Raw genomic sequence first — 252,273 nt, forward strand, 5'->3', positions numbered from 1 at the left:
CATCATACTGTAGAAGTGAAGCAGAACAAATCTCAGTTACAGAATAAAAGCCTAGGAACAAGGTACGTCTCTTAGCCTGTAGAAATGCGGATATGCTCAGCTTTAAATCTTTAGAAATAAAAAGAAACATGCAGGTTTGTTCTGCCCGTTCAAAAGAAAAATGAGTCTAATGTCTAGTAATTCACATACAAATTGTGTTGTTAAAGTAACTACTAATTTTAATGTTAGCCTTGTTCTGACATTTAGTTGAATATGGTTTGGTTTTAGTGTGACTTTCAGAGTCTTTTAACTCCCAAGGCACTCATGAGAGTGATAAATAAAACTGACCTACTCGAGGAGAAAAAAGGAAAACAGTTCAAATTAATAGTCTCCTAAAATGTTATTTTCCACTTTTAAAATTGGTGTTAGATTATGAATAGCCTCTTGTTCCCTAGAAGGACGAAGAGGAAAGTACACAATGTTTAAATCACTACAATCATAGCAAATAAGTTCCTTCAGGCACCAAGGAATAATAAAATAAAAGGTGTTAGTTCTGTTTCTGGCTCTTCTTGTGTGAAAGGGTGATATGTTCTCTTTTCCTCCTTCATTGAAAAAGAGTCTTGTGTTGTTGTAAAGCCTGTATGATTAGTGTCATAACCTCGACCTACATTGGTAGTGTGAGGGAGGAAGTTACTTCAGAGGTCCGGTGCTTTGATATAACAGCTGAAAGCGCAGTCGACCATCTTTAACAAGGATCATTTTCTCAAAATGTTCCTTTTTTACATTAAATGATTACATTGCCTATGGTGAATTGAGTCTGATGGCAGTAAGAGTTTCCTCTGTCGAGATTCACTTAAATATGATTGGTAATGATGCATGTCTGTGTTCTTCAGAGAAGTACACTACTTTCCATCCTTAATGCTTCTGTTGTTGACTCAACTGATGATGATTGGACTAATACCTAAGAAGATATTCTTATTAGATCGTTTAGAGGTAGTGGTCAAATAAATGTCACAGATCTAAATTCTAAACTTTAGTGTTTTATTATGGCCTGAGGGAAGGAGAGGAAACATAATTTGGCTTTGCTTGGCCCCCAGAAGTTCTGCTTGCAGTGTTGTCAAGAAGTGTGACATTGTTTGGATGAACGGTTCTTGAGATATTTGACGGGATATCATACATACATACATAGACAGACAGACAGACAAAGAATACTTCCTTTGTAGATAGATGATGCTGCTACAGCGCCACCTATGAGCCAAATGGCACTAAATTTTCCATGGTCGCTCAGAAATCACATCTATACTTGTCCACCAAATGTGATCACAATAGCACAAAGCATTCAGGAGATATGACATTTCTTTGTAATATAAGCCCTGCCCACCCACAGCTTTGAGCTAACTGTAATGCTCAGCTACAGCAAAACTATATGGAACATAAAAAATCCAAAAAAGGAACTTTTTCTGGCTTGGTCCAGAGATGTTCTGTACCATATTTGGTGACAATTGCTCAAACTGTGTAGGAGGAGTAGCAAAAAATCTTATTTGGACAAAATTCGAAATGTGTCTTGACACAAATGGGCGTGGCTTATATGGATAAATTCGTCTGGACCCACAAAATCCAGGGAAACAATTTTGTTTCTGAGAGTTACAGTTCATAAGTCACAGGCCAAAACATAAAGTTCATTGTTACAGTGTCACCATCTGGCCAAATTGCACCTCATTCGACTCTGCACTCCCTTGGGTCCCCAGCAATATACCCGCTAAGAGAGTCGATTGGATGAGCGGTTCTCGAGATTTGCCAATAACACACAGAGGGACAGACAGACAGATTCCTCACTTTAAAGTTAGAAGCACCTTGACTATGGAGTAGATAATGATCCTTAAGTGGACGTCTATATTTCAAACAAATATTTGACTCTCTCTTCATTCTTGATCACAAGTGTGACTGAAGAGCAAAGTCACATCCTGATCAGAGAGGTGACACCTGTCCCTCCTTTCTTTGCAAGACTAAATCATGTTCAGCCTGACGCTTTGCAGTGCGACGAGAGCAGCTACACAGATCCTGTTAAGGGCCAGTGGAGCCGACAAGTACATTCACTGTGATTTAGTTCCAATGACGTGCACAGCAATCTTCAGGGCGAAGAACTGTGTGTGTGCAAGCGTGTGTGTCCGTGTGTCCGTCTTTGTGTAGAAGGGTCAGGGTCACACTCCAATTCCCTGAGACCCCGGAGGGAACAAACCGAGCCTGTTAGAAATAGTGCAGAGACAAGCTTAACCTATTTTTAATAGTCCCTCCCTCTCCATCATCCCCTTCCCAGACCTGTCTTCTCTAACAGAAGGCTGCTGTTTTGAAGGTTAACATACTATCAATAAACTGACATTGAATAAAGTCCACATAGTATTTCAGGACTTCACAATAGCACTTTAAATGTGCAGCGAGTATATCGAAGCCCTTATGGAAAGATTTATAACACATCTAAAGATAACCGCAGTTTAAATATAATAATAATAAATAACACTGAAGGGTAATTAAACAATTAAAAGTTAGGAAATGATCCTGGATTCACACAACTTACCTGTGAGGTACTAAACAGTTTATGGTGTCAAAACAGTGCAATACTTTCCATTTAAGTGCTCCTAAACAACAGCACGTTTGAGAAATTAATATGCAGCAGAAATGACAGCTGTTAATTATGTCTGTTTCTTGATGCCGGAATAATAATTTTACACTACATTACGGCAGGTATTTACAATTCAGAGACGGAGGGTGCATACTTAACTACGTCAATTAAGGAAATAGTTGCGGAGATGTCAGATACTCCACTGAAGCAAATCTTCAGCAGACGGGGATGTGCCATGTGTTGTATTATGACACCAGCTGCACCGGCTTCCCAATGGGAAATAGTTTTGATGTTTTCCATAACTGCCACTCTTCCGCTTCATCAGGATCCCTCAAAAATGTTTTGACAGGTAAACATGTGGTGATGCACACCCTCAAGTGAGGGACATTGCACAAGTTGAAGAAAGACTGACAGGGTTGCTTGTATTGCTCGCGGCAATGAAGGAAGAAAAGGGGAAATTTACATTAGTTTTTACTGTAATTCAGCTATGGCTCAACAATGCTGCACTGGTGGGAACTGGCTTCACTTTCTTTTGCACGTACTAGTTTAGTTTAGTGACAGTTTGAGTTTATTCTGCACTATGCAAACAGCACAAACAGAAGTGAAACAGATGTGACGGGAGAGACTGTAAGCTTATACAGTAATGTTACTACACCATAGTGTTTCCCTCTCTTATAAATTATGTTTATATACTACTAATTTTCAACAGCAAACAAGATTTAATGAAACATTTATAATGTGTCTGCCAAGTCACAAAATGTTAACACTTGACACTGAGCGTATCTATAGAATATTGTTTTACAACATATTAACCTTTGTTTTCCCACAATATCTGCTCCTGCAATACAATATCCGCTTGTAGCAACTGAAGCATGATAAAGATTTGTTTATGGTTCAAGCACCAAGCGCTTGGTTAAGGTTAGGGAAATGTCATCTTGGTTAAATATTGAAAGTCAACAGTGACTTGAAGCACAAGACATGATGTGTTTACTTAATTAGCATTTAGCAGAAATCACACTTTCCCTACCCTTAACCATTTGTAGTCTAAACGTTGCCACTCACAGGGTGCGAACGCTTGTCTCTGGTGTCAGTATATATAAATATTAAAACTAAGATTTGAAAGGTTGATGGTTTTAAAACAGAACATTTTAAAATAAGATTTTAATGTGTGAAATAATTGCTTCAGTTTTACAATGTCTGCAGTGTAAAGTTAAACGTTTTCTGTATTCAAATCAGTGTCTTGCTATGCGGCCATTCAGCACAGTCCTTTCAGAGGTTCAACTCACTTTTTTTCAGAAATTCAGCACTCTCTTTTCAGACATTTCAATCTGCTCTTTGAGAAGCTTTTGAGAAGACATTCAACAAGCGTTTAAGTATTAAGCTAAACAACCTGGCTTGATTCTTCCATCAGCGTGAACTTGACAACGCATAAGATCATTTTTACAAAATGTATAGCCACCTGCTCCAAAGAAATAGGAGTCATCATTTCCCCTCACTATGGGTCCATACAATCTAGATTTGCAGTCATCAGTTATATAAAAAAAACAATCTACTAACTATCAGCAGGGCAGGAGTACGCAAAATCCAAACTGCTGAAACTCTGAGAACCAGTGAAAATAACACTGCCGTCTTATAATCTTCAAGTGTGGCGTCGGCCTGTAGTTTAGCTATCTTTGTGTTTACCCTGGCACTAACCGGGGGCTGTACAGAACGTTTTTTGTTAATTGGCTTGGGTCTGGGGTGGCAGAGACAAAGGAACGACTCGTGTTTTTGTTTCGTCCTCCCCGCCGACGGGGGACTACTTCGCCTGGAGAGGAGCGTGCGGCAGCTCTGGGTGACGGAGCTTTAGTTGGGGCTGTGGTGGCTCGGAATCAGTCAGCGAAAACCCCAGCGCCGGAAGTCACAGCGTGTCCGGTGGAGTGCTTGGTCTAACCTGTGTAATGGCAGCAACAGAAAGTTTGCTGAGTCTGCTGGGAGTTGGGGCTGTCCCTCGGGATCAGACCCCGGCACTGGAATTTGCTCTGGCTGAATTCAAGCTAACTGCTAACTGCAGGTCTGTCCTTGTCTCCCAGAGCTGCTGCTCGCTCTACTCCCTGCAGAGTAGTCTCCTAACAGCGTGGAGGAGGAGGCGAGGGTGTGAGTCGTTTTCTCGTTTCCACCAAAAAGTTCACAGGCCATGAATGTATTATTGACAAGCCCTCGGGGCAGCTCTCCTCCTTCATCCTCTAGACTGAGGCCTTCAACACAGTAGATGTATTTGACATAACGTCAGCATTGTTACCTCTTCACATTCTGTTGATAATGTTAGTTCATATTTGAATTTTTAAACTAAAATGATTGGCTATAACTTACACATTGCACCTTTAATGAAATAAATTAAAATTGAATACAGAATGCTTATGCATTGACATGAATCATGTTTGTTAATTCACTTTAAAACATTTATAGTAATTACACAGAGAGTTTGTGGAGATCAGAGGTAGATCTGCCTGATACAGTACTCTGACGGATCAGTGTCAAACAGGCTGGTACCTGGAGGTAGCTTGACAGAGGAACAACACATATGTCAGGGAAGAGGTGCTGCTGGAGACAACTGTGGGAGACCTGGCTATTTCCAAGTTGTTGGTTTTATTTTATTAAGTACAATTTTATTTTAATCTTGTGTACTGGTGAGTTCGCTCTGATGGAAGAATCAAGCCAGGGTGTTTAGCTATAATATGCTTGTTGAATCACTTCTCAGTGAATGGAACTTTTGAAAGGACCGTGTTGAAAGTCTGCAAAGCAAGTACCAAATCTTTGACAACAGATTTGCAACAAGGAAAACTTGACCTTGCAGACATTGTGAGAGTGATGTCAGACATTCAAATCTTATTTTCAAATGTTTAAATCCTTTTTTGGGGGGGTTAAAAGCATAGTTTAGACTTTTAGAATATATTCATTCATGTACACAGACAAGTACAAGTACTTTTGTTGCCTAAGCCTAACCTATTCGATATTTTCTTAAACCTAACTAAGTCATTTTATTTTGAAAAGACTGGAGCAGAAACTGAAACCTGCGTTGCTGGACATTTGTAGGAAAAGGCCTGAAATATCATTTGTGGAAAGTCGTGCTGAGCATCACGAATAAAAAGGGAATTTTGTGTCTTTGTACACAATTAAAATAAATTATTTCTTAACTATTTCACAAACTGCCATAAGACTGTGTTGGCTTTGTACACACCATCCATCCTTAACACCTCCCTATCACAAGCATGCTATACAAGAACATGGCACTTCATGCGCTCGAAAAAAAATTGCAAGTTACTAATCATGTTTTCCCCAAAACATACTTATTCTACTAAAACAAATATAAATGTAATATCTTGGAGACAGGGTTGCCACTCTGCTGTCATAGCTGATCTTCACCTGTGTCAGCTAAATTAGATAAACTAAATATGGTGAAGGTCGTGAAGAGGTCATGAAGATGTATACAGATCACAGAAAGAGACTGCAAAAATATAACTCACACTGTGTCTTAGTTGGCAGCTGGTGGCTTCTTTCGATGTACCTATGTGAACCTAGGAAAGGTATTGTAAACCATACCTGGAAAGAAAACAGAAACACGTAGATAGGACTCGACTGTGATGACAGTCGCCTGTTTGTGACGAGCCAGCTCAGCTGCGTTGGTAAGGTTACAGTTATGTTAAGAAGGTGAAAGAAGAAGGGAGACATGGAAGGCGGCGAGTGTTAAGGGCCTTCATAATAAGTGAGAGGTGGGAGCAAGAAAAGTGTCAGAAGGTTGAGAGGACTGTGAATGGAAACACTGGCCCGGCTTGTCGTGTCATTTCAGCAGACTCTCCGAGGACAGCATTGTTTCCGGAAGCTTCAGCTTCCCCCCGCCGCCAGTACAAGACGTTCCTCTCTGCGGCCGTCGCTGCTAACAGACGCCATCAGTCACACTGGCTCAGAAACCACTCGCTTCCAATCTCACCACTGCTGTGAAGGCAACTGCTCGAGCTTGTCTCACAAATCTGCTCCTCTGTGTGCTCTGCAAGCAAAGACATATATTTACCCACCGTCACAACAACACACACACACACACCCACGAACAAACGCACACAGAATTCTTTCGTCACTTTGCCAGAACCAAAAAGCACTCCTACTGAAATTTGTCGCTGTCCTGCTTTTTATATCCCTAGTTGGATGCTGGATTTACACTGACAGAATCCACCTCATGTCCACCATGTTTCCTGGGCTTACTGTCTTCAATCTGAGCATTAAGGGCTCACCACGCCACATATTCTCATGTACTCTACTGGATGGAAACTTGTCCACGGACCATTTGGGAGATTTTGGTCTAATAACAATATAATGCCGGTAATTAATTGTTTCTTTTCTGTGATTTTCCTGCATCAATGTCCCAGATTTTCAGCTTTGAATACTCATTTAAAGGACCAATGTTTAACAATTAAGAGGATCTATTGGCAGAAATGGAATGTAAATATTAATAAGTATGTTTTCTTTAGTGTATAATCAGCTGATAATAAGAATCGTTGTGTTTTCGTTACCTTAGAATGAGCCGTTTATATCTACGTAGTGAGCGGGTCCCCTCTCCACGGAGTCCGCCGTGTTGCTCCGCCATGTTTCAACAGTAGCCTAGAACGGACAAACCAAACTCTGTTAACTTCTCCTGCTTGGGCCGGAGTCAATAACGTTACTCGCTCCCGTCGCTGCCACTCTCTCTCTTGCTTCACCACTCACTTCCCACAAACACACACACTCTACACACTGGCTCTGCTCCAAATGACTTACACTACTCTTACAACAACTGGCTCTAGAGAGGGCTATTCACGTTTTTGTGTTGGCCACTGTAGCTCTCCAACACGCTTGGCACATGGGGGAGGCTTCAGTTGGTTGCAATCTCCACACCTCACCGCTAGATACCACCAGATCCTACACACTGGACCTTTAACACACAGAGAGGTCACATGCTTTTCATGGACAATTACAAAAATGTAATGACATTCTTGTCACTATAGTGAGGAAATTATTGATGGTGCACACATTAAGGAGGAAAAGCATTGGTGATTGGGTCTGTGTTGAACGGTGATGGCTGGATGTACGCCAGGTTTTATGTTAATGGTGTCACTTTTATGTGCACTGTCTTTTTTGTTAACCCATATGGACGGTTGCAGTATGTGTATTTTTAATATGTTTAATGTGTCTCATGGTCAAGTGTGTGGGCGTTCATTGTTTCACCTGCAGCTGCAAGACAAATTTCCCTCAGGGACCGATAAAGATAGAGCTAAAAGTTAAAATCGTGCTCCATGAATTTAGAAATATGTAAACGTGTGTGGTTCACGTGTGACAAGTTATTACATTGTGAATAACATAACATACAATAACAAGGTAGAAAAAACTGCCTTTGCGGAGACTGACTGCATCGATAACTGTATTCATCATTAGAAGTAAATTAGCCAATAACAATATTGAGTTTGGTGAAGAGAAGCATGAGGCTACTGCTGAAAATGGAAATCTTTAGAGCTCCCACATACAGTACCTTTTTATCTTTTTATGAACCCCATACAATTTCATTTTCATCCCTCCCTACACATCTACATTAAATGTGTACATCATTTCATGCTCTGTTTTCTAGTCTCCTCGCCACTGCACCATTCACCTCTATATATGCACATCCTTCTCCTGCACAACCCCTCCACAAACCAGATCAACATGCATTCACTCCTCCCTAATGAACACAAATGCATAATTCAACCCCATTACCACCTTCGCTCCTCCCATGTACCGTAAGTGACAAACTGACTAATATCCATAAGCAGTTGAGTTGTTGGTGGATTTGACCTTTGATCTCAAAAGCAGCCATGTGTTTGAGAATTTGTATAGCCAGCGAACCATTCACGGCTACACATTAATCAACAAGGCAGGAAGTGCAGTGTAGTGTAATGAATTGGTATTATTCCCAGACAGGGGTTGGCTTAATTTTCTTCATATTCTGTATCATACTGTATTGAATTCTGGAAATTTTTGCTGAATGTTTATGTTTTGCTTTGTCCAGAGCAATGGGCACCTCTGGGTCTGAAAAGTGAAGCCAATGTGAAAGTGCCTTAAACTTGTATTCGTTCTAATAGCCAGCAGGGGGCGACTCCTCTGGTTGCAAAAAGAAGTCTGATTGTATAGAAGTCTATGAGAAAATGACCCTACTTCTCACTTGATTTATTACCTCAGTAAACATTGTAAACATGAGTTTATGGTCTCAATCACTAGTTTCAAGTCTTCTTCAATACAGCATGATGTTCATTTAGTAAATAATGGTCCCATTTAGAGTCAAATAGACCATAAAGCAGGTTATGATTTAGGGCGTGGCTACCTTGTGATTGACAAGTCACTACTTCGGTGTTGTCTGGTCTGGGAGTTGTCTGTGTTTTTCGTCTTACAACTTTAACCCTTTCACAGTGTGTTTTCAGTTCATGAAAGTTATCCAAAACCTTTTTTGTCGCCTAAAAATGTCTTATTCAGCATTCGGTTGTACTTAGCTCCATCCTCTCATGTCACTTCTGGTTGCAAAAAAAACCAACATGGTGACAGACGAAATGCTGAACTTGAGGCTTCAAAACAGCAGTCCACAAACCAATAGGTGACAAATGATACAGAGCGACAAAGTCCACATAGGGAGGAAGTTAGGGTGGATGGATGGGTCAAACAAACACAGGACTTTCACACAGGAGAAAGTTGTGCACAACCCAGCTGTTATGTCCCATGTGAAACCAAAAGTCAGCGTTGACCTATTTTACCCTACTTTTGTTACGTAACTTACACACTTAACTAGTGCCACGAAGCCTACATACGCAACAAACATACTTTATTTTTACCCAAACCACAATCTTTTCCTAAACCTAACCAAGTAGTTTTGTTGTCTAAGTCCAAAGTTGTTATTTTTTCAATACACAATGTTAAGTTTCACTTTCACAATGTCGTAGGTGCAGTTTGGCCCATCTGAAGCATTAGAATGGTAGTGATAACCACTGGTAACGCCCATTGAATCGGCTGATAACGTTTAAAATGGGTGCCTTCTCTCTCCCTCTGTGTGTCTCTCTCTCTCTCTCCTTCTCAGCTGCTATTATTTATTCAGTTTGTTTGGCGGGACTCAGTAGCCGCGGCAGCCCCGGCCTGGCAGACCTATCGAACTGTGGCATAATAGATGTAATACATCAATGCGTTTGAGCTGAGAGCCTTTAATTAGGCCTTCCTGCTCGTTTCATCAATTCCCCCCTGCCCTCCTGAGATTTGGGGGAAGGGTGGGGGGTGATACTGAAAGGCCTCCTGCGCTGCATGTGAATCACTGCACCTCCACCTCCCCGGCCCATTCCTCAGCCTCCTCAGTAGACTCTTTGTCCCTGAAAATCGCCAGCCCCCAGCCTCCTGTCCTCCTCCTTACCCAGCCCATTGCCACTCATGTCTGCAGGGTCAGACAGCATAAAATGCTAATCCTCACCTGAATGTCAATAATTAAAAACCTGTCGCCCTTCAGGATTTGAAAAGCATTGGCTTTCTTTCAGAAAGCAGCAGAGATATCCAATAAGAAATGAATGATTCGGAGAATGTATTTGTGTGTATTTGAGTGTTTGTGCCTGCATACATGCATGTGTGTGTGTTTGTGTCGATGACCTTGCTCCCCAGGTGCTGTTGAAATGTGTCATGTTAAATAAACGCCAAGCAGGACCCAGTGGTGACCAGCAGCACAACTGCAAACACAGACCAATCTCCTGCTGATTTTGCCATTTTCTGTTTAACATTCCTCGCCGTTCGCATTTCAAATGAACCATAGCAACAACATCTGACATTTACCACAAGTTAAAATATGACCACACCAGACCACATAACTGAGGGCCGGCAGCACTGGAGGCAGAGGCTGATCTAAGTAAGCATAAATTGAGGATGACTGCTCTACAGCCTTTCAGTGCTGAATGCCAGACCATTGATTGCATTCACACGTATTATAGACATTATAGATTGCTTTTGTTTCAGATGAACAAAACCATTGAATGAAATTCAATTCCTGAATCCAAATGTAACTCTATTTTTCATGACATTCAAGAACACACGTTATCCAGGAAGACATTACATCAAGCGTTTAAAGGGGTGCATGTGTGTGTGTGTCTGTGTGTGTGTGTGTGTAAATTAATGCAAGGAAAATCTGTATGTAGCACTGCGTTGCATTTCTCCAGGCGGTATTGAGTTGTTTTTTTATCACAGCAAAAAGAAACTAGAGGGAGATTAAGTTAACTAAGGCTAATGTCCCTCAAAATTACCTCCACTTTAAGTAAAGATTCTGTCGGTATCCATGTGCTTTCGGTAGCCTAAAGGGCTGCACTAGCATACATATTTACAGCCAGACATTTTCTCCATGATCGGGTGATCAAAGAAAAAGCATGCACTGGCTGATGATGGTAAATACAGCTCATAGGAACACATTAGAAGGACCAGCTTGTCCCCGTACAGATGAAAAGGTGCCAGAACGTACCGTGCCAACAGCACATCGTGGTTGTATAAGGTAAAGAATGTTTCTTCACTGTCACGGAGCATTTGAAAGTAAAGGTTGCGTCCCGCTCTCTGAACGAGACTAATCAATAACATTGCCTCAGTACCTAATGATATTTCCACACAAAGAGTGCAGGCTTTGATGAAAAGGATTTTCAAAAGATGTGATCCTGCACTGAAAAAGCATCTTAACCATGGAGATCAGCTGAAACATAAAAAATATATATTTTTAGACGGTCATGCTGGGGGAAGTATATTCCATACGAAGAACAAAGCATTCAAAATATTCATAGAGTTTGTCAAATACATGCAGTACTCGACATTATCATGCTGGGGAAACACATACAATATGAGGCAGCCCATGCTGTACACAGCAGGAAGTTTATATCCTGATGGGATTGAAGGCCAAACAGCGTAAATGCTGAGAGGCCCACTCAGAAGAGGAGACGCCCTGGAAGAGCTGCAGATCAGAGGACATCGCTGGAACTTATTATATTGACTCGGCTGCTTGCCAGCTGAAAGGGCGAGACCTTAACCGAGGCTCAGATTCCTGCTCCATGATCATAAACTTTGTGATGTGACAATAATGAAAAGAAGACAGGCAAATTGTGGGAAAGTTTTGAAAGCCACATTAATGCAACAGCAGTTCAGTCCCGTTGGATGTGCAACTCCAGTGAACAGCATATAAAATTGATTTAGGATTTAGGAAAACGCACTTGGCACGGGCTTCATAATGAACGACAGATGGCATCATTCTGTTATCCATCTTGTCAAGGATGCAAAGTATTTTTTCCTAGAAAAACGTAGAAAATAAGCACGTGTGCTTACATACACAAGCATATATGCACATCCAGCATCGACTGTATTGGTTTATAAATATAGTATAAATATTGTATAGTACCTTCACTCCACATGATGAACTGCCCACAGTCTGTTAATTCCACAGAAGCTAATCCCTTCAGTCTTTTGCTAATATATCCATTACATGAGTGATGCTCCCATAAGCCAGCCCTAGTCAGTAAATAATTCTGGTTAATTAAAGCCAAGACATCCATCTTTGCCTTGGCTTTGTGTGCCGACTCTGAGAAAGGCATGTTCTATTAATAAAACAGTGGTTATCACCACTGTTGATGTAGTTTCAAACCTCTTAATTAGACTGTAGATTTCAAATGGAAATGAATGGCCAATAATTAATTGGAAAAGGGGAAATGACACTTCATGTCCACAATGGCACACCCATCAGGACACCAGCAGGGGACGGCTCTGTAAGGCAAACACGCTGAAGTTAAAACTAGTATTGTTTTGTGTATTTAGAAGTTCATGTCAGTAAACTGCTTCTTTGCCAGGGGAGATTGGTAGTTAATGACCAGTTAAAGGAAGCCCACAAGCTTGTTAGTAGCATGCATGTCTATTTATGCTCTAAAATTCAATGTCTGTGAATTCAGTCTTGTGGTAATATGTGAATAATGTCTGTTGTGTTAGTCATGTGTCTAATGTGATGTTGATGTCTATATTCTGATGTTACTGACACTGTAGTTTGAGCTTACCCACCATGCTGCACCGAAAGCAAATGGGGGTCATTAATAAATGATTGACTGATTGAATATTTTGTAAGACAAAACATCCTTATTTGTGTATACGGTATACTTTATCTGAGGCAACCTCCTCGTCACAAGTTTAAAAAGATACAAGATATGTGTTTTCATGGGAGAGAGGGCTCATTAGTAGGTCCTTGACTTTTAGTGATCTCCAATATTGTTTGAAATTTCCATTTAATTTTTACAAATGGGAAATTATACCCAAGAGGAAGCAGTCAGTATTTAGATTTTCTATTAAACAGCAAATTAATTTCATACGCCGCAAAATGTTGATGATTTAACTAGCTTTAGTTCTTCCCCAGTATACCAGGACCAAATGCATAATGTCCCCAGGGCATTACTCGAAATATGATTATTCTCCGCTGGTAAAATAATTAACTGTGGAAAACACATTAGGTCTTTCTGCATTTCTCAACAACAAATTAACTCATCTACTGTATGTCTCTCTGTATGTCTGTCTGTCTGTCTGTCTGTCTCTGCCAGGTGTACAGTGGAAGGAGTTGTTTAAAAAGACAAATACATGCAAGCATATGTATTTACTGATAAATCAGCATAAATCCTGTATTCAGTATTAGTAAATGAGAAGAAGATGAAGCTGGATCTATTGCTAATATGAGAGAAGAACGATTCAATTCAATTCAATTCAATTTATTTTTATATAGCGTCAAATCATAAAAGAAGTTATCTCGAGAAGCTTTATATATAGAGCAGGTCTTAGACCGTACACCATAGTTTAGAGATCAAACAAGATCCACCAAGCGCACTGTGGCCAGGAAAAACTCCCCGTTTAGTGGGAAGAAACCTGGAGCAGAACCGGGCTCTGGGTGGGCGGCCATCTGCAGAGACCGGTTGGGGGGAGAGGGGGAGAGAGAGAGAGAGAGAGAGAGAGAGAGAGAGAGAGAGAGAGAGAGAGAGAGAGAGAGAGAGAGAGAGAGAGGCAACCACAATAATAGCACAGGAGCTGTAATAACTAATACAAGTAGCACTAATAACAGAAATCAACAGCAGTGGATGCAAAAGAGTGATAATGCAACTATCGGAATTGATATCATTGGGTCGTCCTCAGACGGGCTTTCAAGCGGAGCTTCCAGCTGTCTCAGTCCACCATACATCTGTTTAGCTCGCCAGCACCATCCAGCATCTCTCCTCAGTACGTCCATGTATGTTGGTGTGGGACGTCCCTGTGATCGATGCCCGTGCGTTGGTTCCCGCAGCACCAGCATGCTTGCTGGGAGTTCTTGATGTCTTTGGCAGTGACTGAGAAGTCTCATTCTCCAGGCTGCCACATCATTCATCTCTATTGAACAGTGAATTTACTAAGGACACTGATAATTAGGTTATTTACATTCATTTTTGTTTTTGGATTTTTTAGAATATTTAAATGCATAAGCATGTGTTTTTAATAGGGCTGTCAAAGTTAATGCAATAGTAACGTGTTAACGCAAATTAATATTAACGCCACTAACTTCTTTAATGCATTAACGCAACTTGCGATAAAAATCTGACGGGCATGCCAATCTTTTGGAGGTTGTAGCGGGCTCAGTTTTAAAGCTAGAGTGAAGATACTGGTATCCTATGAAACTAAAAAACCTAAGGAATCAATTGATACCAATATCATACCAGCAAAGGTTCCAAACTTACGCTAAATTTTGGCGAGGAAAAACTGGCAAGGCCATTTTTAAAGGGGTTCCTTGACCTCTGACCTCAAGATATGTGAATGAAAATGGGTTCTATGGGTACCCACGAGTCTCCACTTTACAGACATGCCCACTTTATCATAACCACATGCAGTTTTGGGCAAGTCATAGTCAAGTCAGCACACTGACACACTGACAGCTGTTGTTGCCTGTTGGGCTGCAGTTTGCCATGTTATGATTTGAGCATATTTTTTATGCTAAATGCAGTACCTGTGAGGGTTTCTGGGCAATATATGTCATTGTTTTGTGTTGTTAATTGATTTCCAATAATAAATATCTACAAACATTTGCATAAAGCAGCATATTTGCCAACTCCCATGTTGATAAGAGTATTAAATACTTGACAAATCTCCCTTTAAGGTACATTTTGAACAGATAAAAAAATGTATTTGCGATTAATCACGATTAACTATTTTAATCGATTGATAGCCATCATTTTTTAAAGTGTTCAATTTGGGATTTTAATGTAGAATATTATCCACATAAAAGACAAAAAAAGGGAACTACATTTACAGATAATGGTGAATGGGATTCAAAAAATAAGAGCTAAAGAACCTTTGGGGATGCTAAGAGAGACATTTTGAGCAGTGGCAAATAGTGACAAATATGGGTCTATTACTGTAGTACAGTAGCTGTTATCAGAGCTATAGTGCTGTTTCCAGCAAGAAGCCAACTGTATTAAAGGCTGCATGTCTATCAAGAAAAATATAGGAGTGATGCATTGTTTTGAGAGTTTACATTTGGCTCAGTTTTGAAAATGTTTGACAACAGGAAAAGACCAAATGCCATGTATTTCAAATGTCACTTTAACAAGATTCTACAACCGTGCTAGCGGTGTTTACCATGTTCACCATTTTAGTTTAGCTTGTGAGCTTGCTAATGTTGGTTAATTAGCACTTACATAAATACTAGATATCGAGAGAAATCCGTTCAATTGTTATATATTTAGTTAATAGATAGTTCAGACTGGACCAAAGCGATGGACTGACCAACTTCGCCCTCCCTAGAGCCATGTGTCCTTGTTGACAGGTTTGCTAAACACTCCTTTATTTTGGTGCCATTTTTTTTTTTTATATCAACCATAGCTCTTTGCAAACGGTGGATCTCTGATTTTCTGACTGATGTCTTTGTGAAGCTGATCACTATAATTGATTGGTTTAATAGAGAACAGCACCCAGTCTGGTATTAAATGCAGCAGTCTGTTTTCACCTACAATAATAGGAGTGTGATAATTATTTCATTACTCAATATAATCATCATTTTTGCCATTTGTGAGTGAACAATAAGGTTTTCAGAGAATCTGTAATCCACTTTAAACGTAGAGTCCACAGAACTGTGATACAAAAGGAATTATATTATAAAACAATCTCTCTGTGTGACAGCAATCAGCAATCAGCAGTTTGAAAATGCCAATATGTCTAAAAATTAGAAGCCATTTTCTCATACTGATGATGCTCTCCACAGGGAACATGGTGCTAATGGAAGTTTGGGCAGGGAGCCTTTTTAATAGTTGTGCAAAAGTCATGTAAGAAAGGAAAAGAAATTCACTTTGCCTTTAGCCCAGTCTTCAAACTGACACTTAGACATCATCTGCGTCTTTATATAATCACAGACTTCACTCAAGACGTGCATGGTTTTGCAGGTATACAGCAAGCTGGTAAGTTTTAATAGAAACTCTCCCTAAATTATATCAAATTCGCCATAAACTGCAGATCTTAATATAGCCTAACTGTGGGGTTAATTTCACCTGCAGCTCATGCTCTTTGGCCTGATCCATATACTGTAGTGGAAAGTTTCCCTCCTCTTTGTAGACCACAGTCTGTATATAAGATGTGGATGTAGTCACCGTGACGTCACCCATTGGTTTGTGGACTGCTGTTTTGAAGCCTCGAGTTCGGCATTTTGGCCGTCGCCATCTTGTTTTTTTGCAACCAGAAGTGACACGAGACGGTGGAGCTAAGTACAATCGAATACTGAATAAGACATTTTTAGGGGACCAAAATGTTACAATTAACTTTAATGAAGTGAAAACACACTGTGAAAGGGTTAAAGTTTTAGGGTTAAGGGTTAAACGCACAACTCCCAGACCGGACAACGACGTGGTAGCGACCTGTCAATCACAAGGTAGCCATGACCCAAAACATACCCTGGTTTATGGTCTATTTGACTCTAAATGGGATCATAAATTACTAAATGAACATCATGTTGTATTGGAGAAGACTTGAAACTAGCGATTGAGACCATAAACTCATGTTTACAATATTTACTGAGGTAATAAGTCAGGTGAGAAGTAGGGTCATTTAGACTTCTATACAATCAGACTTATTTTTGCAACCAGAGGAGTCGCCCCCTGCTGGCTATTATGCAAGTTTAAGGCACTTTTCTGACCCGGAGTTGCACTGATAAAGACTCACACTGCCCATTCAAAAGCAAACCAAGGGTTGTAAACAAAAGTTACATGGATTAGTTTACAGACAAACAGTCTGTCATCCTACAGTGTAAAATTTGATGGCGAGGAAATCAAATGTGAGTTAGTGTATTTGTCAGTACATTTGCTATAGTTTACCATCTGTGGTCTTTATCTAAGGTAATATGAAATGTGTTTTTGGTACAAAAATGTGAAAAAAAGACTGTTGTTTGATAATACGGCACATACCGGCTGTCATTGTTCTCGTTTGCCAAATCAAGCCGACTAAACTGTCAAGATTTTTTCAAAAAGAAAAGAAAAAAGAGGAGAGTTCACTGTATGGTGTAAATGTGCCATAATTCCCATATGCCTCGTGTCTAAAGAATCCCAGACACTTTGACGTACAGAGGAGACGGAATAACAACAAAATATTGTAAACTATTCATGAAAAAGAACTTCAACTTTGAAGTGCTTACATCACCACAGCTATAAATGTGGGTCATATTAGGCTGGATGCCAGTTAGCAGAATTTGTCGATTCCTTTTATGTGTCCATCATTTCCATGTTTGCTAGTTTCAGCTTCTTCCTCTAAGTGCAGCTTGTCTGTATTTGAAATTTGATGGCGAAATGTTGAGATGCCCCTGATAGATTAAATGATTTGCAAGGATTTCTGACAGTTTTTCTTATTTTGGTGGCACAGATAATCCGATACCACTGTTATTTCATACCTGACAAATGCTGCTAATTGGCATCCAACCTAATACGACACACCTCTGTAGGAGAGGTGCTGAGGTGCTTTCATTATTTTGGTCTAGCCCTCCTCATATTCTTTCTGCTTCTGCATCTGCTAGATGTAGAATTTTTTTGTTTTTGTTTCAGTCAGTAATTTAAAATTAGTAATAATTTGTTTTGTAAATATTTTACAATACATGTGCAAGAGTGCACACAGTAATAACAGCAACATATTTGGTACACCTTATAACATAATGCAAGCAAATACACCAACATGGTGGCCATAACAAATAACACATAGATCAACATATGCAAATGGTTCGTATGATATCTTACGTAAAGTTATTCTTCATTTTCCGTGCGTTTTCCTAAAATGTCAAGCAACATGTGGCTATTTCCACTCAGGAAACTTGGTTAGATTAATGCAACAAAACTACTTTGTTAGGTTTAGGAAAATATCAACTTGGTTAGGTTTAGGTAACAAAACTACTTTGTTAGGTTTAGGCAACAAAACTACTTATTTAGGTTTAGGCAACAAAACTACTTTGTTAGGTTTAGAAAAATATCAACTTTGTTAGGTTTAGGCAACAAAACTACTTAGTTAGGTTTAGGAAAAGATCGTGGTTTGGGTTAAAATAACACCAGAAGTGGCGTAACTTTAGTACGGAAGTTGCGTTACAAATAAATCAACGTTGACTTCTGGTTTCACACTGGATACAAACACCGGTCTCCTGTGCGAAAGTCCAGTGTTTTTTGACCCGCCCATTCACCCTGACATCCTCCCTACACGGCGCTTGTTGCTCTTCCACTTCCTGGTTCACATTACATGGATTACATACAAATTGATTTTGTGGGATATACATGAATTACAGTGCATTCCTATTCGTAGGTATAGCTACAAAAGGTGTATGAGAACAGCTTGCAGAGGAGAATCAACACTGCTCCTGGACAGTCTCAACAGACTATTATAGGGCTATTGTATTGAACTGGGTTGCTATTTTTGTGTTTCATGTTTCTAACATGAGCAGTATAATTCACCATGGGAACAAAACTGTGTCTATATAACACAATAAAGAGGGGACTAAAAGACTCACAGCCTCTTTCCTAATGAGCCTTGTAGGACCTCACGCTGTTTGATGTCTAGTCTGTTTCATCCAACCCAGACACCGTCTCCATTGCCCCCTAACCCTCTCTGTCCAAGGAGGGGACTGGCAGGCTGGCACCCCTCTGCCCTATGCCTGCCACCCACCAGGCCTGACCATGTTCTCCACTTCATTTACCTTATGCTTTGCTCCTCTGCCAGGCTGGGGCCAGAGGCCAAAACGTAGACAGATATGCACCTGCAAGGCAGCGTCCCTTGGGATTAAAGCAGGCAGTTAATTTTGTTTGCGTTTTGACAGGGTGTTTTTAATTTTACCTGCCAGCGTGGGTTTGTTCAGGCGGTCTCTCTGGACCTCTGTCTAGTGTGACCTATCATCACCATATGGTCACAGCTCCCACAGCTCACTACTGATAGACCTGCTGGCGCTGCTGTAAAAGAGTCATTTAACCTGTGTTGATGCAATATTATGGTTTTAATGTGCCAAATATTGTCTGAACTCTCATTCCCAACTGTTTCCCCTCGAAATATAATTTCACACAATGTTGTAACAGACAGGATAGTGATTTTTGTTAATGACGATTGTTTTTTTTGTTTGTGTGTTTTTGACATGTGCTCACAGCTTTCTTCTTTTCATGTTTTTGATCACCAAGTTAAACCAGAGGCAATGAAAACTTGACAGATTTGATATCATTGTTCTAGATCTGAGGACTTTACACAGTGAGTTGAGACAGTGAGCCTGTGTGTCTTGGCAACTTCCAACTTCAAATATTTTCATGTTTTCTCCATGAGATTAAGGTTTGATTTAATGGAAAGGGTTGTTTTCACAGTAAAAGGCACAGAAGATGAAAAGGAGTGAGAATGCAATCAAAGTAAGAGTTGGAGGGGAAACAGAAGTTCTGTGAATGTTTAATAAAACAGCCGGAAAAGAGAAGCAGTGAGTAAAGCGCATCGAATAAGGACCAACCAGTGTTGAGATCATAACGATGCTGGACAATTCTACTGCAGGATATATGCTGGCATGAGATGTGTGTTGTGTGTGAGGAATGCAATGTATGAAGAAAGCTAGTATGTTAAGAAAGGAGCGTTTTGTTCATCTCTGGCTTACATGTCATTGACAAGACAAGCTGGGGCCTCTGGTCTGCTCACTGTTTGCATTGTATTCCTCTTATTTTCTGATTAAATCTATTTTCACTTTTATGCACATTAACCCATCCCTGCTCCTTTTTACATTTACTGTCAAATGACAGTAATTTCTTGACAGCTACCAGCTCCCAACTATCTTTTTAACCACACCACAACTGCACAATTATCACTTACTTTGTTACAGCAAAAAGCATTAAACAGACGATGAATGTGCACAACAGGAAAGGTTGTACTGAAGCCTCAGATTTGCCTAAATTTAGAGATTGCAGAAGTGCCAAATGGTTGTTGCCAATTAGCACTAGGTTACCAGGAATGAAATATTAAACTCAGGTTGTGTTGTTTGATTGTTTTTTGGCCCTGTTCAGACCTGGTATTAACATGCGTCCTGAGTGATCCGATCACAAGTGGACAGCTCTTAAGTACAGGTGTGAACGCACTCAATATGCATTGAGGACACATTGGGCACCCAATTGCTCAGACCAGATTAAGAGGTGGTCTGGGCCACATATGACCACATTATTTTGGCAGTGTGTACGTGAATGTGTCCTGGGCCACATTAAGAGCCACCTACTCAACTTACGTCCAGCTGGGATCCGCGGGGTCTCACTGCGCCCCTCATGTGAATAGACAGGCAGACGCGAGCGCTTGTCTACTTCCTGGCATGGAAACGGCTTCTGTGCTCTACTGTATCTGTCGGTACAACTGTATTTTATTAATCTTATCTATAAGCTAAATATCTACAGACTATCAGACTAGGCACGCAAAGTGCATTATTATCATATTGTCGGAGATGTGTCTGTGTTTTTGTTCCGGTGCTCTGCACAGAGCTAACACCCGCTCGCTTGCTCGTTCTCTTCGCCGGCTCTCTGAAGCTCTGTACCCCCCTGCTGCCTGGCAAAGGCAGAGGTGCTGGCGGTGCGGAGGTCCCCGGGGACCGCTGGTACAATAACCTTTTATTTTGATGTTAAAAATAAAAAAATAAAATGTTCCCGAATTCACGAATATGTAGGATATTACTACTGACATTCATGTAATATTACGTCACAACATCTGCTGTATTGGCCATGTGTTTATTATGTGTTTATTTGCATATAGAGCGGGGAAGTGAGATCTGATCACAAGTTGTCAGTCAAGACGCATGTGGAGACACATTCTAATGCCAGATGTGAACAGATGTACTTAAAGCTGTCCACTTTTAATCCGATCACTCAGGACGCATGTTAATGCCAGGTCTGAACAGGGCCACTGCCACGAAACACAGTCACCTCTCGAGTCAAGTGACTCCTGAATTTTATGTGGGTGATAATGGCCATGACCACTGCGAATTGTCGATTTCGATTGGCTGGAAGGTATAACCCGACGAGGAAAGCAATAGTGAGACTTTTGCTTTGAGCTGAGTGGAAAAAAAGGCAAATTAGCTTCTCAGTCAGAACCACAGACATTTTATTTGATGTTTGCATCCATCTGAACATCCAAATCAACTAAGAGCATGAGGAGGAAAGAGACAAGATCAGTCTGAGGGACAGCTGTAGGGAGAGGGAGAGACGACATGCGACCAGAAAACTGAACAGAAAAAGAGATGTGGGAAGTGAGATGTGATGGATAAGAGTGAGCTGTAAAGAGAGATAGCGATGAAGACTAAAGAATAAAATGGACGAGCTGCGGACCTGCGTTACGACCTGCTCATGCATTTTGGTCTTCACTGAGACATGGCTTCATCAGGACATTCCCGACTCTCTGTGTGACAGGAGTGAGATGTCAGAGAAAAACAGAGGAGGGGGCCTCTGTGTTTACATGAATGACAACTGGTGTAGACAATACACGATGCGTCAGACCGTCTGTAACCCCGACGTTGAACTTGTCTGCGTGAGCTTGAGACCCGTTTATCTGACTCGAGAGTTTGGAAACATCATCCTCTGCACTGTGTATGTTCCACCCAGCAGGAACGCTGCTAGCGCAGCCGCCCAGGTCACAGACTGTGTTCAACAACAACTTTTACGCTGGTCTGAGGCTCCGTTTTTTATCTTAGGGGACTTCAACCACTGGAAACTGAAAACGTCACTTCCAGGTTTTGAACAACATGTCAAATGTGAGACCAGGGAGGACAAACTCCTTGTTAAATGCTATGGTAATGTAAAGAATGCTTTTGTGTCTAAAGCCAAACCCCCACTGCCAAACTCAGACCATAACATAGTGCACCTCATCCCCACTTACAGAACCGTTCTCAAACGTAGCAAACCAAGACTATAAAGGTTTTGGACGAATGACAGCATTGAGTCCCTCAAAGGATTTTTCCTTTCCACTGACTGGAATATCTTCCATGGGATGGCCGTGGACACTGCTACAGAGACTGTTACGGATTATATTAAATTTTCTGTGGACATGGTCATACCGCAGAAAGAGATAACTGTGTATCCGAACAATAAACCACATATAACTAAGGAGGTTAAGGACTGCATTAACCGCAAAAAACTAGCATTTAAAAAAAAAGGACAGAATTCAACTGAAAACTTTACAAAAATAACTTAATCAGTTGCTAAAGGAAGCCGGGAGGAAACATAAAGAGGCCATAACACAACTTTGCGGCTAATAATACAAGTAAACTGTGGGATACTATGAGGAAAATCACCAACATGGCTCCATCTCATAACCCCCAACGACCTGCAAAAAGCAAGGGAGCTGAATAACTTTTACCTGAGATTTGAAATAAGAGACTTTTCTTCTGAATGTAGAGATGTTTCTGACTCAATCTCTGTCTCTGAGCAGGACGCTAGGTTGGTGATGGAACCTCATAAAATAAAATTACTTTTTAAACAACTCTGCACTAAGAAGGCCGCAGGGCCAGATGGGATATCTGCTTTTCTTCTTAAAACATGTGCAGAGGAGCTAACATCAGCATGGTGCCCCATCTTCCAAAAATCTGTGGCCTCCCACACAATCCCCTCCCTCTGGAAGAAATCGATAATTACACCGCTCCCTAAAAAGACGTGACCAAAGGTCAACAATGACTTCAGGCCGGTGGCTATGACATCCATTGTCTTGAAGTGTTTTGAGAGGATGATGGTGACACTGCTCACTTTTCAGTTTGCCTATAAGCAAGGCCGCAGCACAGATGATGCTATTAATTGTATCACTCATTTGGTAAGTAAACACCTTGAGGATCCAAAAGCTTATGCACCTGTGTTGTTTGTTGACTTTAGCTAACCCTTTAACACCCTGCAGCTGCACTTGCTCATGGGAAAGATGAGAGAGATGAATGTAAATCCTTTCACCTTAAAATGGTCCCTCTCTTTTCTGACAAACAGAACGCAGCAGGTCAGGTTCAACAGCGTCCTCTCGGAACCCAGGTCGATCAGCACTGGTGCCGTGTTAGCTCCCCGGTCCTCTTCACATTATACACAAACTACTATAAACGATCCCACCCCGAGAACTTTATTATTAAGTTCTCAGATGACACAGCCATACTCAGCCTGCTACACAGAGCTAGAGGCCCACTGGACTATTTCTCTGAAATAGAGGAATTTGTGCAGTGGTGTGACAACAACCACCTCGAGTTAAATGTGAGGAAGACCGAGGAGATGATGTTTGTACCAAAGATGGTGGGTGACCTCAGGCCTGTGGTTATTAAAAATACACCTATCACACAGGTCTGTTCATACAGGTATTTAGGGGTCCACATCGACAACACTCTCTGCTGGAAGGTACGTACATGTTGGATACCTCTGCTCCAAACTTCAACAGCATGTGTACTTTTAAAGCAGACTCAGGTTCTTTGGAGTGGAGCAGAAGATCATGTTACTTTTCTACCAGGCTGTCTTGGAAAGTATCACAAGATACGGCATCACGGCCTGCTACGGTAACCTGACCGTGCAGTTGAGGTCACAGATTTCTTGCCTGGTGCAGACTGCCATGAAGATTATGGGGGTCAAAAACCACCCTACCCTCCAGATGCTTTATGAGCAGTCTGTCATCAGACAGGCCCAGCAAATTGTGTCAGACCCAACTCACATCTTACATCAGGAGTACCAACTTTTACCTTTTGGCAGGAGATATAGAGTCCCACGGAGCAGATTGAACCGTTACAAACATTCATTCTTGCCGATGTCCATTAAACTTCTCAACAACTCGTAATATAAAGTTATCATAAGGACAGTGCAAAATACACAGGGAGAGGGCAATATGTTAAGACAGCAAATAGGTGACATAAGTGCAATAAAAAGGAAGTACAATAGGTGACAAAAAAATCATGCAATGACAATGCAATATGTTAGGACAGTGCAATATGTTAAATAAGGACAGTGCAATATGTTAGGACAGTGCAATATGTTAAATAGGTACAGTGCAATATGTTAGGACAGAGCAATATGTTAAATTGTGACAGTGCAATATGTTTAGACAGTGCATTATGTTAGGACAGTGCAATATGTTTAGACAGTGCAGTATGTTAAATAGGGACAGTGCAATATGTTTAGAAAGTGCAATATGTTAGGACAGTGCAATGTGTGAAATAGGGATAGTGAAATATGTTGCACCTGTGTAATATTGGGCTATTGTCTGTGCAATATGGGCAAGACAGTAGACGGTGAAGTGCACTACCTGGGTGCAATACCTGCCATGGTGTGTGTGATAGTATGTGCCATTATGTACGTGGACTGTGTATGTGTTGAAACATCTGTTTCTGTGAAACTGTTTCCCTGTCTTATGTGGAATCGTTTATTATTATTATTGTTGTTGTTGTTTTAATTTAGTGTTTGTAACTGCAGTTGGACGGAACCCAGGAAAAATTTCCCCACAGGGGACAATAAAAGTATATCTTATCTTATCTTATGACTGTCTGTGACAGAGGAAGGGGGAGAGAGAGGCAGCCTGTGTGAGGGAGAGAGAGAGCGCTAATGTTAGAGAGGGTCTAAGGCTTTCGCTTTTTTAGTGCTTTTGGAACCAGCCTCAAGTGTCCATTCCAAGAACTGCAGTTTTTGGCACTTCCACATTAGCTTTATTTTTCAGCCTCGGAGGTTGTCGCTTTGTATTTGTGTTACTCATTGACAACAACTGTGTTTGTTGGTAGCAAATGTCAATTTTAAAGAAAGTATGGCACACAAATAATCAGGCAAAACATACATTTCTTGCATACATTTCCTTTATGAGTCTATGCATATTTAAATGTGCCAGGAAAGCAAAATAGCAACCACAGAATAATGTATAAAGAATGCAAATACACTGATTCTTCCAAAAATGCCAGTGAGAAGAAGTATCTTTTTTATAAAACGAGAATCCTACAACTAAACTAAACTTTACCGCTTCATCCTTAAAGTGCCTGTTGCCCATTGTTACCCCCTTACCTCTCTAACGAGTTTACTAGCAGAATGCAGTGGCATCTATTCTTGATATTGAGATCAAAATGAGTTATACAAGTAAATGAACAACTGATATTTTTTTTAATTTGATTATATGCTGTTTTGTTCTCAACAGTATAATACCCTCCAAGTTTTTAGGTTCTGTGACTGTAATGGATGACATGGAGGCGAACAACCATCCAATGTGAAGCTTGTCTGGTATTATTCCTTACTTATTTTCTATAACAGGACACCTTAGAGTGTAATAATACATTTATGCCATGACCTCTTACCACAAGTAAAATGAGAAGCTGTGTTTAAGTTTTTCATTTGTATCTATTTTAGGCCAAGACTTCATTAGTAGCCTACAGAGTACTATATCTGTGTCTTTGATGAACACCGGCAGCTAATCAGAAGCCAGTATTCCCTGGCCATGGTACATTGTGGTAACTATTGGACTGCGTTGTGTGTCAAATTAAGGGCTGTTTTTATTATTTTAATTTGTTTGGCTTTTATGTGTCTGGAGAACACTAGATTTATAAAAGACATCTCCTGATTTCAACCGCATCTGGTCATAATTGGATGAAAATGATGACACTTCAGCATCCACTGAAATCTCTACAAGTCAAATGGTCTTTTTGCAGTCAATAATATGAGGTAAGCAGAAGAGTAGACCTACTGGGATGGGAACAAAGCGAAGCGATTGACCTTGCTAATGTTAAATTAGTAAACACAATAATAAGGCTGCACAATTCCCAGAGCAAACAAGAAGCATAAGATGTAATGCTCTTTTCCTCCCTCTCATCTTTTTTATCTCTGTATTTATCTGAGAAACCCAAACAATCCTCTCTGCTTCTCTTCTGAGCTCAATGGGTAAAAAAAACAACAACAACAAAAAACAGCTATATTTTCATCTGAAGCTGTTTTCTAAAATAGCACAACATTAAAACATATATTTGGAAGGAATATCCATTTAAAAGCGTGGGATATATTCTCTGCAATTATGATCTCATGGGCGGATTATGAGTCAATGGGCCCCTGGGCAGACATTCAGAAGGCCAAACCATCTTCCCTAGCCCAGTCTCTCAGCAAAGCGTGTAATAGACCAGCCTGTCCACCGGATGAAAGCGTGTCAGTGTCATGTTTTGTGTCATGAATAGTATACGCCTGCATGAAGGTGCAGTGTTTTGTAGTGACGGAAGTCTAACTTCAGAGCTACTTAGGTAGTATATAAAGTGAGAAAGACCACTTATGGTGGGTGGGTCCAACAAACACAAGACTTTCAATCGGTAGACCCGTGTCCAACTGGTCGAGGAAGATTACCGCATACCGAGCCTGGTTCTGCCCAAGGTTTGTACACGAGGGACGTTTTTTTCTTGCCACTGTCAGACCCGCCATCAGGGGGGTTTAAAGGGTACAGATGACCTCCGGTCCAAGGCCAGGGGGGTCCCATGCAAAGGTCTATGGTTGCCCTTTAAATGGATCAAGTACAACAATTTACTCACTGACCTATATCACTGACAGTACAAGTTAAATGTATTTACATGATACACTAGAATGGCACTCGGAGAGCGCAGACCTCCGCCAAGGTGCCTGACTTTAAAAAGAGTTTTAAAGCTAGAGTGAAGATACTTGTATAAAACTACACTACCTGGAGTGGGTGTGGATGAGGGGCCCAATTTGGAAAGTCTGTCCCTCTGCCCATAATTCCTAATGGCTGGCCTGGCCACTGTCGCACCAAGTGCATGCTCATGGTGGGTCTCTTGTTGGGTCTCTAAATTATAGAGTACGGTCTAGACCAGCTGTCTAGCAGTGGTTTCCGTTCTGACATTACGTTATTTCCATACGTGTTTTACTTAGTTTACGTACTTATGTTAAGCCCAACAATGACGTTTTCCCTGAACCTAAGTCAGTGGTTTTGTTGCCCCCTGCTGGTACTGTATGTTAATACAGGCATGTAATATTCACATCTCTGCGGGACAAAACGTGACACTGACACACTATCTTCTGGTGGACAGACGGGTCTATTACACACTTTGGCGTAATGTCGGGTTGGAGCAAGACATGGACTTGAGATGCTTTTGCCCATGTTTTGCATCTCTTTGTAGTCGTAACACATCTGTCTATGGTTTTGTGTCTCTATGTGGTCGTTATGCATCTTTTTGTGGTTTTGTGTCTCTTTGTGGTCGTTTTTGCATGTCTTTGTAGTGGTTTTTCTTTTTCTTTTTAGTCTTTTTGAGTCTCTTCCTGGTTGGTATGTGTCTCTTTGAGTGACATTTTATAGGTGAAGGCCAGGGGGGATCCTAACACTTTGGGCCCCTGGGCCTGTGCCTGGTAGCCCTGTTCATTAATTCATCCATGGACCTACATTGCTGCTATAGTGAGAAATAAATAAAGAGGTAAAAAAATAAGAGAAGAACAATTTGGACAGAGTGTGATGTTGCCGTTTCCCTCCTGCTGTGTTTAAGTTGAAAAGGCTGATACATTTAGTTCCATAAAAGCTTTTCTTCGACTCCTGTGGTTTTCTGTACAGTTGCTTTTCAGAAAGGAAGAGAATTACAAGCTAAGGAATATCATTACCTGTAAGTAATGCCAGGAACTATCCTGGTGATGCATATTCAACGAAAGTTATTATTATTGCTCAGTCAAACAGGAAAAGGAGACAGCGATGAATGCATCTTTTTGTACTAAATTGTTTGTGGACTGTTGTGTCTCTGTATGAGACACCACAGTAAAACTAAGTAATATTATGCCTGCTGCTTTAATCAGGTATCAGAGACTCTGCTGCACATAATAAAAGTGCTTGCACATCCACAAATGACAACTTAAAGGTACCCAGTGGCGTTTTCTAGTAAATCAAAGAAGTTGTATTTAGGTAGACTGTTTCTCACCAAAACCCATTGTGTGTATCCCTGACGTCTAACAAACATTTGAAAAGCTTTTTCTTTTAATATTGCAGGGCTTTGGAGCATTGGCTTGCTAGCAGAAGGTGGTGAATTGCTATGTTTCCTGGTGCACTGCCATCACCGACTGTCAATCAGTGGAGTAGAAGGAACATGAATCACTTCTCACACATGCATGTGTGTCCTCGATGAGATGCAAACAAAACAGGGACCCACTCACTCCATAGCGCTATAGTGGTCAAAACCAGCCAACTCATTTTAAAAGCAGCTCTCATTTTATTTACAGTTTACTCTTGTGAATACGTCTGTCAGGTGTGTCTGTTTTTGTGTGTAATACATTTTCTGTCCCACTGCAAATTCTGCTGCAGGCGTACCTGAGCTCTCAGTCTTCAAGAATTAATTTAGTCTGTTTTTATTGTAAATAAGGAGAGCGGGGAAATACTCGGGGCAGCAAAGCATCCTGAACACACTTAAAGATGTTTACTATCTCTTAAAATCATACCACAGTAGCGTCTTTTGAAAATTCCCTGCAAGGTCACCCATGAAATGGTATTCATCTTTTTCCTACAGCAGAGCATTCTCATCTTGGCATAGGACATAAACTGTGCAACATCAAACACATTTCATTTTGCGTGCAGCATAAAAACGGGCTCTCCACATATCACCTCACTACTTTCTGTAAATCTGCATTGACAACTCGAAAAACACATAAACATGTGCTCACACACCCACACTTCATCAAAGTATAATGCACTAGCACACACAAGCCTCCCCCTCACCTGCTCAAACACAGGAGCACAATTAAAAAGACACCATTACCGGCACCCCAGCTCCAGCACCCTTCACTGACTTCCCCACAGTGATGCTCTAAACAAATCACTCTTTATTTACTCTGTGGTTTGTGAGAAACCCTACGAAATACTCTCAGCAACATACAGTATCTTAAATAACAATGAAACTGATTCTAATGAATATATGCTGTATTTAACTGACATTTTGTTTGTGATTAAATCAGCTCCAGATGAAATGTGGATAAATGTGGTCACTGCTTTTGACAGGTTTGTGAACAATTTAAACCACCACCACACAGTCTTTTATGTTACCTCAAATAGTGTTAATAAAACTAACATCAGTGTTGTGGAGGAGTGTTCAGCCCTTTGCAAGTGTCTGTGTGAGTGCAGTAAAGTGAACAATACAAACTTGTGTGTTTTGTTAAGGCACAAAAATAATAGATGCCTGTTTTCATTAAGGCGAGACACCTCAGGCAAAAACATGCACATGTTATTTCATGCACTGGTCAATTTTTGAGAGTTTGGGCTATTTTGCTTTCATTACATGTCTTCTTTCAGACTAGTGAGAAGAATACTGTAGATCTAGCTATTGGTGTCTGTAGATTTCTCCTAAATTCACCAAAAGTTAGCATTAGATAATGCCTCATTTGCATATTTAAAGGTGCTAAATACGATATTCAGAGCATTAATATAGCAGCAAAACAACTATTTGGTATGTAAAGATATCGAGGAGTAATGTCTACCTGAGCAGAGAATGAAGTCACTCTCTCTCTGTGTTGTAATTCAAACTTCTCTGTGCTTTGTTGACATAGCCGGGCCAGTCACCTGTGCCTTGTAGTGCATGTTCATGCATGTGTGCGTACCCCACTGGCTAGCTCACGGCTGCCGCTCCGCACTGCTCTCACACGGTTACAGCTGAGAACGCCGTCCCTACCGACGGTGTCGTAGCGGAAGCGTAGCACCCACCCCCTCGGGTTAACACTGTTATCTTTCATATACAGTATTTCAAAAAACTTTCATACAAAAAATGGATTGTCTTAATGTAAGCAATCAACTGGGGATGTTTCATGGTGATATCTAGTTGTTACTCTATTCCCCTGTAGCGTCTTGCAGAATGGATAGAATTTTACGATACCTTTAAAGGTCGTTTTCTCAAAATAATTTTTTTTCATACTCTGACTAGAAATCTCCACTTCAGTAGCACTTACATACACCAACTTACAGTTTCATCCCTATCTATATTCTGAAGGGTTTTACAGAAGGGTTTGTTCATATATCATTCATAGCCCAATTTATAGAAAATGTTATTCCTAAAAGCACGGTGAAAATGGATTATTTTATGGCTGTTGACAGAATTTTCTGATTTATGGAGTGATAAACATATCCAAATGATCTCTGTAATGTAATCTCTGTTGTATGAAAAAGGAATTTTTAACCCAGCTTTATCAAATGATTTCTGTTCTGGAAATGTATGCAAATTAGCACATATTTAGTAAGAAAATTACTCAGTTGCATAATTAAACATACAATTTCATAAAACTTATGGTACAAAGAATAATTGCCTTAATCTAAGTAATCAACTGGGGAAGTGTCTTGGTGATATCTATTAGTTAAAATGTGAATGTGAAGCATATTCACCCGTAGTGTCTCCCCTTAAAGGACCAGTGTGTAACAAATAGGGGGATCTATTGGCAGAAATGGAATACAATATCAATAAGTATGTTTTCTTTAGTGTATAATCACCTGAAAATAACAATCGTTGTGTTATTGTTACCTTAGAATGAGCTGTTTATATCTACGTAGGGAGCGGGTCCTCTCCACGGAGTCCAACATGTTGCACTGCCATGTTTCTACAGAAGCCCAGAACATACAAACCAAACACTGTTAACTTTTCCTGCTTGGGCCGGAGTCGATAACTTTACTTGCTGTCATCGCCGCCGCTCTCTCTTTCTTGCTTCACCACTCACTTCCACACGTACACACACTCTAAGCACTCTCGTCTTACAACAACTTGCTCTAGAGAGGGCCAATTTGCTTCGCACACAGGGAAGTTGTAATCTGCAACCTCACCACTAGATACCGCCAGATCCTACACACTGCTCCTTTAAATGGAAGATTGACATTGGTCTATTTCCACGATGCCATATGGCTGTACCTGCTACTAACAAGCCACAACCTTAGCTAAATGCCTTGGTTCCCACCAACAGGGAAAAGGAGGAAGGCCTTACCTTGTTGGATCCTTTTTTTCATGTCGCCAACCCTGCACTGAGCTCTGCGTTGCTTCCAGCTTATTTAGGTTAACAAATAGACACAGAGTGTATATAAGGTAAGACCCGCCTTCTTGGCAGTTGGCAACCAATCAGAATGACAAATGACAACCTGTGACCGTGAGACTATCCCAATACAATGCTCACAATACTGCCATGTGAACTTTAGGAGAGTTATTGGTCGTTGTTAGCATTTGTCCTCTCCATACTCCATACTGTGAAGTCATTCCTTCGTAGAGTAGCTATACGGTAAGAAAAGGGGGACGAAATCCACAATCTTTGTTCTGTGCAAAATTGTTTTTTAAAGTTCATGTAACGCTAAAATGAGACTTCAGCAGAAGGTGTCTTCATCCCACCACAGCTCAGCAAGGATATGTGGAGTCTGGGGAAACACAGTGAGAGAACGTCGTGCCACAGTAAAAAGACTGTAATTTTGGGAGACACCCACTTATTTTTACAGAGAATGAGGACTGTGGCTTTTCTCCAAGTTGACTATGAAGAAATCAGTTCACAGCCAGTATGGTGAGACAAGATGATTACTGCTACCCATAACTCTCAATATTAACATATGGCACGTGAGTATTGTGTTAAAATCTACTTGCAAAAATCTGAACCTTTGACCTTGTGACTGAAAGAGCTCATCTTAATGTTGATGTTTGTGTTGATGTTTTCTCCGGGTTGAGAACCACCTTTGGCATGATCATGTGCATTGTCAAATGTTAAAAACACAAGCAGCCAATAAATATTCATTACATTTATCATCAGGTTTTGCACAACAAAGAGGGTGAAAGGATATGCATTAGGTTAATTCTGTATTGTTGCTTTGCAGCTGTGTCTGTGTTATGGGATTACATAGGAATCAGCATCTGATTTTTCACAGTTATCCCTATGGAGCAGAGGTTGTAGTGCAACCTTTTTAGTAGCAAGGTAGAAAAGGGAACAGGGCCAATATGCGTTGATCTAACAACTTGAATATCCGACATGGAAGGCTGCTCAAGTGGTGCTTCCAGCGAAGTCTTAAAACTTCAGCACTTGAATGAACAATAAGATTTAATCTGCTGTCCCTCAATACTGCTGCTAGCCTGGTTATTTAATGCAGCAGTAGGAAGAATTATAACAACTAAGATTTAAAAAAGTTACTATGTCCTGACAGTAGTGCATGAGACAGGTAATCTGAAAAAAATCATGTGCCTCTGTGTCCTCCGGTGCTCCTATTGACATCTGCAAGATTTCACATACCGGAGGAAAACAACCAATCAGAGCCAAGCTGGAGCCTGCCGTCTCTGAGCAGCTGTCAATCACTCACAAACTCAGATCAAACGGTCAAACTAGGCAGCGCTGATCAAATATCTATCAATATTCTGTTACTGTAAAGCCTATTTCTCACTTCAAATGTTTTCAGAAACATATTGTAGTGAACTGTTTAGCTGTAAAATTAGAAAGTTTGTGACCTGGCAGCCATGTTGAGATCTGTTGAGGACATACCAAGCACTGCCCACCAGCCGGAGCAAACTTTCTCATTTTACAGCTAAACACTACAAAATGTTTCTGAAGACATTTGAGGAGAGAAATAGGCATTACAGTAACACAATGTTGATTCATATTTGATCAGTGCTGTCTGTTTGACCGTTTGATCGGAGTTTGCGAGTGATTGACAGCTGCCTCCGTTGAATGAACAACCAATAGGAACGCTCTCTCTCTGAAATGACCTGTGGTTGGCCAATGTCTCCCGTCACGGGCCATGAGGAGGTGCAAAAGTCTAGTTTTCTCTCAGAACACTTGAATTACAATATGCTGAAAGGTTATTATGGAATTTTTGCCAAATGATGCCTAAAACATTCTGCCTACTGCAGGTTTAAATACTCAAATAGGCAACAAAAAAAAAAGTGGATGGACTTGAGAAAAGTGAGAACAAGCAGTGATTAAGTCTGAAAAAACATTCCAGCTCCAATAAAATGTGAAGCATTGCAAATTCATAAACGGTGACAGTGAGAGTTATATAAGCTACTGTGGCAGATCTGAGTCAGTTAATGTGATTCCCCCCAGCCTGACCCAGTCGCTTAGAGAACGTACCTTTCTTGACGTGGAATAACAAAAATTTGCATGAAATCCAAGTGGGTGCAGGAGGGAATGAGATTCGTGACAGAGAGGCGCACAACAACACTGAGAGACTGGGAGGGATGCTCAGTCACCGGCCTCACACTGTACCTCAGCAAGGTATCAAATATAAATTTGACTGTAGACAACGGAACATTTTCTCATTCATTAGAACCATATTTTACATTTGTATCTAATGAAGGCTCACTGTTTTCAGACAATCAGACAAAACATAACATATTCTCCACTATCATGAAATTCATCCACCCACATTTCAGAGGTCATGCTTTTGTGTTTTAAACATCAAAGTTTCACCCAATACACCCTCCTCTGTACCTCTCTGTGTTGCAAGGTTAACACTCCAACCTGGTGAGAGGCTGGGAAATATTGTACGAGCATTGAAGACCGTCAAGGGCACCTCTGGCACTCACGGTTGTGATGGATAAACAAGCGCACATACAGAAAGATCACCCTGCAGCCCCGGAGTGATTCACACAGACTGCACAGAACCAACAGATGACTTTAAACCTGGCATCCTCTATCGCTTCAGATGGCTTTAGCTGTGGCACTTTGCCGCCTTTCAAGAGGCAGACCACATAATGTCAACTGGCTGGCTTTGATGGTACATTTAACATCTTCTGAATGTGTTAAAGGCACAATCCCTTATCCGAATATAGCCAGGTGAAAAAAATAACATAAAATAGAGAAACTCCTGTAGACATATTCTCGGTTATTCCAGTCTTGCTGTTCACACCAATATCAGACAGCAGGGTGAGTAGTTTTACTTGCTGTAAGAGTGGTGAAGTTACTGAGAGTTCAGGAGGCAACAGGGAAGGAAGGTCTCATTTTTTGCACATTTCTTTTACTGGAAAGAAGGATGCTGGTGATGGTGACGGTTTAAAAATGATGATACAAAAAGATCTGTATAGGCCAGGAGAGCTTATTGCCTTTGAAATCTGGTTGGAAACTGTGTTAACCAGATGTGATTAACAGTACTAGAGGTAGGAGTGGAGGGAGAGATTTAGCAACTTCTGAATCTATTTCAGTGTTACCACATACAGTATATTGTTTAGTACATACTTTATGCAAAAAGAGTCTTAATTTTCTGTTTTATTTTTCTTTTGTAGAGGTGCCGCTGCCATCATCTTATTTTGACAGCATTCACCATGGGAAATTGTAAAAAGACTTGCATTTATATAGCGCTTTTCTAGTCTTCCAACCACTCAAATCGATTTACACTACAGACGCGACAGCGACACTTATAGTGTTTTCACAAGACTTTTGTGAGTCTGTGTGTATGTCATTGTGGCAAAATGTGGACCTGGTGACACCTACTGTAGCGGGAACTACCACAGAAGCAGTTTTTAGTACTTCACCAGGTGTTTATATTTCTGTCTGTCTGTCTCAAAAGTGTGTAGTTGAAATGAATGAAGGCGAAGTTTTGAGGGGACAGCAGCTGCCTGCCAAAACCCAACAGCCCATCACTCACCATCGCATTTCCAACAAGAAAACACATCTGCTAACATTAAGTCAACATACAGTTAGTTACCGCCGCCAAGGAGTTTATAGTTTGGTTTAGTTTGTTTGTTTGTAAACGCATTATGTTTCACTTTTTTTGCGATATATGGCATTTGTGCTGTATTTATATGGTATCGGGATAGTTGGAAAAATGAGTTCACATGAGCACCCCCGCAAGACAGAACAACAACTCAAACAGTTAAAGTGTTGTCTAAGCAATAAAATATTACACATCTTCTTTGTAGCTTCCATGTTGTTTCCAAATTACGACTTAAAGTTCACGAACACACCGAAGTCGGAAGAACAACTTCCCATCTCGGGAAATGGGACCATCCGAGGAGTATGTGAATGCACCATCGTTCATTCTATTTTTCTTATAAATTGCTTCTAAACCGTTCCAGTGTCAGTGTGTTTGTGCCCAGCACAGAACTACAGGTGTTTAATCCGTGCTTGCTGCCTCTACAAAACTCTTTTGTTAGCCTACATGCTGGCAAACGTCAACTTCTGCTGCAGCTGGTTTTGGTAGGCAGTTGTTTTTTGTGCAATAATCTCCAAAGTAAAATGACAGACAAATTATGTCATGATGTTCAGTTTAGTTTGACTACATTGTCAGCGTGTTTCTGCCATAGTTAAGCTCCACTTCTGCCTTTTAATTGGATCCATTCTGACTTTATTTTTTATAGGTTTTGGAGAAGACATCAACAAATGTCAATTCATCAGGCTTCACAAACCCAAAATACTGAATTTAAATCTGCAACAATTAAAAAAAACTGATTAAAAGGTGTTGCGGTGCATCAACTAAGAACAGTGAAGTCTGAGTTACTGAATTTATGTTAATAGGCATGAATTATACCACCAAATCCAGGCTGACAGCCACTGAGGAAAGGACTTTTGTTTTACTGTACAGTGCAACAGTGAACAATTAACATGCATGTCACAATCCATTTCATTATACGAACTATGGCTCATAAAAAATTATGCAAGTACCACTTCCCGGTGTCAGCAGAGACTCCTTTATATCCCTTTCTCTGTTCCTCTCGCTGTTCCAGTGTCCTACATGTGTGTGTGACAGAACTGTAACAGAGACCTTGGGAGCAGTTGAATAGGGTTGTGTGAACATGTGTCAGTGGAGTCTCTAATGGGAACACCATGCTCCTAATATACAGTCCATCTGTAGCCTGCACAATGAATAACAACAGCTCTTTGCAATATTGACTCCTCCCTGCTCCCCCATTTTAATGATTATGCCTTTGTCCTTTGTGGTAAAAAAGTCCTGTAGGAAACATTCCATTACTGCATTACAGGGTGGGGGGGTGGGAGAGCACAAGGCTGCCTCTCCTGTCACATCAGCTCTTTATTATTCATTAGGATCTCTTTCTTTTCCCAGCGTAAAAGGACCTTGATAAGCTATGTTTATTCATACACTAACCTTTTTAAATATTTCCAAGAGCTCTCCGACAAAGACCTACCTGGCATACCTAATACCTAATCTTTGTTTCATTATTCAGTCCTCATGCTCCCACTTCTCACTTAAGATGCAATACGTGAATTGTGCCACCACACTTCTTCTTTGTCTTTCCATTTCGCTATCTCCCTCTGTCTCTGTACCTTGCTTGCACTATCATTTCATTATTTAGGTTTTCACACAGGCGTTTTTTTTTAGGTCTTCTTTTCTTATTATATTGCATTAGTTCTTTCTTCTCTCCTTCTCCTCCTCCCCCTCCAGTCTGCCCTCCTTTTCTCTGGCTTTCTCTCATTCAGAAGTCCTTGCCTCTGCAGACTGATCCCTCAGGGCAGCCTACTGATTAGTGCACTCATCCCCTCCACCCCCTCCTCTCTTTCTCTCTCCACCTCTAGCTCACCTGCCCACATTTTTTTTATTTAAATTATTTATTGCACTGAGGTTATTGTCACAAAATGTACTGCTCTATAAAGGAAAATAAAAAAATAGCACCTGTGCAGTAGGGGTGTAAGAAAATATCAAATATTGCAATATTATGTTTCATGATACTGCATCAATTCTCAAAAACACTATACATTTTTGATAGTGTTTTTTGATAGTTTTAAGATTAACTCAGTCAATTCTTTATTTAATTTGCAAAAAGATGTGCCCTCTCAGTGTATGTGTCCTCTCAAAGTAGTGCCATGATGTTAGATGTTACAGGGACTGTTATAAATGCAAATGTAGATCCCACTGTTGTGATTGCATAAAAAAGTTTTTTTTTTCTACTCAGATTTTATGCATATGGTGGTGTGTTCTTTGACAGCTTTCATAAAATTAGATAAAATATCACTATATATTGAGTCGTTACCCCTGTGTCATGATATCGTATCGCCAGATTCTTGCCAATACACAGCCTATACTGCGCAGGTCTACTATGCAATGACACTAAAGGGAAAACCACAAAACAGGTGAATCAGGCCACTGAAATCACAGGACATATCATAGTTAGTGCTGGATATCATTTGAAATACTTTAAAATATTGAAATAATAAATATAATACAATATTGATACAATTTAGCAAAGTGACTCTCCTATCAATCCGCTTATAGGATAAGTATCTTGATGCTTTTCTCCAAAAATCCTAGTTTTTCATTTAAAGAAATCATTTTGACATTTTGGGAAATCAGCTCATTCACCGTCTTGAAGAGATTTGGAAGAGAAGAACGACACCACTCTCACACCCTTTCTCAAATTTAACACTTAAAGGAAAAGTATGTTAACCTGACCCGTCAGATGGTTTGTTACACAGAACCATCTGACAAATCCACATGAACCACTCTTCACATTGGCATAAATCAAATCAACCGCACAGCACTTGTTTAAAAGGAAAATGTGTCACTTTTAAAGCCTGTACAATTATAGGGGAAACACTGGTATTATTTAAATTAGGAAATACACAGTATGATAAGAGAAGGAGAAAACAAGACTAAGAATTGTTCTGACAATGCATTTGATTGCAACTTTCAACTTGTTTAATATAGCCTAGTTACAACAGGAAAAAGCTACTTGTAATTGTCACGAATGGGAATTATGTCGGGACAATTGTTAGAGATGATGATTTTTGTTGTAATATATCATTAATCCGTAATTAAGCCCTAAAAAATATCCCTCTTGAATGTGTAATTCAAGAGGGATATTTTTTTTGCTTTCGCAAAACGTTTACTTTAAAGGAATAATTTGGGTGTTTTGAAGTGGGGTTTTATGGTGGTACTTATCCATAATCTGTGTATTACTTACAGTAGATGACAGTTGGCACGCCCCCAGTTTGGAGAAACAGACAGAAGTACCAACACTGGAGCAAAGCAATGAACTGCTGTGGACGGGGGCAGCATCAAAACATATTTTAGCCACCTAAAAAAATTGATATCCGTTTCGGTGTATGCTATATTTAGAATATTTTCTGATGGGGACCTGAACTGAAAGTTGATGGAGTCTGCTGGCTTTGGAGAGAGTTTCACTTTCACGTCAGTTCCCCGTCGGAAAGGGCCGTCTCACGGCAAGATGAAGCGGTGAAAATATTCAAAATATACCGCACACTTTAAAGGATATAGACTTTTTTAGGTGAGCTTTTCTTTTAGGTGGGTAAAATACGTTTTGCTGCTGCCCCCGTCCACAGCAGTACATGCTTTGCTCCTGTGCCAGTACTCCTGTCTGTGTCTCCAAGCTGGGGGCGTGCCGACCGCCAGCTACTGTCGGTAATACACCGACTATGGTTAAGTAAAACCCCACTTCAAAACACCCGACCTATCCCTTTAAATGAATAAAAGTTAAAGGGTGTGTTTTCATACATCCTTCATGAATGAGATGTGGAGAAATTCAATGTGAGTTTAACATTTAACATTTAACATCTTAATTAAGCTACCTGTCTAAGTTCCATTGGGCCTGAAACCGTTTTTTCCCTCTTTTCTACAGCTTCTAAATTGTCAGCACATAAAATCATGTTCCTGTCCAGCTCCATTTGTCTTCTATAAGTGGCTCAGCAAACCTTACTCTGCTCCTCTATTATACCTACACCGCTTGGATAGATACAGTTAGCGCTAGCAGACATGTTCCTTTTTCTCTGTGACCACATCTGCCAGTCTGCCAGCCACCCATGATACTTGGCAGGCTTTCACTGGCTACAGTGAGCGCTGTAGCAGCACCACTGGTACTGTCGGCACAATGCTAAGACATGGGCCAGCTGTAAGCCCAGATACTGATGTACAAACACAGGCACTGGTCCCAGTTAACACGGGTAATCTGCAAGGTTTCTAGAGCAGCAAGGTTCCAACACAAACATGGCTCATATCCAAGAGGAGAAATATACTGCACATAGCCAATAAACACTCAATAAACACTTACTGCTAACCTGTGCTTCCCATTTCTGCTGTTAGAACGGATTCAACCCTGTACCATCACAACATTTAGTGCAACAGCAACTGTTTATTATAGATATTTAACATATTTATAGTAGGCTACTTCCATCCATCTCAGAAATGGTGAAATATTATATAATTTTTTATCAAATAATAACATTAAATATATGATATTAACAACATTAAATGTTGATAAGTTTTTTATTCCATAAAAATTGTAAATGTATTATTTCAAAATCACTACTTTTTACCCATACAGGACAACGTTGGGTCAAACATGTTTTTAGACAGAAAAAAAAATATATATATAATGGAATGACATTAAATAAATAATAAATACATACCATATTAACAACAATGAATGATCAAAAGTTGTTTTATTTAGCAGAAAATGACAATTTTAATTACATCATTATCTTTACTAGCTTTACCATAAAAGGACAACTGAACCGTTTGGTAGAGCACGTGTTTAGAAAATGATTTGCATTTTATTAGACATTTTATTTTATTATCAAGTTAAATAATTCTGTTCAGTGAGGCCTCTGAAACTATGATCTGTCGAAAAAAATACGCCTACCTTTGAAAATGAGACCTCATGTCTGGAGTGACTTTTTTTGTTGCTAACTTCCTGTAAGAAGGCGAACTGAAAAGGCGTGCTATTTAAAGATACAGCAACATCTAGTGGATTATTTTAGCATAATATACCTAAACCCAGTGGTAGAGATGGCTCAATCAGGTTGAGTTAAATTCAACACATTTTTCAATAAGATATACTAACTCAAAATGTGCTCTACCAAGCAGAACATTAAAGGGTTAAAACACAAAGAATTCCCTGATGCTTTCATGTTATTTGTAACCCAACTCTTGCCAGAGATGCTTTTCCACTCCATCTACATTGAGGCCTTCGGAGCACTGGCACATAGAAACTGAAGCAATGAAAAACCCTTTTTTACACTCTGTGGTTTAATTTCAGGATTGATTTCTGAATGGTGGCGACTTTATTCCTGTGGCCTTTCTGATGAACATCTTTTTCCATCTCCCTCCAAAGACAAATAAAGCACTGTAACTGAGCTTTGACCTCATTTGTTTGGATTGGAAAGGACTGACACAAGCACAGCTGCAAAATGGTAGAACATGATGGCGAACAGGTTCAAGTGCAGCGGGAAATATCCGTTTTTGCTGACAGCTATTGAGCACATCAGGAAATGTTTATTAGAGAAATTAATTACTAATTAAGCAACTGCGCCAGTTTTCCAATTATTCTGTCTGGGTTACTTTATTTTCTATTTCTACTTTCCTACGTGCTCTCGTACGCCATCAGCCTCGTGGCGCTGTCGATCTCTATATAGATCTGCCTGTTTGTTTTCCCTTCTCACTCCCATTCTTCCTTCAGATGAACTGTCACATCCCTTCCACTGAGCATCAATCCACTCTCCGCAATCTGCCCCAAAGTTAGTGATGCCAAATCCATGACGGCCTCACTCAATCCACATTTTCCACCCAATGGAATTTGAGGACACATAAACCAAACCTTGCTTGGATATGCACATTCCCACTCAGGCTCATCAATCAGGCCTCATGGGAGCTGCCGTGCTCCAGATTGGTTTTTAGCTTTCCAGTGAATTGATTGAGAAAGAGAAACTTAAAGTAATGTGTTTGCCAATAAGTTGCCACACCGGCTCGATTTGAAATGGCATTAGGCATCGTGACTGCCTCTACCTACGATTACTAAGGTTTTTTGATGCTATTCTGGAGCACCTTCTCTATTGGCCACACAAACTATGTTAAAGTACCCCTGGATATTACCTGCTACCTGCCGTGAAAAATAGGAGTTTGTGTGAAGCAGTGAACTGAGTGAATGTGAGGGAAAGTAGAAGGGGGGGAGAGAACGAGTGGTGAGAGCGAGAGCTCGGCACTGAGAGTAGAAATCTGAGGGGGAGAGAAGAAAGAGCTGCAATTCAAATGCGGCAATCTGACAGAATAATTTATTGAGTTTCTGCAGCTTGGTAAAGAGTTTCTGATAAATGGAGCAAGTGCCACTGAACTGTTATCAAAAATGAGAAGGGGGTCACACCAATTGAGAAAATATATCGCAAAAATCAGAACTCTCAATCCATCCATCCTGTACCCGCTCATCCTTGAGGGTCATGGGGGTGCTAGAGCCAATCCCAGCTGACATTGGGTGAGAGGCGGCGTACACCCTGGACAAGTTGCCCGTCAATCACCAGGCTGAACCTCAACTACATCCTTCAATTTGATACTTAACGACGACGGAATTTGAAAGGGGTGGGACAGCGTTTCCTCTTCATAGTGAAACAGTGATGATCACCAAAAATAATTTTATTCAATGTACTTATTGGATGGAAATATGTTTGTCATAATCACAAAGTATTAAAGATATTGGATCAGACTGGTTAAAGGTATGCAGGATGAGTGAACCCAATTCACACATGTGTTGCTGTATATACACCAATAAACAGAATATTTAGGTCATTGTGACTGAGAGGAAACTTCAACCTCAAAAACATTAAACAGAATAACTTCAGTTGAGAACCTCAAAACAGCTTTGAATGTTCTACAAACAACCTTACATCAACTGAAACTTATTTGTAATGCCTTAACAATAACAAAATATGATGTTTACAAACTTGAAAAACAAAGAGTCTTTCCATCTGTCTTTGTCACAGACGGCAGAAGAGATTTCTGAACCCTAGTAATAAAGTTTTTCAGGAATTTTAATCGTGGGCTTCATTTTCTTCACATCACATATTCTGAAAAATGTTGCCTGAATAGGGGATTTAATTTCATAAACGTAGTGTTTTTTTTTCATTTATTTATTTTTGTGTTTACTTTCCAATTATTATTTTGTGCCCTAATCCTAAAGAATTGACTTAAATCAAAAAATCGGTTTACATGATGCAGGTAAGCGCTGATTTCCAGCTTTGCAAATAGTTTCAAGCAGGAAGTTCTGGTCTCTGTTGGCTTGAGGTTTACACTTATGAAGACGAATCAATTGGCAGACTCAACAAGGGGCTGACTGTGCTTTGTCTAGTTAATATTTAAATAGATTTGGCTGGTTTGCTATTGGACTACTTCTGCACACCCTTTCACGTTGCTCTAAAAGTATTTTGCTCTCTCCTCTATATTCGGATTTTCTTTAAAAAAAAAAAAAAGACATTTAAAGTCCACTAAATATACTGTAGATAAGCATTGTTTGTATTTTGATTAGGGCTGTCAATCGATTCAAATATTTAATCACAATTAATCGCATGACTGTCCATAGTTAATCGTGATTAATCGCAAATTAATAGCACATTTTTTTTCTATTCAAAATGTACCTTAAAGGGAGATTTGTTGAGTATTTAATACTCTTATCAACATGGGAGTGGGCAAATATGCTTGCTTTATGCAAACGTATGTATATATTTATTATTGGAAATCAATTAACAACACCAAAAAAGCCATTAAAATCAGATAATAAGGTTTCTTATAATCAAAGCTACTGTTTTTCCGACAGAAATGCAAAGAAAGACATTTCTAAAACTTTAAAGGTGCTATTACACACCTTACAACACCTTTCTAAAAGCTCTGTGAATGTATTATTCTTTTTACATATGCGTCATCAATGCGTTATCAATAAGACCTTTAACGCTCCACTCATTTTCATTTTCTCCACACAGTAACTGACATAGAATACCATAACAGATGGAAGTTTTGGGTACTCGCAAAACTATCTAAAGCTAGAAGAACACTGAATCTCTTTATTATGTCTCCATTGCAGGAACATGACATTTTGATCCTGGTTTCAGCTCAGGCACTTTTTTGATTTAGCAAACCACGAATCCTACACTGCAGCAGCAAGATTAGAGCAGAATGTCATCTAGTGCTGAATTCTTATGTGAATGCCAAATATTAAAGTACCTACAACGGGGTTCATCGTTATAAGATTGCCTTGCAGGTCTTTGTGGCGCCGTGTCCTCTGAGATTCGGCTGCTGACACGCAGGAAATATGTTCATAAAAGACCTGTTTTAAGTGCGGCGCTGTTACGGTGCTCTGAACCTCCTGTCTGTCTACAAACAACACCTCGGTCTGCTGAATTACAGGTGCAGCATGTGTTAAAGCAAAATAATGAGCACAATGAACCGCCCTCATTCCAATGAAAACGCATCATGTGCTGTAAGGTCAATTACTGCATTAGCGAAAGGATATTACGCCAGCAGGCCGATAACTTGATATGGGTGAAGGTAAGGTTATATGACAGCAAATAAAACAGTGATTTGCAAAAGAGATTGCTTGCTTCGTAAACACTTTCGATGGCCAAAGCATGCAGAGACAAGTTCCCTGATTGCTTATTGATCATGAATGAGCAGCTCAGTGAGAGGAGATCAGCTCAAGGTTACAAAAGGTCAGTTAAACAGCCTGCCAGGCCTGGGACAAATCTGTTATTAATGCTTTACGATGTTCATCAGAAACGGATGTGTTATTGATTCACTGTGAAGCATTTTGTTTTATTTTATCCATTTTCTAACTTAAAGGTAAATTTTGTAACATCTGGCGGCATCTAGTGGTGAGTTTGCAGATTGCAACCAACTGAAGGTTTTCCCGTGTGCCAAGCCGAGCTATGTTGGCCGACGTGAAAATGCGAATGTCCCTCTCTAGAGATGTTGTAAGAGTAGTGTAGGTCATTTGGAGAATAGGAGAGCCAGTGTGTAGAGTGTGTGTGTACGTGGGAAGTGAGTGGTGAAGCAAGAGAGAGAGAGAGTGGTTGTGAATGTGTGTGAGTGAACAAGTGAGATAGTAGAGCAGAAGACAGATTTAGTTTAGCTTTGAGAATATCAAGTGGAAGTTGCAGTTTGTGCAGAAATAAATGCTGCAGCTCCTCAAAACCAACAGAGGTTTCCCGTGTTTCGTTTCCTGGCGGCGTAGTGAAGTGGAAAGACGATGGCTAACTCCGGAGTGAGTAACGTTATCAACTCCAGCCCAAGCAGGAAAAGTTAACACAGTGGTTTGTCCGTTCTGGGCTACTGTAGAAACATGGAGGCCGGCTTCACGAAGAGAGGACTCTCTCTGTATGTAGATATAAACGGCTCATTCTAAGGTAACGAAAGCACAATGATTCTTATTTTCAGGTGATTATAAACTAAAGAAAACATACTTATTAATATTATATTCCATTTCTGTCAATATATCCGCCAAAATGTTACACACTGGTCCTTTAAAGGACCAGTGTGTAACATTTAGTTGCATCTAGCGGTGGGGTTTGAGGTCAGATTGCAACCAACTGAATACCGCTCATCCCTCCCTTTACAAGCGTGGCGGAGAACTACGGTGGCCTTCAAGTAACAAAAAACGCCAGAGTCTCTCTCTAGAGCCAGTGTTTGGTTTGTCCGTTCTGGGCTACTGTAGAAACATGATGGTACAACATGGCAAACTGTGAAGAGAACCTGCTCCCTATGTAGATATGAAGGGCTCATTCTAGGCTAACGAAAACACAAAGATTTTTAGCTTCAGGTGATTATACACTAAAGAAAACATAGTTATGAATATTATATTCCATTTCTGCCAATAGATCCCCCTAAATCCTACACACTGGCCCTTTAAATATTATTATTGCTGTTGTTATATTGCCACATTTGATCAAATACCTATGGCAAAGGGGTCATGTGAAGAACCCACCGAGCATTATCTGCATTTCGCTTTTAGCTGATTGTTTTGGTTTTCCGTCCTGCAACGTTACTGATTTTGATTCACAGTCACTGCTGTCAACAATGTTGTTGTCGTAGGCAGCTGTTTACAACAACAAAAAAGCTCTTAAAACCCACTGTATGCTATCTTCCTAGCAACAAACGACAAACAGACATACTAAGGAACCTGATACTTTCTAGGAGTTGGTAGAGAGCAAATCAAAGTCAGGAGGAGAGACAATATTGCTTACAGTAGCCAGACGGATACAAACATGCCTCCAAATGAATGCTAATGTTTCTTAAAGTTCATACAATCAACACTTTGTCTATAGTGTTTAGTTGCCTTAAGTTGAGCTAACTGCTTTTGAGTTACCAGAGCTAAGTGCTGGTTAATGCTGCCGAAGAGACGTATTGTCAGGTCTGACCTAAAAATGCATCTCCTGAAGCAGCGCTGGTAATCAAATAAAGTGGCCAATCAGACTGCACCAAGTGCCCGCCACATCATGGGGGGATAGAAATACATTAGAGATTTTGTTATTATCATGTTTTTTGGTTGATTATTTAATTATGTACGCTGATTGTAAGATCCTCATAACAAATGTCTTACGTTTGTCACTGCATTACCCCTTTGTTTCTGGAATAGGCTGATCAATCATTATATACAGTATAGTACGCACCCCTTGTGTTCAGTTGGTCTGGTAGGTTTGGTCTACTTGCTTGATACAGTTTGAGTTTAGTTGACCTCTTTTGTGGACCCAGAACTTGTTTTATGTCATATATGTAAATGTTTTTTTTGTGCGTTGGGTAAATAAAACCCCCTTTTTTTAAATCCATCTGTGACTCAACATGCCTGCCAGCTCTGTCTCTCACTGTTTCATTAATTTCATTTTCATACCATAGAGTATCTAAAAATCCAGTTTCCAAACTAACTTTACTTTAAAGTTAAAGCTGCACATGGTGTAGATATTGGTATAATTAGAGCGATACACACACAAAGAGAGAGTATATGAGAGACAGCATGTCTGCTGAGTTGGCTTGCAGGGTTCAGAGTAGACAGGCATATCATGTGTCTTTTCATGAGAATAAGGGGAGACGTTTGGCCGTCTTGTGTTATAATCTATAGGTTCTTAGAGGAAAGGGGGATGAGCGGAGGATTGTAAACCATATTTCAAAGGAAGTGAGCAAGATAAAAAACTCCTCAACAATCCTTTGCTCTCCTCTATTCCCCAGCTGTGAGTATCAATCATTCTCTAATATTCCCAGCATGTCTTCAGGGTCTCTCTGTTCAGGCCCCAGAGCCCAGCTTATGGCATCCTTCAGATCTTTCTCTCTTTCATGTGAATGCACACTAAGACTTCAACATTTCCGACCAGCATTAAGATTTAGGGTCGTCTTTGACGTGCAGAATAGTGCTGTGGTTTCTTTTGTGTGTAATGAAAACGCTCGGCAAATTTGAGAGGTCAGTGGCCAAAATGAACTGTGTCGGGAGCAGTTAAAGAGATGTATCTGGGATGAAGTGCATGTCTGAACTCGCATTGAAGAAGTCGAACTAGTGCGGCGCTATATGTTCTCAGAGAATAAAGATGCAGCATTTATTTTCTCTCAAAGGTAGTACATAAAGAAATACTGTAAAAGCAAAAGTGATCAAAAGTCTCTCAAGATGTCATGCCTTTTTTATGTATTGGGAAAAACTACTTTAAGTTCACCAAGCTGTATATGTGTGTTCTCTCTGATCATGAAAAGGTCACAGCGAAGGTAGATTTCTTCAGAGATACAGCCTCTCCTTATGAGATGTACTATATATGTTGTACAAATGTTTGTAGCTATATTTGTATACCCTTTTACTAGCAAACCACTTGATTGGAAGCAATCCTATATTATTATCTGCAGTTTGGTCTTGTTATGTTCCTGTATTGCACTTGTGCTTCAACTTCAAGTCCTTTCAGAGGAGGAACTGTTTTTTTTTGCAATTATTCTTCAGTGCAATTGTACGAAATGTTTCCCGTTCAAAGTTTTGGCGTGATGTTGATGGTAATGTAAGTGGTTTGATGTTAAAATTAGTGAGCGTTTGACTAGACATTGTAAGACTGACAGTGAACACATACAGATAGGTAACCCAAGAGGTGTTTAAGTAAAAAAGTTAGGCAGGAAAAGTTTTAAGCCGACAATAGTACGTACTGCAATCATACATATAGTATTCCAGATGCACCTTTGTCTCACAGAAAATACATTTAGTACATACCTCTAATTTGTGCTGCAAATGTTCAGTAGCAGCAATTTCTTCCAGAGAAGGAAGTGCTATATTGTTTCTATGCATTAACCATAGATATGTTGCCTGGGTGGATGGTAGGCTTTGAAAGTAGGGCTGCTCCCTCTTCGACTAATTGATCGTTTTGGTCTTAGTCGACTAAGATTTCTTTAGTCAAAGTCATTTTTTATACTTTTGTCATGCTGAATGACTTATTTCTAAGAAACTTAAGCACATCTCTGTAAACATAATATTTAAATGGTGCTTTTGTGTGATTCATTGTGGAGAAGTTTTGCAGATCTGTCGATTAAATCAACTAATTGATTAGTCGACTAAATCGTATGAGTGTCTAAATTTCAGCCCTATTTGAAAGTGCAAGACTTGAACTGGGTTTGCATCCTGAATCCCAGCTGTGGTTAAGTTTAGGCAACAAAAGCCCGTTGGTTAAGCTGTCGCTTCGATTAAATATTAATAATGTAAACACCGCCTGCCTCGCACTTCAAGTCATTGTTGACTTTTTTAATATTTAACCAAGGCCGTGATCTTTTCCCAGCCTTAAACGAGTGCTTTGAGTGCCTTAACAACCAAAATTAAAAAAAAGTTTCATGCTGCTTCAGTTGCGCCAGATACATAGTTAACATTTCCTCAAATTGAAAAAAAAATTGTAATCCAGGCAGCATGACATTTCTGTCAAAATGTATTTGTTAAATACATTTATTTCAAAATATATGAATGTAGTTTTTAGGAAACTGGTTAACACTTTACTTAAAGCATGTAAAAGTGCTATATTAACATATAACAGATGGTTTTTGACACACTATCATGCAGGTGTCAGAGCAGATGCAAGGACATTTTAAGTGGTCGTTGTACATACTATAATTTGTGATGAATTTGATGAGCAAATATAATAACAGTAGTGCATGAGAGACGTAATCTGAAAGAAATCATGTACCTCTGTGTCCAACAAACCAGTCAGAGCCGAGCTGGAGCCTGCTGTCTCTGAGCAGCCGTCAATCACTCGTCAATCAAACGGTCAAACTAGGCAGCGCTGAACAAATATGAATCAATATTCTGTTACTGTAATGCTTATTTCTTGCGTAAAATGTTTATAGGCCTTACAGTGACAGAATATTGATTCATATTTGATCAGCGCTATCTAGTTTGACCCTTTGATCAGAGTTTGCGTGTGATTGACAGCTGACTCCGTTGAATGAACAGCCAATAGGAACGCTTTCTCTCTCTCTGAAATGACCTGTGATTGGCCAAAGTCTCCCGTCACAGATTTTTTAAAGCCTGAAAACAGAGCCATGAGGAGGTGCAGAAGTCTAGTTTTCTCTCAGAACACTTGAATTACAATATGCTGAGAGGTTATTATCGAATTTTTGCCCAATGATGCTAAAAATATTCTGCCTCCTGCAGGTTTAATGGTGCCCACAGGAGTTATAGTTGTTGACAAAACTACTTATATCTGCTACAATATAATGTGGTATAAACTATGTATTACATGTTCAGTAAAGTAAAGTACAGTAAAGTAAAATAAAGTGTTACCCTGTAGGGGTATCTCATCTTTTTTTCTTCTGCATTATATGTTTCTTTTAGAATTCTTGGAATATAAATAGAATGTGCAAAGTAAAGAGCTTCAAAGCTCAAAGATCAACAAGGAGCTTCTCTGCTTAATGAAGTAGCACATCTTCAGAGGACAGAGCAAACTGCATGTTACAGTGAACCATCAGCGTTAGTTTCTCTGAAGATGTGCCACATGTTTTGATCTTTTGACAAAGTGTGTCAGTACTTCATTGAAATTGTGTATTCTGTATGTGATAGCAAAGACGCTGGCATACAATTTCTACTTTGAAGATTTAATTTAAATCCAGTCCATCCATCCTGTCAAGTTGCCATATTATTGTTTTGTATTAACTGACAAACACATTAAATAAATCACAAGATCACGCTGTATTTGAGTAGTCCAATAATGTGTTATTAAGTTTGAGTAGTTTCAGGGAACATTCGGTTAAAAGTTGCCTTTAGATACTCAGAAAATATTTTTTAAGTACCATTGATGGACTACACAAATAAATTGTTCAAAATCAGTTTAATGTCATGTGGTAAGCTAAGCAGTCTGCTGTTTTTCAGTTGTTTTAAATGTAGGGAAATCCAAACATGAGGACATAAATCTTTCAACACCACAGGCTGGCAAACAAAACCTGAGCAAGATTAAGATGTGTGAGAGTAATTTGTTGCATCAGCATTCCCCCTTTACTTGTTTGTTTGTTTAAATTTCAGGTACCTTGCTCGGCTGCATGTTGTGTTGACGCCCCTCACTTTGTTGGAGCTGCGCGGCCACCAAATGAGGTGTAAGTTGACAAATGAGGGAGGAAGACACAGCGTGAGGTCATGGCGAGGTAGCGAGCTACCTCTCGCTGTGTAAATAAATAAGCCATGGTGCTTGTCAGCAGTGCCGAATATTCATCACAATAATAGCCACCTTGGGGTTGGTTAAATGTTCCAAGGAAAGATCAAGGTCAGACTGTGTGCCCTGATAATATAATAAACTTCAGAAAATGTCTGATTTGCGCCTACGTGAGCTGAAATCCACTGGAAGAAGCAGCGGAGGCTCAGTGAGAAAACATGTTGGGGAGAAATAACATAATTTGAATAATTAATATCTTTTATCAGCAGCATCCTTTTGAACTTTTGATCTCTGTAATAACTTAATGCAGCTTCCTATGTTCATATGTGCACCAAATTCTGCACACTCAGTCAATGAATCCACAGCAAAGGTGTCCTGGCCCAACACCTTTCCTGGCAGTGCATCTTACATAATAACAACAAAGAAAGACTCTCAAGAGAGAGAGAGAGTTGGAAGTCCTGTGGAAATGTCTTTCTACCAGATATTCATATTGCTCTTGTCACACAACCTGCCATCATTCAAAGCTTGAAAGAACATGTGAAATGTGTCCCTTGTGCCATGTTTTCTGTGTCCTTGGCTGCCCCGCTCTTTGAACGGCCTACAGGGACTCAGGCGCGGAGGCAGAGGAGAGCATTCACTTAGATTATTTAAGTTAATATGCACCAGAAGCACAGTTAGACTATACTAAAGGGATATTACTCACCTGAAGCACTGACTTGATAATGATGTGTAACACTCTGCATAATGGGGGTTTATGTGGTAAGATCCCTCTGCACTTTATATTACTGAGATGCATGGATTGTTATGCATATGGTCGGACTGGAACCCTTTGTCATAGGTGGTTTGTGTCGGTTCAGGGGGCTCACTGAACCCCCCGGTGGCTGTAGCCAAAAATGCATGTAGCAATTTAAATATTACCTATATTTTTATAATAACACAGAACTAATAATTTATTGTAATGATGAATAATATCAAACTTGTTGTTTGTTCTTATTGACAGAATAAGAAACCACTTTTTATTTACTTATAATAACATAGGATGCCTTCTGTCCACACTGAATCCGTTGATTATGCACTTCTGTTACGTCATGTAAACGAACCACATACCTCAAGGTCAGACTGGAGACGGAATCACTTAAAAGATGGGCAGTACTTGCCATCTTCCAATGTTTGTAGCCATCTTCCAATGTTTGTAGCCTTTCCAACAGAAAACACGTTTTATATTGTGATATTTACTGGAGATGACATACATAGCCAACAGCAAGAAGGGAACTTTCAGCTCCCTGGCCAACTCCCTCCAGCAGCTGATGCCTTATTTAGGTTTTTGTAGTGAAGTGAGGATCAGAACCACTTCGACTTCACGAATCAGCCGTTCCTCGTCCTTTGCGGCACTTTCACCACGAGCAACAGGAATAAATAGAAACAGAGCATCTGACAGAAGTTCAGCTCAAAACGTTGCACTGTGTAGCACTGAGTCGCTCGCAGTCAGTTAGGACATTCCAATAGTAAACAATGCAATCAAACTGATTTTGTCGCTGATGCTCACTCGCGTCTCATTCAGTTTGGACATATATATGTACAAAGAGCGTCCCAAAACACTAGACTTCTCTAGTGTTTTAACATATATGCTCAGGTTCATAAAGACTCCACGGGGTAGCCTACTGTAGGTAAATCAATGACCCTGCAGGATCATCTCTGGTTTACTGTCGGGTTTTGCGGTGTGTGTGATTTAGATTTCTATGGTAATTCTCACAATATTCCATCACTCATTGGGCATGTTAGTCGGGATATGAAAATGCACCTGCTGGTGCCTTGTTATTCATTGCGGTGTAAACAAAGCCACATTATATTCTCTCTAGATTTATTTTTTGTGAACCCCCATTGTTAAGGTTCAAACTGCTCCTATGATTTAAATGTGTCTTTGTGTGAACATTTCTTATAAATGTTTATTACAGAAATCTTCAAAGAACAAGAAAAAGGTTAAATAAGGTAATGGCCCAATCGCAATTTTCTCACTCACGGATTTTGAACTGCGTTCCCACTAAGTGCGTGAGGGCTTAGGGCTGTCCCACTGTCAAATAGTCAAGTGCATGAGGGCTCTCTTGCAGGCATTTTGAGCACTTTATGTTCACTTTTCTTAAGTCTGTATTTCTGCAGACTTTACGTGCAAAAATGTCACAATTCATAGTGTTGTGACCGTAAAACACAGGGTTATTAAGCATAGAAGAGGTCAACAACAGGAGGACCGGCACATGGGTGTTCAGCCTGGCATATTGGGCACGCTACCATACCTACATTTAGACAGATTAACAATCGTACCGTAGGTAACATGTTTTGGCGTCGGCAAGGTAACATGATACACCGCAGCAAAGTGCTGTCTCATTTATATTTATACCATTTTCAGTCGTTGCAGCCTCTCGCACTCAAGCACTTACTAGGTGACATCAGTTAAGTCTGTGTGGGTTTAGGGGTTAGCCCTTTGGTTTGAAATTGGATTGGGCCTAAATCTTGTCCATGACCCCTGTCACCTCTCAGGAGTCTGATGTGGTGTGTTTTTAAAGTCATGAAACAGAAGCATTATGTCCAGTGGAGAAAACGCCCTCACCGGCTTGAAAGGGGTGTTATCAATTCAACTTTCAAGTTTGAAACACCATGATTTCCATTGAGATGGTCTATACAGGTGGAAAAACAACCTGAGCAATTCATCACTTTTTTAATAGGTTGAATTTTAAAGATGGAAAGGCATCGGAGGCCTTGAGTTACAGCAGCAAGGGCAGTTATTAATACATCAAGTAATTAGCATGGCTCCGTAGTGTTATGAATGAAAGTAATTGCATTGGACCTTTTTCCCACCTTGCCTCTCTCTTAAATTTTATAGAAATGGAAATTCCATCATGACCTTTTAACCTTGTGCATTATTCAGGTGAGCAGTATACCCACTATTTCTCTCACAATATAGCCCAGGGTCCAGGTTTTTAGTATGTGTTGAAACCTCTACAAGGCTCTGGAGAGTCGAGCCGGGGATTTATTACCCTTCACACACCCTTTTGGCTTCTTGAAAAATACCTCCCTTTGGATTAAATGTTAAAGACTAAGGCGCTCACATTTTGTAAGGAAACTAAATTAACCTACATACCCTAAAGCTCTCTTCTTCTACCTCACACTAAAAGCCAAAAAGTGCATAAAGTATAATGTTAATGTGGATGATACAGATGGAGAGCAGAGGTACTTTGAAACACACCAACTGCTCTTTTACATGAGGCTATAGAATATTACTCATTTATTTTGTTATTTTAGTAATCACTTCTAAGAGTAAACCCGTATAAATAATATCATACTGTATACTTGGCTCTGCACTGTGTGCAGATGTGCAGCAATACTGCACCAATTTCCTTTTCTGATTTCCTTTTATTGATATTATAACAAAAGACTGACGCTCCATAATACAATATCATTGTTACGCAATTAACCTCTTGCATCCATATAAATGCCACTTTATACTGTGCAGATTTAAAAATTGTATGAGTGGCGTGCTCTTCAGAAAGCAAAGTATCACAGTGCCGCTCATCAGGCTTGAATAATGGATTCTTTACTGATGCTTAAGCGTAAAGACAAAGGGCTGCTGTTCACAGCGTATCTACCAAGCTCAGTGTTATGTAATGTGCTGTGTCAGGTTTGAAGAATAGCCTTTTGTCGACTAACATGAAGCAGTCATGACACTCAATTAAAGGGACACTGTGGAGTTTTCTTGGTAACAAACAAATTTATGTTTACATTTAATGTTTCTCACAAAAATGTGGTACGTGTATCCCTGGGGCCTGAAAAACATGTTTAATGCATTCTCTTATTCATGAAACACATGCAAAGCAGATGCTTTTAACATTTTAAAACATGCATTGTTTACATCCAACACGTTCTTTATCATTCTTCATCCCAACTCGTCACATACTACTGCTTTGTCACGCCCCTTGGCGTCGCTTTTGGTTTTGGCATCAAAACCACTTAAAAAAAAACAGCTTGGGCTTAAAACTACTACGTTTGTCAGGTGAAAATGACACTGAGCGTTGTGAACACGGGACACGAACGAACAGCTAATTATAGGGTGAAAGTGAAATTTAACACCCTGGACATGAACAGCGGTCTCCTGGATGAAAGCCTTGTGTTTGTTGGGCCCATCCAACTCCCCACCCACTCTGTGTGTGTCTCTTTTGCTCTTTAAACAACGTCACCACAGCACTTTCTCTGTGTTTACTGTTGCCGTGGATGGGTTAACATTTTAGTTAACGGAAAGCCTGATACGTCTCATACAGGTTCTAAAGGGGGCCTTGTGCATCTGTATCCTTCCCTTTTAAGAAGAAGAAGAATATAAGAAGAATTAGAGGACTGATGTCTCAGCAGGATTTGGAAAAACTAGTCCATGCATTTATCTTCAGCCGACTTGACTACTGTAACGGCGTCTTTACCGGTCTTCCTAAAAAATCTATCAGACAGCTGCAGCTGATTCAGAACGCTGCTGCTAGAGTCCTCACTAAGACCAAGAAAGTGGATCACATCAGTCCAGTTCTGAAGTCTCTACACTGGCTGCCTGTCTCTCAGAGAATTGATTTCAAGGTACTGCTGCTGGTTTACAAAGCACTAAATGGTTTAGGGCCAAAATACATTTCTGATCTTCTGCTGTGTTATGAACCATCCAGACCTCTCAGGTCATCTGGATCAGGTCTGCTTAGTGTCCCCAGAGTCAGAACTAAACATGCAGAAGCAGCGTTCAGTTTTTATGCACCAAATATCTGGAACAAGCTCCCAGAAACCTGCAGGACCGCTCCAACTCTCACTTCTTTTAAAACAAAGCTTAAAACTTTCCTGTTTGCGGGTGCCTTTTATTCTGACACTGCACTATAACTTTTACTCTTTTGAGTTTTATGCAATTTTAGCTTCTATCCTAGCTTTTATTTTTAGCTTGTTTTTATTTTCTAATCTTTAATGTTTTAATGTTTTAATGTTTTAATGTATTTAATTATTTCTTAATGTTCTTTTGCATTTTGTCGCAATGTTCTTGAATGTTTCTGTAAAGCACTTTGAATTGCCCTGTTGTTGAAATGTGCTATACAAATAAAGCTGCCTTGCCTTGCCTTGCCTTTTCCTTTAAAAACGGACCTCCCGTGGAATATCGTTGCATGATCCTGTTTAAATTGATCTAAACTAAAAATCATAAAAGCTAAAGCAGTCATTCTATTTGCAGCAGAAAGTTAAGGCTTCTGTCTTTCGCATCATCGGGTTGTACGCTCGTGGTGATGTCATTACGTTACGTTATGTGCAGTACAACACATTTTGAAACGTGAGGCCGGTGGCGCCAGAGTATTGCCCAGTAATGTCCGTGGGAGATCGTTGTTTGCATGATCCTGTTTAAATCAATCTAAAATAAAAAAAAACATACTAGCTAGAGCATTCATTTATTTTGCAGCAGAGAGCTAAGGCTTCTGTCTTTCACGTCATCATTTTGTACGCTCGTGATGACGTCATTATGTTACGTTACAGTATGTGTGGAAAGTAACAAAACTATCAAAGCGCCTTTGCACTCAATATGCTCAAAAAAAACATTTTTGGTTGATTTTTCTATTTTTTTAATTGACACAATTTCAATACTTGTATCAATTATTATGGTATATTGATTGACATCCCTAAAATCTTTACACCCTAAGCTAAAAGGTTATATGATCAAAGGGTTTGCCCTGTCTACAACAGAGTGTGCTGAACAATGAATTAGGCAGACACACTCTCAAAGTCTTGTTTTTCAGGAATTTTAAATTTTTTTTTTAGATATACCTCAACACCATGACAGTAAATTCTGAGGTTTCATTTAATTAACCCTCTGCAGACAAAACACAGTTCTTATTAAACTGGAAAGGCTCTACAGTATGCACACTGCTTTGTTTTTATTCATGTGCAAGCATGAAGTGTTTCTTATTCAGGAAACAAATGCTGTTAATGTAAAACATCAAAGCAAGAGCAGCATGCATCTGCAGAACTGAGGGTGTGAAACCTGGTGTAATGTTTGCAGCCACAGTAGGGTGTGATTCCAGCAACGCTCTGTTCACAGCTACTGAGGCTCACGCCTGCAGTTTTGCCAGGGGTGACTGGCGGTTTTAAGAGAAAAATAGAAAGAAAAATATGTCATTCACAGCACAGACTCCACTGAAATAACTTGATGGGCAGATACAACGTTTGTGCAATCTACCAGGCCACCACCAAACACAACTTGTTTGGATTCTGTTTCATATATTGTATGTTTGCATCCATCTTTGATGTTGTCTCAGTACTAAGCTGCTGATGGCTTTAATGAATGAATAAAACATCTCACGGCTTGTTTGCTCTTGTGTTTTATTGTGGTTTTCCCTCTTTGGTTACTCAAAAAAGGCAGTTTGGGGAGCAGCTATATTTACCGTATCTCTCATGTTTTGAAGTTATTGGTACACAAGCCTAGGGACGAACACAAAGCAATCCCATTTTTCATTCAGACAAGAACTCCTTGGTCGGCCTTGTCTTTTGCTTTATGAAATCCCTCAGTGCTCCGTTTCATTGAACGTCTTAGTTTACAGAAAGCAGGCTGACAACCCCGAAACTAATAATTGACTTTGATAACAAGCTTGAAGACTTGTGTGTTCATTTATTGATGTTGAATATTAATGCGGTCGAGATATATGCTGCACTCTGACAGGAACCTACCTGCCTGTAAAAATAGTCAGCTCCTTCCCAATTCCATTTGGCCCAGATTGCTGCATTCACTTTTCAACTTTAACAGTTCTTTGTTAATATTTTGGGAGATTTTGGGATAATAATTATTATTACAATGGGTGTGTTCATCCTTCAATGTAAGCACGCATGGCTGTTTAAGTTTCCCAGGCTCGGCGTGGCAATTTAGCAGCAGTGCTTTTGACAAGTATGCGCTACTTGATCTCACATCAGCTGTTTGGTTAAGCAGTCAACAAAGCAGAAAGTGAGGAAGCAAGGGGATTGTCTAGAAGATGGCAGGCCTGTCTTGACGTATTCCATAGAGTGACACCGTTTTTCAACTTCACAGAGCAGATGCAAACACCTGGGCACCACGGCACAGGTGTGAAGGATCACATAAAACAAATTCACATTTGGCTCATTTATTGCATATTAACAGTATAATAAAATCATGCAGTCTAATTTAGTATATGGGCTTTAAATTCACAGATAAGAATAGCAGACATGCTATTTGGACTCAGTACATGTCACAATTATATGGAGGGTACAATTCTGACTTGTTATTTTAATGAACTCACAGGCAGATTACCAGAGTTTGTTCCTGTTTCCAGAGGGGGAATGCAAGCTGTTCATTCATTTATCTGTTAATTAATTCATTTGTTTATTGTTTATCAGTCTGGGCCTGTGAAATCATTGCAATACTAAAACTAATTTTTGACAATTGTTCTGTGGGGAAAAATGAGAGTGACATAATAGATTTAATAATATCAGTTTGGCTCCTTAGTTTAAATAGTCTGTTTTACAATGAATTGCTTTATACCTCATATAAATCTATGCAACACACAAAAACAGCGTGTTTTCAGTATCGTAATGTGAGATGTATCTCAAGGAACTTGTGTCATGAATGTTCAGTTCAGTTCTAAGGCCCAGACACACCAATCCAACAACAAAGCACTAGCGGCACCGAAGGCCGACTGTTGTCTGCGTCTTGGCCAAAAAGTTGCACTCGAACACACCACAAAGACTACAGCCAACGGCCAACTACCACGTACTGCACTTGAGATGAACTCTCCACATAGGTAGCAGTAGTCTGTATTTGTCATTCTAAAAGGGAAACCGGAAGACCGTGGATATACAAGCAGATGTTATGGTACATACAAATCCAGATGTTGTTGTGAAAATGTCTGTGTATTGGAATGATCAGATGAGATGAAGATAGAAATGAGAAGAGCTTTCTGTGTATCCTCTTGACTTTACTCGTTGGATCGTTGCTTTCCTCACTTATGTTTTTCTTCACGTGCACTGATTCGAGCTGAACAGCCAATCCAAATGATTTTTCTCAACATGCGGAATGGGCCAAAAAGCCTCTGACAAAGACAGACTAGTGCCAACGGTGTGAGACACACCGCAAAAACTAGGGTGACGAACGTTCACTGACGACCCAAAATTGTGTGTCAGGGCCTTTAAAGTTACAATCTTGAAGATCTCATTTTGTTCTCTTTGGCGGCACCTATGACAATAAGCGGTATTTGCAGGTGTGTTTTGGGGATCTCCCGTCCCAGACATCCAAACTATCAGCGCCGCTAGGGATTTTTCCTGGGAACGTCACCACAGACACCCAGTTCACAATACTGCAAATGCAAAGGCTTTCATCAATGGGCTATAAGCTCAATCACCATTGTGTTACCTCATTTGGAGATAGATAGTGACTTAATCATAGACTGTAAATAAGAACTGAATGTAGTGACCATGATGTCCCCCATTGGTTTGTGGACTTCCGTTTTGAGGCCTCAGCATTTTGGCCATTAACATCTTGCTTTTTTGCAACCAGAAGTAACACGAGAGGGTGGAGCTAAGTACAACCAAACGCTGAATAAGACATTTTTAGGCGACAAAATGTTACAATTAACTTTCATAAACTAAACACACTGTGAAAGGGTTAAAGTTCTACGACGAAAACACGGACAACTCCTAGACCGAACAACGCTGCAGTAGCAACCTATCAATCACAAGGTAGCCACGCCCTAAAGCATACCCTGCTTTATGGTCTATTTGACTCTAAATGGGACCATAATTTACTTTATTTTAGCAACCAGAGGAGTCGCCCCCTGCTGGCTAATAGAAAGAATACAGGTTTAAGGCACTTCAGCATTGGCTTCACTTTTCAAAAGCGAATGTTGCCCGCTAGATTTAGCAGACATATATTTAAGTGAAAATCTTCAAGATATCACTTTAAGCTACTAAAGCAGAAATCAGCAGACTGCTCAGTGTGTGTGTGTGTGTGTGTGTGTGTGTGTGTGTGTGTGTGTGTGTGTGTGTGTGTGTGTGCGTGTGTGTGTGTGCGTGTGTGTGTGTGTGTGTGTGTGCGTGTGTGTGTGTGTGTGTGTGTGCGTGTGTGTGTGTGTGCGTGTGTGTGTGTGTGTATGAACACAGAGAGAAGCACCGGTCCATGTCATAAACTCAGGCTTCATTGCATCTTGTCAATTTTAACAATTCTGTAAAATCCGTTGTGAATTAAAAAGGCTGTAATGCAGCTAATGCCGACTGGTTACCTGACTTCTGTCTCTCAGAAACAAGCGAGCAAGAGGAGAGGTGTGGGGGCGGTGTTGGTGCGGTGACAGAACTGGATGAATATTGCCTGTTTAAAGCAAGAAAATTCAGATCGCAGAGCACAAAGTGTGCGAGTTGTGCTTTTGTCTAAATCTTATATTGTCTGTTTCTTGTCTGCTGAATACATGCGAGGATGCTTAACTATTGAATCTGGATTACCATACGTAATATCTGATGAGATGTTTTCATCTCAAGTGTAGGAGTGTGCTCGAGGCAGAGATATGTATTATCATGCTAGACAGCCGGGCTGGGGGTGGATGGGCCAGAGATGCAGAGATGACAGGAAGTGAGCCATGTGAGGCTGCTGCTGCTTACCTGTTCAACCTCAATGCATGATACCTGATGATGATGATTTGGCCTCAAGTGGGCACACAGCTGCAATCTGCCTTTCAGCTTTTAGAAAAGACACTCACATCATTACCTTGAGTCGAAACCAACAGCGCAGACATAGCTTAATAATTATCTAAATCACTAGGAGAGAGTGCATCTAAGAGAGAAGGTCACATACATAATACACCTGTGTATAAAAGGAATGACACTAAGTGCGTAGAGTGACAGCCCAATGAGGGTGACATCTGTGGTAATGTCATCAAAAGGGTTTATACTCTTACAATTCAGCCTCTGACAGCTGTACAGGCTCAGCTCTGCTGTCAGACTTGGCTCAAATTAAGATCAAGTCTAAGGCTGACTTTATAGGCTCAGCTGTGCTTTGATCTGAGCATTAGCATGCTATCAAATGAAATGTGACAAATTAATCGTTGACTTCTGGTTTCACACGGGACACGAACGCCTGTCTCCTGGGTGAAAGTCCAGTATCTTCTGATCCACCCCTCCACTCTGACCTCCATATGCAGCGTCCGCCACACTTTATATTTCCTGGTTCACAATTACGTTAATTACACACGAATTGATTTCATTGGATATACATGAATTACAGCGCATTGCTTTTCGTAGGTATAGCTACAAACAGAGTATGAGACCAGCCTGAAAATTTGCATGCTTACATGCTCACAGTGGAAAGTTTTAATGTTTAGCATTTGATAAGCCTGACATTTACTGTGACAGCGAGGCCAATTTTTGTTTGTCTTTTTTGCCTCACCAAGACCCAGGATTTTTCATGACTAACAGCACCAAAGCTCAAATAAGAACAGTACCAAAAACAAACTTCAACAGAAAATCAAAGAAAAAGAGAAACATTAATTGCTGAGAGGAAGGCGATGCTGCTACAAAGAGACTCTCTGTGCCTCTGAGCCAAGACTTGAATGAACAATCTTTCCAAGATGAAACAGCACTCTAAAATGAGAAGGGACTGAGAGGAGATGCAGATGTGGCTCATTTTCTTTTAACTCTTTGCTCTGGCGTCGGTTTAGTCAGTTTAGACTGAAAAGCTTCTGATTCTGTTGAGCCAGTGACTACGCTGAGTATTAAATTAAATTGAGTCACCAGTTTATTAGGTACACCTGTTTAGTCTAATGCAATTGAGTATAACAGCCCTTAAATCCTTCCCTGAGAAGCTTATAATGTTTCAGTTCATATGGACCATGTGAAGGATGACATACTGTAAAGTTGATGAATTTATGTCTAAATGAATCTGGCATTGACACACACACACACACACGCACACACGCACACACACACACACACACACACACACACACACACACACACATCTGCTAGTTTAGGCCAAGGAGTGACAGCTGGAGGCTGAGGAACGCCCAGAAACGTCACAAACACAGCAAAATGAAAAGAAAAGAGAAAATCCAGGCAGAGGGCTGCAGGGTCTCTCTAGATACAGACACCACCACACACTTGTTATGATTGAGAGGGATTATTTTTTTATGAGTCTACATTGTGTTTCAGGAAAATCCTACTCATTGTGCCTTTAATCTACAATTGTGGAGATCATGTGTTACACACCTACCAAAGACCATAATGATACACAATGCACCTCTACAAGTGTTAATAAAACCCTACGCCATAAAAACAAATTAGAGGTAAGTAATGCTATTCAAATCTGCCGCTGTGCAGAATGATTCCTTCACTAACCAAGAGACCTTCAAAAATATCACACACAACTTAACAAATGAATAAATGAATGACCACAGCTCTTATTGAGTGTTCAACTGAGCAGTAATAACATCTTGATTTGCTTGCTCTCAAGAAAGCCAGTGAGGGCATGCAGGTTTCATTCAACAGCTGCAATCAGCCGGTCATACAATGCAAGAACGCACGGCCAGCGAGCAGAAGGTGGACTGAACTAATTGCACAACAAGGAGCGGAAGAAATCATACGTTTTTTTTGTTTTTTTTCTCTGTGTGTCTGTGCAAGAAATAGTCTGTGTGCCATCAGTCAGAGCAAAGCGTAGACTGTGTATAAAAAGTGGACGTACCCATTGGTTTGTGGACTGCCGTTTTGTAGCCTCGAGTTTGGCATTTTGGCCGTCAATATCTTGGTTTTTGTCTGTCGCCAAGTACAACCGAACGCTGAATAAGACACTTTTAGGAGACCAAAATGTCACAATTAACTTTCATGAACTGAAAACATACTGTTAAAGTTTTAAAGATAAAATACCAGCAGTCGCTGGATATAACATGTCAGGTAAGGTAACATTTAATTTGTGCATGGTCATAGCTAAGTTAGCTAGCTAGCTAGTGTTGGTGACGTATTGTGCGAGGCAAGAGATGTAGTTCACTGAGCGGTTTCACACAAAACTAAATGATACAACGTCAAATCTACAACAAACTGCGACTTTCTTAACTTGCAAAATTATCTTTTAAATTGACAAACATCATTTGTGTGATTCATGGCGCAATTCAAACGGGATCAAAAAAGATATTTGTCTCTCGTCATTGACTACCGTTCATATTTTTTCCGTGATAAGGTCCCATGGAGGACACCGGAAGGACACCGGAAGGACACCGGAAGGACACCGGAAGGAGAGGGACTTCGCCTCTCTATACAATCAGACTTCTTTTTGCAACCAGAGGAGTCGCCCCCTGCTGGCTATTAGAAAGAATGCAAGTTTAAGGCACTTCCACATTGGCCTCAGTTCTCAGAAGGATTGAGGATTCATGTCAATTCACCAAAATACATTTTTCAATATACCCCTAGTGGTATCTGACCTCCGCTTTTGCAGTTTCTCCATTTCTGCAGTTTTACAAATGTCATTTTTTGATGCTTTTAACATAAAACAAAATGTCATTCATCCTCTTTGTACTAGAATGGCAGCTCAAGTTTCAGTGGTGGATACCTAAAAGAAAATATATCTACATTCATTCATTATACAGATTATATGTATGTAGTTATTAGTCAAACTGGTAATAGTCAGTTATTCCACCTTTCTGTTTAAAGTGGTTACAGAGCTGGTTCATAGACAAATGAAATCATTTCGGAGAGTAACTAAATGTCAGAACACAAGTGCTGATTACACCCACGTTGATGTTTGACAGGAAGGTTAGAGTTATGAGAACTCTGCTGGCAGGGTTTTATCTCTCCTACGGATTGATATTCATCAAGAGTACTGTTGTTTTTTAGTATTGTTGTTTTCCCTATTCACAGTTGACAGCACTTAAACTGCAAAAAAAACATTAGAAATATGTTACATATTAAATGAATCAGGAGTTGGCAGCAGGAATAAGGCCCATCTTGTACAATTTCAGTTATCAGAGTTTAGAAGACGCGCTATCATCTAATGTCTAACTAATAAGTGGCACAGTTTAAGAATCAATTATCCACTATGATGACAATCACATCCATTTTAGCTTCTTAGAGACACAGCCAAAGGATATGGTGTTAAAAGAATGTGCATGTCTCTGTTGTGTGGCAGGAGGAGGGGGGGGGGACATAATTTAAGCAGTTGAGTTGATTCATTTTTGAAAGATGACTCTAGGTCCCTCAAGAGGAATGCAGCCAGGGTGAATAAGTGATATCTGTTCCATGGTTAATTCAGTGCGATTTTCCAAGCACAAGGTCACTCATTGTCAGTATCTGGCAGAGGCCCATTCGGAGGAATGAGATGAGCTAAGAGAGCTTTCTCATTCTGAGGCCGCATCTCTCGACTCATGATTATCTGGATGGCGCAGGCCTGCGTGACATTGTCAAGGAATACAAAGCTGTAATCTCTGCCTGGTTCTTCTGTAATGAATTAACGCCAATGGCGGTGAAACAGCAATGCATCACAGGCACTGATAGATTTCATTTTTAGAGAGTTATCAGTGGTTCTATCATGGGAATGGCTTCAGCAACAGTGACTATTTAGAGTGGAATGACCTTTTCACCATTAAGGTCTATGTGTCTGGTGAATAGTCAACCTTTCATCAAACCCACGGGAACACTGTCAGATTCCCTCAGACATGTTTAAAGGCTTTTACATTCGTGGAATTATGATGAGTTTACTGCAGATAACACAAGACCGTAAGCAAGTTTTCACCTCAGGTTGTTTGTTTGTCTCTATGTCTCTTCATTCATTCATTCATTGTTAATATGTGTAGAGGTGAACCTATAGCAAAGGAAAGGCAGAACAACTTAACTATCTTCCAACAAGTCCTCCAAATTAAATGACAAAATCTGTTGTTTGTCCGTGCCCTCTGGAACGACTTGTGAAAGTGTTTTCGGATCTGATGCCAAGATGACATCGACAAGATGACATCATTTGGCTGTGCCTTCCAAAACCGTTGGAAATCCCAGTTGAAAAATAAATTTATTCTATGATGATGTGACAACACTATGGCAAAGGTTTGATTATCCACAAACACAACTTGGTTAGGTTTGAAAGATCATGGTTTGGTGGGTTAAAAGTTCTTTGATAAGGTTAAGGGACCTTCATCGTCACGGTTACAACAATAAACACATGGTTAAGGTTATGGAACATTATGCTTTAAAAAAATGTTGTAGAAACAGAAACAAACACCGGTCTCCCGTGTTAAAGTCCACTGTTTTGTAGACCCATGCATCCACCCCGACTTCCTCCCTACAAAAGGCCTTTCTCATTTCCCAGTTTGTACCTCCTAAATTCTTTTTCTCGCTTCCTCTCCTCGCGTTTTAGTCTGGCCCACGGGAAATGCGAGTGGAGGAGGCGAGGAAGAGACACGAGGAGAGAGGAGTCGAGGCAACAAGCAGTTAACAAATGAGACATCCTCGCCTCGGAGCCATAAATTAAATATAATGTGTGGCACAGCTCTATCAGCTGTCCATTGTTTTGTTATACCGCTGGATTTCATGATCTCTGTCAGATGAGCAGAACAGTGTTCATGACAACTTATATATTAACTATTAATTCAATTCACAATGTGGCATAATGTGACAAGAATGTACAGATGTCAAATATAACTACAACCTTTGAATACAAAAGGAACAGTTACATTTGTAGAGTCCGGTCATGGTTTGAGATTATTCCAGCTGTGTGTCACGCCTATTTTATATGTTCCAGATACTGAAAACTCTTCTGCAAAGGATACACCAGTGTATCCTTGCTTATAGCTCCTCCTCCAAACCTCCTCCTTCCTCCATCCTCTATCCTCTATATTCTCCATCCTCCATTCTCTATTCTCCATCCTCCATTACCATCCTCCATCCTCGAGATGCAATTAAGAAATTGGGACGTCCTTCAAGATGGAGCGCTAAGATTGATTTCCGGGTCGCAAGCCGGAGAAGCAAGGAGCGTGGATAAGAGGAGGCACAAAATCAAGAAATGAGAAAGACCCATAGACTTTGTTGCACTACGACAACATCACCTGACTTCCTCCTTTGCTCCCTTTGTCGTAATGCTGGAGTCACTTTAATGGAAACATATGAGCTTTTGGAACTATTGCTTGAACAACTCTATGCTGAGGACAGTCTCCTATCTTCATCTACTCTGCTCCTGAGCCCATAACATAGTTATGGTCACACTGTCATGGTGAAGTCCACACATTGTTATAATGATGTGCTTCCTGCAGAGTTACATCTATATAACAGCACTAAAGAAAACTGTCTCTTGACTGCTGCTGCAGACAAGAGAGACATTTAGGAATATCTTTTCTTTGCAATTTCTATCAAAACATGACATTTACATTTTAATTTACATTTAGATGTGTCAAGCAGAGCCAAAAAACTGACCAGCATGACCAGCAAGGACTAAGTCTTTTCTTGCAGTGTATCTCTAGATCAACCTGCAGTTATGTAACCATTTTAAGCCCAGTTAGCTCCAGGTGCTGCACAACACCAGCTTTAAACAGACAAGCAATATAGCAGCTTTCATCTCAACTCTGCACTATAGACGGTTTCCCATGATGCCATTTGGGATGCAGACATAGACAGGGGGCAGAAAAACAGACAATGTCCATGCTGAGAGCTGTTGAGTAGGAGTTTCTGAGCAGTTAACTGCATGAATAACAAAATTGGTGTGTGTGCGTACATGCGTGCGTGTTATAATGTGTGTGAGTGTGATGGAGGATGACAGTGAGCGTCTGAGCAGCATATCAGGAGCAGCTTGGGATTGCTGAATAAAACACTGAACCTTTTAATTCTTCCCAGGGATTACTGTTTAGTTATAGCTCATTAAAAGAATGCATCGGCTCCAGCTTTTATTCCCCATTACTTTAAACCATTAAATCAGGTCATTTCATTATTCAAACAAAAACATGAGACCTGGGCTTAAGACTGTGACAGCACTCACGGATGTCAAATGCATTGTTCACTATGCTCAACTGTTTTATTGATTGCTGACTATTATTAGACTGTTGAGGATGTCAGGGCTGACTCTCAGAGAGCCACAGAGGGCTTTCATTTAGTGGTAAAAATGTGTTCTGCCTAAAAAATTTTCAGACTGCAAAATGTCATCAACATTTAAGCATTTATTTTCTATCAAGAAATACAAATGATTTATTATTTTGTGTTATTTTCTCCTCCTGTTCTCTTTATCTCACACTCTCACTCTTTGGGGCATAATAACACAGACAATTACAATATTTTTGTCATGTAACAGAGCAGCTGCAAAAAAGAAAAAATAATGGATTTAGAGAGACAATAATCATTAAATTACACAAAAGATATTAGAGTAAAGTTGAGTTTTTTTTCTTCCTAGTATGCTTTCATGTTGTGTGGCCAAACATCACATGCATATGAATGTCTCTGTATTTTTGCAGTACCATGGTTGGCCACTGGGACCATTTGGCAGTAAGACCATAGACTGTATGGATTGTGGACTGCCATGTTGATGCCTCAAGTTTGGCATTTTGGTCGTTGCCATCTTGATATTTGGCATGTTGTTTTTTTGCAACCAGAAGTGACACGAGAGGGTGGAGTTAAGTACAACCGAATGCTGAATAAGACATTTTTAAGTGACCAAAATTTTACAACTAACTTTCATGAACTGAAAACACACTGTGAAAGGGTTAAAGTTCTAAGACAAAAATACGACAACTCCCGGACCAGACAACGCCGTAGTAGCGATCACAATGTAGCCACGCCCTAAATCATACCCTGTTTTATGGTCTATTTGCGTCTAAATTGGACCATAATTTACCAAATGAACATCATGCTGTACTGAAGAAGACTTGAAACTAGCGATTGAGACCATAAACTCATGTTTACAATGTTTACTGAGGTAATAAATCATGTGAGAAGTAGGCTCATTTTCTCATAGACTTCTATACAATCAGACTTCTTTTTGCAACCAGAGGAGTTGCCCCCTGCTGGCCATTAGAAATAATGTAAGTTTAAGGCACTTCTACATTGGCTTCACTTTTCAGACTCGGAGGTTGCCCACTGAGCAAGACTGAATACAAACATCCAGAAACTACATTCTCTGAATGGTCTCACACAAAGGCGGAGCAAAGAGCCTGCTGTCAGGTGAGACGCAGTGAATCATACAAATGGGGACGATAGCGTACACTGCAAAGGCATTCATAGTGTTGCACTCGGTTGTACACACAAAAAGTGATGGAAGTAGTCGTGTGAACCATAAAAAAACAGTTTGAGAGAGCAGTTCAAATCTCTCATGCCTTCTCACAATCGCTAACTTGACCAATGTTGCGTGAAGCTGGCGTGCTTCTGGGATGGACAGTTTCAGAGAATTCAGAGAAAAGTTGCCTGATGCAGCCTCCCAAATTCCAACGTCACACTTCATTTGAAGCGTACTGATGCATTGACTCAACACGCCACATTTCTTGATCCATACATCCCACCAGATTCAGGCTGTTCTCATACACTGTTCGTAGCTATACTTACGAGAAGTAAATGCACTGTATTCATATATATCCCATGAAATCAATTTGTATGTAATTGTGAACCAGGAAGAGCAGCTTACGCCGCATAGGGAGGAGGTCAAGGTGGATAGGTGGGTCAAAAAACACAGGACTTTCGCCCAGGAGACATGGCGTTCGTACCCCGTGTGAAACCAGAAGTCAACGTTGATTTATTTGTCACGTAACTTCCATACTTAAGTTGCGCCACGTCCGGTGTTATTCTAACCCAAACCACAATATTTTCCTGAACCTAATTAAGTTATTTCCTATGAAGACATAAGTTTATTTTGAGAAGACTGGAGGGGAAATTGACATTGGACATTCGTAGGAAAACATACGAAAAATGAGGATTAACTTTTTGTAAGATATCATACGAACCGTTGTAGGAGGATATATTGCCAAAGTAGCATCAAATAATGAAAATACTTTGACCAATCTGACAAGACATTATGCAACTACCACAGCAACTTTGAATTATTTCTACTTAAATGATTTTAACACACCACATACTCCACATAATGGTGATTTAGTGTTCCTCTTTATCCAAAACCAAGCTGCGTTTTTATTTTAAATGCCCCACAGCCTCCTAAAAAGTTTTTTCCCAATTGTTTATTTATTTGCTTACATAGTAGACACATGAGACTTCCTCCAATTGATGCATTGAGCTGGCGTACCTTTACCAAAGCCCCTCCAGCTTCTCATCTGAAGCCACCGTCCTGATGTATAATTCATATGGGAAGATGTTCAGGGGACACAACTCTGGTAATTAAGTTGTGTAAATGACAAGGTCATTAACAAAGTTTATATGGTAATGTCGTGCCCCAAAAGGAGATGGGCAGCGGCACCTGTCGTGTTGTGGCTGCTGACCTCAGCAGGCTGCCCAACGGGGGCTGACGAGGCTGCCAGTGTTGCATTAGTAAGGGAAATGTTAAACAGCAGTACAGAGGTATTTACATAGACTTCCACTGTGATCTCCAGTTTCTTTATTCCGCATTGTTCTGAAAGCTGAGATGAATAGGCATCTATTTTTCTCTCTTTCATCATTTCATCCTTTTAGCTGACCATTTAGTCAAACACATTCACCCAGGCGATTACAGAATAACTTCTGTGGCTTATAAAACCGCTTTCATCTGACAAATCCCACTCTTCACAAGCAAGAACTGTGTTTGTCAATGTACGACCAGACAAGTGCTATTTCATGTCATTCTCGGTCATAAAGCCATGAGGGAACTTGTTGTACAGGCACTATAGCTGTGCAGCTCAGGGTGAGGCAGTGCTCCTGGATATTGATGATTACACTCCTAATTCACAGGTCTTGTTCCCTTATCCCTTTCCTTCTCCCTGGCACTGATGGCCTTGCTTTGACAAATCTAAAGCAACAGAGGGGCGACAGAAGAGCAGATACTGCAGTTAAGTGGATGTAAGTCAACCTGCCAATGAAGGGCGTCCCTTAATTGCAGCACTTGCGCGACAAATCAACATAAATGGCCCTGGAAATGTGGCCTTGAAAATCAAAGTGGCGTCGTTGAATCACACCTCTAAACACAGGTTTAACAAATGAGGGTTTTGGCCGTACATTCAACTCGATGTGATTCTGCCACTAATGCTTTTGAAACGCACACTAGATCTCATTTGATGCAAAAAATATGGAGAAGTTGGGAGGCAGCTCACGTTCTGTAATTGTATAATTCAACTTGCTAATTCCCTCCCTTTATAGGCACACATTTCATACCAGTCTCAGTTCTATTTTCAAGCTCAAGAGACTCACAGACTTTTTCTATCTAACTGACATGGGTTCGTTTGGCCAGTATGAAAATGTCTGCGGTGCCAGACGGGCCTGCTAAAATCGAGTTCAATCCATTCCTGCAATTGTTTTCAGTTAATGTAACAAAATGAGACAATAATGAAGACTAATGGCTTACCGCATTTGGTTAAATATGAAATTCATTTGGATTACTCTCCTGCTTTGCAAAGATTTTATAATTTCTCTAAATTAGCCATTGCCTGTAATGTCCCTAATAATGAAAATATCAGTCAAAGTCCACACCTTTGTTGCATAAATTGGGTTGAGTATGAATTATAACACTTCTTAAATTGTTTCACATTGTGAGGGAAAACATCAGAAGTTATAAAAAAGGTTGCATTTTCCTCACCTCATTTGTGGCATTTTACCTGACAACTTGGTTTGTTAATCTACTTGTCAAACTGAACACTCAACGGCACATAAGCAAGTTGAAACTGTTTCAAACTGCAGAGAAATTTGCTTTGTTGACTCCAAAGTGTATTCACCTGCGTAAAATCCTTTGGCACAGTCTTTGATCATGTCCATCTCTTCACACTCTTCTAGTGAATACTAATTACTGCTATTTCCTTTGTCAGATTTGATGCTAAAGCCTCCCTAATCCCAGCTTCCCCTCTGACAAGCTCTACACAATTTACAGAGAGTGATACAGAGAGATAGAGTGTGATGTATGAAGAGGGAGACCGAAAGAGGAGCTTGTAAATGTGTCCATCACACACACACACACATAACAAATGAATCAAGTGTACATAGCCGTACATATCTACCTGTGACACTTTGTGAGCAGTCTAGAAACTACAAATGACATCATGTGTAAACAATGACAATTGACAAGAGACAATTTAACTTAATTGTCAGTACAATATGTAGCTGTACTACAGTAACTGTGACATTAAAGGGGACATATCATGCTCCTTTCCAGGAACAGGTTTCAACTAGAACATGTTTACATGCATTAATGTTCAAATCACACATTATTTTTCTCATACTGTCTGTCTGAATACATCTGTATTCACCCTCTGTCTGAAACGCTCCGTTTTAGACAGACTACAATGGATGTAGTCACCGTGACGTCATCCATTGCCTTGTGGACTGCCGTTTTGAAGCCTCAAGTTAGGCATTTTGGCCGTTGCCATCTTGTTTTTTTGCAACCAGAAGTAACACAAGAGGGTGAAGCTAAGTACAAACAAACTGGACAACATCGTGGTAGCAACCTGTCAATCACAATGTAGCCACACCTTAAAACATCCCCTGCTTTATGGTCTATTTGACTCTGAATGAGACCATAATTTACTAAATGAACATCATGCTGTATTGAAGAAGACTTGAAACTAGCGACCATAAACTCATCTTTACAATGTTAGGTGAGGTAATAAATCAAGTGAAAAGTAGAGTCATTTTCTCATAGACTTCTACACAATCAGACTTCTTTTTGCAACCAGAGTCACCCCCTGCTGGCTGTTAGAAAGAATGCAAGTTTAAGGCACTTCCTCATTGGCTTCACTTTTCAGACCCGGAGGTTGCCGCCCGTCTCTTTAAGACCTCCTCCAGAGAAAGCAAAGTCTGCTCTGATTGGCTTTACAAGAGTAGTTCTCAAGTTGTGGGCGGTATATTCTAATGAACCTGCATGTGACATAGGAAGGGGAGCCAAATCTGAATAGCTTGTTGAATCACATGTTTTCTGATAGGCAGACCACAAAAAGCTGACTGGGTTGTCTTATTTCACAGTTTGTGGTTTGCAATGCAGTCCAGACATCCAAATATATGTGCACAAGTTTTTCATGATGTATGCTCAAAAACAGAGCATACATCATTCATTTTCATCCCTTTATGCCTGCAGTCATTCAGAAAGATTTTATAAAGAGGTGGAAAGCCCATGAGTGATGTGTTCCTTTTCTATTCCACATTGGTCAAGGCAGCACAAGAGTATTTTCTCCCTTAAGCTTGCATAATGTGGTAATTGCACATATTCCAAATGTTAGCAACCGGTTCTTAATATACCCATTTACATGGAAACTTTAGCCCTATAGTATTCACACAGGACTAGTATTATCTGGGGACCTCCAGGGATTTGTAATAATTGTTATTTCTGAGCACTTTATCCGTCACTAGCCTTGTCTGTTGTTTCTGAACGGCAACAGATAATCCATTGATAATACGTCCCACAATGTTACCTTCAGTATAACTTAATTAATAAATCTACTGCTCCTTGTCAGGAGACTCATTGAATCAAACGTACTATTATTCAAAAACATCAGCCTAATTAATAAATCAGTACAATGAAGTGAATTCATGTCACAGTTGGGTAGCAAGAACCAAATGTAGACACCCGGCAGAAGAGTGAGGGTGAAGCATACGAGCAAAACGCTTTACTAGGAAATTAGTGTCAGGATACAAGGCAACAGAGGACAACAACGGTGACAGTCGAGACAGGGTTTTAAATATACAAGGGATAATGAGACAACAGGCAACAGGTGAGCAGGAGAACATGAGGCCTGAGGAAAGAATTAGCAGCAGAGGAACGCAGTCGTGTTGTGTGGTGGGCAGATGAAAAATATTCTAAAACCATGACAAATTTAACAGGTGGTCTGAGCAGGAAGAAATCACAGCACAATTTCATGCAAAAAACAGTTCAAAATTGCAGCGCGCCTTCTGATGTATAAACACTCCCTCAGCCCCTTCTGGGCTGTGTACGGTTGTCTCACACATGCCTCCCAACAAAATAGGTAAAAATTGGTCACTGCCTTTCAAAACAACCCGTATGAGTGTTTCCTAACTGGCGCTCCCCTCGACAGGATGACATCACTCGTTGTTTGGCTTTCATGACCACTACAAAAGACGATTACAAAAGTTATTCATATGTTTTCATGTGCCTCTGATGGGGTTTGGTTATGCTTAGGCAACTGAACCCAATTGGTTAGGATTAGGGAAGAATCATTATTATGGTTTAAGAAACCCAAACTGACTCTTGGTGCAGCAGTCTCCATTATCAAAGTCACAACTTTGGGAAACACTTCATTTTACAGGTCCTAAAAAATTAGCGAAAATTACTTTAATATAAACATTATTTAATAATTATATGCTAAAATAGCATATAATCGTTAAAATAGGGCCCTTAGGCTGGAGAAGCGGCTTTGCGCTGCTCTTCATCGGAGGTGGAAAACCAAAACTAATAGAAGACACTTCTGATCAGGCTCAAATCTCACCATTGTGTGAATTATTGTCTACTCAAATGTAACCTGGTTGCTAATGTAATGATTCAGGGAGTTTTTTAAGAAATTTCAAAGAAGTTATTTGCTAATTATCATCTATTTACCTGCAGACATGGAAATAAAGCCTATCAATTAACTTTGTATTCTTTTCCTGGAACTGTATTAAATAAATTACCAGCTATTTATTACTGCTTATTGGGAAATATGAGAATATAATTATTAAATAATGTTATGATAGATATAAAAAAATAATAATAATAAAAGTCCGGAGTCAAGACCCAAGTTAAGGCAGCCAAACAAAGTAATTTTTGATAAATTTTGAGGTAAATAATTGGGTTAATTTGGCAGTAATTCCAAAGAAATTTCAAATAAGTTACTTGCTAATTATCACCTAATTACTATAAATATATTTTACTTAATTTTACTTCAATGTAAAATGAAGTGTTACCCAAATTTGTCATATATGGGACTATCAAACACAACCGGCTGCCTAAAAGGTGTTGTGGTGCTACCCCAACACCATGCTACTTCTGCTTTTGCTCCTGACATTATTATTTATCATTCACATGACCACATGAGGCCCTGTCGGGAAAATGTAAACATAGGGAGACTCTCCTCCCCCCAAAAAAAGACATCAGTCATTTCAGCAAATGCCCCAAAACGACATGCATCACTGTATGTTTACATTCAAGTGACAAAGCCCTCTAGCGACTCTTGTTCAGTGCGAGCAAAGTGTAACATTAGAGCGAAAAAGTCTGCTTGGTGGGTGGATGATAGCGCTGCACAATTAATCAAATATTAATCGCGATCATCATTTTTGCTTCCCACATTTAAATGAACATGATCAACTGCGATATTGATGTTTAACATGTGTGCTCCGCTCATAATCAAATCAAGCGTTATCTAAACAGCCAGTCACCAGGGGGCCATCAAGATGTTTTGACTTCACTTTTGGGGAGCTGTCATGCCACTGCGCGCGCTCTCTGCAGCGGTAGCCTGTGAAAAACTTTCCTGAACGTTGCGGCTGCAGTCCAGAGTAGGAGAGTAATATACTGTATATTTTACGGGCAAAACAAAAAGACACTGAATTCAGGTGAAGAAAAGTGCAATAAAAATAGTTTTCCCTAAAATCAATGAATAACCGTGTTAATTATCTCAATATTGATCAAAAAATAATTGGTATTATAATTTTGGCCATAATGGTGCAGCCCCGGATGGTGGAGTCAACAATACATCGAACTTTAACACAGCAGACTGCTGCTTGTTTTCTTTTTCCTACAGATGGTCAATGTCGGCTTCTCATGCATTAAATAGTGCACATTTAAAATAAATAAGCTGTGCACACAGAACGTTTCAAAATGGTGTAGGGATAAACTGAAATGAGAGAACTGCATGCACCTCGTGTGCTCAAATGAGTCAAAATAAGAGGAAAGAGGTGAGTTTTAATACCATTTCTTTGCCCATAAAATATACAGTGTGCTTTGCATTCCTGCAGCTACACTTATAGCCCCATAACGAGAGGAGAGATCCCTATTAAAAGAGATGGAGTCTTTCCATCTGTATAGTGCTGGATATGAAGTCATGGTAACACTTTATATTAAGGTACACGTGTCATGCTTTGCTAAGTATGGGCCTTATAAGGTGCTACCACAAGAATAGTAATTCCCCCTTCATAGCACTTAATACGTATGGTCTTCTTATGTAACAAAACGTGTTAAAAGTGTCCAAATAACTCTAAAATAATGTTACCCGTGCTAAAGTGAGGTCTTGCTCATAACTAACTCACTATAGTTTGACTCTTATTAAACCACACAGGTTCCCTATTCTAAAGTTGCCTCCTCTTCACACTTAGCAAATCCATTCAGCACACAACTACTGCAGTTAACAGACCCTATTCTTAAGTGGTTACACCTTAAATTGAGATTCACAGGTTCTGTTCTCATTCAGTGGCAGAAGAACACAGTCAGCACAAGCCGAAATATCTCCTTTATGAATGGACCACTTCAGAGATTTTCATTTTCATTTTAATAAGTGCTTTATATATACTGTATGCGGCTAATATGTATGCTAATAAGCAACTAGTAATGATGAATATGTGGGCTGCACCTTAATATAAAGTGTTATGGAAGACCTTAGGAATGAGGACAAGAAGAATACATAATTTCTCCTTGTACACTTTTAGTTTTTTTGTGGAGGATACATTTAATAAGTACAACAAAAGCATAAATGAGTGTAAAGAACGAGTGTCTCGGGCTTTGTTTCTTACATTCAGACAATGGGAATTTCTGCAGTTATAAAACAATACCATTTGATTATTTTTTGTTTGTTTCTTTGCTGTGTTTTTTTTTTTCAATCTCAGCCTGCATGGATTTGTAATGCATATCTAATATGAATTTTCTAAACAGCCAGTGCTTTTGGGCTTTTGGGAATGTCCTGTACTGTGAGATGGTCACAAGAGAGAGACCACGAGGGAGAGACAGAGACTTGATGAGCTTCAGTTCAACAGAGCAAACCTAGTGTCCCCTAGTGGACATCAGGGCTCATTTTCTCCTTCAGTCAGTGGGATGTTGAAGAGCAGCTCTGAGCCATATCAACTCTGTGCACGCACTACACAAAGTCACATAATTTATTGCAGCCCGTGCACATTTACATCTATGTGTTGTCTGTCTGTACAATCCGACATTTCACTTTGCAGTGGAATTTGTCATCCATTCAGTACTTGACATGTTTTTATGGTACATCCTGCACGGTATAAATCAAAACTGAATGATGAAAGAAAGAGAGGCCAGGCATAATATCCTCAGTGAATTTAGAGGTTGAGGAGAGCTGACATAGTATGTAATCAGACGACAGATGTAGGGTTGTAGTATGAGGGAGTGAAATCACAGTGTTGCTTACAAAAATCAAAGAAATCTGAATTTACAAAAGGCTCTTGTTTGGATCCAATTTTTGCTCATTCAATGGTAATGTACAGCGACAAACTGCAAAAAATGATAACTGAAGTGATTGATGTCACAGAAACTACTTTACTCTGTTGACTCCTCTGCTCACTGGTGGCAACATAAAACACTGAACCAATCAAAGACTTAAAGGCAGGATTAAGAATGGAGATTTCACGCTGTGACAGAGCGAGAATCAATTCCAAACAAAAATGGCAACATGTGCGGATGAGATCAACGCAGCAGTAGGCCTACAGGTTGGTGTAAGTTGACTTCCAGAAATAACTCTTACCCCCCAATGTCTGCTGGATGCAGCTGTGTCGCTTTCCAGCTCCACTGGACACGTTATCGAAGCGTCTCGCTGATGACTCACACAACTCTCTTTTCTGAGCTGCACTCTACTATCTTAATGATCCCACTCTATTTTTGCAAGACCAGCTCGCACTTAAGTGCTGTCACAATATTAGAAGTGTGGCTGACTGCTTAAAGATGCTCCATTTCTAAGACACTTCCAATGGACTTTGGAACCATGATAGAAACGTGACAGAGCCACGGCCAATCATAGTGCAACCACAGACTGTATTTAAGAAGTGGACATAGTCACCGTGACGTCACCCATTGGTTTGTTGACTACGGTTTTGAAACCTCAAGTTTGGCATTTTGGCCGTCGCTATCTTGGTTTTTGGCCGTCGCCATGTTGTTTTTTTGCAACCAGAAGTGACACAAGAGGGTGGAGCTAAGTACAATCGAACGCTGAATAAGACATTTTTAGGTAACCAAAATGTTACGGTTAACTTTATGAGCTGAAAACACAGTGTGAAAAGGTTAAAGTTGTAAGACGAAAACGCGGACAACTCCCAGACCGGACAACCCCGTGGTAGTGACCTGTCAATCACAAGGTAGCCACGCCCTAAAGCATCTCCTGCTTTATTGTCTATTTGACTCTGAATGGGACCATAATTGACTAAATGAACATCATGCTGTATTGAAGAAGACTTGAAACTAGAGATTGAGACCATAAACTCATGTTTACAATGTTTACAGAGGTAATAAATCAAGTGAGAAGTAGGGTCATTCTCTCATAGACTTTTATACAATCAGACTTCTTTTTGCAACCAGAGGAGTCGCCCCCTGCTGGCTATTAGAAAGAATGCAATTTGAAGGCACTTCAGCATTGGCTTCACTTTTCAGACCCGCAGGTTGCCCACAGAAAGCAACGCTTTCCATTTCGCAATCCATTTCTCATAATTATGGTATGAACAAAATGACATGAATGAGAAAACGCGTACTGTACTATATGAGAGTCCTTCTCTGAAGATCTCCTGGTAGCCGCAGCCCAGATCTTGAGGAACCATATATCTTTTACACTCTAAGTGTTTTTTGTTAAATAATTAATTTCTTGAGATCGTTAAGGTTCACCAGACAGTTTGGTTATTGAATATTAGATCAGCAAAAAGAATTATAGTCATGATGGAAGCCCTTTCCCTGGCTTTCTATTAATCAATGGCTCCTGAGGTATCTAGACACTCTTACGTTGAACCAAACGCTACCAAAGAAACCACCTCTACGCTCTCAAATATTATCGATTGGGTCAAAACATACGTTAATGAACTAAACCCTTTGGGAAACTCAGTAGTGAAAACTGTAAATTAATGATGTTATTGCTTCTATTCATTACTTTATTACTGCTTCACCTGTTTCACAGTGATCTTAATTATCACTCCACCAGTTGCTACACAACCATGTCTACGTGAGACTTTAACAGATGTCGAGGCATATGTATGCATTGATTTGCAGTGTATAGGATGAAATTCAGACACTCCATTAGTTTAAATTAGGCAAGTCAATGTGTTGATGAAAGCTCTAGTTGCAGCATATCTGAAGACGGTTCTTCATTTCTGTTTTTATTCTCCTCACTATGCCTGCAAATACTGCATGTTTGAAAGATATTCATAAACAGAGTCTGTAGTAACTTTTTTCACTGCCTGCCTCTTTGTCTGCCACTCAGAAGTTTTATCTGCCATTTTTTAAATCTATGCGCTAATGAAGGAATAACATATTAGATCTGATTTCATTTAATATTCAATATATTTTACATAAAAAACATATGCATGCTAAATTCCAGTGTTCAAAATTACCCCATAGTTTTCGGGGGAGCCCTACATTTTGGGGTTGGGAAGATACTGTGCACAGTATTGTACTGTACTTTGCTATTGTCATCTATTATGGTTGTTTGCTTAAAAACACACAATTCAAATGATTATGATTATTTGAATATTTGCTTTGATTAAAAGAAATCTTGGCACCAGTAGTTTTAATGATGTATTATAAACTGCTTAGAGCTAGGGTTAGGAAGTTAAACAGCTCATAATTCCCTCTCTAGTGTCTATTTTATATTGCTGTGAAAACATCTCCTTCAAACAACTGGATTTACTCAAGTTTCTCGCCAAAAACTTAATTTTATGAGATTACATTTGAACGCATTATGAAAACGTAATTTAACTTCACCAAATAGTCATTTTACTGAGCAGAGATTGAACACCTCATGATGTAATGTAATGGCACCTCCGTTGACGTTAGTAGCTCCGTTATCTAACCAGGACTGTGTTGTCCACCGGCTTCTAACAGGTAACATTACGAACTCTCCTCCTGCCGATTTCAACACAGATTTGTTGTTCACAGTGTAGAATTATCAGGGGAAAAATAGGGTGCACCCGTCCGGTTTTATAGTAGTAGCGCCATGCTTTTGAGCGCTTTTTTTTCTCTCCGCCATGGCTCCGGTCCCAAACAAACTGAAACATGATACAGCGTGCATATGAGGAGGAGGAATCGGTAGTCATGGAGGCATGAGATGCCAAAGAATCGGACAATTGTAATGTAGAGTCAGATTTCATGTTTATCATGATAGTTTATTACAATAATTATGATGAACATTGTGATCCAGCTCGTACATAATTATTCTCTGAGTGAGAGCTGACGCAGCTCAGTTGACTACTAATTGTCTTTAATCTCCCTCTCTCAGCTCTCATAACAATGCCATCAATCTACGGAGGTCAAGTTGCTTCCACTAAATATTTCTCTAATCAAAGCTAATTGGAGGTCGTCTTTTCAACAATTACACATATTGTCCTAAAAATAAGACTTTGATGGCATAATAATTTGTCTCTAAGTGCAGCGTGGCCTTTACTGAGCCATAGTAGTGCTGCATGCTGGCCATCTGGACACTCATTCATGTGCAAATAATAAAGTGACTCATGTCATATGGAGTCGGAAAAATAGAAATGATTTAAAAACTTTTCAGATGTCCAATTTCCTGTTTTTATGTCAAAATATTATGTGTCAGTGAGTATTTTAAAACCATGTTGTCACTTATGCACAGAATTTTTTAAACATTAAACTAAAAGCAGATATTTTGGCTGCAGTCAGACGATTTCTTTAGAAACCCAATACTTAAAGTCATTCATCTCACCCAGTTTTTACATGTCATGTTGTTCAGTCATCTCGTGCACCACATCATAGCAGCTAGAAACGTCATTCTAAGTCCAAACAGATCAAGGCCCTTTCTACTTTATCACTCCAATTTAGCTCTTTGATTCCTCTAACAGTTTTTCAAAGATCACAGTATGAGTTCACTGCTTCTTTTCAGATGTTTTCAGACTTGTTGTTGTGCATGTGGTCTGTTAGTGGATGATGTAATCAACTGAATGAGGAGCTGCGTTTTTAAAGGCAAGAAAAAAAAACATTCAAAAGTGCTCTTAGTCCCATAGTCTTCACTCTTCACACACATATAGTACGTCAAAATGTTCACACAATCATCCCTCTCTCTGAAATTGTAAAAATCTAACCCAGAGGAGTTGTACTTTTCAGCTCTGACCCTTCATTGATTGGGAGAGCACTCTCACTTTCCCATCGACCGCCATTGTAACTGAAAGCTAAAATCTTTCTACGCGTGCATATTTTTAAAAAATTGCTGTATTTTCCCATATCTAAAAAGTGGTGTAAACATTCACACTGAGGAAACGGAGACAACAGATGCCAAGAGAGGATGTTGCAGTAGAATTTACAGCCTATAAAGCCACATGCATTAACATTAATAGCATTTTAAGAAAACTTGCTGCTTCTTTAATCTTACCATCAAACTTCTCTCGCCTGCTTTCCCTTTTTACTGCTTTTTTACTTTAGTGCTTTCCACTAATCCCAGCCTTCTTGCTCTCTTACTGTAGCTATCAGCAATCATACATATCCTTCACAAAATGCTCTTTTCTGTGGAGAATGTGAGTGATTGCTGTGTATTTTTTAATTTTCCATCTATATAATATTATTGGTTGTATTTTCTCTTTCCATTTGCTGTAGTTTACTGACTTATAGGTTATGAAATGTATCTAATTTGTTATAGAAAACTGAGACAAATAAAACATTAAGAAAAATGTCATTGTGCCCCATCCATTCCCCAAAATAGCATGTTCTAAATCAAAATAATTGCAAAAGGGAAACCATGAGCCACATTATTTGTCACATTTTCCATACAAAGCTTCCAACTCAAATAACGAAATAGAGTAAGAATTACACAAAGTCTTAGGCTTTATACGCATCAGCCACCTCTCTGGAGTAAAACTGTAGGAGGGGGATTATAACCAATCAGTGGGGCAAGATATTAAGGCAGTGGATTAAGGCCAAATGACTTCCTTAAACAAAATAGGTAGCTATAACAACAGCAGGCGGTCTCCTGCGCACTCAAACACACTAACGGAAACTCACACACGTACATGATATCCCAGCAAGTAATCAAGATTTGATTCCCTGAGAACAAAGAATCCCTAAAACACTTTCCCGCTGTGAATAATTACACAAAGAACTGCCAGACATAGAGCAGACCAACACGTTTTACATATCACACTCATGTAGAGCACAGAAATTGTCTTTATTCACATGTAGCAGAGTATATTAGACGGGGTTGGCACAGCCCAGTATGGAAAGCTTCAGGGGTCATTCATCTGTCAGAAATTGAATTGAATATATTATATGAACACAGTATATTCATGTAGTAAAGAATCTTTCAAGAAGTAAAGAAAAATATGATCTGCACTTCCCTACACCTACATAATCACTCACTCACTTGAGTGTAAGAGGCTCTCGTCACTATCTTATATAAAGCGTCTTGAGATAACTTCTGTTGTGATTTGACGCTATACAAAAATAAATTGATTTGATTTGATTTGATTTGATTTGATTTGATTTGATTTGATTTGATTTGATTTGATTTGATTTGATCTTGGATGTAACCCACTCACAGATGTACACATTCCTGCCTGCCTACGGCAAAGCCACCGAAAGCTATAGCAATACTTCACACACCAAAAATATAATGAAGCTTTCCAGCATGAAAAGGTTATTGTAAGTTACTGTAGACAAATAAATGATTAAAAAAAAAATACACCAAAAGAACATGGAAAGAAATGCAATATATTCTAAATTTACTTCAATATTTCTCTCTATATTTCTTATATTTCTCTTGATTTTTAACCACGCCATGCCAATGTGTCTGTCAGTCGATCCGCCACTCTGGTTCGGACTAAAATATCTTGACAACTTTGATGGATTACCAGGACATGTCCAGACATTCATGGTCTCCAGAGGAGGAATTTTAAAGGATCAGTGTGTAACATTGGGGGGGATCTATTAGCAGGAAGGGAATATAATATTCATAATTATGTTTTCATTAGTTATTAGGCTATAATTAATAAAAACAAGACCACAAATCTATCATCTTATCTTGTTGGTTGCTTATTCTGTCAATGAGAAGACACAACAAGGTTGATATTATTTACCATTACAATAAATTATTAGTTCTACATTATTATAAAAAAAAATAAAGATGCATTTCTAGGGGGTTCAGCGAGCCCCCTGAACCAACGCACACTGCGCCTGTGATTTAGTGGTAGTATTCAAATGAATCAGTCCCAATCCTCCAGCCTGCAGGTACAGTAGATGAATATTAGACACAAACACAAGAATGCACTTTCTTTTTCCTGCAATTAACCATGTGGAGTACAAATACTCTATTTGGATACTAGAAAACACAGATTTGTTTGCTACAACTTCTTAATCCATTGACTGACATCAGTGATTTAGTGTGTCATAATGTTTGTGTGTGTGGTTGAGCACACAGCGCTGCAGAGGATAGGAACAAGTATCTCGTATTCACATTTAAATGTGACAGATGAAAACATACATCCAACAAGCCTTGGAGGAAGCAGCTCCTTTCATCCAAACTTCCAAGATGTGCTGTATTCTCTCCAGAATTTATCTCCCATGCAGATCGCCTACAACCCTATCAAATAATATAAATAATATATGAGACGTAAACTCCCTCAATTTGTTATTGTCATGGATCTGCTAGAGAGCAGACTGTCTCTGTTCTGTTTCTGTTTTCTGTTTTACCTCAGGCTATGGTAAGCAAACTTGTCAGTGTTCCCTGGGATCTCCTTTCATTCGTGTGTGTTTGTGTGTGAGTACGCAGTCGTGTAGGATTTGTTTTCTTTTCACGTTTTTGTGCATATGGGTAAGCATGGGTGTGGTGGGTTTTACAGTATGTATGTTATGTATGCATGGTGTTATCTTTTGAATATGCATGTAGAATGAAAACTGCATGTGAGACTCCCACACTCACACTGAAATTTGCATTAAAAATCTACATTGCTAAAGGATAATAACAATATTTTTGTATACATTAAACTGCAACATATCACTTAACAGAAGTGGTTGCATTCAGTAAGAAAAGATATTGTGGTTCATTCTGGCAATTTACCACACCTTCAGTATGGAAAACAGCACCACTAAAACAGCAATAGCATTTCTATTGCCAGAGTTCTCATTCTTGGCAAGTGCTCTAACACACTAGCCCTGCCACACATCGCAGACTCTTTCCTCATTTGCGAGGAGATGGAGAAGGATGTGCAGAGATGTGAAAATAAGCCCAGACTTCCCAATGAGTATTCCACTCACAGCTCCCTGACCTTGAGGTGAGCTTATCCCTGGCCAGTGTGCAAAGCTGCATGAATTATAATATCCACGTATAGGTCCGGCCCCAGCCTCCGCCCCAACCAAACAGCACTGGGCCTCGCACAGCTTCTCTTCGTCTGACAGCTGGAGCTTTTCACCGCAGTATAACTCTGCCACCTGAAAGATGAAGTCCTGTCCACAGTCAAGACACTTGATTCGAGAATACAAAGCGAGCAGGAGGATCATAGAAGAGCTGGTGGTAAATGTTCTATGTATTCTTATTGAGTAAGTCAGGAAGAATTGCAGTTGTTAGATTTCATTTATATTATTTAGTTGTACAGACTGCTGCTGTATTTCTACTCAGAGGTTTTAGAGGTGATGTAGGTTTTGCAGTGTTTTAGACATAATTATTATCACTTCTTTCTTCACTATTTCAACATACACAATAAGAAAATTTCTTGTTACTGTTACGTGAACATACTTCATTTGTAAATATGTTTACCTTAAGTGCTGTTTGAGAGGAACAACTCAATATTTATGATCACAATATGCTAGTATTTACCCATTGACAAGAAAGATCCACTGCTGATACCAGATTATAATGGTAGTGTCAGATTATTGGCATCTTTGGCACATGTTATTGGGTCCAATCAATCCATTAATGTGTGGAGAATGAAAGTGTTGTGAAAGGATAGAAGCTTGTTTTAGCTTGTCAATACATTCCCATGTACCATCTTTATTCATTGTAGTAATATATTGTTTATATATTACTGAACTTTTCTCATCCTATTTAACACCGTTATTCTACAGCAATGTCTCTGTGCAATCCCAACGCACAGTATGGGCGCATATTACCATCTTCAGTGTTCTACTTAGACAATTATTTACAATTTGCAATATTTTCTTTCTGTGGGAGAGTTAGATAAGAGGATTGATACCGCATTCATATGTGTCTGTTAAAAATGATACTGATAGCAGTCAGTTAGTTTAGCTTAGCACAAAATTGTAACTCTCCACCAGAAAGCAAATTGACTTATATCCCAAAATAATTTTGAAAAGGTATACTCTGCAGGAACTTCCTAAAAAACAATGTATAGACTCGTAAAAAAAAGTAATCCCTCTCAATCACCACTTATGACCCACTAGACCGCAGTGAAACAATAAGAATATAACGACAGGTGGGAGGGGTGGTGGATAGGTCAAACAAGGCCGGAATTTCCCCCCGGAGACTGCTGTTCATGTCCCTTGTGAAACTAAAAGTCAACATTCACTTACGAAGGCATTTTAAGCCAGACCAAAGTGTTTTACTAAACCTAACCCAGTCTTTTTGTTGCCTAAACCTAACAAAGTGGTTTTGTTAAGTTTTTTGGTTTTGTTTTACAATGTTAACCACGTGTTTAAAACTGCAAACGTAATCAGGGAGAAAATATGTTTCCCTTGAAACGTAATTGAGAATGCAATTTAGTTTTATGGGAATGACATTTTGTAGGAGACAGGGTTGCACCTGTGCTATCATTGTTTGTGATGTGGTTTGTATCTGTCCGGTCAAAGACAGAAATTAAGTTTACTGTTCCGTAAGCACACCACAGACCACAATTTGTTCCCACAACCACCATAACACCAATAGGTTAACTCAGTACACAATGTTGGCTTTGATCAATTATACACCATTTGCAAAAGCAACTTCTTTAAGCCCTCAGTGTCCTCACTCACCTCACCACACGTCTTCACTGCATGTGTTGTGTCAGACGCTGCTGCAAATGTGGTTGCCTGTTTTGTTTAAACGGCTGTTCAGCATGATGCTTTTTATTATGCCTATTTGTTTCATTTAATGGTTTTTAATGGTTTGACCTTTCTGGTTGCTACCTCTATGGTTTGCATTATGTACTGTAGAGAACACATTATGGCACTTTTCTTCAAAGTGTTCTGAAAATAAATTTGCTTTTTTTGGTAACGAAACGGGAAGAACAGGCAGGGAATGAGAGAAAAGTTTAACGAAAGAGAGAAAGGGCAATACGGAAATTGTGATGGGTGCCATACTTTAAATTATGCTGCAGTGAGCAATCATGGCCATTCCTGTGCTATTATGCAATATCGCTCTCTCTCTCTCCATCTGCCTCTTTCTCTCCTCTCTGTCCATCTGTCTTTCCTCCTCGCCTTCCTGCCTGTTCTCCTGTAACCCCTCCTTATACCCAAACACACACACACACACACACACACACACACACACACACACTTGCTCTGCCTTATCTTTATTCCCAGAGAAGGCTCCCTGTTTGAGCTGTCATTATAACCACTTTGAATAGCCTAGCTTCATGGTGAACGAGGAGAGACATGCTGTGCCCAATCACACCACACTTTCTTCCTGTCCAATAGATGCATGTCATATTTCATTCGGGGTAAGATAATATGTATTGAAGGATTTGACTCTAAAATCCTGGAGTGACTGAACATAGCGTAGAGAGGGTTTTTTTTATGATGAATACTCGCAGACAGGGCTGGCGTCCAACTTTTTAGGGGCCTTGAGCAAAAGGCTCCTCCACCCAAAAGGCTCAATTATTTCTTTGCCTGCTAAGAGCACGATCAGACTGTAGCTTAGTTAAGTACCAATTTATATTTGGAGGTGTTTCATGAGTCACATGCTGCTGAACACTTGTGTCACTTGAACCAACAACTGGCAGTGTGACAGATATGTACTAAACCATATGTACTACTGAAGACCAGAACCACAAGGAAATGAATAATTGTGGACTTTTTATGTAGTTATGCACTCCTGGTCGATCATTATGAAAGACTTACAAGAAAATTATAAAAACAAATATAAATACTGTGAAAATAGTATCCTTAAAGTATTATAATAAACAAAAGAGTTAAGTAATGTGCCGGATGCTTTAAAAGGTACCGTGTGTAACATCTGGCGGCATCTAGCGGTGAGGTTGCATATTGCAGAACTACGGTGGCCGACGTGAAAATGCATGCAAATGGCCGTATCTAGAGCTGTTCTAAGAGTAGCGTAGGTCATTAGGAGTATAGCAGAGCCAGTGCATAGAGTGTGTGTGTGTACGTGGGAAGTGAGTGGTGAAGCAAGAGAGAGAGCGGTGGCAGTTAGTTTAGTTAGTTAGTTTAGCTCTGAGAATATCAAATGCATGTACAGTGGAAGTTGCAGTTTGTGCAGAAATAAATGCTGCAGCTCCTCAAGACCAACAGAGGTTTCCTGTGTCTTGTTTCCCGGCGGCTGAGTGGAGTGACGGCGGGGGTTAATCCCATAGCGAGTAATGTTATCGACGGGCGGTCGGATCCGTGAAGAGAGGACCTGCTCCCTATGTAGATATAAACAACTGATTAAGGTAACGAAAACATAACAACTCTTATTTTATAGAAAACATAGGCGTACTTATTAATATTATATTCCATTTCTGCCAATAGGTCCCCACTAATTGTTACACACTGGTCCTTTAACAATGTTAAATAATTGCTGAATTTGAACTCCACAAATGAGCAAATCGGTAGGTGGGTGATGTCACATCATATTGTGAGAGCAAGTCACAGGTAATTTACTACAAGTTTTGAGTATGTGCTTACTCAAAGTATCATCAAGTCTGTACATTTGAAAAAAAAAAACTGTCTGCCTCCCTAAGTAGTTTGATGAGTAACAGGCATTAACGTTTACAATGCCATTGTCTGCCAAATGATATATATTATATCCAACCTTATATGGAATTTCGTGCTTATTCTTAAAGCAAAAGAAAATGCCTCGAAGCCTGACAGTCAAAATAGATATTAAAAGTACATATTCAACAGTTATGGGTCTCTATAAGCTACTGTGGCTGACCTGACTATAGCCAAACAAATATTGAAGGCAAATAGCATAAATAAATTCCCAATTTATTTTGTATAATGTAAAAATTTGAGGTGTTTGCCAGTGCATCAGTCAATTTTACTGGGCCTCATGCTTGCGACAAAAATGATGTGGTTTAGCACTTCAGCACACTTGTTGTAGCCAAATTAATTTATCCTCAGTTTAGATATTGCCAGCTGACCTTGACGGTGTTGGAACTGTGTCCATGGCAACAAATTAATATCGACAGCTCAAGTGGGGCACCGAGTGACATATACTGTATCTGTGTTTTTCCTGCTATGACAAGCCAAAACGTCTCCTGTGAAAAAGGTCCATAAGAAACTAGTCTCAAATTTACCAGCATATTAACAATTTCTATGGTCATAATCACTTCCAAAAATTGTGGCATAAGTTAATTGTATTCCTGTTCTTTCATGTTGGCAAAGTAATGATTTCCTCCTGGCTGAGTGCTAATTAGATCCCACCTGAGAGGGGGCTGGGGACTCAAACCAAAGAGTATAGAAGCAAAGACACAAAACTCTGGTGCTTTTTTGACGATAGCTGCTAGATGGTGCTGCGGTAGCACTGCCGCTATTCTGGACTGAAAATACAAATAAGTCTGTGGCCATGGATGTTTAAAGACACATCTGTAAATCATGAAAATGATAGATTTTTTTTTTTAGGTGAATCAACTTCCAAGTATGAACACTTAAATAGCCCTAATTTAAATCATTATGACCAACATATTCTCATCCCAACTCATCACATACTGACGCTTCGTCACACCACTTGGCGTCACTTTAGGTTTAGGCAACAAAACCATTTAGTTAGGTTTAGGAAAAAACGACATGGTTGGGCTTAAAACTACTACATTTGTAAAGTGAAAATGAAACTAAACGTTGTGAAAATGGGACACAAACGAATAGCTGATTGTAGCATGAAAGTGAAACATAATGCACAGGACACTAACAGCGGCCTCCTGGATAAAAGTTTTGTGTTTGTTGGCTGTGATTCATCACTTTTATTATCTTATAATACACCCATGGGCTCGATGCTGTAAGCCTGTACCGTGGTGGATTTATTAACGACTCTGTTCCCAAACAACCGGCTATTGGCCAGTAGCTAGTAGTGCTAGTAGTATGATATAAACCGAATTTAATGTAGTTGTAGGCTATTTACTAAAACGCAGGACGCACAGGACACAACCTCTTTCTGTATACATCCATGGTCTGGGGTCTATTGGACACTGATTTTGGAGCTCCTTGACATGAAAAAGATTGAGATTGCTCTCATAATCTGTGTGCTGGATTTTTCTAGCTTCCATTTATGTCCATTACTCACGTTATGCTCCTCTGAAGCGGTCGGGCAAAAAAATTTAATAAATAAATAAGTAAGTTAAGTAAACAGTTATAATGGTTTGCATATTTATCACATTTTTTCATTGTTCAACACAGGCCATTTCGGAAGAGGCATTAAATGTATGATAATATATGAGGATTTTGTTTTACTTTCGTATGGCACTTTGTAGCCGGACGTTTTAATTGCATCCATTGATAATACAGTAGTCGCTTTCAGACCAAAATGATGGAGTTGCAATGGAACGACCAATTAGCTTTCTCTTCTTATCATTGTAAGTTATCTGTTCAAACTACACTTAAATGATGAATAAATGTGTAAAAGTGAGTAAAGGAATGCAGGTGAACAAGAAAGTGATGGACTGAGGGATTTTTTCCCCCGTGGTACTCACTCAGTCAGGACACTAGGCGGGTGGTCAATACAATCTAAACCCGTGTTTGAATGCAAATTAGGGCTGGTGCTTGTTCAGATGTGTACTTGCCTGTAAATGAGTTTGTTCAGTGGTGGCACCACCTTGTCTGATTACAAGCATTAATGCTAATTAAGTTCAAATGAAGTTCACTCCTGATGGTGTGTTTTAAGTACAGTGGTGAGGACACGCCTGCATTCAGCATGATGCTACAGAATGACTGAGACTATATAAACTTTTTGCTTTGGGTTGAAACAAACTCCGGTGTGTTTGCCATTCTGGCCATTTTGAGAAAGAGCTAGAGAAGGATCGAGAAAGAGAGAGAGACATATTAGGTGAGTAACGATTCTCAGAAGAGGTAGGTCTTAAAATGTTTGTTTTTTTAAGGCAAAAAGGGATTCTGATAACCAAATCGAATTTGGTGATAGGACTAATCACTCATTTGCAGATTGCAGTGAACGATAAGGCTCATAAACCTGAGTGAGGGAATTCTGGTAGGTGAATGTTGTCAGGTGTGGCTAGCCAATAGAGGGCGCCAGGGTGCCGCCTTCCTTGAGCCACAAAAAAATACATTATTAATAGTAATAAATTATACAAATTGACAATACTTGTGTGTTTGAAATATGGAATGCACCCAATAATATCTGTAAAATATGATAGAAAGTCATCTGCGTAAACTATATGCTTTTTAAGCATTTTTGGCTGGATTGTTTAATTATTTAGGGTATTTCTTTCTGATAATTAATTTGTATTGGTTATCAGGTACCCCACAATTTATTTTTGATTATACGTGAAAATGCAAATGGCCCTATCTAGAGCCAGTGTTTGGTTTGTCCGCACTGGGTTACTAGAAACATGGCAACATGATGATTCTTATTTTCAGGTGATTATACACTAAAGAAAACATACTTATTAATATTCTATTACATGATTTTGTTGAATACTTGATTCTGATTGGTCAATCACAGCGTTTTATGGTCTGTTATTTCTTTATAGCAGACCGTTGCTATGTATAACAGGCCGTTGCTACGGGCGCAGTTCTGATGTCGGACCCTGGCGGACCATTTTTGTGTCAAATTATTGAGTAATTAGCAGGGCGATGAGAGACCCCGACGCAAAAGAGTCCGCCAGTTTTTTTCACAACAAGGACCGGCTCGCTGCACATTATCCCTTACATGTTCCATGTCTGCCAATAGATCCCCCTAATTGAGAACACTGTTCCGTTAACACCATTATCCCTAATGCACTTCATGTTTACTTACCCTGACCTTTACCTCCCTGTTGGTTCTCCAACAAAACAAGGTTCATATATCTCAATAAATAAACATTTTGTATTACATGTTTTATATTATACTGAATTTGCCTTTGTGGGTGACCAAATCAAGATGTCCTGATGTGTTTGCCAAATCATTATTTACTGCTTTATTTCATGTTAGAATAAAATCATTTTGAAATATTTGACTGCAAAGTAGTAATGCGTTTCCACCAGCCGCCACCGGATGTTGTGCTAGTGGCCACTCTGTAGGCAAGCATTAGGGACTTGAACTGAACAGGGAGCCAGTGGAGAGTAATGAAAAGTGTAGTGACATGAGCTGTCTTTGGCTGGAGACATGCTGCCGCATTTTAAATCATTTTCAGGGGTCTAATAAATCTTGCTGATTTATAATAAGTCATTTAAGCAATGTATATGTTTATGCAAATCATTTGGTAACCATGGTAAACCGTATGCATGTCATCACACACGAGTGCAGAGATTTTCCCTCATCAATTTGACAGTTAACACTGCGGTCTTTTATGCTGGTGTCCTACTCCTGGTACTGGCAGTTCATTAAGTCCATTACAAATCAAGTGATATATCTAACCCACAATATTCCCCAGAAGAATATTGCTGTACAAGACGCCTCTTTTTCATCCCGCCTTTACTCTTTACCTGTTTTATGTCGATTTGCGGTCTAATAAACAGTGTTGTAATATATTACTTTATAGTAATTAGTATTATAACGCGTTACTAATAGGATTTCAGTAATGTGGTGATGTCATCACCACAACTGTCCAATCAATGAGTAACCTGTCAGGCTGTATAGCTTCAAGTTTACAGCTCCTGGTTTGTAAAAAGCCAATGTGAACATGAACTTAAAAGCAATAATGTATCTGTTTTGGGGTTTTTTTGCATTGCAGGGCCACCGTTTATTCCAATACCTGAAACAAAAAGTTAATTAAAATATCACAGGTGGAATCTTATTGTATCCATGAAGCTACCTCGACTACCTGTACTGTTACATTATTCCTCGCTTGGAAGCCAACAAGCTGTTTGCGAAATAATAAACAAATTCAGCATGTTTCCCTTTTCCCAGCCTGCCGTTTGAGAAACTAAGAACAATTTGAATTTGCTGAAAAAAATGAGTTACAGTGTTTTAATGTACTGTTTTTCTGCTTCTAAAACTGCTTTCCTTGTGTAAATTACATTATACTCCTCAGCACATGTCAAGGTATGCTAATACAATGTCACTTCCTTTGTGCCATACGATTGATAATGATCAGTGTTAAGATTGAGAATAATTTGGGAAACATAATTTCGTACACATCTCTGTTCATTATGTTCATGCCCACAGTCACTGAGCCACGCCACCTCAATGCAACTGGTGCTGTTTTCTACCATGATGGCCAGCTAATGAATTGACATGAAAGCCTGGTTACTTCCTGCAGGCCCGCTCTTCCCTGACACCACTCATCCAGTTTTACAGGACAGACAGTCTGAGCAGAGATGTTTTGTATAGCAGATGAACACACAGACGGCACAAACAGCCAGACATTCATAATAAACTATGGGTGGCCTTATCACTGTGATTTGTTTCTAGTTAGAACGCTCTAACAGGGAGAAAGAGGAGAGGTATTTAAAGACAAACAGACAACAAAGTATGCATGAGCTGAGACAAAAGGTTTCTTAACTTTACAATGGGCAACTAATGCCTAGGGCTGGACAGATAAGCTTATCTCCCGATTCGATACTATCACGATACAATATGTATTGCGATTTTTAAGCATTGCAATTCAATATTACGATTTATTGCAATTTTTGTAAACATTTTTAACACTAGACCATGGGAAAAAATTTAATCATACACTTCTAGGGACTTTTACTTTGGAATATCTCTAAATTGATTCAGTAAAAATGTTTGACTTTCAGCATGTATGTAGTCAGAGATGTCCTGAAGTCAAACATATCAGTCATTAATTATTTACAGCAACCCAAAAATCAAAGAATAAAGACAGTTCCCTCACAATTTAGTGATATTTGTATTTTAATTTATAAGGGACATGTAACATGTTTTATACTTCTGGTGAATATAATCCAATTAATCTTTTATATGCATTTAGTATTTTTTAAAACCGGACGTAGTAAAACGTGTATCTCTTTATACATCCATGGTCCGCTCCATTGGGGACGTTTGAAAGCATTTAACATAAATATCAGTATATGGGTGCTCTACAGTTGTAGTATCGACTGATTTGACCACGGAGATGCGAGTGACTGCTGGCTTGACCGCACGTTACCGCAATACGATAACGTTTCCTGTCATGACGGAGTTAGCATGCAGCTTTAGTCATGTCTCTGCTTTTCCTGGCAATGTGCAAAAGCCCAAATGTTTCCATAATTTACTGTATGTGTAGTGTTTACCACTTTGGACTTAAAATGTGAGGGTGATCTCGGACCCTCCGGCATTTTCGGCTTTCTCGTTTGTTTTTCTTGAAAAGAAAAAGATGTCACGTTACTCAGAATACAACAATAAAAGCAGTAACTTCCTTCTACCTCCACACAGACCCAAATACAGCAATTATATCAATTCAGGCATTAAAATCGATTCAAAAATCTTATTTTTTCCGTTTTTTCCCCCACTCCTACTAAAAATGCTTTTCAATCCTGCAGGCATTGTGACAAGTTACAAATACTGTGTGACAACAGACATATGTTGTACATCCAACCCAAGTCTTATTTACGGTACCACTTCTATGGGCTTCAGAAAAGATGTAGATTCACAAATTTGTTGACTTTAGACTCAACAAAATCAAAGATAACTTGCAGGTTGACCTTGACTGAATACCAATATCTCCTCAAACTCAAAGATTAAAAAATATGCTTCCGTTTACAGCTCTTGTGAGCAAGTGCTTGAGAACTTGCGAAAAAAAGAGGCCAAGTATTTATCCGTGACTTAAGGAATACAATGAGCAAAAAGATGGACAGCCGTGAAGTGAATTATGCTGGTTTGAAGTGGAATGAGAAGTTTCTTTGATAGTGCAGCGTAAAGCTCAGTTGGAGCACATTATAAGTGACATGACATGAATCTTGTTCTCTAAAAGAGTAAACCGCCATCTTTGACCCGCCACCTTTCAAGCCTGCAGGGGGATGAGTCTGCGATACTAAAACGATTGATAGTTGGAGTGTCTTTTTAAGGTAACTAACAGCTACAGTAAGTGACTTTGTTAACATGAAGTCTTCGATGTAATCCGGCTGGCATCACGTTTCCTATAAAACATAGTAGTCGATGCAAATTAGCAGTATATTAACGTAATTTTCATGGGACAGGGTGGAGAATGCAGTTTGATAAAGGGAAATGATTTATTGCCCATTTATTATGGTACAGAGTGCAGCCTATAGTCAAGCAGGAGCACCCAGAGAGGTAAAATTCTTACGTTATCAAAATGTATCTGTATTGACTTATCTCTTAATTTGTGTCCATGGACACTGAAAGTAATTAGACTACACAAACTCATGTACAAAAAATACGTCTTCATACCCAAAAATGATCAAAGATTATATCAAAATTGACCAGGCTTCGTAGAAGCGTTACACTCTATATTATAAAAATACTGATTTGTACCAATGTGGAAAGCAGTTGTAAAGATTAAATATTAAAGACATTGAATGGAAATGATTCTTTAAAGCCGAGCCTTTCAGGGAATCAATTTGATTACCGTTTTATTACCATTTAATGAAGCAATTTAATTTTAATTTAATTCAATGGTTATTGAATGTTTATTCTATTATTGTTATTACAGTGATGCCTACTGTTTCCGCTTAATTATTTTTAACATCTACAGTATTTCTGTAATCAATCCAATCTGTCTTCTTTGGCACCGCAGCTTTTCCCTTTGAGGGGGAGAGAGAGGGAAACAGTGTATCAGGGTCGACCTGTATCCTAGCAAACTCTGTTGGCGCTCATTCTTCTGTGTTTATCAGTGTTCACACCGTGCAGGTATTGTACATGTATGCAAGTGAAATTGAATATAATTGCAGAATAATGAAATTAAGAGCATTTATTCTTCTGTATTTCTCTGAATGCAGGCCAGGGTCCACTTCAGGCACACTGACTGTTTCCCGTCTTTTTAAATAGTTGATTAATTAGCGTATCACCACAAGCCCAGATATATTTTCCTTTGATTTTAACATTTTTGTATAAAATAAGCTTTTAAACCTTTTTCTGTGGTGTGGTCTTTCTTGCTGTAACTGGTTTGTTAATGGAGAACCTGCAAAGTACTGCAGTGGGTGTTACAACAGACAAACACAAAGAGACACACACAGACAGAGCTTCGTCTCTGTGCAGACAGGTCTTACAGTTTGTGCAGGTATCAGAGCCGAGCAGTGGGTGGTAATGATTGACAGCTTGTGTTTTATCTGAGATTGTCTGGCCGTTTTGTTTTCCGTGTATTAAGCAGGTGAACTAAAACAAGGCTGTAAAGACCAAGCACATTTTGAAAACAAGCCCAGAAAAACAAACCCTGTGACTGCCAATATTTCCAAGCAACATTCAGTTCGAAAAACAAGCTGAAATGTCTCTCAACAAAAGTGGCACTGGCAGTGATGCTGTGAACACAGCAGGAGTACATATATAGCATCCAGGGCCGCCGGGACCGGGGGAACACCGGGTGACTTGTCCCTGGCTCTGGGTCAAGGGAGGCCCAAAAGGGCCCTCTAACCTTTATGTAAATAATCTGCTGCTGGAGTATTTCTCAAAAAACATGTGTGAAAATTTTAAATAGTATTTGTGAGTCATATAAACGCTTAGGTTTTATCTTCCTTATCTTTTTCCTAACCTTTCGTTTGGTCTAGGGCTGACCTGAATGCTTCGATTCTTGACCGTTGTCATGGTATTTGACCTCCACATCACTATTCGAATGTTCCATTTTTAAAAAACAATTGTAATAATAATGTAAAAATCCCCAACTAACCCATGAAATAAGGAATAATCCCACAATAGTATTCATATTCAACATTAATTATGATTAGATATTCTCAGAAAGATATCGCTGTTTGTTGTGTGTAGAGGTCCTTGTGTGCACAGCAGTGCAGCAGCGGCGCTGAAACGGGGGAGATGGAGACAGTCAGACAGAAGAAGCCTGCCGCGCTACTGCGCGAAGTGTTGAATAGCTTTGAATATTTCTCACGAAGCTTCGTAGCCCAAAAAATGGTATTCGGGATAGCCCAAGTTTGGTCTGTCACTCTACTGCAAGATCAAAAGTTTAACATCTATCTCGCCAGACCATCATGCCAGTAAACTTTCAAAATGGCCAGTCAACAAAAGTCAGCTGCTCAAAAAAGAAGAGAAAAACTAAAAAGAGAAAATGAAAGATTGAGGTGCACAGGACTTTATGTATTTGACAAAATATCCTGAAGAGGAAGATGCAGCTGCAGTCACATCTGCAATGGGGGTGGAGGATTCAAAGGCAAGGTGATACATCCATTCATTTTACTAGCTTCAAAATCTGGAAAATACAGCCACTAAGAGCTACCACCTAGCTTTAACTTTAACATCCAGTTATTAGTTTGTATAAAAGCCTAACACAAGGCGTCCTCTGACAGAAACAGCAGAGTCTGGAGATGGAGCTCCGACGTAGAGGAGACAGAGAGGAGGAGAGACCCAGCCTGCAGATGAGAGCGGAGCAGGAGACGCTAGCTGCGCCAGAGAGGAGAGGGAGACACAGCGACCGGCTTGGAGTCAGAGCAGCATGGTGGATGATGCGAGCACAAGCGAAATAGCATCAGAGACTCATTTTAGTGATCTTGAGTTATGGTTGTATAAAATGATGATTCTGATCGGGCGAACCCGGTCATGGCCAAGAGAGCACCTTTAACAGAGATCAAAAAAGAAATGGCAAAAGATGCGGGGGCAGGGCATTCCCAAGTTACCTGACATATTCTAAATCCACCAATGGTCATGAAAAAAAACGGAGGGGGACTGGGTAATATAGAGAAACTCAAAAAAAAAAAAAAAAAAAACATTTGCTTACCATACCTGTTGTTCTCTTTTGAACTACAGAAAAAGTCGTGCAGTGCACTGAATTCCAAAATTGCCAATATCAAATGGTGAAAGCTTTACGAAAAATGTCCAGAGCATGAGAGAAACAGTGCACATAAGCACTGTTACTGGAAATGGAAGAACCTGCAGCATTCTGTCCTACAATCGTCTGGAATTGATGACAGCCAACAGTATAAACTCATGAGACACAAATTGTAGAGAGAGAGATGTTACACTGTATTTAGCCTCCAGGAATCTGTCATTCAGGGTCAACGGGTGACAAACATTGATGAGTCAGATAATGGGCATTTTCTAAGCATAATTGAGCTATTGGCAAAGTACGATAACATCCTATATGATCATTTACAAAATATTAGGGAGCACTGGCAACAGGGAAAAAGAGTCCAAGCCCATTACATTTCGCCTAGTTATCATTCTGTTATGGGGGAAAAAAACTCTCCGGCTTGTTTGTATTTCTTTAAACCAATCACAATCGTTTTGGGTGGTGCTAAGCACTGGATGCAGCGATGGTTCCCTTAAATTCAAGCATCCAAGGAAGAGCGCCGGGCTGTAAAGCAAATTTTCGTAGTGGCCAAACGGTGGAATTACAACTTCTGTGTCCGTAATGTGATACCATTTGGCCCAAAAATACTTTTTTCCATAGACTTACATTGGGAAAGAGACGTGTAAATCAGCGGATCAATTTTTTTAAGGTTGTATTTTGTTCTTGGTTTGTAAAATACGCCGCTCTGCTGACAGTAGACTTGTCCATGATTATTGGTCATATGCTGCAAACACCGCCCCTTTCATATGAACATGCTCATAGCCAGATTGAGAAACCTGGGCTGATTTACCGAGTTGATAATTACTGTATAGGACCATTTAGCAGAATTTTGTTTGTTAGGGTTAGTTAAGCCAGACAACGAAAAGATATCCTGAGTATGTTGAACTCGCTTAGTAGAACAGGCCCCTTTCAGTCCTTTAATGCAGTTGTGCTCCTCACGTTTTAGGTCAAGGTGTTACATAGAGGATAGAAACCTTGTGATGTGCAAGCTTCCCATATATAGGCACTGGAGGGAGAGACCGCCTGCAGGTGTGGATCATGGGACAGTTTTCTGAGGGCCATGGGCATCGAACCAAAGTTGGAAATAAGATAAAGAGGAAGCACTTTCTTGATAATTCAGATCACGAGATAGAGAAAAGCCCAGACACTACCCTATTCAGAAATAAAGTGTTTTATGTTGCAATGGACAGCATTATCTCTCAATTAAGAGCATGGTTCACATCAATGAAGCAGATATGCAACGAGTTCAAAAATATGCCAAAGGAAGATATCAGTGCACAAAGCTCCCCGGGAAATATGTGAATGATCTCACAGATTCACTTGAAGACCAGATTCACCACTTTACAATACAATATACAGTGAAACTTTTGAAGATAACCTTAGACGTCAGGGGCTACTAAATGCCATATGCAGTATGGAAATACGAAGCATTTGTGGAGACCTGTGTGTCCTGCTGCTTATTTTCCTGCATCTGCCTGTGGCTGTGGCTGGAGGCGAGCGAGCCTTAAGTAAAATGAAGTTCACACAAAACTTCTTGCGCTATACCATGTCCCAGGAGAGGTTAAACGGTTTGGCAATGCTCGCTATCAACTTGGCCAAAAAACTGGACTTTAAAGACATCATGACCTTGCTATAAGGAAAGATTGGCACTTGACATTTGGAGTTCAACACTAAACATGCCGCACTAACAGCAGCCCTAGGGCGCTTTCCCAAGCCATGGTACATTTGGCGAGTCCGTCTGGTTCAGTTTCACGGTGCACAAATTAATATGAACCAAATAAGAAGAAGACTAAGCCGAAGTTTTTTCGGCACATATCTACTGTGTGCGCGAATCCCTTCTCCTCCAGTTTATCTCCAATGACTTTATAAACGTCACTATTTTTGTGGACTTTATTAATATTGTGTTTGTTCTCTTCGGCCCAGATGTCAAGCAAACATCAGACTTCTGCAGAAGTCCAGGTCAGTCCTCTCCCACTCATGTTAACCTGTCGTCTACCTGTGTCCATCTCAACAAATGCCAGCGCAGGCAGCCTGTAATCCCCAGCCTGCAATAAAACCACACTAGCGTTCGCTTGGTTGTTTTGGTCCGCACCAGTGTACGATAAGAGGGACTAGATGTTGGCTTGTGAAAGCTCCCGATGACACTGGAACAACAGTAGCATCCATGCAAAGCCATGTAGTTTCTGTAATGTAAGATTTGTTTCTGATGTATACTGTAGGTCTGTGCTGATGATCAATAAAGCATATCACATACAGGCATGTTAATTGGAGGCATTATGCAGTCAAACAAGGTGTGGAAGCTGGTTTGTAATTTAGTAACACTGAAGTGTAGACGCCAATGTAACAAGTACAGACCATAACATTTCTCACTGTTAAATGTAAAGGCATACGGCTCTAACTTTTTTATACCCAATAATGAACTTATAGTGTAAAAGAATGTGCTCTCTTTTCCCCCAGGCCTTATTCTTTCATGCAGAGCTGCTCCTAAATCATTATTACAGGGTTGTGAGGAGAAGGGATGCAGCAGATTTTAGGAAATGATTTCATGAAAGTCTCATCACCATAGTTACGATACAAGAGTCCTGTAGGCGTTTCATCTGCTCTGTTCAAGTCACTGTCCAAAACAAAATGAGCTAATGGGGGAGTGTGAGCTGGAAAACAAGCATGTGACATTTATCAGCGGATTTCACTTACCACTTCTAATGAAGTCGATAATTAGAACCATTTGGGGAATTTAGTAATGTTTGTCTTTTACAAGTCTGTAATTTTAGAAATGATCTCCTGGGAGATTTTCCAAAAAGAACTGTGTAATTTGGCACTAATTACAAGTATAGATAAAAATCATAGGTAATAAAATAGAGACGATGTTCAGCTGGTAAACTTCCAGTTAATTATTTCTAATTAAATGCTGGTGTAAGACAGAGTCGTTTAATCAGTGCACAGAAGGTCAGCTTAAAAATGAAAATAAAGATAATAAGCCACAATAAAGTTTGCAAGGATACATTAATAATTAACACATATTAGTGTTGGTTTAAATCAAGCAGTCCCTCCAAGGAAATTCCTCTGTTTCTCAGTAGCAAATACAGTTCTTTCCAGGAAACTTATTAAAAAACGATTAGACAAGTCAGAGCAAATTATTTACATGAAATAAAAGGTTACTGTGATTTTCAAACATTTAATGATTGTTTTACCTTTAAAATAAATATGAATTATATCGTTACAAAAAAAGTTGACATTTCCAGTTATAAGTTATAATTGTTGGCAAATACTGTGACTTAATAAACACTTAAACATGTCCTTACAGTGTGTTATAAACCAGTAAGGGGTTATCCCTCTAAATCAGTGGTTCCCAACCTGAGGGTCATGACCCCCTCTAGGGGTCGCCAAAGCTTCATGAGGGGTCGCGAGGTCTTCTTGATTTTAAGGGGTTTAAGACAACTTTTTTTTTTTTTAAATATATGCAATTAGCCTGTGTCTCAGCATTTCATAGATTTCTGTGAAGAACACTAAATAAGTCAGAGGTTGTCTGTTTACTTAATGATAGAAAAGGGATCCCTTAATGAAAAAGGTTGGTAACCTCTGCGCTAAAGGAACCTAATGCTTCATGTAAGGGGCACACTAGCCAAATACAAAATCAATTCAAAATAATTAAATTCATTATTTTGCGATTTTTAAAACGTTACAAAATTATTTGTCAAAACAAGACATAAATGTAGTAATGCAGTTCCATGACTTCACCGGTAATGTCACTGGTTTAAGGCTGGTGTCGGATACAAGGTCAGCTCAGCGACCGTCCGTCCACACAGGACACGAGCAGCCAAGTAGCCCATGGTGCTTGATTATGCTAATGAGTCGTTCATCAGTAGTAATTTGCTAAGCTAATCTTCCTATTTAGTTCTGTGAGGAAAAAAATTAACCTAGCCAATTCACACCGACAAATGAACCCATTATCAACGTAATGGTAAATTGAGAGGTCAAATTAAGGTGGCAGCTCGGGGAGCCAGGACCCTCCCATAGAGGAAAAGCATCAACACTTAGAACGTGATCTCTCACCTCCATCAGCAATTATTAATGATACCAAAATTCATTAATAAAGGTTGAGTAGAGCATTGTTTCACGGAGCTAAGTGTTTCATATCCAAAGCCCCTGTTGGATGGGATTAATATTCCAGGGGGAGCTGGGTAATAGAGTATATGCAGCGCGGCAGCTTGATCGCATTTTAGCTAATGCCACATTTCAGAGGGTGGATTGTATTAGACAAGATCATTCAATACAACAACTCAGAGACACACTGTAAAATACAAGGGACTTTAAGAGACCAGATACTGCATTAAAAAACTGGAGGTATTTTCATCCAACGGGGAAAAAAGATCACACACACACACACACACTGTATATACAGACTGGATTAGACCCACGCAGGTGTTTTCAGATATTCTGGCTAATTAGACTTCTGTTCTGGTTAAAGTTGGCCGACCTACTGCACACTGCCAATTACACCAGGGCAACAAAGCTTATGAACTAATAAGTGCCCGGTTACACACCAATGTGGCACAGTGAAATAAATGTGTTTTTCCTTTTGAAACAGGTTGTGCTGGAACATAATAATACAATAATAATAATTATAATATTGTTTGTTTATATAGCACTTATCAAAACCAGAGATTGTGTTGTGAGAATAGTAAACCATAGAAATAGAGCTGAAACATTAATAAGCATTAGTCAACTGCCAGAAAATCAATAAGCAGCTTTTGATAATAGATTCATCATTAGTCATTTTTCAAGCAAAAAAGCCAAACATTCTCTGAAAATGTGAGGATTTGCCGCTTTTCTGTGTCATATATGATAATGAACTGAAGATCTTTGGGTTTTGGACATAGACTGTATATAAGAAGTGGACATAGTCACCGTCACGTGGCGGTTTATGGGCTGCCGTTTTGAAGCCTCTCATAGACTTCTATACAATCAGACTTCCTTTTGCAACCAGAGGAGTCGCCCCCTGCTGGCTATTAGAAAGAATGCAAGTTTAAGGCTATTCAGCATTGGTTTCACTTTTCAGACCCGGAGGTAGCCCACTGGTTTTGGACTTATGGACTTGGTAATGTGCATTTCTCCCTATTTTCTGACATCTTATAGTCAAAGCAATTAATTGAGAAAATAATTGAAAGATGAGTTGATAATGAAAAGTTGCAGCCTTACATTTCATATAAACAAACATACATGTTGCATATAACAACTGGCAGTATAGTGGCTACTTGTGGGTGGTGTAGTGGCTACCATTGGTTGTGACGAGTAAGAGTCATGGCAAAAAGGATACTACTGTGAGTGGAAAGTTTGTTAAGCGTCGCTTCTCATTCATCAGAGCAGGATTATATAATATTGGATGGCAGAGCAAAGCTAATTTGACTGCCATGTTCTCTCCATTCCCTCAAATGTCAGCACTGTCGTGGCAGCTTACAAATGCATGTCAAAGTTCACCAAATTTGAACGTCAAAGCTCAACGAGAATTTACCACACGTCCACAAGCGATCATCAGATTGCATTGAAATTTATTTATTTGGGTCCAAACTGTTTTAGTTATAAATGCTGGGTGTGCTGAGAATGATGTAAGCTGTTAAATTGCCCTGCCCTACCAGGTTCAACAAAATAAACAGGAGAGTGAGGGGGATGTCAATCAAGCACAGCCTGTACACTCCTACACAGTCCTCCTGAAAAGACATCTAATCAGGCAAGATGAGTAAAACGCCTGTGTAGGTGGGTGGAGGCCTTAAAATCACTGATCAGTGCATGCAATATTAAAATCACCAAGTCTGGGTTTTGACAGGATTTTCTCACAGACGACAGTTTCACTTGTCAAACAGAGCTGTAATTAATAACATTAATAATTTCTGCATACTGTTTTGGAGTGCCTGTTCCAGATAGCTGCCTGTTTGCTTACTGGGACACAGAAATGGACCAGAGTTAGACACACCTGTGCTTTTCCTGCCAGGACAAATCAACATGTATATTGTGAGCGTCAGTCCTGTTGTGATAGATGCTTGTAAGTTACTTTAGCTTGTAACACAACCATTTCAAAATGATATCTTGGTTCAAAAGATAAGTATGTAAGTAAGTGAGTATGTTTTGACAGGAAGACCAGGTGCTTCTCGTTATGCAGAATTTATTTTGCGATAATAACCAGCTTGTCGTACATGATTGGCTTCCTATCACAGTTTGTAGTGTAGGATCTTTGTTATGTGGAAAGAATTTCTGTATTTTTGCATAATTATGCTGTAAGCCATAAACTGAGATATCAGTTGTGCCACTTAATGCAAGGTCTTGCCACATGACAGTTGTTTTCAGTTGGTTTAATCAGACTGTCCAAAATCTGAACTTTCTTACAAACAAACTTTACATTGAGACTGTGAATACATTTCTTCAACTAGAACCATTGTAACCAAGCTCATCGTTTAAGTCACTGCCTCTTTACAAACACAGAACTTTGCTAAAAGTGAAAAATTGCATGTTTTAAGTAGAGCTTTCAACGTCAACAGGATAATAAAACGTTAACTCAAATTAGTTTTAACGGCACTAATTTCTTTAACGCATTGATGCAACTTGCAATTTTAAATTAACCTCTTACGGGCCACCGCTAAATTTTGGCAGAGAAAAACTGGCATGGCCATTTTCAAAGGGGTCCTTGACCTCTGACCTCAATAAATGTGAATGAAAATGGGTTCTATGGGTACCCACGAGTCCACAAGTCAGCACTGTACGGTAACGGTGCTTGTCTGTTGGGCTTGCGTTTGCCATGTTATGATTTGAGCATATTTTTTATGCTAAATGCAGTACCTGTGAGGGTTTCTGGTCAATACTTGCCATTGTTTTGTGTTGTTAATTGATTTCCAATAATAAATATATACATATACAGTATTTGCATAAAACAAGCATACTTGTCCACTCCTATGTTGATAAGAGTACTTAATATTTGACAAATCTCCCTTTAAGGTACATTTTGAACAGGTAAAAAATTTGTGATTATTTGTGATTAATTGCAATTAACTATGGTCAATCATGCGATTAATCAACATTAAATATTTTAATTGACTGACAGCCTTAGTTTAAATTTTTTGTATCCCTGATGGAAATTGCGCTGCAACTGAAGGAATGTTTTTTTCTCTCTAGCTTTAAAGAAAATTATATTTATAGACTGGATATTAAACTGAATTGTTTGTAATAACTTTGCACTTGAGCTATAAGCCTCAGAACATTTTAAGACTGCATAAGCAGTGTACAGAGTAAGCCCAGTCTTATCCCAGCGAAAGTTGGTGAGTGACTGTAGATAAGCGGTAAAATTGAGCGTACCGCCACATGCACTGTGGAAAATAGGCTATAGGCTTCATGCATCATGTACTTCAGCTTATACATCATCGCTATGTGATCACGAGGCAGTCTACTGTCTGGTCAATATGTTATTTTAAAATGTCCCAGGTACAAATTTCACGAACAGAGGCTTACAGAAAGGTTGAATTTAAAGTAGGACAACAGCATTGTCTTACTCTGTGTATTCATGTGTCGTTGAGAATCTCACTGAGCTACATATTTTTCAAATTCTGCACCTGCAAAAGCAAGTAATCACATAACTATAGATTTGAAAATGGTACCGAAAAAATAGGGCTGTCATGTTTTCAGAGGTGTCCACTTGCTCATCCCACCTGAGCTGCCCTTCTCAGCACCTCGCAAGAGTAAACACTCATAATCAGTGAGCCGTCATCATTGACCTGAATCCAGCCCGGCATAACAAAGACACTTCCTTTGCTTGCTTGTTCAGACCGGGCTATTGATTCTGACAAACAACCCATCCAGGGTGTGTCGCACTCATTCAACACATCACTCCTCTTGTCTCAGTTCCAAGTTACCTCTATCAACAGATCCCTCCTTTTGCGTCGCAATGCAAACACTCCGCAGAGTTTACCTTCAATGAGCGGAGCCATAACAACTCACTAAGTGTTTGTTCAAGCAGAAGGTGAGAAGTGCGGGAGGGACGGAGGCAGAGAGGGAGGGAGGCAGTGATGATAAATCACCAGCGAGGACTATGTGAAGCTGACAGTATTACATCCTTGAACTGTTCCTCAGTAGGCAAGGTTAGGCTGTCTATCGGTGGGCTGCGGCTCCCTCGGAGCCTGCAGGAAAGGCAAAATTAGGCAATTACAGGCAAATAAATCTTGTATCCCTTGACAGCAGCTTTCAGAGTCTGAGTGTAAAATGGTGTTAGGATTCAGATGAAGTGCCTCTGTGCACCAGGACTTGGGCGTACATGATGTACTCTACACACTATGAAGAAAGATCCCATTCTTGTTACCAAGAGCTCCTGCTGCTAATTCTGCATGCTGCAGACCAATGAAAACACATGGGTTGAATTTGGGAAACATTCGGGAGCTCGTGGCCACTGATAGTTAATTATGATGTTGCAGAATAGTTGTGTTGTGACTGCTAGGTATACATTTTAAATGTCTGTTTTCACCTGGCACAACAGGTTTTAGCTCTGAGGGCGTCATGCACATGATGATAAACCTACAAATAAAGTAAAAATCCGTGGCTCACTGGTTTCTGACTATCTAATTTATTTATTCTAATGTAGCAGAATAGTTGCACTGAATAAATTGGCTGGGAGACGCTGCAAGGCAAGTGTTACATGACCGACAGAGACAGTCGAAGCCGTCAGCAGGCTAGTTTCTAGCCTTGTTAACTTGTCTATTTGTACTGTAGAAGAAGGTAAACAGTCGAGTAAAGTCAATTTTATTTGTATAGCCCAATATCACAAATTTGCCTCAGGGGGCTTTACAATCTGTACAGGATACGACACCCTCCGTCATTTACAGTATGACAATCTCATCGGATGAGGACTCCCCAAAAAAAACTTTAAACAGGAAAAAAATGGAAGAAACTTCAGGAAGAGCAACAGAGGAGGGATCCCTCTTACAGATGTGCAATAGATGTCGTGTGTACAGATTTAGAACATAGTGAAAATACAACATAGACAATACACATGACCAAAATTTGTACATATAATGTGAACATATATGAAGGGATGGATCCAGGAGGATGTCAAGCAGCTTCCAGACGTCGCCAAACAGTGAATAACACAACCGTCTTAGTCAACTCTCAACAGCTAAAGGAAAAACTATATTCTTCACCTTCTATTTGGTTTTGATAAAATAGTGATTGGAAAAATGTTAAACTATAAAAATGATGGTCATGAGGAAAAAAAGACTTGTAGCGAACAACCTCGATATCACATTATATCAATATGACATTATATCCTTTATGAATATTCATGCAAACATGACCTCTAGTTAAATAGATGTTGAAGAGCTTATTTTAAGTATCCCCTCAAAATCAGCTGCTTTTCACTTTCTGTGTCATAGCTCTATTAATACAGAATTTTCACTGAAATATTTCAAATTCTTCAATGTGTATCCAGCTAAAGACTTTTAGCAGCTCTCTTCAGACTGTTTAGAGAAATATGAGATATGAAGAAGGCCCAGCTCACTACCATTAGAATTATTAGACAACAAATGTAATTTTCAGTAATCCATAGCTATTGAACCGTGTTTCACATAAAACAACAAACGCGCCCTTGTGATTGGATGTTTTTCTCTTGCTGTCGGAGCAGTAAGGCGAAGCTCTGTTCCTGGCCAGAGCAGCATTTGTTATTTTATCTAGGGAAAAAGCTATGCTTGAGATGATCCTACTGTAGGTAGGAACTGAAGAGCAACTGTTGGATGCATTGGAAACATGACTAATCTAACTAGAATGGCACTCGGTGAGCGCAGACATCCGCCAAGGTGCCTGACTTTAAAAACAGATCACAGATCACAGCTCACAGCTGGCGGTACCGTGAGGTGGTCGGCTTATTATTAACACGGTGTGTTTCCGTGTAACGTATCGGCGGATGCCTCTCTCATTCAGCAGCCTTGTTATGTCTGTATAACGTTACACTACGTTGTCTCTCATCCCGTCATCTACCGATTTTTTCTTTCTCACCGCGGACAGCCAGCAGCTCCCGCACCTCAAAGTCTCGCCACACATCCACACACGTATCTCTCCTCTCAGAAGGAAGAAGGCGGGGTCACGCGTCATCAACACGTCATCAGTCACACTGCGCATGTGTTATAACCTGTGGTCTTAATGCTCAGGCTGATCGGAATTCTTAAAAGAAATTCCTGAATCCGGATCATGATCCGGATCGCCACCAGAATCGAATGGATTGTTCATTGTGCCACACCCCAGCCCTCATTCAAATCCATCGTGAACTTTTGGAGTAATCCTGCTACCAGACAGACAGACAGACAGACAGACAGACAGACAGACAGACAGACAGACAGACAGACAGACAGACAGACAGACAGACAGACAGACAGACAGACAGACAGACAAACAAACAAACAAACAAACCAACGCCGGTGAAAACATAAAATTTAGAATTTCATACAAAAGGGAAAATATTACTGCGATTAACATATCAAATATATTAGAAGGTGCAGTTCTTGTGCTCTCGCTCCCTCTCACAGCTACCCAATCCAGCGTGGCCCACGGCTCCTAACGCCCTAAATCTGGAGTTTGGATAGATAGAGCAAGGCAGGTATACACAGTTACAATAACTGTACACTCTGTATAGGTTTGTAAAATTAACTATTCCACCACGGACAGACCTAGATCCGGCCTCGCTGCCGCCTTCAACCTGGGCACGTTGAGGCAAAGCATACTAGCCAATCACAATGCAGTAGGGCGGCACTAGGCGGAACAAAAAAAAAATAACGCCGGTCAGCCGGCTGTAAACATGCTAGCAGATTAGCTCTCTAGAGGTAATGCTAACTTGGCTACCCCTGTTGGTCATGTGACCTTTGCCTTGTAAGTCATAGCGGTCCGTCAAGTCTCCCTAAATTGGCCACTGCCCACACACCTTGTGATGTTTTTAATGGGCATCTGTGTGTTTTTGCGGTTTCACTCCAGAAGGATCAAACTCACTGAGACATTGGCTGTTTATTTCTATTTGAATTGGATTCACTGTAATAACAGAGGAGGACACGCATGCATTCAAGCCATGTAGACGGTGTACCAGTTGATATTCCCTGCATGAAATCACACCTCAGTGCTCCTGACTTTACCAGCAGCCGAGGTGAGGCTGGAAATAGCAAAGATACATTTAATGATAGTGAAACAGAGGTATAGTTAGTATTCATGAAGAGACACGCCACTCCGACGCCCGTTCTGCTGCGGAGGGACATGGCAGGCCAAACACAGCAGCTTGAGGTAAATGCACAGAGGTAGTTTATAATGTTTGGGAGTCATAAACATTCTGCCCTTGGCTCTTTCCTAGCAGACGGACCATGGAGAATTTTACTACTGCCATAAAGCATGTTCATCTTCTGCCTCTCCCCTTGCTTCCCCTCAGTTATAACACACACAGAAACACGCACATACACAAACACACTCACGCACGCCCATCCCTGTCATATTTCACAAACACCTTATGCATTAAAATGAAGGAAGTGAAAGGGAATGCCTTCTGTAAACAGAACGGTCAACGGTTCTCCTGACTGCTGCATTGCTTGTACTTGATACCAAAACCAAAACCTAAGGAAGAGTTTACCTTTCACATGATTTATTTTAAGTTTGAAATGTGAATGTTTATGTTTATAAGGGAATTAAGGCAAGGGGACAAACTAGGGTGGGCTGAACACAATTACACCTGTGATGGGAAATTGTGTCATCGAGGTGCTGATTGAAGTCCATTATATTGTTTTCACCTCCCCTAGATGTGTTTATGTTTTAAAACACTTTAAACTGTATCCAAAACGATAACCTAACTGGTCATTTAAAGGTGCAGTGTTTCGGATCTGGCAGCATCTAGTGGTGAGTTGTGACCAACCGAAACTTCTCCCATGTGCCAAACGTGTCGAAGAACTACAGTGGCCGACGCGGCAATGTGAAAAAGCGAATGGCCACCTCTAGAGCCAGTGATTGGTCTGTCCGTTCTGGGCTACTGTAGAAACATGGTGGCCATGAAGGGGACCCGCTCCATGTGTAGATATAAACAGCTCATTCTAAGATAATGAAAACACAACAATTCTTATTTTCAGGGGATTATACACTAAAGAAAACACAATTTATTAGTCTTATATTCCATTTCTGCCAATAGATCCCCCTAAGTGTTACACACTGGTCCTTTAAAGGAACTGTGAAATGTAAGTTTGGGCATCTTGTGACATATCTCCCAGTGGAATGAAGTATACTGGTGGAGTGTATATTGACATTTGATCAGATCGTTTCGTTCTCTCTGGAGAACCACAGCATTTATATAGTAATAATAATACAGTTGATTCTTATAGCACTTATCAAAACTGTATTACAAAGAGCTTTAGAAGGAAAACACAAACACACAATGTGAGACAGGTAAACCGTAGCCTACTTAAGAGTGGCAATGTTTCTATTTTAATGTAGGTATTGTTGTTTATGTTGTATGTTTTTCTAATGGATTTTGAGTCTGTCAATAAAGATTAACTAACTTACTAACTATAAAAGCTATGAATTCATACATACAGTAAAAATATGCATGTAACATGTATTTTATACATACCTACATAGGTAAATACACACAAACAGACAAAACTGCACAAATAAAATAAGGTTCTTAAAAAGAAAGATAGCCGAGTGGTTAGTGCGCGTACCACATGGGGGCAAATGCTGGCTGGACCATTTGCTGCATTTCATTCCCCTACTCTCTTTCCCCACATTTCCAGTCTCTCTCCACTGTTGTTATCAAATAAAGGCACAAAATGCACAAAAAATAATCTTCAAAAAAAGCCTCTTGATAAAAAATACATTTTCAAAAGAGATAAAAATCTGATCAATCTGATTTTGCAAATCTGAAGTGGAGTTTGTAGTTGTAGAGGACTGTAGGGTTTCCGCAAGTGTATTTCAAGCCTGGCGGCCCGCCGGGACTAAGTTGACCCCCCGCCAGGCATAAGCATCAGGATTTTTTTTAATATATATTTTTAATATGTTATTTAAACTACAGTTACAGTGGACGGCTCGATTGGAAACATAGATAAAATGGTTGGAAAGCTCAGCAGCGACATCTGTTTGTTAAAACATGAATGCTCTTTAGGAAAACAACAGGTCTGAGATCAGTGTTCTTTACCCTCACGCTTCCAACTATCACAAGCTAACGTTACCTAGTGATGGCTCGTGGGTAAAAAAATTGGGGAGGATAAGTGCGGCAGCACATCAGACCACCGCACGCACCATAGTCCCGCCGTGGGTTCAGCCCGGACAACTGAGGCAGCGAGGCAGCGAGGCAGCGAGGCAGCTGCCAGCGAGGCAGCGAGGCAGCGTAACGTCCTCCTCTAACCCCCACACCACTTCACCTGCAGGTGTTGCTATTGAAGCATTTTAATCAGAGTTTCAAAAATGGATTTTGGAGAGAAAATATTCTATAAATGATACTGAGATTTGGTAATGGTTATTTCAACCAATTACTCCTTTTGTTTTCTTTTTGTTGTGTATTTGTTGCTCTTTAATTAACAGTTGAATGTTAATTTGTATTCATCTCAAGTTAGCAGGGAACACTAGGGTGTTGGATGTTAAAAAGTCCCTACCCCCCTCCAAGTGACATGCAATCTAATCGACACCTGCAGGTGAGCTGAGGTGGTAACTATGGTGATTATGCACTTCTGAAATCACTTGTTAAAATCTCCCCCAGATCTCCCCCAGTTATCACCCTTCAATAATGATTCAGTTGCAGATCTGCACCAAAGAATGAGGCTCGCACTAAAAAGACAGCACATTCATTTAATCACACCAGAACCTGTACATATTTTTTTTTTAAATCACCCTTCGAATTTGTTTTCAAGAAGATGAATTTCTTATAGTTGATTTGAATGTGGAAAATGCTCTTTTGCCTATAGGTTGAATGCACTTCTTGCAAGTCCCTTTGGACCAAGGCATCTGTCAAATGAATCCAGTGTGATTGATTTAAGTATTTTGTATGGTTAAATGAAAGCCTTAATCATAGCCTTAATTAAGTTTCTATTTTTAGAAAAATGTTTCTCGGAGGTAAGTGAAAAGCTGTGAGAACCAGAAAGATGCTGTGATAAATCTACTTTATGTGCAACTCTTTAGACTCCCTGAGGCCTGGTTCAGCTTAACTCATAACCAACAGTTTTTATTGAACTTCTCTGAGGGTCAATATAACTTTGATTGAAAATAATTCTAAAAAATAAACTCTTTCCTTGTCACATGTTTATCCCCAAATCCCTTACTCTCAGTAGCCTACAACTTTTAGAAAGAAACTTTCTAACTAGTCGTCTTTGACTTAATTGACTCGTAGTTTTCAGTCAGAAAAGGACTACTTAATATTTAACAAGACTATGAGTCTACGGCTGCAGCAGCACTGTGAGGTTGTGCTTTGAACTAAATGCTGATGTCAACACGCTGACATGCTCACATGACAAAGCTAACATGCCGAGGTATAATATTTATACCATGTTCACATCTTAGTTTAGCATGTTAGCATGCTAACATTTGCTAATTGCCACACAAACACACAGTAGCCTACAGCTGAGGCTGATGGAAATGGCATTAGTTTCATTATTATTTCCAAAGTAATGGACAATTTTGACATGATGGTGGCGCTGGATTGAAAATCAGGAGATCACTATAAAATGTATCCTGAGGTGGGTTTGAATGTGTCATGGCAATCCAACTAATAGCTGTTGAAACATTTCACCCAAAACCATAAATGTGAGCCTGCTGGTGGTGCTAGAGGAAAAGTCAGGGGGTGGCCAAAGTCAGTAGGATTCATCCTCTTCCCACCCTGAATGTCTGGAAAATTTCATGTCATTCCATTAAATAGTTGTTTAGGTATTTCAGTCTGGACCAACAGTACATACAGTAGTTGATTCAAGATGTTATAACCACATAGACTGCAATATCATAATCTGTGAAATGTAAAATTTGGGAATGTTGCTTGTTGTGATATAACTAACATAAAATAGTGCTGCCATCAAAATGAATAGTAGCATAACATTCAAACATTGTCTGCCTGGACCAACAAACTACTTTTCAGTCTTATTTACATTAAATGCAGGACGTATTTAAACACCAAGGACTATTTTTCAGTTAAACAGTTTCAGTTGCAGAAAGTCTTGACAGAGATAGATTTGAATGTCATCTGCGTAACTGAGAATGTATGTCCTGTGTATTGGAGATGTGACCAAGGGGCAGCCCATTCACATAACAGAAGCAAGTCAAGTACAGATCGCTGTGGGACACCACCGTTAGCACGTGGACACTCCAATACAGAACCAGTCTACACACCATGCTGAGTTCTGTCAGACAGAACAAGTACCATCCCCTCGAGAACAACAGGGGTCTTCAGAAGATCTGAGGGGACCTTGTGGTCCTCAGTGTCAAATACAGGACAGATGTTGGATGAGAATCAGCAATTAACAAATAATTTACCACCCTGGTGAGTGCAATTTCAGTAGAGTGTTTACATCTGAGCTCAGACTGAAATCGATCAAAAGGAGTGGACAGATGGGCTGTGAGTTGGCCAGCAAGCACTTTTCCAACAGTTTAGACATGAAAGAACGATCAGAAAACGGTCTATAATTGCTTATTGTAGGCGGATCAGGGTTTGGACTTCAGAGCGCAGGTGTGACTACTTTTGGTTTCAAAGCTGTGAGAACAACAATAGGATTCAGTGACTTGTAGACAATGTTTAAAGTGGACCTTCCAGTGCAGGAAACAACCTTTATAGCTAAAACAGAGTCTAGGATGCATTATTTGAGTCCTCTGATATAAGCAAGACTATCACCATCATCAGCAACAAATGCTAACAGATATGTCTGTTTGCCTGTGGTCTGCTATTAACATTATAACAGAAATAACAATCAATTAATTTAATTTAATTTAATTCATTCATTAATTATTTAAAATGACAGTAGGCAGAATATTTTTGGCACCATTGGGCAAAATTTCCATAATAACTTATCAGGATATTGTAATTCAACTGCTCTGAGAGAAAACTACACTTCTACACCTCCTCATGGCTCTATTTACAGGCTTTAAAAAATCTTGATTTTGGCCAATCACAGGTCATTTCAGCGAGAGAGTTCCTATTGGCTGTTCATTCAACGAAGGCAGCTGTCAATCACTCACGATCTCCGATCAAATGGTCAAACTAGGCAGCGCTGATCAAATATAAATCAACATTGTGTTACTGTAATGCCTATTTCTTGCCTCAAATGTTTTCAGAAACATCTTGTAGTGTACTGTTTAGCTGTAAAATGAGAAATTTTGCTTTGGCTGGTGGGCGGGGCTTTCCTCAACTGATCTCAACATGGCTGCCAGGTCGCAAACATTCTCATTTTACAGCTAAACAGTACACTACAAGATGTTTCTGAAAACATTTTATGCACGAAATAGGCATTACAGTAAGAGAATATTGATTCATATTTGATCAGCGCTGCCTAGTTTGACTGTTTGATCAGAGTTCGCGAGTGATTGACAGCTGCTCAGAGATGGAAGGCTCCAGCTCGGCTCTGATTGGTTGTTTTCTTCCGGTCTGTGAAATCTTGCAGATTCCGTTAGGAGCACCGGAGGACACAGAGGCACATGATTTTTTTTCAGATTAACTGTCTCATGCACTACTGTCAGAATATAGTGACCGTTTTTAAAAAAAAAACAATTTTTAAATCATATTTGCTTCAATTCCATCCACTGCTGCTTTAACTACAAAAACATATCCATTATTCGCATTTGGTTTTCTGACTTGCTGAGTTGCAGGTGAATTATGTCACCTCCAAAGACCGCTTACTGGCCCAACTTGGATGGACAATTATTGTGTGCAATTCTGGCTCAGTAGTTCGTAACTAGCTTAAGTCACCCACATCTAAAACGGGAATGCGCCTGATTGATCCCTCCGATTTTTAGATGGTCTGCTTTTCCCAAAGTAAATGTACTAATATACTGCGTTAGGAGGAAGATAAAAGGCGTCTGACAATTAGGAAATGTCTAACAATGTCTGACAATGAGATAATGATGATAGCCTGTATAAGTACAGTATGTCTCTAAGGACTTCACAAAGACAAGCCTTGTACGTCTTTTAATTAATCAGCAATCAATCAAAGAACAAAATAAAAAATAACTAAATTCCCAGTTGAAGACTGCATGCCGTCTCCTGCAGTAGTGGCACAGCAAACAATGAGAATATATGGCGCCATACCAAGGTCGACATAGGGCGCCAAAGGAAGATATCCAACCTCCTACAATGTATAAATAACATTGAGATATACTGTACAAGGATCACAGCAAGAAGTATGATTTACATATTTGTTTTGCAGAATCCATTTGGGAGAAACAAAAAAACAAAATGATTTGAATAAATGCATTGCACCAATACATTTCTTTATAAGATTGAGCTCATACATCCATTGCTTTGTAAAAGATCAGTATACAATCAAACCCACAGCATGTCACTAACTGCTTTTACGTATAACGTGTAATGCTGATGAAATGCTGTTTTTAAATAACATTCTTTATTCCTTAGTTGGTGTACTAGCAAAAACACTGTTTAGATCCATTTATAGTACAAAGTCACAGGTTATACTCCCACATACAGTAAACTCCAGGCTCTCTGAAGCCTGTAGTACGATTTGACCAATTAAGTTCTTCCCTCATACGGTAGATATCTGAAGTGGAATCTGAAGCTGTTTTACGGTATTCAACTCAAACAAGATGATGAAACGTGTGCACAGCAGCATATGGCAGTAGTGCACTCTGATCTGAATCTATAGTTGGAGGTGTTTTGCTTGATTGTTTATTAAATAAATTCATATCATTCTTTCTTGTAACACCATTATGAAAAATGTATATAAAAACTGTTTACGTGTTCATGTTTGGCTTATGTATTTTTCTTTGTACTGAAGTCACATCATCTAAAACACTTACAAGTATAAACATCATTATCATGTTTAAAGGTGTTAAATTCAATATCCAGTGCATGAATATAGCAGCAAACAACCACTTGCTATGTAAAGGCCCAGGCACTTCAACCCCATTTTAAAGAACTAGCAGCGACAAAGGCCAACAGTTGTGTCGCCTCACATCACCTTTTTCTTGGCCAAAGAGTTTCACTCGAACACACTGAAAAGACTACAGCCGATGGCCAACTACCACGTACGTTCTGCGCCTGCGTGAGATGAAATAACTCTCCACACCAGCAGGTGGCGGTAGTCTGTTTTTGTCATTCAAAAAGGGAAATCGCAAAACCGAGGACTGTGGATATACAAGCCGTTGTTATGATTCATGAAACAAAGCAGCGTTTAATGACCATTTTCACACCACTCTCTCTCACCACTTAGCTTCATCCCAGATGTCACTGTGAAAATATACGTGTATTGGAGTAATCAGGTGAGACGAAGATGAAAAATTAGAAGAGAATTCTGTGTTTTTCCTCTTGACTTTACTTGTTGGCTTGCTTTCTTCACGTCCGTTTCTCTTCTCGTGCACTGAATCATTTAAGCTGAACAGCCAATCAGAGCGATTTCTTTCACCGACAAGCTCCGCCGCCGATTCAACATGCTGAATCGGCCAAAACTCTAACACAGGCAGAGTAGGGCCGACGGTGCCTGACACACCGAAAAAAAACAGGTTGACGGACGCTCATCAACAGCCCCAAAACTGTCTGACGGCCGACTATCGGCTTGGTGCATCAAGGCCTTAAAGATAGAGAGGAGTAATGTCTACCTGAGAGAATAAAGTCGCTCTCTCTCTGTATGTGTTGTAATCTGAGTTTCTCCATGCTTTGTTGACATAGCCGGGCCGGTCTTGCATGCTTTTAGTGCATGTTAGTGCATGTGCGCTCATACGGTGGTTACAGCTGCTAACGTCCCGACGGCGTCATCATCGCGGAAGCATAGCACCTACCTTCCAGATCCCCCCAGGTAAACACTGTTAGCTCGGTCAGCACTTTTGCCGTCATTTGCAGTGAAACATAGTTATGAATATTGTATTCTGCCAAAACAAATCCCCTTAAATCCTACACACTGGTCCTTTAACTCTATTTTTTCAGAGTGCACCCTCATCCAACATTTCGGCTTTCATTTTGCTGCTTCTGAAGCTCGAACTGTTGCTTTGTAGAGATGTCCCACTCTTTGAAGCCCTCTCACTCTGCCAATGTTTTGTCCACGATGGTGAATTGGCCAGCGTAGTTGACTCGAGGAGAAAGGCTCATCCCAGTTCAACTGGCTACCCAGAATTACCTTCAGGTCCTTTATAGTTCTGTGAATATGATTGGTATTTGCAGTTATATGAGTTGGTGTAACTAAAACATGGAAATGTCATGGTTTGACCTTTTTAAGGACCAACTATCTCCGAGCAAGGTATTTTAAAACTAGTTAGTAGCACTTTCAAAAAATGTAAAAGGAAAATGAATCTTAGTAGCTTATGAGATTCACTTGTTTTTAGCATATAGACTGGAAAAGGGAATACATTTCATAAAGAAAAAATCCCAACTGCAGCAAATCCATCTTCACTGTTTACTGTTGGCAAATACTTTATCAGCACGAAAGAGCTACCAAAGCTGTTATGATTATATGTGTGGCATTTAGCATGTGTGGGAAGGCCGCAGTATTTGGGCTGTAAAAAGCATCGGCTCATCAGTTGGAAAGCTGAGGGAAGCAGCAGGTGTGTGCCTGTTGCTAGGCAGCACCAGAAAATGTCAAAAGCACAGTTGAAAACAAGGCCCAAAGAACATTTGGAAATAAAAGAATGATCACTTTTGTGTAACATTTCAAAGGGTGGGGGGGGACATAGATGCAAAAGGAGCAAACCAATGCAGAGCAGTTAAAACAGGGCGGCTGCAGCTCAGGCTGCACGGGCCAATAATCAGAGGGTTGCAGTTATAAGAATTGCAACATGAAAATACTAAGTTTTGACCTTTTTAACACTAATTCTGTCTCAGCAAAGTATTTCAAAATGAGTCACACGTTCCAAAAATCTAAAAGGAAAATTCATCTTAACATAAAATTCATTGAAAAATGAAGGTCACTTTTAACTGTCTGTCCATTGAAAGCAATTTGTTATTTTAAAAATTCTCTTAAAACCAACTAAACTGTAGATTTGTTGATAAAGTGACTATAATTCAATACAATTCATCAACAAAGTCTGTGTCCTGAATAAGTAGAGTGTGCAAAGTGAACATTTTGTCCTCAGACCAAAATGGACTAGAAGGACAATAATGATTTAGAGGGTTTTAGAGATTAAAGCTTAAAGCCCCCTGACAAGTTGTTTACATAGTCAGGACCAGTGCTTGAAGTGGAAAACAATAAGTGCCAGTACCCCCCTTATTCGCATTTTGGTGTGAGTATCGGCCGGTATCAGCAATCTCTTGCAACTTATTCCTATTTATTCATTATTTCTTTAAGCATGTTATACTGCGTCAGTCATAATCAGCTGTGGTTTTATTCCTATATTATTATACTTGGGCTATGCATTAGTTGGCCTATAATACTCGGATAATATTCCAACTGGAACATTATAGGGTTACAGTGGTGTGTTTATATATAGTATTAATACTTAAAGTGCTTTCCGGTGTTATTTGTAGCATCGCTCTATAATATATTATGGGATGTCTATAGGCTGGAATCAACAGCAGACAGACAGACAGGCAGGTACACATGCAGAGCTGAGGTGTGTGAGTTAGGATGCTCCTACATATTATACACAGACACATTCTGAATTTATACAGTAAATAAAAGATACTAGGAGATATTGGGTTTGGGGGTCGTCCCTCAAGAAAATTTGAAGGTTTTTGACTTAAAACTATGCAATTTTTCATCATTTTGGACCATTATTATGACTAATTAAATGATTATGATTGATTATTTGTCTGAACATTTAATTCTTCTGGAAATGTTTGCCCTGTAAAATCATATTCTATAAATCAGAAGAGCAGATTCAGAAATCGTTTAAATAATGTTTCATTAATCATATTTGTTCACAAATAAAAAAAAGTTCACTTATTATTTCACAAAAAGGACGTAAACATTGTATTGATAAATTACAGCACCCTCGTTCTCCCCCCCCCCCCCGCCCGTACCGTGCGTCGGCTCGTTCAGATGCTCCCCACATAGTTTTTACATTCATACAGCTCACACCTCTTCCTAACATACAGCGACTGAGCGAACTCTATCGAATGGAGCGAAAAAAAAATTGTCCACATACTACGAGCGATGTCACTCCCTATTACATAGAGAGCGCGAAAATGATTAACTGTCAGTTACTGTCAGCGTCGATTTTGACCAGTGAAAATAGGTTGGAGGTGCGTGAAACTTTGCATAAATAGAGCCAGGGCGAACGTTTTTTCAAAAAAGTGACACGTCGCTCAGCCTGTTCGCTGAAGCACAGAGCAGGTTAGGACATCTTCATAGGAAAAAACTGAAACAATCTGATGTCTCGTTCCCATCGCATCCTGTTAGGAAGAGATGTTATGAGGCGCAGCGCAAATATGCTGGTGCTGTGCCGTTATGAGTCGCTAAAATGAATGTCCCAGAGAAGCTGATAATTAGAGGGCAGAAAGAGTACCGGCAGCATGTGAGAAGTTTCGGTACACAAGAAAAAGTCACGGTACGCCAAGGAGTAAAATGTAGAAGTGCCGGTCCTGCATACTGGTGAGTACCGGCCCACTTTGAGCACTGGTCAGGACTAATAAGCAACAATCAAATTTAAAGTTAGAAAGAAAACGTCCTTATGTATTACTTATAAGACGGCATCAGAACTATGTCAGTGTGGTTTGATCAGATTTTGATTGACAGTGGCCAAACAACACACAAACTGCCATGTTGAATATTGTGTTTATTTACAATGCTATTGGTTCACATGATGTTATGTTTGCCGAATTGAATTGGAGTGGGGCGCACCAATGTTTTCCAACACACCCCCGCCCACTTCAAACCAGTGTGAAGAACACAGACAAAAAATAAATACAGAAATCTCTCATGTGAAATAACTAAAACAGTGTGTGTGTGTGTGTGTGTGTGTGTGCGTGCGTGCGTGCGTGCGTGCGTGCGTGTGTGCTGAAAGGCAGCACAGCCTGCAGCTGAGGGGTTTGAAAACCTGTACAGTAACACGTGAGTACATTTTGAATGCAATCAATCATTGTGATACTTGGAAAATAAGGCAGAGACTGGAAATAACTGGAATTATCCATGATGAATGTAACCACCAGGTACATTCAGGAAATAATACAGTGGAAAATCTTAACAGACACTCACACTCAACGCAGCCTTGCACTGAATTACTGGCTGCTCGGCACTCAGGGGCATAACAGCTTGATTGACATCTCTGAGCGAGCTGGAGAAGCTGCTCTGGGGTCTCGTTTTCAAAATAAAGTGCAGCACATACAAGTTGTGTGAGTTCATCCTTACAACAAATTAGCACGTTATCTTTTTCAAACAAGTCACAGTGATCCCTGCGAGTTACAACATTTTGTGAATAGTGATGAAATCTGACTGCAATTATGTTTAATCACTACTTGAGGGTTTCTTTAACTGTCATCTCTACAGATAGCATGTAATTCTTTTCTGATGTTGAGCATTTGGGCAGTAGAGTAATTTACACAAAGCCCCTGCATACTCAGTGCATCAACTCCCACATTGACTTTTTCTTCAGAACTACACTTCATGAATTCAGCTTTGATTTGCATTTCAAGCTGTGTTTGACGTAATGTTTCTTTAAACTGGCATTGTGAGAGTCCCAGCCCGGTATCCCTAGAAATTATGTTAATACTGGACAACTCTGCAACACACGATTGTAACACTCCATGTCCAACTTTCTGTGTCAGTGGAAGTAGCGTACTCTTTTTGTAGCAAAGCGCATCTGGACTTTATGTGAGAGACCGGTGTTTGTTTCATATAGCATTAGCGGGGATTCAGATCGAAAACAGCTCTGTGTTAAAACAACTGCGTTGGCGGGTTGAAGGTTTCAGTGAGACAATGAAATACAAGTCCAGTTTGAGTAATTAATGTGTTTAAAGGCTCATCAGATGCCAAAACACTGCACAATGCCTTGTAATACTCACAGACAGGATTTTGCAACTCTGGAAAGTCCTCAGGGTGGGAGCAGGGAGCATTAATGTAGCAGCAAACAGCTATTTACTATGTAAAGATATAGAGGAGGTATTGTCTACCTGAGCAGAGAATGAGTACATTAGTGCATGTTAGTGCATGTGAGCGTGCCCCACTGGCTGACTCACAGCCTCTGGTCTGTACTGTTCTCATACAGCGGTTACAGCTGATAATCCCAGCAGCATCATCGCAGTAAGCGTAGCACCCACCCTACGGTTCCCCGTTTACACTGTTCTCTGTCAGCACTGTTGCCGTTGTTTTTGCTCTGTTAGTGCTGTTAGCACCGTCGGCTGCAAGCCGCCAGCTCAGCCGTTGCCATGTTGAGAGCCGTGTGGAGGCAATAGAAATGCTCTGAATTTCGTATTGAGCACCTTTAACCATTGCAGCACCTTGCTGGAAGTTGTTGCGTTGCGTTGCGTTGCGTTGCGTTGCGTTGCGTTGCGTTGCGTTGCGTTGCGTTGCGTTGCGTTGCGTTGCGTTGCGTTGCAGGAAAAGTTGAGCTTGGACGATAACTGTGCTGTATACAGAGCTTAATTATATTTAGGGCTAACAAACGGTAACGTACACCACGCTAAACAGCATGGCTACAACTATGTACTATATATGAAGGGTGGAGTTAACTCATCACCAAAATTATTTTTGATTGGATAAATGTATGTAAACGCCCCCGAGTTCAAGATGCTTTCCCAGAAAATAGTTCAGCGTTTTACAGAAAGAGAAAAGTGAGGGATTTTGATATAACAATAAAAAAATATGTATTTTGACAAATATTTAGCATATAAAAGAGACACTGAACAAAGATTAAAGCTTGGAAAATCTAATCTAACCAAAGTTGTCATGTGCAGACCATAAAACGTGTTGTCATTGAACATCATTTGGGATTTTGCTGAATTGTCCATTATCAATGTTCTTTTTTTGTGAAAGGGTTTGATAGTACAGATGCTGTGATAATATTGCAGATGTATAATACCCAACTGGAATTTGTGTCAAAAGAAAATGATCATAGATCACACAAATCAAATGAAACATATCAAAGTAAATCTAGTTGATGATTATAACTAGAGTAGTTAACTTTTATAGCCATCTACAAATGCTCTCATATTCATATAATGTGTATTGTTAAAGACAGTCGGTTAAATGCTTACAATGCATGCACATCATGATGAGCCCAGATGCCACAACTACAGCATGGACACGCTGTACTGCAAAAATTCAAATACACACACACACACAGGCCAGCAGCAATACACAAAGTCCAAGTGAACAACAGATGACTATCAGTGCCACATCCCACAATCCCTTTCTTCCTGCTGTGGTCTTCTTCTCCCCAACACATACCGCTGAACTTGAAGGAAAATTGCTTTTCTGATATCTCACAAAGTGTGACCTTACTCACAAAAACGCTCACTCAACAACTCCAAACCAGAAATGGGACGCACACACACACATACACTCGCACTCACCCAGATGAATACAGATATCTCCCTGTCATGTCAGATATACTGCTCGTCCTCAGTGAGCTTCTAGCTTAAATCAAAAATCCATTATTAGTTTCATTTTGTCATCGGTCATAATAGGCCCAAATCAGAGATCAATGCATCATGGGGAGTTCATAAATGACTGGAGCAGTAAAAATTGGCTGATGGGTATGATCATGATTATGTAATATTCTCACTCAACAAGAATCATTTTTATGACACAGACTCAGTCTGCGTTCTTTGATCAAACTAAAAGAATGAAACTGGAACTGCTGAAAATGAAAGTTGATGCCGCAACTAAAAATATGAAGACGTCTTTATTGCTGTTGCTCTATTTAATGGTCCTAGTGGAAAAGCAGATAATGGGGAAAGATGGGTAGCAAGGGGATGGATCCTCCTTTAAGTAACAAGACAGATCTTACTGCTATCTTTAGAGGATCTTTCTGGTTTATTACAACTCGAATCTGGTTTTGTTCTGTCAAGTTTGATAGCACTGGACTCACCAAAGTGATTACTGAGATGTGAGAAAGTTTGACAGATTACTTTTATAAACATAATGAGGAAAGTTTTTTAATGAACAAATCTGCAAAATTGCAAAATATTCATACAGAACATAAAAACATTACAAAAAACATTTACAAAACATTTACAAATAAGACATTTTTATCCACTCTTGCAATACAATATCCACTCATGGCAACCCAAGCATGAGTCATGTTGTTTATGGTTATGTTTTTTGTACTCACAGCTTTTGGTAAAAGTCAAAAGTTACTTGAGGCATGAGTTTAATTTACACGTAACAAAACTCCGGTAACGAAAAAAACACTTAAGGCTCTCTCTAGAGCCAGTGTTTGGTTTGTCCATTGTGGGCTACTGTAGAAACATGGCAGAGCAACATGGTGGACTCCGTGAAGAGGATCCGCTCCCTATGTAGATATGAAGGACTCATCTAAGCTAACGAAAACACAACGATTCTTAGTTTCAGGTGATTATACACTAATGAAATCATAGTTATCATTATTATAATCCAATTCTGCTAATAGATACCCCGAAATGTTACACACTGTTCCTTTAAGCATTGCGTGTTGTACAGCAACCATTCACCCCGACTGCCTCAAGCCATTTTTGAGCAGTATAAAAACTTAACACATCCTTCAGATCCTTCATGTCAGACAGGTTTAGAAAATTAGACCCAAGTTGTAGTAAACGTAGAAGTATAATTTATAAGGGTATCCTCTCAGGATTTGGTTCCTTTAGTTATCTATCTCAGTGGTTCCCAACCGGGGGTCCGGGCCCCCCTTAGGGGGCCACCAAGAATCACAGGGGTTGCGCCAGGATTTGTCTAGCTTTGCTCTGAGGTTGTCAAACTAAAATCATAATAACACACTTACTGGATAATTTATACAAAAGTCTGTATACAAAACTATTTCATAAATTTGCTACTAAAGTCCAAAAGTCAAAATGTATTGAAAAAAGATGTAATAATTTAATAAATTCACAACATGTTTTTAACTAACGAAATATTCTACTTCAATCCATATTTTCTGGCATTTAGCCTTTCAAAAACACATTTTTCTCTGCAGTCACCACATTAACAAAATTAATTAAGTTGTTACAAAAAAAGGATCATATTACGTATCTGCATTCGCTTGGCAAATCCGTCAAGACATTATCAATTAATTTATGTTGACGAAACTGACTATTCGTTAAAGAAAGTTGATTTAATAAAAAAAAATAAAAAAATGACCAACTCATTTAATTAAATTGGTTGGGAACCACTGATCTATCTAATACTAAAACAACGGGGCTAACAGTGACAGTTGTAGCAAAACTTCTGGTTTCTAACAGTTAGAAGCTTGATTTCTGCTTCCCTGTATTATTCATTACTTGATAAAGAGTAGTGCAGCACTTCTGTCATATCTCACCTGCTCTGCCTATTTATACTACAATGTCAACTGAGAGTAAATTTTCATAAAGCTTATCTTCCACGATATTATACATAATGAATAAAAGGGGGTGTGCAGGATGTGCAGCAGACACTGATAAACGTGATCAGTCCCCTGCAACGACTCAGCTGGTGAGTGTATTTTAAGACTATCTGGGGTTTCTGTTCAGTCCCATTAAACTGAGCTCACTGTTAGTGATTTGACCTTCAGTTCCTCTGTCATGAGCTGGAAATCTAGAGTTAAAGTGACGTCTAGCTGGCATTCACTGACAGCAGATGAGGAGGAGGAGGTTTAGATGTGTGCATGAGAAAGAGATATTAAACCCTAAGAACCCAGAGTGCGACTGACAGCTCCTCCACTCCTCTTGTTCCCTGTTCTCATCTCCCCCCTTGTTGTTTTTCCTTTCTCACTCTGTCATCTGACAGTTAGCTGCACAACAGGAAGCTCTCCACCGAGGGGGTTACGATTAAATTGCTTCTTTCTTTTTTAACAGTCAAATGCTCTTTCACAGAGTTCCATAAAACATACGAACATGTTTACACAAGCTCTTTTTGCCAGTTGCTCTTTCTGAGTAAAACTTAGCCTGCAGAACAAATAGCATCTTATTTTTGAAATGTAGATCTGCTAATTGGAATTCAGCTGGCTCCGCATTGATTTATTCAGTAACAGCTGGTCACAGACGGGGATGTAGTGGGGAATAAAACACCTTAAATCTTTTTAATTTCTTTTATAACCCAGCAAATGTATTTGTATTTTCTTAATTTATAGCAAAGATCAGTCAGTATGAAAGTGTCAATTATAAAACCAACACTTTATAAAACACTCTTTCTACTACGGGAACCTAAAGCTGCTGAAGAGTGTCATTACCAATCTACATGCAAGCTGTGTTTCTTTACAGGATAGAAGGGAATCCAGGCTTCGTCTACTGTTAAAACTACTGTTGTCATTATATTTAAAAGATTTACTGAAAGCAGTTGCTGTGTTTGTTTTGAGTATACAGTACTGCGCTGCTATTCAAGTAATCATGTCAACTTTGTAAAGCGAAGCCAAGTAAGTTGTGGTCACTTCACTGTAAAACTGAAAAGATTGATTGTGGAGGCTCCCTACAAACCAATGAAACCAACATCATTCAAATTAAACAACCGGGACAATGCTCATGATATCAGCCATCATGCTTTTGTAAGATTAGCAGCAGTGAAGACCTGTAATTTGGGTAAAAAACAACTTCCTTCTTAAGAGGTGAAACTAACTGGAAATGCACCCGAGTAGAGGAAAAAGAGCAAGTCTGAACATGTGCGCACAGGAGAGACATGGCCACTTAGACAATATATTAGTCCTGTGTGCTGGGAAGTCCACTGGGAAATTATGTGACTCGGTTATTGACCGTTTTTTTTTACTGCTATGAAGGACAAAAGGTCTTCCACTTCAAATAGGGTCAAGTGCTCTCCTCTCCCTCTCTCTCTCTGGTTGTACATACTGCTGATGTGGTTGTTTATGTGGCTACTTTATGTATCTTACTGTAAAAAAAAAAGATGTGTTTTGTGTGCCAGGATGTATCTATACACAAAATGGACAGGGACCATTGTGAATAAATAAGGAATTTGCCCTATTTCATTATTCATAATCAGTCAAATAATTTCCAAAACCGAAGGTCCGATCGCTACCAGATTTTCCGTGGATCATTATTGGCCCGAGCTTATTAAACGTTGCATAAAGTTGGTTGATATCTGAATTAGTTTTCAATATATTGACCAATGCACTTCAAAAGCAGCACATAAATAGACCAAATTCAACAAAGTCAATCACCACAAAACTTCCAGGATATGTCACTATCACTATCTATATCTAGTTAGTACACTAATTAAGTGCAAAAGTATCTTGAAATTGGCCAATATGGGGCGCCACAAATCTTTTCCATATGGGCTTACAATATAGTATTTTTCTGGGGAATTTACTTTGAAACTGGGCTTTGTTTTTGAGAATGGAAGCCTCGGTCCTATAGTGGCCTTGCTTACTAAAACATAAAGTTATGTGCATATACTGTATTTGTTTTCTTCTGCATGCAGAAGATGCAGTTTGCAGTAACATAAGTCATTACTTATTTAGTGTGTTCTCAGCGTACCATCAGTAGAGTAATGAATATACAATAAGTCATAATAGAAACAATGTCATTGGATGGATGTTGTGGCATGGAAAATTTGCTGTGTAACAACATAATCTTTGAAAATTACTATAATTGCTAAATGAGAGGTTAATTTTGTCACAATAGACAATATGGAGACCAGTGTTGACTGGTAATGCATGGTTGTGGCTAGTAACATGCAAAATGCAAAACTCTCGCAAGATGGTTAAGGTTAGCCATTGACCTTGAATGATTAAGGTTAGGATAGGTAATCGGGCAGCGAGTCTCGCAAGAGTTTTTGCAAGATTTTGCACGTTTTCACAATTAGTAGACATGACCGTAATGCCTGACAGTAATAATATTACTTTAGCGAATAGTATAATAAATTACTATTTAAATTCCAGTATCAATATTACAGTGATCCATCACAAAGTACTTTGTTACAACCTTTGTTTCATTGTCACCACCTGCGTATCACACTGAATTCAAATTGACTTGAACTGGATTTGAACTAGATTATCCCAGAGAGGCTAAAGATTCTTTAAAACTCAGTTTCAGATTTGACAAACCTTTATTCAATTTTCGAAAATGAAAAAAATGAAATTTCACAGGGTTTTTTTTCACGTCTAGACGACTGGACCAGGTCCAGATCAAAAGCTTTCAACTTCTAACGGTCTGTGTGCTTGCGGCTATACTGTATTTCTCTGTGGGTTCATCACTATGAGGAACCTCTTTCACATATAAGAACTCAGGTGATCCATTGATAATATAAAAATATTGATTGTGGCCGCTTTGAGAAAATGTTTAGCAAAGTTTTATTTGTATTGTATTATGTATTTATTTAATTATTGTATTATTTGTCCTTGAACAGTGTATTTTGAGACTTTTTTCTACCTTTTCCAGGTTGAAAAATCTGATAAAATGAACATTTGCATTGCCATTTGAGATAGCCAAGTACAATTTCGAGGCCATATATCTGTGGGTGATAGAAACATTTTCCCATTTAGTTTCCCATCTATGTGGGTGTGACTGTGTGTTGTTGCATGTGCACGTGGCGCATCTGTGTGTGTGTGTGTGTGTGTGTGTGTGTGTGTGTGCGTCTGTGTAAATGATGACATCACTTGCATGCAAGGTTTTTCCACACAGAGCCCCTATTTGGCCCAGCACAAAGGCATACACACTTCAAAGGTGTGGGGTTTGGATCAAACGCAGTGAGTGTAGGTAGGTGGTGAATGTACACAACTCTCTCCCTTCATCTAGGACTCTTTTCATGTCGATGCTTGCAGGAGCCACATTCACTACAACACTTGAATCTTAATGTGAATAAATGAGCTCGAATCAAATGAAATTGTGGTTCAAATAAATCAGATGTTGGAAACCTGTGTGTGAAGCGTACTTGACCCCGTGCCTTTTGGTCATGAACATCATTTGAATTCAAGGACTGGCCTTGACAGAGTGTGTGAAACTCTGTGGACCTTCAGTGCTGACAGCCTTTCAGAATAGTCTCTTATACAAGCAGTATATAGCTATTCACTGTCGGCACCACAAATCAGTTTGCTTCACATCAAAAGATTTCCTCCTTATCAGTGAATATTAATGATTTATACCTAACCTGTCGAGAAAAACTTCAACTTCTGTAAAGAGTTGTAAGTTAAGCAAAGCTAATGATACACACAGCTCTTGTTTAGCAGGAAAAGTATCCACATCTGGTCCTCAGCCGTCAATTTAACATAAGTTGAAGCCAGATCTGAGGCAGTGCGATGAAGTGCTCCCTAAGAACCTGGGTGAAGTGGCCACTTATAAACTCCCACTTAAGTCTGTTGCTAGAAATCCCTGTGGCTGCTCTGCTGCCCAAGTCACACAGTCCTTCAAGTTTATTCTTCAAGTTTGACTCGTATTCCTTTGGGAACTGAAGGTCGGAGGCGGCGGGGTGAGCATCCCCTCTGCTTTCCTTCTCTTCTGTCCCCTCCACCTCTTCCCCTCTTCCTCCTCCTGTCTCCTCACTTCACCCATGGGACACAGGGAAGGTGAAAGAGGGTCACACAACTCTAACGCATGACCAGCTCTATGTCTATTGGCAAAGGCCGAAGGTGCGCTCATATCAAAATCTATACTCAGTCTAAACTCAACTTCTCTGAGCGGACAGGTATCTGCTGAATGATGAATGAAAGCAATAATTCTGTTGGAATTGGCCAAAATGAATCCCTTATCAAGAGAGGATTTTGTTTTGATTTTTTGGTTTATTTAATAACTCCTCACTACAGATATGTGCTTGCTTCTTTCAAAATGCAATATTGTGTAAAAATATGATTGTAGCGCTGAACTTAATTGCTTTTTTATGTAATTTTTATTGACTTTCATTACACTTAAACTAAAATGTATTACTGTATTCTGGAAAAAGACAGCGGGAAGTTAAGAAGTTTACAGTGGTGTCTTTATAACCTATAACATTAATCATGTTAAACTGATAATATTCATACAACTCCCATCCCAACCCTGCAGATTCCCCCAGATTCATCTCCTCAGATTCTGTCAGTATCTTATTAAAGGCCTAATGGATTGTGATTGATGACAAAATTCGCCGTGATTAAAAAGAGCTGTGACGGAGGTGGTTATGTTGCTGAGTGGAGAAATGTCACCATGATGCCTTTAATGGGTTATTTTCAAATCGCCTCTGTGATTTACAGGATTGCAAATAATTTAATATGCCAGGCCAGTAACATTATTGTAATAAGCCATCTAAAACAATTTATTGGATGTTCTCTCACAATAATTCATGAGGGTCATGCATGTTTTATGAACAATCAATCAAACTCAAACACCAGCAGGCTGGATAATGAGGAACTATTGAGGGGAATGAGGCCTATTCAAGCTCAGAGATGGAGTAGGACAAACACCATTCTCTGAGGACTACCTTGACATTGCTATTGGCAGAGTTACTGTGAAGATGTGTGTTTGACTCCATCTGTCCCGTATGTGTATGTGTTACTGACAGAGAGTCCATTTCTTTGGCGGCATCTAGCGGTGTGGTTGCAGATTGCAACCAACTGAGTACCCCTCCTCCCTCTCCAAGACTGCGGTATAACGTGAGCCGCCGAGTGCAAAACCGCGGTAACGTTGTTCCCCTCGCTCAGAGGTCATCCTTACCATAACACTACTTTAGGAGCAACAGAAGTCAGACTGCAGCTGGTGTCCAAGACAGCTTTATTTATCCAGCTGGTAGGTCGCACTTCAATTCATCACGGATTACTTAACGGTAGAAGACTTAGACTAAGCAGCTCTGAATCTATACTAAAGCAGTAAGTGATGCTTCGAGCTAATTGCTACCATCAGCATGCTAATTTGCAGATGTTTAGCAGGTGTAATTTTACCAGGTTTACCAGATTAGTTTAGCCTGTTAGCATGCTAAAATTCCTTATTTGTACAAAGTACTGATGGGAATGTCATTAGTTTTGCAGCCAAAGTGTTGCATGAATTACAAACTTGACCTGATGGTGGCGCTTGATGAGAAGTCAGAGGATCACCAAAGTTGTTACTATTCATCCTGACGGGAATGTGAATGTGTGTACCAAATTTCACCCAATAGTTCTCAAGACATTTCACACAAAACCACAAAAGTCAACCTTGTAGTGGTGCTATAGAAAAATCGCGGGATCACAAAGGTCAGTCAGTCAGTCATTCACCCTCTGAGCACCATGAATGTCTTTACTGAATTTAAAGGCAATCCATCCAATATTTGTTGGGACATTTCCCTAAAAATCCAAAATGTCAACTTCATGGTGGCAATAGAAGAAAAGTCTGGGGACCACCAAAGTCATTAAGCTTCATCCTCCAGGGACCATGAATGTCTGTTCAAAATTCAGTTGTTGACAGCATACAGTGCCTCCAAATTTCATTCACAGGATGTAGAGCTGCAACGATTAATCGATTAGTTGTCGACTATTAAATTAATCACCAACTATTCTGATAACCAAAGTCTCTGATTCCAGCCTCTTGACGTGTACTTTGACTTTTTTAGTTTGGCCCATGACCCATCCGCTAACATGGTTAAGGTGGGCTTTATGACCTATAGGCCTACTGCAGCCAGCCACCAGGGGGCGATCAAAATATTTTGGCTTCACTTTTAGGGAGCTGTCATGTCGTCTATCTTTGTATACAGTCTAGGCCTCTATGACAGTAAACTGAATATCTTTAAGTTGTGGACAAAACAAGACCTTTGAGGACGTCATCTTGGGCTTTGGGAAACACTGATCAACTTTTTTCAACATTTTCTGACATTTTATAGACCAAACAACTAATCAATTAATCAAGAAAATAATCGACAATGAAAATAATCGCCCTAACAGGATGTTGGACTGATATCATACTCTGATGTACATTATCTCATATTGTTTTACATGAATAATTATATGTAAAGACCAGGATTTGTAATCTAAACCAAGTTCTTTCCAGTCCTGTCATGTGTGTGAGTAATCCAACAAGACATGACTTATTTTTTACTGAATAGTATCTAAAAACGGTGGCAAATTCAACTGTAACAGAGTGAACTCTATTTCTGTTACCCGCCACTGTTACTTCCTAGTCTTGTACTTAATATGGGACATGGAGCACTAATCTTCCCCAGGGACATGCAGTCACTTGCTCTATTACCTGCCCATTATTGGGCAAGCTTCCAGATGTATGTGACCATGCTGCAGGTAGAGCTAATCCTGTAATGACACAGACGGTCAATTGATTGCAGTCTGATCTCTATCCAAGGCTTTCCCCCAAAGGTGGAACTGGTGGCTTGTGAGAAAGAGAATGTAACCTTCTCTCGGTGAATTGATTGAGAGAGGGGAAAGCAGAGCAGGAAATACTGTAAGTCCTTCCTCGCTGCGGAGCGGATAAGCGGCGGGAGACAATTACTGACTTGACATTTTGTCGCAGGCGTTGCACTGTTGTGCCGTCATTTCGTTTAGAGAACATGGAGCGAGGCAGAGATGTTCCAGGAAACACACTCGCTGTCACAGAACGATCAGACAGATCCTTTAGGATTTCTGTGTTTTACATTCATTTTCAGTTCTGTGTGGCAACGCACATGATGCAAGATGGTGCAATGCTCTGCTTTGAAAGTAATAAACTTTATTCCTCATCTTTAAAACCAAACCAACAGATTTCTTTGTTAATGAGAATCAATTCCCCAATGTTTCCCAGTGTTGTACAGTAAATGTGTTTCAGATGCTGTTAGATGGTTCGACAAGCACTTCTTTTGAAGCATACCAACGCCCTTCAAGTGATGGAGGACATGTTCAACATAGAGGAACACGCTTTTTAACCCAAACATCATGAGTCGTATTCCCCAAACATCCTGGGATCTCTAGACTCAAAGACGTTTTCCTCCTCTCTACTTAGAAGTGCACACAAATCGAGGCCATCTGTACACTGTGAAGAAACATTTGTGTTATGTAATTTGTGTTATGACACGAAATGTATACACCTACAACTATGCCTTAAATAGGTGTGACCTTTAAGTATGGGGAAATGTGTTTTTATGCAAAGTCTTTCACACCACTTTAAAGGAAACTAATTCCACTGAATCATCTGAGAACAAGGAGACATTTCAATATTATTTTTTTTAACCAAACAGCCTTGCATATAAGATTTAAACTAATAAATGTATGTAAATATTTAGTCAATGCATCTCTAACTACAACCATCTCCAACCTCATTTTTCCAAATGTTTTATCAGCCAATAGATGTTCCTGGAGCGGTGTGCTGTGATTAATAATGGCTCGGCGAAGGGTTACCTCAGGAATAACAGATAAGGGGATGTTGGTTTATTCCAATGTAAACGGTGAGGGTTCAATTAACACTGAACCGAGTGTCCCTATGTTGCTATGCTGCAATGAACATGATTGACGGATGGGTGTGCAGGAGAAAGGTTAGAGGGGCTTTGGAGGTAGCGGTGGAATTATGGGACGGGTGGGGGCGGCGAGTACAGATCACGCTCGAGATCACGCCATGCTATCCATACCAATAGGCTCATGCACAGATACCTCCGTACAAATCTTCAGTTCAGTGAATTCGGTGCACACATGGATGCATATGCACATAAAATCAACACAAGGAGGGGAATGTGTTGCTTTTTCCCCCCGCTTCCTTCCTGCACATAAAGAACGCATTTACACATACATTGAAATAGACATGCATGGGCACACATGCGTAGTTTAAAGGAGCCCAGTGTGTCCCAGGTTACACAGCAGCTGGACATGGTCATTATCATCTGAGAACTGTGACTCACGCTGACATTGTCTGGATGGTCAGCTATGATGGGGTGGCATGCTGCGACAAGCTCCAGGTGACTCGCGAAGAGAATGGTAGGGGACGTTAGTTTACGGGGAAAACGAAGACGAGAAAAAGACGAGGCACGGACAGAGCGAAAACAGGACGGTGTGAAGATTTATACAAAGCCATTTTTTTTACAAAGGGTGAGGAAAACAGATGCAAGAGTTACAAAAGGAAGAAAGGCAAGAAGAACAAGGAGTAACAGGAAGGATTTGATAATATGAGAAAAAAGCAGAAAAAAAGAGAAACCATGGCAGAGGAACAGAGAGAGGAAAAGAGACTAGGAGAGAAGAGAAAAGGGTAGAGGAACCTATTTTTCATTTGAACAAAAAGCCCGGCGTCAGGATGAGCAGAATAGTGAGCAGCAGTCTTGTCATCATGTCCCTTTTTCTTCCCAGAACAACCTGTTTGATGTGAACAGAGTAATATGGTGAACAGCGGGGGGTATCCACAGCATCAAAGAGAATTTAAACCACACACTGGCCCATTACAGTATGCTTATGTGTGTGTCTCTGTGCCTGCATAACAGCGACTGACTGCATCTGTGTCAGTATAGCACGCGGCACATAATGACGCTTGATTGTATCCCTTCGCCGCATTGTGACAATTATCAACCAGCAGGGGTTCTTAGCATGATGTGTCTTAACTACCGATCGCAACCAGTACCCCGTCTTTTGTTCCAACATGTAGAGTGTAACAGTGGAAGTAACCACGACGAACTGCTTTTGATGATCCATGGCAGAGATGAGGTACCGGGGACGGCATTAGTTTTCTGCAGGGCTCCGTCGTGGCTACTGTGTTCATGCATCAGCAAACACGCTCCACTCTCTGGCGGAGGGAGGAGGTGTTGAACAGCGCGAGAAGACAAAGCAGAAGAAAGTCACTTCGAACCAGAGTGCATTGATGGATGGTCCACTCGGTTTGGCTCAGAGCTTACATGAATAAACATATAGAGGGCTGGTGTTTGCTGCAACTCCAAATGCAGAAACTCCAAATGAATAGAAAGTGCTTGAAGAATTGTTATCTGATTATGGCTAAAGATTGAAGGGGGTTTTAATTATAGCTGGATTGTTAATATGATGTTTTAAAGGGTACAGTTTTGAACCATGGATTTTCTTTCCCAACTGAAAACAAATTGAACGCCACAAGTGACTACAGCTTGTTCCCTTTCTCAAAGCCTCGTTTTTATTGTCAGCCTCATGCGTTGCACCTTATACAAGATAGAGTAGGTGTATCTATACATGTATGTAATCCCCCGATCAATACTTTTAATTGACATTGCTGCAGAACCTTCTCCGACCTTTTTCCAGCGTCTTGCAGCTCGGCTCAGTGAATTATGGACATTAATTTTCATTCATAATTATGAGAAATAGATTTTCTGGTTTAGCTTTTCTCCGTCTCCCCCAGGCAAGGCCCACACTGAAGCCCAATCTTGTTCCAGTATTGGCCGACAGTTCAAGGCTGCCGTTGTACTGAACAGCTTGCGAGGATTAGTATTTGAATGTGAGGCATTGCTGAAAAATGAACAAGTATGCACGGTCATACTTCTGGATGAATAAACATTAGTGAAATCTTCTGAGACACCATATCACACATGGCTTTCCGAGTTGTTCTGTTTCCCAAAAACAAGTGCAAACTATTGCAAACTTTTTTTTCTGAATTTATCTTATTAGAATGAGGTGAAAGATGCTGAAATGCTCCGTAGAGCTGAGGGGAACTGTAGTCTTGGGTGATAATTCTCAGTGGGTTCTTCACTACAAGCGACCCCTTTCATATACAAGAAGTCATGCGATCCATATTTAATAGAAAAATATTGATTATTAGAGATGTCCCGAGCCGATATTAAAGATCTGCCTTAGGGCCGATCCAGGCACATTTGAATAGATTGGCTAAAATGAATCCAGTGAAAATCCCATCTTTCTTTACTGTACTCTACTGTAGTTTGTCCACATCAGCCTGCTAGTGTTGCAGCGCTGCTCTCCTATACGAAAGAAAGACTCTACAGTGCAGCATTTCACTCGCACGCCAGTGAAAATTTGAGTCCGTGAATGTGAAGGTATTCAACAGAGTCTCACAGGAAGGCGTATAAATAGCATAACATTACACGGACATTCCGCGTCAGGAGGACATATTTTGGGCTTTTCGCGTGTCATTTGGACGCCACCACGCAACAAAACTACAGTAAGGTCCGCAGTTCGGTTTAGGCAACAAAACGTTGTGGTTGGGCTCAAAGTACATAAACTAAGTAAAATATGTACGGAAACAACGTAACATAAGTATGGAAAACACATCACAAATAACGTAACTTACAAAATAAAACACCTGGTCTCTTGGTTAAAGATCCGGTGTTTGTTGGATCCATCCACCTCCCCACCTGCCCACCATAAGCGGTCTTTCTTTTTTCATACTACGTCACTAACCGTACCATTACCGTTACCGTAGTTTTTATACATAGATGTGTTTACATTGCAGTTAGTACAGGATATATGGTGTGCAAATGACACGCTGAAATCAAGATAGCCGTTCTTATTGAACGCTAAATGCCTAGCGCATTATCGCGGCATTCATACGCCTTTTCAGGCGAACGGGCTGAGGTATTTGTGCGCACCAGCGTAAGTAACTGAGTTCTGACACGCGAATCGGCAAAATAACATTACACAAACTCTCTCTTTCTCATTGGCAAAGAGCAATGTACAAAACATTCAACTAGCAGCTCCAACTGCGAGTGGACTTTGTGTTTTTTGGTAATCCCAACAACTCCAACAAAGTTACGTGTGTTCTCTCCAGCTGATCGCGTTTCAGGAGCCGTATTGCACAGGTTTATTCAGGATATTGTCTCCACAGATATAGATCATATGGGTTGGTTGGACTCATTGCAGGTGTGTGTTGACAGAGAAATATTTGATAATTAATGCATGAATTATCTTCATTATGACCTCATTAGCACACCTGATTATGTTTAATATATCATGGTGATTATAGCAGGACATGTTGTTTTGCTTATCACGGCGGTGGGAGAGCGGAGTTTGGAGACAGGCAGCCGGGGAGACGGAGGACGTGGCTCTGCAGGGTTTACATCACAAGTCAGCAGGTTAACAGTGTGCAGTCTCTCAGCTGAGGGCAGCAGATACTTATTTGTGGTTAGTCTCACTGAATATGAATCCATTGGCTTAAGTTAAATTACAAAATAACACATTTTCTCTTACCCCATGCAGATAGTTTGGGTTTTGTCTTTAAAATATCTGCATCCACCCCAATACTACTGAAGTGTCCCTGTTACTCTGGACAATCCACAGATCACACTGTCACGTTCTCATAGGGACTATTTGTTTGGTAAAAAGTAGCTCCAATTAAAACTGTTCACAGTGAGATAGTGAGGTCTGTGGATTATCCAGAGTAACAAGACTTCATTGCTGAAAACACATGTTGCTCGAGTTGTTGTTTTTTTATGTAATTTTTTTTTTTGCTTAAACGACTGATACTGTTGTTTTTTCTTGGGAGGAAAGTCTCTTTGTAACTTTACCATTCATGCATCCTGAAGGAAAAATAAAACTCGGTCAAAACCTGAACCGTATTTGGTAAGTCTATGAATTTGCGGCTAAATTGTTATACAAATAGTCAGTGGTCATGTCTATAATGTTATATCCAGTGGTAGTGGCCGTTCAAGTGGTGACGTACCATACCGTGGAATGCATCTGATTGGTCCCTGGTTTTCTGCTTGCCGTTTCAAACAGGAAAAAGCATAGCGGCCTGCTCGTAAACTTTCTGTTATTCCATCTAAACAATCCACCAAAAAATCTACTTCTGAAAACATTTTAAGTGAGAAATAAGCTATGCCACTGCTGAATCTTGTTTCATTTTAGAACTAGATCGCCTAGTTTGACAGCTTGGTCCAAGTTTCGTGAGCCGGACGCATCGCGCTGGACAGGCTCATTTGCATAAAGGACTGTTCCCCTCCTTTTCATTTTGAAAGAGCAACGGTCAATGAGGAAACTCCAACACTCGGCCGACCAATCATGTAACCCCACCACTCACTCAGTGACAGACTTTTGCGTTTTTCAGGGCTGGCCCTCTGCGGTCCAGCCAAAAGAGGAAAAGGTAATCACAGAGTGATCGTCCTAAAATGTTATCCTTTGACAGGTAAACTCTCCACATCAGATCTGAAGAATAATCCATTTAACACTGCGCAGTGCTAATGCAATATTATACAGTGTTCACTCTGAAAGGCACAGCCCCACCCCTTAACTACATATTGATCTTATCTGTGCAATTTAGCGCTGCCTCTCTTCCCTCCAGCTCCCCTCCCTGGAGGAAAAAGCAATACAGCCTCATCATACACACAGACACCACAACAACATGTACATGTACACACACTGTGGGTGTGATAGAGGGAAGTGTGTGTGTGTGTGTGCGTGTGTGTTTGTGTGCGTGTGTGTGTGTGTGTGTGTGTGTGTGTGTGCGCAGGTGGGGGGGGGGGGGTCACACTCGAATACATGACTAATAGACTGTCGACATAGATAAATGACTTTTTAAGTAACAGAAAATTGCTCTGTATTCCATTCACTGAACAGTAGTTTCCTCTCTTCTCTCTATCTGTCTTCTGTCTTTCCTTCCCTTGTCCTCCGCTCATTCGTCCTCCATTTCTCTGCTCACCATATCTCCAACCTCACGCCCTCTTCATCTCTGAACTTTTGCACCACTGAGTCCTTTCTCCCTCGCCAGTTCTCTTATTCCCGCCCTATTTTACATCTCTTCGGGGGGGGTTTTCCACCCGAGTTTCCAAAGCAACAAGTAGCAACGGTTTGAGAGACTTCTTTTTTCTTCTTCTTCTTTTCATATGTGAAGGAGGACACAGAAAAAGGATCTGGGACTGCACAATGGTGGAATTATGCAAATTAATCCACCCAATGACAATGGATTAGAGCGTGCTCTCTCACAGTTGACAGAAGGGGTTTAGAACGAGCTCTGAGAGTCACTTTAAATGATTCTTGTCTCACAAATCAGACTCACATTCACGCTATGATTTCTGTGTCCACCTATTGCCTTTCTCCAGGCCGGTTGTTTGAATAGCTGCTGTATCTGTGCTCCGTGTAAACAGACCTGACATCTCAATACTTTGTAATAGATGCAACAGTTAAAAGAAAGCAGACAGAGTCTTTGCGCTGAATAACAAGACGTTATTATTGTCATCTTGACACCTCTGCGACAGTGAAATCTCCATATGCATGTTTACATGTGTGAAGGTGTGACAGATTACATTCTGATGAGTGGATTCAACCGGTTTCTCACACATACCTGTGCACTCCTCCACACGTTACTACGATTATATATAAATATCTCATTTGCAGTTTATATGTATGGCACCTAGATACTAATGATCCATATTTCTCTAACAACACGTACTGAAACTGCATTTTACCATGTGAAATCAGATTATTCTTTCCTTTCTTCCATACAAATATATATAATTGCCATCCTGATATCCTTTTTAAAAGCTAATGCTAAAATGTTACTCTTTGTTGTGAACACTACAGGCTCTGCAGAGGCCATAACAATGCCAGCACTTAGTCTTTTATTTCAAAGTGTGTGTTTGTCAGCAACACACCGCAGGCCCAAGCTGGTCAATTTCAATCAGGTTACTAATCACACATGGATATTGTTGCCTATGTTTTACTACGATGTGGGCAAATACAGAAAAGAAATAACAGGTTGTTGTGTTGTTTCTGTGTATACATTGATTTCGCATTTACACTTTTACCCGTCCAAAGCATCTCTCACCTCTGGAGGTGGTTTGAGATCTTTAGACATAGGCTTTATGTACTGACGTTCTTTATAGATTTAAACAAGTCTAAGAAACTACAGCCGTGCTGGCAGCTCTGTGAGGTGGTCACAGCGGTGCTTTGAACTAAATGCTAACGTCAGCATGCTAACGTCAGCATGCTAACGTAAGCCAACCCAATATCACGCAAAAGCATGTAATAGACCCACCTGTCCACCAAAGGCTAGCGTGTCAGTGTCATGTTTTGCCTCACAGAGGCATGAATATTAAAAATGTGTATGAAGATAATCACTAGGAACTAACTAGTCGATTATTTAACTAGTACATTTTTTATAATTTAATGACTATTCGAAAAATCTAAAATCATGACCCATTCCTATTTGAGATAAGTGCGTAAATTAAGTAAAATACGTACAGAAACAATGTAACATAAGTACGGAAAACACCTAAACGTCACTACAAAACACGTGACAAACGTCACTAATGTAAAACACCGGTCTCTCTTCTTCCGCCCGCCATAAGCGGTCTTTCTACCTTTTTATTCTACGTCACTACTTCTGAGCGTAGCATATTCACACAGATGCATTTACATTGCAGTCAGTACAGCCTACATGGCGTACAAATGACACACCTAAAGCAAGAAAATGCTTTTACACACGCCTTTTCGTGGAACCGGGCTGCACTATCACAAAGGCAACATGCTGATGATTAGCAGGTACAATGATCGCCATTTTAGTTTAGCGTGTAATTGCTCATATTTGCTAATTAGCACCAAACACAAAATACAGCTGAGGCTGATGAGAAGAGAACGTCATTCATTTTGCAGATATTTGGTCATAAACCAAACTATTGGAGAACGGATGATGGTGCTACAGGAAAAGTTAAGGGATACTCAGAGTTAGTAGTTTATCCTGAGGGGGGACATGAATGTCTGCACCAAATTTCAAGGAAATCCATTTGACAGTTGGTGAGACATTTCACTCAAAACCACAAATGTCAACCTCATGGTGGCGCTAGATGAAAAGTCAGGGGATCACCAAAGTCATTAAGATTCATCCTCAGGGGAACATGAATGTCTGTACAGAATTTCATGGCAGTGCATCCAGTAGTTGTTCATAGATCCCTACCACTAGCATGGTAAAATAAAATAAGCTCCAGAGATGCGTGATAACGACCGAAGCAAAAAGGTACAATACACAAAACACTCCTGTGTTGCTAAGTTAAACACCATCAAACAAAAGCATTCAGGCAAAAGTGAAATAGCCTGAATGTTGACTTTTGTTCCTCTGTGCCGTGGATGCACTCAAAAAGATCAATTTTCCCAACGTAACGGAGTTTTTGTGTTTGATCTTGCTAACTTGTTGGATAAACAAATGTGCATTATTCAATCTCAAGTGTCATGCACATGTCCGTACTCTCCGGCTGCATTGTGTACAGTCAATGCGTGCGTGCACGTTCACTTTTTGTTGTGTATTTGTTTGTCCTAATGGCTGATACATTATTATGTTTTTACAGCAACTCTCTCACTGATGTGCCGGAGTGATCAGTGTGTGCTCGTGTATCTCGAAGCAACCTAACAGCAGGTTCTGGTGTCATGATGCAGTGCATGCTGCGTGCCTTGAGGTGTATATGTTCATGAAATATAAAACATAATGTGTGTGTTTGTTTGTGTGTGAGAGGAGGAGGTAGAGCAGTAGATAAGAGGAAGCTATAGGAGGAAGGGAGAGACTCAACACTTGTACTTTGCACTGCATCTGGCTATACAGACCCCCCCCCCTTTGCTCCAGTGAAGGTCTGATAGGCATCAGATTTCATAACAGCCTAATAACACCCTCCAAGGGGTCTCAACCTATTCTATCTCTGCAAGAGCTGCCATCATCTTTACCTCCCCGTCAACATCCATCAACCCTTCAACTGACTGATATTGACAATAAAACAGGAGGCAGGATCAGCGGGTTGGCGTGAATATGTGCACACATGCGTGTAAGGTTGCGTGTTGGTGAAGAAGGTCCAAGAGTGGGCACTCTATCTAGCACCACCTCCCAGAGAAGAGCTCGCTGTGCACCTGGTAGCTCTACTCTCACACATGGCGGGATAAAGACAGATTCCATGGAAGCGTGGAGAGGAATACAAAGAGGCAGCCGCACAGAAAGAAAAATGTATAATGATCCCCGTTGTCATAGCCATGACTTTTGGACAGCTCTGGTTACACGCAGCGTGCTGCAGAGGAGATGGAGAATTGTAAGCCTTGTCATGCATCATAAATGTAATACCATATGGGAATGTAGCTCTCACGCGCAGGAGAGAATAGGAAATTTGTGCGTCCCATAAAGAAGAATGTATTGCCTTTTACGAGGCAGCAAAGGACATATTGTGTGGCAGGCCTCATAAACATACCCATGTTTCTCTTATGAGTTTTTCTGAAGATTTGAGGGAAGGCTGTACAGAATGAGAGAGGAGGATTACGGGGCAGATAAGCATAGACACCACTCACATTGCGATGGCTTGAGAAGGGACAGGGAGAAGAAGTCTAAATGGAAATAGATGAGAATGAGATGATGTGATCTGGGATGTGAATGTGAATGGAAAAAGGAGGTTGAAGGTGCAGGCAAAAATAATCATGTATAGGATGTTTGTGCTGATAGATACAAGATGAGCATGCATACCATTTCGCTCACCCCTGCCCCAGAAGGGCTCTTCGGTGGCAATCTCATCGCTGCCTTTTTTTTCCCTCCTAATATTTGCAGCAGAGGTATCAAACAAAAAGTGGATCTTGTGAGCATGGAGGAGTTTTCATCTCGCTGTCTCTGGTGGGATTGTTAAAGCAGACAGTGTCTATAGATCTTTGGGGGGTCACAGCATTCAGAAACCTCCATTTGTTGGTGCCATCATCCCCTTGGTAACAATAAAGGACAATCGGTATGTGTGAATCAGCTTGTGGTAAGGATCTGGACCCCTGCGCCTCGGGGTGAGGACCCTATCATCATCTTTGCTTGCTGCACAGCTCTGCCGAGGGAGCAGCAAAGCTTAAGACATCATGCCCAGATTTGGCAGTGCTTACTTTCAGTATCTCTGGCTTTTTCTCTGTCCTCTCCCTGTGACTTAGCAGCATCTGCAGTGAGGCTGATCAATAGATCACACCAACAAGAGGTCTTGAGGCCAATTAGGCCAGGCAAGCTGGTGTCAGGCCGCGTGTCAATACTGAGGCTTGTCCGCCCTCAGGAACAATGGATAAGGAATAAAAACAGATAGATATTACTGTGTGTGTGTGTGTGTGGGTGTGGGTGTGGGTGTGGGTGTGGGTGTGGGTGTGTGTGCCTGGGTGTGTGTGTGTGCTCTGCAGTTACTGATTTACATTAAATGATCAGCAGCCCATCCAAGAGAAGTTCTAGCACATCTTAAGCTCTTGACCGCTCCCCGTTTTCAGTAAATGCCTCCTTCACTGTCGGGTCTGCTCCTACATACCAAATAGAGCAGAGGAGTTTGGTGAAGGGCGGCTGATCAAATGTCATTGTCCTGCTTTCATGCACAATACTTTAGCGCCCTCTGTTGGCGTGTTCAATCACAACATAATTTACAAAAAAAAAAAGAAAAATCACATAATTTGACTTCACAGTTGATGCAAATGATCCTAGTGGTCACATTTTCAACCAGCTCCTGACAGAAAACAATTGCCATCCCCTGAACCTAACATGTTACAATATTAGTTTAATTTCCCCTCGCCTCTAGCAAAAAAAAAAGAAAAATCACTCCGGGTCTACCCAATTCTGAAATACAATTTATCTGTGTCGGATACCTATCTTGGTTTAATCACGAAGGTGAATTCATTAAGTTAACTGCAAGGTTTATGTGGTGAAAGGGCGAGGTGTGGTGAGGGTTCATAGAAGGAGAGATACAATCCAATTAATCCAGTATTGGTTTGCAAAAGACTTCTGGCCAAGCAATAACTGAGAACCTCTCACACACACACACATATGCACATATACCCTCACTCTCTCTCTCTCTCTCTCTCTGACAATCAAGTTAATTAAAGTAGTTGAACAATCAGGTACCCGGAGTAAAGGCAGAATTAGTCACCCTCAGGCTTAGCACTTTAAATCTTAATCAGACGTACACTAATTAAACTTCATTTCATCAATATAGCCGAAAAATGGAGTATTTTGCTCTCTGATGGTTGTGTGTGAGGTTGTATACAGTGCCTGTGCTGCATGTATGTTTTAGTTTAGTTGTGTCATGCATATACAAGTGCCCAGCCCATGTTGACTCATAAGACACCGAAGATACTGTTGCAGCGGTGAAACATTTGTCCGACAAGAACATAACATTTTACTAGGGCTGTCAAAGTTAGTGCGATAATAACAAATTTGTTTTAATGCCACTAATTTCTTTAACGCATTAATGCAACTTGCGATTTTTAGGTTGTAGCGGGCTCAGTTTTAAAGCAAGAGTGAAGATACTGAATACCTGAGGAATCCATTGGTACCAACCATGTCAGACTAGTTTGTCACAAAGGAGGTTAAATAACGCTCCAAACTTACGCTAAATTTTGGCAAGGAAAAACTGTCCTGGCCATTTTCAAAGGGGTCCCTTGACCTCTGACCTCAAGATATGTGAATGAACATGGGTTCTCTGGGTACCCACGAGGGTACTCCCCTTTACAGATATGTCCACTTTATGATAATCACATGCAGTTTGAGGCAAGTCATAGTCACGTCAGCACACTGACACACTGACAGCTGTTGTTGGGCTTGAGTTTGCCATGTTATGCAGTACCTGTGAGGGTTTCTGGACAATATTTGTCATTGTTTTGTGTTGTAAATTGATTTCCAATAATAAATATATACAAACATTTGCATAAAACAAGTATATTTGCACACTCCGATGTTGATAAAAGTATCAAATACTTGACAAATCTGTACCCTTGAAGATACACTTTGAACAGATAAAAAAAAGATTAATTTGCAGTTAATCACGATTAACTATGGACAATCATGAGATTAATCGCGATTAATTATTGTAATTGATTGAGAGCCCCGCTTTTTACATAGCCTATTTCTGTGTGAATTAAATACTTGACAAATGAAAAGTACTGTGTATTTTCTCATTTAATTAATAACTTGCAAAATGAACATCACAGTTTCAAGTGAAATTATAGAGAAAAAAATGAATAAATATTTCCAGCTGTACACCGACTATGTTAACATGCATGCACAAATATACAGAGTAATCAGATTGAGACAATAGTTTGATTTCGCTGAGTTTGATCAGATTTTCTGGGAAATTTGAGTAAGTATGTGCATGTTATGATCAATTTAGACAACGTAATTGTGTATCACGATATATCTCGATATATTATTTCAACATGATATGATTCCATTGAAAGATGATAAACTATCATATTGAATTATCACCCAGACCTACATGTAACATTACAGTGCAAATACAGAATTTTGTCTTCTATGCCAAGCTCAAGGAATAAAATATGTCACACAAAATGTTCCCTTCCTAAAACAAATTAATCTTTAATCGCATCTACATCTATCCCACATCTATTTTAAAAAGTCGTTAAGATTAAACCTACCTGCCTCTATAGCTAATAATTATGTTTCTGTATGTAACTGTGCACACAGAGCTCTGTGTTAATATAAATCTACTGTATGTTTACACCAGTATACACTTTTATAGATGGATTTTTATATGCAATAGGAGCCACAAGTCGTCATCTATCAACAAACGACAGGCTTAATGCAACATCTTTTCATTTCAACCGTGAAAAATGACCTGAGTACATTCTTTAAATGTAACACTGGGAATGTATGTATTAAAAAAAGCCACCTTGACATGATTAACTTCAAAGTTTATTTGTAGTAGCTCTTGAAGGAGTTATGTTGAGGTATACTGCGACACCAGATGGTAAAAGTAGGCTAATGCAAAAAAAATAAAAAGTACATATGCCATGGGAAATTAGGCTTCTAGCTTGTTTGTCAAAGCTTGACTAACCAGTTATGTCACAACAAATCCTGCTCTGGGCAAAAACGGCTTTTGGTGCTGCTGCTTTGGCATCTTAACTGCTATGCATGTCAGTTCAGGCAGGGAAGAGCAATCCAGCCATTCCCAACCTGAGGGCCTCCAAACTAGGAATCCAGCTCATGCATCATGCAGACCCAAGGCTGCAGCATGAAAATCACTCATTTGTTCCATTTTTCCATGGACTGAAAAAAAGTTGGACAGTGAATGCCAGAAGCTATCGCAGGATTGGGGATTTTTCTACCCCTAAATGCTTTCAGGAACTACCCACTTCACTCCGATTCTATGAATAGAGAGGAGATTGGGAGCAGCAGGAGTGGTATGGTGTAACAGATTGGGAAAGGAGAATGAAAAAAATGTAACAGCTCCATCTCTCAGATAAAAATTGTATCTTGCTTGTGACCTCACTTCCTGGAAAGTGTTCGTCCTACAAACATTGCCTGCGGTTACCAGATGCCTTTTTTTCCCCCTCTCTTATCAGTGTTGTAAAGTTTTACAGCGTTGAAGATATCGGGGGGTGTAAGGTTCACCAAACCATAGCTGCATGTTCCTTCCTGTTTTTTGGATACGTTAAAAGTAGTGATGAGTCGCAAAAAAGATCAGCACTGACATTTGGATCTCAACCAGGTAAGCTCGTTTCATCAGTGTAACACACCAGACATTATCTTATGGGCACTTAGAGCGTAATTACGGTTTTATGGTTTACGATAATGTCGTATTCTTTTGTGCAAACTGTTCAAAGGTTGTACCATCAAAGTCAAACTTTATCAAAAGGAAAAGTCTGTCTGTAACTCTGTTTCTGTGTTGCTCTGTCAGACTCATTAGGCGTGTGCAGGCAGGAACATAAAGAGAAATATGTTGCCGGCAGGGAAAGGGACGAGGTAATGCAAGGCAATCATTGACGCAGCAAAACCGTTGACATTTCCGTGCACATAAAAACAGAACAGCCTGCACTCTGGGAGGGTGCATACCCATGCATGAATGTCAGGATATCATCTTAAAACAAGTCACTTAAATGCCCGTCAATCAAAACTCAGAAGAAGAAGAAAAAAAGCAGTGAGTAGTGAATTTCTATTTTTTGCCATGTAAGCACTCTCAAGGACGTTCATTCCACACGTGGTGCTGCTTTGCGTTTAGCTGTAGAGGTGTTCAGTACATGAGCAAACAAACCAAATCTTCAAGTTAAACTAGTCAATCAACACTCTGAGTGTCCAAATCGGTGGGTTTTCGCAATTTGAGCTCCCGTCGGTGGTGGCTGAGAGCACCATTGTCTGCTCAGGCGTGATATACAGCAAGGAGGGACCTGTAGCCAACACAGAAAGCACACACACACACACACACACACACACACACACACACCTCCACTGCCTGCGCTAACTTCCCTGCTGTTTCTCATTCTTCGCAGGTCAAAGGGGTTTTCAGTGAAAGCTGCATGTCCCACCACGCAGTCATCATGTCTAAGCCAACAAAAGGTGAGTTATCCGCAGGTGGCTCGGCTTTCTCCCCTACTGCTCTGAAGGGCTCCATTTTCACTTTCAGTTTCACTTTTGTTGATGAATATTATCATGAACTGAGCGTCTGGATCAGGGACCTGCACACAGCGTCTCCAGCCTGTTCTCTGTTCCTTTGCTCTAAATTAATTAGAAATATTATCATCAGGTAATGTTGTCAATTTTCTAAAGTGAGAGGCCTACATAGTTTAAAGTTTAATGTAACCTCCATTATGGCCTTCATACACCATACACTGTATGATAGAATATTCAATAAGAAGTGTGAAGGCTGTGAACATTTTCTACAAGCGTCTACAAGCGCCGTCATTTCAGTTCAGTTCAACTTTATTGAGCTGAAATAAGAAAAACCTCTTTGCTGTCAGTAATAATTAGTCCTTTGAGCGCGTCTACAGGAGATCCAGTTTTTTAAATGTGAGCAATTCTTTGATTAGGTGTGTCAAATAACCCTTCAACTTAAGGATACTTGGAAATGTTTGTGCTCAAAGAAGACTGTTGAAGTATCAGCTAAGTGTATTTGAATACAAAATGAAATAAAAATCTCCTTTCAGATGATATCTATGCGTATGCGCTCTCCAAGACCCTGACAAAAGTTTCATCACCTGCAACTGTGGGACTCTACTCGTCATGTGAGAATCGACTTAACATGATCCTTGGACAAATGGAAGGTATGGACACGCTGTCCCCCAGCGTATTGTCTCTTTTGTCTGCTGGATGACTCTTGCTTTATTCAACCACTTAAAGCCCAGTGATCACTCCACAATGTTCCCTGTAAACCAGTGATTCTCAAAGTGGGGTCCATGGCACTCTGCCAGGGGGTCCACAAAATAATTTGCTTTAAATTATGAAATTGCACTTAAAAAATGCATATGACCATTTGCACCAGTAAAACAAGCTTGTGTCCATTTCTCCCACTCACATTAGCTTTGGGCCAATAGAAACTCTGATATGATTGTGACACATCACGTCAATCAGGAATTACTTCACTCACTCTAATGCAAATATTCCAATCAACAAAAACTGCACATGCTACTAAAAAAGCTACAGCAGCACAATATTATTATATAACATAGTGAACATAATGTTTAATTCTTGCACTGACGTATCCACTGCAGTCAGAAAATCACTGAGCTCCTTCTTGGCATATGAATGAGCTGTGCTCCACCTCAGAGCTGGCTCATGCTTAATGATTTCTTATCAACTGACTGACTGAGAAATGGACGTTGTATTTCTGCTCCGCAGGCCTCCGCAGGCCTCTAGGGCATCTCTGTGTTCTTACACATACCATAATTCTCTGAAACACTGTGCACAGCATTCAGAAAGTATTACGACCCCTTCACTTTTTTTCACATTTTGTTATGTTGCAGCTTTATGCTAAAATCATTTCATTTATGAAATCACAAGTTGAGCATAAGGCTGCAACAAAACACAAAGTGAAGGGGTCTGAATACTTCCTGAATGCTCTGTATATGCCAGCTCAATCACAGCACACAATTTATATATTTACCCCAACACATTTGTGTGATATTGGATGCCTAGCAAATAATGTCCAAACATTACAAATGGTTGCCTTAAAAAGACGGTGTGCCCCTTTCAGAGGGTGAACATAGTGTGTCAAAACAATCCCCCTCAGTATCGACTGTAACTGAGCAAATCTTACAGCAGCAAATTAAAATTAACACCAATGTCTGCAAATTTATAATCATATTCTCACCTCTCGAGTGACAGATGAACAGGTGCCGCCTTGAACTTCAAAGGTAAGAAGCACATTTTTGAACAAGAAACACACGCACAAGAAAGAAATCACATAATAAGAAACATCAGAATTCCACAAATGAGTAGTGACCTTGCACACAGGAAGTATGTGAAGAAAATACAGGTTTCCATTTTATAGAGAAGTGACATTGAACAGCCTGAATGGAGGATGTGCGGCTGAGGGCTCCAACAGAAAAGATAAGTTTAAGGTTGTTGGTCTTTGTGTTACCCAGAAGGTTCTGTAGGGTTGTCGTGATGATTTTTTATTTTTTTTTTAACCTTAGCAGAGCATATTGCACAAGTTCAACCAGGCGTTCACATATAAATGTCCATACTATAATAAAGCTTTGAAATGTTACAATGTTATTCACCGGCTCTCCATTTGAATATTTATTGTGCTTCTTGCCTTGACTGGGACAATTGAAAAAGCACAACCTTTGCATATAAAATAAGTACCTATTACTGCAGAAAAGTCAGGCTGGAATAGGTTTTAGGTTTAGTACCACGGCCTTTTATCAGAGTGTGTGAGAGCCAAATAAGTAAAAATCACCAACTTATTGCTAATATTAACATAACATTATAAAAAAAACGATGTATTATCCTCTTTATGTCCGAGCCAATTACCCAACATATTTTACCCGTCTTGATGTCACTCTGCCTTGATTTATAGGTTTATCCTAAATGTAGCCTACCCAAACCGGCTAAATAATTGATCTTAAATGTAAATATTGCCATTGTTTTGTGTCTCTCCAGTAAACATGAAGCAGGAAGCTGCGAGGATTGAGCAGAAATACGAAGGAAGACACAAGCCTCGCTCAGATACACCTTCATTTAGTTGCTTCCTGGCGCTCGTTGGCCGGATGCTCTTCTACAGCCCCATTTGGACCGAGGAGAACCAGCAGCACCACAACATCCGGTTCATTCATGTACATTTCAGTGCCTGGCACTTTGCAGGCAGCGACCTGCTTTGGGCCGGCATTGCCATGCGGCTGTTTCAGGCCATGCAGATCAAATTTGGGAAATTACAGATTGCACTCTACCGTGTGACTCAACATGATGAAGAGGAGGAACTGAAGAAGAAGGTTTGTGAATGAACTTTTCTCAGTTATAAGCAAAGAGTCTGCAGCCATGCTGGCGGCTCTGTGTGGCTGTACTCAGGTGCAGCTGTGCTTTGAGCTAAATCCATGTTAACACGCTCACAATGACAATGTTTACATGCTGGTGTTGGTTCTGGTGACAGTGAGGTCTGTTGTGTTTCTCCAAAGTGAAATCACTCGTCATTCATTGTAGCCTACTGGAATGGCAGCTCAAGTCTCAGTGGCGCAAATCAGACAAGATATAATAAGAAGATATGCAGGGATGGAAAGAGTAGGCTAACTATAATATTTTACTCTCCATTAAAAGTACTGTTACAAATGGTTGCCTTAAAAGCCCCTTTCAGAGGGTGCACATACTACTGTGTCAAAACAATCCCCCTCGGTATCAACAAGCAAATCTTACAGCATCAAACTACAATTAACACCAATGTCTGCAAAATTATAATCATATTGTCACCTCACCAGTGATGGATGAACAGGTGCCACCTTGAACTTTAAAGATAAGAAGCACATTTTTCAACAAGAAACAAGAAAAATCACATCATAAGAGACATCAGAATTCCTCAAATGAGTAGTGACCTTGCACGGGAAATATGTGACATATGCGCAAACCAGACAAGATATACTGTAATTAGAAGATATGCAGGATTGGGAAGAGTAGGCTACTATAATATTTTACTCAAGTTAAGTAAAATTACTTGTGTACAAATGTAATTAGATGAAAGTAAAAAGGAGGTCAGTTAAAATGTAGCCTACATATTTAAAAAGGGAAGGGGGGTTAGAGGAAGGGTTAACAAAAAAACAATTTAGCCTATATGATGATGATATTATATGATAGACCAATTAAATAAAAGAAGAATTTTAGGTTACAAAAAGTGTATTAACATGTCAGCATATACACATCTAACCCTAACCACACCACAAGAGCCCCTCTGTCCAAACCTACAAGCATATTATTCCTTTAAAGAGCACTTTGCAGCCTGTGCAACAACTGAGACATCATCATACACAACCGGAAAAGAGGAACATAAACATGACCAACAATAAATAAATAAATAGAGCTACCACTGGGGCAGGTGAAACAAGGAATATAAAGCAACATAGCTTGACTCTCTTTCAGATTCAACAACAAAATAAAACATCCCCACGGAAGACAACACAGACGCATAAACAATAAAAAATAAAAACATACAGCAGCTGCAGCCAAAAACACATATTAAAGCAGAGATAGTGCTGCACAGTTATAACACATCTCTGGAGAAGGAGTGAGTTGTTGTACTCACTGGTCTGAAGGCTCAGTCTGAAGACAATCTGCTCCAGGTTCAACTTCTCTGCTCCTTCATTCTCAAAGCCTAATATATCCAGTCAACTCAGCTTCTCTGTCCCACTAGAACCAGTCCTAGTCTCTCTGTCCCACTAAAACCAGTCCCAGTCTCTCTGTCCCACTAAAAACAGTCCCAGTCTCTCTGTCCCACTAAAAACAGTCCCAGTCTCTCTGTCCCACTAAAAACAGTCCAAGTCTCTCTGTCCCACTAAAAACAGTCCCAGTCTCTCTGTCCCACTAAAACCAGTCTCTCTGTCCCACTAAGCCCCTCAAAGTTGTCAAACATTTGGAGCTAAATGAGGCTCTGCAGTCACTGTGATGGAGATTTAGCCTGTAGCTGAAACAGCAGAAAGGCCTCAGACACCTCACTGGAGGTAAAAGTTCCTCTGTGGATGCAGAAGTCACCATGGAGAGCATCTTAGCATTTAGCATTTACCCAGCATGCAATTTATTTATTTTTTCAATAAACTTTATTTTAAATTTGCAAACAATACAAACAAAAAATAAATCAACAGATAGGTAACCAATACATACTGTATAAAGGAAATAAAGGGATGAATAAAAACAAACAAACATAAAAAAGTAATAAAAAACACAAACATGCCAGGGGTTAAAATAAATAAATAATAGGAACTTAAGTAAAAACATTAAAATGGGAGCAACTAACTCAGAGCCTTTCTGTTTTTTTCAGAAGATATTGTCTTAATATATAGTTCCATTTCTTTCTTAAAAACATTAAAGGGAGGTTTAACTCTCGCAAATTTGCATTTATGAATGTAAAACTTTGCGACAATGATAATGAGATTGATTAAAAACATTCTATCTCGTATACTGTGTTGAACCTTAAAACATTTTCCAGTAGCAGTTCAAAGTCACGGACAATATTTTCCAAGATAAATCTACAAATATCGTGCCACAGTTTACGGGTGTGTGTGTACATTTACAGAACAGATGGACAATAGTTTCAGTATGGGAATCACACAAGGCACAGCTGCAGTGACGTCTAATCTGCTCCTCGTTTGTTCTGTTTTGTTTTGTTTCTATGAAAAAATTCAGAAAGTGGAGGTCAGTCTTAACGATTGGAGCTCCAAAAAGGTTTGCTGCTGCCCTCTGTGGTTTCTCGTCCTGTCCATTCTTATGGTACCAATTATCATCCTGGTATCCGTGTTGGCTTTCGGCCTTCCCGACCCTGAGGAGATACCAGGCGGGGCGGTGAATGGAACAACCAGCCAGGTGGGTGTGCTGGAGGGCCTGGTCATTGCTGCAATAGGAGTCCCTGCAGCCAGCGCACTGAGATTTGCCTTCATGATGGGTAAGAACCTCCTCTTCAACCCGGATCTGAACATCAAGAGGGGGATGGATAATGAGCGGGTCAGCAGCCAGCTGGGCTTCATGAACGAAGTGAGGAAGGAAATGTGGTTTCTGTCTGAGTTCATCCAGTTCATGGAGGTGTTTGAGAGGAGGAGGATACGAGTGGTGCTGAAGATCACCAATCTGGACCGCTGCTCCCCCAAGAAGATCGTTGCAGTTCTGGAGGCCATCAACATTCTGCTTTCAAATGAGAAAAGTCCGTATATTTCCATCCTGGCCGTCAACCCAGATGTACTTGTGCAGAAAGTGAACTTTGCAGACGGCTGCTTCAGCAAAGAAGACCGAGCGTATGCACTGTTGAACCGCATCGTGACTCTGGCCTTCACTGTCCCACCACTGTGTGATGATTCAAAGCAACGTTTATTTGACGTCCTCACTGGCAATCCAAAACCCTCCAAGGACATAAGCGAGTGCGAAGATAAACGTAGCACTGTGGGCCTCAAAAAAACCTCTTCCTCAGATTTATTTTCTGTGGAGATTGCATTTGAAACGGAAGAGTCCTGTCCACTGGTGGATAAAACTACAGCAGCACTGGATGTGAAGGAGGAGGAAGTAGAGACGTTGGTGAGGAGCATCCTGACCAGCGATGAAAGGAATCTAAACACGTACATGTTTGATGATGCCATGTCTATGAGGAGGGCGATCAACTCCATTCGAGTGACTGTGATAATCATGAATGCCTTGAAGAGAGAGCTTCCTCGACCAGAATACGTGGCAGCGTGGGTGGTCCTGGCCAATCAGTGGCCTTGCCGCCTCAGCTGGATCATCCAGTGTGTGGAAGACGCTCAGCAGAGAGCAGATATTGATCGTAACTGTGTGGACAACACTGAGGATTCAAGGGACTTGTGGCAAGTCTTCAGCGGGTCCAGGGCAGAGCTGTATGTGATGAGTGGACAGATTGAAGACCTCCTCGAGCAGGATGGCGATCCTGAGATGTTTGAAAGATTTCTCACGGTAGATTTCCAATTCACCGTAAAGGACTTGAAGCTATTTGAAGAGTCGACGGTGAACCTGGATCATTCAATCAGGAAGGAGCTGGCTCACATCAGAGGGACATCCAGGCTGAAGGATTCTGGTTGGATGAGGAATCTAGCTCCTCTGCCAATCACAACGATCATCAAGATGGACACAGAGGGTGTCTGTGAAGAGGTACGTAACTTCCTTAAAGTTGCGATCTTTAAGATTTCAATCCTGGTTGATTTGGAAACACTTGAGCAGCTACGTTATCAAAAGTACAACAGAGGAACAACTGGTGCATCTGTTGAGAAGTGCAGCCAAACAAATTCATGTTGTTCAGCCAATAATTGGCCTTTATCCATCATGCCTTGAGCAACAACGATCTGATTTCCACATGGCACAAGGAGTTGGAGGTGCAGGCAGCCGCCAACAGCTCACGATGGCTGCTCCTTCTTGTTAGAGTTTGAGTTTATTTGCGTTCATGCTCACAGTTAACTGAATAGAAGCAGAATAGAATCTGTCAGTGTGCTGACTTGACTATGACTTGCCCCAAACTGTATGTGATTATCATAAAGTGGGCATGTCTGTAAGGGGGAGACTCGTGGGTACCCATAAAACCCATTTCCATTCACATATCTTGAGGTCAGAGGTCAAAAGACCCCTTTTTAAATGACCATGCCTGTTTTCGTCGCCAAAATTTAGCGTAAGTTTGGAGCATTATTTAGCCTCCTTCGGGACAAGCTAGTATGACCAATGGATTCCTTAGGTTTTCAAGTTTCACATGATGCCAGTATCGTCACTCTAGCTTTAAAACGGAGCCCACTACAACCTAAAAATTGTAAGAAGCCTTGGAGAAATTAGTGGCGTTAAAACGAATTTGCGTTAACGCATTGTTATCGCATTAACTGACAGCCCTACTTAATACCATGCAGTCAGGTGAGTAAGCAGTCAACAGTGAGGCTGTTAGCAATGAGATAAAATAACAAAAAGTAACACTGAATCATTTCCTGTGAATCCTGTGTGCGTATGTTAGGCAATTTTAATCAAGCACGGGAATGGCGCACCCTGCCACTAACAATAAAAATGACTATATAGAGAGGTATATACTGAATGTAAATACAGTGAATGGCTTTTGTTGAAAATTAAGACCATAAATAAATTAGTATCCCCAAAACAGGGTTTAATTTCATGTAAATTTTAAGGAATGTAACTTTAATGTCCCTTTGTTACAAAGCAGTATTATCTCAGTAAACCCTATTACTCCTCTGTGTTTATAATGCTTATCTTCTTTTTCCTAGTTGGAGAGGCTGGACTACCCCAGCAAGTATATCGATATTGTGAGAGACAATGACCTCAGCGGTTCGGCACTGGTCTTTGGTGATACAGATGACCTTAAAGAGATCCTACATATGACCTTTGGTGAATGGGCAAATTTCAGACTGCACTTCCTGGGTTTCCCATCACGTCTCCGACCACCATACAAGAACATGGCACTGACGCCTTCTCATCCCCAGAACCAGCTGCCGGGGTTCCCCTTGCATGTTGCCCATCGGTACTGGTCTAATCCCAATCTAGTTAACATTAAGTAAGTGTGATATCCCCAAAATTATGATCCGCATGTTGAACATTCATAATAATTACAGTAACAATGCAAAAACTTGCAGAGTTTGGGAGTTTATTTAAGCGTGAAGTAATTACATTCACTTTGTTAACCACAGGAGCTTTTAATAAACTCTTGATTCTGCTTAGAAAAATGTGTAATCTCCTGTTAACTATGTCAAACAATTATCACATTCATGTTTGCTAACTTAAGATGGACAAGCAGTGATAGCTGTATGTTACCTAGATGTCCAATCATGTATACATCAACCTTAGTTGACGTGATTGTACACGTTCAGGGATCACTTATTCCTATAATAGGTATTTTTCACGCCATATGTTTCGAACTGTCACAGTATAGGAAAAGCACATTTATGATGGCTGCGTGTCATTTAGCTGCTGGTATTGTGTATGTTGGCTCACTGTCACACGGTAACGGCTTATCACTGTGACACTTTCATAAAATGGAGCCATTGCTTATGTCACTAATGACGCCTGTGCTTTTCCTGCTATGACAAGTCAGAGTGTGAAAAAGACCTGTTATGAGTTACTGTTGTTGTTTTTTCTGTCAATGTATTATAGAAGGTGGCGAATAGAAAAGGAAGATAAAAAGCTGTGAAATGTTACCTAAACAAAACACACAAACTATTGTTCAAACGTTGCCTTTAAAGTCATTTTCAGAACTATTAAAATATAGAATTATGCTCAAGAGGCTCTACTTTCAGTCTTTCACTCTTCCTTTGCCACTCTAACGTGCAAAAGTGTGACATGCACATGAAGATTTGTATCTTACTGTAAATTGAGGGGTGTTTAAGCAACGATTCAGGCTTTAATTCACTGGGATGGTTAGCAGGCTTCCTCATGCACACATTTGCAACTTGATTGTAGGCTTTGTTGTTGTTGTTGTTTTGGATTTATTTTCTGTTGTTTGTATTGTAACTTGTAAATTCTGTAAAAAGTGAATGATTATAATGAGGTGTGTGATGTGTCTGTCACACATCATGACTGCATGCTTCACAAACTTAACTCTTAACAAGCTGTGGAAATCCCTACACATTGCATCTATTTCAGGGCCGTAACAGGCATTAAGAGGGTATATTTGGTATTTTATTGATTGAAATTCACTATGATGTGTTTGGGAATACTTTATTGATCCAGAAGAACATATTGTACTTATTAATATGTGCTGCAGTAAACTGTACAACTCATATGCATATGCAAAAGTGTCCCATAATAAAAATGCTCATCCAAGCAAATATATTTTTCTGTTGATGTGTAGCACTTTGCATTTTTTTTTTTTTTCTAAATACATTTGTCAGTTTACAAACAGCCCAAGCAATATGCTGACTCATTAATGATATTTTTACATCAAAGCATTCTCATGTTAAATAATCAGCTGAAGGTTCATTTCATCTGAATTCCTTTGAACTATTTCCCTCAGAAAGTTGCAAACATTCATTTGGCTAAAAATACGAGGCTAACAATCCCGAGGCATTTACAGTTCAAGCAGCAACATTTCACTACCACACATACTGAAAGCATACAGTACTATACAGTCAGCATACAGGTTACTTTAAAAGATGATTCTGTATTCTTTCTAATCATGATAGCACCACCTGATATATTTTCTCCCAACTCACTGTGGATGTGGACAAATCAACAGTCATGGAAAAATTCTTTGGATAAAATATTTACCTATTGAGCCGGTTCATCACCATTTGATATCAACCATATCCAGTGGATTTATCAACACTTAATGGTTTGTATATGAGCCTTGCTCCCAGTAATGGCTCATTTCTAAGGTTTTCTTGAAACATGATATCTATTTTTTCATGTTAGCAAGAGAAGACATCATTACAATATCCTAAAGACCACAGCGGTTGCATTGTAATTATTCCTACTGAGGTATAAAAGCTCAAAGGTGAACAGGCTGGTAAATTCTGCTTTCAGTCTATACTCTGTCTAATTAAGATGCATATATATATAATAAGGCATAAGTTACAACTTACTGCATGTAAGTCACATTTTAACCATTATTTGCATTTTAAGACACATAGTTCATATATTCAAGGCACATGTGTAATTCAATATAACGTCAAACAACAATCTATTCAAATTCAAGACAATTTTAGACATAGCAGTTGTCAATCATGCTCATGGTAAAGTTATAATAGACTGGGACACCACGTCTTTTCTACGAGAGAAAAACTAATTTGGACAATTTAGGAATGTTTAAAAAAAATTACATTTGCATATAAAAGAATATTTAAAAAAAAAGACAAACAGGCACCTTTATGACAACACCACACTGATATATATTTATATTTTTAAATGGATCCCAGATTTAAATTACTAATATTTGTAGTACTGTTATAACGCCAGGTCCTCATGTTGTTATGGAGCAGCTCTCCTGGATATTTTACCATCACAGACATAGCAGGAACTCTTCCAGGTTGTTTGGCCGGAAGCAGCTCACTTGCGTCCCAACGACTCCGCCAGCTTCTTGAGCCTTTTCTTGAGCTCCAGAGGAAACTTCTCGTAACACTTTTTACAAACAGGCTTCATGTCAAACTCAACAAACTTGTTCCTGCAAGGAAGGAAAGAAAGACCACGTCAATACTAAATATAATGACTTGTCTCTAGCTCACATTAACCTTTCAGATTTCCCTCCCAACTGCATCATTTCTTATCTAAATACTATCATCGCTGCAGGTTAACATTTATTTGAAATTATATTAGCATTAGGGCCAGACTTTTAGGAGTAACACCCATCTTCTGATCTGGAATCTTGGAAACCATTGAATTTATCATGCAGCTTTGTCTTTAAGTGCAAGCTCAAGTGCTACTAAAACAATTACTTGTCTCATTCAAAAGAACAAAAATAAAGCTTGAGGGAAGCTTATGTTTATCATAAGTACATCGACAAACAGTTTAATCATTTAAGTCAATTTTAATAACAAAAATACGGCGGCACACTGCAACATAAAAAAACACATGCAAATAGCCAAAACACAAGCAAATGGAGAAAACCTCTTCACCAGACAAAATATGCACAGAATTCAGTTCCAGATTGTTGATTGAACAAAACCAGACATTTAAAGACGTCACCATGGACTCTAGGAAATGTGATTTATTTTTCTATTTTATGACATTTTATAAAAGCAATCAACTAATCCATTAATTGAACAGAGTAATTGATAACAAAAATAATTGTTAGCCTACTCATAGGCATCGATTGAGCCAAACTTACGTTTGATATAAATGTATACTAAGGTTTTGCACAAACACCATTAAAGGGGACCTATTACGCTTTTGTGCTTTTTCCCTTTCCTTTATGTGTTATATAGTATTTTGTGCATGTAAAAGGTCTGCAAAGTTACAAAGCCCAAAGTCCACGCCAAAGAGAGTTACTCTCCCCCACCGAAACACTGCTCCTGAACTGCCTGAAACACCTTGAATGAAGTCCTGCGTTTTCTTCCATAACGTGGTGATGTCACCAAGTAATACATTTGCATAACGGCTAGTTTAGGACACCCTCAAACAAAGCTAGTTAGAGCGGAGCTGGGGCAGAGTCCAATTTGGTTCGGTTGACCAATCAGAACTGTACGCCAGCTGACAAATCAGAGCAGGCTGGGCCTTTTTTTGGGAGTTCAAACAGAGGGTGAAAAGAGATGCTGCAGCACAGCCGGTATGAGAAAAGTAAAGCCTTTTTTGAACATTAAAGCATGTAAACATGTTCTAGTAGAAACCTAAAATACAAGTATGCACCTGACAATAAGCATAAGAGGTCCTCTTTAACATAAAACAATTGCAAGGTGTTGGTTTTACTTAAATGACAAATAATGACATCATGCCATACTGTCAAACAAGGAAGACCACAGAAAAAGAGGAAGGCAGAGAGATCACCAACCAACAGATGGAGTGGTGAGTTGTAAAGAATAACTCTACGGACAGACGGCAGGTTTTTTCTTGCGGTCTTTGGCATCACGCTCACGCCGAGCCAGGCGACGTTTCAGCTCCTCGGGCATGCGCTCATAGCAGTGCTTGCACACCGGCTTCAGGTCAATTTCAACAAACTTATCTCTGAGTAACCATAGAAGTGACGTGAAGCATGTAAGAGGTGAAATTGGAGGAAAGGGGCAAAAAGGGCCAAAGAGGGAAGAGTAGTGTAGCAGGAGAGTGAAATACAAAGACAAGAGTTAAGACTGACACCAAAGTAGGGGTTCAGTAGGAGTGTTATAGAAAATTGAGAGGAAAACAACAATCAGCTGGTAGTATTTTACAGGATTAGTTGGCAAAAAGAAACTATTATGAACATCATCACTTACTTGAGAGTGAGTTTTGTGTTGCAGGTGGAGCATGAGAAACAACTGACACACCAGGCCTTGTTGAGAGCAGACACCACTGAGGGGAGTCACGGGAGAAAAAAAGGAAATAATGAACATTCAATTGTTCTGTGACATTTTATGCAAATGACTTAAAACACTGTACTGAATATGAGCTTTATTATATTGATACTCACCATCACCTTCAATCACACGGTTGCAGTGGTAGCACACATCGCCGAAGAGCTTGATAATAGAGAAATACGGAGATTGGGTTTTTGTACAGCAAGCATTTCTAATATTATGACGTCTGTCATGTCCTCCAAAGCCTTTATTTGACTTGGCTCTTTTGTTCCTTACCTGATTATAATGAGTCTCACAGTAAGCCAACCCCTTCCTCTCATAATGCCGATGACCGAGGAAAGGCTTCTCACACTTGGCACACACGAAATGCTGTAAACAAAAACAAATGTTGCTGAGGGAGAGGGGGGAAAAACTCCTAACGAAGGCATGTGAAACTGACTAGAGAAGCAGGTGCCAACACAATATGAATATTACATGAATGTTTATTTAGTTGGAAATGTTTTTAAAAGTTATAGACTTGACCTATGGAGAAATACTACTGTTGTAATCCTTTAGCCCACCAGTGTAGTGTGGTGTCCCAGAGTGTTTTTTAAATAGTTCTACTTCTCTGGTGCCTGCCAGATAGAAGTTCCTGAAGTGGGTAGATACTAAATTAATTTCAGCTAATGACTTGTCTTTACCATTAAATTGACTGCTATACACTGTTGATAGTCTTTTTGAACAGTATAAAACTCAGCAGCCTCCAGACAGATGAACACACAACTTGATCTGCTGCGCTCTGCCTCAGGAGAAATAATCTTTTTAAAAGTGCTCACATTTCTCCTACCACCTCAAATTAGCTCATTAACAGTGTTTTGGTACTAAAGTGGTTTATTTAATTAATTACATTTCCCTGTGCATAAGTACTGGTAACGAAAAGTGAAATTCATTAAAGAGTTTTATTCTGCTTCTATGTGAAGGCACTACATATATTATCAACACCATCAAGGTGGCAACTCAATGGAAAGATAATGACCGAATCACTTTGCACTTACACTTGCCTGTCCGTACTTCTTTCCAAATGAACACCAAATCATGAACACGGTAAACATGAGTCCTAAAGTAACTCCTGAAGGCCTAGCTTTCTTATGGTGGAGCAAACTCCTAAAGTATACTGGCCTCAAAACAACAAACAGCAACATATTAGGCTTGCCGCGGTAGTTGGTGTTAAATGGTGTTCAGGCATGATTACATTACTTGCCAAACGACCCCACCATCGTTTCGCTTCTTTTGAAGAAATAAAATCCATTTAGTTAATTTTTGCGTATCAGAATTGTGTTATCAATACGAAGTCAGACGACGGACGCTACAAACTGAAAGTGAAAGTGTCTGCTCCGTCTCCGCACAGAGTAGCAGAAGTCAGATTTCTTGTTGACCGACAAGTCGATGGTGGAGGATTTTGTGTCAAAGCGAAACCAAAAGCACCTATTTGGCAATATTTCGGATTTAAACCCAATGCTATAAGGGAACCATAACGTTAATGAGGTAATCGGCGCGTGGAGGACAGAGCGGTCAGTCGGTGTGCACAGCGCAGCGGCGCCAAGTAGAAACCTGCGACCCCGAAGCAAAAGCGCGACCGGCAAGACCAGACACACAGCTATCCAACGTTAAAGATCAAAGTAAGCGCTCCACATATACTGACGTCATCTTTTCTTGTAAAATGTCCGGTGTAATCGGTAACACTGGTGTTGTCACAAATGTATTAACCAGTGGAGAAATCTCCTCACCGTCACATCCCTACATGCTACACATTACTTTGAAAAGACATGAATGTAACATTGTATCTAGTGTATTACATTCCTGTTGACAAACCTCCACATGCCACTGCTTGCCCATGGCATTGACAACACGCCCCTCAATGGGTCTCCTACAGGCACCACAGATTGGTACACCCATCTTATCGTGGCAGGGCAAACAGTAGAGCTCTCCCTTCAGCTCCCTGGCTTCAGCTGTCAATTCCTTCCTGTTGACAGAGAAACATTCAAACACATTAAAGATAACTTTTCTTACATATACTCTGAAGAGTGTGCCGTTTTCTGTGTTAAACAGTGGGATGGAGTGGTAACACTGACCCACAGTTGTTGCAGTTGAAGTGGTCTGGATGATAGGGGTCATTCTTAAAGATCAGCGGCTGCTCTTCAATGATGGAATGGCACTTCTGGCAGATATACTTGCCCAGGCCACGAGCTTTCTCGCAGTTATGGCACGGCCGACACAGGTGCCTGAGGTAAATGGAGGAGAACACAATTTAGGGATGTCAAGAAAGTATAATATAATGTTTTGACATACTCTGTCACAGCTGCTCAAAATTCCATTATTTGTTAGAACGCAAAAGTAAGAGAGTCAGCAGCTCGACGTGTGTGTAACCACCTGTTTTACAGGCTGTCACGGTGTTATATTAAGACTGTAATAAGATGGGATACTCACCTGCCAGCATTTTTGACAAACCCCACGTCTGCAAGCACAGCCTGGCAAATGTCACAGCAGAAGCAGTCAGGGTGCCAACTATTGTTCATGGCCTTAATGACACGACCAATGATGAACTCCCCTGAGGGAAACCCACAAGTGAGGGATCAGTTTGAGGCAAGTTTAAGTTTGACTTTTCCAATATTTATTTGGGACAGGAAGCTATTATTTGATTTGATTTATTTGACATATCAAAAGACAGACAGACAGATAATACCCAAATACATATTCATATATCATAGATCCTAATGAGCACTCCATTATGGAGTCCTGGTGTTACCACAGTGCACTACAGTGCTTCCTATAGTGTTCTCAAAGTGACACTTTGATGTTAAATGCATTTTCATTGTCCATTTAATTTAATTAGAGCGTGTCTGTTTCTCCCTGGACACACAAGCGGTATTTACATTAAGCTTACGTAGCACAAAATTGCATCTTGGGTGATCTAAACACGAGTGGGAAGTTCTAAATAAAAGTATGAATAGACTTAAAGAGCAGTGAGGACACACTGGGATCTCTCAAACAACATATGGAGGTCAGAGATGCTAATGTAATTGATCTTCTGGAGGTTGTACCGGGCTTAGGTTTAAAGCTAGAGTGAAGATACTGGCATCATATGAAACTAGAAAACCTAAGGAAGCCATTGGTACTAACCACGCGAAGGATGTTAAATAACACTCCAAACTTGAGGCAAAACTGTCGTGACCATTTTCAAAGACCTCCCACCTCAAGATATGTGAATGAAAATGGGTTCTATGGGTACCCACGAGTCTCCCCTTTACGATAATCACATGCAGTTTGGGGCAAGTCATAGTCAAGTGAGCACACTGACACACTGACAGCTGTTGTTGCCTGTTGGGCTGCAGTTTGCCACGTTATGATTATGAACAATATTTGTCATTGTTTTGTGTTGTTAATTGATTTCCAATCCAGTATTAAATACTTGACAACTCTCCCTTTAAGGTACATTTTGAACAGATAAAAAAAATTGACAATTCCTTTGCAATTAATTGCAATTAATCACGGACAATCACGCGATTCATCTATATTAAATATTTTAATCGATTAACAGCCCTAATCTGAATACAAGATACTATATTCTTTACATAAAGTGGTCGCTAGTTTTTCTAGGGTCCACACAATCCCACAATACTAGATCTGGACCGGCCTTAAATGAATGAGGGTCTATAACACTCACCACACTGATGACAGCAAGGGGCAAAGAGCATCTGAAAGTCATGTTCACAATATTTTCTTCCTTCAAACTGTGTAGAGAAGAAGATTGAGATTAAAACATTCTCCATATAAAAAGAGTACCTAGTGTTGATTTGTGAAATGATTTACAGTCATTATTCGAGTGCACTACCTCATAGAAGAGTCCCTCGGGGAACTGCTGGAAACACTGGGCACACACAAAGCAGTGCTCGTGGTACAGCTCTCCATTACTGTTGACAATCTTCTCAGTCGGAGCAAAGCCACTCTTGCATCGCTCACATGCCGCACTGGCCAGGGCATTAGCAATGCTGTTGACAAGTAAATACACATCAGTCAGTACAGTCGTCCCCCAAGAGTCCCTGTGAAATGTTAGGCTGACAAATAGGCTAACTGGGAAGCTGGACCAATGTTTATCATTACTCACATTACACCTACATTAACTGCTGTGTTTGTTTCAGCAGCTGTCACCATGGAGAGTGGATAATAATATGTGAATCAGTTGGGGAACTCACTAACACTGTTACTCACTGCACAGACATCTCCTAATTTGGTAAAGGAGGAGAGTCACTGAAACCTAGCTGAGAGATGATGTGCAGCCTTTCCTCCACGCACACACACAATTACTATATTGACTAATAATAACCAGACCAATATATACACCACACCTTACTGTCAGTGGTTCAGTAAAGGTCAATACTGACTGAAGCTGAATGATGATGTTAAAATTAAGTTGCAAACTAAAACAACAGTAGCTAACCTAAACCAAACTTTATTTAGTCAAGTCAAGTCAAGTCAAATGTATCTCTATAGCACATTTAAAACAACATGAGCTGACCAAAGTGCTTTACAGACATAGGCAGAATAAAAACAGGTCAACAGAGCAGACAACACAATCACCCACATCCACAGACAGATACCAAGATCAAATCCATGAGTAAAAGACTGTTATAATGAGCATTATAAAAGGCCAATTAGTAATCACAATTCAAGTACATTCAAAAGCCAAAGAAAAGAGGTGGGTCTTGAGCTGTGCTTTGAAAGACTCCTTTAGATTTAATGTTAGTTTATCATTTTGCAACAGTTATGACAACATACCATACATTAACCTAGTTGCTGTCTTTTAAGTAACTTCAAATCAACCATGGTCATATACCTGAATGCTCATCATAACCTTTATGATGAGTTCAGAGGCTGTGAGTGCTAATAATAATTCACATTAATGTTATGTTGAGAACAAGGCCTATAGAAGGAGGCTAGGTCATGGGTCTTGGGGAAAGGGGTATGACGCATGCGCAGTGTAACTTAAGATGCGGCCAGATTCTACTGCGCATGCGCAATACCCCTAGTGGTATGACACGTTGATGACGTTTTGTCCTAACTTTCTTTCCGTAAGCCTTGGTTGAGAATTAGCTAAAAGCTAGCTGCTAACTAGCATGCTAATATTAGCCCCAATGTGGGGAAGAAACCAGTCTATGGGAAGAACACTATATAATGTTATTTAACAACAATCAACAGTGAACCAGCCTTTAAACCCTGGACTTACATATGAATGGATAATGTTTACTGGTGCATCTCTTCTAGTGTAGCAGTTAGCTAACTTTGGCTAGGTAGGGAAGCTAATATGACGTAGCTGAAGTTAGCGGTTGTCTAGTAACCGTTAACTAGCAACCAGCAGCTAGTTACACATCTTACCTGCCCGTCATTTCAGCCACCGCCAGCATCCCCCTCTTTGTAGAAACGTCGCTAACAGACTGGCATGTATTGGTGTAGTAAGTCCTGTCAGTGAGTTGACAAAGTTGTCAGGGGGAAAGCAGACTCGTCTTAGCCCCGTGTGGTCCCCTCCTCCCTCCCAGCAGAGCAGAGGCTCCAGGACACCCACTCTGGGAGTGTCTGTGGAGGTTTAACATCATCAGCTGTCTACACTGGGTGAGTATGAACAGCCTCATCACACTGGAGTCCTGCACTAATCTGACATATGGGGAAGATATGTAAAATGCATAGATAGTGGATACATTTATATTTAGTATTGTGATGCTTTGGCATCTTTTTTTTTTTTTTTTTAACTTTCATGCCAATAAAGCCACTTGTATAAATTAAGATAAAATAAGATAAGATGAACCTTTATTAATCCCTGGAGGGAAATTCAGGTGTCAAAGCAGCAACATCAGCAAACAGAGTGAAACACAGGAGAGGTATAAAGGTATACAAAAATTATAAAAACAATAATAGAGATGGAAAGGATACAAATAAATGTAGTATGTACATATGTGCAGTCTATAAAGTGGTATATAGGATGTATAGTGGAAAGTAAGTGTTAAGTGTGCCAGTGGTTAGAGTCCAAGATGGTTGCAGATAGTGCATATTTAAAGTTTAAAATCCTCATAGGTCTCATATGGGGGTCAGCCTTGGTCCTCATAGTTCTCATATGGGGGTCAGCCTTGGTCCTCATAGTTCTCATATGGGGGTCAGCCTTGGTTGTGGAGCCTGATGGCTACCAGCATGAAGGACTGACCCAGGCGCTTTGTGTTGTGTGTTGTTAAATACCAATATCCCAGTCAAATGTCTATGGAGAACGAAGAGAGTCATGTAAATAAAATAAAACATTTATTCAATTAATAACTTATTGTACAATCAAAAATAGCCATTAATAAATTTGTGTACAAATTGATTTATTAGAGGTCCCATATTATAAAAAAGTGAGATTTTCATGTTTTTTTTATTATAAAGCAGGCTTAAGTTCTATATAACTACTGTGAAAGTATCGAAACTCTCAATCCACAGGGAAATACACACAGCCCGTATTCAGAAACTCTGCATTTGAAACAAGCTGTCACAAAATACAAGTCTGAACAAACCTGAAAATGAGCATAATATGGGACCTTTAATCTATGAATAAATGGACTACATTACAAAGTGATTCATTATTTGACATTTTAATGGGCAATAAAAAGAAGAATTATAAAAAAGTCAATTTGTAAACAAATTTATTAATGGCTATTTTTATTGTACGATTAGTCAATCAATTAAATGCTTTTATAACGATTTACGTGACTTTTATGGTCATCATTGTGTGTGTTAAATTGATTAATAGATCTCTTTATGTTACTTTAAAGGCCTCTGATGGGGGTTTGCTGAGGTCACCAAACTCCATGCACTTAAAACAATCAAAAAGTTTAACTTGTCAAAGTAAAAGTTGTAAAAAAGGACAATCAGGGAGATGTCAAACAAACACAGTTTCTTCACACCCACGAGAAGCTTAATTTAATGAAGTAATTACCGGACTTACTGCATCACATAGATGGAACTAACATTGATATATCAAGCACAGCGAGATGTCAGTCGAGCATGGACTGCTCAGTATATGCCATCACAGTCAAGAGGTTTAATTTTTCAAAACAAGTGAAAACACTCCTGTGTGTGTGGGTGTGTAGGCGATATAAATGAAAACGTGTTACTGCTCAGTATACAGTACAAAAGAGCTGCAAGCCTCTTTTCCACGTAGCATCTCAACCACTAACCTTCGCTGACAAAGCTACCTAATTCACACTATCACTTCCAAAGTGCCCACGATTTATTTCTCGCCCTTTGGACGGCACACGATTCCAGTGCTGTTTGACGAGTTTTTAGAACAACTGAATGCATATTTTGACAAACAAGAAAGACAAGAATGTTTTTCTGTACATATAAAGCTGTGAAATCTGGATAGCTGATAATATTCATAAAACTTACAAAACTGTTTGGAATAATGAGAAATAATGTGGATTTGATTAACACCAGCCATGTGACTTCATCAGCTCTTAGTCCATACCTGAAATGTTTACCATCGTGTGAAATATCGCTTCTTGTCCTTTTAAATCCTAAGACTTAAAAATGTAATTAGCCGTGGGTGGAGCAGATACAGCACTCAAGGTCTTGTATCTGATTTCACTTAATGGAGCTATTATTTGAATGTGTCCTTTCTTGCTTGTGCTTATTTTTATGTCCTCATGTTTACTGTTGTTTATACACCCTCTTGGAAAGCACTCTGCTTGGAGCTAAGTGCAGTATAAATAACATTTACTTGTATTGTATTACACTCTATTTCTTTTCTCTGTAATGATCCAATTTCCTCACGGGTCCTCTTCGACCTGTATAAAGTTAAAAGGAGTTGACTCACAGTTCATCCTGTGCATACGTGTATTGTTCTACTTAGTTATATGAGTTATATTTTGCCTACTTTTCACTGGAAACACATTGCATTTGTAGGCTTTTAGACACAAGATATTTAGCAGCGTTTGACTAATAAAATGTGATCTATTAAGGACAGAGGATAAGAGCTCTGCAGGAGGCACACAGAAGAGTTATACGTGACTATAAACGCATTATAGAGAAGAATAAAGAATCTGAAGAAAAACATTACATTTCTGTTATTTTTACTGGATCCACCAAAAGCATGCCCAAAATGTCTTTGGAAAAATAATTGATTGTGAATAGGTTTTACATCCTGTCATAAAACAATCTCAAACAAAACTGCACTTTGAACCACATTTTTTAATTTTATTTATTTATTTATTTTATTTTTATTCATTTTTTAAAATATTTTTTTAATTATTCATTCACTTCATTATATTTTCATTGTAACTATATATCCTTTTTAACTTTATGTTAAGCTATTAACTACTTTTTAATTTAAGTCATTTTTATCATTATTAGTATTTTATACACTGCCATATGTTCAATTTGGGGAAAGGTTCTGTGTTGTATGTATAATCTGTTAAATGCATAAAATCAATAAATATATGTTTAAAAAAAACTGAACTTTGACAGTATTTCAAACAAACATATGAAAATAATTTAATTTTCAAGGTTTTATAGGTTTGTAATTTTACAATGGAATGATTTGAAGGCAAATAGTCAAACACTGAGGCATCATCACCACATCAGACAGAATTCATTAAGGTTTACTGTGGGCCAAAATACCAAGGGTGTGTAAACATAATTAATTTCTGATGACTAATTTGATGTTTTCTACTCCCCACAATAGTTTGTGACTGTTTAAGTAAATGCTATAAATAGTACTAAACTTTGTGGAGCATGTTAGAACAGACAGGTCAAACTCAGCTCAGCTCTCTTCAGAGAGGGCTGCACAATTAATCAAAATATTATCGAAATCGCAATATGGCCTACTGCAATTTTCAATACGCAGGAGGTGCAATATTTGGTAAAATATGTGTCAAAATGCCATTTAAATTAAATATTGTGAAAAACCCTTTGTTTGGTGCAGATCCCCACAAAAATCACATCATAATCATTTAAATATGTTATTCAATGAAAATGAGAATAATGATGTAAAAATTATCATTTCCTCTTATATCACAAATCATATCGCAATATCAGTCAAAATAATCACAATTAGATATTTTTTCAAAAATGTGCAGCCCTACTTCAGACCTGTATCGTCTTGAAAAAAACAAACAAAAAAAACAACAACAACTACAACTCTACAAGCAACTCTTAAAGCATCCGTTTTCTTTTAATAGTTCATACATGGAATATGCATTCAAACAGGCATTTTTAGTGTGGCTATGACAAATATTACATGTCTTTGGGGAAGAGTACAAGAGGTTACCTTCCAATAAATTGTCTCAGTTCTTGTTTGGCTAAAATAAAAACAACCCACTGTCACTGTACACTATAAAAAAAACTTCAGCCCTTACTTGGCCTATCCTTGAATATTACAATAATTATCTATAAGCACTGAATACAAATGCAGTTAATATCAACCAGCAGATGGCATGGTTTTATAAATACACAACAAAATGTACTGTATGTCCGTAAAGGATAAAGTCTGTTGTCAGGCCTTGCTGACCTTCAGAGACATCAAATTAAGACATGAAGGGTCCCACTTAAAGGGAAACAACTGAAGAAATATGAATGTGAAGAAGTGATTTATTTTTTTCCATTGACATTTACAAACAAAATACACAAAAAAGGATGAATATCAACCCTGTAAAACATTTTTAACTGAACATAATGATTTACAGGTCTCTTTCATTGCACAGTCCACGGGTGTCCACAGACAACAACATCCTTAATGAGTCCACCTTAAGACATCCAACTATTATTCTTTCACTCTATTGCATCAAAACACTAGACGAGACATAAATATTTCATTCTTACACATTCAGGCCAACATTCAGTTACATCAACATTCAGCTGTCACCCTGTCCTGTCTTCAGGGCTGCACAATTACCTCATTAAGATCATGGTTTTAATATCAATTATACATAACCACTGGTGTCTGGATGATGTGGCACTTGTTTTTAATGCAACAGATAAATATGACTTAGCTCAACATATAAAGGATCATCAATTTAAGCTGTAAAAACTGTCCTTGTTGTAGGCCAGACAATGTTTTTTCTGATAGAAACTTGTTTTCTTAACTACCACATTGCCTGGTCTCAAACACATTTTGCTTTCAGTGTGGTGATGAAGATCTGTTGAGCGAATCTGTATGTAAAGTTACTTTACTGAAATAAAACATACAATTTTTGATTTCTATTAGAATGATTTGTACTTACGGCCACCTATGATATGACAAAATGTTTATTTATCTGCCTGCATATAGTGCAGTAAAGACTGTGTACATAAAATAACCCACACAAACTCCCATTCATTCCCAGTAATTCCCAGACATTCCTGTTAATTACCATGGAAAGCCAATCACACGGTGTTAGCCCTTAAGAAAGGGCTTAGAGAATAAGGTGCTAAATGCTATGAGTGACAACAAGACAAATACATTTAGATATATAAATAAACATATAAATAAAAACTGTATAATAGAACGGCATGGCAGAGTTGAATCCAATATTATATGTTTCATCACATCAAAATTCAAAGTGATGCACTTTCTTCATGTATTCAGGGAGAAAAACACAGACACATACATACGGTCCCTGGGAAAGGGCCTTTCTCAAAAACAGGAGAAAGACGAGGGGCGTCTTCAAAAAACATAGTTCCTCAAGCGACACACACACACACACTCACAAAACTACCAGGTAGGCATCATGTCTGGGAACCAGACGCGACCCAAATGCTTTGACACCTCCCAGTGGATATCATCCAGCTCATAGCGGTGATCTGGAACCAGTACGTCCTCCATGATGGATAGCTCTGTCAGTCTGTCTCCACACATCTTGACAAACTCCACAAAGGCGCTGCAGGACACTTCGCACTCTCCCAAGCCGATGGCCGACAGCTGCGTGCAGCGTTGGGCGATTCGGATCAGCTCCTCATCCAGCGGCCGCAGCCCGTTGGCGCACACCACCAGCTCGACCAGACGCGGGCAGGTGAGCCCGACGCGGCCCAGCACGTCTTTACTGACGGAGCGGTCGAAGTACAGATGCGTAACAGGAATTTCATCGCGGAAGAACGGGCCAAACTCATCCTCATAGAGGAAGAAGTACATGACCAGATTAAATTTAGGGGAGTGGCGCACCATGGCGTCCCAGCTGCTCTTCTTGATGGTGTGGAACTGTTGGCCTGGATTCTCACTAACCACGTCGATGCGAAGGTGCTCGAGGTGAACGTGCTTCTCCGAGGAGAGAGAAATCAGAAGTTCATCACTCAGCAAATGGTAGTTGAGTGCCAGTTCTCTCAGGCCGTGACACTGGTCAGCCACACACAGGATGCCTGGGATGGAGAGAGAAGTGTTAATTATGATACTATAAATCTGCACAGCCTGTTTAAGGCTTATAAAGCAATGTTGGCCAACACTGTTCTCCACGTAGCTTTTAGACTTAGTTGTTTTTTGTTTATAATGTATCATCTAATCTCAATAATAAATGACCCCTCTCATCTACATTTATGTCTTCCAAGTCGCTTCTGCCCAATTAACACCTTGACTGCTAATAAATGTGCTTTTATATCTCTTTTACTTCCACCATTGCCTCTCAAATTTCCTGCTGCTAAAAACATCCCAGGGGAGCTGATGTTCCAGAGATGTACGAAAGTGTTCCACCGATGTCACAATGTCAGCTGTAATTGTCTTTGATTAATCAAATTCTTAACAATAATTAGTCAATCATTATTAATCATTAACATCATTAATAGCTATCATTCCTACTATTCGTCAGTACCTGCAGGTGAAACATGAGGGCAGTTGCTCATTTTCAGCAGTTTGAGGGTGTCGCTGTTATTGGCCACCAGGACTTTGAGTGAGGGGTCATCTACAGGTGTGTCATCGATCTTCAGGGAGGACAAGGACTTGGAGTTGACAAAAACCACCGTCAGCGCTGAGAGGAAGTGAGACTGTTGAACAGAGCGAAAGAGAGCAATATTTAGTCATCCCCCTTTCTTTTGTGAACATGGTAGCTCTAAATGCTAGTTTTATTTACCAAGACATCAAGCAATTTGACATACAGATGTAGCCAGCTACTGCCATCTAGTTCCACTACATATTTGCATTATCGTCCTCTGCAGTTGGCAGAAATGTCTCATATCACCCCTGTCTGGATGTATGTGCATCCTTGTGCATGTGCTTATATAAAACACAAGATACAAATGAAACAGAAAACCACTCATCAAAACATTATTCTACAGCACCACTCGTGATCAAAAACTACTAAATAACAAACTAAAAAACAAACATGCAAATGTGCAAGCCAAACCACTTTGTTTAGGATTTGTCTTCCAAGATTAACTCTCCAAGAAAATAGGGTGAGTGCAATTTTTTAGCTGACAAAGATATCCCTAGAATATGTTACAGTTCAGAGAAGCTCATGTTCGAGTACTTCAACCACCTTGATAAAGAAAATGTAGTAATACTACAATTGTAACAGTAATTTAAACTTGTGGCACCAGGTGACTGTCAAGACAACAGTGTGTCTCAGCTTTGCCTGCAGATAAAGATAATAACAGAAATAATTGTGTTGCTGAGGCGTACCTTGGGCAGCTCCATGAAGCTGGGCCTGGCTGTGGAGATGAGCCCCAATGTTTTCAAAGAACAATGCACGAGCTGTGAGAGGATGTCGCACGCTGCCTCTGCAGACTCTCTGCTGCTGTCCACCTGAGCAGCACGGAGAGACAAAATGAAAACCCAGAGACACTTAAGAACATAAGAATTCACTCAACTACACACTTTCACTTTCTCTTCATCACTTTAACCACCCTAACCGCAAACACCTCCTCGCCATCAGTTCATACCTTGAAGCTGACATACTGCAGGTGGTTGGAGTGCCTTTTGATGATCTGTTTGATGAGTTCTGGGTGCGTTGCCTTCAGGTAGTAGCTGGCTGGCTGGTTCAACTCGAACTCAAAGCATCGCCACAGCTCTGGCATGTGAAAGGCCTGGTTCCAGCCCCGACACACCTGAAGTGACGCCAATAAAATTCAAATTTGATTCAAGTCACACATTTCGCCCCCCCCCCCCACACACATACACGAGCACCGCCTCATCGTAACTACTTCACAGACACAGAGCGGAGAGAGGACCTCAACTCAACAACGCTACCTCATGACAAGTAACCACAGCAGTGCTACTTTTGGCTGAGTTTTCTCTTCCATTCTCCAGTAAATGTGCGGCGGCGACGCGCTTTGAGTTCAGGCTGGTGCACGCTAAGGGTAGAGTACGGGCAGGGAGGCAGGGAGGCATCTGATTGGTTCTTTCCAAGCGGACCGCGGGGCAGTGATTGGTAGACGTTTTTACAGGATTACAGCAGCTACAGATGACGGCTCTTTTCCGGTCCTTTTTCAGAACTCATAAGTAATGGATCGCTGTCGGGGTGTGAAGACCATTTCAACCAATATAACAAATAGTCTATACTGGATAACATTGTCAACCCTGCCTTTAAGGCATTCTTAAGTTATTCAAAACTGACTTGACAAAAGACAATTCAAGTTTTTTTTAACCTCTATAATATGCAAAATTAATACTTTGAGGACACACTGCTTAGCAAAGTCATTTACACTGAATCTTGAGCTTATCTTATAATCATTATTTTCCAGAATAGGGCTTGTGGACAAAAAATGCTTTTTGAATTCCTAGCCAAGCCGATAAAATGTGACTCACAGGAGAGAACAGAAACCATTAATTGACTCTGAGGCAAGTGGCACAAGTGTTAAGATAACAAGACTTGTTGGAACAGAAAAACACCAGGTACAGTATGCTTGTGTGTCTTCTGGTTCGTTAAGAGTCCAATTGATTATTTTTTTGGGTCCACTTGAGGGCAGCAGAAACAAGCTGCAGTTTGGTGCTGAGCAGGTAGTTTACAGAGTTTTTTTTGTTGTTGCTAAAAACAGCTCTCTCTTGCATCTGAAAAAGACTTTATGAGAGCGATGAGATGAACCAAACGGTAAAGTTTTGGGGCCGGACAGTTAAAACAGTTAAACAATGAGCTGAATATTGCTATAAAGCTCCGTAAAGCTGAGGGGAGCTGCAGATTCAGGTGATAATTCTCAGTATGTTCATCACTGTTGTCACACTGTTTTCATGTTTGTCATTTGATACATTGATTACAGCCGCTTTAGCAATAATTGAAAGCATAAATAACACAATTATTAAGTGAGAATTACAGTATTAATGATAATCAAATGGTGAATAATACACACATTACTATGTGTTCTGAAAATCTTGTATGTTTTATACTTTGTGGGTTTATGTATCTGTTAAATTTGGTAAAGTCACTTATACTCAGCGTTTGATATTAATAATCCAGTACAAAGTACTGAGACTAACTAAAGCAGACGGATGAATTAACAAAGCATGTGTTACATCTGACTCTCCACACAAACATTACACACATGCTTCATTGCAAAGTTTTCTGAGTCAACTGAGAGGAGATCATGAAATGACGTAAAGAGAAAACATCATTAAACAACAACAGAACCAGTACTGCTTCCTGTGTAGTGACCGATGGCTCATTATTACATGGGTACCTGAGAAGCGTACGCCCGATCCAGCAGAGGCAGGTACTGGAAGATGTGAAGCAGGATCTCCTGAGGCAGACACCCCCACCGGGCTCCCTCCTCCTCCAAATCTTTCTCCCTCCTCTGCTTGCGGGACCGTTTAAGAGTCTCCTGAGATCCACTGCTGGTGCCACCTCCGTCCTCCTGTTCATTGCCTGGTAGACCTCGTTTCATCCTGAGTAAAACAGAAGAGGAGCTAACAAAATCCACATGGTTGGGCTGGGTTAACGTTTAGAAACTCCTGACTAGCAGGGCTTCTTAAATCAACTGACATGCTTGGCAGACTAAATTGTATCCCATTTATTCTATTATTAACAAGCTTGCAGTCCACGTCTGGTGGGTTGATCCATGCTTGCACATATTGAATATATATTTTTGAAATGATAAATGGATGTAGAGATGCAACTCTGTTCATTATCAGTCAGTTAATCTATTAATTATGTATAAATTCATTTCTTAGCTTGTGAAATAGTCAGAATTATAAATTAATTTCACAATTATGTCAAAGAGAGTAAAGCGGCAAATCCTCACATTTGTGACGCTGTAACCAAGAAATGGTTTTATTTGATAAACGACGTCATGACAGATTAACAGATTTTTTAAATTGCTACTCATTCATTTACTTAAGATAATCAATGAATCGTTAAAGCACTACACCGTTGTCACATGAAAACCTACTCTCTACATCGACTCGGGGTACTTGTCAGTCTGTATTCATATAAAGCACTCATCAATTATATAATATTTTTGTAGAACGCACAATTTATAAAATAACTCACCAAGAAAGGAGTCAGATTGCTCCCGCAATGGTGGCTGAAACGGGGATTGGGATGCACAAATATGCCAATACCAATATCTTATATCTTCCCATCCGATACAGGTCAACTCTGACTCTGAGACCCAGTGTAGTAGCACTCGAGATTGGTCTTGGTCTCGAGACACTTTTTGAAGGTCCCGTCTTGGAAATAAATGCATATTTTTTGAATTTTTCTATGAGACTGTGGATCTTTCAGATCCATTTAAGAAGTGCCTAATGGTTTGCATGTTCCACATTTTATCGTAAGTGTGTGGGACTCGCACTGGTCTTGACTCGGTCTCGCCCTGCTTTGGTCTTGGTCATGACTTGGGCTCTGTTTAGGTGGTCTCACTACAACACTGCTCTGACCCAACAGCACAGACAAGCCTATCTTGAGGCAACAAAGAGGTTCGAAAAAAACTGAATGTGCTGCTTTGTGCTGTATATACAATTGTTGTTCATAGGTTTATACAACGATCATATACACAACATAGCAGCACTGCTGATATTTGGCCAAATATAGATTTATATACTGTATATCGAGGTATCTATTCTTTTTTTAATCTCTGGTTGTATTAGGCCATTGCTATTTAATTCACTGGATTAGCCAGAAACAGACATTACACACAATTTATTTTTCATTAACAGTTTTTCAATTGATTTTCTAGAAAATTTGCAAGGCCTATATTACAATCTATATTAACATCACAATATAACGTTACATATACCATAATAAATGACTTAAATCATATCGCCCACTCCAGTGTTTAACGCTATATCCGTATTGATTCAGCATGCCTGATAATATTTTAGATTTGCTAGGTAATCTGGTATCTTTATAGTGTATTAATATACACACCAAAAACTGACAATAACCCGATATTTTCAGGTGGAATTTCATTTCATTCTCACTGTGCAATATCATTTTCCACTTGTGCAATTTTGTTAATAGTCTGTTTATTGTCAATACTGTATATACTGCCCCTATTTTTATACTTCCTTCTATTTAAATGGTTCATATTTTGTTACACTTTGTTTAGCTCTTTTTTTTTACTGTGTTAGCTGATGCTTCTTGTTTTTTGCACTATCCCCTTTGCTGCTGTACACTGCAGATTTCCCCACTAATAAAGGAATATCTTATCTTATCTTATACTGTGGTATTACTGTAACATAGAAACCTTTGAAAATGAAATGACAGGAGGTATTAGAAGAGCAGTGTTAATTGTTATACCTAAAAGTAAAGGAAAATCAGAGAGGAAAGCAGGGGAGAAGTATGTAAGTTTGTAGGGAAATAAACCAGGACCATCTTATCTTATATTCTTTATATTGAGTATTAGATATCTGTAGTGTTGAAATGAACATTTGATTTACTGTTCATGTGCATTGCCTGGATAACCTGCTGCTGTAATACAATAATTAACCAATTTGTGATCAATAAAGTACATCTACCTATCTATCTATCTATCTATCATTTTAACTTTTCCTTAAAAAGTAAAATCAGTATTGGTCAACAACACTGATAAGATGATGTTACCAGTTGCAAATAAAGGGTTGATTTCCCATTTACCATGCATGCAATGCAAGAATGATACTGTGATATATTTCTGGAAGATGTTCTTTGATTATTGTGTTGTTTATTCTATGTACAAAGCTGTTGCAAAAGTAAAACCTTTCCTGTCTAAAGTGTCAACAACCAGATGTGTTGTGGGTGTTGCTAATCTGAGAATAATGACATGCAAGTTAATATAAAGTTACATAGTCTAGTTTTAAACTCATAGGCTAGCTTCTCATCCCTGTCCTCCTCTTACCGGGTGTTTCTGCTGTTGGTCAGTAAAAGGAGACAACTCAACGTCAACCAGGACCGACACCAGAGGACTATGTTGGAGCTAGAGGACAGGTCAGACTCATTGGACCATAGAGGACAGCACTGAAGGGGGGCTTATAAAGCAATTTCTTTTAAAAGTGGTTTCCTTTTCCGGCTGTCTGACCTAGTTTCGTTCCACAACTCTGCTTCAGTATTATTGTGCCTGTCAACTACAGATGGCGTTGTGTTGCTGGTTGGTAGTCGGTGAAACTGTCTGGTCTGCAGGTACAGTGAACCGACAGCAGGTGGAGGTGTTACACCCAGCTGGAGCTGTTCTTCTTCTTCTACTGAGGCTTTTACTGCAGCCATCATCCTTTATGGTGCAATGCTGCTACCCTCTGGAAGGAGTCCCTTACTGTTTGTTTAACCCTGGGGTCAGCAACCTTTACTATCAAAAGAGACATTTTAGGCAAAATAAATAAATAATAAATCTGTTTGGAGCTGCAAAATATTTTAGCATTGTGATGAAGGTAACACAGTTTATAGTCTAAGTATATAGAATATAAGTCTAATGCAGTGAGGGACAAAGAGACAATGTACGACAGAGTATTAGGGCCACATTGATGGAAAAAAGAGATGAGATTTCGAGAATAAAGTCATAATATTATGAAAAAAATTGTAATATTTTGAGAATAAAGTCATAACTTTACTAGAAAAAAAAGTCGTAACATTACGAGAATAAAGTCATAACTTTACGAGAATAAAAGTTGTAATATTACGAGAATAAAGTCACAACTCTACAAAAAAAGAAAATAACACGTAAAATTACTACTTTATAATATTATGACTTTATTCTTGAAATCTCAGATTTTTTTTTTTTTTCTCAATGTGGCCCTAATACTCCGTCGTACCGTCGTACCATAGACCTACAACAATGATAAATAAAAATGAAAATATAAACAATTTTTTTAATAAATCCACAGGGAGCCACTGGAGAGGGGCTGAAGAGCCTGTGTGGCTCCGGAGCCGCAGGTTGCAGACCCCTGGTATAACCACTGTTGCCACACCTGGTTTATTTCCCCCCAAACAATACTTTTCCCTGCTTTCCTCTCTGATTTTCCTTTACTTTTAGGTATGACAACTAACACTGCTCTTCTAATATATAAAAGGTTTCTATATTACAGTAATACCACAGTATAAGATAAGATAAGATAAGATATTCCTTTATTAGTCCCGCAGTGGGGAAATTTGCAGTGTACAACAGCAAAGGGGATAGTGCAAAAACAAGATGCATCAGCTAACACATTAAAAAAAAGAGGTAAACAAAGTGAAACAAAATATGAACCATTTAAATAGAAGGAAGTATAAAAATAGGAGCAGTATATACAGTATTGACAATAAACAGACTGGGAGCAGTGTTGGTTGTGGTCCACTGGGAGCAGTGCTGGTTGTGGTCCACTGGGAGCAGTGCTGGTTGTGGTCTAATGGGAGCAGTGCTGGTTGTGGTCCACTGGGAGCAGTGCTGGTTGTGGTCCACTGGGAGCAGTGCTGGTTGTAGTCCACTGGGAGCAGTGCTGGTTGTGGTCCACTGGGAGCAGTGCTGGTTGTAGTCCACTGGGAGCAGTGCTGGTTGTGGTTGTCAAATCTGATACGAGTGGGGCGATTATTTTATCGCCCCAAGCGAGCTACTGTTAAAGTCAGGACTGCAATGAATTTTAACAAATCCTCCTCCTATCACATCTCATCTCCCACGACTTTTAGTTGGTGGCTGTGACTTTAGTGAAATCAAAATCCCAAACAAAACAATTAGAAATATGTTTAATCACATCTCATACCCTATAGTATCTTAGAGAAACTCAATTTCACAAATCTATCAGAAAGAAACTATTCTCATGTTACGAACTAAATATATACAATCCCCCATAACTCCCAAAGCAAAAGAAATCCATTTTAAAATATTAAATGGAGTGTATCACCATCCATCCAGTGATTTGTTGCGACAACGATTTGGAATTGAAACCAATAACTGTGTATTTTGTGATGCTACTGAAAGTACTGATCATTTATTTTTTCATTGTATGAGTTCTGGAGCTTTATGGCTTCTGATATACATGACTGGCTTTTCCCAAAAGTTTCTCATCTGGGAAACTTCTCTCAAAAGGACATTGTTTATGGACTTATCATGGACAATAACAAAGATGACTTTCTGGTGAATAACATTCTCATTCTTGGAAAATTTTATTTGCACAAATCCAAGTATATGAAAGTGAAACCTATGGTTAATGTGTTTCATTCCGAGTTTCTTTCTTACATAAAAGCCCTTAAACTCATGAAAAACAAAAATGCATTGAAACTTCTTAGTATAATAGAAGAATATGAATTACCTGTACAGCCCTATAGCCCTTAATTTAATTTATTATTATTTTCATGTATAATTTTACATATTTTATTTGTTCTTGTTCTGTATGCCCCGCGTCCTTTTTACTTGAATGCAATGATCTATGAGCCCAGATCAACCCGACCTGGTAATAAAACAGCAGGCTGGTGAAAAAGGGAAGAGGTGTCTGCGAGGCTTCTGTCGTAGCTGCTACACCAGAAAGACCTGGCTACCTGGATGCAGGCATGCTAATGCCTTATTCTGCTTTCCGTGCTTGCTATTTAAAATCAGGTGGCCGATTTGAGTGATCTTGGTGTCAAATTATATGTTTTCTAGCATGCTGGATATAATTTTGATAGTTTCAAAACTGCAATATGGCAGACAGGGAATCAAGCATCAAGACCCAGCTGTTTAATTTTCCCGCAAAGAAAGTGTGTGTGAAGCTGAAATATCTTGCGCAGTCATTGCGACACAAGGAGACAAAGCCATCTGCACCAATAGGAAGTCCCTGGATGCCTCTGACCCCATGCTCTCATGAGGAAGCAGACACTAAACAGACACAAAATGGCCGCCCTATTGCAGTTTAAAATTATTATTATTATTAAAACTATCAAAATTAGATCCAACATGCTAGAAAACATATAATTTGACACCAAGATCACACAAATCGACCAAGTAGATGCATTTCTATGAGAGAAACCATTAGGTCAATTTTCGTTTGTGTCAATAATCGTTTGTGTGAAGTTTTGTGGTGCTTTTGAGTTGGCCTTGCGCGGACATGACGAGACCGATTCCTCGGTAAACCCTGGCGGTTTCAGGGGGTTGGTGGATTTTGTTGCCTCGCTGGACACCGAGCTGGAGGAGCACCTTCAGACCGCCACCGTTTTTAAAGGTTCCATATTGTAAAAAGTGACATTTTCATGGCTTTTATTTTATAAAGCAGGTTTAAGTTGTATACAAATACCGTGAAAGTATTGAAAAAACTCAATCCACAGAGAAATATACACAACCCGTATTCAGAAACTGAGCTTTTGAAACAAGCCGTCAGGATTTCTGTCCTTTTGTGATGTCACAAATCTACAATATTTAGACCATTTCAAAGTTTTCAACGTAAACATACTAAATGTGTCCCAGTTTATTTCCTGATGCAGTGTATGAGAATGACATCAGCTGACAGGAATTAAACATGGACCCAAGCTGTTGCCTAGCAATCTGTTGCCATTCCGTTGCAATCCATTGAAATGTACTAAAACGGAGCGTTTCAGACAGAGGGTGAATATAGGTGTATTCAAGCAGACAGTATGAGGAAAATAAAGTTTTTTTTAAAACATTAAAGTATGTAAACATGTTCTAGTAGAAACCCAAAATACAAGTATGAACCTGAAAATGAGCATGATATGTCCCCTTTAAAGGCACGTCAAAGACGGTGCAGAACGAGCTGTTGGACTGCATGCTGTCAGTGCTTAGGGATCACATCCTGGAGGAGGTTAAGAGCTGATTTTATCCCAATTCAAGCAGACAAGACGACGGACATTTCCACCCACTGCCAGCTGGTACTTGTGCTCTGCTATATAGATGCCAACAGTAACATCCAGGAGCGGTTTTTCGACTCATTTGCTTAAATTGGTCATGGAGGCATCACAATTTAATTGAGACAGGTGAATTAGTTGTATTGTTCTTGTTAACTGTATTTTATGCAGTATTAATATCTGTGGATGTGTTGCTGGAGTTTATTATCTCTACTGTATACAGTACAGTAGAGTACACAGAGCACTTGAGTCCCGTGCTTATGTACATTCAGGTGTCTGAATAGCTTCAGGACTTAACAGCAGTTTTCATTGTACTTCATGTTTACTTGCCCTGATCTTTGCCTCACTATTGGTTTACCAAACAAAGCAATGTCAATAGGGGCATCACATTAAGTAAACATTTCTATTACATGTTATATTGTTATATTATATTAGTATTGTATTACATGTTTATTGTATTATAATACATGCAGTGGTGGAAGAAGTACTCAGATCTTGTACTTCAGTAAAAGTAGTAATACTACCATGTAGAAATACTCTTTTACAAGTAAGGGTCCTGCATTCAAAAGTAAAAGTGCAAAGATATTAGCATCTGAATACTTAAAGTACCAAACATAAAAGTACTCATTATGCAGAATAATGTATATAATTATTATATATTGTATTCTAATTATTGATGCATTAATGTGTTCATCACTTTAATGTTGCAGCTGGTTAAGGTGGAGCTCATTTTAATGACTTTATACTGCTGGGTAGTTTAATCTATAATATTACATTATTTATTAGTTGATTATATTTTGTATTAACAATCTGAATCTGTAAAGTAACTAAAGTTGTCAGATAAATGTAGTGGAGTAAAATGTCTAATATTTCCCTCTGAGATGTGGTGGAGTAGAAGTAGAAAGTAGCAGAACATGGAAATACTCAAGTAAAGTAGAAGTACCTCCACCACTGTGTACATTTTATACTGTTGTGTTTTTCAAAGCATTACTTACTCTTCCTGTTGGAATAAAGTAATTGTTAATTATTTAACTGCAAAGTAGTAATGTGTTTCTGATACCTTCACCTTTTTTTTGCATTAAATCATACCGGGATGTGTGCAGAAATTGATTGGATGTGGCACCACAGCCCCACCAAGAAAAAATTCCACCAGCCGCCACTGCAGCTTAGCCATCATCCTCCTCTCTCCCACCACCTCCACTGTGTCGAGGGGGCATCGCAGGACAGAGCTTATAACGTGGGAAACTGAAAGCACATGGGGCAGAGGCTAACCTGGCAGCGTGACAGGACTTTGGCTCTTTATAAACTTTTAGAATGAATTTCCTACCTCATAAATCATATGTTAAGCCTTTTAAAATTATTTTAAAACTTGCACTGTTAATCCGCTCACAGTTTTCTTCCCGTTTTATTGGCACATTGCTACTCTTTATGGTATATTACCATAAGCAAATATCCGTATGTAAAAATGCATGAAAATGAGGGACATCAGGTGTTCTCCTTCCTTTCATACATAAGAGAAAGGTGTTTTTATTTACCAACATGTAGGCCTGGTAAGCAACTGATAAGATGTTACCTGTCCTAAAAACATACACATTTGCATTACTTCCATTTGCATCATGTCACTCCATGACATGTGTTAATGGGCCTCCTCTGTTGAGTGATTGGTAGAGCCATACAGTCTATGGGTACAACACGTGATAGAAACTGTACAGGATGCTGCTCATGAAAAGGACTGCTGTACAGCACCACACGTGATCAATAACTACACAGGGTTCATTATCCGAAGTTATGTTTTTTTATTTTGTGTTCTTTTCTTATCTCTCTCTCTCTCTCCCTATGCCACACACTCAAACACAGACACACACACACACACACACACACACACACACACTGACTAAACCAGATTAACTCTTTGGTCTTATGTTGTCACAGCTGATTCAACACAAGCCGTGCCATTCACTTTTAATTCTATTTAAAAATTAACCAGAAATACTGAGTATATAGTAGGACAGAAAGAGTTTGATGAACCTCTTTGGCTGGTCCAGTGATGTAACACACAGTCTTGTGTAAGAGACAGAGCAGTGTAAACGTGCAGCTGTGTGGACACTTCACAGAAATGCCTACGTATACCACTTGTTCAAATATTGCAGCATAAATGTCAAAGTATATGAGCCTCCCGACATCTACCCTTTAAAAGGAAGTTGCCAGAAACAAGCTGGTGAGTTTGCTGTATCCTCCTGGTGTTTTATGGGGACTTATCTGTCTCCATCTCCTCCAACATGCTGCTGTCGCTGCACTGGTTTTGGCTGGTCGTATTGCTATATCTGACGAGCCTCAGAGAGGTGAAGGCTCAGTTTCCTCGTCCCTGTACAACACCAGAGGCTCTGCAGAGCCGGACGTGTTGCCCCCTCTGGAACGGCTCTCCTTGTGGGTTTAGCTCCGGGAGAGGAGTCTGTGCACCACATCCTGCAAGAGACCTCCCAAAGCCAGTGGACTACAGGGTGAGCTGGCCTCGCGCCTTCTATGATTCAGTGTGTACATGCTGGGGGAACTATGATGGATTTGACTGTGATCAGTGCCTCCCGGGCTGGACAGGACCCCGATGTCTGCAACGGCACCACGTGGAGAGGAAGGAGATAACAGACCTGACTGATTCTGAGAGGGAGACCTTCCTCTCAAGCCTGCACCAGGCCAAACAGAGCCCCAGCAGCCGGTATGTGATCCTTACAAGCAATGACACAACAGTGGATGGGAACTACGCATTTCACAACACAAGTGTCTATGACCTGTATGTATGGATGCACTACTACTCAGCTAAGACCTACGCTGGTTCTGAAAATAATTCTGCACACCGGGGCCCTGCTTTTATCTTCTGGCACCGAGTGTTTCTACTCTTTATTGAGAGAGAGATCAGGGAGCTCACTGGGAACCAAGATTTCTACATCCCATATTGGGACTGGACCAGAACCGACCACTGCAACATCTGCACCAACCAGTACATTGGGGGAGTCAGCCAAGATGGTCGTATAGACGGTGCTTCCCTGTTCTCAAAGTGGAAGGTGAGACATCGTTCTCATTCTTCTCCAAATGGTTTCTCTCCTTCTAACTCCTCTTTTTGTTTTCTCCTCAGACCATATGTCCGTTTCAGGAAAGTCTCGGTGTAATCTGCATCCACACTGATGCATCTGATGCACATCTGATCCGCAATCCTGGAAAGGATCCAATGTACAAAACACTGCCAACCACTGAAGATGTTGAAGACACAATGGCAACACCACTTTTTGACACCCCTCCATTTGACAGAACATCTAAGAAAAGCTTCAGGAACAAGCTAGAAGGTAGATTAAATATATTTCTAATTATGAACAAGTGACTTTTACTTCAAATCTCTGCCACCAGAATTTCAACTATCTGCAATTTGTGCAAGTAAGAACTCTAAAACATAAAGCAACAAAAGGTAAGATGTAAAATAAGTGAAAATAGGGTGAGGAAACTCTAAATCTAGTTAAAATGTGTTACTCTGTCCTCCCAGGTTTTGAGATTCCCGACGATTTCCGACACCTGAACGCCTCTATGCACAACCTGATCCACAGATACATCAACGGCACCATGTCTCTGGTGCCCACTGCAGCCAATGACCCCATCTTCATGCTGCATCACAGTTTCATTGACAAGTAGGTCAAATTCTTGATCAAATTACTTGATCAAATTCTCATTAAAGCATAGGTTCACCTTTTTAAAGTATATTTGAAAACAGTACTGGCATGCCTGTGTGTACATTAAAAGGAACACTGGCTGCTGTAATTGTTTCTCCTGTCCATACCGGCCACAAAGAAATCCTTTCACAGCAGTTTCAATGAGTCAAAAGTGACCGGGGTCAAATTCCTTGTACTATAAAGTTCAGCTGAAGGTAAAATGAGTCTGTGTTAGACAAATAATGTGGGTATCTTCCAAAGTTACAATGTCAAAGCGTGAATTTGGTAATAAAATTACTGTAACTTTGGAAGAAAGCCACTTGATGTGTCTTCCTCAGACTGCTAAAGCCTCATATTAGCTTTGGTTGAAATTTGGAACGCATTTTTACACAAAACGAGGACTGTTTTGCTTTCATTGAAATCTCTTTAGGGAAAAATCATAAATCAGAAACAGTTTTATTAAGTAGGTTTGCACATACAAGGAATTTGTCTTAGTGTTTTGGTGCATAACAGTAAATACAGTGCAAAAGTCAAGAGACATAATATAAAATAGAAAAATGTACAATAGAAAATATAAAAAAAATATATAAGAAATATGTTAAAATACATATGTTATTAAAGTGGAAGAGCTGTACAGTTTTCTCTTCACAGCCAGCATGGAAAGGAGGAATGATAACGAGACCAAAAACTGTTTCAATGTATGTTTGTTTTAGGACTAATTTTTTACAAATGTGAACCTATACAACTGATACAATTCCGGCTGTCCACTTTGTGCTGTGCTCAAAACCCTGGCGCATTTTAGTTCAGTTTATTAATAACAATGATTTATGAGGGATTTTTATACTATTTTTGTGTGCTGTGTAAATGGTTGTCAGGCTTCTCGACGGGTGGTTGCAGCAGGACCCCAGTAAAGCGACCTACCCTGACAGTGACCAGGTCCATCCAGCACAGAGAGCGCAGGCCTTCATGGCCCCCTTCTTCCCTCTACGCACCAACAACTACTACTGGGGCAGGGACACCCAGAGCCTGGGTTACAGCTACAGGGAACACAGCCTCCATCGCTCTGGAGACGCTGGGGACGGCGTTGCAAGACATGCTGCAGGTAGAGATGATTGTAAAAAACAATGTAAGAGCAATTGATACCTCATGTCTGTATGAACCATGGTGCTGGACATGAAAACCACATCCCTCATTATTAGGGTCTCTAAAGGAATCTACAGCCAGCGGGGTCCAGTGGCAGTGGCCTGTTCTGGGTGTATTCAGTGTGGTATTGATCTGTGTTAGTGTTGGAGCTGCTGTTAAATGCAAAGGTAAGAGGTGTTATCAATTAGGAGTTAATAGATTTAAAGTAATTTCAGAAAGATTGTGATGACTGTATCCATATTTGTCTAATCACATCATCTCTATTTAGACAAAATACAGCAAACACAAGACATTGAGACAGAGGAGATACAGACAGAGGTGAGCCACCACTTTTTAACATTATACCTTACTCACAGAGGTGAAGATAAGCCAAATGTATATATTTGACTTACTCCTATGCTTTTGTCTTTGAATGCAGTCTGATTACAGGTTCAACTCTCTTTATGCTATCTGGACTAAAGAGAGGAACGGGACAGCAGCTGATGTTGCCTCTTGTGGGGCTCATTCACAAGATGTAGCGCCCGGGCCTCCATCAGAGGGGAGAGGAGGAAACAGTGTCGAGTCAGCTGCAAACGTGGAAATTCACCTTTAGTTTCAAAGGGATGGAGAGCGAATCAGCTGCAGAGCACAGATAAAGGCTAAGCCTGGAGAGAGCATGGGCCACCAACCAATGATCACCGTTTTATATTAGCACAGGGTCAAATTTAGACGGGCTTGGTGTTATATAATCTAGGACTCAGTTCACCATTAATTATTGATTATTTAGTCAATTCTTCAGGAATTACACTCAGTTGCCAGTTTATTAGGTACACCTAGCTAAACACAACAGTCCTGCAATAAATCCTCCTTCCATGAACGTTATAATGTTCAGTGTTTGTATAAAACAGTTCAGAGAGGTGATGACTCAATTGTGTTGAACCAAGAAGTGTTTCTACTATTTAGTCTTAGTAAGATTCAATGATTTTTCACATTGCTGCAAAAAACATAAATAGAGGTTACAGGAACATGGGGGGTGGGGGGGGGAATGAATGGTGCAAGATGAAATATAAAAGTTTATTATAAAAACTGAGCTGTACATTGGATGAATTAAAAGCATCTCTCTGCTGATATACAGCTCTTTTCCATGGGAAACATTGAGATGAGTGCATTTTCACAACAAAATAAATGAAATCAGTGATACTGTGAGATAGAATGTGACGGACAGAAAAACTAAGGAAATATCAAATTATTTTTCATTGATAAAAATGTCCTGCTGTTAATACCTTTGACTATGGGAACTCTAACAAAGCCTATTACACTGTGAGTACTTGTCATATCTTAAAGTTTAAGCCTAAAATATGTATACGTTTCAGTTTTTCCAAACGGTCAAACTAGTATTGATAGTTATTGTGTTTCCAAGCGGTCCAGTGTTCTTGTACAAATTTACTTTAAATTTACACAGAAACTGTGGAGTTTCTGTGTAAACAAAAGGTGTCTGTTTAGTGTGTGTAAATTTGCAAGACAAACTGTTTGTATCTTGAGGTCTAACAGCTGTGTTTAATCAAACCTGCTTTGTTTACATCCATGTTTACTAGCTTGCAGTCTTATTTACTGTCCCAGAGTGCCTTCACATTAGTGTAAATGTTATCTGTTGATCAGTACAATAGTGTGAAACCATTGGCAGGAATGTGTACTGTGACACGTGCACAAGAGCTAACAAAACTGGGACCCACGCATAAAAACATTGCTCCATAGCGTTAATAGTGGTCAAAAACTCCACAGGGAACCTTTTAACATAGCAAGTAGAGGCAGGGCAATGCACTTCGTCATTTGCCTTCTATATGAAAATGAACATGAGACGCTTTAATATCAAAACTTCCTCAGACGGTTGCTTTAAAGTCAGAGCTTTTTTTCAGTTAATCAACCGGACGTGGTTGATGCCACTCAGCAGAAATTATTAAGATCATAAGGCCGCATAGGTGTTGCTTTTAAATCCCATGGTAGAGGAGATCATATTTAGGAATATTTTGAGGATCTATGGGACTCTGGACAATCATCTTCCCACGCATGGCTCCTCTGTATATGACCTCAATCAGATCCTTGAAATCTTGTTTGGTCTTGAAGCTGCCGACAAACTTGGTGTGATCTGGGGAGCTGAGAGAGAAAATAAAGTCAATCAGACGCTTTTTTTTAACACAGTGTGTATATGTGTGGTAACTGTGGTGAATATGCAAAAGCCAACTTCTCAAATGAAAATATTTGCAGCTTTTCAAAGCTTTGGGGGTATGGACTGCTGGCTTTAGGGAAATGTGATGGCCATTTTATGGACAACATAGTTAGTTAATTAATTGTAAAGCTGTAACGAATAACGATGGGGGGGGACACCATTTGTTGCGCCCCACCCTTGGGCAGCCCTACTGGGGCGAACAACACTCACAACACTGAACCAAACCAACCACAAAAGACACCTTTAAAACTCTCAAAATCCATAGGATTTATTAACAAGAAAATATGATATGTACGCAGAGCAAACGGCATCATAAAGGACTCCACTCATCCCTTACATGGCATGTTCGCACTCCTGCAGTCCGGGAGAAGAAACAGAAGTATCAAATCGAGGACTACTCGGCTGCTAAACAGCTTCTTTCTCACAGCAATCAGACTGCTCAATCAGAGTATGTGAACTGCACTAAAGAGACTGTTCCTTTAATAATATTTTTAATTTTTAAATTAACTATTTATTCTATTCTATTTTTACCATACTTTCAGCTTTCTTTCTATTAGTTAATTACTTTATAGTTTTCACCAATTGTTTTGCACTGAATTTCTGAGTGGTGGATGTAAGAAACACAATTTCATTTTTATGTGGACAAATAAAGGAATCTTGAATCTTGAATGAAAAAGACAATATATTAAGTCCTAAGCTGAGAGGCAGCAGAACCAGCAGTCCCCACACCAGAAGCCTCTCTCTTCTGCTGCTGGCACAGGGGCTTTTAAGCACTTCCTTCCCAACCTCGTTGAGCAAATGCAGCACACCTGGGCACCTCATTGAGGAGTGCAGCACACCTGGGCAGAGCCACTGGAGAGGGAAAAGGGACAGCAGCACAGAAAACACATACAGCCGTAACATACATATAGTTATAAGACAGTAATCTTTTTCTCACTCACCCATAATCCACTTTCATGTGCTGCCCGTTGAAGAAGAAGACAGTAGAGGGGATGTAGCTGATGTCAAAGTACCTGGTGTAGATGGGAGCTTTATCCACATCAACAATGTAGATGGATGACATGTTACTCAAGTCATGGGCAGTTTTGGACAGCTAGGATGGACAGAAATGGACAAATTAGCAACAAAGAAACACCATAAAGTGGTGACACAACTCTAACTGAGCAGCTGTTTTATCTTTCTTACAATCTCATCCAGCTGCAGACAAACTGAGTCTTCATCTCTCCCAAACCTCAAAACTACCACTTTCTCTGCTACGCCTTTGATCACTTCATCTATGTCTTTTTTGCAGGTTAATTTTGACAAAAACAAACTCATTTTAGAGGCTTAAAAACGAGGTTTAGCTTGACTTTGTTGTTGTGCTCACAGGAGGAAATGACGTCATACGTGCTTGTACGTGTGACACTGTGGAAATATCCGACCGGAAACAACAAGAAATTAACGTTAGTGTAAAAAACAAAAATGATTATTCTAATTTATATCAATCTGTTATAGAGATTAAAGCTAAAGTATTGGGTTGGAACATCGTGTTTATGGTCCGCTAACGTTTGAAGATTTAAGACTAGACAAGCTGTGTCATGAACTGGTGTTTCACTACGTCTCATTATGGTGTGACACCGTGTTAACAACGTGATAGCGATGGGAAGTCTGGCTCTTTTTAGTGAGCCGGTTTATTTGGCTCAGCTCACCAAGAAGAGCCGGCTCTTTCGGCTCCCAAACGGCTCTTTGTTTTACCACTTCTGCCTTTTTATAGTTCAGCCAAATTTAGCGCTGTTTTGACCTATGATTAGTATGTGTGCACATATATCACTTAAATTATTCAATTTAATTATACAAAACCTTATAATTTCCAGAATATAATAATTTGACATGCTGCTTAATTTCCGACTGTCACTCATCTTATCTGCTATTTGCGCACCGCACTCCTCTCTCTCTTTCTCTCCTCCTCTCCCTCCTGCTCTGTACCTGTAGACCGTCAGCGCACCTGCAGGATGGTATGATCCTTGTCTGTCATCACCTGATTGGTCGCACGTACGTCATTAAAACAACATACAGTCACAGTCAGTCCATGGAGTGCCCGTGGCGCGGAGAAGATCGTCATATCATTCTGCCTTGAATTAATTAAAGAAACGGGAGCCGGCTCTTATCGTTCACTTAAAATACTGCTGCTGGTTTACAAAGCACTAAACGGTTTAGGGCCAAAATACATTTCTGATCTTCTGCTATGTTATGAACCATCCAGACCTCTCAGGTCATCTGGATCAGGTCTGCTTAGTGTCCCCAGAGTCACAACCGAACATGCAGAAGCAGCGTTCTGTTTTTATGCACCAAATATCTGGAACAAGCTCACAGAAACCTGCAGGACCAACTCCAACTCTGAGTTCTTTTAAATCAAAGCTTAAAACTTTCCTGTTTGCTGCTGCCTTTTATTAAACCAGATAATGATTTTATACTGCACTAGAGCTTTTACTCTTGTGTTTTATACTCTATTTTAGCTTCTATCCCAGCTTTTATTTTTAGCTTGTTTTTATTTTCCAATCTTTAATGTTTTTATAAAGATAATATTATATTATTTTAAATGTGTCTCAATGTTCTTTTGCACTTTGTCACAATGTTCTTGAATGTTTATGTAAAAGCACTTTGAATTGCCCTGTTGCTGAAATGTGCTCTACAAATAAAGCTGCCTTGCCTTGCCTTTCACTGCATTGCAATCATTTAATACATCCATGATTGCAATAGCCGACAATTTATCAAAGTAGTAGCAGGTAGAAAACAGGCACACACTTTTACGTTACAAATATAAAACAGACGCCTCTTCTTGTTTGCCATCTGAAGACTAGCTTTTATTTTTTGCTTGTTTTTATTTTCTAATCTTTAATGTTTTTTTATGTTTTTATAACTGTTTTAATTATGTCTCAATGTTCTTTTGCACTTTGTCGCAATTTTCTTGAATGTTTATGTAAAGCACTTTGAATTGCCCTGTTGCTGAAATGTGCTCTACAAATAAAGCTGCCTTGCCTTAAAAGAGCCGGCTCTTTCAACCGACTCGTTCGCGACCGACACGTGACCTTCTCCTCATATCTGACAGACACGGCGCTGCAGCAGCATGTAGACACAACTATCAGGACACAAGATGCTACAAGATGTTACATTTTCATGACGGTAGAAAACGGAGAGAACTGCGTTGATACAATTTTTTTGTTCCGTTTAAATTCTTAAAGATAAAAGGACAGTTAAGTCCTACTTTTTAGTCCTTTTCTGCAGTTTAATCTACTTTATCACTATGTTAAGGCTCTGCACTAACCAGGGTTTTTATGAACTCTGGAAAGGAAGTCATTTTGTGGCATCCTGTGTTACTAAGAGGCATATCATGACAAGTGTTCTCCCAGTCAGCAGGGCCGGTCATCACCGACTACACATCCCTGCTCGGCTCTTCAGTACTGGGACCTCAGTGTGGAAAGATGATGCTCTCAAGCCACACAGAGAGGACACCCATGATGCTCTCCATCCACAAAGAGAGGACACCCATGATGCTCTCTCTCATCCTCAAAGAGAGGACACTGATGATGCTCTCCATCCTCAAAGAGAGGACACCCATGATGCTCTCCATCCTCAAAGAGAGGACACTGATGAAATACAGACACTAGATCTGGACAAGTGGAAATCTGTGATGAGAGCCCAAGCAGCGGCGGCATCAGAAGAGAAGCAGCAAGTGAATGATGAAGAGGAAGCAAGTGATGGAGATGATGATGACCTTAAAGAACCAGATGGTGCATTAAAGGAGAGCTCTTCACTGGAGGCGACTCGGGATCTGGTTGCGATGTGGCGACAAGCTGGGAAGCTCGTACCCGAAGAGATGACCGACGAAGACGTTCAGACGCTGGCAGGGCTCACCACCAAGTCCGCCAGGAAGAAGTACCTGAAGTACCTGGCCGTCAAGGAGGGACACAAAAAGGCCCGTAAGGAGAAGCAGCAGCAGAGGAAGGCGGTGAGGGAAGAGAGAAGAGCACGGGACAGCGATGCAGAGGAAGAGACGGGACCTGAGATTAAAAACACAATGTTTCTCCAGTTCTGGGGGCGCTCCCTGGACAAGCTCCTGGCCTGGAGGAGCGCCAATGCCATGCAGTTCGGTCAACCGCTGGTGTTCGACATGAGCTATGAGTCCAACATGGCCAGGCGGGAGTTGGAGAACACGGTGTCCCAGCTGATGGAGGTGGAAGCGTGGAACCGGCGTGCCACTGAGCCCTTCCACCTCCACTTTTGCAACCTGCAGGCAGACGGGGGCTACCAGAAGCAGCTGGTCAAACGATACGGTGCAGAGGCCTGGGACCGCCTGTTGATCACCAGCACTGACCAACAGCATGTGGATCGGTTCCCCCGCGAACAACTCGTATACCTCACCGCAGACTCTCCCAACGTTCTCCGCAAGTTTGACCACTCCAAGGTCTACATCGTTGGAGCTCTAGTGGACCGGTCCATCCAGTCAGGCTTGTCGTTGGCCAACGCCAAGCGTCTGAATCTGGCCACAGCCCGTTTACCGCTGGATGAGTTCCTCCACTGGGAGATGGGAGCCAAAAATCTGACTCTGGATCAGATGATCCGCATCCTGCTCACTATGAAGGACACGGGGAAATGGCAGGAGGCGTTGAAGTTTGTGCCCAAGAGGAAGTACGATGGCTTTCACGAAGAACGGACACAGAAAGAGATTACCGGTAACAGAGTGAGGGGAGGCACAAATCATGGACCAAGACAGGATGGTGACAGGCTGTTAAGATCTGGAGAAAGAAATAGTGAGAGGACATTTAAAAATGAGGGCCAGAGTCATTACAGGTCCCATAAGGAGTCTGGGTTCAGTGGTAGAGACAGAACGGCTGGACCGCCCAGTGACAGAGCAAACAAACCAGCTGCATTCAGAATACGGACATCACTTAACAGCAACATGGAGAGCAGAAAAGCTGCAGGCAAAGGCAAGACATGGTGGGAGGACGAGTGAAGTCAACAGAAATTGTAACTCGGGATAATAAGGACGTGTGTTTACAAGCGGCGTCTGAGGAAATGTCAAAAACATGAGACAAGTGGTGAATAAAGTGTTGTAGTCACTGGTGCTTACTGACTGCTTTTTGACTGAGAGTTCCAATGCAGGATTATAAAGAAGACATTTTATAAAAAGTAGAAACTACTTTGGTCTTTATTTTGGTCTGACATGGAAAACAAAAGATGTATAAATATTCTGATGATGCTTGCACATCAACATCGATGCAAACCTTTCCATACAGATGAAATAAACCAAAATATTATACAGCTTGGTTTTAGAAAATTGCAAAGAGGCATGTGCAATAGGTATATTACTCGTCATTTCATAGTAGTGTATTCTGAGGCAACAACTTTTTTTAAATAATGATTTGCAAAAAAACATCACCCAATATTATTGACATGATTCAAAGAAAACAAATCAAACTAAATAATTTCAAATGTTAGATTTTCTGCGTCATTCTTTGTAACACCACAAAAGTCGTTGCAAATAATTGTTAGTGTACGATAACAGTCTATTGTAGTACCGTTAAACCACTTCCAAAGAATTTAATGTATATTAGGGCTGACCCGAATGCTTCGAAGCCTCGACCGTTGCCATGGTATTCAACCTGCAAATCACTATTCGAATGCTGTTTTTAGATTTAAAAAAAATTATTATATATAAGCATGTAATAATGATGTTTAAATCCCCAAATAGCACATGAAATAAGGAATAATCCCACAACATTATTAATTATTAGTAGTTATTCTCAGACGGATATCGCTGTTTGTTGTGTGGAGGCGTGCGTGTGTGTACAGTAGTGTGGCAGCGGCACTGAAACGGGGGAGATGGAGACAGACAGACAGAAACACATGTCAGCCTGCTGCACCGCAAAGCTTTGACTACCTTCAAAACATTTTAACCGAAGCTTCGAAGCCCAACATTTTTTTTATTCGGGACAGCTCTATTGTATATTATAATGCCTTTGCAGCATGCATTATAGACAATATATTAATACAATTTTATTTTAAATATGATAGCACCATCATACTGAGAAGTTAGGGAGACCCCCGCAGTATAAGAGGCATCATCACTTGTTTTTATTATTGTACAGGCACAGTGCGTGTGTGACTGTGCAATAAGCTCATAATCTGTTGTTTGTTAACTTCCTGGATGGTGTTTCCATTATATGATTATGTAAATACAACTTAAAACACACTAGCCTAATATTCAAGTTTGAATAAGCAAACACCCCAACTGTCCGTTCACTATGTAACACTGACTCATCATCTTGACCTCACAGCCCAACAATAAATAGCACTTTCCATAGTTTAAACCAGGCTGCAGTGGCTCTGAAATGCATTCTGTTCTCATCACTTTCACATCACGATCCCTGAACAAACAACTCCCATTTTCTTATTTCGCTTTTTTCAAGTAAAGACAGCAAAACAAACAGCAGGTTGATACAATTTAAAAACATCTGAAATTGTGGAGATCCGCACTAAAAATGGGCAGCGAAGGACTCGTACTGATACAGAAAAGGTAGCTAACTTTAGGTGTAAAGAAGTCACTTAACAGAGCAGCAACATCCTCCAGAGTACACTCATGTACAGATATGTCATTTGAAATAAGCTCCGATGCTGCTTCGGCGCCAGATGGGGGACGTTTCGCCGCTCTTCGTCCCTCCTTACAGCACCAGGATGTCTCCAGTGCAGCGCTCGCAGCAGTTAAAAGTAATGTTTTCGTAGCGGGTGTATGGATGAAACCTGCCGATGCTCTTCTTACTGCTGAGAAAGCTTGACGGGGTGGAGTCACCGAGCAGAGGGTCTGCTTTGTTTTCTGAACAGGAAATTGGATCTAAACTCTTCAGCACCTATGAGAGAAGACCAAGAAAACATTTAGTGATTTTATATCAAATGTTAGGAAATGATCAGATTTGTACAAGAATGTGGAGTTTGTACCTTCTCAGCCATCTTCTCGGCTGGCGTGCTGCAGAGCTGCTCGGCCGTTGCACTGCTGCTCTTCACCATGTTGCTGCTGCTGCTGCTGGTGTTTCCCAGCAGATGGGAGTTGATGGCATCTGCTAGCTTGTGATTAGATGCTACCAGCTCTCCTGTGCTGTGGGGCTGTGCACTGGGGTAGTATGTCTGCTGTCTGCCCCACTGAAGAGACACCAGGAGCTGCTCCAGAGATCTGCAACGTCAGCACATAGACTGTTATTATCATCTATGCTTATAAAATATTGCAGAGGTGCACAAACTCTCGAAGGCTCTTTATGTTTGGCCTGCAATTGTACCGGATTGGCAGCCAACGACCACTGGCATACACACTTTAGTATCAGCTGTGAACTTTGAACCTTACAGAATATGTTCACTTGGCCAAGATGTAATGTTCATACAGCCATCTCTGAATGTTGTGTACTATAGCTCATCTATTGTTATGCAGTCGGATAAGTTCTCCCTGCAGGATCCTTGTTGCTGCGCAGATTCTTTGACAGTTCCGTCAAAAAGCAGACTCTATGTATACATTTGCTATAATTGGTTCATTTCTGGTGTGAACTATAATGTATTAAAGTGCAAAACTGGGTCCTAGTTCTCTTCATTTCTAATATTAAATGCAACTTTGTGCAATTTTTTTGAACAACTTCTTTTTAATTCAGTAAAATGAAATCATTACATGTCGCACATGTTTCAAAATTAAAGTAAATGTAGCCTACATGGATAAACACTATACCCAAGCTGATAGAATACAAATGACTGAGAGCATTTACCAAGCTCAACAACTGATAAGAAGTACAAATATATTTCATTCCACATGAATATTAAAGTGTTGGTCAAGTGTTCCCACTGCAAAACTACGCCAGTGTGAGTCTACTTGTTTGCTTCAATAGGCCCTTTTCACAGCAGTCATTTCAGCATGTCGTTGCAGGGTAGACAGGTGTAGTTATGGCCCTGATCCATTGAGGTGTGCCAGGGCCCTGGTATTGTGCATGCTGGCTCACTGTAATGGCTGTGACACACTTAACAGAATGGGACCATCATTAATTTGATCAATTACACCCGCGTACACACACCGCTATGACACGTCAGAAACGCTGCTGTGAAAAGGGCCTATTGACGGTAATCCGTTAGAAATAAAAGGTCTATATACAGCTAGTAGAGATACCTCTTGTATGTATTTTACACACGTTTCAATAGCCTTTTTTTAACAAATGCACCGGACAGCACCTAGAGTAGAGCGCTTACTTTCTTAAATTATACCAAAATAAGCCATTAAGTGGCGCTATAACTTACACTTACAGAGTTTGTGTGTCCTCTCTTTTTCCTCATCTTCAGGACTTTTAAGTTGCAAGCTATTATAATGAACAATTTACTTAATTATGGATAAACTGCAAGTTACCTGTGAGTGAGCACCATGTCGCTGGAGAACTCTTCTCTCTCTAACAGCAGGTCTTGAATTGCTCCTTGTGCCTCTCTGGTCTGTCTCTGCAGAGCTGCTCTGGCATTCGTCAGCTCCTCTGCCATGACTCTGAACAGACAACATTGATGCAAGTGTTTAATCAGCATGATGACATTAACTATGTTGTCTCTTATTGATCCTTGTAGAAGAATTATCTTTTTTTTTTTTAAATTGTATTTGTATTCATAAGGCTTGCAGGATGAAAGGAAATAAAAACATCCCATCCCTTTCCCATCACTTGCTTATATTGTCCAAACATTTCTAGCTGTCACACAATTTTGTTTTTTCTCTATTTCATACCTGCTGGCCAGGAACTTGCTCCTCCAAACGTCACACTGGATACTCATTCGCTCCAGCTGCTCCGCGGTGTGTGACAGACACCGACCGAGAGCCTCGTTCTCCAGAATCAGCTGGTTCTTCTCCCGTGACATACGCTCAAAGTGGAATTGAAGGTCATCGCCCAACGACGCCACCAGCAGTTTCTTTAGCTCGCGGTTCACCTGGCACACGGAATGAAATTTCCTTTATATTCACTTAAAAGCACATCATCATACATGAAACAACATGCACAGTAAATAAACCTGACTGTGGAGAAGCTAGTATGTCTAATAGCTAAATAAAGTGGATCTGCCTTACCTCTATCTGCACACGGAGCTGATTGGAAAGGCCTTCCTTGTCCTGCAGCAGCCTGCGTTCAGAGTTCTGCAGCTTCTCCAGCTCTCCTCTCCAGTCCTCCATCAGAGGCAGCGGGTGAGAGCCCTGCTCCTCAGCCTGCTGCCCAGCATCCCCTTTGGCCTCAGCAGGCCCTTTACGGGTGTGCCGGCTAATAGCAGCACGGGGTACGATGATCCTCACAGCCTCCACCTCTGTGCAGAGCTCCCGACTCACCTTGCCCAGGTGGAGCACCCCGAGAGACTGGGGGGCCGCAGGATGGCTAGATTTGGGGCTGTGTTTTGGGCTAGCCACCTTCAGGAGGGGAACTACACACGGACTTGGTGGCAGTGCATCTGTGATTACCTCCAGGACGGCGGGCGGTTTTTCAGTTTCCATGCCATCGCCAGCACCTCGGACAGGCACACCGGCAGGGCCTGGAACAAAGAAATGAAGACAAGTTTACACTTAGCACTTAAATGTGTCCTGAGTGATCCAATCAGAAGTGGACCGCTCTAAATTCCTATAACACATTGTTTGCATTGCACAACAAAACAGTTGTTTTGCCAATGCCAAGCAACCAGTGGTGGAAAGTAACTAAGTACATTTACTCAAGTACAAGTTTGAGGTAGTTGTACTTAATTTGAGTATTACCATTTTGTGCTACTTTATATTTCTACTCCACTACATCTCAGAGGCAAATATTGTACTTTTTACTCCACATATTTATTTTCTTTGTGGATTTTGATCATCCACCATCATATCAATACAAAATATAAATCATCTAATAAATTATTGTATACTATTATGGATTAAGCTACCCAGCAGTATATAAAGTAATTACATTTAGCTCCACCTTTATCAGCTGCGACATTAAAGTGATGAACACATTAATGCATCAACACTTATAATCCAATAATATAATACAGATCATTCTGAAATGAGCCATTCAACATAATGAGTACTTTTGGTACTTTAAGTATATTTTGATGCCAATACTTTTGTAGTTTTACTTAAGAAAGAATTTGAATGCAGGACTTTTACTTGTAACAGAGTATTTTTACGCTGTGGTATTGCTACTTTTACTTAGTAAGTAAAAGATCGGAGTACTAAAAACTGGTCAGACTCGTAATCTTGAGTACCTTTTGATCTCATCAGATGGTTCCTGTCTTAACTCAAATGTTTCCAGGTTTACACTATCTAATCATGGAAACTTCTTGTAAAACTGATGTGTTTAGACAACAATAAACATTGGAGACATTTGGCTTTATATTTTAAACAGGGGTTGTAGAAAAAAAATGATTATATTCCTTAAAGTAAGGTGCGGACAAGAGTGTGGTTTTGGTATCGGCACAGAAACTCAGGTATGGAGTTGGCAAAAGTATCAAAACATTTCAACTCTAACCACTGGCACACTTTACACTTACTTACTTTATAGACTGCACATATGTACATATTACATTCATTTATGTATTGACGGACTGTACACACTATGTTCACCCATTCAGCCTGTATCTTTTATATCTCTATTATTGTTTTTATTATTTTTGTATACCTTTACCTCTCCTGTGTTTCACTCTGTTTGCTGATGTTGATGCTTTGACACCTGAATTTCCCTCCGGGGATTAATAAAGGTTCATTTTATCTTATCTTATCTTAAATAACACCTGGCCACAGCTGTATGGATGAGTGCAGTTATTTTTCTGTGTTTAGCAGCAGTCACAACATCTGAAAATCAAGTGATCACTTCAGAAGCTTTATGTTAAAGGTTTGATTTTGCAGTTGTAATGAAACACAATCTGGATCAGTCCAAACAAGCCAACCATGATAAGAAGAAATCAGTTTCCTGCGTATTAACCTTAATATAAGTCAAATTCTGTGTGATGTGGCTACTAAACAGTAGATTATGTGATGTTATGTGATGTTACAGTACGTGATGTGGCTACTAAACAGTGGATTATGTGATGTTATGTGGTGTTACAGTAGATTATGTGATGTTACAGTATGTGATGTGGCTACTAAACAGTAGATTATGTGATGTTATGTGATGTTACAGTAGATTATGTGATGTTACAGTATGTGATGTGGCTACTAAACAGTAGATTATGTGATGTTATGTGATGTTACAGTAGATTATGTGATGTTACAGTGGATTATGTGATGTTATGTGATGTTACAGTAGATTATGTGATGTTATGTGATGTTACAGTACGTGATGTGGCTACTAAACAGTAGATTATGTGATGTTATGTGATGTTACAGTAGATTATGTGATGTTATGTGATGTTACAGTATGTGATGTGGCTACTAAACAGTAGATTATGTGATGTTATGTGATGTTACAGTATGTGATGTGGCTACTAAACAGTAGATTATGTGATGTGGCTACTAAACAGTAGACAGAATGAAAACAAGGATAAGGACAAGGTAATGTAAATACTGTAGATTTAATTAAAACACATACCTCTCACAGCAGCAGTAGTCATGGTGGAGCTGGTGGTAGCTAGTGGAGAAGAGGAGGTCTGTAGTTCAGGTGAAACCAGCTGACTCGTCGTCCTGTGATCATCAACAATGGAGAAACACTTTGTTATTAACATCTAACTACAGCATTCAATGTTTGTGACGGTTTTATCAAAGGAGGCAGCTGGTTAAAGGTCATGGTTAACAACTGAGATACTGATAACGTTTCACGAATTCACAATAGTTGATAACAAACCAGATAACAAAGAGTCCAACTCCTCCTCGGTTAATCCGCTGCTAGCATCAGGCTGGTGATTCTGCCACCGGACACAGTTGGCCTCTGCAATCTGAGGATGTGTAATTTAGCCCTGGGTAAGGTATCTCAGGCCACACTTCCTGTCAAGATACACCTCCTCTTTTGCAAACTAAAGCCAGAAGGAGTTCAATAATCGGCCCAGTGCACAGATCAATACTCAAAGTCATTAGTCTAACTGTTACTCTTACAAAAATATATACCTGGACCTTTTTTGTCGAAGCAGCTGCCTTACACAAGAAAGCCTGCCAGGCTAAATCCAGGAGAAAACACCCTTTACTAACAAAGTGGTGTAGCAGCTAAATATGACCGGATGTGAATAACGCGGAACCTTCATGCGGTAGTCAATTATTGCTCTACGGACAAAAATAGTGTAACAACAAGCGTTGAAAAGAGGCTTCTTCTTTATCCCATTTCAGGAGAGGAGCTGATGACAGAAAATGTTCAGATTAGTCCAACACAGTTGATTTGTTGTTGATATTCACAGTACTTCCGGTGAGTTTTGGACCGTGGTGATCATGGGAGTGCATGGACTGTGGAGGCTGCTGGAGAGCACAGGCAAACCCATCAACCCTGAGACTCTGGAGGGGAAGATCCTTGCTGTTGGTATCCTGACTTGTTTTTATTTATTTGTTTATTTGTTTTGCACAATGTAAGACTATACAACATAACAAAAAAATAAATGAATAATATAAAGTGCAGGAAGAGGCAAAAGACCCACTGGGCTTTTCTGAAGCCTCCACCTGGAGACAAGATCAATATAAAGACATAATATGACTACATAATAGTGATAACAAACAATTAGGACAAGATATATATATATATAATAACAACAATAACAATACAGTAAATATACATTTATATACATTACATTTACATTTATATTTAGTATTTTCAAGCCAATAAAGCCACTTTGTACTGAATTGAATTGTATACATTAATTACCAATATCCCAGTCAAATGTCTATGGAGAACGAAGAGAGTCATGTAAATAGAAAGAAAACACTTAATCAATTAATAACTAATTGTACAATAAAAAATAGACATTAATAAATTCGTTTACAAATTGATTTATTAGAGGTCCCATATTATAAAAAAGTGAGATTTTCATGTTTTTTTTTATTATAAAGCAGGCTTAAGTCCTATATAAATACTGTGAAAGTATAGAAACACTCAATCCACAGGGAAATACACACACAGCCCGTATTCAGAAACTCTGCATTTGAAACAAGCTGTCAGGATTTCTGTTCATTCGTGATGTCACGAATAGTGTGTGTGTGTGTGTGTGTGTGTGTGTGTGTTGCGTGGAAGTGTATGGTTAGTGTTTGTGAGGAGGATATTGATTTAAATATCTATAATGACTTCTGGGTAATCGTAACCAAACAACATTGTGAGTGGGAAAAAATTAAAAAACATAAAAACAGATACATGGACAACATGGGGAAAAGCAGCTACAAGACAGCAATTAAATGACCCTTTAAGCAACTTTTGAAACATTTGACAGATGAACAGTTTGACTTGGTGGTGATCTATACATCTATGTTTTCTATCTGTCTGTCATTGTTTGAGCATTGGGTCCCATCACCTCTCCATCATCTCTCTGTCAGATGTATTGATGTAACTGACTGTGTTGTGTTGTGAGCATTAACCTTAACCAGACACCTCCAGACATCAGCATCTGGCTGAACCAGGCAGTGAAGGGGGTGAGGGACCGTGAAGGCAACAGTATCCAGAACGCCCACCTCCTCACTCTCTTCAACCGCATCTGTAAGCTGCTCTTCTTCCACATCAGGCCAGTCTTTGTGTTTGATGGGGACGCACCGCTGCTGAAGAAACAGACTCTGGTACGTCCACTGAATCCAATGCTTCCTGAAGAATAAGCAGTCTGTGTAACTTGCATATTCTGTAATTTAACACATGCACGGCTGTGGCTCTCCTTGCAGGCTGTGAGGAGGCAGAGGAAAGAGGAGCTGAGCCGGGAGTCCAAACAGACCAATGAGAAACTCCTCAAGACATTCCTGAAGAGACAAGCTATCAAAGCTGCACTTGGAGACCGCAGGTAAGGGACGGGGGCAGTGTGCAAAGAAAACACTCCCATGTTTCTCCTCTCTCTCCCTCTCTACTTACATAATGTCTAAAAACTACAAGATGAACTGTCTACTCTCTTAGTCTGAAGTATCCCTCTTTTTTTCCTTTCACAGTACGGATCCTCTACCCAGCCTCTCCACTGTGAGGAGAGATGAGGTGGACGACATTTACGTCCTACCAGCCCTGCCAGCTGCAGAGGAGAAGGACAAAAGCAGGTCAGAGGTTACTATTCGCTAGTCATTGTTGTAATGCAGTCAGAATATCTACAGTCCACACCAGTGTTTTACATCCATCCACAGTTGAAGAGGCTGGAAAAGCTTCTCATCTTCACATGTGTTGGATAGGAGAGTCAGGTTTATCAATAACAAGTTAACATTAACTGTGCCCGAAGGAGCACTCAGCAAAATGTAATGTTTTCTACAGTTATTTCTCATATGATATTGGTACTTTAATCATTTTAATATTTTATTCTTGCAGTTCAGAAGAGGAGGAGGAGGAGGAAGAAGAGAGAGAGTCGGAGGAGGAGGAGGCGGAGGACGGTTATCACATGTATCAGGTAAAGTTAAGTTCACATGCACAAGAGCATAATATTCAATGTGTTTGATAATTGACATTTGAAGCCAGATTGCTCTCTGTGTCTCAGGGAGAATCTCATGGAAACCCCAACTCAGTGGACATCAACTCAGAGGAGTTTGTCAGCCTGCCTCCGGAAATGAAACACGAGATACTCAAAGACATGAAAGAGTTTGCCAAAAGACGTCGGACCATGTACCACAAACCCCCAGAGGTACTGTTCACTCTCATTCACACACATGTACTCACCCATCTCCTGCTCTTCAACACAGACTCCTCCTCACTTTCTCTTTAGGCTTCAGGAGACTTCTCCCAGTACCAGTTGGCCGGCCTGCTGCAGAGGAACCATCTGAATCAGCGTCTGCAGGGTGTGGAGAAGGAGATGAACCAGCGGAGCGCCGGCAGCCTTCCACAGCAATACCAACAGGACGGGGAGCAGCAGAGTCACAGCGTGGAGTCCCATCGACTGGTTTCAGAGGACAATGCCCACTATATCCTTATTAAAGGTGAGGGCAGCTACTGTATGATGATGTGTTTACTCAAAGGACCATAACAGGTTTTCAAAGTGTCAGTTACCAGTTGGCAGATTTCTTGAACGCATCAAAGAAGAGAGAATAGTTACTGTTCATAACTGTATCATTACAGTGACACTTTGATATAAAAAGCACTAATTGTTCCGTGTGATAGATCACTCATCTCAATCTTATTTTAAATCTCTGCAAGAAGATTTGGTGCCATATTTAAATCTATGGTTGAACCTAAGAAATGCATCTATAACCTTCTGATGTGTTTGACAGTGGTTGTTGTTAAGTAAAGGTTGCATGATTTCAGAATCAGAAATCAAAATACTTTCTTGATCCCTGGGGCATTACAGTTGCTCTTATATAATCATAAAGAAATGTAAGAAAATAGAAATAAAGGAGTATGTTATATGTAAATTATGTACATAATGCTACAATATATAACACAATATATGTAGAGAAATATAAGTAAATAATAGAAATTAGAATATAATAAATATGTACAAATATTTGCATTAAGACACGCAATATATAACATATAACCACAGTTTGTGCAATGAACCTTTAACAGGGTCTCATTGGTGTTAGAGAGAGACTGTTAATTTAGATACATATCTAAAAATGCAAACTTGTCTCTGTTTTCATATTTAAAACACAAGCCGCTTTTTCCTACACAGGCTCCAAAAAGAGCGCAGCTGTCCCTGAGAGCCAGCCTGCAGTTGCAGCCTGGTCCGGCAGCTCCCTGACAGGCAGCAAAAGACGAGCTGCAGACAGACCTGAGCCCCTGTGGCGTCCTGCTTGTGAGGAAGAAGCAGAAGTGCGTGGTCGCTCCTCAGAAGACTCCAAGCCCTCTGTCTCGAAGGAGACTCGGGGAGACGCATCACCGCCCTCGCCTCGCACACTCAAGGCGATCCAGGCCGCAATGAGCGACAGCTCGGACGAGGAGAAGGTGGACGACCGGGTAAAGAAGGATGGAAGTGTGTCCCCACGGACCCTCCTGGCAATCCAACAAGCTCTAGCTGAGGAGGAAGACGGCGCTGCTGGACACAGGACTCTAACCAGCAGCTCATCCACCAAACTGCAGGCGAATATTCATCATCCTGTGCGACGAGTGATCATCAGCAGCTCAGAGGAAGAGACAGAACCTGATGATGTGAACTCTTTGTCTAATGAAAAATCTGATATTAAGGGGAACACACCTGGCCAAAGTTTACAGGTGACAGATGGTTTGCTTGTTGATAGTTCTGATGATGAGATGGAGGACGTGATCGGTCACCGAAATAAAGCACTTGGCTTTGTGGCGCTGCAGCAACCTCACGAGAGAGAGATGAGGTCAGAAGAGGAGACAAAGAAAAGACAGTTGACGGAGGATATAAGGACGGGAAGCAGAGGACAGATGGAGAAACAAGGAGAGCTGGAGGGAAGAGAATCATTGATCACAAAGCCACAGGGTGCTGCTGCTTCCAATCGCAACACATTATCCACCAATCCCTCTGTTCAGCTATGTGGAAAACCTCTCAGTGCAGAGACTGAAATGCTGTTAAAGCAGAGGAGCAACCAGGTGACTGAAGCTGTAGAGGACAGGAGCAGAGATGATATGAAGTCGGAGGGCAGTGAGGAGAGCGAGTCAGAAGGTACAGTAATAGCTGGGTTAAGATCACATCTCATTCATAACTTCTTAAACCAGCAGATATTAACAAAAGTTCTTTTTGTTGGTGTTTTCCCAGAGAGCTTTGTCGAGGTGTCAGACGAAGAATTTAAAGAGGAAGATGCAGATGATTCACTTGTAATGATTGGAGAGAAAGAGGTCCGTAAAGATGAGACAGAGCGGGAAGAAAAACCAGAGGAAGGTTTGACAGAGGCTCCAGCTGCTGCTTTGAAATTAGCGGAAGAAGAAGAAGACAAAGAGAGACGGACTGAAGAGGAAGAGTTAAAGGACGGAACAGAGACAGAAGCTCCAGCCATCAATGAATGGGAACACTTCGATGTGGTAAGCATTCCTGTCGGTACTGTTTAGACACGCAAACTTCAATGCTAATAACTAATACAGAAGCTACCCTCAGGATTTAAAACAGAAAAATAACACAACTGTGTGTGTGTTGTGCTGCAGGACGAGCTGGAGGCTCTGGAGAGCTCTCTGCAGGTGGAGCAGAGCAGCCTGAGGGAGCTGAAGCAGCAGCAGGAGAGGATGGCGAACACAGTAACTGGACAGATGCAACTGGAGAGCCAGGTGAACCGCAGACACCGTGAAATCACATCAGCACATAGAGACACATTTAAAGCACACAGACACTCCACCCTCAACACCTAACCTTGAGAAACGTACCAGCTTCTATCAAAGACTTAGGATTATTAATAGAATAAAAAATGTAAATACACATGCATGAGGCCGACTGAGGGATACATTTCTTTGTGGTGCGTCTGCAAAACGTTCCCATGAGAGCGATGCAGCCAGTATTACTTCACCATCACAGGGATATAAGTAGGTGCTAGGAATCTGGTGTTAATTCATTTATTTATTTGTATTTATTTATTTATTTGTATTTTCCCCTCCCTTGTTTTTGAATACTTTGTTTTCCAATTACAGTTACTATCTGTTATTATATGTACATATTACTTTATTTGTTATGGTTTAGGTTTTTTGTTTAGATTTTTCTTAAGGGAACAGTAAAAAGCATGATTCAAAATTCATAGGGATATAAGTAGGTGCTAGGAATCTGGTATGTGAATTTATTTAATTTATTCATTCATTCATTTATTTATTTATATTTATTTATTAGTATTTTTATTTAAAATCTTAGATTTTTTTATTCATACTTTTTAATTTTCGTTTTTTTTATATTTCTTATTTATTTATTTTTTTAATTATTATGATTATTTTCTCCTCCCTTGTTTTTGAATACTTTGTTTTTCAAATTAAAGCTACTATCTGTGATTATATGTACATATTGTATTTGTTATGGTTTAGGTTTTGTTGTTTATATTTTTCTCAAGGGAACAGTAAAAAGCATGATTCAAAAGTATTATCTCACAATCTTCGCTGCAAATTTGTGTGTTAGCGTGTGCATGTGCCAACTCACTCACACCATTAAATGTCACAGGCTGTCAGCATTTCATCCTTCATAAAATCACCACGTAATGTAAAACTGATCTTTATTAATCCCCTTGGCTGTTTTGTAAATGCTGCTAAGAGCGACAGTATTTCTCAGATGACTACAGAAACATGCACGTACTAAAAGATCACAGTGCAAAACATATTTAAAATCCTGGCAAATAGCGTCTGTGTCGTCGAGAAATCAGTATCACCTTGATGTGTGCAGATCAAACCGATATTGTGTCTTGGTATGTTTGTTTTTGTGTGAGTAATGACTGATCTTTGATACCAGGAGCTGCTGCGGCTGTTTGGCGTGCCGTTCGTTGTGGCGCCGATGGAGGCCGAGGCTCAGTGTGCAGCACTCGACCGCGCCGACCACACAAATGGTACCATCACGGACGACTCAGACGTGTGGCTGTTTGGAGGGAGACACGTCTACAAGAACTTCTTCAGCCAGAACAAACATGTTGAACACTACCAGTTCAGTGACCTGCAGAACCAGCTGGGTCAGTGCTCCCTGTCATCTTATCAAGTATTTAAACATGTTTAACAATTAATTTCCTCTTGTGCTGTTATTTAATTTTAATTGTTAAATTGGTGTTAGTTTTAATTCTAGAGTCTAAAAGATCACGTGAAAGCAAAAATGCTGTTTCCATATTCATTCAAGATGCCAAATACATGCAGAAAAATATATGTTTTTTGACCGAATTTGACATTTTCTCTAAAATGACTTCAGTATCCTGTTAAATGGAGAAACAAACCAGACACATATCACATTTATGATGCCACTTCATTGGATTATTGTCTGTATATGTATATGGTTTATTCACTCTTATCATATTTATTCAGTTCTCATTGTCATTGTTATGGAAATGCAACGGCAGATGGTGTTATTTTGCTGTTTTGTGGACTGCTGAAATGGAGGAGTAACGTGTTGAAATGGTGCTCGGGTAACAAATCACCACACTAATCCGATGAGTTTATATCCCACGTGTCAGAGGCAGGTGTTTATGTTATGATGGGCTGTCAGCACACTGACCAGAGAGCACAGGGCTCTTCTTTTTTCACCTTCTCCTCGCTGTCCCTCTCTAATCTAACCTCTCTGTATGTGTGTCTCAGGTCTGGACAGGACTAAACTGATAAACCTGGCTTACCTGCTGGGAAGTGACTACACGGAGGGCGTGCCGGGGGTCGGACATGTGACCGGCATGGAGATACTGAATGAGTTCCCAGGGCCGGGCTTGGAGCCGCTCACACAGTTCAGGTGTGTGTGTGTGTGTGTGTGTGTGTGTGTGTGTGTGTGTGTGTGTGTGTGTGTGTGTGTGTGTGTGTGTGTGTGTGTGTGTGTGTGTGTGTGTGTGTTTCAGGGTTAATTAGTCCAGGATATTCAAATGTTAGCGGATTTTCAAAGTAAGTGTTAATAAAGGTCCTTGATTAGCATTTTTATGGGATGAGTGTCACTACTACATACTGTACATGTGTGGTTTATTTTTTCTGACTACGTATTCATCATACAGCTTGCAGTCGCAACCACCTTTTTTCTCTTTTACACAATTTTTTTTTAACTTTTATGTCTTCAGTCTCTCTCTACTGCGACCAATTTATTCATAATTTTGTGACATTTTTTAAGTTTTATATTTAATTACGGGTTTATATTGGTCTGTCTGTATTAACGGAGCTGAATAAATGTCAACTCAGTATACAACTTAGGCAGTATTAAATGTTATAAAGTAACTATCTTGGATTATTTCCTTAATTTTTCGAAATATTCTGTATTTCTGTGGCTTTAACATTTCCAATAAATGTATTATATCCATAAAAAAACATGTATTTTGGACATTACAAGAACTAGAAAATATTGCCTTTCTTACGTTGATTTGCCTGGTTATTGTTTCTCTCCTCTAGTGAATGGTGGTCAGAGGCTCAGGAGAAAAAACGCCTGTCGGCCAATCCTCGGGACACGAAGGTTAAGAAGAAACTGAGGGACCTGAAGCTGCATCCTGGGTTCCCTAACCCGGCGGTGGCTCAGGCTTACCTGCAACCTGCTGTGGACCAGTCAGACAGCTTCTTCAGCTGGGGACGGCCACAACTCGACATGATCAAAGAATATCCTTTCTCTCTCTCTCTCTCTTTCTCTGTGTGAGTGTGTGTAGGCATCATATTCATGACTGTATGAGGTTTCTTTAACCAGTTTTTTACATTCTGCCTGAGTCGTTTTGGTTGGAGCAGTCGGAGGACGGAGGAGACTATGCAGCCTGTGATCAAGCAGCTCAACACCCAGCAGGTAACCATGCGTACTTGTACCCCAAGGGATACCTTGGGGTTATTTGCAAAGGGGTATGTGGAAAACTCAACTAATTAACTCAACTAAACTAAAACTAATACATAGAAATTAAAATGTAAAATATTTAGCAGGCCCACTTTTTTAAAAAGGCCATATTTGAAAAACAGTGAAGTGTCAAGGGGCCGGACATTTCCATTTCCTATCTGATCTGCAAAGCAAGGAATTTAAATGTGAAAACAATAAACCTTTTTAATAGGCTTAAATAAACACAATGTTGCATTTACATCTTTTAATATCAGTTTGACTCACTAAATTCTTTCTGCTTAAACAGCCTGGGTTAAAACCTTTTAGCAAAATAAGTATTTCTGTTCTTAACAAGACATAACTAATGAATGGGCTAATTAGCCTATTAGTAAAATGATGATATTCTAATAATCAAACAATGTAATAAACTTGGTGTTATGTTAGCAGGTTATTTAAATAAAAACACAATGATATTGCTTTTAACAGTACGTAACAGCATCAATAGCGTGGCGTTGATGAACGGGAGTAAACTCCCTTATTGGAAGAAATTATTATTATCTTTTATACTTTTTTTCATATTTATAAATTATCAAAGGGACAGTTTGAGGTTTTTAAAGGCCCACAGGCCGCCTATTGAATTTGCCTGGTATACAGTATATAGCCACATATTTGTGAAGATAAACAAATGGGATTACAAATTTGTGTGATGCTGATCCTTATTATATTTACAATGATCAGCAACACAACACCACGTGTTGCAATAGAATTAGCAAGTGAGCAGAGAAGTCGCAATAGTTAGTTTAAAGCATGAATAAACAGTTGAAGGAGTTAGTGGTAGCTGAAAGTAATGGATAAGCAATTTATATCGTTAATTAACAGTAATAGATAAATGATTTAAACATCCATCTTCTTGTAAGTGGTGGTGGTAGTGCAAATGCAAACCTTTAGCAAAGCAACTTAAACATTGACAATTTTATGAAAAAAAAAAAAAAGATATTTTAACAATATCAACTTTTATATACTGTAACTTAATAATGTTGAATAACAATTTATAATCCATTCATAAGAACATATTTGGAGCATGACGTACAGTGTAAGAAGTTACAGTAGACGGCTGCAACACTGTCACATCTTCAGTCCGGTGAGCAGCATCCCTGTCACATTCTCCTGAATGTCTCCAGTTTGGTTGTGTAAATTTGGAAAAAAGTCACTAATAGATGGAATAAAACCACTTTGTAATCTTACATTTATACATAATCTACATTTCTACTTCATACTCTCACTGTTTTGGTTTAGACTCAGCTGCGGATCGACTCGTTCTTCCGCATGGAGCAACAGGAGAAGCAGGCGATCCGCAGCCAGCGACTCCGCAGAGCCGTCACCTGCATGAAGAGAAAGGAGAGAGGAGGAGGAGAGGAGGAAGAGGAGGACAGCGAGGAGGAAGGGCCATCCCCATCCAAATCTAAGAAAGGGAAGGCAACAAGCAAGAGTCCCAAGAAAGGAGGAGAGAGAGAAGAGGAGAGGTCTTTGTCAGGAGGAGGAGGAGGAGGAGGAGGAGGTTTTATGGGGTCGGAGGTGATTGTTGAACCTCCTCGTACATCTCTGAAGGATGTGAGCAGCAGCAGCCGGGAGTCTCTCTCTGTGAAGTCCGTCCCTCAGTCTACTAAGACTCTACCTCAGAGGGCCGAGAGCAGCAGCAGCAGCAGCCAGGAGTCCCTCTCTGTGAAGGCCGTCCCTCAGTCTACTAAGACTCTACCTCAGAGGGCCGGGAGCAGCAGCAGCCAGGAGTCCCTCTCTGTGAAGGCCGTCCCTCAGTCTACTAAGACTCTACCTCAGAGGGCCGAGAGCAGCAGCAGCCAGGAGTCCCTCTCTGTGAAGGCCGTCCCTAACTCTACTAAGACTCTACCTCAGAGGGCCGGGAGCAGCAGCAGCAGCCAGGAGTCCCTCTCTGTGAAGGCCGTCCCTCAGTCTACTAAGACTCTACCTCAGAGGGCCGGAAGCACCAGCAGCTCCAGTGAGGACAGCGATGGTGGCGTTGATGTTGCTATGGTTACAGCCCGGTCTGTGTTCGACGGCAGCCGACGAGGCCGCGGAGCGAAAAGCACAAGAGGGAGAGGAAGCACGAGAGGAAAGGCGAGGGGGAAGAAGAACTGAACTTTAAACAGAAAATGAACATAAACTCTCCAAGCAGTTGTGATATTAAGTGTGAAACATGTCACACATGAATAATGATAAGTAATATTCTATACATATAGACATAAATGTGTAAATGAATCATGAACAGTGATGAATTGAGCTTTTTCTGCATTATGGAATATGTATTTTGTAAACTATTAACGTGAATGAAAATGTTTTTTCACCTGAATATGAATATTTTGCATTAAATCTTTGAGGTAAGTATTTTTGGTAGTTGAAGTATTTCCACAGTAGATGTGAGTTTGGCTCATTTGTGAACCGTGAGGCAGAGACAGGTGCAAGTATTCAGCTGCACACATCCCTCAAGTTTCTTTCAGGCAGTATTTTAGTCGCCTTCTGTTTCTGCATGCACTCCCCCAACTCCTCCTCCTCCCCCTCCTCCTCCTCCTCCTCCTCCTCCTCCTCCTCCTCCTCCTCCTCCCTCTGCCTCGGACACTCACAAACATTGAGGCTTTTTGCACAAGTGAAAAATATTCTAGTGTGTCTGACATTTCTATTACTTGCACCAAGCTCTATTATAACTTGTTAAATTGTGTATTTTTTGGGGGGGTCTTTAATTAAAACATTCATTCTCACTCCCTTGCTCCAGCTGAACAGTGGGTCAGAGCAGCTGTCGCAGTCCGTCAGTCACACTACATTAGAGAGGGCTTTAAGCATGCCCAGAGAGAGCTAGAAATGTGGGGTGGAGTTGACGTGGTTGGACAAGAAGTTGGGAAACGCTGTATTTGTGTGTAACTTAAAACCACAGAAGGTGACAGCAGCTATCAGCCTGCTAGAGATCCAGATTGACCCAAATCCAAAAGGATCCAGGACCACAGACAGAGACCGGCAGCTTTAGATTTCCTGTTTGGGGCGCTCTGGCCCTCCTGCTTGGACTCAAACATGGAGAGTCAACAGTCCATGAAGGAGGACTCCAACACCAAAGAAGAAGGTGAGGATTTGGAGTAATACAGAAGAAAAAAACTAAAGATATTTTTCTTCTAATTTCAGTGGCAATAATTGTAGAAAGTTTTTAAATTTTTTGGAACAAGGTCACAATTTTTCTTTTTGAAACACTTAAATATTTCAGAGGCATTCATGTTTAAACTTAAATGCCATAAACCAGCTGAGTATGACTAATGTCGGAGCTTGTAAGATGTGGCTGTGTTGAAATATTTATTCCATTCATTAATAACAAATCCAACATGTGCTGTATTTATACACGCAACAGCTATAAATGGAGCTCCTGCACTCCCCCGACCTTTGCATTGTCACTCTGTGGGCTCGCCTGACCTTATCTCTAAACCGGCGTTACATAACTGAAGTTGTGTGTCGGATGAGTAACCGTTAACACTGACACATAGCTGGAGGCTGATGTTACAAACAAACAGAGCAGGATCAGAGGGGCATTATGAGCCTAAATCTGATTCATTTATAGAGCAGATGGGACCTGTAATGTGATATGACAGGAAAGCAACATGATTACTCATCTGCTTGATTTAAGGTCACTTTTAGGTGATGTGCAGTGGTGGACAAAATAAAAGAAACACCTACCAATCCTGCACAGCAGCCCTGCGATCACATGTTGTTTTGGGATTGTTTCAACCACATTACTTACTTTCTTACACAGTGGTAACTAGCCATTCAGATAGTTTGGGTTTTATTTGGCTAGGTTTTATAATATCTGTCTATGAGATATACAGTCCTCTACAAAAATCTACAAATCTTCAACAAAATTGCATTAAAATATCTTTCCAGGTTTAATGTCCACGTTAATCTGAACAATCCTCAACCCTCACTGTGAACAAATTTCATAGGAACTATTGTCGTTTCTGATAAAAGATTCCTATGCAAATTACGCTATTAGGTGTCTTTCAGTCAGTTGGTCTTTCCATCGCTATGTCACACAATTGTGATGCACCATAATTCAGTCAGCAACTTCTGTAAATCACAAGGGTATCATTGGATAATCCGTAATTTAAAAAAAAAAACAGTAAATCTGTTATTTGTTTCAAAACCAAAAATTGGGGGGAAAAAAACATTTTTGCTGTCAGAATAAAAAAACAAATCAAAAAGGGTCCGTTTTAGGTCATTCCTTTAATAATTGTAATTTTTGATTGAAGAATGAAGCAAAAAAGGAAGTTTCGTGTTTTTTTTTGTCATTTTAATATTAAACCAACACAAGCACCAATGCAGGTGCACAGGTGACTCACATTTAGCTGAAAACCTAATTAACAATGTGTTTCAACTGTTGCTGCTTGAGTTGTTGGAGCATCAAACACCTCAAAATGATCAAATGTGGTGAGAAATCGTACATACCAAACAGGAATGCAGCCCTGGTAACGAAGAACCGACTGTCATCAACAGATGGGGAGAGGCTTGAATCAACACCTCTGACAATACTGGCAAAAAAAACAGTATGACCTTTAACAAAACTAGTATTTGCTGGAAGCTACTGAACTGTATTATAAGGCGGTTATTTAGCCTCAGTAGCAGCATATAGTTTGAATACTGTTTATTCTAATGACCTTTTTCACAGCAGGAAAAGCACAGGTGCAACTAATAACACTGATTAAAGCTCCATACCATCTGGTGTGATTAATTACACCTGTGCATCTCCTGCTATGACATCACAGTGCCTGCTGTGAAAAAGGTCTATTTGTGTATCTTGTGTCATTCTAGGTATTCTTCATTATCCTCACTCACTATCAGATTTTGTAAGCACTATGTTATTTTCTTTACCTGGATGCCAAAGCAGGTGCTGCTGTGAAAAAGGTCTATTGGTCTATATCTTGTGTTATTACGCAGGTGCTGCTGTGGATGCAGAGCTATCTAAAGCCATAATGGCTCGGTGTTTCCACCCCTCTGTGATGGGCCCGGAGGCCTGGGAGGGATACGTCTTTTCTGACCTGGAGATCCGGATCAAAGAGTCCACAGACCTGTACGGAGCCGTACTCTGGCCCTCGGTACGCAGCCCCATCTGATACATTATCCCAAATATTTAGCTGCTGTAACTGTCCTCTATATTTTGAGCCCTGCCAGTCAACTATAACCTCGTGTCCCCCCAACAGGCGATGGTGTTGTGTCATTTCTTAGAGACCAACCGAGACGAATACAACCTGTTGGACAAAAATGTGATTGAACTGGGTGCTGGAACTGGACTCGTGTCCATTGTGTCCAGCCTGTTAGGTATACGGAAACAAAACAATCCAGTTTTTGATCAAATTTTTCTCTCTCTGTTGCTATTTTTGTATCTCATTTCCTGTAACACTCAGCTGCACCGTCTCTCTCCAGGTGCTAAAGTGACCTCCACTGACATGCCGGCTTTGTTGGGGAACCTCCAGTACAATGTTATGCGGAACACCAAGGGTCTATGCAAGTACATCCCTCTGGTAGGTTTTTCAGATTTCATACTGTCAGGTTGATAACATTATTATTATTATTATTATATTATTAACAAATATTAAAAAATCCAGCCAAGATGCTATTGACAAAACAACCACCAGCAATATAGGCTATGTTGCATCGTGTTTTTCTTGGTTTGGGTCATGGACCAAATGTAGAATATACTGTGTCATTCCATGATATTTCCAGTGCAGCCAACACCAAAGATTGATGATATAAAACACCTGAAGAGTATGCAAAAGTGGACTTTACCTTTTAAGAAACAAAGGGATATAATATATAAGTTTAATACTGTATAGATCAACCCTAAATCATCTCTGCTTGTAGGTCACAGAGCTCTTTTGGGGTCCGGAGGTGGAGCAGCGTTTCCCGCATGCCTCCCATCATTTCGACTACATCCTGGCAGCTGACGTGGTGTACTCCCATCCTTACCTTGAGGAGCTGATGGACACCTTTGACCACCTATGCCAGGACAACACACAGATCCTGTGGGCCATGCGCTTTCGTCTGGACCCAGAGAACAGCTTTGTTGACCGCTTCCGGCAGGGCTTCCACCTGGAGGAGCTGTACGACCTCCCCAGTCTGAGCATCAAACTGTTCCGAGCCTGGAGGAAGGTCAAGAGGACCAAGGACCAGGGAGAGGCGGCTGCCTGAACTGTGTATATCCAGTGTTTGTGTGTGTGTTTGTGTACGTGTGTGACTGCCGAGTTATGTATGTACGAAATGTGTATGTTTTATTTATTCAAGTGTTTTCATGGATATCGTGTGTAAATGTCTCTTCGTCAATAAGGCTTTATGATGTTTGTAGTTTGATTCTATGCCAGAATATCACAATATCAAGTTGTGATCCATGTTTTATTATATTTTTTACAGTATTTACTGGTGTATCTATCAACTGGAAACATTTAAATATAATGCAATACTATTTGACAACACCACAACCTCCAAAATGACCGTTGAATTCACTCTGACACACGTCGTATTTATTGCTGATCTGATCATTTAGGTGAACTTTTTTTTAAAGCTGGTTGCATCCATCAGCAGCACGATCTCAAACGTCTGGCTGACGATGTTGTTTTGTTTCAGTCGGTTTACAGCTCGGATGATGTACATGCCTCTGGGTTTTTCCAGTGGATTTCTGGTGACCTTGTGGATTTTATTTAGGAGCTCTGCTGCTGAGTGACTTCTCATGGACAACATTTCCAGGTTTTATCACCTTTAGAAGTACCAGTTTCAACAAGGACAGGAGAAGCATGTGTGTTTATTTCAGTATCTCAATAACTATTGACTGGATAATGTTGGAAGAGTCACTGATATTTCCCTTAAGACGAATCCTCTGGGGACCATGAATGACTGGAGCGTTGACCTGATAACGTCAATAACAGTCAGCAGCAAGCAAAGCTTAGCTTTAAAGTTCAACTGAGGCTGGTGAAAGTTTAGCAGCTCTCACAAGCAATGTAGAGCTGAACCTGACAAGACGGACACCGTTGTGACTAATTGGCCCAATACCGACCTTAGTTTATCTTTGGTTGCTTTCTTCCTCCGTCTTGCTGTGGTTGTTGATTGCAGACTGTAGTTTCTATAGCTTTGTTAGTACTGTGGCGTATTGTTTTGTGACGCTTAATTGTGTTAGTTTTTGGAGAAAGAACCATTTCATCTCCAGCGCTCCAAACACACTGAGACTACCCACCTGTGTCTACTTATTACCTGGTTGTGAGGCGTGACCTGTCACCAACATGTTCACTGCCCCCCTGTGGCGTGGCATACTAATACCCACAAAATGTAAACTAGTCTTTCAAAACCAAAAAACACCCTTGATGGCTCGTACGACACTGTACAGAGGATAAGCCCCTAGGATTTAGTTGACAATACAACCTTTTCTCTGGCACCACCCTAAGGCCAAACATTACATTTTTTCTGAGAATTATCACCTGAATCTGCAGCTCCCTTCAGCTTTACGGAGCTTCATAGCGACTTTGAGCTCATTGTTTAGCTGTCCGGCTGCAACTTTACTGTTTTGATTCACTTTCACCGTTCTCATAGCTCAAAAGCTTTAAAAACGCACTGTAGACTACTTACTCAGCACAAAACAGCAGACAGACAGTTAGCAACAAGCTGGTGAACACATCGGAGCATTTAGCAACTAAAGCGCCAGATATTTCCCTGTTGGTGGAGACCAAAAACGGAGCTAAAAGAGCATGAGTATTGGACTCACATTCACCAGGTGGACGCAAACACGACTCCAAATAAATGATAATGTTGCTCCGTAACTAATAAGCAACTGTTTGCTACCAAGTTTTCCATATCAACTTAAAAGATGATAATATATCGATGTTGTGTTCCCAGCTTGAGCCCCCCAAAAAAACAGTTATTATTTACAGCCTTTAAAGGTCTGATGTTGAATTTGTACTTCCTTGTAACCACATTTTTGGGACAGTAACATATATAAAAGCACAACATTGTTATTGCTAAACGTTTTAAAAATATTCTGTTATTATTTTAGACTTTTATGTTTTTCACTTCTGCATCACGTCACATGCATGAAAAGCCCAAAAATAATAATGAGGTTTTCCCTCATAATATAATAATATATACTACAGTACAGCAGGAAATCAATAGTATTTTAGATAGTTATTAGTTGCGATAGTTTTTTATTAACCAAATGCACTTAGCAAATCCAACAAATTAACCCTTAGATGAGACTTCTTTGGGTAACATTTCACTAGTGAAACGCTTCAACAAGGTCTAACTAAAGATCACACCCATATTGGGCAGTATAGTGCTGCTTCAGTAAGATGAGTCGTGTCTGTTGTTTTGGAGACTCACCAGTTAGCTTGATTATCTTGGAAAGAGTGAGTTAAAGTCATCTGTTATCAATGTGACCTATTAAATATGATATCTAATCCATGATTCCAAATCCTCAAGACTTTTTTCTGTCCCGTGACTCCTGCTAAATCCTTGTCTTTATGCCCGTGAGATGGATATGTGTGGTCTGGCTGCAGAAACACCAGTTGGATTAAAGAGTGACAAGAGAGGCTTTCCGTATGCAAGTCGGTGGCAGTGAAACACAAACAAATACTCAACAGCTGAAGACCGTCTGCAGCCTTGAAGAGGTATCGGTTAACTTTAACACCCTTTCAACAGGCTCTTGATAATAAACAACCCTCTTTCATTTCAGAGTCAGAGCTGAGATGCTGCCTGTCATTGAGCTTAAAACACTCTTATCTTTTATCCACATAAGACTGTTCCACATCAACACAGTCGAGCAATGACCTAACCACCATCAGCTTGTCAACTGGAAGGATTTCAGGTTTTGGGATGTGAGTGGATTTAGGTTGATGATACCTGAAACTGGGAGGTGATACTTCATGGGCAAAGGCTGATAAATTGTAACCGAGGGAGGGTCTAATTGGGGTTTATATTACAGGAGCCCCCTTCCTTTTTTTGACGACGGCTGGGGGGGTGTTGTTGCATGCCAGCCTGATCCTGTTACCTCCCATCTCTGGTGAAGTAATTATTGAGGTCGTTGCAGGGAAAGAGAGCAAGCAAGGACAGCATGCACACGCTCTAGACTTTGTCTGTCATCTTTACATAGACCTTTGCATGATAAGACCCCATTTCATCTTTGACTATCTTTACTGTCTGATAAAAGTGTTGCAGAAGAAGTGACACCAGCTCAACAGCAGCTTATGAGGCTTTAGGGTTTTAAATGTTTGGGTGACAACACACACATTCAAGGGCTTTCTGCCAAGATGCTCTCAAGCCGAACACAAATAATGTTTTGTTCTGGTGTTCTGGTTTTCCATATCATTATAATCTTTCAGTAGAAGTAATACAGGAGCCAGTTTTTACAGGTTTAGTATTTCTTCATATAGATGATATCCGGTAAGAGGTTACGGACCGTTGAGGCTTCCAGAAAGCACCAGCAGAGGAGTCCATATGCGACACAGGAAGCAAAGATACATGGTTGTTGCTATCATGACGTAGTGCGTGTCTCTACGTGCGCTCTGATCTTGTATCTTGCTTGTTTTCATTTCTCCTGAGCATGGCTCTAAAAATACCCTCGTGCCCTTGTGATGGTGATGGGTGTAACCAACAGGATGCTATAACCTCAGAGTCAGAGGTCTCCAGATGCAGTCCGATTGCTCCTGAGATCCTTCACTGGGAAATAAAGCAGCTGCAGGTAGGTCAAAGGTCACAGGCAGGGTGTTTGTGTGTGAGGTTTTCACTTTATTTACAAAAGCTATGTGGGAAGAACTTTCAGAGACAACTTTTTTTTAAAAAGAATTTGGATGTAGTATGTTTATTGTGCGCTGTTTATGGTCACATTGGAGGACTTGTTTTGCTTATTTAGCTGGCTAGACTGTAGGACTGCAGAAAATATATAATTATATAAACACAGCAACATTGCGTAGAAAAAGGCTGAAATTACAGTAGCAAATAAGTCAAGAAAATATCAAAAATATATGAATAGAAAATATAATATGTTTCTTTATTCTTGTTTTAATGATAACTATTTCACTATTGTATCAAGAGAAATGAAAGAACTAAGTTAAGAGAAAAAAAAAAGAATAAAAAAAAAACACGATGTTGTTACATCTTTTAAATATCTGATATCTGTCTGTCCAAGTCCAGCTGCATACAGGATTTCACATGGATACTTTGTCGCCATACTTTGTGGGGGGAACCAATTATATGACAAGCGGAGAGGAATTCGTGGAGAAGGAGGAGGAGGAAGAGGAGGAAGAGCAGGAGGAGGAGGAGGAAGATGGAGATAAAGAAAATAAAGAGGAGGAAAAAGGTAAGACGAACTATGCAATAAAAAGCAAGAAGTGAAACATTTCAAAACTAACACAATGAGCAGAGACCACAGAGATGTGAGCGTGTGACCCTTTGCATCGTTCAGATGAGTTGGCCGTCCAGAAGCAAAAAAGACCAGCCTGGACTCCGTGTTTCTACGTCAGAACAGATAAAGAGGCGTACTATTACGTCGGCCAGGAGATCCTCATCGAAGGGGCTCTTGACTCCTATGCAGGCACCGTGTGGCCGGCAGTGAGTGGCACCTTTTAGATTTGCATCCTCATTCACCACAATATGACAGACAGTACCAGTGTGCACCATTACACTTGTCACTTACTTAAACGATCCCAAGTGTCAGTTCTGGATTATGGGGATGTCATTTATTGATATGCTGCTGCCTCCACTCTGAGGGCCCTCGACGACATAACATAACTTAAGACCTTGTTGGTAAAGTGACATTTTATATCTCATCTTTGCTCCTCTGATCCTCTGGCCCACACCTAACCAGCTACAGTGATGCTTCAGGAGCCCCAACCTCTGAAACATGTCTCATACCTGCCCTCAGGCTCTGGCTCTCTGTCACTACCTGGACACTCATCGCCAACAGTTGAATCTTATGGACAAGGCGGTCCTGGAGATCGGGGCAGGAACCGGCCTCCTGTCTATTGTCGCAGCGCTCCTTGGTAAGAAGATCGAATTCACGTTGCCATTTGCACACAAAACAAGAAACATCAGTTGAGGAATGGGACATGTTTCTTTCTAGGGTTCATTCCTCTTCTATATGCTCAAGACATGCCTTATTAATACATTTCAAAGGGCTTTATGTAATTCCTAGGTAGTTCTTTCCAGTGTGGGCTTGGAGTATCTTTCTCCAGCCTGAAAGTGGAGAAACCATGAACTTCTGCCTGTCCTCAGGTGCCTGGGTGACCTCTACAGACCTTCCAGAGGTCCTCAACAAGCTGAGATCCAACCTGTCCAAGAACACCAGGGAGCGCTGTAGATACAAGCCCCAGGCGGCAGCTCTGTCCTGGGGCTACGACCTGGAGCGAACCTTCCCTAAATCGGTCTACAGGTACGACTACGTGCTGGCAGCTGATGTGTCCTACCATCATGACTTCCTGGACGAGCTCCTGGCCACCATGAAGCATTTCTGCAGACCTGGAACGACGGTGATCTGGGCCAACAAGGTGAGGTTTGAGAATGATCTGACTTTCACTGAGAACTTTAAAAAGGCTTTTCACACCAGTCTGCTGGCTGAAGACGGAGAGGTGAAGATCTTCATGGCAACCTGTAGAGAGGACGAGGGAGGAGGTGATCTGGAAATCCAAGATCTGCTGAGAGAGGAGGAGGAGGAGGAGGAGGAGGAGGAGAAGGAGAAGGAGAAGGAGAAGGAGAAGGAGAAGGAGAAGGAGAAGGAGGAAGAAAAGGAGGAGGAGGAGGAGGAGGAGGAGGAGGAGGAGGAGGAGGAGGAGGAGGAGGAGGAGGAGAAGGAGAAGGACAAGGAGAAGGAGAAGGAGAAGGAGAAGGAGAAGGAGAAGGAGAAGGAGAAGGAGAAAGAGGAAGAAAAGGAGGAGGAGAAGGAGGAGGAGGAGTAGGAGGAGGAGGAGGAGGAGTAGGAGGAGGAGGAGGAGGAGGAGGAGGAAGAGGATGAGGAGGAGGAGGAGGAGGAGGAGGAGGAGGAGGAGGAGGAGGAGAAAGAGAAGGAGAAGGAAAGAGGAAGGAAAGGATGAGGAGGACGAAGAGAGCAATGAAAAGCTTGAGGAGGAAAAACACAATGACGTTGAGCTTCACTATGTCAATATGGAAAAAAGTAAAGCAAAAGAAAAGGATGTGACAGAAGAACCTCGTGTGTCAGAGACTGAAACAGCAGATGAGGAGGAAGATAATAACAAGCATGAGTCTGACGGAGAGGAAGAGTTGGATGAGATAATGGTCCTCAAAGACGACGACGATAAAGAGGATGAGAAGACAGACAGTGAGGAAGACGTCACAGGTGAATACATGATCTGTGAAAATGCACATTTGTGTATTTAGTCATGTATCAAAAGTAACTTGTCTCCAGCCATGAAGACTTGAAGAGAGAATTTGAATCAGGAAAAAGATAGAGATGTTGTGTTTTCACCCATGCTAGTGGCCCGACTCTCTGGATGGCGATGTCAGTCAGTCAGTCGATTGATGCTGTGACGAAGCCTCACAGAGCTGTTAGCATGGCTGCACACTCTTATTATATGACCTTTTCTTGACATGTCCTTTCAGGGTAAACACAGGTGTAAATAATAACAATAATTATGGGCTTATTCCATTTGGGTGGGCCAGGGCCCAGGTATTGTGCATCCCAGTGTTACACCAAAATCTGTGACCGCAGAGGAGCCAGCAACATGAGGTCACCATTTCTGACGGCTGTCATCAGAAAATGTGTACCTTTAAATGTAATTCATGTTTTGACCACCACAAACAAAATCACACTCCATTGAAGTGAGGCAGCAAATATGTAAAATGCAGATACCTCAAAACCTGTGGAAATAAACCCAAAACTATCTGCATATTACTAAGTTACCACAGTTACTGAGGAAGTACAGTTGTTTTTTTTATAACTCATGATAGTAGTGCTGTCTTGAGGTTTGGCAGCGTACTCTAGTGAACTCACTGCTTTGGGATTTTATGTCTGCAAGATTAGTGGCTATAATAACTTCTGCGATGTGAGATGTGAGATGTGGTAAAACCAAAAGGTGGTTAAGCCAAATTGTGGTGAGGTCAAAACTATTATCAACCGTCGCCAGTGAAACCAGAGGGCTGATGTACGCCGTGTACCGGTGCAGAATGTCTGAACATATAAGGAAGAGAAGCAGGGACTCTATTTTGCATCATATCGAGCTGCTGACTCGTCAGCTTTTCTTTCTAACTAATGTCTGACGTTTACGTTGTGGCATTGTGTGTTCACAGTGTATTTATATTTTTGTCTTCATTTCTTTTGCTTCTGACTGGAAACTGTTAAAGTTTTGATCCATCGTCTCTTCACAGAACCAGTGAACATCGAACCAGCTGACAAGCCGGAGAGAACACAAGCCTGGGTTCCCAGTACCTTTGGCTGCTTTGGTAGAGACGTTTACCATTACGCAGGACAGGATATACTCATTCGCGAGTCCATAGACTCCTATGGAGCAGTGATGTGGCCAGCAGTGAGTATACCTCTGAAATACAGCGTTACACTTTTCTACTGTTTTCTGAACAAGCATGAGAGATGTGTGTCTCTTTGCCCTGCAGGCGTTGGCTTTGTGCTCCTTCCTGGACAACAACAGGCAGACGGTGAACCTGCAGGGAAAGGAGGTGCTTGAGCTGGGAGCAGGGACTGGACTAGTAACCATTGTGGCCAGTCTGCTGGGTGAGCGGTCACCAGATCAACTCACACAACAACATATACATGAGCACTAACACAAAATAATCACAAGCAGTCAAATTTGGGAAAAGTCCCCATCATATGAAATGAGACACAAAACGCGAAGACGTGTAGACCTTTATATCGCCATTCTGTTGCTAGGGCAACAGCTTTGGTCCAAGTTTACTTCCTGTCAGCTACTGCATTAACAAACATTGCAACAGGAAATACAAAGGGTCCATTTAGACCGTTTATGTTGTCAAATTTGAAAGACAACAGAACCAAAACTAGTGATTTTTTGGGGGGATGTACGCACACACGCACACACACACACACACACACACACACACACACACTGTAAAGAAGCTGTATTGATCTGGTATTATTGGACATAATATGACTTTGGCAAACAATTTGTAAATAGAATATTTTTCGAAGGACTACACAATTTATTAGGCTATATATATTTATACAAATGAGTTTATTGAAATGACAGGTGGAGATGGGAAGAGTTGAATGAGGTTTGAATATGAGGTGATGAATGGAGGCTCGAATGGGGATCGATAATGAGCCTGGAGGAAGGAACATTAATTAGGGCGATGCCTGGTCTTGTGCCCGAACTTAAGTTATAATAACTTAATTATAATAATTTTAAACAATCAAATCAATCTAGCAAACATGAAATTTAATAACAGTAATCTTTTAGTTTGTCAATGTCACTTTTGTGTGGTAATGTGCATTGAAAGGCGAGACTTTTGAAGTTAAAAAATCTAGGATTTCACAATCGATTACCAAAAAACATTTAATCTGTCGTCTGAAACTCAATAAGTGAAAATAAAAGAGTGACAAGAGTTGCTGTTCAGCAGCCAACTTAGGATGTCTTTGGATGATTTTCCCACCAGAGCTTAAACAAAACAAGAACCGTCTGAGCTTAAAACTGCATTTCCATACTACAAACTCCTTAACAAAGGTTAAAAGAGCGGTCTTTTTACTTTTATTGTTGCTATGCTGATGACAGATGTCCTGTTTCTGCATCTTCAGGAGCTTCAGTCACAGCGACAGACCTACCTGATGTGTTGGGTAACCTCCTGGCCAACGTGATGAGGAACACCAGGCAGCGCTGCAGACACACGCCCAAGGTGGCAGCTCTATCCTGGGGCCACGACCTGGAGCGCACCTTCCCTACATCCGTCCACCGGTACGACTACGTGCTGGCAGCTGACGTGGTCTACCATCACGACTTCCTGAGCGAGCTCCTGGTCACAATGAAGCATTTCTGCATACCAGGAACGACGGTGATCTGGGCTAACAAGGTGAGGTTTGAGACTGATCTGACTTTCACTGAGAACTTTAAAAAGGCTTTTCACACCAGTCTGCTGGCTGAAGACGGAGAGATGAAGATCTTCATGGCAACATGTAGAGACTGAGAGACAGAAAGGATATGGATGGATCACTCAATGACCCCCTTTGCATCACAGGTTTCTTTTGATGGTTTCTTAGAAGAGTTTGTATATTAAAGGGACTATTTGTAACTTTGTAAGCGTATAAATGTAGCGGGTCGGCACACATGCGCGCTCGCATATGCGCGTTCGCGTGTAGCCGCTGTACACTCCTCCTCTGCCTGCTCGCCTTCACTCAGACAGCTCAGCTCGCTCCACCTCTAGACGTGAACGCGCGCTCACTCCACACTGCAGAAGAGTTAGTTTAGCTCTGAGAATATCTAGTGAATGCACAGGGGACGTTTGTGCAGAAATAACTGCTGCAGCTCCTCCAGACCAACAGAGGTTTTCCGTGTCTTGTGAAGTGACGGAGCTCTACAGAGATTTACGTTGTCTTCTCGTTACCGACCGGGTGCCGGTGTCTCCTCTGCTCTCTCCGGCTGCGGGCGGAGCGAGCAGGGAGACACGCTGCAGAGCCCCGCTGCATCAGCCTGCACTTAGGCAGGAAAAGCCAACACTAGGACCAGATCTAAATCATGTTCATGGAGAGACCTTCGTCTGGTCAGCTAACATTACTGCCAAGCAGCTGAAATATAGAGTGATATTGTGGTTTTAGCTGACGTGTGTAGCCTCACTGTTTTGAGCAATGCTCGTTCAGGTATATTGAGAGCGAGCAAGCGCGAGCCCGACGCTGACTTTCGTTGATTTCACGGCCACAGGTGTCGCTGTTAAGAAGCATTTCTGAAAGTTACAAATAGTCCCTTTAAATTGTAAAATATCAGTGAAGAGTGTCAGTTTGTGTTTGAAGTAGCAGGGAGGTGTGATAAGGGTTTATACAGCCTCTCTTCATCTCCAGCATGAACAAAATACTGAATTTCAGGTGCAATTTTCAAGTTTTCAACCATCAGCTATATAAGGTTCAAGAATAGTTTGCTAAAATCAATTATATCTCAGTGTTGACGTGAAGCAATTAGTTGATTAACTGACTGAACTCACAGGACATCTTTTCAGTCAGTTTTTAAAAAACAAATGCCAAATGTTTGATGGTTCAAGCTTCTCAAATGTGCAGATGTATTGCTTTTTTTATTTCCTCCTACATGATAGTATCCTAAATATCTTTTGGTTTTGGACTGCTATGGGACAAAACAGTCAATCTGAATGTGTCATGTTGGGCTGTGGGGCATTTTAAAGACAATTAAATTGAGAAAATAATCTGTAGATTAATTGATAAAGAAAGTAATTGTTAGTCGCAGCCCGTTCTCTGTGCGTCTGCATCAGTTATGAAATGTCCTGTTTTTGTTGGCATGTGGATTGTACTTTTTTAACATTTCTATTGTTTAATACAGTAAAAAAAAAGGAAAGAAGAAACCCCTTTTATCTACTAAATGTCTTCTTGCACTTTACTTTGTCATTTCTGGACAAACTTTTGCCCAGCTATTTCAAATGTAGAGGGCATAAACGTTCATTTACAAAACACAACAAAGAAAACCAATTTGCTCCATATTCCTTTACATACAAGTGATGACCAGAGCACACTCCAATTCTTCCAAATCATTTTTATTCAGTGTTGTTTTCCTTGTTTTGTGACTTCATTCCATGTGACCACAAAATCGTGTGACAGTAGCTCGGGTCGTTCCCACGTCATCGAGGAAGAATGGGTATAAAATAATACTAAGAGCATACAACCTTATCTCGTAATATTCTGTAAAATATTGGCATTTACTAGATTTTATGACTACAAATATAAACACTCAACATCCAGAAGAAGCATTTCTGAGGTCTTTCCTGACACCAGCAGAGTGGGAGACGTCTGTTTGGTGCCAGAAAGGGACGGTACGGTCTTGTGGTGAACGTTAAGGCCATTTTCGGAGAGACTGTTATTGGCAACGCTTACTGTAGGCAGCTGAGCCCTGAACACAACATCTGCCTGAACCAAACCCCGAACACAGGAGACAGGAGAAAAAAGGACGAAGATACAAAAGTAAAGACGATGATGTCAAACGAACCCAACTGACTTCAGTAAAGCCCTGTGCACTTGGAGACGCCTGTGCTGAGTGCATACAAGTCACAGCTAAAAACAGAAACACAAGGCATCCTCAGCTGTGGGTCGACACGGGTTGTGACCACTGATTCGCTGTGTATGTACATTAACAGTCACCCCAGAAAAGATTGTTTACTCCCGTGAGGACGAAAGGCCTCGTCTTGAAAGCAGCTGCTTTTACATTCTGAAACATGCACCTTCCACTTGTGAGGACTTGAAACGTAATTTAGAGCCGGTATTTGTAGAAGACCAGAGGTTCTCAAACTCTATTTCCTTCCTCTATTCAATATTATGTCAAATATGATCTCTTTTTTTAGCATTCTTTAAACTGCTTCCTTAAACCAACGTGGGACAATCGTTCTTTGGTCACACTGTTTTATGGATCTACAAGTGATAAAGGTTGAGAATCATAAATATAACAGATAAAAGGTGAATATGTGACTTGTATCTTTAGCATGGTCCTCTTTTGCACTGTGGAAACATCCAGCCGCGTGTCCTCTTTTTACATGATTCAGGTGAGACATTTTAAAGGACCATGCCAGTGCTTATGCAAGTTTTAGCTCAACGAAAAATCACATAAACCTGACAAATTACAAATGCATGCAGTATTGTTTTATATTTGACAGATGGATGCATCTTCCTACCCTTCTGTACAGTTTCCCATTAATTTCCATATGCATGAAAAACAAATGGTCGATTCTTCAAACTTGCTGCACCAAGTCTGATAAATTGTCTCATTAGTTGGAGCTGAAGACTACAAGTTTAACAATGAAAAACTATATGTATATATATATATATATATATATATATATATATATATATATACAGTATTTATGTATATACTGTATATCACCAGGAATCCTTTTATTTTTTTTAAACTTTGCATCATGAACAATGTTACAGGAGTGAAATGCTAAATCCATGGAGTGCTCTTTCAAGTTTTATAATTCATCAAAGTGAACATCAAGTCTACATTCGATTGAAGCCTTTTAAAATAATAATAATAGTGTTAAACTGCATTGCCAAGCCGCAACGCTACAACTTTGATTAAAGAAACAGGGTTTCGAATGTGAAGTACTTTTCTATAACATTTAATATTCATGACTAAACAAGCACCGATCAAAGTATAAGTTTGGAAAAACACTGTTCGTTATCATTTATTAAGAGTTTAACATTCAAAAAAAATCAGCTACCCTGCTTCATCGGGACTGTTGGGGTGTGGTTTAGTCCGATTTTAATGGACAGAGGCAACATAATAATATATAATCCCAAAACTGCCAACCCAAACTATTGCTAAATCCTGATTGGTGATCAGAAATACACTCGTACCACCTCAACCCAGTGAGACGGCACAAACAGAAATCTCTCCTGAAATAATGAAAACTGTTCTGACTTAGCCAAATTGTGTGTGTTATTGTAAAATCCCATCGCTCATAGTAAAAAGGTGGAGAAATTTGGTTTTAAGGGCCTTTTAATGCAGACTTGGTGTTCACTATGGAGGTTACAAAAGTCACCTATAATTATTATATTGAAAAGAAACAGTTGCCTGGAAAAATCCATTAAAGGGATAGTTCGGGTGTTTTGAAGTGTGGTTGTATGAGGTACTTTAACAGAGTAGGTGTATTACCTACAGTAGATGACTGTCAGACAGCAGACAGGAGCACCGGCACCGGAGCAAAGCAATACAGTGCTGTGGACGGGGACGGCAGAAAAACATATCTTAGCCACCTAGGAGAAAGGCTCACCTAAAGAAAATGCTATATTTAATACATTTTCCAACGGCGAACTGAGCTGAAAGTGAAACGTATCTATACTGTTTGTGTCATCTGAGCCTGCTGGCTTTGGAGAGAGCATAGATAAGTGTCACTTAAACTTCAGTTACCCGTCGGAAAGGGCTGTCTGACGGCAAGGTAAAGCAGTGAAAACATTCTACATATAGAGTACACTTAAATGATATTGATTTTTTTCAGGTGAGCCTTTCTTTTAGGTGGCTAAAATATATTTTTCTGCTGGACCTGTCCACAGCACTATATTGCTTTGCTCCAGTTCTCCGGTCCTTTTCTCCAAACTGGGGGCGTGCCAACCATCAGCTACTGTAGGTTATACACCTACTATGGATAAGTACCTCATACAACCCCACTTCAAAACACCCGAAATATCCCTTTAAAAAGAATCTAAAAAAGCATAATATGCTAAACGGTTAGTTGTGATGTAAAGAATATGTGATTTCTAGTAAATCAGATAAAACATACAAAACCACTGGCATGGTCTTTTGAAGTAAAGAAGGTATCTGAAGAAAACAAACTAAGATACGAATGCATGCTTAACCCCCTCTAGTTGGCTGTCATTTCATTTCTCTAGGGAGAAAATGTTAATGTTCACAAAATATGCTCTCACAAACACGTAAAGTCGTTCACAAACACACACTCATGAAAAAAACAACAGTGGATTATCGTCAGAATCTTGTTTGGGATTAAAAATCTTTCAAATTGAAACAACCTAAAATCTGCTTCCAAATAAAACTATTGTTTTTCCTTACACCCTAGAAGACATGCATATATGCAAAATACATCAATTAGAATAATATTTGTATTATATACCTATTGCATCTTAATATTTTTATGTTATGTGTGTATGTACATTATTTTATGACACTGTGTACAAATGCAACATTCTGAATGCTGCAGAGAAACGTCTAATACTGTGTGAACATTTTACATTGAAACATCCTTCGTCTGCCCACAACTGCATCTGTTATGTTAGCGAGGTCTGTGAAGATGGTCCGCCAGATGTGCTGCTCAGGTCACTGCAGTATGAAGTGGGTGGCCAACACCTCTGGAGGTAAGCAGAAGCCGAGAAAGCGGGTTTGTGGCTTTCCCGTTACCTGACAAGTCACTGACGGCCTGCATACAGTGCACAGACACGTCATACTGCAGGTATGAGCTTTAAAGCCACATCTGACACCAAAGGTGACGGGTCAAAGTGTTGACTGACGCGACCGATTCTGCAGCCTCGCACCGTTTTTCACCCCATCAGAAAAAAGGTAAGGTACATGTAGAAAGGCACCTCAACACTGTTTTGTGTTCTGTGTACACGAGTCAGAGCCTAAAAAGACAGTCGGGACTAAATGTTAACTTTTATCAACCCGGCCTGGCTGGAACATTAAAAAAACAAAGAAAAAAATATCAAGTTGTGTCTCCCTTTTAACTCAGGGATCAGGTAGACTCTGTGTGCCCCCGTACGTCCAAACATCGTGCAGCAGCAACGTCCTCCTGTTGTCTCACTGAAGTGTTATGAGTTTTTCTGCAGTCGATTTTTTTTCAAAAGTAGTATATGGGATCACAGTTGTTTAATTTTTTTTGATTTGGGATGCATCCCTGGAGTCCACACTGGCCATTTTACAGTATTTACACAAGGAAATTAGGTTATTGTGAATTGGAGTCCGGACCGCTGAGGATAAGTGGGGATGTGAAAGCCTCCAAATGTGTAGATGACACCAAAATAAAGGACACCACCCAACTAAGAAAGCACTGCGCTACGGTATCAACAAGCCTTGGGCAAAAGTTTGGCGCATTTTAAAAATGTAAACTGAACTATTTGTTGTTTTTCTGCCGTTGGCATTCACATGAACTGTTGTGCCATATGGTCTGCAGAACTGTGATTTAAATAAGATATTTAAAGACGGGACGAACACGATCCCCTCTCGCCTTGTATGGTGTCCAGTGCCTCAAACCACGTACACTCAGCGGTATCCTTCATTTTGGTGTCCACCTACAGTACATCTAAATTTGAAAACCCAGATGAATAGACCATGTGACCCTGAGGGACATGGTATCGAAGTTACCACGTAACGGACCGCGTATGGCCATGCTGCTCATGCATGCATGTGCGTCTGTGTCTAGAATGGGGTGTATTCTGCGGGGTACATGACAGGGAGCCAGTTCTCACTGAAGTTGGCGCAGTGTGTCCATCGGAGGTGTCGCATCAGCTGGAAAACAAAAACAAAAAAGTGATTCAAAGGGAACAAAGCTGACATTTAGCTAACAGTTGTTCAATCACAAATGTGTTTTTTTTTTTTTTTTATCCTTCTACTGAGCCTTTGGAGAGTATGCTGCCAGAAATATCTAGTATAGTCATCGCTCTCGTACCTGGATGCAGTTCTTCATGTTGTCTTTGCTGGGCTTCTCCTCCACCATCTTTGAGGCGTATTTTAAGGCTCGGCCGTACATCTTGTTCACAAGAGCGTGTTTGTATGAAAACATCAACACCTGAGCAGCGGAAAAAACAGAAGACAAAGAAACATACATTATTGGATTTAGGGCTGCAACGATTCCTCAAGTAACTCGAGTAATGTAATTACTAAAAATCCTGCATGCAAATTCTTTGCATCGAGGCTTACGTTTTTAAAGTAATTTGATTTATTTATTTATTTGTTTGCATTTCGGAAGAGGTTTTATTTAAAAACAGAATGTAATATGGCACTTAAATGCACTATGGGTTTAGTTTTGACAGATATTATTGTATGCAAATTAAGCAATGAAAATGTAGATTTTTCTAAAAAGGAAGCCGATTGGTTGTTCATTTTAAGAGACCCATCTTATTTTCTCTTTTGTATATTTACTATTGCTCCTTAATAAAGCAAAAGTACTTTATATCCGATTAATCAATGGAATAATCGGTAGAATACTCGATTACTAAAATAAATTGAAAGCTGTAGCCCTAATTGAATTTATACAAAGTAGCTAGCTTTATGGCGACATGCAGTACATCCATCAGGAGACAAACCAGAGGAAAGCACATTGTTTTAGGTACAAACTTTAGAAGTGTGGTCCTTATGACTGATTAATACAAAGTTATAAAATGGAGAAAAAGATTACAGGTAAGGGGATGACAACAAATACAAAATTACAAGTTTTGTAATTCAGGAAATCCCACGAAAAGACCAAAACCAACAATGCATTGATCCTACTAACAAGCCACACTGTTGCACTGGGCGACATGTTCCTTCATTCCTATGAACATGGGCACTGTAGTTTATTTTGAGTCAGTCCCACACACACCGTCCGGCTGCTGTAAATACTCACTACTGCAACAAGTAGGAATCAGCCGGTGAAAAGGGTCCCAAACAAATGTATTATTTACTCCTGCTTAAGTAACGTTTCCTTAAAACTACAGTGCCAAGCTGTTTTAACAAATTATTCAGCCGTGAAAATTAAATTATATATTTATACAGATATATAATATATGTTTTATAAAGATTTGTCTCTTCAGAAGATACCAGTGGGCTTGATGCCACAGACAGAGTAGAAAGTCAGAAAGTACTGAGAGACGCCTTGTTGGTTTTGGTCTTTGTGGACAAAAAGAAGATCATAGAATATCGCCAGCCTTATGCTTTAATCTCACATGGCAGATAAAATCACATCAGAATACTTAGTAACTAAATACAATCCTTCATTTCAATGGAACGACTTTGGCCTTTGCTTCATTTTCTAAAAACATTTTGCTCACCTTGGAGTCAGTTAGCTCCGCCCACTTCTGCACATCCCAAAACGTCTCCGTCAGCTCTTTAACCACGCTGTGCACGGTGTCGTCAGAACTGCTGGCCACCTGCTCCACAACCTCCTCTTCTGCTGCAGCTGCTTCTCCAGAGGAGACGGCAGCGGCGCCGTCCTGCGGCGCGGGGGGCAGCAGGAGCTGGTCGGCCAGACCGCAGCCCTTCCTACACAGAGCGTCCAGCAGCGACGACTTCTGCTTCTCCATGTCACTGAAACACACACGTTACACACACGTTACACACACGTTACACACACACAGGTCAGAATTAAGGCCTCGAGGTTCAGTCATTTTTGTTGGGGTGATCTACTCCGGGTTTTCATCAGTGTTTTATTACGGAGGTGGGCCACTTCCACTGACACCTTAAAATGATCAATTCACTTTTATGAAATTAAAAGTGAAGCTTTAGGGGGAAAGGAGCAGAGGCACTATTTCACACAACAAATGCCATATATTTAAAGTGAGACTATGTAACTTCTGCTGAACAGTGGCCACAAGTGACCATTACTGGATGTGGTAAATGCTAAAATGTTGTGTAACAGTAAACTAACTCACTAATGTCAGTTACACAGCAATATCTCTCATACGTTTTGCTAACATTAGCCACCATAAGCTACTGGTTACTCCAGACGACGAAGTGAGGCTGTAACAACAAAATCCCTGAGTGCACTGAACTGAGTAAGGGTGTGTTTAACGCTTATGAGTTCAACTTTTCCTCTGCGAGACAATGAATGTGTTATTTCTTAGAATGAGCCCTTCGTATCTTCAAAGGGAGCGGGTCCTCTTCACGGAGTCCGCCATGCTGCGCCGCCATATTTCTACAGTAGCCGCGAACGAACAAAACCAAACACTGCCTCTAGAGAGAGCCTTTCATGTTTTTACATTATCTAAAGGCCACTGTAGTTCTCTGACACGCTTGTGAAACTGCAGTAACGTGAGCCGCAGAGTGCAAAACCGTGGTACCGCCAGCCGCCGTCTGACTTCCGTTGCTCCTAAAGTAGTGTTATTGGGGTAAGGATGGCATCCGAACGAGGCAAACGTCGTTACCATGGTTTTGCACTCGGCGGCTCACGTTACCGCAGTCTTGGAGAGGTAGGAGTGAGTGGAGGGGTACTCAGTACTCACACTACTAGATGCCACCAAATCCTACACACTGTACCTTTAATGAGTGTAGTTCATTTATAGGCCGTCAAATACCAACTGACTTGATCAAGAGGTGAGATGTGTCAGGATCTGGATGGCTTACCACCTCGGTAAGGGGAAACCCTGCTACAGTATCTAGGAGTTCATGTTTTATGCTTGATAACTTTTAAGAAAAATGCAACCGTATAAATTGTTAAATATCACAAGTCTGTAATGGTCAATGCATTTAAAGACTTTTACTATAATTTACTTTTTGTGTGGTTAACCCAATTTGTCTCCTGCTCTGTTTGCCTCTTTACCATCAATGGAGTGTGACTTGATGAATGATTCTAATATACTATATTCATATTTCTAGTATTAATACTATTGTGTGTGTGTGTGTATGCATGTGTGTGTGTGTGTGTGTGTGTGTGTGTGTGTGTGTGTGTGTGTGTGTGTGTGTGTGTGTGTGTGTGTGTGTGAGACACACGTCTTGATAGAGGCGGCATCAGGCCGAGGGTCTGTCTTCATGGTCAGGTAAACAGCCAGTGCAGTCGGGTCGATGTGGGAGATGACGATGTCGGCTGCTGATACCACCTCACTCAGACGTTTGACACGCTCCTGAACACAAACAGAAGGAGGAGATATAACTGTGAGCAGAGATAGTTGCATAGTTTAGACTCCCAACTTCCTCCATGTCCCCTTTTCTCTTGCTGATGTGCACCGTTACCTTCTCAGAGTCCAGCTGGTGCAGTCTTTGCACATGCAACGGCAGGTAATCTAGGTAGTTCTCCCTCAGTTCATCATAGATGGAGTTGGAGTCCAACCTGAGCAGCGAAGAGAGAACAGGAACAGACGGTTAAGTGAAAATGAAAAGAATAAGGAGAAGCAAGCAATGTGTTGCTGAGCGAAAAAAGAAGAGTCACTGTGCGTACTTTGTCATCCACTGGATCTTCATGTCTCTCATTGCTTCTGCAAACTCCTCCTTCACATCTTTCTCTTTGTCTCCCTCCTTGTCCTTCTCCTTGCCTCCGTTCTTTGCTTTGTTGGGAGCAGGAATTAAGTGGTAGACAACTGGAACGATGTCCTGTATGAACACACAGAAAAATAGTTTAGTCAAAAAGTAATAACCGATACATTCAGTAAAATCCATGACCTGCTTTACTACTCAGCATCCCAAACTCTCACCCTCTTCCTACCAATGTCATGTCTATGACAGGCTATGACTCCAAACTCATTCCGGCTATCCCGCTTTTAAATCAGTTAAGAAAAATGCTTTTAATACCCAGTTATACACGCTAAAAAAAAATAGTGTTCATTATGATGTTGATATTTATAGATATATATAGATATATTGGTAATTTGTACTGACCACCAGAAAACTTAAAAATAAATACCTCTTATGGATAGCCTGTTGCATTGTTCAGAACAGCAATAATGACATGCTTTGACATAATGAAGATATAACAGATCCCATTTTAAGGTAAGGAATAAGCCATTTCCTGATGGTAGGAGAGCAGTGGACGCTCTGTTGTACAGTGTTTCTAGCTCATCCAGTACCTTTTTAAACTTTCCTTGTCGTTTTGCAGAGGCCTGCCCCTGGTGGTCAGAATAACACAGAGTGAGGAAGAGACAACACAAACACACCAAAAAGGATTCTCTCTTTCTTCATGTTTTTATCTGTCATCCTCACTCAGAGTCTAATCCACCTACCTTGTCACACTTTAATAAATGCTACAGTGGTAAACAGTGGTGTAAACCCTTGTTGCTGACAAGCTCAGATTTTCTATCTTGTGCTCACATTTAACAAATCTATCTGATCGACTTGTTTTTCCTACGTCTGCTCTGCCACAAGGGTTAAACTCTGCATCTTCATGCAGAACTGAAAACTACAGTAAAATACGATGTGGGTTCACAGTGAATCTTTGACTTGAAGATAGTAAAATTCTTCTCGTGCGAGATTCAAACAATAAAACAGATCTTCAGCAATGCGATGTGAAGCAATATGAAAAACATTTAAAAAATATGAAATGGGTGCTGAAGTTTGACAGGAAGACCTTTACATTTGAGCTACTGAGTCAGGCAAATTCAGCCGAAGACACACGAAAGCTGTTAAAACAAAAGTATTGATGATGAAAACACCCTTTAGCGATGTAAAGAGGAGCACCCGCAGCCCATAGAGATAGAGCAAATGAGCTCCAGAAATAAAACATTTGCCATTGTATTGCACAAATCACAGTGAATGTTACACTTTTGTTATTCCCTTAAAATAAATATTTCACTCAAATCAATTTCTGTATTTTTTTTGCACACACACCTCTGAGTCAGCTCAATAGAAAGTAGTATTTAGCACATATTAGCTGTGCTACTTACAGGACGATGTTCATTTTTGTGTGCTATTTACTTCCCTCTGAAGTCAACATGTGATCATTCGGTCTGGGTTTCAAACTTAAATACTTTTTTGGTACCGACCAAAATGTGTCTGTAGCACAAAGTAGAGCTGGGTGATATGGTCAAAATCGTCTATCCCGATATAGGTCATTACATATCTTGATAATGATATATATATATATATATATATATATATATATATACACAGCAATACAGCCTGTTTTCTGTTAATTCAATAAATAAATAAATAGTCTACAATAGCTCATCTTTGTATACTCCTGTGTGAATTAAATACTTGACAAATGAAAAGTACTGAGTATTTTCTCATTTTAAGAACTCAAATTTCTCATAATAAAGCTTAAAAGAAGTATCATATTTGTATTGTTGCCGAAACTAAGGCATTATATTTGTACTTCTATTCTGTATGCCAGTTAATACCCAGCCCTAGTGAAACTGAAGCAAAGTCATTTAAGACAGATTTTTTGTTTTCTTTATCATTCCCAACTAATATTTTTCCCATTTTCAAATTGTAAAAATAATGTCCAGAAGTCGCTGACTGGCTGACAGATTTAAGAGTTATATTGTTTTGATGATGTTGGCAACTAAAACTATTCTTACTAATCTGCAGTCTAATTAAATGAGCCAATAAACAGACACATCCAGTGTGTCGAGATCTGACAGAGGTGATAGCATCAGCAACATCAGATTGTGTTCTTGGACTGACAGCAGAAGCATGGACAAAGGCAAACAAGACAAAGGCAAACAAGACAAAGGCAAACAAGAAAAAGTGAAAAAAAAAAAAAAGGCATGCATTAACTAAAAGGAAAGAAACCAATTTAAGAAGCAACACACCAGACTCAGATCAGGTCTGGAGGTAATGACAGACAGAAACTATAAAACCTTTATAAAGGAGAAGCAACAAGCATTGGAGCACTGGTCTTCACCCATGATCCTCAGGATAACAAGTGCATCACATATTTAATGAGTAAATAACCAGATATATTCTGCCGTGTAGTTTATTATGTGTTCACACAGCGATGTGTAACAGTCCCGAATTAGAGACTGAAAATTACCATGACTTTAGATCCCGAGGAGCAGGATTGACTATTGCTCTGGAGGATAGATGGTAACAACAAATAAGGCCACTCACTGCTTTCTTGCCATACTCGCTCTTCGGGACGACCAGAGAGCCTGAAAGGTAGCAACCCGGACTCGTCCCCTTTGGGATCCTGAAAAAAGGTAGAAACACAGCGATAAAGGGAATGAAGACGGGAACAAAACTAAATTTGACCACAATAACTGTGTGACTTTGGTTAGTTCGGATTCACCAAAGTCATACAATAGCACAAACTAACTAACCGATCGAGGCAGCGGTAGGCAAGCAACCCCTGTATTCTGCGAGGTGAATGTCTGATGGTTTTGGCAAAGAGCATAGATAACAGCTTCCATTCTCCATCAGAAAGAGACTGCATAGCTGTCTCACGGCAAGGTAAAGCAGTGAAAATATTCTAAATATAGCGTACACTCAAACTGATATCGATTTTTTTAGGTGGGTTTTTTTAGGTGGCTAAAATGTGTTTTGCTGCCAGCCCTGTCCACAGCACTGTATTGCTTTGCTCCCATGCGGACTCCCGTCTGTTTCTCCAAACTGGGGATATGCCTACCGTCATCTACTTAAGGCAATACACTGACTATAGATAAGTACATCATACAATCACACTTCAAAACACCCGAACTAGCCCTTTAAACAGAGGCTATTGAAACTGGATTCAACTTTGCCTTTTCAAGTTGAACGTCCAGCGATAAACTTGATTCTACAACATTAAAGATACGATAGCATCGCCACATATTTGATCAATGATACAATTATATTCTGTTAACACAGGACACACTCTTCATCTCAAAGCAGATGTAATGTGTCTTCTTCAGATTGTGAGAGTCTGAAAGGATCAACAGTTGTCACAACTGCTTCTTCCTCAGTGCCATTGTGGCATGGAGGACTGTAAATATGTACTGGGAAATTAAAAGGGATCATTTTATTTTTGGAAGGTCTCTGCTGTTCTGTGATCAGGCGCCTATCGTACCAATCAAGTTCAGTTGACTCACTTGTCGTCTGGCAGGGCTGTGATGTAGAAGGGCTGTGTGGCACCCGGGCACAAGGTGAGAGAGTTTGCCTTCTTCTTGGCCATGAGGGCAGCCCGGTGGGACTCGTAGATGTCTAGACTGAGCGTGGTGGACAGACGGTGAGAAACCACAAACGGCAGGTCCTTAAGGCGCTCCAGCTCGCTGGACAGCTCGTGGCGGACCTGCAGACGCACAGTGTAGTCCCCCTTTTCCAGCTTCAGAGAATACTGGAGAAGTAAAACACACAGAGGGGAGATGTGTTAGCTCATGATCCTACAATCCTACCTTCTAAGAAATCTACCAACTACAGATACGAAGGAACATCTGGCAAAGAAAAAGCATGTAATGTTAATGTGGCTAAGCGTACCTGGTGTGGATAGGCGTCCCCTGATCCCAGTAGTCTCTTGTTCTGATCAAACAGCATCCAGAGCTGACTGTCAAACTCAGACTCATACAGCAGCTCACACAGCATGGGACAGCTGGGGGTGACCTCTCCACTCTTAGGCTGAGGACAGAGCAAAAGAAGATTATACACACAGAGAAAAATCAGCATTTTCCTCTCATAGAAAGTGGTGATGGTGTTGGCAGTACCTGGTGAAAGCTGTAAGTGAGGGCAATCTCGTAGAGTTGTCTGTTGTTAGGAAGAACGTCCCTCAATCCCAGGGCTTTTATCTTTGAATTTAAGGGCCTAGAACAACAACAAGGATGAATCAATGAACTATACTAATGTGGAACAACAAAATCTACATGTGTGTGTGTGTGTGTGTGTGTGTGTGTGTGCGCAGTTACCTAAGAGGCTGAACCCAAGACTTGAGGGTGATAGTGGGGGACACCTCCTCGTACCTCAGAGGCGACGACACATCAAAACTCGTCACTCCCTCTGAGGCATGCTGAGCACAGACAAATGAGAGTTACAAACAGAGGATTAATACCGACTGGTTTGAAGTTTACTTGTCAGTGTTGCTCATCTGTAAGTCGATTCTCTTCTTACTATGTGCATGGGTGAGGGGGAAGTGTTGAGTCCGTGGAAGGAGATGCTGTAGTCCACTGTGACGTCACCCAGGCTCGCCCACCAGCGTGCAATGCACAACTCTACTATCCTTCCTGACTGGAGAGGAGAGAAAAAAACATGCAGAAATTAGTCCACTGTTATGTCATTTTCATATGTATGCATCTATGAAATGAAGTGACTTCCACTCCAGGCACTTGTGCAGCTTTTATTAGCCGACTCTGGTATGTGAACAGAATTACTTATGTGCAAGATCCCAGTCAAATAAACGTATACTATAAATTAAATATACATACCAGCACAGGGAAAGCCTCCGTTAGTGAGCCTCTTTCCAACAGTGAGGAGAACTTGTAGAATTCATTAGCTCTGTACGCTCTCTGTTTAACCAGGTGAACCGCATGGAGGACAAACTTTGACGACACGTCTCCTGAATGAGAGGTCAGTGTGATTTCTGCAGGAGCAAGACGGGGACAGAGAGGTGAGAAACAGCAGAACAAGGAGAAGAGAGAATGTAGATGAAGACAAGAAGAGGAAAAGGGTCAAAGATTAAAAAGCCACATTTTGATTATGCACATATATCTATACTTAGAAAACACATTTAAGCAATTTCAAGTCACATCTCTCTTACTACTGACTTGTGGGTTATTCGATAATTCTGATGGATTTAAATGTTTTTCCTCATGCTATATTGCATTTGTTATCAACAATAAATCAATTTGACAGCGGCACTCTCAGTCACCAAGGCAAGAGGAGCGTAGGAGGAACAGCCTACACTGACACCGAGGGACACAGCATATACATTTTTTAAAAATGCAGGAAATAAGCTTTCCAACAAGGGAAACCAAAATGCAAAAATGGTTCTGAACAACTGGTAAGAATTAGCGTTGAGACCTGCTGAAAATCCATTTAATAAGGCCAAACTTGAAATCTAAAAACAATATACTTCACTAAAGCGGAATGTTTGAGCAAATATAAATAGGAATGTAAGGTACTTCCTCAAGCAAACACTGTACTGACCTGCCCAGGAGGCTCCCTGAGGAACAGTGATGAAGTGGCGTCTGATCTGGCCTGGTCTGAAGTGCACGTCTGTGAAACACAACTCCTGATTACGACTATCTGTCACTCTGTAAGATGAAAGAGAGAGCGATGTCAAAATCACAAACCTCTTGCTGGAAGAGCGACGAAAAAAAAAAAATCCGATATGATGTAAGAACTTACTTGGCGGGGATAACGACTGTGATTGGGACTCTGAATAGGGGGCCACAGCTAGGTGCTGCTGTATCATACCCACACACCTAAAAACAAACATACAAAGTGATCAGATTAACATGAATAGACTCAGAAACATCTTTTCGTCCTACTCTCGTTCTTGTCCCTACCTCTGTGTAGTGCACTCCCTCTCTCAGTCCCACAGGATCGATGCGGACGTTCACGTGACGACACTGGTTCATCAGCTCTAGATGGGAGGGGCACTGGACCCATGGGGAGGCACATGTGAGCGCCAAGTGTAGCTGCAAGGAGATTCGCTCAGAGTTTCCTGTGGTGGACGATAGAAGAAGGCAGATGGTGTAAAAGATGAAAACACTAAATTAAAATGCTGTAAATGTGATGAGTGTGCTACCAAGTATGAAGAGTACCTGTGTTCTCCGGGAAGATGGGTTCAATTCCTACTCCGTGATCGGAGGGTGTAAGAATATGGGCTGGGTCCCTGAGGTAGATGCCTCTCTGTGATCCCACAGTTACTGAGAAGCCTAGCTGGCTTGTGGGTAAAGAGGCGTGTTGAGTGAGGTAGTCTAATGCCTTATCCACCTGAGAGGAAGAAAGGGAACCGATTACTGGATGGCACACAGAGACATGGACAGAAATAAAGCAAAACACTTACGGCACAAAGGAAAAGAGACAAACTAAGACTGTTACGAGACAGAAGAGGTACCTGGATTATTCCATGGCCCTGTGCAAACACCTCGATGTCATCAACCTTCAGAGCCGTGTGCTCCAGCGCTCTCCTCACCGCAGGAACAGAGGGACAGATCCCGCTCTGCTTCAGTCCTTTAATCACACATTAGCATCAGATTTGCATTCAGGCACACTTCCATACCTGCAATATATCCCCACATCTAGTATTGTATGGTGAACCTGGACGCACCTGAGAGGATTAGTGCGATGCCGCCACAGGCATTAGGGGATGACATGGATGTGCCGTTCATCAGCTGGGTACCACGAAGAGTCCAATTGGGTACAGATGCAATGGCCCCGCCAGGCGCACTGATGCTGACGCCCAGAGCCCCGTCTGTACTGGGGCCCCTGGACGACCAGGTGTACTGGTTGGCAGGCAGCTTCTCCCGCAGGGAATACTCGGCCACCATCATGTCTGGAGTCACATATGCTCCAACTCCTACGAAGAGAAGGGAGCAGTAATTAAGGAGACATGTAAAGAAAATTTATATTAACAGCCAACCGAGTACATTTGGCGACCCATTAATTAGCAATTTCTTTTTGTTCCAATTACTTCATAACAATGACTTCCAAAGATTCCTAAAGATAATGTGTTTCTATCTTTCCTGCAGTGAATAATAAAAACTATACAGAAATGTTTTGACTTACACAAGTAGTTATTCATTATTAACCGATAGGCTACGGTATGTATTAACTGAAGCCAGTGTGATCATGGCTACATATATCGGTTTTCCAGAAAATAGCAGTCTTAGAACATTGTATATACGGAATTTTTTGGTTGTTTTGCTTTTTTCACTCTTCAGGTTACATTTTGTCGGAAGGTGTAGACTTGAATAATAAACACTTGATTAGAGGTTTAATAAAACCCTCATGTCATCAGCGTATGTACCTATGACACTGCTGGTGGTTCCCCCCGGGCAGCCGACCGTTGAGAGGCACGGGCCGTTGTTTCCTGCACTTGAAACAAATATAACATTGTGCTTCTGCACAGCCTCTGTGATCACCTCACAAATCCTCCTGAAAAACAAATTGACATAAATTAGCGACAGAAAACAAACCCATACAATCACACCCCCGCTGCAATACTTACCCCGTATTGGGCCAGTGGGTGGCTTCCCCATAGCTATAGTTAACCAGGTCACACTTGTAGTTGATGACTTCAATCATCTTTGAGTGACAAGAGAGAGAAAAAATTAAAAGGGAGAAAAAAAAAAAAGGTAGGCAAACTGCTAATCTATATTTGTCTGAGCAATATACCGCGCGGATGAGTCCTGTGCCTGTTTCCATGGTGCTGAGGCGGGTGTCTCCGATCTTCAGAGCCAGGATTTGGGCACCGGGGGCCACACCATTGCGCTCAGGTTCCTCTGGGAAGTAACCTGCTGCAATGCTTGCCACGTGTGTCCCATGAGCCCCTTTGAAAAGCACACAAACAAGTTAGACTGGAGAATACGCCGTGGACTTCTACACATTATGCAGCCATAACTGACGAACCCTGCCATAACCTATGGATAACCTATGGAGATGGATTATGTGCTTTGGGATACCTCACCTCCACTGGTGACGATGCAGAGGGTGTTTCCCTCATCATAAATATTAACAGAGTAGTTCAGCATCTCAGCGATTCCTAACGTGGCATACTCTTGCGTCTCTTTGTAGGAGCTCAGCACAGTGCACTGGGACAGCTCTCCACTCTCTAAAGTGTCGATAACAGCCCTAAAGAGAACAGCAACAGACAACGTGAAGGATAAATATAGTATCCGTAAACAATAGTAGATAGAGAAGAAGAAAGGTAATTAAAAGCGTATATGAAGAGGAAAACCGTTGGTATGACTTGCCTCCATGTGACGCCGTCATGCCAAAGCACACAGTCATATACAGGACCAGGATCACTGTACTTCTTTTCTAGTGATGCCAGCAGCTCTGACTGACTCTGAAGCTCTTCCTTCTGCAACTTCTCCATCTGGAGAGAGGAAGCAGGGAATGAGTGAGAAATCACATTAGGAAACACCACATTACTGTGACTAGCAACAGCACGCAAACACTGACGAGTTCACAGAACTCAAGTTTGTAGGTCTGACCTGTGAGGGTGTTGGGTGAGCGAGGTCAAACTCTTCTGTCTTGCGAGAGACCTCAGCTAGTGCTGCTCGGTGTGGTGGGTCCCACATCTTCTCCTTTCGCTCTTTCTAGTAGATGAAAGAACAACAAAAGTACCATAAAACATCCACAGTGGATGGCAAGCCAATAGATGTTCCGACAATATACATTCTTGTTTTACCACTCTGGAAGAAATCTATACTAGGTAGTTACTAGGGATGTCACGAGAACCGATACTTCGGTACCAACTCGGTACCAAAATTCTGAAAATGTGACGGTACTCATTTTCTTCGGTACCAAAGGTACAGAACGATGCCTGTAATGGTTATTTGGTACGAGAGCGGAGGTACTGGAGATGCAATTCTTCCAGATCGAATGGGGGCAGCATACGCTTACAAGTGTTCTCATCGGCCGTGAAATGAAGGAAGAAGAAGAACTCCGTAACAGCATGGAAGAAAACAACAACACGAGACGTGAAAGATGGCAGCTGCTGCAGCGCTACCTCCGCCTCAACTCGTTGAGAAAACAAATAGCAAGAGTCGGGTATGGAAGTACTCTGCGTTCGAGGCGGATTTACAAGGAGTAATAATAGATTCGCAAAAACCAGTATGTGGTGCAGTAACGGTGCCGTCGTACTTTTCTTTCCAAAAGGAGGAAATACTTCCAATTTAGCAAAGCACCTCAAAGACAGACATCCAGACACTATTGTTTGTTTGAAATACTTGAAGGCTTACATGCCACTGTTCTGTTTTGCAATGTTAATAGACGTTTCTTTTTATTTGTTACTTAAAGGCTACATGCCTCTGTTTTTTTAAATGTTCAAATGTTTTAATAAAAGGAGTGCGTGTTGAATTACATGGGATTTATTGTTTTTTTCGGGGGGTTTTACCGTGGTATCGAATTGATATTGAGAATCATGTAAATTCACTGGTATTGGTATCGACTACTAGATTTCTGGTACCGTGACATCCCTAGTAGTTACACTGCAATCAAGAGACGCCATCTGTGCAAAACCATGACAGACCTAGTACAGTAACAATGTCATGTCTTCCTACCTGTATTCTTTCTTTGAGAGCCTTAGGGAAGAACTCATAGCCATTTTTAACTCCAATGCGATACTTCCCTGATGGATTGACCCAGGCAGGAGGGATCTGGAGGACATAAAAAGACAGAGACAAAATGAAGAAAAATATACAGTATAAAGTGCAAGTGTCATGACGTAGTCAAGTATAATTAGATTCTAATATGGGCCATACAGAATCGATGTAAAATTATTTCAGATGTAGGGCAATACCTGTGATGGATTGTTTCCTATTTGACAGCTGTTATTAATAATTTTTTGTATTAGTATACTGACCTTAAGTGTTCTACCAGAGAGGCCAGCGATTGTCCCATCGTTAGGTTCTGCCACCATGGTCATGTTCACGTCACCGCTGCCTGTTGTGTCGATGATGTCGACGATCTTTGGCTTCCCCTCAGGTGTGACCTACAGAAGCAGTGATGAAGGAAGAAATCAGTAATCAATTAGGAAATTCAGGCTGAACAGGGATGCATAGTACATAGTCAGGACCTTTTCACCGGGGGGGGGATACATGGGGATCAGTGGATCTACCCATCTTTGGAAAGGCCTTTATACGACCATTTAGAGTGCACCACATCAACCCCACAGCCATTACCCGTCACAACTTCATTGAGACCAATGGTGACAACTGCATGCTGACCCTAATCCCTCTAGCCAACATGGCCTTCAGCTTCCTCACCCTCTCCCCCACGGAGATTTACCATATCAATGTGCAATATGTTAAATTGGGACAGTGCAATATGTTGCATCTGCGTAATACTGGGCTATTGTCTGTGCAATACGGGCAAGACGGTAGATGGTGCAGTGTGTCTGTGCAATATATCCTTGATGCAATATACACATCAAGTGCAACTACCTTTGTTTACATTACATCTATTTTTATATTTTATACCTATAGTGTAACACTTCTGTTTATATTTATTTATTGCATCTACTTTACCTGTTTTATTTGCTTTATAACTGTGTTTTACCTGTTTTATCGGCCTCGTTTAGTCTTGTCAAGTATTTGTTTTAAAGCACTGACCAGAAGTGGCAACTGTGAATCTCGTTGTATTTAATACGATGACAATAAAGCTTTCTATTCTATTCTATTCTGTGATGGTATGTGCCATTATGTACGCGGACTGTGTTTGTGTTGAAACATCTGTTTCTGTGAAACTGTTTCCCTGTCTTGTGTGGAATCGTTTATTATTCTTGTTGATGCTGTTTTAATTTAGTGTTTGTAACTGCAGTTGGACGGAGTCCAGAATAAAAGTATATCTTATCTTATCTTATCTTATCTTATCTTATCTTAGTCAGGGACTTATCCTGATCAGGGAGGACTGGAGATTTATAACTTGACAGTAAGTAATGTACAAACCATCCTGGACATTGAATAAACCTGCAGTGCATTGCAGCAGCATTGCCCCCCTCATATACATACTGTGTGTGTTTACAGGCTCTGAAGAGTCAGATTTAGATCCTGCCCTTTAAGGAACCATTGAAGAAAGGTGGTTAAAGAAAGAGATGGTTGACCTTAAGTTAGTGTAATGATGTGCACACATAACCTAGCAACACATACACAACTGTATGGACATTAACAGGTTCTGATCTATTTAGCTTAACTCAAGTTAATATTGTTTAGTTAGCTAGTTAAGATAGATTTATAGTGTGACTTGGCAGTAACGTAAATATGAAACGTTAACTAGCTAGTTACCACGGCAACTAACCGGCAACTAAGCATAGGTTACTGTTACTAACGTTACCGTTACTACTAATCTGGCAACAGCCAAACTGTATTTAACCAACTGACAAGGACAACATGTAACTACTGAGGAGGAGAAATGAAGAGGACACGTTCAGCTGTTAGCTGTCAGGCTAGCATGTATGCTAACATGCTAGTTAGTTAGCCTAAATGCTAACTAACTAGCAGGTATGCTAACATGCTAACGTTATTTACATGTAAGTGAATCTAGCACCGAAACACAATTTTGTCAGCAGGATAAAATACTTGCCATCACTTATGTTGTGTTTCATTGGTTGTCATAGCAGCTAAGAAGCTAATTGTCACAGTTGTTGTTGTGTGTGTATCAATGCTAGCAGGTTAGCTTGCTGTGCTAATGAATGTGAATGAGTCGGGCCTTCAGCTTAGCTAGCTTTGCACCAAGGCCTATAGAAGAAGGTGAGGACAGGGGTCTTTGGGAATGGGGTACAACGCATGCGCAGTGTAACTCAAGCTGTGTTACGATTGGCTCGATTTCGACGAGTGCAGACCAGATTCTACTGCGCATGTGCAATACCCAAAGGGATATGACGCGTGACGCAGCCTCCTTTCCATAGGCCTTGTCTTTGCAGCAGCTAGCTCCGTAGCTAACTAACGTGAGTGAGAGGCAGCCCGGTCATTTATTTACCTGCATGCCGGGGGCCCCGGGGTCCACGCCGGTGTCCAGGATAGCGATGAGCACTCCTCGGCCATCGTACTCCGGGAACCGGGTGAGGTAGGACGCGGCTCCGGTCTCTTTCTTGGGCAGCAGCCCGTGGAAGGGGAACGGTTCCTCGGTAGAGTGAGTAGCCATGATTACAGAGAGAGACTATGACAACAAAGCGGCGAGAGGAGGAGGAGAGAGAGAGAGAGAGCGAGAGAGATGAGGGGAGGAGAGCTGGGTTAAAGGGGCAGTGACAACCACATCTCTCTCTCTGTGTGACTTTTAACTCATGGGACAGCAACCTGCACTATCTAAAGAGACATTTTAGACAAAATAAATCTGTCTGGAGATGAAGATAACACAGTTTATAGTCTAAGTATATAGTATATAAGTCTAATGCAGTGAGGGCAGAAGAGACAATGTACTACAGAGTATTAGGTTCCTCGGTCATTGAGGGAAAAAAATCAGAGATTTCCAGAATAAAGTCATAACTTTACGACAAAAAAGTCGTAATATTGCGAGAATAGAGTCATAACTTTATGAGAAAAAAAGGTTGTAATATTACGAGAATAAAGTCATAACTGTACGAGAAAAAAGTCGTAATATTACGAGAAAAATTTGTAATGTTACAAGAATAAAGTCATAACTTTACAAGAAAAAAGTCGTAATATTACGAGAATAAAATCATAACTTTACGAGAAAAAAAGGTTGTAATATTACGAGGATAAAGTCAGAACTTCACGAGAATAAAGTCGTAATATTACAAGAATAAAATCATAACTTTACGAGAAAAAAAGGTTGTAATATTACGAGGATAAAGTCAGAACTTCACGAGAAAAAAAGTTGTAATATTACAAGAATATATAGATATAATGCACATGAAAAGCCATGCATGTAGCAGCACACCCATGGTATGCACACCTGACTGATTAGATGTCCTCTCAGCAGTGTGTCAGCCTGGACAAATCAGTGGGGCAAGAAGAATTCAGATCAGAAGTAGAAATACTAGAGTATAGAAATACTCTGATACAAGTAACAGTCCTGCATTCAAAATGTTACTTAAGTAAACGTACAAAAGTACTTAAAGTTCCAAAGGTAAAAGTACTCATAATGCAAAAATAAAGTCTCTGAATATATCATATTACTGGAAGACAATGGAGTAGAAGCGCTGCTGGGTCTCTGTGATAATCACATACACACTGTAAACAATTGCTGTTAATTTACAGCAGGATTTCAACAGTAATAACCTGTTATTGCTAAAAACAGTGCTTTACTGTTAATACAAAAGAAAACCTGTTAAATTACGCTCATAGGCCGTTTTTTAACTGAACTATAATGCATTCTTAAAAAACAGCACTTTACTGCTGATCAACTGTCTAAAGTATCATCAGTAACAGTTTCATGCAGTATTTTTTTAATTCTGGGACCTGATCTGCACATGTGAGGCTTGTACATTGTACATGAAAAAAAAAAAAAAGTTTATTAAAATGTATGTAAAAAATACAACCTAAATAGTGCATTAAAACAAATCAGTAAGATAATGTAAAAGAAAGGTGAAAAACAGCTATATAATGTATCTTTAAACAGTAAATTAACTGTAAAATACTGTGAAATTAATAAAAAAAAAAAACAGTTCAAACTGTATTTTTCATTAATAGTACAAAGCTGTAAATTTCAGCTACAGTTTAATAATGTTAATTTTACAGTAACATAAAGGCAACCCTGCGGTCAGTTCTTTACTGTTCTTTTATGGGGAAATTCTTAACAATGTACGTTATCCATACTCCTGATAGGAAAAGAAAAACTTGAGTATGTCACATTAACTCAGTCACTCATTCACTCACTCACGTCGGCCGACCAGTACTGTGTCTAACCAGGCTCTCTCTCCATAGGAGATCTGAAGCTGGTATATATATATATGTGTGTGTGTGTGTGTGTGTGTGTGTGTGCGTGTGTGTGTGTGTGACGTCACCGGCCTCAGAAATAAATAATGTTTATGCTGACGTTGAATAAACTATCGCATTTAGCCCACGGATTGGTTGATCGGAGATCATCGGCTTTGATGTTATGACTGACTTTATGACAACACAGACGTCATGACTGACGTCACAGTCCTCGCTCAAAAAGTTTACTTATAGGACCCGCGCTGCGATCAGGTTCAAATTTCCTACGTAAGAGATTGCTGGAAAGCTAGGTTGTCCGGAGCAGATCCGGCCGGAACCTCTGCTGTAGGCTGACTGAAAGGTCACTGACTGGAAGGTCAGCCTAGAGGACAGCTCCTTTCTGACAACTGGGTCAGTTCGGAGTAGAGGCTCGGACCGGCTCTCCTCTGAGCTACATGAGGACTATCAGCTTTTTCTAAAGGAGGAACCCGTGAAGGGGATTGGCTGGAAAGCTAGGTTGTTCGGAGCAGATCCGGCCGGAACCTCTCCTCTAGGCTGACTGAAGGTCACTGAAGATCAGCCTAGAGGACAGCTCCTTTCTGGCAATGCGTCAGTCTGGAGTAGAGGCTCGGACCGGCTTTCCTCTGAGCTACATGAGGACTATCAGCCCTTCTCACAGCAGGAGCCGCGGGGACCAGGTTCAGACCTCCTCTGGAGAGAGAGCCTGGTTAGTCTCAGGACTAGTCGGCCGGATTGAGTGATTGAGGGATGAAGTCACAGTTCTGGTCAACGACCAATGATCATGACTCATTGTTGCTCTTTCACAATGAAAAGCTGGAGAACACTTTTCTGTTTACGTTTTCTTTCTTAACTTACCCTGTAAAGCACAAATGCGTTGTCCTTTCCATCAAACCAACATTTGCACACGCACAAGCCGATCCGGTTACCTGCGGTACTACAGCAGGTAAACAGGAGCAGAGCGCGCCGCGCTGCGGGCGCTCCAAACAAACTTTACGCACACGCGCATCAAATCCTTTAAATGTATTTAGTGTGCCTATTCCTATGTCTGTAACCTGCTAAGTCTATTCATCTAGGCAAAAAATAATGTTTATTAAAATGTATGTAAAAAATACAACCTAAATAGTGCATTAAAACAAATCTGTAAGATAATGTAAAAGAAAAGTGAAAAACAGCTATATAATGTATCTTTAAACAGTAAATTAAGTGTAAAATACTGTGAAATTAATTTAAAAAAAAAAAACAGTTCAAACTGTATTTTTCATTAACAGTACAAAGCTGTAAATTTCAGCGAAAGTATAATAATGTTAATTTTACAGTAACATAAAGGCAACCCTGCTGCCAGTTCTTTACTGTTATTTTATTGGGAAATTCTTAACAGTGCAGGTGCTCTTTGGATCCTCAAGGTGTATTGGGCTCATTCAGTCTTGTGAAGGGCTCATTGCATGGGTGGAATATGGTCTCAAAAAAGTACAAAATGCAAGTCTCCCTCAAAAATAATCAAAGGCACACTGTAGTGTTTGAACAAAATTAAAATGCCTTATTTTACATGGCAATAATTGTTTAAAATGACCAACGTGTTGCGGCCAACATAGGTTTTCATCAGGGTCACTGTGAGCATTCAGCAGTAGCTTGCACACCTATATTGTGTTATACTAATCACTAATTAATAATACTAATAGTAGTAGTAATGCTAATCATATTACTGGATTATAATTATTGATGCATTGATATGTTACAGCTGGTAAAGGTGGAGCTCATTTTAATTACTTTAGCCCATACACTGCCGGGTAGTGTAACCTATAATAAGAATATATCATAATTTATTCGTTATTATATTTTGTATTATTTATCTAAATCTGCCAAGTAACAAGTAGCTTTAGTGGTCAGATAGATGTAGTGAAGTACAAAGTACAACATGTCCCTCTGAGATGTAGTGGAGTAGAAGTAGAAAGTAGCATGAAATGGAAATATTCAAGTAAAGTACTCAAATTTGTGTTTAAGTACAGTACTTGAGTAAATGTACTTACCACTATAGTACAAATAGTAGTTAATTGACATCTCGCTCACTCTACCTTACCGGGCTCTAACCGCTAGAGTGTAGAAAATTACACTTTTATAATTTTTGTAATCACCTTTATTTTCAGCAGAGCTGCACCAATCTCAAAGTGAGCAGAAGTCTAATATAAGTAGAGACTAATTTGCTATGATTGCTCCAGCAGCCCTCTGGAAGAATGCACCAGCCACAAGGACATTTTACTGTGAACATTTAGCCAAGAGTGTAACAATAAAAAAACATCCAGTAACACAGTGCAGAGCTGAGATGTTAACTTAAAGTTAGAACTGAGAGCCTTGTTTCCATGGTAACAATCAGTGACATTGCTGACCAATGGCACCAAATAACAAAAAAAAAGAGGAAAACGTGATTTATAATATGAAATATAATAATAAGTATACAGCAAAAGTATTGAGCCCTGCTACATTAACTTAATTATGTGAAACTGTCTAGCTTGCATTAGACCAGTCTAATGGCAAATAAAAGAAAAACTACATGCCAGTCTAAAATATATTTATGACTTTTGCCTCCATCCTGTAAATCTTGCATTTGGGGCCACCCCATAAGTGACCACTAGGTGGTGCTATAATACTGATAGTTGTGTTATTGCTGCAGTCACACTTTGTTCTCCTCGCTCTTTAAGGGCTTAAACTGAAGTCATTCATTGCACATTATGTCTGTGTTGCTACTGCAAGTCAAAATATGGATTTTGAACCATATTTAGGGACACATAATGGGCATATATGTCTAAAGATTTGCCTTTCAAACAAGTCTTCATACAAATATCTGTCCCTTGAAGATTAGATGCTTGCACTAATCACAAAATGCTGTTTATAGTTGCACTGTACCTCACGCTTGATTCCGTTGAGTAAAATCTTGTCTGCTCATTTTGGGGGATTTGCATGCATTTAATTGCAGGATTACATATCATCCTCCATGAAATTAGTATATTTTCCCCCTAATTTACAATCAGAGACTGTGGCAGATTAACAAAAGGTTGTGTTTGTATAAATGTTTTAATTTCTGGTTTAACTGAAAGGATGGAGAAAGGACTATCTGCATATCCGCATGTGTTTCTCATTAGATTTTCAGTAACCCCACTACTAGCTAGCCTACAGCATGATTTCTGCTTTCTGTGTTTTTATTTTCTCCAGATGCTGTTTTGAGGATGGAGCAGGATGGAATTAAACAATCAACTCAAAAATAAACAAATCTGATCAACATGAAGGTTCTGCTTATGTGAGTTATTAAAGATAAAGTTGCGTTGATGCGATGTATGTTCCACATACTAAATCACATGCATTCTTCTAAGATTTGATTCATATACTATTCATAGAGATTTTATTTTATTGTTTTCCCCCCATAATACCAGGATTAACTTTGCACATGTCAATCGCCATCTGTTCAACTCAGTACTCTCTGTCTCTTTTGCATATGCCATATCCATACACATAGGATTGTTACAGTGTGTGCTTGTTTCACAAAAAAAAAGAACAAGCCACGGTACGGAGGGTTAGTTGAAAGTGTGCAGTTATTTTAAGTGTGCCAACGCCCTCAGAAGCTTCTCCAGTGGCTTGTGCATTATACAACAACAGTGAGCATCCTTTCACTAATCTGCTTAGAGTCAGCATCTGCCTTCTCTTCCTCTTTCTATCAATGGCGCTGCATTGTCACGCAAACAAACATATGCAAACACTTGCACAGACACTCTTTGATGCCACACTTACACTTGAATACATATTTTGACACCCTTATTCACTTTTTTTGCTCAATAAGTTAGACCTCCAAAATGTGAGGGGCTTTTTCTGTTTCATACCATTAACATTCACACACATAAACAGTTACACACACACAGGCTTGTGGTGGTTTACCACAGGGCGTAGCCACTTTAGCTAAACTGAAATAAATGCACGTCATAAACGTCTTTAAAGCATTATTTCCCTGTGTGCTGCCGTGCACACAGCAACAAAAAACTGTATTCCCCTCCTCCCTTTTTTGCTTGCTGATATGATACTACTTTGGTTGGTATGTCATGATAGTGGCAACCCTTGACTCTTGCATTGTAGTCTTATATGGTGATTTGACTGGTGTTACATCTGTGCATGCAAATGTATAGTCAAGAGGAGAGTTCTCGGCTCACCTGCTGGACTAAATCGAATTTAAATGGAGCTAGAGCCAAAATCGCTCTCCCATTTTGCTGCACATCTTGCTGCACAAACATGCAGCTGACAGGATGTGGCCAACATAAAGGACCTTCATTACTGCTGTTTTTTTACCCGGTGCTAAGTTTTTCTTCAAAATAAACTGGTCTTAAAAGGCTATTTATGCAACATGCGTAATACCATGGTTACTATCTATGGAAGTAGCCCGGTTTTAGAGGAGATAGTCAAAGGCAAACAGACTGTGTCACTGATATGCACGCACAGGCACAATATGCACATTCAGTCAGTGGTGGAAAAACTCAGATACTTCACTTGTAAAAGTTAAATACAAGTGAAATTAAAATATATTTACATTACCAAAAGTAAAAGTGCTATTCGATTATACTGTTATTATTGATGCATCAATGTGTGCAATATTGCAGCTGGTGAAGGCAGGGCTAATTTGAACTACTTTAGATACTGTTGGGTAGTTTATTCTGTAATAGTGCATCATAACGTATTTGTTAATTGTGTTTTGTATTAATCATCTGCACTTGTGGAAAAAGTATTCAGTTCCTTTACTTAAGTAAAAGTACTAATGAAAAAAAAACTGTTGCAAGAATTCAAATTCCCACCTTAGTACAGAAGTATTATCAAAAGTTAAAGTACTCATTATGCAGGAAAATCGAGAGTGTTATGACAGTTAGTTTATACCATAGACTGTATATAATGATGGATGACACGACAGCTCCCCAAAAGTGAAGCTAAAACATCTCGATCCCCGCCTGGTGGCTGGCTGCATTATAGGTCATAAAGGCCGCCCCCTCCATGTTAACGGATGGGAACAAGTTAGATAAAAGTCAGAAAAAAAGTCTGAAAAATGTTCGAAAAAAATAATCTGAAAAATGTCCGGAAAAAAAAGTCTGAAAAATGTTAGAAATATGTCTGTAAATATCAGAAAAATGTCAAAAAAGGAAGTCTGAAAAATATCAGAAAAAAAGGTCTGGAAAAATGTTTGAAAAAAAAAACTTGAAAAAAAATCAGAAAAAAATGTCGAAAAATAAAGTCTGAAAAATGTTCGAAAAAGAAAATCAGAAAAATGTGTGAAAAAATATCCCCCCCAAAAAAAGTCTGTAAGATGTCTGAAAAATATTTGAATAAAAAAGTCTAAAAAATGTCCAAAAACATAAGTCTGCATAATGTCCGAAAACTAAAGTCTGAAAAATGTCAGAAATCTTTTTTTTGTAAAATGTCTAAAATAATAGTCTAAAAAATGTCCTAACAAAAAGTCAGAAAAAATCTCAAAAATCTAAAGTCTGAAAATTGTCTGGAAAAAAAGTCTGAAAGAATTTCTGAAAAATTATCAAAAAAAGTCCGAAAAATTACAAAAAAATCTCCCAGAAAAAATCTGTAAGAAGTCTGAAAAATGTCCAAAAAAAGTCTGAAAAAAAGTCTGAAAAGTGTCCCAAAAAGAAGTTTGAAAAATGTTCGAAAGAAAAGTCTGAAAAATGTTGGAAATATAAAATCTGAAAAAAGTCTGAAAAATTACACGAAGAAAAAGTCTGTAAGATGTCTGAAAAAAGTCTGAAAAAAAGTCTGGAAAAATATTTTTTAAAAAAAAGGTCTGAAAAAATTCTGAAAAATGTCCGAAAAAGAAATTTAAAAAATGTCCGAAAAAAATGTCCGAAACAAAGTCTGAAAAATGATCAAGAAAAAGTCTGAAAAATTACAAGAAAATGTCTGAAAATATGTGAAAATAATGTCAGAAACATATCTAAAAAAAACTGAAAAATGCCTGAAAAAATGTCCGAAAAAACATTCTGTAAAATATCTGAAAAAAAATCCAAAAAAACTAAAGTCTGAAAAATTTCCAAAAACCGAAGTCTGAAAAATGTCAGAAAAAAAGGTTTAGAAAAAATGTCAAAAAAATTATGAACAAATTTGTTCGAAAGAAAATTCTGTAAAATTTCCGATAAATGTCCAACAACAAAAGTCTGAATAATGTCTGAAACCAGAAGTCTGAAAAATTTCCAAAAACTGAAGTCTGAAAAATGTCAGGAAAAAAAAGGTCTGAAAACATTTCCTTAATCCAAAGTCTGAAAAATGTCCGAAAAAGTCAAAAATGTTCGAAAAAAACTTCTGTATTATGTCTGAAAAATGTCCGAAAACCGAAGTATGAAAAATGTCTGAAAAAATGTAAGGAAAAAAAAGTCTGTAAGATGTCTGAAAATTTTCGAAAAAAAGACTGCAAAAATGTCTGAAAAATGTTTGAAAAAAGTTTTTTTTAATTTTTTTTTATCACGCTGATATATGTTCAAGTGTTCATTTTTCTGGTTTTAATTAGTTATTTGATGCTATAAAAGGGGGGTGAGACCTCATGATTGACAGCTGTCAAAAAAAAAAAAAAAAGCTACACAAATATGTGATTTTGTACATTTCTGTAATCTTTGCTGTTTTTTGTGAAATATTCAACAATGTTAGCTCTTTTGGGCTTAAACATAATTAAATCATGTGAGAAGTTTAGTGAGGAAATGTATCTTTGGTGGAACTGCAAACAACTCATAGACATCTGAAATGTGACAAGAGGCCCCAACTGGATATTGCTTTTCAGTAAGTGGTCACAAACAAGATTGGGAAAAACTGGATTGAACTAAAGTACAAGTACCTCAAAATTGTACAGTATTAGCTGCAGTAAATCTATTTAGTTACTTTCCACCACTGATGATCTGAATCTGCAAAGTAACTAGAAACTGAAGCTGTCAAATAATGTAGTGGAGTAAAAAGTACAATATTTCCCTCCGAAATGTAGTGGAGTAGAAGTAGAAGTAGCATAAAATGGAAATGTACTTGAGTAAATGTACTTGTTTTTAGTGCATGGCATGGGTTGCTCATTTCTCTCCTTGAGGAGGGTCTAACTGGCCGACGGTAGCGACGAGACATATAGTCTAATTAGATTTAGAGCTGTTCTAAAGGAGTCCCAGCTAATCCCAACACTTTAGCTGGCAGCAGAAGCACTGCAGCCAACCGTCGTTCCTGGTAAAGAGACTGTCTGACTGTTCGTTGAGTCCCACATCTCCGCTGGGTTGGGCTCAGCCAGCTGGGTTTGTAGAGCGCTCCAGACCAGAGTCAGGCTATTTTGAGGAATGTGGTCATGGTGATCTCAGAGGCGTGGCCCAATAGGCTCAAGTGTGGGCTGATGATGATGATCCCGTGTCTTCCACCTGAATGGATGTTAAACCCTGTGCAGACCAGACATCCCTCCCGCAGAGCAAGCCAGCACCTTGACCATTCTTCCATCTGTTAAACTTGGCCCAAGATCAGCGTCAACAGGAAAACAGGGACAAAATAATTGTTTCCAGGTTGTTGCTGTCTTGTTTTGTGACTGCCTTTAAAAACATTTCTCTTTTGACCCTATAATTACCGTTTTTCCATTAGCTCATTTTGTCCGTCACCAGGATATTTTGATACGAGTTTGATGGTAATTCTGATAAATTTAATAGCATTTTAATTAAATCAGTATATTTTCATTATATCTCTGAGAGACACAGTTCCAATCTTCTAATCCTGAGGGTATTTGACCATTCAAAAAGTATGTATTGACCATAACATTTAGATGATCTTGCTCTCAGAACACCTGTGTTTGAGGATGATTCCTCCCTTGAGTTGGTGGAGATTTGCACACTTAACGTACCCTCTTGAACAGAATCAATAAGTATTGTTGATGTGCATTATCTATTTATGGAGGAAATTTAGATTGTTTGAAAAATAACACATACCAATAATGGCAGGTTGATGTTTGAGTTTAAGTTGTAAGGGACTTGTTTTTTTCTTTGTGCATTTTGTCTCGCTTTTCTGTCACTGTAAGGCCATAATATAGAAAACAAAAAAAAACCTACCCAACACAAATGAACATTTTGCGGCATGAAATTTAGTGATCAATTCAGTCCCAGAGGTCAAAGCTGATGTCTGTTGACTCTCCCTGTGAAAGCCTAAAATGTCACTGTACTGCCCTTTTTAAAGTATAGTATTATTGTACACATGTCCTGAGTTTGGCAGTGTCCGTACTGTAAGGTGGTTGAAATGGAAGTGAGGCTAATCCTTAGTCATTGACAACCTGTAAAGCTCAGATCATAGGAACAGCAATAGATCATTTGCTCCACAGAAATACCAGTTTAAAGTTGTTTTGTTGCTTTTTGCATCTGCAGTCTATTTGATGTAGGAAACAATCTGGAGAGATCCAGAGGAGTCAGGCCCAATGCTGCTGCATGTGGGGCCCATAAAGGGGCAGTAACACCAGTCACAGAAGATGCATTGCCAGTTCTCAGAGAGGGAAGATAGAACATAATTTCTGATGTATACGAGTATGGTGACCTAGCTTTGCCAGCAGCAACAATTATATATTTTTAAATCATTCAACATTATGAGCTAGATCTTGTCAATTCAGAGTCTAGCCATCCTCATGACGTTGTAGCCAGTATGAGGGGTAATGACAAAGAGGAGCAACAACGTTGAAGCCAAGTATGAGGGGTGATTAATGCCAAACAGCAGCAGGAAGATTACACCAATACACAGTAAACATATAGAGAAGAAGCAGTGTCATCCACAACACTATTTCTGCTATTTCTAATGGGATTTGGTAGATCAAATATGTCAACATGACAACAAAGAGACATGTCTTTTGGTCACTGGGTTTGGCAGTGGATAGGACTTTGTGGTAGATTTTCCTAACCA

The 252,273-nt window shown here is 40.1% G+C and overlaps 12 protein-coding genes and 2 long non-coding RNA genes across 25 annotated transcripts; 7 read left to right on the forward strand and 7 right to left on the reverse strand.

Annotated features, from left to right (window-relative positions):
- Positions 1-5,793: 5,793 nt before the first annotated feature.
- LOC141755349 (uncharacterized) lies at positions 5,794-147,538 on the reverse strand. Its single transcript, XR_012591059.1, has 3 exons — positions 147,402-147,538; positions 7,147-7,234; positions 5,794-6,626 (listed from the first exon to the last, which is right to left on the reverse strand). It is a non-coding gene; the product is annotated as an uncharacterized LOC141755349 (long non-coding RNA).
- On the forward strand, positions 142,215-152,669 carry nkpd1 (NTPase, KAP family P-loop domain containing 1). 3 transcript variants are annotated; one of them, XR_012591013.1, is made up of 7 exons: positions 142,687-142,814; positions 143,164-143,230; positions 143,818-143,934; positions 145,775-146,103; positions 148,499-149,962; positions 151,069-152,153; positions 152,258-152,669. XR_012591013.1 is itself a non-coding variant. In XM_074614649.1 (6 exons), exons 2-6 carry the CDS (start codon positions 143,191-143,193, stop codon positions 151,357-151,359), a joined length of 2,241 nt encoding a protein of 746 aa, XP_074470750.1. In that variant the 5' UTR covers positions 142,215-142,385; positions 143,164-143,190; the 3' UTR covers positions 151,360-152,669. The 3 variants fall into 3 exon arrangements, 2 of the variants coding, with proteins under 2 accessions (XP_074470750.1, XP_074470748.1); XM_074614649.1 differs by lacking the exon at positions 142,687-142,814 and adding an exon at positions 142,215-142,385 and having other exon boundaries at positions 151,069-152,669; XM_074614647.1 differs by having other exon boundaries at positions 151,069-152,669.
- LOC141755323 (LIM and senescent cell antigen-like-containing domain protein 1) lies at positions 152,500-161,404 on the reverse strand. Of its 2 annotated transcripts, XM_074614650.1 has the most exons (11): positions 161,191-161,404; positions 159,650-159,806; positions 159,482-159,548; positions 158,245-158,365; positions 157,890-158,039; positions 157,630-157,780; positions 156,055-156,147; positions 155,892-155,940; positions 155,698-155,773; positions 155,280-155,452; positions 152,500-153,956 (listed from the first exon to the last, which is right to left on the reverse strand). In XM_074614650.1, the coding sequence occupies exons 1-10, from the start codon at positions 161,217-161,219 to the stop codon at positions 155,314-155,316; spliced, it is 1,032 nt and encodes a 343-aa protein (XP_074470751.1). In that variant the 5' UTR covers positions 161,220-161,404; the 3' UTR covers positions 152,500-153,956; positions 155,280-155,313. The 2 variants fall into 2 exon arrangements, with proteins under 2 accessions (XP_074470751.1, XP_074470752.1); XM_074614651.1 differs by lacking the exon at positions 155,280-155,452 and having other exon boundaries at positions 161,191-161,402.
- A 4,021-nt stretch (positions 161,405-165,425) lies between these two features.
- Positions 165,426-173,188, reverse strand: LOC141755360 (F-box/LRR-repeat protein 3-like). Its single transcript, XM_074614652.1, has 6 exons — positions 173,047-173,188; positions 170,413-170,617; positions 168,682-168,846; positions 168,422-168,544; positions 167,616-167,787; positions 165,426-167,169 (listed from the first exon to the last, which is right to left on the reverse strand). Exons 2-6 carry the CDS (start codon positions 170,614-170,616, stop codon positions 166,529-166,531), a joined length of 1,305 nt encoding a protein of 434 aa, XP_074470753.1. The 5' UTR covers position 170,617; positions 173,047-173,188; the 3' UTR covers positions 165,426-166,528.
- Positions 173,189-178,981: 5,793 nt separating this feature from the next.
- On the forward strand, positions 178,982-183,957 carry LOC141755510 (tyrosinase-like). The gene is made up of 7 exons (XM_074614665.1): positions 178,982-180,007; positions 180,079-180,286; positions 180,481-180,622; positions 181,519-181,745; positions 181,843-181,953; positions 182,055-182,104; positions 182,205-183,957. The coding sequence occupies exons 1-7, from the start codon at positions 179,228-179,230 to the stop codon at positions 182,376-182,378; spliced, it is 1,692 nt and encodes a 563-aa protein (XP_074470766.1). The 5' UTR covers positions 178,982-179,227; the 3' UTR covers positions 182,379-183,957.
- txnl4b (thioredoxin-like 4B) lies at positions 182,826-185,494 on the reverse strand. The gene is made up of 3 exons (XM_074614679.1): positions 185,178-185,494; positions 184,934-185,085; positions 182,826-183,919 (listed from the first exon to the last, which is right to left on the reverse strand). Exons 1-3 carry the CDS (start codon positions 185,307-185,309, stop codon positions 183,754-183,756), a joined length of 450 nt encoding a protein of 149 aa, XP_074470780.1. The 5' UTR covers positions 185,310-185,494; the 3' UTR covers positions 182,826-183,753.
- Positions 185,495-187,235: 1,741 nt separating this feature from the next.
- trmt10c (tRNA methyltransferase 10C, mitochondrial RNase P subunit) lies at positions 187,236-189,097 on the forward strand. Its single transcript, XM_074614664.1, has 2 exons — positions 187,236-187,503; positions 187,606-189,097. The coding sequence occupies exons 1-2, from the start codon at positions 187,276-187,278 to the stop codon at positions 188,983-188,985; spliced, it is 1,608 nt and encodes a 535-aa protein (XP_074470765.1). The 5' UTR covers positions 187,236-187,275; the 3' UTR covers positions 188,986-189,097.
- Positions 189,098-189,162: 65 nt separating this feature from the next.
- Positions 189,163-195,967, reverse strand: blzf1 (basic leucine zipper nuclear factor 1). Its single transcript, XM_074614667.1, has 7 exons — positions 195,833-195,967; positions 195,581-195,672; positions 193,102-193,553; positions 192,766-192,965; positions 192,406-192,534; positions 190,968-191,199; positions 189,163-190,879 (listed from the first exon to the last, which is right to left on the reverse strand). Exons 2-7 carry the CDS (start codon positions 195,600-195,602, stop codon positions 190,694-190,696), a joined length of 1,221 nt encoding a protein of 406 aa, XP_074470768.1. The 5' UTR covers positions 195,603-195,672; positions 195,833-195,967; the 3' UTR covers positions 189,163-190,693.
- Positions 195,968-196,260: 293 nt separating this feature from the next.
- Positions 196,261-207,045, forward strand: ercc5 (excision repair cross-complementation group 5). 4 transcript variants are annotated; one of them, XM_074614659.1, is made up of 16 exons: positions 196,261-196,495; positions 197,558-197,733; positions 197,833-197,948; positions 198,091-198,192; positions 198,455-198,533; positions 198,621-198,764; positions 198,846-199,056; positions 199,749-200,705; positions 200,799-201,061; positions 201,182-201,301; positions 202,458-202,671; positions 203,285-203,429; positions 204,071-204,271; positions 204,365-204,449; positions 205,770-206,335; positions 206,408-207,045. In XM_074614659.1, the coding sequence occupies exons 1-16, from the start codon at positions 196,408-196,410 to the stop codon at positions 206,625-206,627; spliced, it is 3,687 nt and encodes a 1,228-aa protein (XP_074470760.1). In that variant the 5' UTR covers positions 196,261-196,407; the 3' UTR covers positions 206,628-207,045. The 4 variants fall into 4 exon arrangements, with proteins under 4 accessions (XP_074470760.1, XP_074470758.1, XP_074470759.1 ...); XM_074614657.1 differs by having other exon boundaries at positions 198,091-198,199; positions 198,465-198,533; positions 205,770-207,045; XM_074614658.1 differs by having other exon boundaries at positions 198,091-198,199; positions 198,468-198,533; positions 205,770-207,045.
- LOC141755641 (uncharacterized) lies at positions 205,667-209,168 on the reverse strand. The gene is made up of 3 exons (XR_012591313.1): positions 208,968-209,168; positions 206,380-206,535; positions 205,667-205,935 (listed from the first exon to the last, which is right to left on the reverse strand). It is a non-coding gene; the product is annotated as an uncharacterized LOC141755641 (long non-coding RNA).
- mettl21e (methyltransferase like 21e) lies at positions 207,085-211,322 on the forward strand. 5 transcript variants are annotated; one of them, XM_074614671.1, is made up of 5 exons: positions 207,085-207,600; positions 209,457-209,614; positions 209,720-209,837; positions 209,943-210,040; positions 210,381-211,322. In XM_074614671.1, the coding sequence occupies exons 1-5, from the start codon at positions 207,552-207,554 to the stop codon at positions 210,705-210,707; spliced, it is 750 nt and encodes a 249-aa protein (XP_074470772.1). In that variant the 5' UTR covers positions 207,085-207,551; the 3' UTR covers positions 210,708-211,322. The 5 variants fall into 5 exon arrangements, with proteins under 5 accessions (XP_074470772.1, XP_074470771.1, XP_074470773.1 ...); XM_074614670.1 differs by lacking the exon at positions 207,085-207,600 and adding an exon at positions 208,922-208,949; XM_074614672.1 differs by lacking the exon at positions 207,085-207,600 and adding an exon at positions 209,209-209,330.
- Positions 211,323-212,744: 1,422 nt separating this feature from the next.
- Positions 212,745-216,558, forward strand: LOC141755527 (protein-lysine methyltransferase METTL21C-like). Its single transcript, XM_074614666.1, has 6 exons — positions 212,745-213,166; positions 214,098-214,236; positions 214,689-214,854; positions 214,960-215,105; positions 215,419-215,536; positions 215,769-216,558. The coding sequence occupies exons 2-6, from the start codon at positions 214,099-214,101 to the stop codon at positions 216,446-216,448; spliced, it is 1,248 nt and encodes a 415-aa protein (XP_074470767.1). The 5' UTR covers positions 212,745-213,166; position 214,098; the 3' UTR covers positions 216,449-216,558.
- LOC141755559 (protein-lysine methyltransferase METTL21C-like) lies at positions 216,424-221,621 on the forward strand. The gene is made up of 4 exons (XM_074614668.1): positions 216,424-216,846; positions 217,875-218,032; positions 218,118-218,235; positions 219,271-221,621. Exons 1-4 carry the CDS (start codon positions 216,501-216,503, stop codon positions 219,654-219,656), a joined length of 1,008 nt encoding a protein of 335 aa, XP_074470769.1. The 5' UTR covers positions 216,424-216,500; the 3' UTR covers positions 219,657-221,621.
- Positions 221,622-224,163: 2,542 nt separating this feature from the next.
- tpp2 (tripeptidyl peptidase 2) lies at positions 224,164-241,629 on the reverse strand. 2 transcript variants are annotated; one of them, XM_074614653.1, is made up of 29 exons: positions 241,430-241,629; positions 239,316-239,444; positions 239,014-239,109; positions 237,943-238,047; positions 237,700-237,824; positions 237,414-237,577; positions 237,122-237,276; positions 236,955-237,031; positions 236,754-236,881; positions 236,055-236,303; positions 235,842-235,957; positions 235,546-235,717; positions 235,288-235,445; positions 235,127-235,203; positions 234,926-235,032; positions 234,205-234,359; positions 233,891-234,007; positions 233,689-233,789; positions 233,491-233,587; positions 233,267-233,404; positions 232,882-233,126; positions 231,926-232,004; positions 229,945-229,983; positions 229,320-229,471; positions 229,115-229,211; positions 228,875-229,005; positions 227,218-227,473; positions 225,858-225,977; positions 224,164-225,697 (listed from the first exon to the last, which is right to left on the reverse strand). In XM_074614653.1, the coding sequence occupies exons 1-29, from the start codon at positions 241,592-241,594 to the stop codon at positions 225,608-225,610; spliced, it is 3,840 nt and encodes a 1,279-aa protein (XP_074470754.1). In that variant the 5' UTR covers positions 241,595-241,629; the 3' UTR covers positions 224,164-225,607. The 2 variants fall into 2 exon arrangements, with proteins under 2 accessions (XP_074470754.1, XP_074470755.1); XM_074614654.1 differs by lacking the exon at positions 229,945-229,983.
- Between the last annotated feature and the right edge of the window lie 10,644 nt (positions 241,630-252,273).

The sequence above is a fragment of the Sebastes fasciatus genome, chromosome 2 (genome assembly GCF_043250625.1).
Source record: "Sebastes fasciatus isolate fSebFas1 chromosome 2, fSebFas1.pri, whole genome shotgun sequence".
Taxonomy (NCBI): domain Eukaryota; kingdom Metazoa; phylum Chordata; class Actinopteri; order Perciformes; family Sebastidae; genus Sebastes; species Sebastes fasciatus.

What these genes read in the sequence shown, in the direction of transcription:
- LOC141755323 (XM_074614650.1), bottom strand. Translation starts at nt 161,219, where the DNA reads ATGCTGGCGGTGGCTGAAATGACGGGCAG. An exon ending in CCCTTGCTGTCATCAGTGTG is followed by an intron (nt 158,366 to 159,481) that starts GTGAGTGTTATA and finishes GGTTTCCCTCAG; the next exon opens with GGGAGTTCATCATTGGTCGT. An exon ending in TTTGTCAAAAATGCTGGCAG is followed by an intron (nt 158,040 to 158,244) that starts GTGAGTATCCCA and finishes CATTTACCTCAG; the next exon opens with GCACCTGTGTCGGCCGTGCC.
- LOC141755527 (XM_074614666.1), top strand. Translation starts at nt 214,099, where the DNA reads ATGGCTCTAAAAATACCCTCGTGCCCTTGTGATGGTGATGGGTGTAAC. An exon ending in CAGGCACCGTGTGGCCGGCA is followed by an intron (nt 215,106 to 215,418) that starts GTGAGTGGCACC and finishes ACCTGCCCTCAG; the next exon opens with GCTCTGGCTCTCTGTCACTA. An exon ending in TATTGTCGCAGCGCTCCTTG is followed by an intron (nt 215,537 to 215,768) that starts GTAAGAAGATCG and finishes GCCTGTCCTCAG; the next exon opens with GTGCCTGGGTGACCTCTACA.
- trmt10c (XM_074614664.1), top strand. Translation starts at nt 187,276, where the DNA reads ATGTTAAGGCTCTGCACTAACCAGGGTTTTTATGAACTCTGGAAAGGA. An exon ending in CCCATGATGCTCTCCATCCA is followed by an intron (nt 187,504 to 187,605) that starts CAAAGAGAGGAC and finishes GCTCTCCATCCT; the next exon opens with CAAAGAGAGGACACTGATGA.
- mettl21e (XM_074614671.1), top strand. Translation starts at nt 207,552, where the DNA reads ATGGAGAGTCAACAGTCCATGAAGGAGGACTCCAACACCAAAGAAGAA. An exon ending in CTCCAACACCAAAGAAGAAG is followed by an intron (nt 207,601 to 209,456) that starts GTGAGGATTTGG and finishes GTTATTACGCAG; the next exon opens with GTGCTGCTGTGGATGCAGAG. An exon ending in TATGCAAGTACATCCCTCTG is followed by an intron (nt 210,041 to 210,380) that starts GTAGGTTTTTCA and finishes CTCTGCTTGTAG; the next exon opens with GTCACAGAGCTCTTTTGGGG.
- nkpd1 (XM_074614647.1), top strand. Translation starts at nt 142,740, where the DNA reads ATGTCAGGATATCATCTTAAAACAAGTCACTTAAATGCCCGTCAATCA. An exon ending in GATCCTTGGACAAATGGAAG is followed by an intron (nt 143,935 to 145,774) that starts GTATGGACACGC and finishes GTGTCTCTCCAG; the next exon opens with TAAACATGAAGCAGGAAGCT. An exon ending in AGGAGGAACTGAAGAAGAAG is followed by an intron (nt 146,104 to 148,498) that starts GTTTGTGAATGA and finishes GAAAAAATTCAG; the next exon opens with AAAGTGGAGGTCAGTCTTAA.
- LOC141755559 (XM_074614668.1), top strand. Translation starts at nt 216,501, where the DNA reads ATGAGGAGGAGGAGGAGGAGGAGGAGGAGGAGGAGGAGGAGGAGGAGA. An exon ending in CAGTGAGGAAGACGTCACAG is followed by an intron (nt 216,847 to 217,874) that starts GTGAATACATGA and finishes GTCTCTTCACAG; the next exon opens with AACCAGTGAACATCGAACCA. An exon ending in CATTGTGGCCAGTCTGCTGG is followed by an intron (nt 218,236 to 219,270) that starts GTGAGCGGTCAC and finishes CTGCATCTTCAG; the next exon opens with GAGCTTCAGTCACAGCGACA.
- blzf1 (XM_074614667.1), bottom strand. Translation starts at nt 195,602, where the DNA reads ATGACTACTGCTGCTGTGAGAG. An exon ending in AGCAAGTTCCTGGCCAGCAG is followed by an intron (nt 192,535 to 192,765) that starts GTATGAAATAGA and finishes TTGTCTGTTCAG; the next exon opens with AGTCATGGCAGAGGAGCTGA. An exon ending in GACATGGTGCTCACTCACAG is followed by an intron (nt 191,200 to 192,405) that starts GTAACTTGCAGT and finishes CTGACGTTGCAG; the next exon opens with ATCTCTGGAGCAGCTCCTGG.
- txnl4b (XM_074614679.1), bottom strand. Translation starts at nt 185,309, where the DNA reads ATGAGTTTGTTTTTGTCAAAATTAACCTGCAAAAAAGACATAGATGAA. An exon ending in GTCTGCAGCTGGATGAGATT is followed by an intron (nt 185,086 to 185,177) that starts GTAAGAAAGATA and finishes TGTCCATCCTAG; the next exon opens with CTGTCCAAAACTGCCCATGA. An exon ending in CACATGAAAGTGGATTATGG is followed by an intron (nt 183,920 to 184,933) that starts GTGAGTGAGAAA and finishes TTTCTCTCTCAG; the next exon opens with CTCCCCAGATCACACCAAGT.
- LOC141755360 (XM_074614652.1), bottom strand. Translation starts at nt 170,616, where the DNA reads ATGAAACGAGGTCTACCAGGCAATGAACAGGAGGACGGAGGTGGCACC. An exon ending in TGCAGTATGTCAGCTTCAAG is followed by an intron (nt 168,545 to 168,681) that starts GTATGAACTGAT and finishes CGTGCTGCTCAG; the next exon opens with GTGGACAGCAGCAGAGAGTC. An exon ending in CCCTCATGTTTCACCTGCAG is followed by an intron (nt 167,170 to 167,615) that starts GTACTGACGAAT and finishes TCTCCATCCCAG; the next exon opens with GCATCCTGTGTGTGGCTGAC.
- tpp2 (XM_074614653.1), bottom strand. Translation starts at nt 241,594, where the DNA reads ATGGCTACTCACTCTACCGAGGAACCGTTCCCCTTCCACGGGCTGCTG. An exon ending in ACAGTCGTTATCCCCGCCAA is followed by an intron (nt 235,033 to 235,126) that starts GTAAGTTCTTAC and finishes TTCATCTTACAG; the next exon opens with AGTGACAGATAGTCGTAATC. An exon ending in TCTTGGGTTCAGCCTCTTAG is followed by an intron (nt 233,588 to 233,688) that starts GTAACTGCGCAC and finishes TTGTTGTTCTAG; the next exon opens with GCCCTTAAATTCAAAGATAA.
- ercc5 (XM_074614655.1), top strand. Translation starts at nt 196,408, where the DNA reads ATGGGAGTGCATGGACTGTGGAGGCTGCTGGAGAGCACAGGCAAACCC. An exon ending in CCACTATATCCTTATTAAAG is followed by an intron (nt 199,057 to 199,748) that starts GTGAGGGCAGCT and finishes TTTCCTACACAG; the next exon opens with GCTCCAAAAAGAGCGCAGCT. An exon ending in AGATGCAACTGGAGAGCCAG is followed by an intron (nt 201,302 to 202,457) that starts GTGAACCGCAGA and finishes CTTTGATACCAG; the next exon opens with GAGCTGCTGCGGCTGTTTGG.
- LOC141755510 (XM_074614665.1), top strand. Translation starts at nt 179,228, where the DNA reads ATGCTGCTGTCGCTGCACTGGTTTTGGCTGGTCGTATTGCTATATCTG. An exon ending in CATCACAGTTTCATTGACAA is followed by an intron (nt 180,623 to 181,518) that starts GTAGGTCAAATT and finishes AATGGTTGTCAG; the next exon opens with GCTTCTCGACGGGTGGTTGC. An exon ending in CGTTGCAAGACATGCTGCAG is followed by an intron (nt 181,746 to 181,842) that starts GTAGAGATGATT and finishes CCTCATTATTAG; the next exon opens with GGTCTCTAAAGGAATCTACA.